Source organism: Mobula birostris, chromosome 11, assembly GCF_030028105.1.
Source record: "Mobula birostris isolate sMobBir1 chromosome 11, sMobBir1.hap1, whole genome shotgun sequence".
In the NCBI taxonomy this organism is placed as follows: domain Eukaryota; kingdom Metazoa; phylum Chordata; class Chondrichthyes; order Myliobatiformes; family Myliobatidae; genus Mobula; species Mobula birostris.
Window position 1 is genome coordinate 1,835,409 of NC_092380.1, and position 247,500 is coordinate 2,082,908.

General features: G+C 53.8%; 4 protein-coding genes and 1 long non-coding RNA gene across 22 annotated transcripts in view; 3 read left to right on the forward strand and 2 right to left on the reverse strand.

The window, feature by feature from the left end:
* mto1 (mitochondrial tRNA translation optimization 1) overlaps positions 1-23,136 on the forward strand; it is a 97,785-nt gene extending 74,649 nt beyond the window's left edge. For all 4 annotated transcript variants that reach the window (XM_072271438.1, XM_072271437.1, XM_072271436.1 and 1 more), the window contains one exon: positions 22,966-23,136. In XM_072271438.1, coding sequence (XP_072127539.1) covers positions 22,966-23,079 — 114 coding nt within the window. In that variant the 3' untranslated portion in view covers positions 23,080-23,136. The remainder of the gene's footprint in view (positions 1-22,965) is intronic.
* Positions 23,137-23,813: 677 nt separating this feature from the next.
* LOC140205356 (coiled-coil domain-containing protein 42-like) lies at positions 23,814-30,360 on the forward strand. Its single transcript, XM_072272951.1, has 7 exons — positions 23,814-23,875; positions 25,163-25,262; positions 25,669-25,773; positions 26,644-26,844; positions 27,687-27,908; positions 28,805-28,963; positions 30,265-30,360. The coding sequence occupies exons 1-7, from the start codon at positions 23,814-23,816 to the stop codon at positions 30,358-30,360; spliced, it is 945 nt and encodes a 314-aa protein (XP_072129052.1).
* A 1,696-nt stretch (positions 30,361-32,056) lies between these two features.
* LOC140204724 (integrin alpha-M-like) lies at positions 32,057-99,723 on the reverse strand. Of its 8 annotated transcripts, none has more exons than XM_072271452.1 (32): positions 99,488-99,723; positions 88,690-88,877; positions 81,765-81,955; positions 76,788-76,854; positions 64,512-64,626; positions 63,709-63,821; positions 62,206-62,320; positions 61,732-61,862; positions 61,303-61,448; positions 60,749-60,902; positions 60,335-60,485; positions 52,895-52,971; positions 52,566-52,680; positions 52,096-52,244; positions 51,848-51,988; positions 50,955-51,158; positions 49,121-49,251; positions 48,523-48,680; positions 47,955-48,106; positions 46,986-47,117; positions 45,129-45,202; positions 44,406-44,547; positions 44,182-44,274; positions 42,983-43,062; positions 42,204-42,290; positions 41,763-41,835; positions 41,177-41,281; positions 40,692-40,784; positions 37,602-37,715; positions 37,178-37,288; positions 36,644-36,754; positions 32,057-32,685 (listed from the first exon to the last, which is right to left on the reverse strand). In XM_072271452.1, exons 5-32 carry the CDS (start codon positions 64,564-64,566, stop codon positions 32,578-32,580), a joined length of 3,315 nt encoding a protein of 1,104 aa, XP_072127553.1. In that variant the 5' UTR covers positions 64,567-64,626; positions 76,788-76,854; positions 81,765-81,955; positions 88,690-88,877; positions 99,488-99,723; the 3' UTR covers positions 32,057-32,577. The 8 variants fall into 8 exon arrangements, with proteins under 8 accessions (XP_072127553.1, XP_072127554.1, XP_072127555.1 ...); XM_072271453.1 differs by having other exon boundaries at positions 81,755-81,955; XM_072271454.1 differs by lacking the exon at positions 76,788-76,854.
* On the forward strand, positions 99,381-218,656 carry LOC140204723 (integrin alpha-X-like). Of its 8 annotated transcripts, none has more exons than XM_072271445.1 (31): positions 99,381-99,510; positions 120,128-120,255; positions 121,879-122,008; positions 126,755-126,846; positions 127,604-127,659; positions 128,180-128,294; positions 129,029-129,156; positions 129,499-129,647; positions 130,310-130,463; positions 136,420-136,567; positions 137,185-137,258; positions 140,922-141,048; positions 198,311-198,459; positions 198,733-198,873; positions 200,522-200,725; positions 202,121-202,251; positions 202,579-202,736; positions 205,778-205,929; positions 206,807-206,944; positions 207,299-207,372; positions 207,663-207,801; positions 208,573-208,674; positions 209,173-209,252; positions 211,691-211,774; positions 212,270-212,342; positions 212,949-213,059; positions 213,913-213,984; positions 214,809-214,907; positions 215,134-215,238; positions 217,517-217,624; positions 218,050-218,656. In XM_072271445.1, exons 2-31 carry the CDS (start codon positions 120,201-120,203, stop codon positions 218,248-218,250), a joined length of 3,549 nt encoding a protein of 1,182 aa, XP_072127546.1. In that variant the 5' UTR covers positions 99,381-99,510; positions 120,128-120,200; the 3' UTR covers positions 218,251-218,656. The 8 variants fall into 8 exon arrangements, with proteins under 8 accessions (XP_072127546.1, XP_072127543.1, XP_072127544.1 ...); XM_072271442.1 differs by lacking the exon at positions 99,381-99,510 and adding an exon at positions 100,548-101,001; XM_072271443.1 differs by lacking the exon at positions 99,381-99,510 and adding an exon at positions 100,548-100,991.
* On the reverse strand, positions 204,301-218,419 carry LOC140204726 (uncharacterized). Its single transcript, XR_011887695.1, has 3 exons — positions 217,488-218,419; positions 211,308-211,474; positions 204,301-205,312 (listed from the first exon to the last, which is right to left on the reverse strand). It is a non-coding gene; the product is annotated as an uncharacterized lncRNA (long non-coding RNA).
* Positions 218,657-247,500: the final 28,844 nt, after the last annotated feature.

Genomic DNA, 247,500 nt, shown 5'->3' on the forward strand with positions numbered 1-247,500 from the left:
TGTATCCCCCACGACGTAATCCAGCTCCCCACACCATCCTCAGTGACCCCTCTGCCCAGCACACTGTCACTGACTGTATCCCCACTGACGTTAATCCAGCTCCCCCACACCATCCCTCAGTGACCCCTCTTCCCCAGCACCCTGTCACTGACTGTACTCCCCACTGACGTTAATCCAGTTCCCCCACACCGTCCCTCAGTGACCCCTCTCCCCCAGCACCCTGTCACTGACTGTATCCCCACTGATGTTAATCCAGCTCCCCCACACCATCCCTCAGTGACCCCTCTCCCCCATCACCCTCTCACTGACTGTATCCCCACTAACGTTAATCCAGCTCCCCCACACCATCCCTCAGTGAGCCCTCTCCCCCAGCACCCTGTCACTGACTGTATCCCCACTGACGTTAATCCAGCTCCCTCACACCGTCCCTCAGTGACCCCTCTCCCCCAGCACCCTGTCACTAACTCTGTATCCCCACTGACGTTAATCCAGCTCCCCCACACTATCCCTCAGTGACCCCTCTCCCCCAGCACCTTCACTGATTGTATCCGCACTGACATTAATCCAGCTCCCCCCACACCATCCCTCAGTGACCCCTCTCCCCCAGCACACTGTCACTGACTTTATCCCCACTGACGTTAATCCAGCTCCCCCACACTGTTCCTCACTGTCTCCTCTCCCCCAGCACACTGTCACTGACTGTATCCCCACTGACGTTAATCCAGCTCCCCCACACCATCCCTCAGTGACCCCTCTCCCCCCAGCACCCTGTCACTGACTGTATCTCCACTGACGTTAATCCAGTTCCCCCACACCGTCCCTCAGTGACCCCTCTCCCCAGCACCCTTTCACTGACTGTATCCCCACTGATGTTAATCCAGCTCCCCCACACCATCCCTCTGTGACCCCTCTCCCCATCACCCTCTCACTGACTGTATCCCCACTAACGTTAATCCAGCCTCCCCCACACCATCCCTCAGTGAGCCCTCTCCCCCAGCACCTGTCACGTCACTGACTGTATCCCCACTGACGTTAATCCAGCTCCCCCACACCATCCCTCAGTGACCCCTCTGCCCCAGCACACTGTCACTGACTGTATCCCCAGTGACGTTAATCCAGCTCCCCCACACCATCCCTCAGTGACCCCTCTCCCCATCACCCTGTCACTGACCTGTATCCCCACTGACGTTAATCCAGCTCGCCTCACACCGTCCCTCAGTGTCCCCTCTCCCCCAGCACCCTGTCACTGACTGTATCCCCACTGACGTTAATCAGCTCCCCCACACCATCCCTCAGTGACCCCTCTCCCCCCAGCAGCCCTGTCACTGACTGTATCCCCACTGACGTTAATCCAGTTCCCCCACACCGTCCCTCAGTGACCCCTCTCCCCCAGCACCCTGTCACTGACTGTATCCCCACTGATGTTAATCCAGCTCCCCCACACCATCCCTCAGTGACCCCTCTCCCCCATCACCCTCTCACTGACTGTATCCCCACTAACGTTAACCCAGCTCCCCCACACCATCCCTCAGTGAGCCCTCTCCCCCAGCACCCTGTCCACTGACTGTATCCCCAACTGACGTTAATCCAGCTCCCCCACACCATCCCTCAGTGACCCCTCTGCCCCAGCACACTGTCACTGACCTGTATCCCCACTGACGTTAATCCAGCTCCCCCACACCATCCCTCAGTGACCCCTCTTCCCCCAGCACCCTGTCACTGACTGTATCCCCACTGACGTTAATCCAGTTCCCCCACACTGTCCCTCAGTGACCCCTCTCCCCCAGCACCCTGTCACTGACTGTATCCCCACTGATGTTAATCCAGCTCCCCCACACCATCCCTCAGTGACCCCTCTCCCCCATCACCCTCTCACTGACTGTATCCCCACTAACGTTAATCCAGCTCCCCCACACCATCCCTCAGTGAGCCCTCTCCCCCAGCACCCTGTCACTGACTGTATCCCCACTGACGTTACATCCAGCTCCCCCACACCATCCCTCAGTGACCCCTCTGCCCCAGCACACTGTCACTGACTGTATCCCCACTGACGTTAATCCAGCTCCCCCACACCATCCCTCAGTGACCCCCTCTCCCCCAGCACCCTGTCACTAACTGTATCCCCACTGACGTTAATCCAGCTCTCCCCACACTATCCCTCAGTGACCCCTCTCCCCCAGCACCTTCACTGACTGTATCCGCACTGACATTAATCCAGCTCCCCCACACCATCCCTCAGTGACCCCTCTCCCCCAGCACACTGTCACTGACTGTATCCCCAGTGACGTTAATCCAGCTCCCCCACACCATCCCTCAGTGACCCCCTCTCCCCCATCACCCTGTCACTGACTGTATCCCCACTGACGTTAATCCAGCTCCCTCACACCATCCCTCAGTGACCCCTTTCCCCAGCACCCTGTCACTGACTGTATCGCCACTGACGTTAATCCAGCTCCCCCACACCATCCCTCAGTGACCCCTCTCCCCCCAGCACCCTGTCACTGACTGTATCCCCACTGACGTTAATCTAGTTCCCCCACACTGTCCCTCAGTGACCCCTCTCCCCCAGCACCCTGTCGCTGACTGTATCCCCACTGACGTTAATCCAGCTCCCCCACACTATCCCTCAGTGACTCCTCTCCCCCCAGCACCCTGTCACTGACTGTATCCCCACTGACGTTAATCCAGTTCCCCCACACTGTCCCTCAGTGACCCCGTCTCCCCCAGCACCCTGTCACTGACTGTATCCCCACTGACGTTAATCCAGCTCCCCCAACACTATTACTCAGTGACCCCTCTCCCCCAGCACACTGTCACTGACTGTATCCCCAGCTGACGTTAATCCAGCTCCCCCACAGCATCCCTCAGTGACCCCTCTCCCCCAGCACCTTCACTGACTGTATCCCCACTGACGTTAATCCAGCTCCCCCACACCATCCCTCAGTGACCCCTCTCCCCCAGCACCCTGTCACTGACTGTATCCCCACTGACGTTAATCCAGCTCCCCCACACCATCCCTCAGTGACCCCTCTCACCCATCACCCTGTCACTGACTGTATCCCCACTGACGTTAATCCAGCTCCCTCACACCGTCCCTCAGTGACCCCTCTCCCCCAGCACCCTGTCACTGGCTGTATCCCCACTGACGTTAATCCAGCTCCCCCACACCATCCCTCAGTGACCCCTCTCCCCCAGCACCGTCACTGACTGTATCCCCACTGACGTTAATCCAGCTCCCCCACACCATCGCTCAGTTACCCCTCTCCCCCCAGCAAACTGTAACTGATTGTATCCCCACTGACGTTAATCCAGCTCCCCCACACCACCCCTCAGTGACCCCTCCCCCCCAGCACACTGTCACTGACTGTATCCCCACTGACGTTAATCCAGCTCCCCCACACTGTTCCTCACTGTCTCCTCTCCCCCAGCACACTGTCACTGACTGTATCCCCACTGACGTTAATCCAGCTCCCCCACACCATCCCTCAGTGACCCCTCTCCCCCTTCACCCTGTCACGGACTGTATCCCCACTGACGTTAATCCAGCTGCCTCACACCGTCCCTCAGTGACCCCTCTCCCCCAGCACACTATCACTGTCTGTATCCCCACTGATGTTAATCCAGCTCCCCCACACTGTTCCTCACTGTCTCCTCTCCCCCAGCACACTGTCACTGACTGTATCCCCACTGACGTTAATCCAGCTCCCCCACACCATCCCTCAGTGACCCCTATCCCCCCAGCACACTGTCACTGACTGTATCCCCACTGACGTTAATCCAGCTCCCTCACACCATCCCTCACTGTCTCTTCTCCCCCAGCACACTGTCACTGACTGTAACCCCACTGACGTTAATCCAGCTCCCCCACACCATCCCTCGGTGACCCCTCTCCCCCAGCACCGTCACTGACTGTATCCCCACTGACGTTAATCCAGCTCCCCCACACCATCCCTCTGTGACCCCTCTCCCCCAGCACACTGTCACTGACTGTATCCCCACTGACGTTAATCCAGCTCCCCCACACTGTTCCTCAGTGACCCGTCTCCCCCAGCACCGTCACTGACTGTATCCCCACTGACGTTAATCCAGCTCCCCCGCACTGTTCCTCACTGTCTTCTCTCCCCCAGCACCCTGTCACTGACTGCATCCCCACTGATGTTAATCCAGCTCCCCCACACCATCCCTCAGTGACCCCTCTCCCCCCAGCACCGTCACTGACTGTATCCCCACTGAGGTTAATCCAGCTCTCCCACACCATCCCTCAGTAACCCCACTCCCCCAGCACCGTCACTGAGTGTATCCCCACTGACGTTAATCCAGCTCCCCCACACCATCCCTCAGTGACCCCTTTCCCCCAGCACCGTCACTGACTGTATCCCCACTGACGTTAATCCAGCTCCCTCACACCGTCCCTCAGTGACCCCTCTCCCCCAGCACACTGTCACTGACTGTATCCCCACTGACACTAATCCAGCTCTCCCACACCATCCCTCAGTGACCCCACTCCCCCAGCACCGTCACTGACTGTATCCCCACTGACGTTAATCCAGCTCCCCCACACCATCCCTCAGTGAACCCTTTCCCCCAGCACCGTCACTGACTGTATCCCCACTGACGTTAATCCAGCTCCCTCACACCGTCCCTCAGTGACCCCTCTCCCCCAGCACCCTGTCACTGACTGTATCCCCACTGACGTTAATCCAGCTCCCCCACACCATCCCTCAGTGACCCCTCTCCCCCAGCACACTGTCACTGACTGTATCCCCACTGACGTTAATCCAGCTCCCCGACACCATCCCTTAGTGACTCCTCTCCCCCAGCACCGTCACTGACTGTATCCCCACTGACGTTAATCCAGTTCCCCCACACTGTCCCTCAGTGACCCCTCTCCCCCAGCACCCTGTCACTGACTGTATCGCCACTGACGTTAATCCAGCTCCCCCACACCATCCCTCAGTGACCCCTCTCCCCCCAGCACCCTGTCACTGACTGTATCCCCACTGACGTTAATCTAGTTCCCCCACACTGTCCCTCAGTGACCCCTCTCCCCCAGCACCCTGTCACTGACTGTATCCCCACTGACGTTAATCCAGCTCCCCCACACCATCCCTCAGTGACCCCTCTCCCCCAGCACCTTCACTGACTGTATCCCCACTGACGTTAATCCAGCTCCCCCACACCATCCCTCAGTGACCCCTCTCCCCCAGCACCCTGTCACTGACTGTATCCCCACTGACGTTAATCCAGCTCCCCAACACCATCCCTCAGTGACCCCTCTCCCCTAGCGCCGTCACTGACTGTATCCCCAGTGACGTTAATCCAGCTCCCCCACACCATCCCTCAGTGACCCCTCTCCCCCCAGCGCACTGTCACTGACTGTATACCCACTGACGTTAATCCAGCTCCCCCACACCATCCCTCAGTGACCCCTCTCACCCAGCGCCGTCACTGACTGTATCCCCACTGACGTTAATCCAGCTCCCCCACACCATCCCTCAGTGACCCCTCTCCCCCCAGCACCCTGTCACTGACTGTATCCCCACTGACGTTAATCCAGTTCCCCCACACCGTCCCTCAGTGACCCCTCTCCCCCAGCACCCTGTCACTGACTGTATCCCCACTGATGTTAATCCAGCTCCCCCACACCATCCCTCAGTGACCCCTCTCCCCCATCACCCTCTCACTGACTGTATCCCCACTAACGTTAATCCAGCTCCCCCACACCATCCCTCAGTGAGCCCTCTCCCCCAGCACCCTGTCACTGACTGTATCCCCACTGATGTTAATCCAGCTCCCCCACACCATCCCTCAGTGAGCCCTCTGCCCCACAACACTGTCACTGACTGTATCCCCACTGACGTTAATCCAGCTCCCCCACACCATCCCTCAGTGACCCCTCTCCCCCCAGCACCCTGTCACTGACTGTATCCCCACTGACGTTAATCCAGTTCCCCCACACCGTCCCTCAGTGACCCCTCTCCCCCAGCACCCTGTCACTGACTGTATCCCCACTGATGTTAATCCAGCTCCCCCACACCATCCCTCAGTGACCCCTCTCCCCCATCACCCTCTCACTGACTGTATCCCCACTAACGTTAATCCAGCTCCCCCACACCATCCCTCAGTGAGCCCTCTCCCCCAGCACCCTGTCACTGACTGTATCCCCACTGACGTTAATCCAGCTCCCCCACACCATCCCTCAGTGACCCCTCTGCCCCAGCACACTGTCACTGACTGTATCCCCAGTGACGTTAATCCAGCTCCCCCACACCATCCCTCAGTGACCCCTCTCCCCCATCACCCTGTCACTGACTGTATCCCCACCGACGTTAATCCAGCTCCCTCACACCATCCCTCAGTGACCCCTTTCCCCCAGCACCCTGTCACTGACTGTATCGCCACTGACGTTAATCCAGCTCCCCCACACCATCCCTCAGTGACCCCTCTCCCCCCAGCACCCTGTCACTGACTGTATCCCCACTGACGTTAATCTCGTTCCCCCACACTGTCCCTCAGTGACCCCTCTCCCCCAGCACCCTGTCGCTGACTGTATCCCCACTGACGTTAATCCAGCTACCCCACACTATCCCTCAGTGACTCCTCTCCCCCCAGCACCCTGTCACTGACTGTATCCCCACTGACGTTAATCCAGTTCCCCCACACTGTCCCTCAGTGACCCCTCTCCCCCAGCACCCTGTCACTGACTGTATCCCCACTGACGTTAATCCAGCTCCCCCACACTATTACTCAGTGACCCCTCTCCCCCAGCACACTGTCACTGACTGTATCCCCACTGACGTTAATCCAGCTCCCCCACACCATCCCTCAGTGACCCCTCTCCCCCAGCACCTTCACTGACTGTATCCCCACTGACGTTAATCCAGCTCCCCCACACCATCCCTCAGTGACCCCTCTCCCCCAGCACCCTGTCACTGACTGTATCCCCACTGACGTTAATCCAGCTCCCCCACACCATCCCTCAGTGACCCCTCTCACCCATCACCCTGTCACTGACTGTATCCCCACTGACGTTAATCCAGCTCCCTCACACCGTCCCTCAGTGACCCCTCTCCCCCAGCACCCTGTCACTGGCTGTATCCCCACTGACGTTAATCCAGCTCCCACACACCATCCCTCAGTGACCCCTCTCCCCCAGCACCGTCACTGACTGTATCCCCACTGACGTTAATCCAGCTCCCCCACACCATCGCTCAGTTACCCCTCTCCCCCCAGCAAACTGTAACTGATTGTATCCCCACTGACGTTAATCCAGCTCCCCCACACCACCCCTCAGTGACCCCTCTCCCCCAGCACACTGTCACTGACTGTATCACCACTGACGTTAATCCAGCTCCCCCACACCATCCCTCAGTGACCCCTCTCCCCCGTCACCCTGTCACTGACTGTATCTCCACTGACGTTAATCCAGCTCCCTCACACCGTCCCTCAGTGACCCCTCTCCCCCAGCACCCTGTCACTGACTGTATCCCCAGTGACGTTAATCCAGGTCCCCCACACCATCCCTCACTGTCTCTTCTCCCCCAGCACACTGTCACTGACTGTATCCCCACTGACGTTAATCCAGCTCCCCCACACCATCCCTCAGTGACCCCTCTCCCCCAGCACTGTCACTTACTGTATCCCCACTGACGTTAATCCAGCTCCCCCACACCATCCCTCTGTGACCCCTCTCCCCCAGCACACTGTCACTGACTTTATCCCCACTGACGTTAATCCAGCTCCCCCACACTGTTCCTCACTGTCTCCTCACCCCCAGCACACTGTCACTGACTGTATCCCCACTGACGTTAATCCAGCTCCCCCACACCGTCCCTCAGTGACCCCTCTCCCCCAGCACCGTCACTGACTGTATCCCCACTGACGTTAATCCAGCTCCCCAACACCATCCCTCAGTGACCCCTCTCCCCTAGCGCCGTCACTGACTGTATCCCCAGTGACGTTAATCCAGCTCCCCCACACCATCCCTCAGTGACCCCTCTCCCCCCAGCGCACTGTCACTGACTGTATACCCACTGACGTTAATCCAGCTCCCCCACACCATCCCTCAGTGACCCCTCTCCCCCAGCGCCGTCACTGACTGTATCCCCACTGACGTTAATCCAGCTCCCCCACACCATCCCTCAGTGACCCCTCTCCCCCCAGCACCCTGTCACTGACTGTATCCCCACTGACGTTAATCCAGTTCCCCCACACCGTCCCTCAGTGACCCCTCTCCCCCAGCACCCTGTCACTGACTGTATCCCCACTGATGTTAATCCAGCTCCCCCACACCATCCCTCAGTGACCCCTCTCCCCCATCACCCTCTCACTGATTGTATCCCCACTAACATTAATCCAGCTCCCCCACACCATCCCTCAGTGAGCCCTCTCCCCCAGCACCCTGTCACTGACTGTATCCCCACTGATGTTAATCCAGCTCCCCCACACCATCCCTCAGTGACCCCTCTGCCCCAGCACACTGTCACTGACTGTATCCCCACTGACGTTAATACAGCTCCCCCACACCATCCCTCAGTGACCCCTCTCCCCCCAGCACCCTGTCACTGACTGTATCCCCACTGACGTTAATCCAGTTCCCCCACACCGTCCCTCAGTGATCCCTCTCCCCCAGCACCCTGTCACTGACTGTATCCCCACTGATGTTAATCCAGCTCCCCCACACCATCCCTCTGTGACCCCTCTCCCCCATCACCCTCTCACTGACTGTATCCCCACTAACGTTAATCCAGCTCCCCCACACCATCCCTCAGTGAGCCCTCTCCCCCAGCACCCTGTCACTGACTGTATCCCCACTGACGTTAATCCAGCTCCCCCACACCATCCCTCAGTGACCCCTCTGCCCCAGCACACTGTCACTGACTGTATCCCCAGTGACGTTAATCCAGCTCCCCCACACCATCCCTCAGTGACCCCTCTCCCCCATCACCCTGTCACTGACTGTATCCCCACTGACGTTAATCCAGCTCCCTCACACCGTCCCTCAGTGTCCCCTCTCCCCCAGCACCCTGTCACTGACTGTATCCCCACTGACGTTAATCCAGCTCCCCCACACCATCCCTCAGTGACCCCTCTCCCCCCAGCACCCTGTCACTGACTGTATCCCCACTGACGTTAATCCAGTTCCCCCACACCGTCCCTCAGTGACCCCTCTCCCCCAGCACCCTGTCACTGACTGTATCCCCACTGATGTTAATCCAGCTCCCCCACACCATCCCTCAGTGACCCCTCTCCCCCATCACCCTCTCACTGACTGTATCCCCACTAACGTTAACCCAGCTCCCCCACACCATCCCTCAGTGAGCCCTCTCCCCCAGCACCCTGTCACTGACTGTATCCCCACTGACGTTAATCCAGCTCCCCCACACCATCCCTCAGTGACCTCTCTGCCCCAGCACACTGTCACTAACTGTATCCCCACTGACGTTAATCCAGCTCCCCCACACCATCCCTCAGTGACCCCTCTTCCCCCAGCACCCTGTCACTGACTGTATCCCCACTGACGTTAATCCAGTTCCCCCACACCGTCCCTCAGTGACCCCTCTCCCCCAGCACCCTGTCACTGACTGTATCCCCACTGATGTTAATCCAGCTCCCCCACACCATCCCTCAGTGACCCCTCTCCCCCATCACCCTCTCACTGACTGTATCCCCACTAACGTTAATCCAGCTCCCCCACACCATCCCTCAGTGAGCCCTCTCCCCCAGCACCCTGTCACTGACTGTATCCCCACTGACGTTAATCCAGCTCCCCCACACCATCCCTCAGTGACCCCTCTGCCCCAGCACACTGTTACTGACTGTATCCCCACTGACGTTAATCCAGCTCCCCCACACCATCCCTCAGTGACCCCTCTCCCCCATCACCCTGTCACGGACTGTATCCCCACTGACGTTAATCCAGCTCCCTCACACCGTCCCTCAGTGTCCCCTCTCCCCCAGCACCCTGTCACTAACTGTATCCCCACTGACGTTAATCCAGCTCCCCCACACTATCCCTCAGTGACCCCTCTCCCCCAGCACCTTCACTGATTGTATCCGCACTGACATTAATCCAGCTCCCCCACACCATCCCTCAGTGACCCCTCTCCCCCAGCACACTGTCACTGACTTTATCCCCACTGACGTTAATCCAGCTCCCCCACACTGTTCCTCACTGTCTCCTCTCCCCCAGCACACTGTCACTGACTGTATCCCCACTGACGTTAATCCAGCTCCCCCACACCATCCCTCAGTGACCCCTCTCCCCCCAGCACCCTGTCACTGACTGTATCTCCACTGACGTTAATCCAGTTCCCCCACACCGTCCCTCAGTGACCCCTCTCCCCCAGCACCCTTTCACTGACTGTATCCCCACTGATGTTAATCCAGCTCCCCCACACCATCCCTCTGTGACCCCTCTCCCCCATCACCCTCTCACTGACTGTATCCCCACTAACGTTAATCCAGCTCCCCCACACCATCCCTCAGTGAGCCCTCTCCCCCAGCACCCTGTCACTGACTGTATCCCCACTGACGTTAATCCAGCTCCCCCACACCATCCCTCAGTGACCCCTCTGCCCCAGCACACTGTCACTGACTGTATCCCCAGTGACGTTAATCCAGCTCCCCCACACCATCCCTCAGTGACCCCTCTCCCCCATCACCCTGTCACTGACTGTATCCCCACTGACGTTAATCCAGCTCCCTCACACCGTCCCTCAGTGTCCCCTCTCCCCCAGCACCCTGTCACTGACTGTATCCCCACTGACGTTAATCCAGCTCCCCCACACCATCCCTCAGTGACCCCTCTCCCCCCAGCACCCTGTCACTGACTGTATCCCCACTGACGTTAATCCAGTTCCCCCACACCGTCCCTCAGTGACCCCTCTCCCCCAGCACCCTGTCACTGACTGTATCCCCACTGATGTTAATCCAGCTCCCCCACACCATCCCTCAGTGACCCCTCTCCCCCATCACCCTCTCACTGACTGTATCCCCACTAACGTTAACCCAGCTCCCCCACACCATCCCTCAGTGAGCCCTCTCCCCCAGCACCCTGTCACTGACTGTATCCCCACTGACGTTAATCCAGCTCCCCCACACCATCCCTCAGTGACCCCTCTGCCCCAGCACACTGTCACTGACTGTATCCCCACTGACGTTAATCCAGCTCCCCCACACCATCCCTCAGTGACCCCTCTTCCCCCAGCACCCTGTCACTGACTGTATCCCCACTGACGTTAATCCAGTTCCCCCACACCGTCCCTCAGTGACCCCTCTCCCCCAGCACCCTGTCACTGACTGTATCCCCACTGATGTTAATCCAGCTCCCCCACACCATCCCTCAGTGACCCCTCTCCCCAATCACCCTCTCACTGACTGTATCCCCACTAACGTTAATCCAGCTCCCCCACACCATCCCTCAGTGAGCCCTCTCCCCCAGCACCCTGTCACTGACTGTATCCCCACTGACGTTAATCCAGCTCCCCCACACCATCCCTCAGTGACCCCTCTGCCCCAGCACACTGTCACTGACTGTATCCCCACTGACGTTAATCCAGCTCCCCCACACCATCCCTCAGTGACCCCTCTCCCCCAGCACCCTGTCACTAACTGTATCCCCACTGACGTTAATCCAGCTCCCCCACACTATCCCTCAGTGACCCCTCTCCCCCAGCACCTTCACTGACTGTATCCGCACTGACATTAATCCAGCTCCCCCACACCATCCCTCAGTGACCCCTCTCCCCCAGCACACTGTCACTGACTTTATCCCCACTGACGTTAATCCAGCTCCCCCACACTGTTCCTCACTGTCTCCTCTCCCCCAGCACACTGTCACTGACTGTATCCCCACTGACGTTAATCCAGCTCCCCCACACCGTCCCTCAGTGACCCCTCTCCCCCAGCACCGTCACTGACTGTATCCCCACTGACGTTAATCCAGCTCCCCAACACCATCCCTCAGTGACCCCTCTCCCTAGCGCCGTCACTGACTGTATCCCCAGTGACGTTAATCCAGCTCCCCCACACCATCCCTCAGTGACCCCTCTCCCCCCAGCGCACTGTCACTGACTGTATCCCCACTGACGTTAATCCAGCTCCCCCACACCATCCCTCAGTGACCCCTCTCCCCCAGCGCCGTCACTGACTGTATCCCCACTGACGTTAATCCAGCTCCCCCACACCGTCCCTCAGTGACCCCTCTCCCCCCAGCACCCTGTCACTGACTGTATCCCCACTGACGTTAATCCAGTTCCCCCACACTGTCCCTCAGTGACCCCTCTCCCCCAGCACCCTGTCACTGACTGTATCCCCACTGATGTTAATCCAGCTCCCCCACACCATCCCTCAGTGACTCCTCTCCCCCATCACCCTCTCACTGACTGTATCCCCACTAACGTTAATCCAGCTCCCCCACACCATCCCTCAGTGAGCCCTCTCCCCCAGCACCCTGTCACTGACTGTATCCCCACTGACGTTAATCCAGCTCCCCCACACCATCCCTCAGTGACCCCTCTGCCCCAGCACACTGTCACTGACTGTATCCCCACTGACGTTAATCCAGCTCCCCCACACCATCCCTCAGTGACCCCTCTCCCCCCAGCACCCTGTCACTGACTGTATCCCCACTGACGTTAATCCAGTTCCCCCACACCGTCCCTCAGTGACCCCTCTCCCCCAGCACCCTGTCACTGACTGTATCCCCACTGATGTTAATCCAGCTCCCCCACACCATCCCTCAGTGACCCCTCTCCCCCATCACCCTCTCACTGACTGTATCCCGACTAACGTTAATCCAGCTCCCCCACACCATCCCTCAGTGAGCCCTCTCCCCCAGCACCCTGTCACTGACTGTATCCCCACTGACGTTAATCCAGCTCCCTCAGACCGTCCCTCAGTGTCCCCTCTGCCCCAGCACACTGTCACTGACTGTATCCCCACTGACGTTAATCCAGCTCCCCCACACCATCCCTCAGTGACCCCTCTCCCCCATCACCCTGTCACTGACTGTATCCCCACTGACGTTAATCCAGCTCCCTCAGACCGTCCCTCAGTGTCCCCTCTCCCCCAGCACCCTGTCACTGACTGTATCCCCACTGACGTTAATCCAGCTCCCCCACACCATCCCTCAGTGACCCCTCTCCCCCCAGCACCCTGTCACTGACTGTATCCCCACTGACGTTAATCCAGTTCCCCCACACCGTCCCTCAGTGACCCCTCTCCCCCAGCACCCTGTCACTGACTGTATCCCCACTGATGTTAATCCAGCTCCCCCACACCATCCCTCAGTGACCCCTCTCCCCCATCACCCTCTCACTGACTGTATCCCCACTAACGTTAATCCAGCTCCCCCACACCATCCCTCAGTGAGCCCTCTCCCCCAGCACCCTGTCACTGACTGTATCCCCACTGACGTTAATCCAGCTCCCCCACACCATCCCTCAGTGACCCCTCTGCCCCAGCACACTGTCACTGACTGTATCCCCACTGACGTTAATCCAGCTCCCCCACACCATCCCTCAGTGACCCCTCTCCCCCCAGCACCCTGTCACTGACTGTATCCCCACTGACGTTAATCCAGTTCCCCCACACCGTCCCTCAGTGACCCCTCTCCCCCAGCACCCTGTCACTGACTGTATCCCCACTGATGTTAATCCAGCTCCCCCACACCATCCCTCAGTGACCCCTCTCCCCCATCACCCTCTCACTGACTGTATCCCCACTAACGTTAATCCAGCTCCCCCACACCATCCCTCAGTGAGCCCTCTCCCCCAGCACCCTGTCACTGACTGTATCCCCACTGACGTTAATCCAGCTCCCCCACACCATCCCTCAGTGACCCCTCTGCCCCAGCACACTGTCACTGACTGTATCCCCACTGACGTTAATCCAGCTCCCCCACACCATCCCTCAGTGACCCCTCTCCCCCATCACCGTCACTGACTGTATCCCCACTGACGTTAATCCAGCTCCCTCACACCGTCCCTCAGTGTCCCCTCTCCCCCAGCACCCTGTCACTGACTGTATCCCCACTGACGTTAATTCAGCTCCCCCACACTATCCCTCAGTGACCCCTCTCCCCCAGCACCTTCACTGACTGTATCCGCACTGACATTAATCCAGCTCCCCCACACCATCCCTCAGTGACCCCTCTCCCCCTGCTCCCTGTGACTGACTGTACCCCACTGACGTTAATCCAGCTCCCCCACACCATCCCTCAGTGACCCCTCTCCCCCAACACACTGTCACTGACTGTATCCCCACTGACGTTAATCCAGCTCCCCCACACTGTTCCTCACTGTCTCCTCTCCCCCAGCACACTATCACTGACTGTATCCCCACTGACGTTAATCCAGCTCCCCCACACCATCCCTCAGTGACCCCTCTCCCCATCACCCTGTCACTGACTGTATCCCCACTGACGTTAATCCAGCTCCCTCACACCGTCCCTCAGTTACACCTCTCCCCCAGCATCCTGTCACTGACTGTATCCCCACTGACGTTAATCTAGCTCCCCCACACCATCGCTCAGTGATCCCTCTCCCCCCAGCACACTGTCACTGACTGTATCCCCACTGACGTTAATCTAGCTCCCCCACACCATCCCTCAGTGACCCCTCTCCCCCAGCACACTGTCACTGACTGTATCCCCACTGACGTTAACCCAGCTCCCCCACACCATCCCTCAGTGACCCCTCTCCCCCAGCACACTGTCACTGACTGTATCCCCACTGACGTTAATCCAGCTCCCCCACACCATCCCTCAGTGACCCCTCTCCCCCAGCACCGTCACTGACTGTATCCCCACTGACGTTAATCCAGCTCCCCCACACCAGCCCTCAGTGACCCCTCTCCCCCCAGCACCCTGTCACTGACTGTATCCCCACTGACGTTAATCCAGTTCCCCCACACCATCCCTCAGTGACCCCTCTCCCCCATCACCCTGTCACTGACTGTATCCCCACTGACGTTAATCCAGCTGCCTCACACCGTCCCTCAGTGACCCCTCTCCCCCAGCACCCTGTCACTGACTGTATCCCCACTGACGTTAATCCAGCTCCCCCACACCATCCCTCAGTGATCCGTCTCCCCCAGCACCGTCACTGACTGTATCCCCACTGACGTTAATCCAGCTCCCCCACACCATCCCTCAGTGACCCCTGTCCCCCCAGCACACTGTCACTGACTGTAACCCCACTGACGTTAATCCAGCTCCCCCACACTGTTCCTCACTGTCTCCTCTCCCCCAGCACACTGTCACTGACTGTATCCCCACTGACGTTAATCCAGCTCCCTCACACCATCCCTCTGTGACCCCTCTCCCCCAGCACACTGTCACTGACTGTATCCCCACTGACGTTAATCCAGCTCTCACACACCATCCCTCAGTGAACCCTCTCCCCCAGCACCCTGTCACTGACTGTATCCCCACTGACGTTAATCCAGCTCCCTCACACCGTCCCTCAGTGACCCCTCTCCCCCATCACCCTCTCACTGACTGTATCCCCACTAACGTTAATCCAGCTCCCCCACACCATCCCTCAGTGAGCCCTCTCCCCCAGCACCCTGTCACTGACTGTATCCCCACTGACGTTAATCCAGCTCCCCCACACCATCCCTCAGTGACCCCTCTGCCCCAGCACACTGTCACTGACTGTATCCCCACTGACGTTAATCCAGCTCCCCCACACCATCCCGCAGTGACCCCTCTCCCCCCAGCACCCTGTCACTGACTGTATCCCCACTGACGTTAATCCAGTTCCCCCACACCGTCCCTCAGTGACCCCTCTCCCCCAGCACCCTGTCACTGACTGTATCCCCACTGATGTTAATCCAGCTCCCCCACACCATCCCTCAGTGACCCCTCTCCCCCATCACCCTCTCACTGACTGTATCCCGACTAACGTTAATCCAGCTCCCCCACACCATCCCTCAGTGAGCCCTCTCCCCCAGCACCCTGTCACTGACTGTATCCCCACTGACGTTAATCCAGCTCCCCCACACCATCCCTCAGTGACCCCTCTGCCCCAGCACACTGTCACTGACTGTATCCCCACTGACGTTAATCCAGCTCCCCCACACCATCCCTCAGTGACCCCTCTCCCCCATCACCCTGTCACTGACTGTATCCCCACTGACGTTAATCCAGCTCCCTCAGACCGTCCCTCAGTGTCCCCTCTCCCCCAGCACCCTGTCACTGACTGTATCCCCACTGACGTTAATCCAGCTCCCCCACACCATCCCTCAGTGACCCCTCTCCCCCCAGCACCCTGTCACTGACTGTATCCCCACTGACGTTAATCCAGTTCCCCCACACCGTCCCTCAGTGACCCCTCTCCCCCAGCACCCTGTCACTGACTGTATCCCCACTGATGTTAATCCAGCTCCCCCACACCATCCCTCAGTGACCCCTCTCCCCCATCACCCTCTCACTGACTGTATCCCCACTAACGTTAATCCAGCTCCCCCACACCATCCCTCAGTGAGCCCTCTCCCCCAGCACCCTGTCACTGACTGTATCCCCACTGACGTTAATCCAGCTCCCCCACACCATCCCTCAGTGACCCCTCTGCCCCAGCACACTGTCACTGACTGTATCCCCACTGACGTTAATCCAGCTCCCCCACACCATCCCTCAGTGACCCCTCTCCCCCCAGCACCCTGTCACTGACTGTATCCCCACTGACGTTAATCCAGTTCCCCCACACCGTCCCTCAGTGACCCCTCTCCCCCAGCACCCTGTCACTGACTGTATCCCCACTGATGTTAATCCAGCTCCCCCACACCATCCCTCAGTGACCCCTCTCCCCCATCACCCTCTCACTGACTGTATCCCCACTAACGTTAATCCAGCTCCCCCACACCATCCCTCAGTGAGCCCTCTCCCCCAGCACCCTGTCACTGACTGTATCCCCACTGACGTTAATCCAGCTCCCCCACACCATCCCTCAGTGACCCCTCTGCCCCAGCACACTGTCACTGACTGTATCCCCACTGACGTTAATCCAGCTCCCCCACACCATCCCTCAGTGACCCCTCTCCCCCATCACCCTGTCACTGACTGTATCCCCACTGACGTTAATCCAGCTCCCTCACACCGTCCCTCAGTGTCCCCTCTCCCCCAGCACCCTGTCACTGACTGTATCCCCACTGACGTTAATTCAGCTCCCCCACACTATCCCTCAGTGACCCCTCTCCCCCAGCACCTTCACTGACTGTATCCGCACTGACATTAATCCAGCTCCCCCACACCATCCCTCAGTGACCCCTCTCCCCCTGCACCCTGTGACTGACTGTACCCCACTGACGTTAATCCAGCTCCCCCACACCATCCCTCAGTGACCCCTCTCCCCCAGCACACTGTCACTGACTGTATCCCCACTGACGTTAATCCAGCTCCCCCACACTGTTCCTCACTGTCTCCTCTCCCCCAGCACACTATCACTGACTGTATCCCCACTGACGTTAATCCAGCTCCCCCACACCATCCCTCAGTGACCCCTCTCCCCATCACCCTGTCACTGACTGTATCCCCACTGACGTTAATCCAGCTCCCTCACACCGTCCCTCAGTTACACCTCTCCCCCAGCATCCTGTCACTGACTGTATCCCCACTGACGTTAATCTAGCTCCCCCACACCATCGCTCAGTGATCCCTCTCCCCCCAGCACACTGTCACTGACTGTATCCCCACTGACGTTAATCCAGCTCCCCCACACCATCCCTCAGTGACCCCTCTCCCCCAGCACACTGTCACTGACTGTATCCCCACTGACGTTAACCCAGCTCCCCCACACCATCCCTCAGTGACCCCTCTCCCCCAGCACACTGTCACTGACTGTATCCCCACTGACGTTAATCCAGCTCCCCCACACCATCCCTCAGTGACCCCTCTCCCCCAGCACCGTCACTGACTGTATCCCCACTGACGTTAATCCAGCTCCCCCACACCAGCCCTCAGTGACCCCTCTCCCCCCAGCACCCTGTCACTGACTGTATCCCCACTGACGTTAATCCAGTTCCCCCACACCGTCCCTCAGTGACCCCTCTCCCCCATCACCCTCTCACTGACTGTATCCCCACTAACGTTAATCCAGCTCCCCCACACCATCCCTCAGTGAGCCCTCTCCCCCAGCACCCTGTCACTGACTGTATCCCCACTGACGTTAATCCAGCTCCCCCACACCATCCCTCAGTGACCCCTCTGCCCCAGCACACTGTCACTGACTGTATGCCCACTGACGTTAATCCAGCTCCCCCACACCATCCCTCAGTGACCCCTCTCCCCCCAGCACCCTGTCACTGACTGTATCCCCACTGACGTTAATCCAGTTCCCCCACACCGTCCCTCAGTGACCCCTCTCCCCCAGCACCCTGTCACTGACTGTATCCCCACTGATGTTAATCCAGTTCCCCCACACCATCCCTCAGTGACCCCTCTCCCCCATCACCCTCTCACTGACTGTATCCCCACTAACGTTAATCCAGCTCCCCCACACCATCCCTCAGTGAGCCCTCTCCCCCAGCACCCTGTCACTGACTGTATCCCCACTGACGTTAATCCAGCTCCCCCATACCATCCCTCAGTGACCCCTCTGCCCCAGCACACTGTCACTGACTGTATCCCCACTGACGTTAATCCAGCTCCCCCACACCATCCCTCAGTGACCCCTCTCCCCCCAGCACCCTGTCACTGACTGTATCCCCACTGACGTTAATCCAGTTCCCCCACACCGTCCCTCAGTGACCCCTCTCCCCCAGCACCCTGTCACTGACTGTATCCCCACTGATGTTAATCCAGCTCCCCCACACCATCCCTCAGTGACCCCTCTCCCCCATCACCCTCTCACTGACTGTATCCCCACTAACGTTAATCCAGCTCCCCCACACCATCCCTCAGTGAGCCCTCTCCCCCAGCACCCTGTCACTGACTGTATCCCCACTGACGTTAATCCAGCTCCCCCACACCATCCCTCAGTGACCCCTCTGCCCCAGCACACTGTCACTGACTGTATCCCCACTGACGTTAATCCAGCTCCCCCACACCATCCCTCAGTGACCCCTCTCCCCCCAGCACCCTGTCACTGACTGTATCCCCACTGACGTTAATCCAGCTCCCCCACACTATCCCTCAGTGACCCCTCTTCAGCGAGGAACAGTGTGGGGGAGCTGGATTAACGTCCGTGGGGATACAGTCAGTGACAGTGTGCTGGGGGAGAGGGGTCACTGAGGGATGGTGTGGGGGAGCTGGATTAACGTCAGGGGGGTACAGTCAGTCACAGGGTGCTGGGGGAGAAGGGTCACTGAGGGATGGTGTGGGGGAGCTGGATTAATGTCAGTAGGGATACAGTGACCCTTCTCCCCCAGCACACTGTCACTGACTGTATCCCCACTGACGTTAATCCAGCTCCCCCACACCATCCCTCAGTGACCCCTCTCCCCCATCACCCTGTCACTGACTGTATCCCCACTGACGTTAATCCAGCTGCCTCACACCGTCCCTCAGTGACCCCTCTCCCCCAGCACCCTGTCACTGACTGTATCCCCACTGACGTTAATCCAGCTCCCCCACACCATCCCTCAGTGATCCGTCTCCCCCAGCACCGTCACTGACTGTATCCCCACTGACGTTAATCCAGCTCCCCCACACCATCCCTCAGTGACCCCTGTCCCCCCAGCACACTGTCACTGACTGTAACCCCACTGACGTTAATCCAGCTCCCCCACACTGTTCCTCACTGTCTCCTCTCCCCCAGCACACTGTCACTGACTGTATCCCCACTGACGTTAATCCAGCTCCCTCACACCATCCCTCTGTGACCCCTCTCCCCCAGCACACTGTCACTGACTGTATCCCCACTGACGTTAATCCAGCTCTCACACACCATCCCTCAGTGAACCCTCTCCCCCAGCACCCTGTCACTGACTGTATCCCCACTGACGTTAATCCAGCTCCCTCACACCGTCCCTCAGTGACCCCTCTCCCCCAGCACCCTGTCACTGGCTGTATCCCCACTGACGTTAATCCAGCTCCCCCACACCATCCCTCAGTGACCCCTCTCCCCCAGCACCGTCACTGACTGTATCCCCACTGACGTTAATCCAGCTCCCCCACACCATCGCTCAGTGACCCCTCTCCCCCCAGCAAACTGTAACTGATTGTATCCCCACTGACGTTAATCCAGCTCCCCCACACCATCCGTCAGTGACCCCTCTTCCCCAGCACACTGTCACTGACTGTATCCCCACTGACGTTAATCCAGCTCCCCCACACCATCCCTCAGTGACCCCTCTCCCCCAGCACACTGTCATTGACTGTATCCCCACGGACGTTAATCCAGCTCCCCCACACCATCCCTCAGTGACCCCTCTCCCCCAGCACCGTCACTGACTGTATCCCCACTGACGTTAATACAGCTCCCCCACACCATCCCTCAGTGACCCCTCTCCCCCAGCACACTGTCACTGACTGTATCCCCACTGACGTTAATCTAGCTCCCCCACACTGTTCCTCACTGTCTCCTCTCCCCCAGCACACTGTCACTGACTGTATCACCACTGACGTTAATCCAGCTCCCCCACACCATCCCTCAGTGACCCCTCTCCCCGTCACCCTGTCACTGACTGTTCCCCACTGACGTTAATCCAGCTCCCCCACACCATCCCTCAGTGACCCCTCTCCCCCCAGCACACTGTCACTGACTGTATCCCCACTGACGTTAATCCAGCTCCCCCACACCATCCCTCACTGTCTCTTCTCCCCCAGCACACTGTCACTGACTGTATCCCCACTGACGTTAATCTAGCTCCCCCACACCATCCCTCAGTGACCCCTCTCCCCCAGCACTGTCACTGACTGTATCCCCACTGACGTTAATCCAGCTCCCCCACACCATCCCTCTGTGACCCCTCTCCCCCAGCACACTGTCACTGACTTTATCCCCACTGACGTTAATCCAGCTCCCCCACACTGTTCCTCACTGTCTCCTCTCCCCCAGCACACTGTCACTGACTGTATCCCCAGTGACGTTAATCCAGCTCCCCCACACCGTCCCTCAGTGACCCCTCTCCCCCAGCAGACTGTCATTGACTGTATCCCCACTGACGTTAATCCAGCTCCCCCACACCATCCCTCAGTGACCCCTCTCCCCCGTCACCCTGTCACTGACTGTATCTCCACTGACGTTAATCCAGCTCCCTCACACCGTCCCTCAGTGACCCCTCTCCCCCAGCACCCTGTCACTGACTGTATCCCCACTGACGTTAATCCAGCTCCCCCACACCATCCCTCACTGTCTCTTCTCCCCCAGCACACTGTCACTGACTGTATCCCCACTGACGTTAATCCAGCTCCCCCACACCATCCCTCAGTGACCCCTCTCCCCCAGCACTGTCACTGACTGTATCCCCACTGACGTTAATCCAGCTCCCCCACACCATCCCTCTGTGACCCCTCTCCCCCAGCACACTGTCACTGACTTTATCCCCACTGACGTTAATCCAGCTCCCCCACACCATCCCTCAGTGACCCCTCTCCCCCAGCACACTGTCACTGACTGTATCCCCACTGACGTTAATCCAGCTCCCCCACACTGTTCCTCACTGTCTCCTCTCCCCCAGCACACTGTCACTGACTGTATCCCCACTGACGTTAATCCAGCTCCCCCACACCGTCCCTCAGTGATCCCTCTCCCCCAGCACCGTCACTGACTGTATCCCCACTGACGTTAATCCAGCTCCCCAACACCATCCCTCAGTGACCCCTCTCCCCTAGCGCCGTCACTGACTGTATCCCCACTGACGTTAATCCAGCTCCCCCACACCATCCCTCAGTGACCCCTCTCCCCGGCACCGTCACTGACTGTATCCCCACTGCCGTTAATCCAGCTCCCCCACACCATCCCTCAGTGACCCCTCTCCCCCAGCGCCGTCACTGACTGTATCCCCACTGACGTTAATCCAGCTCCCCCACACCATCCCTTAGTGACCCCTCTCCCCCAGCACACTGTCACTGACTGTATCCCCACTGACGTTAATCCAGCTCCCCCACACCATCCCTCAGTGACCCCTCTCCCCCAGCACACTGTCACTGACTGTATCCCCACTGACGTTAATCCAGCTCCCCCACACCATCTCTCAGTGACCCCTCTCCCCCATCACCCTGTCACTGACTTTATCGCCCCTGACGTTAATCCAGCTCCCCCACACCATCCTTCAGTGACCCCTCTCCCCCAACACACTGTCACTGACTGTATCCGCACTGACGTTAATCCAGCTCCCCCATACCGTCCCTCAGTGACCCCTCTCCCCCTGCACCCTGTCACTGACTGTATCTCCACTGACGTTAATCCAGCTCCCCCAGACCATCCCTCAGTGACCCCTCTCCCCCAGCACCGTCACTGACTGTATCCCCACTGACGTTCATCCAGCTCCCCCACACCATCCCTCAGTGACCCCTCTCCCGCAGCACACTGTCACTGACTGTATCCCCACTGACGTTAATCCAGCTCCCCCACACCGTCCCTCAGTGACCCGTCTCCCCCAGCACCGTCACTGACTGTATCCCCACTGACGTTAATCCAGCTCCCCCACACCAGCCCTCAGTGACCCCTCTCCCCCCAGCACCGTCACTGACTGTATCCCCACTGACGTTAATCCAGCTCCCCCACACCATCCCTCAGTGACCCCTCTCCCCCAGCACACTGTCACTTACTGTATCCCCACTGACGTTAATCCAGCTCCCCCACACTGTTCCTCACTGTCTCCTCTCCCCCAGCACCGTCACTGACTGTATCCCCACTGACGTTAATCCAGCTCCCCCACACCATCCCTCAGTGACCCCTCTCCCCCAGCACCGTCACTGACTGTATCCCCACTGACGTTAATCGAGCTCCCCCACACCATCCCTCAGTGACCCCTCTCCCCACCGTCACTATTATTGACCGTCTTTCTCTCCGTTAGATCGGTGCTGCATCGCGACTGCCGGGGATGACTCCTGCAGCTATCGTTAATCTGCTTCGCTTTGTCAGATTGGCTTCAAACGCCGCACCCAGAAAAGATGCTTGTTCCTTTTGACGTCCCATATAAGAGCTTATCATTGATGTACCACTAAATAAAAACCAGTATTACTTCCTCTGTGCTCTTAGTCTGCTTGGGATCAGATGAGCTGTTTTGCAGAGCGGGGCTTCTGAGTGGTAAACTGGACTTGATCATCATCTTCACTCTGTTCTGTGTCTCCATAAGAGAGAGAGAAACCTATAGAGTGTGTGTGTGTGTGTGTGTGTGTGTGTGTGTGTGTGTGTGTGTGTGTGTGTGTGTGTGTGTGTGTGTGTGTGTGTGTGTGAGTGTGATACATGCTCTCCATGTCCCAGTGGTTTTTCCGTGAACTGTTCGCTCCCACGTGTTTATGTCCTTGTGTTGTATGTAGGCGGAGGAGTGATTGGCTCCCAGTGTGTGAGGGACTGAGACGAGTGTGCGGATAAAGGTGAGGTGATGGGGAGGGATGGCCGGGGGAGATGAGAAGGAAGTGGAGTACGTCAGGCAGGGTGTTAGTGAGAGGAGGGGGGGTGAGTATGAACCGGGTTCAAAGAGGGAGTCTGAGGGCAGGAGGGTGTGAGGGAAGGGACGGTGAGAGATGTGAGGGATTAAGTCAGTGGGAGGACGGAGGGGGAGCGGGGTCGGGGTGGGGGCTGGGAGCGCGGATTGGCGTTCCGGTTGCCGAGGCGACGGAGCGGGTCGCATCTTTCGATTCGGATTCGGTGTTCCGGTGGGAGAGGCGGACACACCGATCGACCCTCTGGACGCAAAAAATGGACACCAGACGCCGACTGTCCGAACATTTCCGGTCCCAGTACCGGGAGGAACTGTTACAGTAAATGACCCCGACACCACCCTCTCCTCATCTCTCAAACCCCCCGTCTCGCTCCACAGCCCTCCTCTCTGCCCCTCTCCCTTCACTCGGCCCTATCTGTCTCCCATCCGTCTCCCTCAACTCTCCCGCCTCCCTGTCTCTCATAGCCTGCTTCCCCCCTCGCCCTCCCGTTTCCCTCCTCCCTCCGGTCTCTCTCCACCCCCTTTTCATCTCTCCCCGTCTCTCAGCCCCGGTGCCTCTCCCAACCTTTCCTGTCTCTGTCTTTGCACCCATCACTCCCACCCACCTCGTCTCAATGCCTTTCTCCCCACCTTCCCGTCTCTCATCCGTCTGCCTTTTCCCCCCTTCCCTCCGTCCGTCTCTCTGCCCCTCGCCTTCACTCCACCCTTCTCCGCCTCTCTCCTCCTCCACCCTTTCTCTTCCTCCCATCAATATCCCCTTCCCGTCTGCCTCCTCCACTTGTCTCCGACTCTTTCCCTCCTCATCTCTTTCTCTTTCCCTCGGTATCATACCTCCCGTCTCTCTCCTCCTCCCCTTCTCACTTACCCCTCCCCGTCCCTCCACCCCTCTCCTCCCCTTCTTACTTACCCCTCCCCGTCCCTCCACCCCTCTCCTCCCCTTCACACTCACCCCTCCCCGTCCCTCCACCCCTCTCCTCCCCTTCTCACTTACCCCTCCCCGTCTCTCCTCCCCTTCTCACTCACCCCCCCGTCCCTCTACTCCTCTCCTCCCCTTCTCATTTACCCCTCCCCGTCCCTCCACCCCTCTCCTCCCCTTCTCACTTACCCCTCCCCGTCCGTCCACCCCTCTCCTCCCCTCACTTACCCCTCCCCGTCCCTCCTCCCCTCTCCTCATCTCAGTGGACACCGGCTGGCCTTCTCCCCCTCTCCATCACCGCACATCCTCGCATCACTTTACGCACCGGATTTCCCTCCTCCCCACCTCTTTCTCCCTCCAGTTCTCCCTAGTTACCCCCTCCACCGTCACTATTCCACCCTACCTTCTCCGTCTCAGTGACACCTCCCTCCCCTACACCCCTCATACTCTGCATCCCTTCCCATGTCTACAGCCCCTGTCTCCGTAATCCCTTCTCTCCCCTTCACCACTCACCGTCACCGTGACCCCCTCGTCCCTGATATCGTTCTCTTTCCGAACCCCTCGCACCCTACACCAGTCCAGGTCTCCGTGAACCGCCCTCTTCGGTTCTGTGGCCGCTCCCTCCCTTTCAATCAACCATCGATCCCCCCGGAGTGTCTGACACACTAAGTGAGGAATGTGTTGACCTAGGGACTTTCCACACGATGACTCTCTGTCCCTTTCCACTCAACTGCTCGCCAAGAGGAGGCTCGGGATGGATATAAACCAAGCCCTCGACTCCCAGAGACAGGTAAGAGACAGAGTCTTCCTCCACACCGTCCCATCACACACTCCCGGGTTCAGACACAGAGTGAAGGTCCCTCCACACCGTCCCATCGCACACTCCCGGGGTCAGACACAGAGTGAAGCTCCCTCCATACCGTCCCATCACACACTCCCGGGGTCAGAGACAGAGTGAATCTCCCTCCACACCGTCCCATCACACACTCCCAGGGTCAGGCACAGAGTGAATCTCCCTCCACACCGTCCCATCACACACTCCCGGGGTCAGACACAGAGTGAATCTCCCTCCACACCGTCCCATCACAACTCCCAGGGTCCGACACAGAGTGAATCTCCCTCCACACCGTCCCATCACAACTCCCAGGGTCCGACACAGAATGAAATATTGACTATCTGCGTGATTGCCCCGCCAGGAATTCAACGTTAAGATGGAAAGAATGCGTCTGTGGAAGCAGAACTTTACCAAGCGTTGTGACCAGATGAAGGAGCAGATTCTCAAATTCGACAACTTCGTTCAGGTAGTGGATGGGTTACGGGGCTCGAGCAATGCAGAGGGAGAGAGGGAGAGAGGGAAGAGGAGGTTGAGGGAGGAGAAGGGAGATAGGCGAGAGTGAGTATGGAGATGTGGTGAGGAAGAGAGAGATGGAGGATGAAAAGGGAAAGGGCAGCTGTGGGATGGGGAGAATGGAGAGGGGATGGGTGCGGGGAGAGAGGGGGAGAGGGGAAAAGGGAGAGGGGAAATGGTCGGGCGGAGGGAGGGAGAAAGCGAAAGAGGGAGTGACCGATAAGGTGGGATGAACTCTGTGATAACAGAGAGGAGGTAAAATACTGATCCCGACTCATCTCCCCCTCCGACCCTTCCTGTTATCACAATAAACCGTCCCACAACTCCTTTACTCTCCCCCTCTGCCCTGCTTCATTTCGACCTCTCTTCTAATCACCCCTGACCCTGCCCTGTGACACTTCTCTCGGACCCACCAATCCCTTCGTCTGGACCCTGACCCTTCTCTTTGACCAATTGACCACCCCCCCCGATCCCCGAAACCGCTCTTTGACTTCTGACCACTCTCTGTGATCCACTCTGAACTCCGACCTGTCTGACCTCTGACCTTCCTATCTTTAACCCCTGACGTTTTCCTCTTATCCTGACTCCTCCCTCCGACCACCGATTCCTCTCCTTGACTATTTGAACTCTCTGGACCCATGACCCCTTCTCTAAACCCCTGACCCCCCCCCGACCTCTTTCCTTCTGACTTTTGGTCCCCTCCTCTGAATCCCGACCTGCCCTCAATCCGATTCCTGATCCCGCTCCCTGAATATTTGAAACTTCTTGCTGACTCCTTGACCGCTGTCTCTCCGCTTCATCCCTTTCTGATGCTCCACCCCAGGAGAACGAGCGGAAGCGTGCTCGGGCCCTGTGGCGAGCGGAGACGGAGGGTCGCCTGCGAGTGCAGCGGCGGATCGAGACCGAGCAGCTGCGGGCCCGACTCAGGGAGCTGCATGCATACCGGGACATGCTCCGTCGCTCGCTCGCTGCCAATGCCCGCTTCCCCGAATTCGTTCAGCTCTTGTTGCGCCCCGGCAGCATGGTACGGCCCTTGACCTCCGACCCCTCTCTACCTAACCTCTCACTCTAGCTCCTCATACCTACCCTTTCACCAACCCCTCAGCTCTGACTACTCGTCCCCCCCAGCCTCTCAACCTCGACCTCTCACTCCCCGACCTCTCACCCCAGAACTGACCCGACTCCTCGCCTGCAACCCTGAACTCTCGTGCTGCCCCTGGCCGTAAGCGTCGCTGACCTCTCACCGCTGACATCTTATCCGTGACTTCTATCCTCTCGGCCTCTCATTCCTTGACCTCTAACGTTCGGCTCCTTACCGTCTGACCTCTCACCCCTAACTTTTATACCCTCAACCTCTCACCTTCTTATATTACCTTTAGTCTCTCACCACAATCTCCTTGTCCTTTCGCGTCGACCGTGCCCTCGGCTTCTCACTCGCTATCTCTATGAACTCGACCTCGCCTACCCTGACCTCTCACCCCTCAACCTCTCAGGTTCGACCACCTGAGTTCCTTCTTCCCTCAAACTTTCCCCCAGCCTCTTAATCCCTGACTTTTATCCCCTTGACCTCTCATCCTCTGACCTCCGTCCCCTCAACCTCCTTTCCCCTCCACTTTTCACTCTTGACATCTATTGCTTCAACCTCTCGCCCTCTGGCCTTTGTCTCCTTCAGGCTTTCACCCCTGACCTCAGCCCCTCTCGTCTATTCCCACAACCTCTCTCACCTGGTCTTTATCCCCTCACCCCAAGACCTCTATCCACTCGTCCACTCACCGACTGACCTTTTACCGCCGGATCTCTGGCCCTTCAATCTCCTTTCCCTAATCTCTTCCCCTCATCCCTGATCTCCATCTCCCCTCCTGCCAGTTCAGGGAGTTGTCCGAGGTGCCGGTCCGGTACAGGGCGCTGGTCTCCACCCGCGAGGCGCTGCTGCGGCTGGTGCAGGAAGGCCACGAGGAGCGTGAGCGCCGCAAGGGGAGGCTAAACCGCTACCTGGAGGAGACGAGCGACGAGCGACTGCAGCTCAGCAACCGGCTGGCCGACCTGCAGGCCCAACTTGAGGCGGCCCGGAGCCGCAGCCTCCGCTGGGTGAGTTCCCTCGCATCTTACTCTCACCTCGACTCCCGACCATTGACCTTCGCCCGGGGCCACAACCTCCGGTGGGTGATTATCGGAGACCGCATCCTGATACCTGACCTTGACCCCCGATCCGCCCGTGCCGATGCCTCATCCCCGATCCCTCACCCCGACGTGACCTCTCACTCCTGACAACTCATCTGCAACCCCTCACCACCAACTCCGAAACACCACCCTGATCCACAAATCCTGACCCCTCAACCTCTGACATCTCACCACAAACTCTTCACACCTGACCTCAGCCCCAGTCGTTGTCACCTTATCGCGACTCTCGACATCTGACCCCTAACGCTGCTGCTGAGCTCTGTACCCTCACCCTGATCCCCGACCTGTAGCGCTTCACGCTTGACCGCTGAGACCTCGCCCCCGCGCTGCCACTCTGAACCATCACCCCTGACGTCACCGCTGAGCTTGCATTGACGCGGCCTCCTGACCCCGGCACTCACCTCTAACCCTGACCTCCAACACTGACCCCCGATGACCTATTACTCTTACCGCACCCCGTAACCTTTCCCTGCTCCGTGACGCTCCGTGCCCTTCAATTTGCGCCGACCTCTTGACCTCTGCCTGACCCTGACTGCCCTCACCCCCAACCTCTCCATGAACCCTGACACTCTGTGACTTATCCCTGTGCTCGGACCGACCACGTGGTCTTTCTCTGACCAAGATCCCCAATGATCTCTCCCTGACTTCTTCCTGCGCCGTGACCATGCGTGACCTCTCCTACTGCCCCAGTCTCCTTGTGCCCCGCTCCGGCCTGTGACCTCTTGCTGAACCCGAACCACCGTGACCTCCCACTGACTTCTGACCCGAGCCTGTAGTGATATTTCGCTGAACCCTGACCCTAGGATGCGGCCTGGACACACATTCAGAACACCGCGGCGAGGCAGACGCTAGTACTGGGCACGGTGAAGATGGCGACGCTGAACCTGTACCAGCTGGTGGCCGGATCACTGGGGGAGGCTCCCTCACTCACCTCCACCGACACTCTCTTGCAACTCCAGAAAGTGGGTGCACGGCGAAGGAAGGGTGGGGTGCAGAGGAGGGAGAGAAGGGCGTGGGGAAAGACAGAGGAAGGAAGGACGGACGACAGAGGAAGATGATAGAGATGAGTGAAGTCGAGGGAGAGAAGAGGGGTATGGAGAGGAGAGGAAATGGAAGAGCAGAGGGGAAGGAGAGAGTGAGGAAAGGGAAGGAGAGGTGGAGGCGAGGGAAGATAAAAGCAGGGGATGAGGAGTGCAGATGAGTGGGAGGAGGGATTGGTGAGGAGGAGGCTCCCTGCGGGATGCTCACTCATTCTCACTCCCCACCGACAAACTCCGGCTGCTGCAGAAGTCATCGTGGTGGGGAGGTAGGGTGGAGGAGCAATAGAAGAGATGTGGGAGCAGAGGGAAAGGAGAGAAGGATAGACAGGATAGGAGGGGAGAGAAGTAATGGAAGAGAGGGGGAGTGATGGAAGACGGGAAGGGGTAGAGAATGGAGGAAGGAGTGAGGAGGGGAGGGGAAAACGGGGAAAGAGAGGTGCAAGAGAAGGCTGTCTGCCTGCCAGAAGCTCATTTACTGCCCCCCACCCCCCCGACAATCTCTGGTCTGGAGAAGATGGGATATGCGTGGAAGGGAAGAGGAGGGAGGTGGGGAGGCAAAGGGGGGAGGGAAATGGTTGGAGGCGGGCGCGTGTAGAGGGAGAAGGAAGATAGGGGTAGCAGAGGAGAAGGAAGGTGGAGTAGGTGGGAACGACTGTGGGGAGTGGGAATGGAAGAGAAGAACGGAGGGGAGAGGAGTAATGGGAGAGAGGAGATGGCCTCGCTAAGGGATACACCCCCACCAACGACACCCTCCAGCAGCTCCAGAAAGTGGCTGCATCAGCGGGGAAGTGGGGGGCGGGAGCGGGGGCGGTGGACGGAGTGATGAAAAAATGTCAGAAGAAAGGAAGCGAGGGGTAGAGAGGGGAAAGGTGTGGAGGGGGAAGGGGACAATGGGAGAGTAGATGGGGAGGGCCAAGATGAGTTGGAGGAGAGGCGGTGAGGGAGGAAAGAAGAAAGGAGTAGAAGGGGAGTAGGGAGGAGGGAGGATGTGGGAGAAAGAGGAGGAGGGGTGTTGGGTTAGGAAAGAGGTGGGAGAGGGAAATCGTGTCGTGTGACTTCACCTGATCATTCCTCCTCTCTCGCCCATCTCCTGGGTTCCAATCTCCCTCTCCTCTCTTCCCCTCGTCTCCTCTTTTCCACTCCCCTTCTTTCTCCCCCCATTCCTCTCTCCCACACTCTCCCCTCTCTCCCTCGCCCCTTTCTTTCCCGTCTGCTTTCCCCAGGTCGAGGAATTTATCCACCACCTAAAGTCAGTGTGGGAGGATCTGATGTCGGAGCCCCACCTCTCCTACCGAGCTCAGAATCGCCTGATGAAGTGAGCGCGGGGTTTCTTCTTTACCCCTGACCCCTACCTACCAGAGACATGCCTTCTCCCCTTCACCCTCCACAAGCCCACCCCTACCCATAATAACCTTTTAATGAAGTTTATTTCACAACCAGAATATGCTTCCGTTCAATTGGTAGGGAAGAAATGGGAAAAAAGTGAGGAGGGTGGAATTGAGGGAAGGATGTGTTGGGGCGAGTGTGAGGAGGGATCATGAAGGATTTGCACAAAACCTGGGAAGAGACGTGGTCATTGGGAGTGACTTTTGGGCTGAACCCACCCGCCCCCACTCCACCACGCCCCATAATCACTGCCCCACCCTCCGGCTGTCCCTTTCCCTACCCCAACCTCTCGCCCAATCTCTCCCTGCAGATCTCCGGGCTGTTTCGGCTGGATATCTCAGCATCGGAGTATATTTAATCCCTGAGACTACTTAACCCTTAAAGTACCATACAATCAATTTAACCCCTGCTGTCTGCAGAGTCCACTTAAGCACATTGATCTAGAATGTATTTAAACCCTTCTGTCTGGAGAATCTTCTTAATTCTAGTTGTCTACAGAGTCTTACTTAATCCCTGATGTCTACAGAATCTACTTAACCCCATTGTATTCCAGAGTCTACTTAACCCCATTGTACTACAGAGTCTACTTTTTCCCTGCTTCCTCAGAGTCTACTTAACTCCACTGGAACACAGAGTCGACTTAAACCAATAGCAATACAGAGTCCAATTTAACCCCTGCTACCTGCAGAATCTACTCATGCCTTTTGTACTAAAAAGTCAATTTAACCCCGAGGCAGTCTACTTAACAGGATTATATTACAGACTCTAATGAATCTCCATAGTACAATAGTGCCTACCTAGCCTCCATCGTAGAAACAGCGTCTAATTGATCCCTGGTGTATTAGAGTCTATTTAAGGGCTCTGCCTGCGAAGGAGGCCGCCGTGACTACTTGCTGTGCGCGCAGCTGTCCGTAGTCTACTTACTGTAGCATCAGTCAACAGCATCTGCTCCACAGAAGACCCTAAACTGACGGAGCAGAGGGCCTTTTTCGCCATTGGTACAGCTGGGCTCCCCAGCCGGAAGACAGCGTGAGGAGGTGCTGACTGGGCCAGGGAAACGGGTCTGACTCGACAAAGGAGCTCCAACCCCGCAGATCAGAACTGATTCGAAGCAGCTATTCCCTTCGGAGAGAGGGGACCGTGATGGGAAACTTGGGGTTGGCTTCGAATCGGCTCACGGGGCAGCACAGACACCCCCACACTAGTTTTCAAATCCCCGAGTGTTAATCTATCGAACCAAGTCGGATGTGCTCTCGGGTGGTTAAGAGTTCAAAAGCATCAACGTTCCCGCACTATCAGGGCCACACCATTTTCTCCCAGCTCCCCTCGAGCAGCAGATACAGAAGCCTGACGTCCCATACCACCAAGTTCAGGAACAGCAACTTCTCTCCAACCATTCGGCTCTTGAAACGACTGGTATAACTCCAGTCACTTCCTCAGTCCAAAACACCGTGACAACCCTGCACTACAAGTGGCTTTATTTTTTGTTCTAGATGTGTTTTCTTGTAAAATAATGTTTAATTTATTGTTCTTTCTCGTGAATGTTGTGAATCTGATGCTATGTACTGTGACGCTGCAGCAAGAAAAATTTTCTTTGTGCTTGTGCAGACGTGACGGTGAACTCAGCACTGGCAATAATCCATTTATTCAATTATTCATTCAGTAATACAGGGCAAAGTAGGCCTTTCCATCTCTTCCCAGCAACCCCCGACAAACCATAAATAACACCAACTTAATCACGGGGGTGGGGGGACACAATTTACAGAGGCCAATTAGCCCACGTGGCACGTCTTTGGATTGTAGGAGGAAACCGGAGCACCCGGCGGAACCCCTCCCCCCCCCCCCGCCATTTCACGGGGAAGACGTACAGAGACTCCTGACAGAACTGCGACCGAATTGAACCAGGTCCCATCTCGGAAACCAACATCAGAAACTGCAGAATTCGCGCGTACCGGCCAGGTGGTACAGTAAGCATTGTGGGAAGGAACCAGGACTCCTCCTGCCCATCCCGTTCTCTCCGATTGAGATAGTTGCTCTATTGCCAAGCTGACCTGGGGAAAGTGATCATGATTGTCTCAGCGACGCAGTGGGTCCGAATCCGAAAGGCTTCTGCGGGAAGGGATTGAGAGAGTTGGAAAGTAAATGGCAATTCATGTGTTGGTCGGCGGAGTGGCCGGTTGGTTCAAGGGCTCTTCACACTCAACATTCTGACTTCTCTCTTTCACGATGTCCCTGTACTCGCGTTTAAAAAATCCAACCTAACGAAGAAAAATGAACAGCTGCATTAACTTCAGTGTGGTGCTGTGGGGGTGGGGGGTTAGTGAGAGAGATGGATTAACATCAGGGAGATGCAGTCAGCGTTACTGCGCTGTGGAGAAGGACGGGTGTGAGGGAACTGATTTATATAACCATACAGCAATTACAACACGGAAACAGGTCATCTCAGCTCTTCAAGTCTGTGCCGAACTCTCACCCTATCCTAGTCCCACCGACCTGCACTCAGCCCATAACCCTCCATTCCTTTCCTGTCCATATATCTATCCAATTTAACTTTAAACGACAACATCGAACCTGCCTCAACCACTTCTACTGGAAGCTCGTTTCACACAGCTACCACTCTCTGAGTAAAGAACTTCCCCCTCATGTTACCACTAAACTTTTGTCCCCTAACTCTCAACTCATGTCCTCTTGTTTGAATCTTCCCCACTCTCGCTGGAAAAAGTGTAACCACGTCAACTCTATCAATCCCCCTCATAATTTTAAACACCTCTATCAAGTCCCCCTTCAACCTTCTATGCGCTCCAAAGAATAAAGACCTAACCTGTTCAACCTTTCTCTGTAACCTAGGAGATGAAACCCAGGCAACATTTTAGTAAACCTCCTCTGTACTCTCTCAATTTTATTGACATCTTCCCTATAATTCGGTGACCAGAACTGTACACAATACTCCAGATTTGGCCTTACCAACGCCTTATACAATTTCAACATTACATCCCAACTCCTATACTCAATGCTCTGATTAATAAAGACCAGCAAACCAAAAGTTTTCTTCACTACCCTATCCACATGAGATTCCATCTTCAGGGAACTATGCACCATTATTCCTAGATCCCTCTGTTCTGCAGCATTCTTTAATACCCTACCATTTACCATGTCCTATTTTGCTCAGTTCTACCAAAATGTAGCACCTCACATTTTTCAGCATTAAACTCCATCTGCCATCTTTCAGCCCACTCTTCTAACTGGCCTAAATCTCTGCAAGTTTTGAAAACCTACCTCATCATCCACAACACCACCTATCTTAGTATCATCTGAATAATTACTAATCCAATTTGCCACCCATCATCCAGATCATTAATACATATTACAAACATTGGACCCAGTACAGATCCCTGAGGCACACCACTAGACACCATCCTCCAATCTGACACAGTTATCCACCACTACTCTCTGGCGTCTCCCATCCAGCCACTGCTGAATCCATTTTACTACTTTCATATTAATGCCTAATGATTGAACCTTCCTAACTAACCTTCCGTGTGGAACCTTGTCAAAAGCCTTACTGAAGTCCATATAGACAACATCCACCGTTTTAGCCTCGTCAACTTTCTTAGTAACCTCATCAAAAAATTCAGTAAGATTTGTCAAACATGACCTTCCACGCACAAACCCATGTTGACTGTTCCTAATCAGACCCTGTCTATCCAGATAATTATACATGCCATCTCTAAGAATACTTTCCATCAATTTACCCACCACAGACATCAAACTAACAGGCCGATAACTGCCAGGTTTACTTTTAGAACCCTTTTTAAACAATGGAACCACATGAGCAATACACCAAACCTCAGGCACTATCCCCGTTTCTAATGACATAGAAAACCATAGAAACTACAGCATAGAAAAAGGCCTTTTGGCCCTTCTTGGCTGTGCCGAACCATTTTCTGCCTAGTCCCACTGACCTGCACACGGACCATATCCCTCCATACACCTCCCATCCATCTATCTGTCCAATTTATTCTTAAATGTTAAAAAAGAACCCGCATTTACCACCTCGTCTGGCAGCTCATTCCATACTCCCACCACTCTGTGAAGAAGCCCCCACTAATGTTCCCTTTAAACTTTTCCCCCCTCACCCTTAACCCATGTCCTGTTTTTTTTCCTCCCCAAGCCTCAGTGGAAAAAGCCTGCTTGCATTCACTATCTATACCCATCATAATTTTATATACGTCTATCAAATCTCCCCTCATTCTTCTAGTCTCCAGGGAATAAAGTCCTAACCTATTCAACCTTTCTCTGTAACTGAGTTTCTCAAGTCCCGGCAACATCCTTGTAAACCTCCTCTGCACTCTTTCAACATTAATATCCTTCCTGTAATTTGGTGACCAAAACTGAACACAATACTCCAGATTCGGCCTCACCAATGCCTTATACAACCTCACCATAACATTCCAGGTCTTATACTCAATACTTTGATTAATAAAGCCCAATGTACCAAAAGCTCTCTTTACAACCCTATCTACCTGTGATGCTACTTTTAGGGAATTTTGTATTTGTATCCCCAGATCCCTCTTTTCCACTGCACTCCTCAGTGCCTTACCATTAACCCTGTATGTTCTACCTTCGTTTGTCCTTCCAACGTGCAATACCTCACACTTGTCAGTATTAAACTCCATCTGCCATTTTTCAGCCCATTTTTCCAGCTGGTCCAAGTCTCTCTGCAGGCTCTGAAAACCTTCCTCACTGTCTACTACGCCTCCAATCTTTGTATCAGCAAATTTGCTGATCCAATTAACCACGTTATCATCCAGATCATTGATATAGATGACAAATAACAATGGACCCAACACTGATCCCTGTGGCACACCACTAGTCACAGGCCTCCACTCAGAGAAGCAATTCTCTACCACCACTCTCTGGCTTCTTCCATCGAGCCAATGTCTAATCCAATTTACCACCTCTCCATGTATACCAAGCGACTGAATTTTCCTAACTAACCTCCCATGTGGGACCTTGTCAAAGGCCTTACTGAAGTCCATGTAGACAATATCCACTGCCTTCCCTTCATCCACTTTCCTGGTAACCTCCTCGAAAAACTCCAACAGATTGGTCAAACATGACCTACCACGCACAAAGCCATGTTGACTCTCCCTAATAAGTCCCTGTCTAACCAAATGCTTGTAGATTCTGTCTTAGTGTGAAATATTTCTGTCAGAGCCCTTGCTATTTCTACACTAACTTCCCTCAAGGTCCTAGGGAATATGCCGTCCAGACTACGCACAAAGCCATGTTGACTCTCCCTAATAAGTCCCTGTCTATCCAAATGCTTGTAGATTCTGTCTCTTAGTATGAAACACTTGAAATATTTCTGTCAGAGCCCCTGCTATTTCTACACTAACTTCCCTCAAGGTCCTAGGGAATATCCTGTCCGGACCCGGAGACTTATCCACTTCTATATTCCTTAAGAGTGCCAGTACTTCCTCTTCTATAATTGTTATACTTTCCATAACTACCCTACTTGTTTCCTTTACCTTACACAATTCAATATCATTCTCCTTAGTGAATACCAAAGAAAAGAAATTGTTCAAAACCTCCCCCATCTCTTTTGGCTTCGCACACAGCCGTCCACTTTGATTCTCCAAGGGACCAATTTTATCCCTCACCATCCTTTTGCCACTAACATAACTGTAGAAACCCTTTGGATTTATTTTCACCTTACTTGCCAAATCAGCCTCGTATCTTTTCAGCTTTTCCAATTTCTTTCTTAGGAATCTTTTTACATTCTTTATATTCCTCGAGTACCTCATTAACTCCAAACTGCCTGTATTTATTGAAGATCCCTCTCTTTTTCTGAACCAAGTTTCTAATATTAAACCAAGTTTAATATCAATGCGGCTAGCTAAAATCAGCGAAATGGCGCTGGGGGAGAGGCGTCTGAGGGATGGTGTGTGGGAGATGGATTAACGACAGTGGGGATACAGTCAGCGACATGGCGCTGGGAATTGAGATCACTGTAGGACGATCTGTGGAAGCTGGGTTCACGTCAGTGGGAATATAGTCAGTGATACAGGCCGCTGGGTAGAGGAATCACTGACGAATGGTGTAAGGGAGCTGGATTAACGTCCGCAGGAATAGAGTCGGTGACACAGGGCGCTGGGCAGAGTGGTGACCCTGCGAGAGCAGGTGAAATTCACAGCAAAATTGCGGCTAAAAGACCTTGTAGAAAATGATCCCAAGCAGGAGCAGCATTACGAATCCTCCAACCGCCCCTCCGATGGCGTACGGCAAAAATTTCACTTCGTCGGAAGATTCAAGGACGGTCACAATCTGAAAGGACAGGCAATATGAATATGATATCAGTGAGCCTGGAGTCTTCACAGGTCATAGGGGGATAGGGAGAGAGCGGGTCACGGAGTCGGAGAGGGTGTAGGGACGGTGGAGGTGGTGGCTCACGGATATCGGAAGGAGTGAATGGGAGGAAAGGGATCACAGAGTCGGAGAGGGGTGTGGTGGAGAGATTAATGTAGAAGATGGAGAGGGCTGGGAGACCGGGATGCGTGTAGCAGACATGGATGTTAATGGAGCCGGGGAGGGGTGTTGGAGAAGGAACGGGTCACTGTTACGGGGAGGTGTGTAGGGAGAGGAGAGAGGCACGGAAATTGGGAGGGAATATAGGTGAAGGTAGTGGGATCACCGAGATTGGGAGGGGGTGGGTGCCGACAACTGATCACGCCCTGGTATTGTACCCACGTGCGCTCGGAGCAGGGTCTCTCCCTCGGCTCCCTCCTCGCCTTGGTAGTACCTCCGCCTGTCGAAGTCCAGGATTCCCGAAGTACGCAGCTTATACCTCCCATTGCTATCCTGGAAGTGAAACAGGAGTTGGAGGGTGATTTCTGGCCAGGGTGTGTCCTTGCCTCCCCCTCTGGAAACAGGACTCACTCAGCCCAACCGCTACAGGCCAGGGGTGTGTTGGACCTCTCCGCACCCGCCATGTTACCCATAGGACACTCCCGCTCTCCGCTCATCCAGTTCACCGCTTAAGGTCAGGGAGGGGTATAGGTTTGAGGGGAGATGGGGCGGGTTGAAGATACCGGGAATTACCAGTCGCTCAGGAACTAAACCCCCGTTGATCCCTGTAGTAGTCGCCACCCTCCCCACCCCTCTCCCGCGTTACCTTGTTCCGACCATCGATGTGGAGTTTCCCTCTGAGAACGAGGATCGGCTCCGCCTGCTCGCTGAGCTGATCGACAGTACAGTTAATCACCTGATACTCCACTTGGTCACTGCCCTTTGGGGAGAAGGGGTGCAGGTTGGCTGGAGGTAGAAAGTACCCCATCCACAGACCCCATCCTTTTCCCCCGTCACCGATCCTTCACCCATCCAATGAATACTCTCCAACAGCTCACAGACATTCTCGCTGACTCTGCCCCAGTCTACCGCATCCCCACCCACGGTCCAGGGACACTCTTCCCCGACCTTGATTCTCCCTTCCCAACCCACCAAATCTCTTTCTATAGACCGCGGTCTCCCTCGACCAGCATCGACTCTCCCCCGCCCACCCACTGAGTCCCCTCACAGCCCATGGCCACTCTCCACATCACTGACTCTCCCCCACTCACCGAATTCCCGCCCATACCCCCACCTATGGAATCCCGCGCCCACATCCCACGGACATTTTCCACATCGTCAATTCTGCACCCACCAGCAGTACACAGACACTTTTCCCCATTACCGACTCTCGCCACCCACCAAATATTCTCTCGCAGTCAACAGAAACACTTCCATCGTGATCTCTCCCTGCACCCATCGAATCCCACCCACAGCCCAGGGACACCCTCGTCATCACCAACTCTCCGTGGGTTATTGGGCTGAACAATGGAAAGTGGAATTTCATTTAGATGCACGCGAGGTATTGCATTCCGGGATGACAAACCACGGGAGGGCTTTCACAGAGACCGATAGGACCCTGGGGAATGTTAGAGAACAGCGGGCCCAGGGGGGTACAGACACATGGATACCTGACACTGGCATCTTTCGGTAAACCACGTACAGAGCGTTAACAGGGCGGTGAAGGCAGCATTTGGCACATTGATCTTCGTCAGTCAGGGGCACTGACTGCTACTCGGGATCGCTCTTGGACTTGGAAAGTTGCCGGGATATGAAGGACTGGGCTCCAGAGCGAGGTTGGACATGTTGGGACTTTTCTCTCTGGAGTGAATGCGCACCGTCCTTTCTCTCAGGGTTGGGGTACTAAGAACCAAAGGGACACAGGTTTGAGGTGAAAGGAGAGAGATTTAATAGGGACCTGTCAAAGTCAAAGTCTGTCCCGAGCCTTTGTGGCCCATCAGGCCGGTGCTTATGCCGGTTTACGTGGCGTGAAGCGATTGAGTACGAGACTCCCCTTTCCCCACTCAGCGGATAAGACGCCAGTCTATCGCGAGGTTAACCCCCAGCATTTGCCGGTACCCATTTTCAGCTGGGTGGACGGGAGCAGAGTGTGGTTAAGTGCCTTGCTCAAAGACACAACACGCTGCCTTGGCCGAGACTCGAACTCACGACCTCCAGATCGAGAGCCCAACGCCCTAAGCATTTGGCCACGTGCCGCACAATAGGGACCTGAGGGGCAACATTTTCACCCAGTTGGAGGTCCATTTGGAAGGAGCTGCCAGAGGAAGTAGTTCAGGCATGTACATAAAACAAAGGAAATTACAACACAGCACAGGCCATTCAGCCAATAATGTGTGCCTATCTAAGAGTTTCTTAAATATCCCTAACGTATATATCGAGTACCATCCCCGACAGTGAGTTCAACGCACCCAGCATTCTGTGTAACGACTTACACCTGACAGTCTCTCTACATTTCCACTTCCTCAATCGACTCACGTAGTGCAGGACTCCCAGAACAGATCCCTGTGGAATACCACTGGCCGCCGACTTCCAGGCAGAATTCACTTCATCCACTACCACCTCTGCCTTCTGAGGGCAAGGAATTTCTGAATCCACACAGCCAGTTTTCTTTCTCTGGATTGCATCTCTAATGGCTTTGGGAATGAGCCCAGCACGGGGAAACTTACCAAACGCCGTACTAAAATGCACATATACCACATCCAAAGCACTACCTTCACAGAGTCATAGAGGCAGCACAGGAAAAGGTTCTTCGGCCCATCTAGTTCGTGCAAGCCATTTAAACTGCCTACTCCCTGGATTATATCCCCCCATAACCCTACCATCCACATACTATTCAAACTTCTTACACGTTGAAATCGAGCTCGCATGCTCCACTTGCGCTGGCAGCTGGCTACACACTCACAGCCCTGAGTGAAGAGGTTTCTCCTCATGTTCCCCTTAAACTTTTCACGCTTAAATCCTGACCTCGAGTTGTAGCTCCATCCAACCTCAGTGGAAAAAAAAAGCCTGCTTGCACTTACCCTATCTATACTCTTCATTATTTTATATACCTCCATCAAATTGCCCCTCAGAGTTGGATTTGTACGTTCCTAGGAATAAAGTCCTAACAATCAATCTTTCCAAATAGCTCGGGTCCTCCAGACCTGGCAACACATTTGTAAATGTTCTCTGCAAGCCTTCAAACTTACTTACATCTTTTCCGTAGGAAGGTGACCAAAACTGCACGCAAAACTCCAAATCAGGCCTCAGCAACGTCATTAACAACTTCAACACAACATCCCATCTCCTGTACCAATGCTTCGATTTATGAAAGCCAATGTGCCAAAGGCTTTCTTTACACCTAGCTACCTGTGACGCCACTTTCAATAAATTATGGCCCTGTATTCCTAGATCGCTTTGTTCTACCGCACTGACTATCTCAAAGATCAGACTTCTCTAAATGCTCGTAAAACCTGTTTCTAAGAATCTGCTTCCAATAATTTGCCGTCCACTGTCGTAAGATTCAGTGGGTTTATAACTCTCAGGGCTGTCCCTTCTCTTTCTTGAACAAAGGAATACCATTTACCACCCTCCAAATCTACCCCTGTACTACTCAAGTACTACTCCTGTGGCCAGTGACGACGTGGCTAGTAATAGCCTAACGCGAGCTAATGATACAGGATGTGGACCAGAAGGTAGGGGTCAGAAGGAAGGAGCTGTCTCCGTTCTGTCACACCCCAGGTGTCCTGTCCCCTGGCAGATGGACACTCGAGACTGGTATTTCCCACACCTCCCACCCTCCATCCCACACCACCACCGCCTCAGTGACCTCTGGCGCTCAAAAACCAGCCCAGTAACGGGTCATCCCTGACCATACCTGTTTGCCCTCGGTAACCGAGGAGTTGGCCTCCGACTCTCGACCTTTGACGACAACAGGAGGTAGGCAGTTGACGAGATTCGCCAAATGTTCCTGGGGTGGAGAGAGCGGGAGAAAGTCATGACCTCTGACCTGGTAGCATGAGGAGTGGGGAGTGGGTGTTACTCGAGGTCTGACCCGTTACCTCAAGGATGCAGTGGCATCACAGTGCTCCCTTCCTACACGTCCCTCTCCCTCCCTCCTTGCGGCCTCCCCCTCCCTTGTTGCGCCCCTCTCTCCCCGCCTCACGCCCCTTTCATCCCCTCCTCGCACACTCTTTATTCCTCGGACCCTTTCCCCACCTCGCTACCACTCCCTCCGCCTTCCTCACCTTCCTCTCTTTCTCGTCCCTTTCTCTCCCCTCCCAATCCACCTCTCCTCGCCCCACCCTTCCCTCCTTCGCGCATCTCGCCCCGCTCCTCGCTGCCCCTATCACGCCCCCTCACCTGCTCCAACGTGACATTCTTAACGTCCCAGGTGAAGATGTCCGACCTGTATCCAACGCAAAAGGAGACGGAGACGGGCAAAGACCGTCGGGCGGAGTTCATCAGCTGCGGGGTAGGAACCGCAGAGGGTCAGAGAGAGGTGGAGAGGGGGAAGAGGGAGAGACGTGAAAGGTTGAGGGGAAGAGGGAGGGAAGAAAGTGGAAGAGGGAGAGTGGGGGAAGAGAGGGGAGAAATGAGAGACGGCGTGGGAGAGAGAGAGGAGGGGGGAGAAATGAGAGACGGCGTGGGAGAGAGAGGAGGGAGTGAAGGGGAAGAGAGAGAAGAGAAAGAAAGGAAGAGAAGTGAAGGGAGAGTGAAGAGGGAGAGATGGGGAGAGAAGGAGCGGAGGAGTGGAAGGAGGAGACTGGGGAAGCAGGGGATAGAAAGAGGGGAGGGAAAGAGGCTGAGAGGAGCAGTGTGGGGGTGACAGGTATTACAGTGGGAATTGGGGAAGGGAGAAAGACAGAATCATAAAGAGAGAAGTAAATATACGGAGAGGGTGGCGACGTGGACGCGGCAGATGGGAACCGTGGGGGGCGTGGGTTACCTGGTATTTGTGAATAAGTTCATACGTAGAGATCCGTCCCACAGTGAAGTTGAGATATCCGGGGGAATGCACGCTGGGGACACAACACAGTCAGAACATCATAACTCCAGTTTGCGGGAAGGCGGCGGGTGAGTGAGGATGACAGGTCACAGAGGGTGGGGAGAAAGGGGAAGATGTATTCTTCTGCATGTCACGCTGTGGAATGGAGATCGCTGCGGGAGGTGTGGGAGGGGGGAGACGAAGGGGGAGACGAAGGGTGAGTGAAGTACGGCGGTGAGGGGACGACGGAGCAAGAGGTGAGGACGGTAGTTGAGTCAGATGTTGTGAGAGAGTGGGAAACGGCGGGGAAGCGGGAGGATGTGGGTGACGGAAGGGAGGGGTGTGACGATGGTGGTGGGGGGGAGGGAGGGGTGATGCTGGATCGGTTCCCAGGATCGTCACCTGCGGATGGCGAGCTTCACCAGGTGATGGACACTGATGTTCAGGCTCAGTCGGTTGTCCTCCAGCGTCTCCGGTGCCTCATTGTCGCTGTGGTGCGGGGAGGGGAGGCATCGAAAGAAAGAAGAGTGGTGAGGGAGGGCAGGGAGCGAGAAAGCTCGTTGTTCGGAGAAAAGGACGAAAGAGATGCGCAAGAGAGGGTGGGGGACGGAGGAGGCAGATGCAGGAGAGGGGAAAGGGAGGGAAAGGGGAAGAAGAAGAAGAGGGGAGGGAGAGAGGAAAGGAGCGAGAGTGGGGAAGAGAGGCGGAGAGAGATGAAGGACGGAGAGAGGGGAGATGGAGTGAGGGGGAGAGAGAGAAGGTAAGAGGGGGACAGGGAGGGGAAGGCGATTGGGGGTCAAATCTGGGGGGACAGGGAGATAGAGGGGTTGAGAGGATTAAGAGGGTAAACGGGAGAAGTGAGATGATGAAAGTAAAAGAGGGAGTGACGTAGTGGGAAGGGATCTGATGAGACAAGGAGCGAGGAAAGGGCTAGCAGAGAGATGGTGAAAGAGGAAGGGAGAAAGAGACCCAGAGAGGATAAGGTGATTGCAGAGGGAGGGGAGAGGAGAACATAAGAGAGGGAGAGAACCTTTAAAGAGAAGGGTGTTACAGAGAGGAGAGGGCGTGAGGGTACTGAGGGAAGGAAGACAGAAGGGGAAAATGGAAGTGGGGAGAGCAGCGGAGGAGGACCGGTGAGTTCATGTAGGGTGGGATAGACAAGAGCCAAGCAGCATCCTCACCTGGAGAGATTCAAATTCATCAGAAAAGAATCACTCAAATTCCCAGTGTCTGCTACATCAAACGTCAAAAACAGTGAGACCTAGAGAGTAAGAGAGAGTCAGAGTGTATTGTACACTGACCGGCGTCTCAGTCCCTCTCTCTCAGGGGAGATCTGCACACTGACCGGTGTCTATCAGTCCCTCTCTCTGTGGGAGATCTGTACATTGACCAGTGTCTCAGTCCCTCTCTCAGGGGAGATCTGTACACTGACCGGTGTCTCTGTCCCTCTCTCTGGGGAGATCTGTCCACTGACCAGTGTCTCTGTCCCTCTCTCAGGGGGATCTGTATACTGACCGGTGTCTCTTAGTCCCTCTCTCAGGGGGAGATCTGTACACTGACCAGTGTCTCTCAGTCCCTCTCTCTCAAAGGGAGATCTGTACACTGACCAGTGTCTCTCAGTCCCTGTCTCAGGAAATCTGTACACTGACCGATGTCTCTCAGTCCCTCTCTCAGGGGGAGATCTGTAAACTGACCGGTGTCTCTCAGTCCCTCTCTCTCAGGGGAGATCAGTACACTGACCGGTGTTTTTCAGTCCCTCTCTCAGGGGGAGATATGTACACTGACCGGTGTCTCTCAGTCCCTGTCTCAGGAAATCTGTACACTGACCGGTGTCTCTCAGTCCCTCTCTCAGGGGGAGATCTGTAAACTGACCGGTGTCTCTCAGTCCCTCTCTCTCTCAGGGGAGATCAGTACACTGACCGGTGTTTTTCAGTCCCTCTCTCAGGGGGAGATATCTACACTGACCGGTGTCTCTCAGTCTCTCTGTGGGGATCTGTACACTGACCAGTGTGTCTCAGTTCCCCCCTCTCAGGGGGAGATCTGTACACTGACCAGTGTCTCAGTCCCTGTCTCTCTCAGGGGAGATCTGTACACTGACCGGTGTCTCTCAGTCCCTCTCTCTCTCTCTCTCAGGGAGATCTGTACACTGACCAGTGTCTCTCAGTCCCTCCCTTAGGGGGAGATCAGTACACTGACCGGTGTCTCTCAGTCCCTCTCTCTCAGGGAGATCTGTACACTGACCGGTGTCTCAGTCCCTCTCTCTCAGGGGGAGATCTGTACACTGACCAGTGTCTCTCAGTCCCTCTCTCTCAGGGGGAGATCTGTACACTGACCGGTGTCTTTCAGTCCCTCTGTCGATGGTCTGGAATGTTCAGCTCACCTCTGTTTGCTCTCTGAGGACAGGATGGCTGATGTTACATCTGTTGTGGACGGTGCCTTTGACACTGCAGGAGTGTGGAACTGTTCTGTTTAACTGGGGGAGACATTGAATTATCGTTAGATATGAGTGAACCACAGGACGGAGGGGCGGCGAGGAGGGAGGGTGGCGAAGTGACAGCGAAGAGGGAGCACAGCGCAGCGGGATTGGGATTGTGTCGATGCTACCTTCTCGACTTTAATTTTGCGGAACGAAATTCCCGCTGGATGTTCGAAATCCAGAACAGGGAGGCGGGCGAGTTCAGCTTTATTCTGCAACAGGATCGTCACCTCGAGCAGATATCCCGGTTTTATCAGTAAAACTCCCGAACTATAGGAGATAACGAATTAGTTAGCCAGGTGGCAAACAACAGAAAATCTGCAGATGCTGGAAATCAAAGCAATACACACAAAATACTGGAGGGACTCAGAGGCCAGGAAGCCTCAATGGAAAATAGTAAACAAAGGAAGATAGGGCCCGAGACACTTTAGGATGTCTGTCGACAGTTTACTCTTTTTTATAGATGCTGCCTAGCTGTTGAGTTCCTCCAGCACTTCTGTGTATTAATTTACCAGCTGTCGGGCACCGTCCTATATCCCTCTTTCCCGTCCAGGACCGGCGTCGAGCACAACGTCGTCTTCCCCCATTCCACCCCGTGGAAGCCGGCATGGTATACACTGTTCTGTCCCCCGCCCCGTTCGGGAATTGGGCGTCGGACACGCTGCCCTCTCATCCACCACTCCCACCCCCGTACCCTACCCTCTAGGATCAGGCATCTGGCGCATGTTCCTCCTACACCCTCCCCTTTGGGATCGGGTTTAGGACACAGTCCTCTCCTCACCACCCCCCACCCCCGACACCGGGCATCGACACACCGTCCGCTCTCCTCTGGGAGTGTTGCATGCACCTACCTTGGTAAGACAGCAGCCAGCTGTAAATCAGTGACGCACCCGTCCGCGCCTCTGCAGGTGTTGTTGAATGGGATCTGAGAGTTTAGACGGAGAACGCCTTAATTTCTGGGACAGAATTCCGGAGGGAGAGATGAATCAGTCCCCGACTTCCCCGCTCCCATCTCCCACCTAGCTCCCGATGTCTCCTTGCCCAAACGTTCCTGTCTCATACCTCAAACAAGAGAAAATCTGAAGATGCCGGAAATCAAAGCAGCACACAAAATTCTGGAGGAACTCAGCAAGTCAGGCAGCATCCATGGAAAAGAGTGCAGTCGACGCTTCGGGCAGAGACCCTTCGTCAGAACCCAGTCTCGGGCCGAAACGTCCATAGATTCTGCCTGGTCTGCTTAGCTCCCCCAGCATTCTGTGTGTTGCTTGCCCCATACCTTCTGACTCCAGACCAGTCATCTATCTGAGAGACAGATCTGTCACGGAATTTATTCCTTTTCATTGATTCACAGATTTGCACAGCATGACAACAGGCCCTTCGGTCCAAATAGACGTTATCGACCCAGATTCCCATCTAAACTAGTTCTAGTTGCCCGCGTTTAGCCAATATCTCTCTAAACCTTTCCTATCCACGTCCCAGTCCGAGTGTTTTTAAAGTGTTCTTATTAAATCTGATTTAACTACTTTCTCCGGCAGCTCGTTCTATAAACTTTTACTTTAATACTTTAGTACTTTATTGTCGCCAAACAATTGATACTAATCATCACAGCGATATTTGATTCTGCGCATTGCGCTCCCTGGAGTAACTATAGGAAAAAATAAATTATAAATCATAAATAGAAAATAGAAAAGGGAAAGCAAGACAGTGCAAAAAAAAAAAAAACCGAGAGGCAGGTCTGGATATTTGGAGGGTACGGCCCAGATCCGGGTCAGGATCCGTTCAGCAGTCTTATCACAGTTGGAAAGAAGCTGTTCACAAATTTGGCCGTACGAGTCTTCAAGCTCCTGAGCCTTCTCCCGGAATGAAGAGGGACGAAAAGTCTGTTGACTGGGTGGGTCGTGTCCTTGTTTATCCTGGCAGCACTGCTCCGACAGCGTGCGGTGTAAAGGGAGTCCACGGACGGAAGATTGGTTTGTGTGATGTGCTGCGCCGTGTTCATGATCTTCTGCAGCTTCTTCCGGTCTTGGACAGGACAACTTCCATACCAGGTTGTGATGCACCCTAGAAGAATGCTTTCTACGGTGCATCTATAAAAATTAGCGAGGGTTTTAGGGGACAGGCCAAATTTCTTTAGCTTTCTCAGGAAGTAAAGGTGCTGGTGGGCCTTCTTGGCAGTGAGCTCTGCTTGGTTGGACCAAGTCAAGTCGTGTGTGATTCCGAGGAATTTAAAGCTTTTGACCAAAAAGGTTCCTATGAGGTTTCTGCCAAATCTCCCCTGTCTGATATTAAACGTGACCTTTAGTTCTTGATTCCCCAACCCAAGGGTAAAGGTCTATGCACATTCACTATCTGTTCCCCTTATGGGCTTAGACGCCTTTGTAAGGTCGCCCATCGGTCTCCCACACTCCGATAACTGAAGTCCCAACCTGCCCAACCTCTCTGAAACTCAATTCCCCGAGTGCCGCCTACATCCTCGTAAATTTCCTTTGCATTCTGTCCAGCTTAATTGCATCTTCCCTAGAGCAGGGCGACCAATACTGAGCACAGTACTCCAACTGCGGCCTCACCAGCGTCCTGTACAATACAACGTCCCAACTCTTGTACGCAGTCTCCTGACCGAAGAAAGTCAGCATTCTAAACGCCTTCTTCACCACCGCACCCCCAGGACCTTCAGTGCTCTATAGCAGCCCACGCCAGATAAGACCTACCATCCAAGAAAGTCCCCGGACGCACTTGTGCCTGAAGGCCGGCTGGATGCCGGGCGGCCCAGCCCCGTCATCTTCCTGTATGCAGTATGCCAGCAGAAACTTCACAGGGTTGAGGAAATCTTCGATGCAGTCCTGCAGAGAAAGCACAGGAGTGAGGGACAAAAAGGGAGGAAGGGAGTTCCATTCACAGATCTCCCAGGCTGTCCTAACGGTAGAGCAACCGTGAACGGGAACCCAAATGCATTCTAATGAGAGGAGAGCCTTGAGAAGTGCTCTCAGTATCTTCCAATGACAGGGGAATTCCAAACGGCAATTCCAGCGTGGTATTACAGGAGAACTCTGACATGGCTCGCGAGGAGGGGGCCGCAAACGGTGACCCGGTGTGCTGGAACAAGAGGGTAACTACGAATCTGGTGCGGCCTAACGGAAGAATAATCCTGCACGGTTGTCTAGCGCGGAGTTACGGGAAGAGAATCATGCACAGGGCACCCGATGCGGTCTAGGGACGACAACCCTGAACAGGACTCTTGATGCAGTCTAACAAGAGGAGGTCCCGTATGCGCGCCCAGTGCAGCGCAATGCGGGGAAGGGGGTACAGGGAGGCGGAATCCGAAGGACGTGGATAAAACGGTCTAATGGGAGGCGAATCATGAGCAGTCTACCTGGGGTGGGGTGGAATCCCTTATAGTCCTCCTGAGGTGGTCCAGCGGGAGCTGAAAACTCTGATAGGGGATTCCAGTTTCGAATAATTGGAGACCCCTTCACGGGACCCCCTGTTCAATCGAACCCGAGGAGAACCCGGAGCAGTGTTCTGTGTCCTCCCGGTAGATGATTATTCCGAACGGGACTCCCTGTGTGACCTGTGGGAGAATTCTGAATGGGGCTCCCGGTGCCGTATAACGGTAGGGGAGCCCTGCACTGGGCTCTGTGCAGCGCAACGGGACAGGTGCTGGGGAGGGTCCGTGTTACCTGCATGGAGATGTTTAGCGGGATGCACTTGTTCCTTTGGGTGAGAGCCAGCTGCTGCACGACTTTCTTCACTGAGGTCGAGAACCACAGCCGGTTCTGCTGCCTCTCAGGATCGAGCTCTGCCGTGAACTCCAAGGTGACGTTCAGTGGACCTGGGCAGGTGGGGAGAGTAGAAACGGGTCAGAGGGGCAGGACAGAGACAGACCCCAGATCGGACCCCGCACATGATCGCTGACCTGTCCCCCGACATGACCCGAACCCCTGACCATTGATTCGAGTCCTGATCCGATCACTGACCTATCTCTCCCGAGCTGACAAACGTCCCAACTGCTGACCAAAACCCCGACCCCTATTCTGACTCTTGGACCGATTACTGACCTGCTGACCCGACACCTGTCCCAACCCTTGAATCTTGACCAAACATGACCCATGACCCCGATCTAACCCCTGACCCGATCACTGATTACATGACCCGAGGTGACCCCTGACATGCACCTCCCTGAAATTATCTCCATCCTGAATCCTGACCAGATCCCTGATCTCTGACCGGTCGCGACATGGCACTCACCTGGGGGTGGGCGGGAGCTGGAGCTCAGCAGGAAGCAGAGGTAGCCGGTGAGGCTAGGCGTTCTCTCATTCCTCCCCCTCCCACAGTCTGGTTCTGGCCACGGGATCTGCGCCGGCAGGAAACTTAATTCCAGACGCAGTTCCATAACCGGAAGACTCCTGGGGAAATGGAGGGAGGGGTGGTGTGGAAGGTGGGAAGTGGAGAGGGTGAGGCAGAAAGGGAGTGAGGGGAGGTGAAGAGAGGAGAGGGGGTAGGTAAGTTGAATGGGGAGGGCAGAGAGATGGCATGGGGAAGGGGCCGAGATAAGGACGGAGGAGTGAAATGAACAAGTGGGAAAACAGACCGGCCAAGTCATCCCATGCTGCTCTCCCAGTCCCCGTTGTCATTCCGTTCATCCTTCCCTCAACCTGTCCATCTCCGTTTTTCACCTCTTCACAAGCCCAAGATTGCCTCAGGAGGTCCCTCCCACCTCCTCCATCCGCCCCGCTCTTTGCAAAGCCCACGCCCTCCCTCCATCCCTGCCCCTACTTCCGCCCTCCGTCTACCTCTATCGCATCCATTCCCCTCCACCCCCATCCCTCCATTTTGTAGGAGGTACCTTAGGACGACAATCCCTCCACGAGCCCCCACCACCAGATCCGTCATCCCATCTCCGTCCAGGTCCGTATCTCCGACGATAGAACCGCCAAAATACTCCAGTCCTGGGGCCACCTTCCTGCCCTCGATCCGCTATGTCAGGTTGGGGGGGGGCGAGGAAGGCACAGGTTATTGTGTGTGTGGGGGGTGTTATAATTGAGCGACAGGGATCCGAGAGTAGTAGAGAGCGAGGGAGGGAGGCAGAGAGGAAGAGATAGGGAGAGGGAAGATGAGGAGGGAAATCAGAGGGAAGAAGGGAAGGAGGAGAGGTGAGTGAGGGACGGAGTGATCAGGCTCATTGGTCCATCCGTTCCTTGCCAGCCAACATTACGATTTCAGATTATCGCTTTTGCCCACGTTTGGCCCACACCCGTCTAAAGTCGTTTCCCAGTCCGTGTCGTTGTCCAGTGCCCTTTAAATGTTGTTAATGCAGCTGACTCATTCACGTCCTCTAGCAGCTTGTTTAATATACGAACCACCCTCTGGGTGAGCATGTTGCTCCTCATGTCCTTGTCCTAGTTAAATCGCTCATCTCTCACATTAAACCTTGGCCTCTGGTTCTCGATTCCGAACTCCAGGGAAAAGACTGTGCACAGTCACCCTGTGTCTGCCCCTCATGGTTTTATACACTTCTGCAAAGTCACTCCCCTTAGTCCCCTACGCTCCAGGAATAAAGTCCCAACCTGCCCACCCTCTCTCCACAACTCGGTCCCTCGAGTCCCGGCAACATCCTCGTGAAACTCTTCTGCACTCTTTCCAGCTCCACGGAATCCTTCCTGCAGCAGGGCGACGTAAACCGATTACTGGGTCTCTTTAAATCATCCAGTCTTACACATCGCTAATCTCCGAAATCCCTCTGACCCTTACACCCCTACCCGGTTCTAGACCCCCTGTCTCCCCTACGCTGTCATCGCATCTTCCCCTGCGTCCCTGGTCATATCAAATTCCAAGTACATCCTAGCCAGCATCTTGTACAATAATGTCCTGAATGATGTGGGCCAATGTGCCGAACGCCTTTTTCACCACCATGTCTCCTGTGCTGCCGCTTTCGGGGAACCATGTACCTGTGCCCCTCGGTCCCTCTCTTCTACAACAATCCCCAGGGAGGGAGCGCTGCAGGGACGGCGAAACCAAGGGTCGGCAGAGACAGATGGATGGAATGATTTGTAGAAGGAGAGAAAGAGGGATGGAGGACCGGAGAGATGGAGGGGACTATGGAAGGTCAGAGAGAGGATAAGATGCAGAGATTAAGGAATATAGAACTCGGTGAAGGGATAGAGGGGCAGACGGAGAGATGGAGAGAGGGAAAGTGGAAGGGAGGGACAGAGATTGAGGGATGGAAAGATTGCATGAGAGATGGAGAGGGCAGAGAAGGGAAATAGAGAGAGGACCGTTGGCACAGAAAGAGAGCGGGCAGGTGAATTGATGGATGGAATGTTGGTTGAAAGGAAAGAGACAGGGCGAAATGGTGGAGGGGGGAACAGACTATAGGATCAGTGGAGGGAGGGAGGGTGCAGAGGTGGAGAGAAGGAAGGAAGGAGCAATGGAGGGAGGGAAAGATGGAGAGAAGATGGACAGATGGAGTGACGGAGTGGGGTGGGATGTTGGGGAGAGAGGACACGGTAGTGAAAATGAGAGATCAGAGGGGGGGGAGAGACAGGTAGAGGGGAAGAAAGGGTGGATGGATGGAGGGAGGGAGAGACAGATGGGAAGTGCGGTCGAGGGATGGAAGAGAGAGATGGATTGATGGGTGGAAGGATAAAGGGATAGAGGGAAGGAGACGGGTCATCCCGCACCTGACTGTAGCCCTCCTCCAGCCCACCGGAGACGCCCTGGTAGATGTAGACGCTGCCGGCATGGTCGTTCTCCAGCGGGGCCCCCACGGCAATGTCTGACAAACCGTCCCCGTTCAGGTCCCGCAGGACCGCGATAGAGGCCCCGAAACGCGTCAGTCCATCCCCCCGTTCACCTCGCAGAGAGTCGTTGCAGTAGACGACATCCTGGGAGGGTGGAGAGGGTAGGAAGAGGGGTGAGAAAGGGAGTTGTGTGGAGAGAGGAGATGGGTGGGAAGAGCGCGAGGTGAGGGAAGACAAGATAGAAGGAGGGCAGGACAAGAGATTCACAGGCGGTAAGATGAGGGTGAGGGGAAAAGGGGGAGTTGAGGGAGAGAGGAAGAGGAAAGGATGGGAGAGAGATGGAGGAAAGAAGTGAAGAGAGAGTTTGTCACCGTTCTTTTCAATACAACTCTGCCTCATTCTCTACTTCCTTTCCCTTCTCTCTTCCCTCCTTACCCCAGCGAGGGGAGACTCTTACACGTCTTGTGTCCTGGGACGGTGCCGACACAAACCGCAACCCGTCATACTACACTTTCCCCCTTCCCTCCCCGCATCTCCATCTCACCCCGTCCGCATACCCTCCCTCTCCCCGTCTCTATTTTTCTCCATCTCTCTCCATCCGCCCCTAATCCCCCTCATCTCCCAGGTCGCTCGCCACTTCTCCCCCGTCACTATCTCCACCCTGTTCTCTCGCCCCCTATCTCCCCACACTTCCCCGTCCCTTTCTGCTTTATTTATACCCTGTCCCCAATCACCACTCCCCACCTCTATCCTCCTCTGTCCTCCACCCGTCTCTGTCTCCACATACTCGTCCCCCCCCCCTACCCCGCTGCCCGCCGCGCCCTGGAAGATACCTGCTGGGTGAGGTTACACACTCTCACCACTCCCCCGACACTGGAGCTGTGATATAGTGGGGCGCCAATTAGTAACAAATCCGTCTCTCCGTCTCCGTCCAGGTCGACGGAGCAGACCACCGCCCCGAAATACGATCCGATCTGCAGTCAGAGTAAAGCACAGAGGTAAATACTGCCCTCTCCAGGAGCAGACGTTGGACACACCGTCCTTCCCCGCCCCTTCCAACCCCCCACCCCGTATCTCTCACCTGCTCTCCCGGGATGAGCTGGCGTTCGTCCCATGCCGCTCTGTTGTTTTCCTTCCCCAAGATGAGGACGCCTCCCCTGTGTTTGTAACGTGGGGCTCCCACCACTATCAGGTTCTCACCCCTTCGACGCATCCCCGTGACGGAGTAGCCTAGGGGAGAAGGCAGAGGTTGGTGACCATCAGTCCAACAGGAGAGTGCTACAAAGAAAAGGACGGTAGAGCGTTCTTCCTTCCCTGCCGCCCTTCGTCCCTCCCTCTTCGCACCTCTCCGTACCCCTCCTTCCTGAACACTCTTCCCCCCCCCCCCCGGATGCCGATTCTTGCCGCCTTTTCTTCTCTCCCCCTCTCCTCACCGCACCCTGCCTCCCTCCCACCCCACTTCTATCCCTCCTCGCTCCCTCATCGAACTCCTCCCTCTCTCCCTCCGCCCCTAGCCCTCGGTATTCTTCTCCGCGGCTCCCCCTCCCTCACCAAGGTACGCATTCGGCATCTTCGTTGAATTGAGGAAGCTCTCCATCCCGTTGCGGATCTCCAGGATCGCCCCGGACCAATCGTTGGACCCCACCGCGCCCAGGAAAATGGCGTCCTGACCACAGAATGCACAACAAGAGTTCGGGGTAAAGCTCCTTCAACCTCTTCGGGACGGGAGTGTACAAGGTATACACCGCCCGAACACTCCCCCACCCCCGTTCACTCCTGCCGTTCACCGCCCCTTCCCATCCTTCCCATTCCCGTTCACACGTCCGGACCCTGCACCTCCCGGTTCCCTCCCATCGTCCGCGTACCCTATGGGACCGTACCGTTGTAAAGTATGAGCTAAATCCAGTCTGCGCCAGTTCATGTCTGAAGGAATTTCTCTTCGAAGAACTCCCACTCCCTGGGGTCACAGAGACAACAGTCAGTGAACCAGAGATAGGGAAAGGAGAGACTGCAGAGACAGAGTGGGGTGCAGTGTAGGGGCGAGGAAGGACAGAGGGTTTACGGAGAAGTAGGTGAGGGAGGGGGTCAATCAGATGAGGAGGACGGGGTCACGGAGGAGCGCAGGGGAGAAAGGGACAGTCAAGGAGGCAGGGTGGGGTCTAGGGGAGTACAAGGGTGCGCGGAGACGGCGAGGGTTCTACCGGTTAGAAAGGGTCAGGGTTGTAGGGCAGAGAAGAGGGGAGAAGGGGTGAGAGAAGGGAGAGCGGTAAAGTAGAAAAGTGGGGTGTAGGGGACGAAGGGAATCACGTAAACGGGGAGGGATGTAGCAGCGGGTGAGGGAATTAATGGGGAGGAATGTAGTGGAGGGAAGGAGATCGTTGAGACGGAGTAGTGTTGTACTGGTTATTGGAGTTCCTGGAGGTGGGGAGTGATGTTAGAGAGAGAAGGAGGTTCAGGGAGATGGGGAGGGGTGTAAAGGGACGAATGGGGTTTACCGAGATGAGGAGAGGTGCAGGGAAGAGAATGGGGCTCACAGAGATGAGGAGTGTTGTAGGGGAGAGGATGGGGTTCGAAGTCCTAGTGCCAGTAAGGAATATCAGTTCTCAGGAGGAAAGGAAGGAGGTAGAGACGTGAGGGTGAGGGAAGGTGGGGGGGGGGAGGAAGAGGGGTCTGGAGACAGGAATGAGATGGAGATGGCGCGGAAATGGTTGTGAATGAAAGACAGAAGCAGGTGGGAAATGGAAAGATAGAGGCCATAAGACCGTAAGATATAGGAGCAGAATTGGGCCATTTTGGCCAATCGAGTCAACTCTGCCATTTCGTCATTGCTGATCCATTTCCTTCTCAGCCGCAGTCCCCTGACTTCATGCCCTGACAAATCACGAATCTATCAACCTCTGCCTTGTTATATCAATGACTTGGCTTCCAAGACACTGAACTCCACGTACAGTATTCACCACTCTGACTAGAGAAATTTCCCCTCATCTGTTCTTAGTGGACATCCCTCTATTCTGAGGCTGTGTCCTGTGATCTTAGACTCCCCCACCAGAGACTACATCCTCTGCACATCCACTCTATAGAGGCCTTTCAATATTCGGTAGATTTCAGTGAGATCACCCCCATTCATGACGGGGTGACGTAGAGACAAGAACAAAGAACATTACAACACAGTTGCAACACCTTCAGCCCACGATGTTTTGCTGCCAACATTTTAAGCTAATCTAAAATCAATTAAACCTCTCTTCCACTTCTCTCTCCACTTTACTTTCATCCGTGTGCCTCTGAGAGTCTGTTGAATATCCTTGCCTCTACCACCACCCCTGGAAGCGTATTCCATTCACCCACAACTCTGTTTAAAACACAAATCTACCCCTGACCTTCCCCACCCATATTTTCCTCCAAACTCCTTAAAATTGTGTGCCTTTTCGTCTTAACTGTTTCTCCGCTGGAGAAGAGTCCCTGGTTGCCCAATCCTGATGTGATTCTTGCCATCTTATACACCTCTATCAAGTCGACTCTCATTCTTTTTCGCACCCAGGTGAAAAGCCCTAGTTCACTCAACCCATTCTCTCTAATCCGGACAATACACTGGTAAGTCTTTTCTGCGCCCCCCCCCCAAAGTTTACATATCTTTCCTACAACGAGGCGACTAGAACTGAACAAAATACTCCGCGTGGTATAACTAGGATTTTATAGACCAGCAATATTACCTCACGGGTCATGAACTCAAGATACAATAGGGTGGATACAATGGGTTTTTTAAAAAAAATCAGACTCTTAGATAGGTACATGGAGCTCAGAAAAATAGAAGGCTATGCAGTCGGGAAATTCTAGGGAGTTTCTAGAGTAGATTTCATGGTCGGCACAAGATTGTGGATCGAAGGGCCTGTAATGTGCTGTAGATTTCTATGTTCTCTGTTCAATGTTCAACCCCCTGACTAATGAAGGACAACGCCTTCTTAACCGGCATCTAGACGTGGACCACACGAACTCTGTTCCTTCACGCTGCTAAGAATCCTACCATTAATCCTATACTCTGCCTTCTAATTCCACCTTTCAAAGTGGGTCACTTACAATCTCCAGAGCCGCGCTCCATCTGCCATTTCGCAGACCGGTTCTGCATTTTATCAACGCCCTCTTGTCAACCTTATACATTATCCCCAACACGAACACCCCTTGTGTCATCTGCAACCCCACCCTCAAATTTCTTCATCCAAGTCATGTATAAAAATAAAAAAAAGAGTAGAGGTCCTAGAACACCACTAGTCACTGACCAACAGGCAGAATACTCTCCATCTCCATGAATCCTATGACTCCCCACTTCTCGAATGAACGTAGTGAGAAACCTTATCAAAAGCCTTACTAAAAGCCATATACTGTCACAGTGAGGTGCTGGGAACGGACCCAAACACGAGACATAGACACTGAAGTACAAGGAACAGGACTTGACTAGAGTAGGAACGTGACAGGATTCAGGCAAATAGCAAGGACAAGAACGCAGACTTGGGCTCAGGAAAGCGGGACCAGGACTAGGAACCATGGGCTAGGAGACAAGGCTTGGACTCCGAGCCCGAGACTGGACAAGGACACAGAACCTGGATCTTGCCTCGGGCTCAGACTCCGGAACCAGGCAAGGACATGACATGGCTTCAGGACAGGACGTGGCTGGGGTCTAGAGGCCTGAGCTTGGAGACAGGCTTGGGTCTCAGCTCCTGAGGCTTGCAGGCTGGGGGCTTGCGTCTTGAGCTAGGCTTGCAGGCTGGGGGCTTGCGTCTTGAGCTAGGCTTGCAGGCTGGGGGCTTGGGTGCAGGATCGTCGAGGCTAGGGTTCTTGGAACTTGGCTGCAGGATCGTCGAGGCTAGGGTTCTTGGAACTTGGCTGCAGGATCGTCGAGGCTAGGGTTCTTGGAACTTGGCTGCAGGATCGTCGAGGCTAGGGTTCTTGGAACTTGGCTGCAGGATCGTCGAGGCTAGGGTTCTTGGAACTTGGCTGCAGGATCGTCGAGGCTAGGGTTCTTGGAACTTGGCTGCAGGATCGTCGAGGCTAGGGTTCTTGGAACTTGGCTGCAGGATCGTCGAGGCTAGGGTTCTTGGAACTTGGCTGCAGGATCGTCGAGGCTAGGGTTCTTGGAGCTCAGAGACAGACTAGGAACCGGAAATCAACATATCCTTCGACAAGCAGGGACTCATCTTTAACACGACACTAACATGAGACAGGACAGAACATAGATATACAGCCGGGACTTATTCTAAGACAAACCAGAACTGAACTTCAACTCCACACCAAGGTGGGACAGGTCTCTCCGTCAGGTAACGGCAAAACAGCCTGACTTACCCCACGGAGGCGAGGACAAGACAGGACCCGACGCAGGGCAACGGCAGAACGGCCTGCCTTACCCCACGGAGGCGAGGACAAGACAAGACACATCCCCCCGCAGGGCAACGGCCAAACGGCCTGACGGCCTGACTTATCCCACAGAGGCGAGGACAGGACAAGACATGACCCCCCGCGGGGCAATGGCAAGACGGCCTGACTTACCCCACGGAGGTGAGGACAAGAAGAGACAAACACCAAAGAACAACAGACAGTTCCATCTCTGCTCCAGGGTAGCTCCAAGTCTCAGTTCAGCCAGCAACCTCAGCTGGCTATGGACACAGCCAGATCCCTACCTAGTTCGGAGTGGCTGGCAGCCACTCAGCTGGCCCGGGAAACAGCCGAATCCATACCGCAAAGACCACTCCAACGAGTGGCAACAAGGCTCCATGAGGCGGTAGTCCTCCAACCAGGCCTAGAGATCACCAATGGTTTCACTAGCCTTCCATCAGCAGGTTGCTCTAAGGGGGACTGACAAGACAAACCAGCAGCCCACACTCAATCCCAAGGCTGCTTATATTGCAAGCCCAAAGATGGGAATCAGGTGCCTATGATTAACTCAAACAAGGGACAGCTGGAAGACCCGGAGTCCTGAGACCACGGACCGGATCATGAAGTGGAATGCGGACTCACGGACCGGACCATGACATATACTGTACTCCACACTCATGACTTTTGGCACCCCCTCAAAATATTCAATCAATCTCTTGAGACATGATCTGCCTCTCACAAAGCCGACTATCCCTAAGAATCATCCGCTGATTTAAGACTCTGGTCTGTACTTCCCAGAATTATCCCTATTATCCTTCTTCAACAAAAGAATAATATTTGCTACCCTCCAATCTTCTGCTACTACTATTATGACAATGATTATTGGCAAAGGCAGTCTCTTTCCTCGCTTCCCGGATTAACCCGGGGTATATCCCGTCTGGCCCCAAAGCCTTATCTATCCAAATGTTTTTCAGAAGTTCCAGCTCATCTTTCTTAATGTCGACACGTTCTCGCTCATTCGTCTGTGTTAAAGTTGCCTTGACGTTCGGCAAAATCCTTCTCGCTGGTGAATACTGAAACAAAATATTCATTAAAGACCTCACCTACCTCCCTCGACTTATTCCTCTTCTTTCGCAGATCAGTCCTACCCTCACTCTAGTCATCTTCCTGTCCTTCACGCGTGTAGAACGTCTTGGGGGGTGGGGGTTCTTAATCCTACTTGCCAAGACCTTCTCAGGTCCCCTACCAGCTCTCCTCTCCGTTCTACAGCTCCTTCCTGGCTACCTTGTAACTCACCAGAGCCCTGTCTGATCCTTGCTTCCAGAAACGCATCCTAAGTCGCTCTGTTCTATGTATTCTCCTTTCTCTTGACTAATGTTCCATGTGTATAAGCTGACGAGAGGCATTGATCGTGTGGATGGTCAGAGGCTTTTTCCAAGGAATGAAATGGCTAGCACGAGGTGCTTGGAAGTAGGTACAGAGGAGATGTCAGTGGTAAGTATTTTACGTAGAGAGTGGTGAGTGCGTGGAATGGGCTGCCGGTGATGGTGGCGGAGGCGGATACGATAGGGTCTTTCAATAGACTCCTGGATAGGTACATGGAGCTTAGAAAAACAGAGGGCTATGGGTAACCCTAGGTAATTTCTAAAGTAAGTACATGTTCGGCACAGCATTGTGGGCTGAAGGGCCTGTATTGTGCTGTATTGGGCTATGTTTCTATGTCTCTTGTTAACCACGGTCCCTTCACCCTACCGTACTTTCCCTTCCTTAATGGGGCAAGCCTAGCTAGAGACAACGACAAGTGCCCCTAAATAGCATTCACATTTCAGTTCTGCATTTTCCTTAGTACATCTGTTCCTAAGTTACTCTCTCGAATTCCAGCCTAATTGCATCATAATTCGCCTGTCCCCAATTAAATATTTTCCCATATCATCTGCTCCTGTTCCTGCCTAAGGCTATAGTAAAGGTCTAGGAGTTGTGGTCATTGTCTCCGAAATGACCGCCCACCGAAAGATCTATCCGCTGACCATGTTTATTGCTTAGTATCATATCTAGAATGACATTTCCTCTCATCGCCTGTCTGCATATTTTATCAGGAAACCTTCCTGGGCACACTTAACAAATTCTGTCCTATGTAAACCCTTTGCGTTAAGGAGGTGCCAATCAACATTAGTTAAGTTGCAGTCGTCCATGACAACAACCCTATTATTTTTGCACTCTTCCGAAATCTTCCCCCCCTCCCCCGCCGATATGCACCGCAATGACCCTGCTGCTACTGGGGGTGGGTCTATCGAATGCTCCCAATCGAGTGATTGCTCCATTTCTGTTTCTGACTCCACCCACGTTGACTCAGTGGTCGATTCTTCCGCGAGATCTCTGTCGCTGCAGCTGTGACTCTATGCAGCTGTGGCAAAAACAGGAAAACAGATTATTATCTGATTGGTGGCCGATAAGGAAAGGGGGAGGTGCAACGAGACCTGGATGTCATTATACACCAGTCATTGAAAGTGGGCATGCAGGTACAGCAGGCGGTGAAAAAGGCGAATGGTATGCTGGCATTTATAGCAAGAGGATTCGAGTACAGGAGCAGGGAGGTACTACTGCAGTTGTACAAGGCCTTGGTGAGACCACACCTGGAGTATTGTGTGCAGTTTTGGTCCCCTAATCTGAGGAAAGACATCCTTGCCATAGAGGGAGTACAAAGAAGGTTCACCAGATTGATTCCTGGGATGGCAGGACTTTCATATGATGAAAGACTGGATCGACTAGGCTTACACTCGTTGGAATTTAGAAGATTGAGGGGGGATCTCATTGAAACATATAAAATCCTAAAGGGATTGGACAGGCTAGATGCAGGAAGATTGTTCTCGATGTTGGGGAATTCCAGAAAGAAGGGTCACAGTTTGAGGATAAAGGGGAGGTCTTTTAGGACAGAGATGAGGAAAAACTTCTTCACACAGAGAGTGGTGAATCTGTGGAATTCTCTGCCACAGAAAACAGTTGAGGCTAGTTCATTGGCTATATTTAAGAGTGAGTTAGAAATGGCCCTTGTGGCTAAAGGGATCAGGGGGTATGGAGGGAAGGCTGGTACAGGGTTCTGAGTTGGATGATCAGCCATGATCATACTGAACGGCGGTGCAGGCTCGAAGGGCCGAATGGCCTACTCCTGCACCTCTTTTCTATGTTTCTATGTTTCTATACCTGATTAGCAATGACACTACTCACTTATTTTATATCCCTCCATTTCCTTCCTGAAACACCTAAATCCTGGAATCTCCAGTAACCATCCCTATCCTTGGGACAGCCAAGTTCTTTTCATGGCCGCAATATGGTAGTGCCATGTACTGACCAACGCTCTAGGTTCATCACCACTGTTTCAGATACTTCTTGTATTAAAATAGACACATTTCAACCCATCCCACTGACTTCATTTATACCGTTTCCACTGCCTGCCCTTCCTCAGCTCCCCCCCAGGCTCCATCTGTTCTGTATATCAACTGCACTATTCTCTGACCTCTCACTCCGTTTCCATTCCTCGGCCAAACTATGCTAACTAGGAGAAGGGTCAGAGATGGAGAGAGAGGGAAAGAGGGGGTAGATGGAGGCAGAGGGAGAGAGAAGAAATGGAGGAAGGCGGAAAGAGGTGGAAGGGAGATAGTGGCGGAGGTGGGTGACAGAGAGGAGACAGAGAGAGAATGGGGAGATAGGGGTGAAGTGGGGGAGCGACAGTGGGAGAAGGGGAAGAGGAAGTCGTGGGAAAAGAGGGTGGAATGGTGAGATGGGGAGATGGAGAGGGGGAAGTGAGGGGAGATAAAGTCAGAGGGAGAGGGAAGAGATGGCGACGGGGGAGAGAGGGGGCAGATATAGTTGGGTAGGCAGAGAGGGACAGAGGGAGGGGAAGACGGGGATGGGAAAGGAGGCGCGGGAGAAGAAACTATCAGAGAAATATCTCAAACCTTCAATCGCAAAAATCTTCTCTTTCAGAGATTCCTCGATCTCCTTCAGAGCCGCGTAGCTATTCACTTTGAAGACAAAATCTGTGGATGGAAGTGACGCTATGGTCTTCAGCTCCTCCTTTGCGCGAAGCTGGTCGAAAACGCCACCAACCTGAGGAGTACAGCAAGGAGGCTGAGTGCCCGATGCCCGGTTCCAGAGACAGAGAGGTGCGGCGGCGGGGAGAGACGGCCGTGTGGCTGAAACCCAGTCCCGGGGAGAGGTGGCGTTGGGGGAGAGGATGGTGTGTCCAATGCTCAGTGCCTGTGTTGTGTGCCAGGTGTGAGGAGAGCACAGTGTGTCCGATGTCCGATCCGTGGGGTGGGGGAGGGGTGTTGGTTGGGAGAAGGTGGTTTGTTCAACGCGCGGTGACTCACCCCAATTGCGTATCGAACAATTTTCTTGGACTCTGCCGCTTGTATGGCCGCGGTGAAAGTAACGTCCAGGTCATTGGATTCACCGTCTGTGATTACAATCATCATTCTTTTTGCCTCGGGCCTGGCGCCGGCCGCTTCTTGAAAGATCTTTTCGCTGACAGAGTGGGACACAGGCATCAGAAACATTCCCGACTGCGTGTGAGAAACTCCGTCCCTCCTCTACTACACCCCCCCCCCCATCTCAGTAAACCCCATCCCTCCCCTACACCACTCCCTGTCCCAGTGACTCCCCTCAATCCTCTACACGGCCCAGGTTTCTGAGACCGTTCCTCCCCTCCGTCCATCCACCTTTTTGTAACAGCACCCTACATTATACCCCTCTTGGCACCCTACATTATACCCCTCTTTGTAACCGCACCCTACATTATACCTCTCTTGGCACCCTACATTATACCACTTTTGGTCTTCGAAGACCCCCCCCCCCCCCCCACTTTTACCCTACGTACCACCCCTTCCTTCCCTTCCTTCCCACACAACCCCGGAGTTAAACTTACGCCACGTATTTGATCCCGCTCGGTGTATAGGTGAGGGAATTCATCTGCTGGATGCGTTGGACAAGTCTTTCATGATCTGTGCTCTGGCGAAACTCCGTGAAGCTGAACTCAGTCCGCACCTTCTCCGAGAATTGTACGAGGGCATACTGCGGGTAGGAGTGGATCTGAGTGCCACAGGGCGCTGGACAGAGGTGTGACTGGGGGACGGTGTGAGTGTGCTGCACTTACGTCGGTGGAGATACAGTTAGGGACACCGTGCTGGGGAAGAAGGGTCACCGAGGGACGGCGTGAGGGAGCTGGGTTAACGTCAGTGGGGATACAGGGCTCTGGGGGAGCGGGATCACTGGGCAACGGTGGGAAGAATTTGCATTGAATTTAACGAGGACACGGTCAGTGACACAGGGCTCTGGAGGTGAAAGTCAGACCCACCTGTGCGTCCTTCCCTTTCAATTTTTTCATGACCTTCAGGATAAAACCTTTCATGATGGCGAAGTCAGAGTTGTCGATACTTCCAGAGCCGTCGATCAGAAAGGCCACGTCTAACTTGACGGCGGGGCAGCCTATATGTCAAGTATAGTGGTAAGGAGGCCGGTTTTCTGCAAATCCCTACATCCCTTACATCTCCACACCCCACCCCCGTCTCCGAGACCCCCTCCCTCCCCTACACACCCCATTTCTTTGTGAGTCCTATCCTTCCCTACACTTCTTCTTTCTCTGTGACCCCTTTCCTTCTACATCCCCCTCCGTCAATGTGACCGTTCCCTCTCACATGCCGGTCATGACTCCGTTCACTCTCCCCGACTTCATAATCCCTTCCCTCCCCATTCCCGTCACCCCTTCCTCCCTTACACCATTCTCTTTCTCTGTAACCTCCTACTTCCCCGACCTTGTTGCTATGGCTACCTTCAAATGCAGGGGTCCGGTTTTGGGGGTTGTCCAGGGTCCCGTCGAACTGGTAGCAGATTCCATTCACGTAGGTATTCTCTCCGCATGTGTAGGACAGGGCGGGTGAACATACCTTGTCCCGGGAAAGATAGAGGGAGAATGGTCAGTATGTGGCAACATGGGGAGTGAAAGGGTGGGCAGCGAGGACGAAGTGAAAGAGAGTGGCGACGTCGTGGGTGGGGTTGAGACGAAGGGTTGTTCGCGAGGAGGGAGGAGTGGCGATGAAAAGGTGGTGGGCATGGCTGTGAGCGGGGAGGGGGAGGAGGGATGGGCGGCGAGGAACGAGGGGAAGGGATGAGCAGTGAGGAGGGAGGTTCTGCAAGGGTGAGGTAGGGCGCAAAGGGAGGGTCCGTGAGGAGGGAGTGGTTGCCTGACCGCACCTACCAGTAGCTGTGGGTCGCTGGCGCTGAGGGCGGTGGACACTGACAGACCCAGCCCACGGACATGGACGCCCGGCGAACCTGAGGATTGGGTTCACAAACACTTGGAGCGTCAGCATTAGCCGGAGGGAACAGGCGGCTACTCGAATGCAGAGGCAACCACCCCCAACCCCATCCCTTCCGCGAGCAAACCTCGGATAAGAATTCTCAGAGCCGACGAAGAGTTGAACAAGACGGCAGAGGTGTAACTGTTTGAGAATGGAGGGGTGGGAAATTGGAAAGAGGGGTTTTGGAGTTTGAAAGGGGAGCGTGAGGTTTCTAATGGAAGGGAGTGGTCGTTTAGTCAGAAGGTGTGGGGTGTTGGACGGAGGGCGTTGGGGTTGAGGATGGAGGAGGTGGGACTCGAGGACGGGAAGTGGGGACATAGACGGAGGGTCTGTGTTCTAGGACGGACGGGGTTGACGGTTTGAATGGAGAGGAGCGGGAATTTGAGGATGGAGGGCGAGGTTTTGAGGGCGGTTGACACAGTGTGGGATGGGGGTTTGAGGACCGTTGGGGTGAGGTGGGGACTTTGACGAACGATGGTTGTGACTTTGACGGAGTGGAATCTGGTTTAGACACAGGAGTGGTGGTTTGGCTTGATGGGAGGAGGATTGAGGATGGAGAGGTTAGGGGTTTTTTGAAAGGGTGGTGGAGACGGCCGGAATGGGATGGGGGTTCAACGTAGGGTGGCGTGGTTTGGACAAGGGTTGCTTTGGATGGAGGTTAGTGAGGATGAGGACGGAGGGGTTTTGGGTTTTGACGGAGTGGGTTGAAGCTTTGAAGACTGAGATGTGTAGAGGTTTAGACCGAGGAGGTGGCTGTTTCAGTATGGAGTCGAGTGAAGATTTGGACGGATGAAAGTTTGGACTGCCGGAGGGGTGAATGTCTATATCTAGGCCGCTTAGGACGCCGGGGTGAGCGAGTTTGGACAGACGGGGTGGGGGCTTGGTCGGAGGGGTGGGGCTTGCGGACGTGGGTGCTGGGGGTTTGGACGGAGTGTGTATAGGTGACGGAGGAGGTGGGGTCCCACATCGCTGACCTGGGGTGCGGAGGAGGTCACACCCCCTGTTCCGGACATCACAGCTGTACACGGCGCCGCTCCCCTTCCCGGGTGAGCCGGCCGCAAGGGGGGCCGTAACGATGATCTTATCCCTGACCGAGGGGAAAGAGAAAATGATCAATTGGTGTGGCCGGCGTTTTCGCAGGGCGCAATCCGCCCTTCCTCTTTAGCGGCCATCTTCCTCACCGCCACTCCCTCACTCTCGCTTCTCACCGCATCTACGCCCCGAATACTGACCCTCCACCCCGCCCTCCCCACCGCCCCGTCCGCACCACCTTCTCTCTGTTCACAAACCCCTCAACGTTCCTCCGCCTTGACAGCCCCTCCACCTTCACCCCACTCCTTCTCTCCCCTTCCTTCATCTTCAACAATCCCTCAACGCCGCTCCATCCCTTCTCACCGCCCCTCCATCCATCCCTCCTCACTACCCTTCCGTCCCTCCCTCTTCTCCCTCCTTTGTCTTCACCATCCCTTCCTCCTCCCTAATTCTCCCTCCTAGCCGTCACTCCTTCCTCGCCTTCCCTCCCGCAGGGCTCCCTCCCTCCTCGATGTTTTCTTCACGAGCCGGATGTTTGTGTTTGCGGTTAATCTGTCAGGGAAACGGTTAACAAGACATCGGATGCGGTTAGGGTGGAGTCTCATGCTTATTCGGCAATGCAGGATGTTAGAGGAGAGAGAGGACGCTCGCCCGGGAGTTGAGCGGGTGAGGGGAGGGCGATGCGTTCAACGCACAATTTCAGAATTGGGGAATTGGGGAGGGGGAGTATGATCCTTTTCCTTACGTTTTATTATTTTTCCCGAACGTTCGCACTTGGTATCCGAAATACGAGTCTGCATCTTGCCGACGGACCGTTGGATTTCGGGAATCGATATTGAACCCTCTGCAGAACAGGACGACTGTGACAGATGGACACACCAACAGTTACTGGATGCGTCAATCATTGCATTTTCCCCGATCCCTATCCTTCTCACCCCCACCCCCTGCAGAACACCCCTTCCCTTTGCTCCAACCTCACAATCCCAAGCAATCTCATCACCAATCTCCTCAACCTTGGTCTCAGCACCTCCCTCTGCAACTGAATAGTTGAGTTAAGAGCCATAGAGCCTTACTACACGGAAACAGTCCCATCGGCCTTAACCTAAGGACCTATTCACCTGCAGTATGTCCATGCAAACCCCTCCATGTACCAAACCAAACCTCTCTTAAATGTTTCAGTTCAACCTCTACCACTACTTCCGCACGTGTGTCAGCCCTAACTGAAGTTTCTCTCAGATTCCCATCAAACATTCCACCTTTCACCCCACATCTGTAACCTCTTATTCTAGTCTCTCCCAGCCTCAGTAGAAACCTGCTAGTACTCGCTCCGTCTACTCCACGAATCATTCTGTACGGGTCTATAAGATCTCCCTTCACTCTCCTCCGTACTAGGGAATAAAGTCCTAACAGAATCAGAATCATGTTTAATATCATCAACATATGTCGTGACATTTTATTTTGCTTTGTGGCAGCAGTATATGATATTGTACCTGTCAAATAGGGGCAGTGGATAATTCTGATTCGATGGAGGATGGACGTGAAAGCACAGAGGAACATCTGGAGGAATTTCTGAAACGCCCGCTCGCTGCTGTCATTACTGTGTGGTCGTGGATCTTTCGGAGGGTAGGCCTCAAAATCCCCGGCCTTGCCTGCTTTTGGCGACCGAGAAGGAGGTCGAATCGCTCGGACAGAGATGGCGCTCAGTACTCAGTGTCGGAGAGCTCATCAGAACTCGAAGTTTTCGGATGACTCAGAGTCGGATTGTGGTCGGCGTGGCAGGGAGAGTTTTTCTTCCTTCTCCCATCTGCGTGAGATGTGGGACATTTGAGAAACTTTGAACTTTACTGTGCTCGTGGACTTTATCAAGTTATGGTATTGTTGCACTGTTGTAACTATATGTTATAATTATGTAGTTTTGTCAGCGTTTTCAGTCTTGCTTTGTCCTGTGTTTTGCGATATCACAACGGAGGAAATAATGTATCATTTCTTAATGCATGCAGTACTAAATGACAAGAAAAGAGGACTACGTGTCTTCATAATCATCATCATTAGTACGTTGCATCACATCGTATTTATAAACCATAAGTTAAAATAAGAAGGATATATATTAGCAATCACAGTAAATTAGTGCAGAGAGAGGGGTGAAATTCTGAAGAAGTGTTCATGTGTTCATTGCTCATTCTGAAAACTGATGGCGATGGGGAAGAAGCTGTTTCTAAAACCTTGAGTGTGTGTCTTCAGGCTCCTGTACCACCTCCTTGATGGTAGCAATGAGAAGAGGGCATGTCTCTGGGCGAAGAAAGTCTTTTATGATGCATGGCACCCTTTTGAGGCATCGCCTTCTGAAGGTGTCCTGGTGAGGTGAGGCTCGTGGCCTTGATGGAGCTGGCTGAGTTTACAACTTTCTGCAGCTTTTTCTGATCCTATGCAGAGCCCCACCTCCCCGGAATAGACGGCGAGGCAACCACTTAGTATGCTCCCCACTGAACTTCCATAGAAATCTTCGTGTGTCTTTGGTGCCATACTAAATCTCCTCAAACGTTTCCGTTTACGTCAGATCCACGCCCGGACAAAATCCTTGCAATTCTTCTCTGCACAGTTTCAACTTTATAGGTTGCACAAGACGTTGGGGTTTGAGTACAGTTCTGGTCAGTTCATTGGTTAGTACAATTTCAACATAACACTTCAACTCCTGTACTCAGTACCCTGATACACAAATGCCAATGTGCTAGACACTTTCTTTCTGACTCTGTCCACCCGTGACGCCACTTGCAAGGACCTATGGATCTGCGTTCCCAGCGCACCTCCCCCCACCATTCACTATATACGTCCTAACCTGGCTTGTCCTCCCAAATTGCAACATCTCACCTTCTCTGCATGAAATTGCATCTGCCATTTTTCAACCCATTTCCCCAGCTATTCTAAACTTTAAGCAACACACATCAAAGTTGCTGGTGAACGCAGCAGGCCAGGCAGCATCTCTAGGAAGGGTTACAGTCGACGTTTCGGGCCGAGAAAGGGTCTCGGCCCGAAACGTCGACTGTAACCCTTCCTAGAGATGCTGCCTGGCCTGCTGCGTTCACCAGCAACTTTAATGTGTGCTACTTGAAATTCCAGCATCTGCAGATTTCCTCGTGTTTGCGTATTCTAAACTTTGCAAGCTTCGATGGTCTTACGGTCAGAACCACGGGATTCAGCAGCGCAGTAGAAACGGCAATTGCTCTTGTGAATATGCGCGTGTCAGCTGATTATTATTTAATCGTGATAGTATTTAACTCCATACTTGTCGTCATAGTGCTTGTCGAGACTTGTTCTGAGTATATCAACGATTCGCTTTTGCCTTGTGTGAGAAATCGGACTGTGGGGTCAATTGACTACGAAGACCCGCGGTATTCGTTTAATAATTAGATGTTCTTTTTAGCCGGAATGTAGGCTCCGTTTTCCCGTTTGAGAGTTGTAGTTAACGGCCCTCTTCAGCCTAACGTTTATTGTTTTATTTTCCCTTGAACACTGTTCGCATTGAAGTTTTGTGAACTATCGACCCGCTTCAGTGTCTCTCACTCCGCACTTGGGCCGTGTCCCAACTGGGTGACACGTTCCTGCTGTCCACTATACACCCTACACAACACAATCAATAAGAACAGGCAGCAGCACCTCTGCAAGATTATTTTTGAGGCTGGTAACCAAGATTCCGCCAACCTCACTAAATTCACTTCCTGTACACTCATAACTACTTCTGCTCTTACTCAACGTGAGTTTGCGGATGACACCGCCTTATTGGACTTTATCTTAAATAACGCTGAGCTGGTGGACGGGAAAGCGACAGAGAGCGTAGTGACACGGTGCCCTTACAGCACAAAAGAGCTGGCCATTGGCCTCAAGATGCGGGCGGGATGCACATGTTCCCGTCTACGTCAATGATGGTCGAGGGAGTTCAGGTTCAAGAACTAAGCAGCGAATGGCCTGCGTTAGTCCAACGGGTCGCCACCACGGCCAGGAAGTTCACCAGTACCTCCACTGCCTCAGGAGCGTTCTCTGCAACTTGTCCCGCATGGATTTTTAAAACAATGGATAGACATAGAAAGCATCCTTTTATAGCTTGATATGGCAAGTGCTCTGCCCTTGATCACATGAAAACACAAAGCTGTGAACGCAACTCAGTACATCACGTAAATCAGCCACACTGCCCGCTGCCTCGTAAAAGCAGCCCACATAATCCTCCCACCCCGGACATTCCCTCTTCACCAGTCTCCTATCGGGCCGAGAATACTGTAGAGAAGTCCCGGAAGCACGTCCCACAGGCTCAGCGATAGTTTCTATCCCGCTGTTAGGAGGCGGGGAACAGAAGGACGGGACGGCAAGTAAACACATTATCTCAGACTGAGAGGCGTTGCACAGCTGACAGGATGGGGAAACGGAATCGTTGTTCTTTACTTTGCAAAACCGAGCTGAAAATTGCAACAGAGGAACAGAGAAAGGGAGGGACGTAGGGAAGGGAGGGAGAGAGGGAGAGGGGGAGGGGAATGGAGGAGTAAGGAGAGAGGGGCAAGAGGAGGGAGTGGAAGAGAGGGCTTTGGGAGGTGAGAGAAAGAAAGGGGAGGGAAGGGGATAGAGTGGGGTGGGGGGCGAAGGGGGTGGGGAGAAGGAGAGGGGAGAGACGGCCTTGGGTGAGAGGGGATGAAAGAAGAGGGTGAGGGAGTGGAGGAGGGAGAGAGAGGAGGGTGGATGGGGATGGACTGAGGGTGAGGGGTGGGAGAGGTGGATGGCGAGAGAAGGGGATGGCAAGGGGACAGAGAAAGGAGGGAGAGAGAAGGGAGGGGATAGGGAGGAAATGGAGAGAGGAGGGCGAGGGAGAGGGAATAGGTGAAGAGAAGGAAGAGGTTGGAGGGAAAGGAATTGTAGGAGAGTGGAGGGAAAGGAGAGGGGAGGAAGGAGAACAGAAGGAGGGTAGAGGGACGGACAGGAGGTAGGGAGAAGTCATAAGGGGGAAGAGGAGAGGGGACGGTGAGGAGATAGTGGAGTAAGGGTAGCGTGAGGGGGAGAATGCGGTAAATGGGAGGGAGGGGAAAACGGGCACGGGAAAGGATAGATCGGGGGTGGTGAAGAGGTAAGGACTTTCCTGATATGAGACATCTCTAAACGTCCACGCTGTCATTCCGTTAACAGGATCAACCTGCCAAGGCTCTCCGATTTCCCACCCTCTCTCCCAGCGCCTTTCCCCAAAGCTGGGGGAGGTTAGAGACTCACCGTTCAGCAGGAACGGAACGGAGACCCCGCAGCGAGACATTCGGGTAGGATTCCGGCAGAACGACTGAGGGAGGGTGGGGCAGAGGGGAAGTAAGAGTCATATCCACAGAAACCACAGACCATGAAATAAGATGTAGGTGACAAATAGCTGAGCAGATCTGGTAGAGAAGATCGCTCGAAATGGAAGGATGACATTCGGATGAGTGACGAGGTTCTGCATAGAGAGTTCGGGGAGTTACGTGCTAAGTTAAAGGGCAGGGTGTCAGGATTACTACCCGTGCCACGCGCTAATGAGGCTAGAACTAGAAACAATATACAGATTAATACGTGGCTAAGGAGTTGGTGCAGGAGAGAAAGCATAAGATTCTTGCATCATTCCAAGAAAGGCGGGACCTGTACAGAGGGACTGGAAGGGGACTAATATCCTAGCGGGAAGATTTGTTAATGCTGCACGGTGGGATTTAAACTAGATGTGCAGGGGGATGGGAACCAGAGTACCAGAACAATTAGTGGAGAGGGTGTGGAAGGGAAATGTTGTGAAGATCTCAGTTAAAGTTAGGAGTCAAAAGGTTGAGCATGGTGCGACAAAATCGAGAGGTATGAATACAGGACTGAGGATGCTGTACTGAATGCATGTTGTGTCATGGTCCGGTCCGTGAAGTCTGCATTCCGGTTCACGGTCCAGTTCATCGATTCCTTATTCCGGATTTTCCAGTTTTCCCTTGTTCCATTGTGTGCTTTAATTGAGGCACCTGATTCTAGTTTCAGGTTGGCTCCTGGATTCAGTTTGGGCTGCTGGACAGTTCCCTTCCCTTCCCTTCTGCTTCCTTCTGAATGTCCGCCTGCAACCTCGTCAGTATCCCCATCAAGTTCAACTGCCGGAGTGAGACTGGAGACTTGCCACGCCAAGAGAAAGAACTATCTATCGTTGAGTTTGGAACTGTCTCTTTGTGTCCCCGTATTTAGTGTCCGTGTTCTGTGTACGAGACCCGGCCCTACGTCCTGTGCTTCCCAAGGAGGTTCCCGGCTCTGTGTTTTGCGTTCCTGTGCTTAAGTCCAAGGCTTTGCGCTCCTGTGCTCCATTGCAAGGCTCTACGTTCCTGTGCTCCAGTCTAAGACTCTGTGTTCCTGTGCTCAAGTCCAAGGCTAAATGTTCCTGTGCTCAAGTCCAAGGCTCTGTGCTCCTGTGTTCCAAGATCAAGTCCAGGCGCCGTGTTCCAGCCTAATCCAAGACTGAGCTTCGTGCCCTCGCCCAGCCTAGGGGTACCTCGCCCAGCCCGGGAGTAACTCGCCCATCTCGGTGCTGGAGATTTCTCGTCATGTGCTGGGTATTCCTCGTCCTGTGCTGGATCGTCCCCCTCCGAATCCTCGGCAGTTTACCTCGACAGTTTACCTCGGCTGTTATCCCGGCCCTGTGTCTAAGAAAGGGTCCCGGCCCTGCGTTCCTAGAAAGGGTCCCGGCCCTGCTCTCCTAGAAAGGGTCCCGGCCCTGCACTCCTAGAAAGGGTACCGGCCCTGCGCTCCTAGGAGACGTCCTGGCTCCGTACCCAAGATCCTAACCAAGCCGAGTCCAAAAGCCGAGCCAAACCTAGTCCAAAAGCCACGTCCTGCCCAGGAGTACCTCGCCCAGCCCAGGAATACCTCGCCCAGCCCGGTGCTGGAGATTCCTCGTCCTGTCCTGTAGCCAAGTCCTGTCCTTGCCAAGATCCTAGACCCGAGTCCTTGCCTAAACCAGGGTTCCGGTTTCGAGTCAAGACCCAGGTTCCGAGTCCTTGTCCAGACTCTGGTTCCGGATTTCCGAGTCCCTAGTCCAGGCTCCTTATTCCTAGTTCCACGTCCGGGTCTCGTGCTCTAGCCCAAGTCCTAGCCCAGGCCCTGAATCCTAATCTCGTTCAGGGCCTGTGTCAATGTCCAGCGTCGCTTCTTTCTGACTCACCTTGCTATCTCGACAATCCTAGTCCTGTTCCTAGAACTTCAGTGTCTGTGTCTTGCATTTGGGTCCGCCTTTAGCGCCCCCTTGTAACAGAATGCGTGTTGCACTGAATGCGTGTGGTACTGAAGGTGTTGTACTGAATGCGCGCAGTATATGGAATAAGGGAGATGAACTTGCATCACAGTTGCAGATCAGCGGGTATGATGTTGTAAGCATCATGGAATCACGGCTAAAAGATTACAGCTGGGAGCTTAATGTCCAAGGCTACACATTGAATCCAAAGGATAGGCAGGAAGGCAGATGGGGTGGCGTTGCTCTGTTGGTAAATAAAAATGAAATCAAATCATTAGGAAGAGGTGACATAGGGTGGGAAGCGGTCGATTCATTGTGGATAGAACTAAGGAATCCTAAGGGTAAAAACCCTGATGGGAGTTGTTGTTGCAATAAGGTGTAGGGAGCGGACCCGAGAGCAGGATACCGAGAGGTAGGTAGCATTAACAGAAGTGTGTTTATTACTAGTTGCAAGGAAAGCCAGAGAGCGAACGTCGGACAACAGACCGGAGGAACCTGGACTTGGACTTGGCCACGGAGCCTGGACTCGTACACGGAACCCAGACTCGCACGCGGAACCTTTACTTGCACTTGGACTCGGACACGGAGCCTGGACTTGGACTTGGAATTGGACACGGAGCCTGGACATGGACACAGAACCTGGACTTGGAAAGGGAGCGTGTACTTGGACTTGGACCCGAAGCCTGAACTTGGACTTGGACTTGGACCCGGAGTCTGGACTTGGACTTGGACTTGGACTTAGACCCGGCGCCTGGACATGGACTCGGACTTGGATTCGGATATGGAACCCGGACTTGGACTTGGACTCGAACACGGAGAGACAGAATACCCAACTCGGAATAGCGGCAAACGGCCGGACCTACTCAGCTGGAAACGAAACGACTAAACTAACCAACGACAGACAATCCATATCTTGACACGGCCGGCAATCTCTCAGCTGGACACGGACAGACAGAATTTCCAACTCGGAGCGGCGGCAAACGGCCGGACCTGCTCAGCTGGAAACGAGACGACAAAAACCAAACAATGACAGTCCATCTGTATCTTGGCTCGGAGTGGCGGCAAAGCGGCCGACAAATCAGCAGGACACGAAAACGACAGAATTCACTGAGCAGCCACAGGCACCGAAGCAACTTAGAGTCTACGATTCTCGGCGGCTCCTTGACGAGCATAGCCACACTGGCTACGGTGACGAACCAGCAGCGAGTAAATGTAAGCCGGAGTTTTTATGCTGCCGGTTCGAATGAAGATCTGGTACCCCAATCAAGGAGCCCGTTGGAACACGAGAAAAACGAAATTAAATGAAATGAGGAGTCAACGGACCGGACCGTGACAGTTGTATACAGACACCAAAACAGTAGAAAGGATGTTGCCTATAAATTACAACTGCGATAGAAATGCCAAAAGAGCAATGTTACTATCAATAGTCATGGGGAGACTTCAATATACGGTAGATTGGGAAAATCGTGTGGTGCTAAATTCCAGGAGAGGGAATTCTTTGAGTGCTAAGAGATGGCTTTTAGAGCAGCTCGTGGTTGAGCCCACTAGAGGATCAGCTATCCTGGATTGGGTGTTGTGCAGTGAGCCAGATTTGATTAAAGACATTAAGTTACAAGAACCCTTCGGGGAAAGTGATCATAATGTGATCAAATTCACCCTGAAACTGGAAAGCTAAAGTCAGATGTATCAGTATTACAGGGGTATAAAGGGAATTACAGCGGCTTGAGAGAGGAGTTGGCCAGGGTTGACTGGAAAAGAACACTGGCAGGCGTGACGGCAGAACAGCAATGGCTGGAATTTCGGGAAGCAATTCGGAAGGCACAGGATATACAAATCCTAAAGAGGAAGAAGTATTCTAAAGAAAAGATGACACAACCATGGCTAACAAGACAAGTCAAACCCGACATAAAAACCAAAGAGAGGGAATATAATAGAGCAAAGACTAGTAGGAAGTTAGAGGTTTATGAAGCTCTTAAAAGCCAACAGAAGGCAACTAGAAAGTCTTTAAGAATGTAAAGATGGGGGTGCTATGGAGCCACGAACCAAGATGGCAGCTTAACGTGGAGGCGCCGTACAACCTTGCACTACACAACTTTTAAACACTAAGTTAATAATACAAACTGAACTCGGACTGTGTCATAAAATGACTGCAATCAAGAACTGTCATATTTTCACCCGAAGACGCGGCTCCCAAAAACCAAAAATCAACAGTCCATCGACAGAGCAAGACGAGGAAGCTACTAGTAACATGGCGGAGCTAACGGCGGTGCTAGCTGAACTAAAGTTACTTCGCTAGGATCCAAACTGGACAGGGATTGGACAGGCTAGATGCAGGAAGATTGTTCCCGATGTTGGGGAAGTCCAGAACGAGGGGTCACAGTTTGAGGATAAAGGGGGAGCCTTTTAGGACTGAGATTAGGAAAAACTTCTTCACACAGAGAGTGGTGAATCTGTGGAATTCTCTGCCACAGGAAACAGTTGAGGCCAATTCATTGGCTATATTTAAGAGGGAGTTAGATATGGCCCTTGTGGCTACGGGGATCAGGGGGTATGGAGGGAAGGCTGGTGCAGGGTTCTGAGTTGGATGATCAGCCATGATCATAATAAATGGAGGTGCAGGCTCGAAGGGCCGAATGGCCTTCTCCTGCACCTATTTTCTATGTTTCTATGTATAGATGACCACCTGGGTAAAATGGCCAGCTCTGTCGCTGCCTTGGAAAACAATATAACCATATGATCATATAACAATTACAGCACGGAAACAGGTCATCTAGGCTCTTCTAGTCCGTGCCGAACTCCAACTCTCACCTAGTCTCACAGATCTGCACTCAGCCCATATCGCTCCATTCCTCTCCTGTCCGTATAGCTATCCAATTTAATTTTAAACGACAACATCGAACCTGCCTCAACTACTTCTGCTGGAAGCTCATTCCACACAGCCACCACTCTCTGAGTAAAGAAGTTCCCCCTCATGTTACCCCGAAACTTTTGTCCTCTAACTCTCAACTCATGTCCTCTTGTTTGAATCTTCCCCACTCTCAATGGAAAAAGTCTAACCACGTCAACTCTATCAATCCCCCTCACAATTTTAAACGCCTCTATCAAGTCCCCCCTCAACCTTCTACGCACTCCAAAGAATAAAGACCTAACTTGTTCAACCTTTCTCTGTAACTTAGGAGATGAAACCCAGGTAACATTCTAGTAAATCTTCTCTGCACTCTCTCTATTTTGTTGACATCTTTCCTATAATTCGGTGACCAAAACAGTACACAATACTCCAAATTTGGCCTCACTAATGCCTTGTACAATTTCAAACATTACATCCCAACTCCTATACTCAATGCTCTGATTTATAAAGGCCAGCATACCAAAAGCTTTCTTCACCACCCTATCCACATGAGATTCCACCTTCAGAGAACTATGCACCATTATTCCTAGATCCCTCTGTTCCACAGCATTTTTCAATGCCCTACCATTTACCGTGTATGTCCTATTTTGATTAGCCCTACCAAAATATAGCACCTCAGATTTATCAGCATTAAACTTCATCTGCCATCTTTCAGCCCACTCTTCTAACTGACCTAAATCTCTCTGCAAGCTTTGAAAACCTACTTCATTATCCACAACTCCACCTATCTTAGTAACATCTGCGTACTTACTCATCCAATTTACCACCCCATCAACCAGATCATTAATGTATATGACAAACAACATTGGACCCAGCACAGATCCCTGAGGCACACCACTAGACACCGGCCTCCAATCTGACAAAAAGTTATCCACCACCACTCTCTGGCGTCTCCCATCCAGCCACTGCTGAATCCATTTTACTACCTCAAGATTAATAGCTAACGATTGAACCTTCCTAACTAACCTTCCGTGTGGAACTTGCCAAAGGCCTTACTGAAGTCCATATAGACAACATCCACCACTTTACCCTCGTCAACCTTCCTAGTAACCGCTTCAAAAAATTCAATAAGATTTGTCAAACATGACTTTTCACGCACAAATCCATGTTGACTGTTCCTAATCAGACCATGTCTATCCAGATAATTATATATACCATCTCTAAGAATACTTTCCATCAATTTACCTACCACTGACGTCAACTCACAGGCCGATAATTGCCAGGTTTACTCTTAGAACCTTTTTTAAACAATGGAACAACATGAGCACTACGCCAATCCTCCGGCACCATCCCCGTTTCTAATGACATTTGAAATATTTCTGTCAGAACCCCTGCTATTTCCATACTAACTTCCCTCAAGGTCTTAGGGAATATCCTGTCAGGACCCGGAGACTTATCCACTTTTATATTCCTTAAAAGTGCCAGTACTTCCTCTTCTTTAATCATCATAATTTCCATAACTTCCCTACTTGTTTCCCTTATCTTACACAATTCAATATCCTTCTCCTTAGCGAATACTGAAGAAAAGAAATTGTTCAGAATCTCCCCCATCTCTTTTGGCTCCACACATAGCTGTCCACTCTGATTCTCTAAGGGACCAATTTTATCCCTCACTATCCTTTTCCTATTAATATAACTGTAGAAACCTTTGGGAATTATTTTCACCTCGCCAAAGCAACCTCATATCTTCTTTTAACTTTTCTAATTTCTTTCTTAAGATTCTTTTTACATTCTTTATATTCCTCGAGTACCTCATTTACTCCAAGCTGCCTATATTTATTGTAGATATCTCTCTTTTTCCGAACCAAGTTTCCAATATTCCTTGAAAACCGTGGCTCTCTCAAACTTTTAACCTTTCCTTTCACCGTAACAGGAGCATAAAAATTCTGTACCCTCAAAATTTCACCTTTAAATGACCTCCATTTCTCTATTACATTTTTCCCATAAAACAAATTATCCCAATCCACTCCTTCTAAATCCTTTCGCATCGGCTCAAAGTTAGCCTTTCTCCAATCAAAATTCTCAACCCTAGGTCCAGACCTATCTTTCTCTATAATTATATTGAAACTAATAACATTGTGATCACTGGACCCGAAGTGCTCCCAACACAAATCTCCGTCACCTAACCTATCTCATTCCCTAACAGGAGATCCAACACTGCCCCTTCTCTAGTTGGTACCTTTATGTATTGCTGCAAAAAACTATACTGCCCACATTTCACAAACTCCAAGTCATCCAGCTCTTTTACAGAATGGGCTTCCCAGTCTCTGTGTGGAAAATTAAAATCTCCCACAATCACAACCTTGTGCTTACTACAAATATCTGCTATCTCCTTACAAATTTTCTCCTCCAATTCTCGCTCCCCATTTGGTGGTATATAATACCGCCCCATAAGTGTTACTACACCTTTCCCATTCCTCAATTCCACCCAAATAACCTCCCTAGACGAGCCCTCTAATCTAGTCTGCCAGAGCACCGTTGTAATATTTTCTCTGACAAGCGATGCAACATCTCCCCCTCTTGTCCCTGCGATTCTATCACACCTGAAGCAATTAAATCCAGGAATATTTAGTTGCCAATCACACACCTCCTGTAGCCATGTTTCACTAATAGCTACCACATCATATTTCCAGGTATCAATCCATGCTTTAAGCTCATCCACCTTTCTTACAATGCTCCTAGCATTAAATTAAATGCATTTAAGAAATGTTCCACCTCTTACTCTGTGCTTATCACTAACGGTGCCAACAACTTTACTATTTTTCTTTTTCTTCCTTCTCCCCTACATCTGTTGTACACTCTGTTTCCCCTCCCCCCTTGTATCTAGTTTAAATCCATCGAAGCCTCTCAAGCAAACCTACCTGCAGGAATATTTGTCCCTCTCCAGTTCGGATGTAAACCGTCCCGCCGGAACAGGTCCCACCTTCCCTGGAAACATAGAACATAGAATAGTACAGCACAGTACAGGCCCTTCGGCCCACAATGTTGTGCCGACCCTCAAACCCTGCCTCCCATTTAAGCCCCCACCTTAAATTCCTCCATATACCTGTCTAGTAGTCTCTTAAACTTCACTTGTGTATCTGCCTCCACCACTGACTCAGGCAGTGCATTCCACGCACCAACCACTCTCTGAGTAAAAAACCTTCCTCTAATATCCCCCTTGAACTTCCCACACCTTACCTTAAAGCCATGCCTTCTTGTATTGAGCAGTGGTCCTCTGGGGAGGTGGCGCTGGCTATCCACTCTATCTATTCCTCTTATTATCTTGTACACCTCTATCATGTCTCCTCTCATCCTCATTCTCTCCAAAGAGTAAAGCCCTAGCTCCCTTAATCTCTGATCATAATGCATACTCTCTAAACCAGGCAGCATCCTGGTAAATCTCCTCTGTACCCTTTCCAATGCTTCCACATCCTTCCTATAGTGAGGCGACCAGAACTGGACACAGTACTCCAAGTGTGGCCTAACCAGAGTTTTTTAGAGCTGCGTCATTACATCGCGACTCTTAAACTCTATCTCTCGACTTATGAAAGCTAACACCCCATAAGCTTTCTTAACTACCCTATCCACCTGCGAGGCAACTTTCAGGGATCTGTGGACATGTACCCCCAGATCCCTCTGCTCCTCCACACTACCAAGTATCCTGCCATTTACTTTGTACTCTGCCTTGGAGTTTGTCCTTCCAAAGTGTACCACCTTACACTTCTCCGGGTTGAACTCCATCTGCCACTTCTCAGTCCACTCCTGCATCCTATCAATGTCTCCATGCAATCTTTGACAATCCTCTACACTATCTACAACACCACCAACCTTTGTGTCGTCTGCAAACTTGCCAACCCACCCTTCTACCCCCATATCCAGGTCGTTAATAAAAATCACGAAAAGTAGAGGTTCCAGAACAGATCCTTGTGGGACACCACTAGTCACAATCCTCCAATCTGAATGTGCTCCCTCCACCACCACCTTCTGCCTTCTGCAGGCAAGCCAATTCTGAATCCACCTGGCCAAACTTCCCTGGATCCCATGCCTTCTAACTTTCTGAATAAGCCTACAGTGTGGAACCTTGTCAAATGCCTTACTAAAATCCATATAGATTACATCCACTGCACTACCCTCATCTATATGCCTGGTCACCTCCTCAAAGAACTCTATCAGGCTTGTAAGACATGATCTGCCCTTCACAAATCCATGCTGACTGTCCCTGATCAGACCATGATTCTCTAAATGCCTATAGATCCTATCTCTAAGAATCTTTTCCAACAGCTTTCCCACCACAGACGTAAGGCTCACTGGTCTATAATTAGCCGGACTATCCCTACTACCTTTTTTGAACAAGCGAACAACATCCGCCTCCCTCCAATCCTCTGGTACCATTCCCGTGGACAACGAGGACATAAAGATCCTAGCCAGAGGCTCAGCAATCTCTCCTCTCGCCTCGTGGAGCAGCCTGGGGAATATTCCGTCAGGCCCCAGGGACATATCTGTCCTAATGTATTTTAACAACTCCAACACTTCCTTTCCCTTAATATCAGCATGCTCCAGAACATCAATCTCACTCATATTGTCCTCATCATCATCAAGTTCCCTCTCATTGGTGAATACCGAAGAGAAATATTCATTGAGGACCTCGCTCACTTCCACAGCCTCCAGGCACATCTTCCCACCTTTATCTCTAATCGGTCCTACCTTCCTTCCTGTCATCCTTTTTATCTTCACATAATTGAAGAATGCCTTGGGGTTTTCCTTTACCCTACTCGCCAAGGCCTCCTCATGCCCGCTTCTTGCTCTTCTCAGCCCCTTCTTAAGCTCCTTTCTTGCCACCCTATATTCCTCAATAGACTCATCTGATCCTTGCTTCCTAAACCTCATGTATGCTGCCTTCTTCCACCTGACTAGATTTTCCACCTCACTTGTCACCCATGGTTCCTTCACCCTACCATTCTTTATCTTCCTCACCGGGACAAATTTATCCCTAACATCCCGCAAGAGATCTCTAAACATTGACCACATGTCCATAGTACATTTCCTTGCAAAAACATCATCCCAATTCACACCCGCAAGTTCTAGCCTTATAGTCTCATAATTTGCCTTTCCCCAATTAAAAATTTTCCTGTCCTCTCTGATTCTGTCCTTTTCCATGATAATGCTAAAGGTCAGGGAGCGGTGGTCACTGTCCCCCAGATGCTCACCCACTGAGAGATCTGTGACCTGACCCGGTTCATTACCTTGTACTAGATCTAGTATGGCATTCCCTCTGGTCGGCCTGTCCACATACTGTGACAGGAATCCGTCCTGGACACACTTAACAAACTCTGCCCCATCTAAACCCTTGGAACTAATCAGGTGCCAATCAATATTAGGGAAGTTAAAGTCACCCATGATAACAACCCTATTATTTTTGCACCTTTCCAAAATCTGCCTTCCAATCTGCTCCTCTGTATATCTGCTGCTACCAGGGGGCCTATAGAATACCCCCAACAGAGTAACTGCTCCCTTCCTGTTCCTGACTTCCACACATTTTGACTCAAAAGAGGATCCTACTACATTACCCACCCTTTCTGTAGCTGTAATAGTATCCCTGACCAGTAATGCCACCCCTCCTCCCTTTTTCCGCCCTCTCTATCCCTTTTAAAACACTGAAATCCAGGAATACTGAGAATCCATTCCTGCCCTGGTGCCAGCCAAGTCTCTGTAATGGCCACTACATCATAATTCCATGTATGTATCCAAGCTCTCAGTTCATCACCTTTGTTCCTGATGCTTCTTGGATTGAGGTACACACATTTCAGCCCTTCTACCTTACTGTCTTTATACCGTTTATTCTGCTTCTCTTTCCTCAAAGCCTCTCTATATGTTAGATCTGGCTTTACTCCGTGCACTTCTTTCACTGCTCTATCGCTCTGGGTCCCATCCCCCTCGCAAATTAGTTTAAACCCTCTCGAACCATGCCAGCGAACCTACCTGCAAGGATATTGCTCCCCCTCGAGTTCAGGTGCAACCCATCCAATCTGTACAGGTCCCACCTTCCCCAGAAGAGATCCCAATGATCCAAAAATCTAAAACCCTGCTCCCTGCACCAACTCCTCAGCCATGCATTCAACTGCCATCTCCTGCAATTCTTACCATCACTGTCACGTAGCACTGGCAGCAATCCTGAGAACGCCACCCTTGAGGTCCTGTTCTTCAGCCTTCTGCCTAATTCCCGAAACTCACACTTCAGGACCTCATCCCTCTTCCTGCCTATGTCGTTGGTCCCAACATGTATCACGACTTCTGATTGCTTTCCCTCTCGTACCAGGGTGTCGTGCACCCGGTCACAGACATCCCGGATCCTGGCACCCGGGAGGCAACAAACCATGCGGGTGTCCTTCTCACGTCCACAAAATCTCCTGTCTGCTCCCCTGACTATAGAGTCTCCAATGACGACAGCTCTCCTCTTCTCCATCCCACTCTTCTGCACCACAGGGTCAGACTCAGTGCCGGAGGCCCTGCCACCATGGCTCACACCTGGTCGGTCGTCCCCGCCGACAGTATCCAGGACGGTAAACTTATTCAGGGGAATGGCTACAGGGGTGCTCTGCACTACCTGTCTGCTCACCTTCGCTTTCCCCCCTCTGACTGTCACCCAACGACCTGCTTCCGACAGCCTAGGTGTGACTACCTCCCTGTAGCTCTCATCTATGACTGCCTCATTTTCCCTTATGAGTAGAAGGTCATCCAGCTGCTGCTCCAGATTCCTTACGCGGTCTTCCAGATCGCCCAGCCGTATGCACTTCTGGCAGATATCACTCTGCGGGAGAGGGGAGTTCCCCCAAGACTGCCACATCTCACATGAGAGGCACATCACCGTCTCAGGGAGACATTGTCAAAACTAACTGCGAGCTAGCTTGTCCTCCGCCTCTTCTCGTCGAAGCCTCTCGAGTCAAAGCCTCAAAGCTCCACTCCTTCGAAAACTGCCCAATTATCTCTAAATCTGAAGCCCTCCCTCCAGCACCATGTCTTCAGCCACGTGTTGATCTGCGCTATCTTACTGTTTCTAAACCAGCCTGCACGTGGCACTGGTAGCAATCCTGAGATTGCTATCCTCGAGGTCCTGTCCTTTAACTTGGCGCCTAACTCCCAAAACTCACCTTTCAGGACCTCCTCACTCCTCCTACCCACGTCATTGGTCCCTACATGGACCACGACATCTGGCTGCTCACCGTCCCTCTCGAGCATACTGAGAACTCGATCCGAGATATCGCAGACCTTGGTACCAGGGAGGCAACAAACCATCCGAGATTCTCGATCTCTTCCAGAGAACCTCTTATCTGTCCCCCTAACTATCGAATCCCCTATCACTACTGCTCTCCTCTTTTCCCTCCTTCCTTTCTGAGTTGAGGGTCCCATCTCGGTGCCAGAGACGCAACCACTGCAACTTGTCCCTGGTAGGTCGTCCCCATCAACAGTATCCAAAATGATGTACTTATTATTGGTGGGAATGGCCACAGGGGTGCTCTGCTCATTCTGTCTATTCCCCTTCCCTCTCCTGACAGTCACCCAGCTACCTGTCTCCTGATTCTTAGGGGTGACTATCTCCCTGTAACTCCTCTCTATTTCTGCCTCTGCCTCCCGAATCATCCGAAGTTCATCCAGCTCCAGCTCCAGTTCCCTAACTCGGATTGTCAGGAGCTGCAGCTGGATGCACCTTTTACAGGTGTAGTCATCAGGGACAATTGTGCTCGCCCTGACTTACCACATCCTGCAAACGGAGCACTCGACTGCCCGAACTGCTGCCTCCATTACCTACTCTTAAGGTACAGTAATTAGATTTGTTAAAGGAACTTACCCGGCCTTACCTCACTTGGAGTGAAGCTCTTCCTCAGCCTCTGCTCACCGAAGCCTCAGGAGCCAAAGCCTTCCTACTCTGTCTCCCTCCACTCCGTCGCCAGCTGCAACGTCGCCCGCTCCGTTAATCTGCTCTCTTTTAAATACTCCTGCTGCCTCACGGTCCGACTTCCACGCCCTTGCGTAGTCATGCCCCGTTCAGCTGCCGAAGAAACATGTCAGAGGTGAAGCGAAATGTTGCTTCTAATACCACACGGATGGAAGAGGCTGAAAACAGCATAATGACGACAGAGGAGCACCTGGGAAAGAACAAGACTGAACTAACCGACAGCATGAAACGAATCGCCTACTTGGAATACAAGACTGAAGATCTGGAGAATTGGAATCAAAGGAAAAAGTTGCGGTTGTTCGTCCTCTGGGAGGGTGCTGGGGGAAACCAGCCACCGCTGGAGTTCATACAAAACGCGGTACCGCGCTGGCTGGAGCTGGTCACCGACACAGATCCTCCATTCTAGAAAGAGTTCACCGAACTCCAGCACCGCCGAAACCAAACCAGAACAGAGCGGTTCTCATTCGGTTCCTGAAACTTCAAGATCAGGAGTTTGTTTTCCGCTCCACTAAACAGAGTAATATCACGTGTGAGGGAAACAAGCTTTTTTTTCGCTCGGGACTTCTCAGCTGAGACCACGCGACAGCGAAACTAGTTCAACACGGTCAGAAGGGTGTTCGTCGAAAAAGGGACTTTCCGCGGATTTCAACATAATCCATGCAAGATGAGGGTCCTTCACAATGGGAAAATACACCTGTTTTCACCACCGAAAGAGGCGGATGATTTCCATCGAGGACACGCCTGAAGGATCTGATTAAGGCAGTGATGAGATTTGTTTACTTTCATACCCATGAGAATCGGCTGATACTGACTGCTCAACCGGTATAAGACTGCACTGAGTCCCAGAAGACATCTTTTTTCTTCCTTCATTTTTTTTTTAACTAGAACTGCCACTTTAGCCTCTTTTATTCTATTCTTGAAAAGATACTGTACTTAAGAGGTTGTTTTTGCCGCCAGAATAGCTTTATTATTTTGCCTATTTTTATTATTTATAACATTTTTGTTTGTGGAAACCTTGATTCTATTGAGATGGAACTCCACGGACCTGAATGACTATTTATAATAGGCAATACTGGCAATACAGTTCAGTGGCTACTTTGATTTTATTTTTATGCTGAGTGGGTTGAGTATATAATGTTCATGATATAATAAGGTGCATGGTTGATGGACACCACTAGTTGCCTATGGAGTTAGGTTCGCATAGTTTATCTGCTCCTCCATAGAGTGGATCAACACAAGCCCTATAGTTTTTTGTTTTGAGGAAGGGAGGGGGAATTCAAGAGTTCAAATGTGTAAATGTATATGTGTTTTTTGTTTTTCTTTACGTATGTCGTGCACCCAACACAGTAGTAATATTTCTTACTCCTTTCCCGGTGTAATTGACATGTACTATATATGGAACAAACGAGCACTCAGAATATCTCTAATATAAAAGTCACAAGCTGGAATGTTAGGGGACTAAAGAGGTTAATCAAATTGAAACAGGTTATGAATAGGATCAAACAGCTTAAGTCCAAAATAATTTTTCTTCAAGAAACTCATCTGACAGTCTCAGATATAAAATTGGTACAGAGTAGATGGCCTGGCCAAGTAATATATGCAACATACAACAACTCTGCTAGAGGTGTACTTATTCTTATTCATAGAACGATACCATTTCATACTGTGAAAATAATCCAAGACTCAGCCGGAAGGTATGTTATCACGCAAGGTAATATCCTCTCTTTCACATTAAACCTAGTCAGTATATATGGCCCAAATGAGGATAATCCTAATTTTAAAAGAAAAAATCCTTACTATGTCCACTTTACAGGGCTTTTATATCATTGCAGGAGACTTTAATTGCACTTTAAACCCAGCAATGGATCACTCTACAGGCTGTGATACCTATAAGGCACAAACTAGAAAATTACTAAAGCGATACATTGTGGACATAAATTTGGTTGAAGTATGAAGAGAACAAAACCCTGGCAAAATAGAATACTCTTGCGATTCAAGTACATGTAAATCTCGTTGTCGTACTGATTATTTTCTTGTCTCAAGAGAGCTCTTATCAAAGATTATAAGTTGCTGGGAGGATAGCATAGTGATCAGCGACCATGCTTACTATTTCATTAAGTATTCACATAGAGAAATGTATTCACAGTTCCCCCTAACTGGGGATTTCAGGTGAGATGGCTACAAAACCCGAACTTCGTTAAATTTGTGGGAACTAAAATAGATAGTTATTTTGAGTTAAATACAGATCAAACTAGTGCCAGCACGAGATGGGAGGCATTCAAGGCATATATTAGAGGAGAAATCATCAGTTATACAAGCTCCAAGGCCAAGCAACAAAAAATAGAGATGGAAATTTTGGAAAAACAAATTAAATCTTTAGAGATAGAACTAAATGAAAGGGATGATCCAACAAAACAAAGAGATCTGCTACTTTTGAGAGCCAAATATAATAAATTATCCGCTGATAAAGCTGCAAAAAGTTTAATGTAGCTGAAACAATCTTACTACGATCAAGGAGAAGAAGCTGGGAAACTTTTGGCATGGAGAATTAAAAAATACAGTCTGATAGAGCAATTAACAGTACAATAACCTCTTCAGAAAGCCTAACAGTAGATCCATTGGGGATTAATAACAGTTTTAGAGAATTTTATGAATATTTATATAGATCAGAATGCCCCCAAGCCTTAGAAGAACGGGACATATTTCTGGATCAGTTTCAATTCCAGACACTGACAGAAGATGCAAAAAAGGAGTTAGATAGAAGTATGGCAATTGAAGAGTTATCACAGGTTATCCAAAATATTAACAGTGGTAAAGCCCCAGGGCCTGACGACTACCAATTGAATTCTACAAAACATTTCAAGAAAAATCACTAGTCCCACTCTCAAATATGTATGACGAATCTCATCGGAATGGAACTCTGCCACCCTCTTTAAGGCTGGCGGTGATAACGCTGATCTTGAAACCAGGCAAACCGCCTACAGAATGTTCCTCATTTAGACCGATAAGTCTAATAAGTCACAAAAAAAGCTTCGTAAAGCCTCAGTAAGAAGATTAGATCCTTATATCACACATCTAGTTCATAATGATCAGACTGGTTTTGTGCAAAAACGACAAAGATTCCATAATATTAGAAGCAGTTTTATCATAATTCATGAAAAATTTGACGCTAAAGATATAGCAGTATGATCACTGGATGCTAGGCAGGCCTTCGATAGAATGGAATGGCCATATTTATTTAATGTATTGCCTAGATTTGAATTTGGATAGAACTTCCATAAATGGATTCAGATTTTATATACAAATCCAATAGCCAGTGTCTTAACAAATAGTATAGTTTCTAAACCAGTCATCTTAGAGCGATCTACTCGCCAGGGATGTCCTTTGTCACCGATGTTGTTTATACTGGCCATAGAACCCCTGGCTATGGCAATAAGAACGCAAACAGGCCTGTCAGGCATCCAGCTGGGAGAACAGGAACACAGAATATCCTTATATGCTGAAGACGTGATTGCTTTTTTAAACAAATTTATCCGTCAGTATTCCAAACTTAATGCAACAGATTGAATTGTTTGGGCAGTTGTCTGGTTATAACATTGACAACTCAAAATCATCAATACTATTTTTGAACAAAGAAGAAAGATTGAAATTGGTCATAAAACCCCATTTATAAATGCAAAGGAAGGATTTACCTACCTTAGTGTCGAAATTACCCCTGAAGTTAAAACGATCGTCCCAACGAACTATGACCCACTAGTGGGTGAAGTGAAGGAGACGTTGGATCGATGGATAACAATTCCCATATCAATAATTGGCCGTTTAAACATGATCAAAATGAATATATTACCAACATTTCTATACTTTTTTCAATCACTTCCTCTCCCACTACCAAAATAATTTTTGATAAACTTAGCAGTGTTTTTAGTAATGTCATTTGGAGTAATAAAAAATCTAGACTGAGACTTGGGCTGCTATACCTGCCTTATGGAAGGCGGGGGGCTACGGCTTCCGAACCTGAAATGGTATTATTGGTCTGCTCAGTTACGTTCTGCAATGTTTTGTTTCTCAATGGAGGCCCTTCCAGCCTGGGTGAATAGTGAACAGACATCAGTACCAAACCTCCCATTAAAGCTCTGTCTATACTCTGCAGATCCAAGAAGTCTGAAAAGAACAACCGAGAACCCCTTCCTTAAAAATGCTGTTGACATCTGGTAAAAGCACATCAAAATATTTAAAGATACTCCTCCCATTTCTCGCTTCTCCCCAATATGGGGCAATACAGACTTCAGGGCAGGAAGAGCAGATGGTGGTTTCAGAATCTGGGCAGACAAGGGTCTGCAGAAAATAGAGGACCTTTATATGAATGGTAATCTTATTACGTTTGATCAATTGTGTCAGTCACACCATATTCCTAAAAAACACTTTTTTAAAATATTTGCAACTGAAATATTTCATACTATCAAAATATAAGCATTTAATATCTGAACCACCACGATCACATTTTGAAAATTTCACACTTCTAAACCTAAACGGGAGTAGTCAGATTTCTTTATTCTATACAGCTTTGATGTCATATGACAGGCTAGAGACAAGGAGACCGGATGTTCAAGACGACATACAAGAAATTGAGTGGGAAATGGCATGCTTAAAAGCCCCAAAACAATCAATTAATACGAAAATGAAGCTATTACAACACAAATGGTTACTGAGCACTTATATTACCCCGGCCAAACTGAACGGTTGGTCCCCTGACATCCCGGACACTTGTGTTAAATGCTTAGAAGAAAAAGGTACGCTGTTTCACTGTGTATGAGACTGTCCAAAATTTTAAAAAAATACTTGAAAATAGTTGTTCAGACTATAACTGAGATTGTTGGAGTAAAGGTGCCTCACCAAGCAAAAATGTGTGCACTAGGTATATATCCAAAGAACTTTACTGTTCGTTCAAAACAGTCGATTTTAATTGACTTTGACCTCCTGCAGGCCAGGAGGATGATAGCTTTATCTTGGAGAAAAATGGATATACCTTCGATACATGTATGGGTGAAGGAGATGACATCTTGTATTGTATTGGAGAGACTGACTTACATAACCAGAGGAAGGGCAGGAGAATTTGAAAATGTGTGGAAACCTTTATCGGAGTTTCCTGGACGTCAAGGCGCATAGTCATTTTGAAAAAGCTGTGTTGTTGAGAGCTTCTACGGTTTTTTTTCTGATGCGTTTTTATTTTATTTCTTTGTTAATAATGTGAAGTCTGTGAAATGTTATATTTCTTTTTCTTTGATGATTGTGAAAAACATGAGGACGTTTCACTAATTAGTTTAATTATTATTATTGTTTATTTGCATATGTGAAATAGATGTAAAATTCAATAAAAATATTGTTTAAAAAAGAATGTAAGGATGGAATACAAAGGTAAGCTAGCCAATAATATTAAAGACGATACCAAAGGTTTCTTCAGATACATAAAGTGTAAAAAAAAGTGGATACTGGTCCACTGGAAAACGATGCTAGAAAGGTAGTAATGGGGGACAACGAAAGAGCAGACAAGCTGAATAAGTATTTTGTATCAGTCTTCATTGTGGGAGACACTAGCAGTATGACGGAAGTTTCGGGTGTCGGGGCATGAAGGATGTGAAGTTACTATAACTAGAGAGGAGGTAGTTGGGAAACTGAAAGGTACGAGGTAGATAAGTCACCTGGACCAGATGGTGTACACCCCAGTGTTCAGAAAGAGGTGGCTGAAGAGATGGTGGAGGTATTAGTAATGATCTAGATCCCAGAAGAATGGAAACTATAGCTCAATTAGTTTGACCTCAGTGGTTGGGAAGACATTAGAGTCTATTATTAAGGAGGAGGTCTCAGAGTATTTGGAGACACATGATAAAAAGGCTGTAGTTAGGGAAAATCTTGCCTGACCAATCTGTAGGAATTCTTCGAAGAAAAAGGACTTGGGAGTCCTCGTGCAATCCCCCCAAAAGGTTAATTCAAAGGTTGAATCTATGGTAAAGAAGGCAAATGTAATATCGGCATTTATTTCAAGGAGATTAGAATTTAAAAACAAGGAGATAATGCTGAAGCTTTAAAAGACATGAGTCAGGCCACATTTGGAGTATTGTCAACAGTTTTGGGCCCTTTATCTCAGAAAGAATGCATTGTCATTGGAGAGAGTCCAGAGGAGGTTCGTGAGAATGATTCCGGGAACGAAGGGGTTAACATATGACAGCGTTTGGCAACGTTGGGCCTGTACTCTCTGGAATTTAGAAGAATGCGTGGGGATCTCATTGAAACCTACCAGATGTTTAAAGGACTAAATAAGGTGGATGTGAAGAGGATGTTTTCTCCGGTGGAGGTATCCAGAACTAAAGGGCACAGCCTCAAAATTGAGGGGCAACCTTTTAGAGCAGAAGACAGGAGGAATTTGTCTAGCCAAAGGGCGGTGAATCTGTGGAATGCTCAGCCACAGAGGCCAAGTCCGTGGGTACATTCAAAGCAGGAGATGATAGGTTCCTGATCGGTCAGGTGTTACGTCATCAGCAACAATGAATATATAATTGAGTCAGGTTTTATAAACAAACATTAGCATTTATTAAACTCTGCTCAACAATAGCGAAAAGTATTCAAACGACTAACCTAACCGGAAGTTAACTGCTATACGGCAATTCTGGAACAGTTCTTAAAGTGGTAAATTTAAAAGTCCGAGTGATTTATACAGTCATTAAGGAGAGATTTCTCCGGAAACGGATGTCTTTGAATACGTGACGTTACTGCTGATCCCGTGCAAAGGATTCACGACGAAGGAAATTAAACAGCTTAAAGGAACTGACCTTTTTCCTGGATGATGAACACTGCACAAACCTTTCTGATCTTGCAGGGGTTATCTCAGATGCAGGCCACTATTCCTGAAAGAGGATTCAATAAGGTCGATCCTTTATAAAGCCGCCAAACGACACCAACTTTACTCAATCCTTCAGGTTTCCATACTTTAGTAAGGTCTTCACTCTCCAATACTAGACTGTAAAGGTAAATAAAAGGTGCAACACTCAAAAACTGGCAGTGATTGGCGAAACTACCGGCACAACGATTTTACCTTACAATAGAAAGTAAAACTCCACTTTAAAACGAAACTACGTCATGAGAGGAATACACAGCATAACGACGTAACTGACGAACTAAACTGCATGACAACAGAGGTTTCCCTTTATATACCTGAAGGGAACATGTCATCACGTGACCTCACACTGGCGGGAAAATTACATCACTCCACCATCACAAGACCATTACATCATGCTTACAAGATACTCAATTACATCATGGTCATAAGACAGTCACAAGATACCCACGAGGTATGTAACACAGGACATCAACGAATATGATGAGAGGGCAGGTGTGTGGGGTTGAGTGGGATCCGGGATCAGCCATGATGAAATAGCGGAGTGGAATTAGACCATAAGACCATAAGACATAGGAGCAGAATTGGGCTATCTGGCCTATCGAGCCTGTTCCGCTATTCAATCATGATTGATCCTTTTTTTCTCCTCCCCAACCCCACTTCCCAGTCTTCTTCCATAACCTTTGATGCCATGTCCAATCATGAACCTATTAAACTCTGCCTTAAATACGCTCAATGACCTGGCCTCCACAGCTGCCTTTGGTAACAAATTCGACAAATTCATCACCTTTTGGCTACAGAAATTTCACCGCATCGCTGCTTTGAAAGGGCGCCCGCCTGTCCTGAAATGGTGCCTCTTTCTCCGAGACTCTCCCACCATGGGAAACATCCTTTCCACATCTACTCTGTCTAGGCCTTTCAACATTCGATAGGTTTCAATGAGATCCCTCCTCATTCTTCTGAATTCCAGCGAGTACAGACCCAGAGCCATCAAACGTTGCTCGTATGATAAAGCTTTCATTCCCAGAATAATCATTGTGAACCTCCTCTGGACCCTCTCCAATGTCAGCACACCTTTTCGAAGATGAGGGGCTCGAAACCTTTCACAATACTCAAGGTGAGGTCTCACCGCTGCCTTAAAAAACCGCAGCATCGCACCCTTGCTCTTTAGACCTCTTGAAATGAATGCTAACATGGGATTTGCCTTCCTCACCACCGACTCCACCTGCAAGTTAACCTTCAGGGTGTTCTGCACAAGGACTCCCAAGTCCCTTTGCATCTCAGATTCCTGGATTTTCTCCCTGTTTAGAAAATAGTCCGCAAATTTATTTCTACGTCCAAAATGCATGAGCATGCATTTTCCAAAATTGTACGTCCCTACGTCCCACTGCATTCTACCTGTTTCCTCAACACTACTTGACTTGCCCCCCACAAATCTTCGTATCATCTGCAAACTTAGCAACAAAGGCATCATCTCAATCATTTATATACAGCATAAAAAGAAGTGGTCCTAACATCGACCCCTGTGGAACACCACTAGTCACTGGCAGCCAACCAGAAAAGGATCCTTTTATTCCCACTCGCTGCCTCCTACCAATCAGCCAATGCTCTAATCATATTTGTGTGTGTGTGTGTGTGTGTGTGTTTGTGTGTGTGTGAGGGGGCGCGTCGGTATGTATGTCTGTATTAGGAGCCCCACCGTGCAACTGTCTCCAGTTGAACCCACTTCTTCTCTCAGTCCGAGACCCCCGCCCAATCTCAGTCCGCGGTTGGTGAGGGCGCCTAATGATGGATGCCGCCTATCTGAGGCTTTTCAAGCTTACGCTGGTGGTACGGAGGTTTGTATCCGTGATGGAGCTGGATGAGTTTACGGTCCCTTGCAATCTCGAGCATTCCTGTGCATTGGCACATCTATACCAGGCAGTGATGCAACTAATGACAACGCTCTCTATTATACATCTGCAGAAATGTGCTAGTCCCTGATGCCTTATTGATTATTCTCAAACTCCCAGTGAAGTACAGCTGCTGTCGTGCCTTCTTCGTGATCACAGTAATGTGTTGGGCCTTAGATCTCCTGAGATACTGACGTCCAGGATCTTGAACCGCTCACCCTTTCCACTGCAGATTCCTCGAAGAGGACTGGGCAGTGTTCTCCCAATCTCCCATTCCTGAAGTCCATTATCAAGTCTCTGGTGCCGCTGACGGTGGCTGAAATGTTGCTGTCGCGACACCCCTGGACCAGAAAGCGATTGAGGATGGTGTGCTGGTCAACACTGCTTTATGTCCTCCTCTGTACTTCTGTCGCAAAATACAAAATTTCTTGACATATCTCAGTAATTATAAACCTGATTATGAATTTGAATTCTGAATTCTTAGCTGCGATCTGTACAGAACACTGACACCCAGTGGTGTCTTGTCGCAAGCTCTGTAAGACCTCTTGCGACTGGCGACAAACTGTGTTAGGAAAAGCCCCTACTGCTACAGAGCTTCCCACCACCCCCACACCACCCAGTCCCCCCGCCCCGCCCCTGGCCCTCTTTGTTGTTCGAAGTCAGTATTCAAGCGTCTAACGAGCCGACATAGATCAAAACTCAGTCCAAAGTAAAATTGTTACCAATGTACATATCCAGTATGTTACCTCTGGAGTTTCACTTGCTTGCAGTTATTTACAGGAAATAAAAGGAGAAATACAATAAAATAGTGTACACGAACAAAGATTGACAAACAATCAACGTGGAAAAGAAGACAAACCGTGCAAATGAAACTAATACTGAAAACCTGAGTTGACGAGCCTTGAGAACGAGTCTGTAGGTTGTGGAATCAGTCCAGAGCCGAGGTGAGTGAAGTTATCCACGCCGCTCGACCCTGAACCTGGTGTTGTGGGACCTAAAGCTCCGGTACCTCCTTCCTGATGGCGGCAGCGAGAAGAGAACACGGCCTGAATCTTGCGGTTCTTTGACGATGGATGCTGTACTCTGTGTAAGTATAGTCATTGGTGGAGTAGAGTCTGCCTGCTTTGCATTGGGCTGTATCCACCACTTTCAGCAGCTTTCTCCGTTCCTGGCCATTGGCGTTTCCATACCAGGCCGTGATGCAACCAGTCAGGATATTCTCCACTGTGCATGCATAGAAATCTGTCAAAGTTTTCTATGCTACCCGACCTGCTGACTTCCTCCAGGTTTTAAACGTGTTCCACTGTATGCACAGTCACTTGGGTCTCTGAATATCCATGCCTCTATCTAAGAGTCACTGAAACGCTTGTGGATCAGTACATCGAGGGGTCCTATCATTGCGACACGATACCGCTAGGTGGGAGTGTTGACTAGAAATCACAAATTCAAGCACCACGCATCATCTCTAGGAAGAGGTACAGTCGACGTTTCGGGCCGAGACCCTTCGTCAAGGGTTGTGTCATCCACACACTCCTCTCACGGGCTCCCCCCCCCCCCTATTCCATGCTTTTCCGTTACCTTGAATCATAGAGTTATACAGAAATACAGCCCATCAAATGCATGCCGATACCATTCAATCTGCCTACTCCTGGACCTGCACCTGACAAATAGCCCTCCATATCCCTACTATCCATGTACCTATCAAACCCTCTTAAACGTTGAAATCGAAATTGCGTGGACCTCTCAGGCTCGCAGTTCATTCCACACTCTCACAACACTCTGAATGAAGAAGTTTTCCCTCATCTTGCCCTCCATCGTTTCACTTTTCACCCCCAAACCACGACTTCTGGTTGTAGTCCCACCCAACCTCGGTGGGAAAAGCCTACTTTCAGTTACCCTATGCATATCCCTCATAATTCTGTATGGCACTACCAAATCTCCTCTCAATCTTCCACTTCTAAAGAATATAGTCAACGAATTATGTACCTGCATTCCCAGATCCCGTTGTTCTACCACACTCCTCAGTGCCCTACTGTTCACTGTGTAAGACCTACCCTGGTTGGTCCTACCGGTGCAAAACATCGCGCTTATCTGCATTAAATTCCATCTGCCATTTTCAGGCAATTTTTCCAGCTGATGCAGATCCCGCTGCAAGCAATATTAGCCTTCCTCACGGACCACTGCAGCATCATTCTTGTTCTCATCCGCAAATTTGCTGATCCAGTTAACCACATTATCATCCATATCACTGATATAAATGCCAGACAACAACGGACCCGGCATCGATCCCTGTAGCTCACCGCTAGTCACAGGCCTTCAGTCAGAGAGGCAACCCTCTGCTACCACTCTCCGGCTTCCCCCACAAAGCCAATGTCAGTGCTGCCAGGATAATCGAGGACACGACCCACCCAGCCAACACACTTCTCGTCCATCTTCCGTCCGGGAGAAGGCTCAGGAGCTTGAAGACTCGTATGGCCAGATTTGGGATCAGCTGCTTTCCAACTGTGATAAGACTGCTGAACGGATCCTGACCCGGATCTAGGCCGTACCCTCCAAATATCCGGACCTGCCTCTCGGTTTTTTTTTTGCACTACCTTACTTTCCTTTTTCTATTTTCTATTTATGATGTATAATCTAAATTTTTAATACTTACTATCGATTTGTACTCCAGGGAGCGCGAAGCGCAGAATCAAATATCGCTGTGATGATTGTACGCTCTAGTATCAATTGTTTGGCGACAATAAAGTATAAATTATAAAGTATAAAGTATAATTCAATTTCTCTCATCCTGAAAGCCGAGCAACTGAACCTCTTTAACCAGCTCCCACGTCGGACTTTGTGAAATATCTTTCTAAAGTCCCTAAAGGCAACATCCACTGCCTTGCCTTCATCCACTTTCCTGATAACTTCCTCGAAAAGCTCTTTAAGATTGGATAGACATGATCTACCGCCCACGAAGCCATGTTGACTAACCTCAATCAATCTATGTTTATCCAAATACCGATATATCTGGTCCCTTAGAATACCTTCGATTCATCACTGGCCTGTAATTTCCTGGTTTATGCTTAGAGCCTTTTTAAAACAGCAGAACAACATTAGCTTCCTCTCTTCCTGTTGTACCTCTCCTGCCGCTAATGATGTTTGAATTATCTCTGTTAAGGCCCTGACAATTTCTGCACTTGGGTCTGAGGGAACACCTTGTCGGGCACTGGGGATTTTTCATCTTGATTTGCCTCAGGGTAGCCAACATCTCCTCCTCTGTAAGCTACACAGGGTCTATGAAGTTGATGCAACTTTCTGTAGGCTCTGCATTCGTCTCCCGAGTAAATATGGAGGCAAATAATGCATTTAAGATATCCCCAACCACTTTTGGCCCCCCATTCTGGTCTTCCAGAGAACCAATTTTACTCTTAACATACCCGTAGAATCTCTTAGGATTTTCCTTCACCTTGTCTGCAAAAGTAACTCCATGCCTTCTTTTAGCCTTCCTTGTTTCTATCTTGGGTTCTCTTGCGTTCTTTGTACACCATAAGCAGTTCCTACTCGTCCATACCTGCGGTGCACCTCCTTTTTTTCTCTTAACCAGGGCTTCAATATCTCTTGAAAACCAAGCTTTCCTACACTAGTTATCTTTACCTTTTATTCTGACAGCCACATACAAGCTTTGTACTCTCAAAATTTCTCTTTGAAAGCCTCCCACTTACCAAGGACACCTTTGCCAGAAAACAGCCTGTCCCAATACACACTGCGAGATCCTTTCTGACACCATCAAAACTGGCCTTTCTCCAATTTAGCATCTCAGCCCGCAGACCAGACTTATCTCTTCGGATATTTAATTTGAAACCAATGGCATTGTGATCACTGAATGCAAAGCGTTCCCTTACACGAACCTCTGCTACCTGCCCTGTCTGATCCCCTGATAGCAGATCCAATATTGCACGCACTCTCGTTGGGACTTCTAAGTATGGATGAAGGAAACTTCGAATTTGCGGAAAGTTAAAATCATCTCATATAACAATGTTATGTTTCTTGACCCCCCATTAACGTGGTCATTCCTTTCTTATTTCTCATTTCCACCCATAACGGCTCACTAGTCGAATTCTCCAGTTTGCCCTAACGGAACAATGCCGTGACATTTTCCCTGACTAGTAACGCCATCCTTCCTCCTTTAATCTCTCCCGCTCTGTCACGTCTAAACCAACAGAACCCCGGAATACTGAGCTGCCAGTCCAGACTCTCCAGCAACCAAGTCTCACTAATGGCAGCAACGTTTATTCCAGGTGTTTATCCATGCCCTGAGCTCATCCGGCTTTCCTACGACACTTCTTGCTTTGAAATATAAGAAGCTCAGGACACTAGTCGCACAATGCTCAAACTTTCGTTTCCTGACTTTGTCTGAGGTCTTAGGCACCATCTGCCTCCACAACCTCTCCACTAACTGTTCCGGCATTCTAGATCCAGCTAAGATATCAGACCCCCTCCATTTCAGATGTAACCGTCCCTTCTGTACCAGGTCCCACCTTCCCCGCAAGGAATCCGAATAATCCAAAAGCTTGTACCCTCTCTTCTACACCAACTCCCTAGCCACTCACGAAACTATACAATCTTCCTAGTTCAGGCCTCACTAGCACGTGGCACGGATAGCAATCCTGAGATCACAAGCCTGGAGTTCCTGTCCTTACCTTCGCACTTAACTCTCTGAACTCGCTGAGCAGAACCTCGTCAATTGTCCAGCCCCACGTCATTGGTGTGTACATAGATCACGACCCCTGGCTGCTCACCTTGCCTCTTAAAAACGTCGAGGATTGGATCCAAGATATCCTGGCCCTGGCACCCGGGAGGCAACACACCATCCGGGAATTTCGTTCTCGCCCACAAAACCTTCTGTCCGTTCCCCTAACCAACGAATCCCTATCACCACAGTGTTCCTCTTCGCCCTGTGTCCCTTCTGAGTTACAGAGCCAGACTTCCTGCCAGAGACCCGACCACTGTGATTTTGCTCTGTTAGGTCATTGCACCCGAGAGTATCCAAAGTGATATACCTATTGTTGAGGGGGATGGCCACAGGGGTACTCTGTACTGGCTTATTAACCCCTGTCCCCTTCCTGACTGTTACCCAGTTTCTTGTACCTGCATCTTGTGTGTGACTAACTTTCTATCTCCCCTTCAGCCTCCCTAATGATCCAGAGGTCTAGTTCCAGCTCCAAATGCTTAACGCGGATTGCTGGAACCTGCAGATGGATGAACTTCTCACAGTTGTAGTCGTCAGGGACACTGGAGGTCTCCCTGCCGACTCACCTCCCACGAGAGGAGCATTCCACTATCCGGTCTGGCATCTGTACAGTCCTACCTGAGCAGATATAAAGAAGGGAAGGAAAACAAAACATAGCCTCGAGCTTCTCTTTTCTTTGTTTTAACTGTCTGACACCTCGAAGATATAAAGCCTCAAGATCAACTGTCTGTCCATTCAGGCGGCGATGGCAGCGCCTACCCCTGGCTTCCGTTAATCAATCTCAAACGCGGATCGGTCGCTGGTCAAAGCTCTATTACAACACCCTCAGCCCTTCGTCACTTCCCACCTTCACTTCCAGCTTGGAGTTGGAATTGGAATTAGAATTGGTTTACTTTATTACTGCCACATGTGCCGACATACAGGGAAAATGCTGGTTTGCATAAAGTGCATACGGATCAATTCTTTATAACAGTACATTGAGGTAGCACAGGAAAAATAATAACAGAATAAAATGCAACAGCGAAAGAGAAAGTGCAGTGCTGGCGGAAAATAGGGCGCAAGAGCTGCGATAAAGTAGATTGGGAGGTGAAGAGTCCAACAATACTCTGGGATTGTTCAATAGTTTTACAACAGTGGGGTAGAAGCTGTACTTTCAGGCTTTTGTATCTTCTGCCCGATGGGAACGGGTAAAAGAGAGAATTCCCGGTGTGAGTGGGGGTCTTTGCCGGCTGCTTTACCGAACAGCAGGAAGATTAGACAGAGTTCGTGGTGCGGATGCTGGTTTCCATGATGTGCTCAGTCTATGCCCATAAGTCTCTGTGGTTTCTGGTGATCACGGGAAGAGCAGTTGCCGGGCCAAGCCGGGATGTATCTGGACAGGTGTGTCAATAGAAATGCAATTGAGAAGGCTTGGACTATAAGAAGAGGTCGTACAACCGTGGGTTGCTTTCCCTGGAGTGGCGGCGGCTGAGGGGAGCCTTATAGAAGATACAATAGACAGCCAGCATGTTTTTCATTAGGGTGGAAATGTCCGACACTAGAGGGCTTGCAGTCATGGTGACAGAAGTTCAAGGGGGATGTGTGGGGCGAGTGTGTTTTTCCCACAGAGTGGAGGGCGCATGGAATGTGCTGCTGGGGTTGGGAGTGGCAGTCGAGGAAGATATGAAAGAGATGTTCAAGAGGGTATAAGATAGACACATGATGTCCAGTCCAGTAAATGGAGGGATGGGGGGTGGGGAGAGAAGGAAGTTAATTTAGTTCGGCACAAACACCGAGCTATATACGATCACGAGGGCCACAAATCAGCTCAGTGATCACAGTCTTTCCCCCAGCGTGCGGGGAGCCTACAGTGAAGCAAGGGAATGCAGAGGGCGAGAAAGGAGAGGGGAAGGGAAGAATGAGATAGAGTGGGGGAGGGTAGAGGGAAAGAGGGGGAGGGAAAGAGAGCGAGGGAAGGGTTAAGAGGGAGAGGAGAGGGGATTCGGAGGAAGAGGAAAAGGAGACAAGTGAATGTGAGGAGTGGAGGAGGAGGGGTGGAGAAAAAGGTAGTGGAGGGAAGGAAAAGGGAGGGTAGGGAGACGAAAGACGGAACAGAGGGGGAATGGATGGAGAGAGAGAAGGAAGGAAGAGATCGCAGAAGGAAGGGGAGGAAGGGTAAATATTTAAATGAGATCAAAGTGCAAAGAATGATCTGGGTACAATTACATCATTTAAAATGTAATATAACCGCACTATGGTTTTTCGGTTGGGCGCCGGGCGCTCGGAGAGATTCGGCGGGGGGCGGGCGCCCGGCGCTCTGCCGGGGGTCGTGGTCAAGTGGTCGACCACTTGGGCCGGCTCCCCCACGGGACTTAGTCTGGTGAGGAGGGTGGGAGGACGCCCAGCAGGACTAAAATAAACAAGGGCTGACAAAGGGCGGATGAGCTCCTTGTGAGCCAACGGCCATCTTCCGTGGAAGAGATTAAAGACTCACCACGAATCTATGAATCATATGCTATGCGCTTCGTTAGAAGAGACATGATGAATTTGGACTCTGCACCGTGTGCCTGGATCTGCCTAAGGCCACCGCCTAAGGAAGGGCCGAGCTCGAAGAAGCGGCCACGGCTGGAGGCCGACACGGCCTCGGGCTCGAGTTCGGCGGGGGCGGCGGTGGGTGGTGCCAAGGTGGCCAGCGAGAACAAACTGGAGGAGAGGCTGTACTCGGCGCTGTCGCACTATCGAAGAAGATGGAGGTGCACAGCCGCCAACCCCCGATTCGGGACGGCACCCACTGTCTGACTGACATAATCGCACATAGGCGGCTGGTGGTGTAAAAGGCAATTTCCTTTTTTCTCATAATCGCACATGAGGACGGGCAAAGGTTAGAGAGACATTGGCAATACAGAAAAATATGCGATGATATAATATAAATATAATAAAAATATAATAAAAATATAAGATGAGCCGAATGGATCTTACTCGTGCTATCTAACTCACTGACCTGCCGTCAAATTTGTTGTTTTACGGCAGCAGTGAAGTGCAATACTTTAAAAGTGCTATAAATTATAAAACTAAAGCAGCAGGAATAGTGAAATCGTGTTCATGAGATCATAGACAGTTCGGAAATCTGATGGCAGAAGGTATAGAGCTGTTCTTGATCCAGTTTCAAAGTTCAATGATCGCCACGCAAGTGGATAAGACGTAAAGTAGGCGCAGCAGTTCTTATTGAAGGGTCAGCTGTGGAAAGGGTGAGCAGCTTCAAGTTCCTGGCCGCCAACATCGAGCCGGTCTTCCCCTAGCCCAACATATCGATACGATCACGAAGGACACACGCCCAGGGCTCTGCCTCACTGGGAATTTGGGGAAATTTGGTGTATCACCGAAGACTTGCAGATTTCCACCGGGGTACGGCGGAGAGCGTTCTGCCTGGCTGGATCGTCGCCTTGTCTAGCTGCTGTAGCGCATATGATGACAAGAGGCTGCAGAGATTCCTCGACTCAGCCAGCCCCGTCATGGGTACAACTTTTCCCCGACATTGAGGGCTTCTACAAGAGGCGGTGCCTCAAAAACGTGGCATCCATCAGTAAGGACCCTCGAAATCCGAGTCTTGCCCTCTTTACAATACTACCATCAGGGACGAAGCACAACAGCCTGAAGATTCAGGAACCTATATATTCACCCTAAAATTATGACCTGCGTATTAACCATTTCTGTTCTGATAAAGTCTTTGAATCTCCTTTCTATTTATGCTTCTTGCACATCTCTGTCGTGTCACCTCTAATTGTCCTTCGCACTAAAGTGAAAAGCCCCAGCTTGCTCAATCTTTCCTGGTAAAGATTGCTCCCCGGTCCTTGCACCAAACTGGTACATCTCCTCTGTAGAATACAGAAGAGCAAATCGCAGGAGAATTTACAGAAACGGAATAACTAAATTGATGGGTTTGTCAGGTGCGGTGCTGTTCTGTTCTGCGTGTGACGAGGCGCGCCCCCTCTCGGACCGTTTAAGAACCGGAGCGAGCGCGATTCACAGTTCGGCCGTCGCTCCTCCAACACAAGCTCTCCCTGCCCGTCCGCTTTTCAGCGGGGGTTGGTCGGACGTCTCGCTCCCTCTCTTTGCCACACGTTACTCACCCGCGCCGACCGAAATTCCCCAGGTAACTGCAAGTTTTCACCGGGCTGTGTTCTGCTCCCCTCTGTGGCACCTCTGGGGGCGGTGAGAAACGGAGCTGGGGTGTAAGGGAGAGGCTGGAGGGGAATGGAGGGAGACAGAAAGAGATAGGGTGTTTTAAATAGAGAGGAGGAAGTGATGGGAGCCGTGCAGAGAGGAGAGTGGAGGGATTGACGAGGGGCAGGGGTGGAGGGGAGGGGAGAGGGGAGCCACAGAGACAGAGAGGGAAGGAGTGAGAGAAAGGGGCGGAGGGGAAGGAGAGCGTGGTATGTGGGAGGGGCAAGAGAGGGGGACGGAGGAGAAAGATAGGAGGGGCGAAGAGAGTGCAGCGGAGGGAGAGAGTCAGAGGGGACGGGAAGCTGGAGAGAGGGGAAGACGTGGGGGAGAGATAGAGATGGGGAGGGGAGGGAGATAGGAAGTGGATGGAGAGAGGGGCAGAGGAGGGGGAATGAGAGAGAAAATCGTGTGGATAGGGAGAGAGGACTTTGGGGAAGAGGGAGAAGAAAGTTTTGCGGAGAGAGTTGGAAATGCAGAGAGCGGAGGAGATAAATAAAGAGGTAGAGATGGGGAGAGGCGGTAAGGAGGGTGGGTAGCGAGGAGGGAGAGCCCTAGGAAGGTAGGGAGGATGAAGTGAGAGGCGGTGGTGACGAGGGAGCGCCAGTGGAAGGATGATAGACCTTTGTGTCCGTCTTTGTCGTGTTTGTCCACACTGCCTGGAGCGGACACATTCTCTGTACATACTCCTACCTGTGGTTGATTCAGGGGTGGGCTAGGTTTCAGGGGCTGAGTAACTGTCTCAGGCTGTGCTCTTTTTCTGTCTCTCTCCTCTTCTTCCTTCTTTCTGACTCTCCGCATTTCCCTCCCTTTCCTTTTCTCCCTCTATTTATCCCTCTCTTTACACCTCACCCCTCTCCCTGGCTTCCTTTCCTCGCTTTCTTCAGTTCTTCGTCCCTTCCCTTTTCCATCCTGCCCTCCCCCTCTCTCTCCTCCCTCCCTCTTCCTCCACTGTCTCTCCATCATCCTCTTTTCCTCCGCTCTCTTCTCTCCCTTTCTCCCTCTCTTCTATCCTTCGCCATCTCCCCTCCCCCTCAATCTCTCTCTTCCTCATACCTCGTTAACCCTCCCCTTCCTTAGCTGTGCGTTCTGCCTGTGGTCAGCAGTGTAGGGAGTAGTCATGACACTCTGCCGCGCTAAACTCGCTGAAAGAAGGCGAGGCTGTGAAAACCCAGACCTCCTTCTCAGTAACAACTCCTTCCACCTCACATCCCCCCTCCCATCTCTGGGACCGGATGTTGCTTGGGAAACTGAAATTGAGACTAAGACATCCGCTGAGGCAGATGTTCCGTCGTTTGCTGGCCTCACCAGCAATTACTACGCCAGCCTTCTGAGGACCACAGTCTCACCGCCTCCTGACCGTCCGACGACATTGCGATCCTACTCTCCGTACTCCTTGCACCGGCAGCGAAAGTGAGCGCGGGTGAGAGGTTGGCTGCATGTCTCCTGGTCGGGACTCGGAAGGGGGCGGAGGTTGGCTGTGTGCGTGGTGGGGGCGGTTGTGAGTAGGGGAACGTGGGAACCAGCGAACCGGAAGACCGTGTCGTCCAGGTAGCAAGGGGTCGAGCGTGTTGAGGGAGCAGACAGGGTGGATAGGGGTTGTTCAACAGCGTGAAGCTTGAGTCTTTATTTCTCATCTGGTCTAAGCAGCTACAAGAGAAGGAAAATTTCAAAGGATGTATTGCTGAGGCTTTATAAAGCATCGGCAAGGCCGCATGCAGAGCGTTGTGAGCAGTCTTGAACCCCGCAAATAAGAACGGATGCACTGGCATTGCAGACGGGCCCGAGAAAGTTTACCAGAATGACCCCGGAAATGAAAGGGTTAACATTTCTAGCGGTTGATGGCCGTGGCCCCTGTACTCGCTGGAGTTCAGAAAATGAATCGGGCGGGGTGAGGTATACCTCACTGATACCGATCGAATAGTGACGGCCTAAACAGTGTGGATGTGGAGAAGATGTTTCCAATATTTGGGGGAGGGGATCTGAGACCCGAGGGCACAGTCTCAGAATGGAAGGACGTCCCACTTGAACAGAGATGAGGAGGATTTTTTAAAGCCAGAGAGTGGAGAATCTGTGGAACCCATTGCCACAGACGTCTGTGAATGTCAAGTCATAGCGGCTTTTCAAAGCGGGGGTTGGTTGGTTCGATTGATAAGGGCGTCAAATATCACCGAGAAAAGGCATAAGAATGGGTTTGGCAAAAAATAGATCAGCCATGATTGAATGGCGGAACAAACTCGGCGAGCCGCATAGCGTATTTCTGCTCCAGCATTTCATGGTCTCCTCCTTCGTAGGTGCATATGAAAATAAACTGGGCAACTGCAAAAAAAAAGCAAGTAAATAACTAACACGGAAAGCAGGAGTTGTAGAGTCATTGAAAGCGAACATTTAGGTGCTGGAATAAATTCGCATAGGATACGAAGATTGGCGATGTTGTGGGTAGCGGAAGAGCTTGCCAAAGGATGCAGCGGATATAGATCAGTTGCAGGTATGGGCGGAAAATGGCAGGTAAAGTTTAATTCGGGCAAGTGTGAGGTGTTGCATTTTGCGAGGTCAGATGTAAAGGGACAGGCCGCAGTTACGGCAGGACCCTCAACACGTTTGACGTACAGATTTTTGAATCCACGTCTGCAGCTCCCTGAAGGTGTTCGCACAGTTTGACAAGGTGCTAAAGGCGCGCAGAACGCTTTTCTTTATCAGTCAGGGCGTAGAGTATGAGAGCTGGGGAGTCACATTACAGTTACACAAAACTCTGGTCGGGCAGCAGTAACATTACTGAGTGCTATTCTGGTTGCCCCATTACAGGAAGAGTGTCGGGCTTTGGAGGGAGGTCCCCTGAGATTAACCAGGATTAGAGGGACATGCGCTGTGAGGAGAGGTTGGGCAAATTTGGGTTGTTTCCTCTGGAGCGGCGGAGGGTGAGCGTAGACCTGATAGAAGTTTATAAGATTATGAGAGACAGAGATAGAGTAGATGGCATCTTTTTCCTGAGGATGGAAACGTCGAAACCAAACGGCATGTACGTGGTGAGAGGGAGCAAGTTCAAGTATGTACGGGGATTGTTTTCACAGAGAATGGCGAGTGCGTCGAATGTGCTGTCGGGTTGGTACTGGAGGCAGGTATGATAGAGATATTTAAGAGGATACTATGGTCGTGAATTGGCAGGGAACGATCTACTGCAGGCCGAAGAGACAGATGAATCTGACTTCATATACGACATTGACTTAGCCTTCGTATTGCTGCGTATTCCAGGACCAGAGCAAATGGCAAGGCCAATTCCATACCGGCAGTTGTCCCTAAAATCATAGAGTACTATTGAACAAAAACAGGCCTTTCTGTCCATTTACACAGAGTCAACACAGATCTCTGCCTAGTACCATCTAGTGGCATCCAAACCATATCCTTTCATAACCCTCTCAATCATGTATCTGTCCAAACTTCTCTTAAATATCACACTCGCGCCACTCACATAATGAAGAGTTATACCCGCACTTTCCTCTTAAATATTTCACTTATCACCCTAAACCTATGAGGTCTAGTTCTAGTCTCATCAACCATCTGTGGGAAAAGCCAGCCAAGTATTTAACCTACATATATTACTCATAACTTTAGACACCTCAACGGAGATCTCCTTTCATTCCTATTCAACCTTTCACTTTAACTCAGATCCTGAAGTCCCCGACACGTCTTTGTAAATCTTCTCAACAATCTTCTCGATATCTTCCCTGTAAGTTGGAGGTCAGACCACCAACGACTGCCCCACACATGCCGAGATCCTCACCCATCGCTCCCTGGCTCTTTTCCGCCCACCGATTAGATTACTCCGGTGTTGCCCACATCTCATTAAACCCTCTGCCTCAGCTCTGCCGATAGAGTCCTCAGTTTCAAACTGTACGTGTCAACGCTGTCTTTAGCTTGTTACCGCGGTGCGTTTGTTATGGAGATCCCGGAGATGCTCGAAAGTTTCACAGCTTTGTTACTGAGTGTCCCTAGTGCGTTCTGAGGGAAGCAATGTACAAGGAACTCGAACTTTATTGTTGTCGCGTATACAGAGGAGATTTGCCAAGATGCTGCCTGGATTAAAGAGCATGTTTCATAAGGAAAGGTTCAGAGAGCGAGGACTATTCTCTTTGGAGCGAAGGAGAACGAGGGGTTAGTTGACAGAGGTGTACAAGATGATAGGGAGCATAGATAGAGTGGACATCCAGAGACATTTTTCCTAAGGCGGAATTGTCCATTAACAGGGACAATGTAAGTATCTGGGGTGGGCTGGGCTGGGGAAAATGTCGGTGGTAGGATTTCTCTTAGGTAAAAAATGCTGGTGCAGGGAACACATTTCCAAGAGAAGGAGTGGTAGAGATAGATAAATGAAAAACAATTCACGTAGAGAGCCTTACAGTTGAAAAGGATGGGTGGACAATGTGGGAGGGAAGTGCTAGATTGAGATATTGCTACCCATTACGCCGTTGGCGTTTAGAGCAGCAACGAAGTTCCCCTATTTCTGACGCAGACAACAATAGAAGGATTCTTCATTACTATTTCCGTAACAATTTTTGACCAGTCAGGGTTGTTAGCCCTGAGCGGAACCCCGGAACCTGGAGAACAGGTGGAGCGCTCATGACTGAGACCTCCAACCTTTGACCTGTTTGGCACGGGTGACCCCACCAAGAGACCAAGCACAAGGCCATAACCACAGCCAACGTAGCTCTCCAGGTTATTGAGGTACGCAAGCCTCCAAATCCTAGGCTGTGGTCCTCTTGGAGGAGATTGATCTAAGAGTAGGTTAAAAGGTGGGCACATCATGGGCCGAAGAGCCCGTACTATGAGCTACTGCTCCTTGTTCTATGTACCGAGGCACAGTGAAAAGCTTGCCTTGCATACTGTTAATACAAATGAAATCATTACCCTGTGCATTGAGATAGACCATTCTTTTATCGAGATGAAACATCAGAAAGCAGAGGGAACTGTTACAATTACAGAGAAATTGCAGTGCAGACAGACAGTAAGATGGGCCATGTAGAGGTAGTCCGACGTATCATTCCAGGGAAGCGTTAAGTAGCCTTAAAACAGCGAGGTAGAAACTTTCCCAGAACCTGGCGGTATGTGCTTTCAGACTTCTGTATCTTGAGCCTTATGGGAGGGGAACCTCTGGTGTGAATGGTGATTATGCTGGTGATTTAATCCTAGAAACGTTCATCTTTCAACCGCCCCGCCCCACTCAACCTCAGCCCGGTTATGTGCTCAGGAGCGTGGGCACAGCCCATCCCTTTTGGAGCCAATAACCCAGCTGCTTTTTTTCTGACATTGAGAGAAATGTAGCTGTCATGGCACCATGCCACTAGGCTGCCTATCTAATTTCTGTACTCTGAATCATCGTTATTGTGTGAGCACAAGTGTAGATAACTGGAGAGTAGATAGAGGTCACAGAGTGCTGTACTGGGGAGCATGGAGGACTTCCCCTCAACCTGCGAGTCCAGAAACTGTCGGAGATAGTGGCAGTGGGCGGAGGGGTGGGTGGACTTCCACCATGCAGAGGACGGAGGTTGCTTGGAATTCCCGCGTTGTGAATTGTGTAGAAGGTTGCAGTAGGTTACAACGGGACACTGACAGGGTGCAGAGCTGGGCTGAGAAGTGGCAGGTGGTGTTCAGTCTGGGAAAGTATGTGATACACCTTGGAAGGTCAAACTTAAAGGCGGAGTACAGAGTTAATGCCAGGATTCTTAACAATTTTGTGGAACAGAGGCATCTTGGGGTCCACGTCTATATATCGCTCAAAGTTAAGGTGCCAAGAAGGCGTATGGTGTGTTAGCCTTCATGTTTTAAGGGAATGAGTTAAACTGTCGCCAGGTGATTTTGCAGCTCTATAACACAACAGTTAGATCATTCTTGGAATATTATGTTCAGTCTGATTTCCCTATTACAGCAATGATACATCGAGTTTTGTAAGTTGTATGATAAGGTTCTCCATGGAGCGCTCATCCAGGAAGTTGGCAGTGCTGAGATCCATGGAAACGTGGCTACGTGGAATCGGAATTAGTTTGTCGAAGGCAGTGAGTGGTAGTAGATGGAGCGCATTCTGCGCGGAGGTCTGTGAAGAGTGGTGTTCCATTAGAGATCTGTTCTGCGAACCCTGCTCTTTGGGATCTTAATAAATGACTTCGATGAGGAAGAAGAAGGGAGGATTAGAAAGTCTGAGGATGAGACAAATGTTGACGGAGGTGTGGAGAATGGAGAAGGCTATCGTAGGTTATAACGGGACATTGACAGGATGCAGAGCTGGACTGAGAAGTGGCAGATGAATTTCAGTCCGGAAAAACGTGAAGTGCTTCATTTTGGAAGGTAGAATTTGAAGACAGAATGCAAGGATAATGCCAGGATCCTTAGCAATGTGGAGGAACAGAGGGATCGTGGGGTCCACGTCCACAGATTCCTCAAAGTTGCTGCGCAAGATAAGAAGGTGTCACGTGTTATTCGTCATTAGTCAGAATCGGATTTGAAGAGCCGTGGGGTAACATGCAGCTCTATTGTGTTCACTTCTTCTTCTTCTTCTTCTTCTTCTTCTTCTTCTTCTTCTTCTTCTTCTTCTTCTTCTTCTTCCTCTTCTTCTTATTCTTCTTCATCGTCATCTTCTTCTTCTTCGTCTTCTTCTTCTTCTCCTTCTCCTTCTTCTTCTTCTTCTCCTTCTCCTACTTCTTCTCCTCCTCCTCCTCCTCCTCCTCCTCCTCCTCTTTCTCCTTCTTCCTCTTCTCCTCCTCCTCCTCCTTCTTCTTCTTCCTCTTCTTCTTCTTCTTCTTCTTCTTCTTCTTCTTCTTCTTCTTCTTCTTCAATCCATCACCTACTGGGGCATAGGACACAGACAGCAGCTCGCCAGACTCCTCTGTCCTGGGCCAACAGAAGGTTGATTAGCTCTGGAGCTTCCGCTTTCAGTACAAGACTTCACACATCTTTGAGGTGAAGATCCTTCTTCTCCCAAGGATGAGGTCTTTGGAGCTTCTGTTAGCGTTCCTGTACCTCTGTGTTTTTATGAGATGGGGTTGCTATACCATTATCCAACCGTCCTCCTTTCGCAACAAGTCTAAAGGTCTCGGCCCGAAACGTCGATTGTTTACTATTTTCCATAGATGCTGCCTGGCCTGTTGGGTTCCTCCAGCATTTTGTTTGTGTTGTCTTGGATTTCCAACATCAGCAGATTTTCTTGTGTTTGTGGGACCGCTATGGCGGAGCTGAGTTAATTTCTGCTCGCCTCATTATAGGAAGGATGTGGAAGCTTTAGAGAGCATGCGGAGGAGATTTACCAGAATGCGGCTTGGATTAGACAGCATGTCTTATGAGGAAAGGTTGAACGAGCTATAGCATTTGTCTTTAGAGCGCAGGAGCATGAGGGGTGACTTGATAAGACGGAGAGAGGAAAAGATCGAGTGGACAGCCAGCGCCTTTTCTGCGGCGGTAAAGGCCAATAGCCGAGGACATCTGTTTAAGGTGACTGGAGGAGAGTTGAATGGTCATGTCACTTAAGAGACCTTTACATAGCTACATGGATGAAAGAGAAATGGAGGGCTTTGAGTGTGGGGGAGGCAGACTTAGACTGATCTTAGAGTAGGTTAACTCTATCACGACTTGGGAAGAGCGGTGAGGTGAGCAGCACAGGAGGACCATTCAGGAGAGGGAACATTGTGGGAGGGTTAGTAAGGAGAAGGCTGCAGAGGGAGAGTAAGGGAAGGGCCTCGAAAAGGATATTGAGAATAGGTCCTTGGGGAGGGTTCGGGGGAGTTAAGGGTTATGGAGGAAAGGAAAGTAAGTGGAGCTGAGTCTAGGGTCAGATTAGTCATAATCCTATAAAATTGCAAAGCAGATCGATAGGCCGGATGGCCACTTCTGCTTCTAATTCGTGTTATGCTGATGGGGGAAACATGGGTAATGGGAAAGGGAGGACTCATTGTAAACGGTAATGCAAAGTTTTTATTTTTGGCTTCAAGATGAATTAGCACTTTACTTCCTCTATGCAGTCCTGTTGCAAACGTCCGGGTCAGAAACGGAGTGAAGCTCCCTCCACACCGTTCCATCACACATCCCAAGCTCAGACACAAAGTGAAGCTCCCTTCACACCGTCCCACCACACATTTCCACGGCGAGACACTGAGCTGAAGCTCCTTCCACACCGTCCCATCACACATACCGAGGACAGAAACGGAGTGAAGCTCCCTCCTCATCATTCCATGAAACATTCCGGGGTCAGGGCCTTCGTCGGGGTCCTGATGGCGCAGGGGAGGAGCCTTCGGCAGCTTTAAGCGCAGCAGGCTTATTGAGAAAAAAAATAACAAAATATGCGAAATGATCCCGAGGTGGTTGAGCAAGGGCGCCGTGGGCGGAAGCAAGGAAGGGAAACTCCATCGGAGCTTGCAGGAAGTGCTTGCAAGCTTGCAAGTTCAAAATAGATATATTATCAATGTCTGCCTGTTACCTTATGCTGCCTTAAGATGCACTCTCTTGCAAACATTTACAGGGAAAATGCAAAACAAATTTGTATAGACATAGCTGTAGGATTGTAATCTGTATTAATAAAGAGTATAGCACAATACAGGCTATTCTACCCACAATTTCCATTCAGCCAAACTTGTCTCGTACTCCACGAGCAGTGTAACCCTTCACTCCCACATAGCTCTTTTTTCCGTCATCCATGTACTGATCTAACAGTGCCATTATTGACCCCAATGTATCAGCCTTTACCATCACCCCGGCAGTGCGTCCCAAACACCCACCTCTCTCTGTGTAAACAAAAAAAAAATCTGCCTCTGATTTTATCACTGTTCTTTCGTCTGATGACCTTAAAATTATTCCAACTCGCATTAGATTGTGCTCAGTGAAAAATGGCGTTGTCCATTTATGACTCTTACCATCTTACCCAACTCTGTCAATTCCCCTGTCATTCTCCTTCGCGCCGAAGAGAAAAACGTTTGCTCGCTCAAGCTTCCTATATAAGACATGCTCCCTAATCTACGTAGCACTCTTGTAAATTTCCCTTTTAACTTTTCTAAAGATTTCATAACCTTCCTTTAATGAGACGATCAGAACGGAACATAATTCTCCAATACATTAGATGCATTAGTGGACATTTAAGAGGAATAAGCAGTTGAAGTTACTGGCTGATAATCTTCATTAGGACCGGAAAGGCAGAAGTCAGAATAAGAAGGTGCTGGCAACCGGACGATTATGAACTGGAAGGTGTAAAGTGAGTCTAGGAGATTGCATTTGACCATGGGAGAATGGGTTGGAGAGGGTAACCAGAGGAGCCGATGGGCAGGTGAAGAGAATGGGTGAGGCTAACCAGAACGGTAAATTGGAGAAAAGACAAAGGGTGCGTGTTGAAATTTTCTGAAGTTAGGGATTATCGATGGGCATGCTGTTAGGAGGCTACACAGACAGAATATGAGGTGTTTCTCCTCCAATTTGAGTTTGGCCTCATCGTAGCAGCAGAGGCGGCCATAGGCAGACATATCAAAATGGGATCGGGAAACCGAACTGCCTCTGCCTCCTTCTTTTCCAGGCCTAACGATGGGGCTTAGCCCGAAACTTCGAGTGTTTATTTCCCTGAATAGACTGAGGGCAATGTGGGAGGAAGAGTCAGATTGATCTTAGTGTAGGTTGAAAGACTGGCACGACATTGTGAACCGAAGGGCCGGTATTGTGTTGTACTGATCTATGTAGCAAGGCTGCCAACATAGGATTCCCTGTCAGGGGTCACACAGGTCTAGAGCGTGATGAAGGGTTTTCATCGTAGAAGGCACTAAGTACAGGAGTTGGAACGTTATATCGCGTTTCACAATACCTTATGCGGCCGCACTTGGAGTATCGTGTGCAGGTCTTGCCATCCCCATTACAACAAGGGCGTGATTAATTGGGGAGGGTTAAGGAAATATTAACGGAGATCTTACTGAGACTGGAGGGTTTGAGTCATAAGGTTGGACTGTTTTCCCTACAGCAAAGGAAGCTGTCGGGTGACATGACAGACGTTTATAAAACCACAAGGAGCGTAGATAAGATGAGCCAGCACAGTCCACATCCTGCATGCTTGGAGAGTCCAATCCTAAGGGAAGTTTGAAAAAGAACCCTGGGGGGGGGGTGAAGTTTGTAGGGTGCATTAGATGCTGAATGGTGTGCTGGTGTACATTAGTCGGGAAATTGAGCTCAAGAGCTACGAGCTACTCTGGTCAGCTCTCCAGATCGGACAACATCCTGGTGAGACTTCTGTGGCCCCTCCAGTCGAAACACATCTCTTGTGTAGCAGAACTAGAACATCACACATTTCTCCAAGTGAGACCTCTCCAGCATCTGGAACATCTACCATATAACCTCCCAACTTCTATACTCTCCGATGAAGTGTTTTTCCATAGCCTGTTGACCTGTGTCATTACCATTTGAGAACTTGCAGGCTATGATATCTCTATTCCACAACAGAGATCTCAAATGGAAGATAAATTATGAGCCCTTCTGCTCATAATCTACGGCCGACCAAAGAAACCGACTCCACGGTCTAAACCTTCCCTCCTACACAGACCAAAGTTCCAGTTGATCCAGACTTTTGTCAACTTTTAGAGGTGACAGCACGGGAAGTGAACCATCACGAAAGTGGGCAGAGAGATGGCGGATGCAGTTTAATCCTCAGCAGCGCAGGCGCTGGGCTTTGGGCGGCAGGGATAGGGAGAGGAACGGTACTGAAAGGGGAAGGGGAGTGAGGAAGGAGCACTACAGGAGGAGTAGTCAGCATCACGCTGTGGGATGGGTGGTGAGATCAGTCAGGAGAGAGGAAGCAATGTGGGAGAGGCAGTGCGGAGAGAGTGCTTCAGAAGGAGAGCAAGGAGAGAGAGGTATTGAGAAAGGGGCCATGGTGAGGGTGCGGGAAATTAATGGTTATGGAGAAAAGGAAGGTAGGTAGATCTGAGTCCATGGCCAGATCAGTCATAATCTTTTTAAATGGCAAAACAGGATCGACGGGCGAACGGCCACTCCCTGTTCCTAGTTCATAGGTTTCGGGTGGAGAGGGTGTTTTGCTGATGGGGAAACATGGGTTATAGAAAAGGAAGGATTTACAGTAAACAGTATCAGAAAGTTTTATTTTCGGCTTCAAACTGAATTAGCTCTTTACTTCCTCCATGCCGTCCTATTGCAAATCTCCAGATCAGACACAGAATGAAGCTACCTCCACATCTTCCCATCACACACTACTGGGGTCAGACATAGAGTGAAGCTCCCTCATTTTCTATCATCTCATACTAGGACCGGCCAGGATATCTCACTCCCCAAGTCAGAGAATGTCCCTCCATCGCGCTTGGGGCTGAGGCTGAGCCATAAATTGAGGGGGCAACTCCCTTCGGATACTCCGATGGGTGTCTGAGTCCCGCTGCAAGCTACCCGCCCCTTCCGGCAGACTGAGACAGAAAACACGCGATTCGGTTCAACCAGCGTCGAAAATAAAAGGTACTCGCACCTCCCCACCTTGTTTGACATCTCCCACCGGTACCCCTCACCACCCCGAACGCGGCAGGGCCCTGATGGAGCAGGGGAGGAACCTTCGGCAGCTTTAACAGCAGCAGGCTTGTGGACAAAAAACAAACAACAAACTTAGCGAAAACTTCTTGAAGCGGATAAGCAAGGTCACTGGAGGTGTCAACAAGGAAGCGAAACTCCACCACAGCTAGCTGCAAGTGCTCGCAAGCTTGCAAGCTCAAAGTAAACTTATGATCAAATTATGCACACTTTGCCCTATACTGAGTGTTACTTTTTTGCAAACATCACAGGGAAAGTACAAAGGAATTTTACATAGTCATAGTTGTACGGTTGGAGTCTGCGATAATAAAGGCGGATGCAGAACATGAAGAGTACAGCACAATACAGGGCATTCGTCCGACCTTTTCTCGTACTCCACGATCAATGGAGCCCTTCTCTCCTGCATAGCTCTCCACGTTTTTTCTATCGCCCATGCGCCTATCTAAAAGTATTAATGACCCCAATGTATCAGTCTTTAACATCACCCCGCCAGTACACCCCGCATAGCCACCACTCCCTGTGTAAAAATATCTGCCGCTGATATTCCAACAATACTTCCCTCTAATCACGTTAAAATTATTCCAACTCGTATTAACCATTGTCGCTCTGTGAAAGAATGGTGTTGTTCATTTATGACTCTTATCAACTTATGCAACTCGGTCAATTCCCCTCTCATTCTTTATCGCTCCAAACAGAAAAGCGCTCGCTCTCTCCGCCTTCCCATGTAAGGCAAGCTCCCTTATCTAGGCAGCATCCTGGTAAATTTCCTCTTTAACTTTTCTAAAGCTTTCATATTCTTCCTATAATGAGATGACCAGAACGGAACATAATTTTCCAATACTGTATATTAAATGCATTAGTGGACATTTAAGAGGAATAAACAGAAGAAGATACTGGCTGATAATCTTCATTAGGACTGGAAAGGAAGGGGCAGAAGTCAGAATAAGAAGGTGTTGGCAAACGGAGGATTATAAACTGACAGGTGTAAGGTGAGACCAGGTGAGGGGATGGTGCCTGGCTAGAAGAGAGAGAGAGAGGAATGATATGGGAAGCTGGAACAGGTAAAGAGCTGAAGAAGAAGGAATCCGACAGATTACATTGCACCATGGGAGAATGGGGTGGAGGGGGTAACCAGAGGGAGCCTATGGGCAGGTGAAGAGAACGCGTGACGCTAACCAGAACGGTAAATGGGACAAAAGACAAAGGGTGGGTGTTGAAATTTTCTGAAGTTAGAGATTATCGATGGGAATGCTACTAGGAGGCTACACAGACAGAATATGAGGTGTTGCTCCTCCAATTTGAGTTTGGCCTCATCGTAGCAGCAGAGGCGGCCATAGGCAGACATATCAAAATGGGATCGGGAAACCGAACTGCCTCTGCCTCCGTCCTTTCCAGGCCTAACGATAAGGTTTTGGCCCGAAACTTCGAGTGTTTATTTCCCTGAATAGACTGAGGGCAATGTGGCGGGAAGAGTTAAATTGATCTTAGTGTAGGTTAAAAGACATGGGCCACATTGTGATCCGAAGCGCCTGTATTGTGTCATACTGTTCTGTGTAGGAAGAGAAGTGTCCAAGGCTGCCAGGATATAATTCCCTGGTCACACAGGTCTGGAGCGTGGTGAAGGACACTAAGTACCAGGAGTTGGAACGTTATGGCGCGTTGTACAATACCTTGATTCGGCCGCACTTGGAGTATCGTGTGCAGTTCTTGCCATCCCTGTTGCAATAAGGGTGTGATTAGTTGGGGAGGGTTAAGAATATATTTCAATCTACGAACCTGACCGTTGAAACATGACAGATTCGGGCAGGGAAAGGATGTCTACGGAGAGCTTTGGAGAGGGACTGGTGAGGGGGACTGGGGAGGAGGGAGGGAGGGAGCTGGAATGGGAATGAGAAGGGAGCGCTACAGGAGGGTGGTGATCCGTGGGAAGGATGGTGAGCTGAGCACCGCAGAAGAGCGGTCAGGAGAGAGGAAGCTGTTGGAGGGCCCGTAAGGAGTAAGGAGGGAAGCGTATTGAGAATGGAGCCTTGGGGAGAGAGCGGGAATTAAACGTTATGGAAAAAAGGAAGGTGATGAATCTGAGAGCATGGCCAGAGGAGTTAGAACGTTACTAAATGGCAAAGCAGGCTTGATGGGCCAGACTTTTAGTCCTGCTTCAAGATCGTATATTTCTTATCGGTGGGGGAGGGGGGAATGTTATGCTGACAGTGAAACATGATTTATGGGAAAAGGGGGAACTCACTGTAAACTGTAACGCAATGTTTTATTTTCGACTGCAAACTGAGTTATCTCTTCACTTCCTCTATGTGGTCTTGACACTCCATGCAAACCTCCGGGCCAGACACTGTTTTGGAGCTCGCTCCACACCGTTCCATCACACTTTCCGAGGTCAGACACGGAGTGAAACTACTTCCACGACATCCCATAAACATTCCTGAGTAAGACACAGAGTGGATCTCTCTCCACGCTATCCCGTTACACAGGAGAATGACATTGGACCATGGAAGAATGGGACAGAGAGCGTAAGCAGAGTGAGGTGATGGGAACGTGAAGAGAATGGGTGAGGCTAACCAGAACGGAGAATAGGAAACAAAGAGAAAGGGTGGGCATAGAAGGTTTCAGAAGTTAGAACAATCCTTAATCATGCCAACAGGAGGCTATTCAGACGATGATGTGTTGCTCCTCCAGTTTGAGTTTGGCTTCATCCTAGCACTAGAAGCGGCCGTAAGTAGACATCAAAATGTGAATGGAAAACCGAACTGCCTCTGCCTCCTTCCAGGCCTGACGAAGGGGTTCGGACCGCATATACGTTGCCTAACGTGCTGAGTTCCTCCAGCACTTTGTGTGTGTTACAAAGCATCTGAAGGGTCTCTTGTGTTGAGAGGCTTTTGAGAGACACTTGGATAGGTAGTGGCCACGTGGCTAAGGCGTCCGTTTAATTACCTCCAGGTCACTAGTTCGAGCCTCAGCTGTGGCAACGTTTTTGTGCCCTTGAGCAAGGCACTTAATCACACATTACTCTAGTGTCTCTGCGAGGAGTGGCGCCCCACGCGGACTTCAAATCTGCGCCTTGTAAGGCATGAAAATGCCCGACGCAGGCCTCTCATGGTCTCAGTCGACGTTCCCTCCCCTCCCTGGATAGGTAGGCGGATGTATGAAAAACGGAGGGTCATGGGCTGTGTAGGAGGGAAGCGTTAGATTGATTGTGTAGGAGGATAAACTGTCGACAGTGCATCGTGGGCGGAAAGGCCGTCACTGCTATTTTGTTCCATGTTCTGCTTCTACTTTGTCTCTGTTTCCAATACTTAAAAAAATAAACTTTATCAGGCCTCCGTCAGCCTCTGTCGTTCCAGTGAAAACAAACTCTCCTAATAGTTCATGCCCATCACATTCAGGCAACTTCACTGCTAACCTCTAAGTTCAAAGTCATTCCATTTTCAAATTGTGCATGTATTGCCGTATACACAGCCTTGAGGTTTGTTCTCCTGCTGGCATTTACAGAGAAAAAATATATAATTTTATGAACTATACACAAACAGGCAAAGCCTGACAAACAAACAACTTGAAAAAGACCACAATCTGTGCAACGAGAAATAATACTGTCAACATAAGTTCTAAAGAGTTCTTAAAAGTGATTCTGTAACTCGTAGAATTAGTTCAGAGTACTGGTGAATGAAGTTGTCCACGCTGGTTCAAAAAACTGATGGTTAAAGGGTAATAACTGCTCTTCAAGTTGGCGGTGTGGGACCTAAGGCCCTTGTACCTCCTGCCCGATGGTAGGGTGGGGGGGGCGGTGCCCTTGGATGATGGATGATGCTTACTTGTGGCCGCGCCCTTGTCAATGTTTTGAATGGTTGAGAGGGCTGATGGTACTGGCACAGAAGAGAGATCGGGACCAAGTCGGCGGGCTCGTCCAACACCAGCACTCGGAGAGATCGGGGCGGCGACCCTGGAGTTTAGAAAGGAAGGTCGGTCTCTAAGTGTGTATGTGTGTGTAAGAGAGAGAGAGAGAGAGAGAGTGTGAGTGTGAGTGTGTGTGTGTGTGTGAGAGAGAGAGTGTGTGTGTGTGAGAGTGTGTGAGTGTGAGTGTGTGAGAGAGAGTGTGTGTGAGTGTGAGTGTGTGTGTGTGAGTGTGAGTGTGTGTGTGAGTGTGAGTGTGTGTGTGTGAGTGAATGTGTGTGTGTGATTGTGAGAGAGAGAGTGTGCGTCTGTGTGTATGAGAGAGAGTGTGTGTGTGTGTGTGTGAGAGAGAGTGTGTGTCTGTGTGTGTGAGAGAGAGTGTGTGTATGTGAAAGAGAGAGAGAGTGTGTGTGTGAGTGTGAGTGTGTGTGTGTGTGTGTGTGTGTGTGTGTGTGTGTGTGTGTGTGTGTAGGAGGTGGGGCGGGGTCCTCAATGTATGGAGAGAAGGTGCGACCTTACTGAGGCATCGAAGACTCATGCTCCTCTACTCAAGGCAGCAACCTGATAACTCTCTTCCTGTCGCTTCTCCAAATCCTTCATGTCTCTTCTATAAAGTGCGACCACAACTAAACACAATACTCCAGATGCGGCCTATCCAGAGTTAGGGTCCTGACGGAGCTATTGCACATGGTCATGTCAGTGTTAATGGTACTGATGTCGAGAGGGCTGAGAGCAACAAGTTCCTCGGTATGAAATCTTCACCTCAGTCCAACCACGTGGGTGAGCAGGCCAAGAAAACTCATCGTTGCCACTACTACCTCAGGAGACTATAGAAATTCGGCATATTCCCGTCGACTCTTAGCAACGTTTACCGATGCACCTATCCGGATGTGTCACGGCTTGGGATGGCAGTTACCCTGCCCGTAGCCTCAAGAAAGTGCAGAGTTGTGGACGCAGCTCAGCATATCAGGGGAACCAGATTATGCACACTTCACGCTGCCTTCATAAACCAGTCAGCATAATTAAAGACATTCTCTCCTCTCTCTTCTCCCGCCGGGCCGAAGTGGCAAAGGCTTGACAGCAGTCCAGGAGCAAGGACAAGGGCAAGGACAGTTTCGACTTCATTGTCATCAGACGCTTGAAAGGATCTCTAAAACGGAAAGATGGGCTCCTGGCCTTAGAATCTACCTTGCTTTGATCTTTCACTTGCCGTTTACCTACATTGCTCTTCAACGGTTGCTTTCACACTTCATTCTGCAACTGTTATTGTTTTACCTTATTCTAGCACAATGTACTGCATAATGAATCGTACTTAGGACAAGTTTTTCACTGTGTCTTGGTACATGTGGCAACATGCAAACCAGCGCAATATTAAGTGGGGAGTGGCGGACGGTAGAGATAGAACAGAGAACAGTTCGTAGGACAAAGGAACTTAAGAGGAAAAACAAAAGCGATGTTACAGCTAGGGTGATGATGTCGTTTGAAACGCTGGCCTTCGTCAGTCGGGGCACTGAGTAAAGGAGTTGAGACGTTATGTTGGAAGTGGGATCAGTTGTACTATCACGTTGTGCACTGAGGTATAGTGAATAGCTTGTCTTGCATACTGTTCATGCAGATCAATTCACTGCAGAACGGAGGAAAAACAACAGAGTGCAAAGTAAAGTGCTACAATTACTGAGGAAGAGCAGGGCAGGCAGACACAAAGTTCACAGCGAGGAAGATTGTAATGGGGCACAAAGTTCACAGCGAGGAAGATTGTAATGGGACACAAAGTTCACAGCGAGGAAGATTGTAATGGGACACAAAGTTCACAGCGAGGAAGATTGTAATGGGGCACAAAGTTCACAGCGAGGAAGATTGTAATGGGGCACAAAGTTCACAGCGAGGAAGATTGTAATGGGGCACAAAGTTCACAGCGAGGAAGATTGTAAGGTTAAGAGTTCGTCCTATTGTGCTAGGGGCATTCAAAAGTCTTATGGCAGAAGAGGTAAGACCACGAGTCATGGGGGCCCGTTCTCCTGCCTTCTGCCTCTAAGCATTGACCTCCTTACTAATCAAGAACCTATCAACTCCCGTTTTAAATACACCGAAAGACACTTGTCTTTCACCAACCTCTGGCTAAAGACATTCCTCTTTAGATGCTGGGTGGGGTGGGGGGGGGGGAGAACATCCGGGTTAGCTAGGGGTCTTAGATGCTTTACCGAGGCAGCGGGAAGTGTAGGCAGAGTTCATGGAGGGGTCGCTGTTTTCCATGACGCGTCATCTGGGTCCACAGCTCGATGCGGTTTCCCGCGGAAGCACTGTTGTGTAAGTCGTTGGTGAGGCCTCATTCGGAGCACGGCGTGCAAGTTTAGTCCCGGTGCTGTAGAAAAGATGTGGTTAAACTGGAAAGGATGTGGAAAAGATTTAGGAGGATGTGACCAGGATTAGAGGGCCTGAGGTCGTGGGAGCCGCTGGCCAGGAGAGGAACTTTAGCCTTGGAGCGTGAGGGAATGAACGGGCCACCTTATCGAAACAATGTAAAGCATAAATAAGGTGGACGGTTGCGACCTTTTCCTCGGCATAGGGGAGTTCAAAACTTGGGGGCTTAAGATCAGAGTGAGAGGGAATAAGAATTAGGGTTATTACCACCGGCATACGTTGTGAAATTTCTTCTTTTGTGCCAGTAGTATGTTATGAGAAATATTTTGAAAGTAATCAGGTAGTTCGAACGGAAAGCAGCAAATAAGGTAGTGGTCATGATCCGTTCAGAAATCTGATAGCGAGGGACCAGAGTGACAACTTTTTTTTTTGACACAGACTGTGGTGCGTATATGAAACGAACTGCAGAGGAAGTGGTTGGGGCAGATTCAGTAGTGTTAGATAAGAAGCATTTGCATTAAGTGCTTCTTAAGTAATAATACTGTACCTCTTTTAAGCACTTGCTTTGGTAGCTGGTTCGTGGAGGGTCTTGGAGCGATACGAGCCGAGCGCAGGAAATTCGGACTAGCTGGGAGGGTACCGTAGGTTGGTAGAGAATGGTCGGGATGACAGTCCTCTATAACTCTTTGACACTGGTCATTCACCCCACGACGTCCCAATTTATACTAAATGTATATTGTACATATTTTTATGTCGCTCTTGAAGCATTTTGCACTGCTCCATCTGTGACTAAGATGTGGCCTCGTGGAGGTGCATAAGATGAGAAGAGGCACAGACTGCATGGACAGCCAGCGACTATTTTTCAGGGCGGAAATGATTATTACGAGGGTCCTGATTTCAAGATGGTGGGAAAAAAGTGTAGGGAGAATGGCAGAGATATTGCTGTTTTACTTTACACACAGGGAGTGATAAGTGCATAGCACACGTTGCAGAGGTGACGGTAGAGACACATACATTAGGGACTTTTAGGAAACTCGTGGGGAGCATATGGATGAAGGAAACGTGGACGGCTATGTGGGGGTGAAGGGTTGGATTGATCCTGGAGTGAGTTAAATGTGAACAGGAGGGCCCCTACTGTACTGTATTTTTCTAATATTCAAATTGCTTTCTTTCATAATTAGCCCATTAAAGAATTCGAGCCACCGCCCACTTTCTGCGTAAGAAACTTGCCCCACCTATAGCCCTTAAACTTCTCCAACCTCTAACATCTGCTCTAGTATTTACCCTTGTAAAAAGATTTTGACCGTCTATTCTTTCTCTGCCTCCTAATTTAAAAACCCCCATCAGGTCTCCCCTCGGACTTCGTCCTTCCAGCTAAAACAGCCCAGGTTTGTCCGACCTTTCCTTATACCGCATGTCCTCTAATCCAGTCAACGTCGTGTTGAACCTCTTCTGCATCCTCTCTACAACCTCCCTGTATCGGGGCGACCAGAATTGGACAGAACACCGACCAAAGTTTTATATAGCTGAAATCCGATTTCCTTACTTAACAAACCAAATACGCGTCTTCTTTGACGTGAGTCCTGACAAAGGGTCTCGGCCCTAAACGTCGACTGTACCTCTTCCAATAGATGCTGCCTGGCCTGCTGCGTTCACGTGCAACTTTTATTTGTGTTACATGCCTTCCTTACCGCCTTACCCACTTGTGTGGCTGCTCACAGTGAACTATGGTCCTGAACCGCAAGATCTCTTTGTACTTGGTTCTGTTAAGGAGTCTATCATCATATTAAATCCTGATGATATGCAGATACTTTCCGATTCAGAATCAGGTTTATTATCACTGATGCACTGTAGTCCTGTTTTGCCAGAGCAGTACAGAGCGAGACATATAGAGTAAGAAAATACTTTAAGTTACAAAACTATGCAAAGAGTGCGAAAGGTGGGTAGTGGTGGTGTTCATGGCGTCATTAATCCGAGAGCAGGGGAGAAGATCGTGTTCCTGAATCCCTGCGGGTGTGACTTCAGGCTCCTGCACCTGCATCCTGATGGCAGTAACAGATGCCCCTAGACGGTAGTGCAACCAGGCAGAATGCTGGAACGTTTGCTAGGGCCTTTGGTGACATACTGACTCTCCTCAAACTCCTGATGATGTAGAGCCACTGGTGTGCCTTCGTCGAGACTGCATCAGTGTGTTGAGCCTAGGACAAATCCTCAGCGATAACGCTTAGGAGCTTCGAGCTTCCCCCCTTTTCACCGCTGACCCCTCGATGAGGACTGCTGAATGTTTCCCGATATCCTCTTCCTGAAGTCCTCAGCTAGTTCCTTGGCATTTGCTGACGTTGAGTGCGAGGTTACTGTTGCGACACCATTGAACCAGCTGACCTACTCTCCACGGTCCATCGGTAGAAGTTTGCAGAAGTGTTCGGCGACATACCAATTCTCCGCACGAAGTCGAGCTGCTGGTGTCCCCTTGTCCTCTTTCAGTCGGCATGTAACAGGACAAGATCTGCCTCCAGCCCTCCAGCCCACACTCCTTCCCCCCACACCCCGCTCACTCCGGGGCTGTTCGCCTATTTTCGGGGACGCCCACTCTGCCCTCCCTGCCATATTCCACTCTATTCCCTTCCCTCCTGTCCCGGTCCTCACCTCCCCACAATGCCGCATCTCGAGCCGCAGACAAGCTTGCTCTCCTCTCTGTTCTCACAATCCCCGACCCCAGTTGTTGATGGCTTCTCTCTCCGCAGACGGGTATTGCCTCGCCTCCCCTGTCTGGGCCGCCGTTGACAAGAGCTGATTAGCTGATATTTGCCACCGAAGATGTTTCTGAGATCGAGGAATGCAGGATCCATCTGGGAGCTGTTCGGGATAGCGGGTGAGTTTCCCACATTACCACCTCAAATCGGGATCACAATTGGGTTCATTACCACTGACATCTATCGTGCAAGACCTAATAAAGTGATTATCAGTTTCAGAAGAAGGGGCGGATGGTCGTGAGGGGGGTAGTGGAGGGAGAAAAAGGGGGGAGAAGAACGATCACTCGATGATCACTACTATTCCAGGTTTGATATCCGGACCCTTTCGTCCCGCGGTCCACAGGCAATTCTCGAGTCTTGCTGACATGACTCAACCAGCCTATCTATCTCATTCCTGTGCGCTCCCACATCACCATCTAAGATACAGCCAACAACTAGTGCATCGGGAAATTTATAGGTGACGAATGAGCTGTGCACATTCACGAGTTCAGAGGGTATACAGTAGTGGGCTAACGTATATTGCTCAGGTGTGGCTCCTTGATGTGCCTATGTATGAAGTGATCTGTCTGGGCGGCACATAAGCAAAAACTTTTCACTTATCTTGGCTCATGTGACAATAATACATTGGTTTATTGTTATCATGAATACTGTGGTTCACTTAAACATTTATCTTGCTCACTGTTCATACAGATCAATTCAGTATATCGAGGCAGAGTAAGATAAAGCAATAATAGAATGCAGAATAAAGCGTCAGAGTTTACAGTGCAAGTGCAGTGCAGGCAGACAATAAGGTGCAAGTGGTAAATGGTCCGTCTGATCAGACAAGGAGGCGAATCAATATCTCATATCAGCGGAGTAGAAACGTCCTTGAGCCGGGTGGGTGTGATTCCCCTCCTTTGTATCTTCCGGCCGAAGGGAGGGAGAGAAGAGAGAATATCCGGGATGGATTGGGCACTTTGATTTTGTTGGATGCTTTACTGGGGCAGCGAGAAATTCGTTGGTTACCATCATTTCTGTGCAGATTATCAATTGACTGGGTGAAGAGTTGTATGGGAGATAAAAAAACCTGTGCGGGAGGAGTTTTATAGAGAAAAAGCCGTTGTACTGGGTGGGACAATTCTATTCTCTCGGCTTCAAGTATCTTGGTCCAATGGTACGAAAGATCATCAGTACTGGAGACTTCTTGGACTGCAGCGATTAGCCGCGACGCCTTCTGTGCCTTGTCACGTCCATTGCTCTCCACGAAGCGTTGCAGAACCGCCGTCTCGGCCGATGGATCTTGTAGCTGATCTCATCCGCCCTGTCCGCCTGAACTGGCTACGCATGTTGGGGTAGACATATCCCTATCTCACCGGGGTTGGAGGCTCCCGGCTACCCTCACCTGTCGAAGCGGTGTTTCCGGGGTGTGGCCGCTGTCGCATGCAAACAGGTACTTGGAAAAACAGGTGAGAGCTGGGTGGCAGGTGGAGACCAAAGTTGGGTGATCTGCCCCAGGGCGGAGCACGACAAGCTCACCACCAGAAGAGTTACCCCTCCCTGGACACCCCATGCACCCCAGCAAGAAATGCAAACAGAATCTATTGGGGGGGGGAGTTTCCGTGATGCCTTTGCATCCTTGTGTGTTTTATAGGTTTCTGTATGACGAGACGGCAGTAACGGAGCTTCTCTCTGTGTCTGACTCTGAGAGTGTGGTGACAGGACGGAGAAGAGGGAATTTCACTCTATATTCTCCCCACACACAGGTGTCCTATCGCTGGCGCTCACCGCCCACTGCTTTAATCTCGACACAGACGGACCGACCATAATCGCCACCGGGAATGGGTTCGAGTTCGGTGAGCGCGTGTTCCAGTTTGGAGACGATTGGAATAACTGGTGAGTTTGGCGGGAAATGGGAGGGTGTGGGCAAGGGTCAGCGACAACGAGAGAGAATAACTCTGTGGAGGGGACTTCACTCTGAGTCTGTCCGGGAGTGTGTAATGGGTCCGAGTTCGGTGAGCGCGTGTTCCAGTTTGGAGACGATCGGAATAACTGGTGAGTTTGGCGGGAAATGGGAGGGTGTGGGCAAGGGTCAGCGACAAGGAGAGAGAATGACTCTGTGGAGGGGACTTCACTCTGAGTCTGTCCGGGAGTGTGTAATGGGACGGTGCAGAGTGAGTTTCCTCTGTGTCTGACTCCCGGATTGGTGTGTGATAATAGACAATAGAGAATAGATATTAGGTGCAGAAGTAGGCCATTCGGCCCTTCCAGCCAGCACCGCCATTCACTGTGATCATGGCTGATCATCCAGAATCAGTACCCCGTTCCTGCCATCTCCCCATATCCCTTGATTCCGCTATCATTGAGAGCTCTATCTAACTCTTTCTTGAAAACATCCAGAGAATTGGCCTCCACTGACTTCTGGGGCAGAGCATTCCATATATCCACCACTCTCTGGGTGAAAACGTATTGCCTCAACTCCGTTCTAAATGGCCTACCCCTTATTCCCAAATTGTGGCCTCTGGGTCTGGACTCCCCCAACTTCGAGAACATGTTTCCTGCCTCTAGCGTGTCCAATCCCTTAATAATCTTATATGTTTCAATCAGATGCCCTCTCATCCTTCTAAATTCCAGTGTATACAAGCCCAGTCGCTCCAATCTTTCAACATATGACTGTCCCGCCATCCCGGGAATTAGCCTCGTGAACCTACGCTGCACTCTCTCAATAGCAAGAAGGTCCTTCCTCAAATTTGGAGACCAAAGCTGTACACAATACTCCAGGTGTGGTCTCACCAGGGCCCTGTACAACTGCAGAAGGACCTCTTTGCTCCTATACTCAACTCCCCTTGTTATGAAGGCGAACCAGCCATTAGCTTTCTCCACTGCCTGCTGTATCTGCATGTTTGCTTTCAGTGACTCATATACGAGAACCCCTAGATCTCGTTGTACTTCCCCTTTTCCTAACTTGACTCCATTTAGATAATAATCTGACTTCCTGTTCTTACCACCAAAGTGGATAACCTCACATTTATCCACATTAAACTGCATCTGCCATACATCTGCCCACTCACCCAACCCGTCCGAGTCATCCTGCATTATCACGACATCTTCCGCAAATTTCACACTGCCACCCAGCTTTGTGTCATTTGCAAATTTGCTAATGTTACTTTTAATCCCTTCATCTAAATCATTAATGTATATTGTAAATAGCTGCGGTCCCAGCAACGAGCCTTGTGGTACCCCACTTGTCACCGCCTGCCATTCTGAAAGGGACCCGTTAATCCCTACTCTTTGTTTCCTGTCGGCCAACCAATTTTCTATCCATGTCAGTACCCTACTCCCAATACCATGTGCTCTAAATTTGCCTACTAATATCCAATGTGGGACCTTATCAAAAGATTTCTGAAAGTCCAGGTACACTACATCCACTGGCTCTCCCTTGTCCATTTTCATATTTACATCCTCAAAAAATTCCAGAAGATTAGTCAAGCATGATTTCCCCTTCGTAAATCCATACTGACTCGGACCGATCCTGTTACTGCTATCCAAATATGCCGCTATTTCATCCTGTATAATTGACTCCAGCATCTTCCCCACCACTGATGTCAGACTAACTGGTCTATAATTCCCTGTTTTCTCTGTCTCTCCTTTCTTAAAAAGTGGGATAACATTAGCTACCCTCCAATCCACAGGAACTGATCCTGAATCTGTAGAACATTGGAAAATGATTACCAATGCCCCACGATTTCTAGAGCCACTTCCTTAAGTACCCTGGGGTGCAGACCATCAGGCCCTGGGGATTTATCAGCCTTCAGTCCCATCAGTCTATCCAACACCATTTTCTGCCTAATGTGAATCTCCTTCAGTTCCTCCGTTACTCTAGGTCCTCCGGCCACTATTACATCTGGGAGATTGTTTGTGTCTTCCCTAATGAAGACAGATCCAAAGTATCTGTTCAACTCGTCTGCCATTTCCTTGTTCCCCATAATAAATTCACCCGTTTCTGTCTTCAAGGGCCCAACTTTGGTCTTAAATAATTTTTTCCTTTCATGTACCTAAAGAAGCTTTTACTAACCTCCTTGATATTCTTGGTTAGCTTACCTTCGTATCGCATCGTTTCTCCCCGTATTGCCTTTTTAGTTATCCTCTGTTGCTCCTTAAGAGTTTCCCAGTCCTCTGGCTTCCCGCTCATCTTTGCTATGTTATACTTCTCTTTTATTTTTATACTGTCCTTGACTTCCCTTGTCAGCCACGGTCGCCCCTTACTCCCCTTAGAATCTTTCTTCCTCTTTGGAATGAACTGATCCTGCACCTTCTGTATTATTCCCAGAAATACCTGCCATTGTTGTTCCACTGTCATCCCTGCTAGGGTATCTTTCCAGTCAACTTTGGCCAGCACCTCCCTCATGGCTCCATAATCCCCTTTGTTCAACTGTAATACTGACACTTCCGATTTTCCCTTCTGCCTCTCAAATTGTAGATTAAAACATATCATATTATGGTCACTACCTCCTAATGGCTCCTTTACCACGAGTTCCCTAATCAAATCCGGTTCATTACACAACACTAAATCCAGAATTGCCTTCTCCCTGGTAGGCTCTAATACAAGCTGCTCTAAGAATCCATCGCTGAGGTATTGCACCATCTTCCTTTCTTGGGGTCCAGTACCAACCTGATTTTCCCAGTCTACCTGCATGTTGAAGTCCCCTCTAACAAATGTAGCATTTGCCTTTACGACATGCCAATTTTAACTCTTGATTTAACTTGCACCCTATATCCAGGCTACTGTTTGGGGGCCTGTAGATAACTCCCATCAGGGTCTTTTTGCCCTTACAATTTCTCAGTTCTATCCAGACTGACTCTACATCTCCTGATTCTATGTCGCCCCTCGCAAGGGACTGAATATCATTCCTCACCAACAGAGCCACCCCACCCCCTCTGCCCACTTGTCTGTCCTTTCGATAGGACGTATACCGTTGAATATTCATTTCCCAGCCCTGGTCCTCTTGCAGCCATGTCTCTGTTATTCCTACAACATCATACTTGTCAATTTCCAACTGAGCCTCAAGCTCATCCACTTTATTTCTTATACTTCGTGCTTTCATATATGATACTTTTAATCCAATACTTCCCTCACCTTTCACATCACTCTCCGTGATTTGAACACGACGTCTCAATACTGTACTCTCTTAGGCAACTGAGCCTTCTTTGCACCTAGTTTCTCGAGGAGCCCTGGGTTCCAAAAGCTCTCATTTCATTTCCTGGTCACCGTGCAGACTCCATTAGTGTATTTTTCTGACGTCTCTGTACAGATGACATCGACCAGGACGCCCTTATCGAGGATCTTGTCGCCTGGATAAACTGACTTTAGCAGGTCCGGACAGGACCCCTCTGCCCTCTGATGAGGACACACAGTATCCTCTTCTATGTTCGCCCCGATTAAGTACCTCGAGAATTTCCTCCCACGGCTCCCCATCACTTGAATACTGATCCCCAGTACTATTTCCGACTGCCATCTTCCAGTAAGGACGCCACGTTTTGTTGTTCTCCAGTCTTCTAGCACCTCAGCTGTAGCCAGCGAGGACTAGAAATTCTGCGCCAGCTCTAAGAAGATGCCTCCCTCACACTACCGCAAATCAAGATCACCAGGGAGGCTTGTCATCTGACTCTGGGAGCCTATCCACTTGATTCCCGCTGGGAAGTTTAATCCATTCTTCCACCGCCCCCTGCTACCCAATGTCTCCTAGCCGCCCTTCCTGCGGCACTCCATCCTTCTGGCTGCCCCTCCCTCTTGTTCCTCGAAGCTGCTTTCTCTCCCTCCTGTCCCTTCCTCCTCGCAGCCCCTCCCTATCATTCATTCTTCTCCGTACCTCACTTTCCTCCCCTCCTCGCTCTCCCCTTATCTCTGCTGCCGCAGCACACCATCCTCGCCCTTACTCTTATGCAGTACACCACTTCTCATCAGTGCTCTCTCCCCCCTGCCCATCCATCCCTCCCTTCCTTACCGCCTCTCCCACGACTCTGTTTCCTTGCTGCTCCCTACCCACGGTGCTCCCTCCTTCCCTACTGGCGTTTCTTCCTCATCACCCCACCTGTGGCTCTCCCATCCTACGCAGCGCCCCTCCTTCCGCACTGCTTCCCCGAGTCCCTGCCTGCCTCCTCTCCAGCAATGCTCTCTCTCATTCCGCTTCTCTCCCTGCCACTCATTCCTCCACGGAGCACCCAATCTCTCCACAAATCCTTACATCTCTACAGTGCGCCCTCCTCCTCATTCGTCCACCATCGCCGCCCCACCCTCCCACCTCACTCCCCTTCCTTCTCCCTCTGATCTTGCCGCCGTCCCTCTCGTTCCTTCCTCACTGCACCTCTAAATCTCTCCGTCATCCCCTCCTCTCCACTCCTTACCGATTCACAACTCCACCCACTCCATCCTCTGCCACTTCCCGTGCTGGTCCTTCCTCTCTCCTCATTACCTTCAAGTCCTCCCTCCTCTCTCATCCCTCGACGCCGCTCCCCTCTTTCACTCTCATCCCTGTCGTCCTTCCCTCCCCGCCCTCCTCTTTCACCCCTCCTAGCCCTCTCGTTCCTCCCTCTTCTGGTGCCCCGGAATTACGACTTTGCACCCTTTATCCACTCCCGCAGGATCGGAGTGACGGGAAAGGACGAGATGGGAAGCGCCATCTTACTGCGCTGCTCGATCGCAGGCGGTGACTGCCACCCCACCAACGTCACTGGTGAGTGATCCCGGAGGGCGGATGGTGGTGACACAATGAGGGGACAGCACAAGGGAAGGGAGGGAGATGAGGGAAGGGAGCAATGGTAGGGGTACGAGAAGCGGGAGGAAGTAAGCCGAGGGGACGAGAGCGAAGGGCCAGAGCCGAGCGAATTGAAGAGAGGGGAGAGTAGGGAAAAGAGCGAGGAGAGAGGGAGGGTGCGAAGAAAGGAGGCGAGGAGAGTGGTGGAGGGAATGTTTGCGAAGAGAGGAGGCGAGGAGAGTGGTGGAGGGAATGCGGTAGAGGGAGTGAGAAGGAATTATGCAACGTGGAGGGTTTAGGCGAGGGGCAAGAGAGGAAGGGAAGGGGGAAATTGTTGGGCCTGGAGTTAGAAGGGACCGAGGGAGGGAGGAAGGAAGGAGGAGAGAGAGGGGCGGGAGCCGGGAGCCCGGAAGGTGGAGAGGCAAAGGAGAGGGGAGGAAGGGGAGAGAGGAGAGGCGAGGAAAGCGGAGAGTTGAATGATGGGGAGGGAGCGGACAGGAGAGGTCAGGGGAGAGAAGGGGAGGCACGTGGGAGAGCAGTGGATGGAAACAAGAAGGGGAGAGTTAGGGTAAGGGAAAGTGCTGGAACAGGGGAAAGAGTGAGGTGAGGGGGAGTGGAGCTGTGTGGGAAGGGAACGGAGGTGGTGGGAGAGGGGAAAATTGTCTGTGACAGTGACACTCGCACGCTGTTCCTCTGACCGCTTCGCTAACGGCCGTGTCTCTCACTGTTCTCGCAGACTCCTTCAACAACACCGCCGTGCTTACAATGGACTCTTCGGGGCACCAACTGGTGGTAGGTTCCTCACGTCCCGTCCTTTCCGTCTCTACCCTACGTATCGTCGCCTCCCAGGCCCCAGCTCTCATCCCAGTCGCCCTTCCCTTTACAACTGTACTTTGAAATTTGAACACTTCCTCCTTCGCTCCCTAAGTAGCGACCTCTCTCTTTTCCATGACCGCTCCGTCCCTCTTCAACCGCATCCTGTCAGATTCCATTCTTCCCTCCTTCTTTCCACTCCCTCCCCTGCCCTCCCTTTCCTACTCCCTCCAACATTCTAGCTGCCTCGCCCTCCACCCCTCCCAACTATTCCCTTTTTTCCTACCTGTCCCTCTTTCCAGCCCGCGCCTCTCCCTCCTTGGTGCTTAGCTCTCCTCCCCGAAACCGTAGCCCTCGGGTGTCACTGGGGGTGGGGCGTCGAGGGCGGAAAGGCGATGGGTTGACTGGTCATTGGAGGGAGTGGGGAAGGTGCTTCTCTTGGTAACTCTCTCTCTCTCTCTCTCTCTCTCTCTCTCTTTCTCCTCCCCCCTCCCCCCAGGTCTGTGATCCCAACACAGTGCACGGATGCATGAGAAACACGTGGTTCCCAGGAAAATGCATCCGGTTCGGAGATCAGCTGGAAGCGGAAGCTCCACTGGACATCGGAAAAATCGGTGAGGACAGGGGAGTGGAGGGGAGGGTCAAGGCTGGAGGGTGAAAGGAAGAATGGGCGGGGGCGGGGATGTCCAGCGGAGCTTCCTGTTCTAGAGGGTTGGGCCTGGAGAGAGTGAGTAAGGGGGTGAGGAGAGCAAGAGGAAGTAGGAGGGCCGTGAAGAGAGGGCATGTTATGCAGAGAGATGATGAGGAAGAGAGAGTGGAAGATTGAATGGGAGAAATAGAGTAGGAAACCGAAGAAAGGGAGAAGGGGAGAGATTGGTAGGGTGAGACAGAGAGGAGGAAGGAGAGAGAAGGGGAAGGGAGGAGGATAGAAGGAAAGGGGGAATGAGGGGCTAACTAAATGAGAAAGAATGAGAAAGGATAGAGTGGATTAATTAGAGGAAAGGAAGAGGAAACAGATTGGAAATAGAGAGGGGAGGGAGTGAGGTACGGGGCTGGGAAAGGGTTAAGAGAGGAAAAAGAGGTGGAAGAAGAGAGGAGTGGTGTAAGATAGACGAAGGTGAAGGGGAGACGTTTGCAGAGTGAGAAGGAAGGTTTATGAGTGAGAGTTTAGGATGGATTGAGGGTAAGGAGGTCAATGGGGAGAGGAAATAAGGGAGGAGGGAGTACGGATATGACAGTAATGCCCTCCCTCGGCGCGACGCACTCTACTTACTACAATTCTCGAGGTGCTGAGTTCCTCGCCGTCCTTCCCTCTCTCATCCTTTGCTGCTCTCCCCCTCTCTGCCAGAATGTATCCCTGAGATGGTAGATGTGGTCTTCCTCTTCGATGGGTCCAACAGCCTCAGCAAAAGGGATCTGGAGGCGAACAAAAAGTTCATGTGGGATATGATACAGGCATCAGACGCCGGCATGCAGGTCTGTGACGGGGCAGGGTTCACGTCAGGAGTGGGGAGGAGAGGGAGAAAAGAGAGGATTTGGGTCTGGCAGGGGTATTAGTTTGGAGGTTGGCACAGGCTGTGAAGAGAGCACGGGGCAGTGGGGATAAATTTCGGGAGTCACACGTGGCTGTTGGGAAAGAGCGAGACAGTGGGGATAAATTTCGGGACTGACACGTGGCTGTGGGGAAAGGGCGGGACAGTGGGATTAGTTTGGGGAGTCACATGGGACTGTGGGGAGAGAGCAGGTCAGTGGGGCTAGTCGAGGAGATACACAGGACTGTCTCTTTCTGTCTTCAATGAAGCCTTCATCTCTCTCCAGTTTGCCATCGTTCAATACTCCGCCTTAGTCAGAACGGAACTGAGCTTTAAGACATTCCAAGAGCAACGAGGGAATCTGTATAATATCGTGCATGACATCCAGCTGATGGAGAGCTCGACATTTACTGCAACTGGGATCAATTATACCATGTAACTAATCCCTGTCCAGGAGTGTGTGACGGCAGGGTTAGAGGGAGACTCACTGTGTGTCCGACCCCGGGATGGGGGTGGGGGGGAGATGGAGGTGTGATGGGACCGTATAGAGTGAACCTCGCTCTGTGTCTGGCCCCGGGAATGTGTGATGGGACGGTGTGGAGGGAGATTCACTCTGTGTCTGACCCCGGGAGTGTGTGATGGGACGGTGTAGAGGGAGTTTCACTCTGTTCCTGACCCCGGGAGTGTGTGATGCGACGGTGTGGAGGGAGATTCACTCTGTGTCTGACCCCGGGAGTGTGTGATGGGACAGGGTGGAGGGATGTTTTTCAGCATTCTGGAAATGATTCAATACCTCCCTCTCCTGACCACTAATATTTAGATTTTTTTTTCTATTACTGGAGTACTGTGATGCCACTGGAAAGAAGGGGGTGGTTTTGATTTAAATGAACGGGGGGGGGGACGGGTGGGGGGCTTCTGAGGGTGTGTGTGTGTGTGTGTGTGAGAGAGAGAGGGGGGGGAGAGAGAGAAAGAGTGAGGGGAAGAGATGGTGAAAGGGAAAACATACGATGCATACCTATTTGAATCAGGGAGGGGGAAAGAATGGCCTTCCCTCCTCCTATCTCTAATGCGACACTCCTCCCTCCTGTGTTGCGCAGATTTTCTGTGTTTACGGAGGACGGTGGGGCAAGAGAAGGGGCAGCGAAGCTCCTGATTGTGATCACGGATGGAGCGACCACGCCAGGAGACATCAATCTGGAGCAGGTCATCAAGAGGGCGCAGGCGGAAAAGATCACTCGCTGTGCAATTGGGGTAGGTGCCCCCGCCCCCCCCCCGTGTATGTGGGTGGGATGAGTGTGGGACGGAGGGGAAGGTCCGTGTCGCACAGACACGGGGTCTCCGTGTGGAAGGGGAATTCTCAGTGTGGGAGGTAGAGCGAGATCAGTGAGGGACGAAGAGGATATCTTCGTGAGGGACGGCGCGGGAATCGCTAACAGAAATATACCCAAAGATTTGGTCTTCACAGCCTTTGTCGCAACGAATCCTACAATCTGGCGGAAGAAGTTCGTCGTCGTTTCAGTTCTAAAGGCCCTCTTTCTTTCTGACACTATACCTTCGGAGCCTGTATTCTCACAGTAATGAAAACATCCCCTCTATGTCCACTCTATGCAGGTCATTAAGTATGTGGGAGGTTTCAATGAGAATTCCCTCCCTGCCATGAATATCGATTTCTCCTTCCGGTGAACAAATTCCACTTCCCTTCCCCTACTCCCCATTGCCGCCTTTCAGTTCTTCTCACCTGCCTATTACTTCCCCCTGGGTCCTCTCCTCTTTCCATTTCTCCTATGGTCCGCTCTCCTCTTCTATCAGATTCTTTCCTCTCCAGCTCTGGACTTTTTCCACCCGTCTGGCTTCACCTATCACGTTACCGCTAGCCTTTTCCCCTCCCCCGCCCCACCTTTTTAATTCAGTCATCTTCCCCCTTCCATCTCAGTTCTGAAGAAGACCGAACGTCGACTGTTTACTCTTTTCAATAGATGCAGCCTGACTGCTGAATTCCTCTAGCATTTATGTGTATTTTGTGTATTTTCATTAACCCTACTCCCCAAGGCTATCTCGTGTTCCTTTCCACCTGCCTTAAGTCTCTTTTTAACCTTCTTTCCAGCTACCTTTTAACTCTTCGGAGCCTTGTCTGTTGTTTGCTTCCTAAATCTCAAGTGACCTCAAGCGCTGCGACAGCTCTATAAAACACGTCTTGGAGGGCTGCATTCATTTCTAGTCGCCTCATTATAGGAAAGATGTGAAAACTTCGGAAGGGGCGCAGAGCAGATTTACCAGGATGTTGCCTGGTAAACACGTCTTAAGGGATTGATTGAGCAAAGTTCAAGATTCAAGTTTAGTTATCACATGTACATCGAAACATACAATGAAATGCGCCTCTTGCGTTAACAGCCGACATATCCGAGGATGTGCTGGGGGCATCCCGTAAATGTCGCTATACATCCCCGCGTCAAGATAGCATGCTCACAATACTTGGCAGAACAACGCGGAACACACAGACACACACACACACACACACACACACACACACACACGCACGCACGCACAGACACACACACACACACACACACACACGCACACACACACACAGGCACGCACACGCACACACAGGCACACGCACGCACGCACGCACGCACAGACACACACACACACACACACACACACAGGCACACGCACGCACGCACAGACACACACACACACACACACACGCGCGCACACACACAGGCACGCACACGCACACACAGGCACACGCACGCACGCACAGACACACACACACAGGCGCACGCACGCACGCACAGACACACACACACACACACACACACACACACGCACACACACACACACACACACACACACACACACACACAGGGGCACAGGATGCAACAAACAACACTGCAACAGCAAAACACGCTGAATTCCTCCTCCTTACCCATGCACATACACAGTCCCCTCACCCCAGACTCCAGTCCGTATGCTTCGGCATCGACCCTGCAGCTTCGGAGTCGAACGCCAATACGTCGATATTGGGCTTTCGACTTCTCCAGCCAACCCACAGAGATTCACAGACCCGGTACTCCGGCCGACGGACCTCCACTTCCGGACTTCCAATTCGATGGCCTCGATCGTCGCCATCAAACACAGGACCTCCGATCACCGTACACAGGCGTCGAACTGCAGACTCGTCGATGCCGGGCCCTGAAACGCTAGGTTTCGAACTCTGGTGTCACCGATTCCCGAAACCATTTAGCTCCAGCAGCATCGGACCTCGTTGCTCCAGCAGCGTGGAACTCGTACTCTGGAGCCCGCCGAGATTTCGCTGCTGGCGGAACTACCAGCTTTCGTCCACGCTGGTCTGTCAGCCCAAAGTCCGGTTAAACATCCCGTCTCTGCACGGGGATATCCTATGCCTGCGTTGCGTCGGCGTTCTTCAAACGCGTAGCGGAGATTTAGGAACCAAAATTCCGGCAACACCTCTAATTCCTCTAATGCCCCCTTATAACTGTCCCCAGAATCCTAACATGATCCTTAACTCCACTTACTCAAAAACACGAAAGAACAATTAAATGTCAGCGGCGACCGCAGCAGAGCATCTGGAGCAAAAGCTACGGTTTTCTCTTTGGAGAGAAGGAGGACGAGAGGCGACTTGACAGAGATGCATAAGATGATAAGAGGCATAGATAGAGTGGACAGCCAGTACCCTTTCCCCCGGGGGGGGGCATAATTTTAAGAATGTATAGGGGAATGTCAGATGTAAGTGTTTTACACAGGGCGTGGTAAGTGCACGGAACGCCCTGCCATGGCTGGCGGTCGAGACAGATACATTGCTGACATTTAAAAGACTCTTCAATACGCACGGATGAAAGGAAGATTGCTTTATCTAGAAGTAGGTTAAAAGTTCAGCACAACATATACAGTACTAGGCTGTTCTGTTCTGTGTGCTGTGCTTTCCTCTTCTTCTTGACTATATGTTCTGCATCTCACGCTACCATCCTTTTGATGCCTCAATGGAACAAACATCAAGAATTCCTCGAAAATACTCCTTAACCAACCTCCATATTTCCTTGGTTCATTTCCTTGACAGCATCTGCTCCCAACTTACACTCACAAGTTCCTACCTGATTCGTCGTCCCCCAGTTAAATATTTTAACATGCCGTCTGTTCCGATCCTCGCAAAGGTCATGGCGTTGTGGTCACTGACTCCAAAACGTCTCCTGACCTCGTTAATTGCCTAGTAACCGATCCAGTATAGTCTGTACTCGAGTCGGCCTGTCTACACATTGTGTCAAGAATCGTTTCTGGGCGCATCTACAAATTCCATCTGATCTAATCCTCTTGCCCTATGGAGGTGCAAATCAATATTAGGGTAAGTGAAAGTCAACCTATAACCCGGTTATTTTTCATCTTTCCCAACACAAGAAATTCTGCAGATGCTACAAAATTGAACAACACATACAAACTGCTGGAGGAACTCAACCGATTAGGCAGCATCTATGAGGGGAATTAATAGATACATTTTCATGAAGATTTGAAAGGAATGGGCGGGTCAGAATAAGAAGGCGAGGAGGGGGGTACAAGTTGGCAGGTGATAAGTGAGACGAGGCGAGGGACATGTGTCGTGCATGGATATAGGGAGATTGTCTTACGAAGCTGCAGAAAGAGATAAAGGGAAGAAGAGTTCTAAAATTTGCTATCTATAAACGGCTATGTGCGGAGCCAAAAGAGGTGGGGAGATTTTGAATAATTTCTTTTCTTCGGTATTCACTAAGGAGAAGGATATTGAATTGTGTAAGGTAAAGGAAACAAGTAGGGTAGTTATGGAAAGTATGACGATTAAAGAAGAGGAAGTACTGAAACTTTTAAGGAATATAAAAGTGGATAAGTCTCCAGGTCCAGACAAGATATTCCCCAGGACCTTGAGGGAAGTTAGTGTAGAAATAGCAGGGGCTCTGACAGAAATATTTCAAATGTCATTAGAAACGGGGATGGTGCTGGAGGATTGGCGTATTGCTCATGTGGTTCCATTGTTTAAAAAGGGTTCTAAGAGTAAACCTGGCAGTTATCGGCCTGTGAGTTTGACGTCAGTGGTGGATAAATTGATGGAAAGTATTCTTAGAGATGGTATATATAATTATCTGGATAGACAGGGACTGATTAGGAACAGTCAACATGCATTTGTGCGTGGAAGTTCATGTTTGACAAATCTTACTGAATTTTTTGATGAGGTTACTAAGAAAGTTGACGAGGGTAAAACGGTGGATGTTGTCTATATGGACTTCAGTAAGGCCTTTGACAAGGTTCCACACGGAAAGTTAGTTAGGAAGGTTCAATCATTGAGTATTAATATTGAAGCAGTAAAATTGATTCAGCAGTGAGTAGTGGTGGATGACTGTGTGTCAGATTGGAGGACGGTGTGTAACGGTGTTCCTCAAGGATCTGTACTGGGTCCAATGTTGTTTGTCACATACATTAATGATCTGGATGATGGGGTGGTAAATTGGATTAGTAATTATTCAGATGATACTAAGATAGGTGGAGTTGTGGATGATGAGGTAGGTTTTCAAAACTTGCAGAGAGATTTAGGGCAGTTAGAAGAGTGGGCTTCAAGATGGCAGATGGAGTTTAAGGCTGAAAAATGTGAGGTGCTACATTTTGGTAGAACTAATCAAAATCATGGTAAACGGTAGGGCATTAAAGAATGCTGTAGAACAGAGGGATCTAGGAATAAGGGTGCATAGTTCTCTGAAGATGGAATCTCATGTGGACAGAGTAGTGAAGAAAGCTTTTGGTGTGCTTGCCTTTATAAATCAGAGCATTGAGTATAGGAGTTGGGATGTAATGTTGAATTTGTATAAGGCATTGTTAAGGCCAAATCTGGAGTATTCTGTGCAGTTCTGGTCACCGAATTATAGGAAAGATGTCAATAAAATTGAGAGAGTACAGAGGAAGTTTACTAAAATGTTGCCTGGGTTTCATCTCCTAGGTTACAGAGAAAGGTTGAACAAGTCAGGTCTTTATTCTTTGGAGCGTAGAAGGTTGAGGGGGGACTTGATAGAGGTTTTTTAAAGTATGAGGGAGATTGATAGAGTTGACGTGGTTAGAGTGGGGAAGATTCAAACAAGAGGACATGGGTTGAGAATTACAGGACAAAAGTTTAGGGGTAACATGAGGGGGAGCTTCTTTACTCAGAGAGTGGTAGCTGTGTGGAATGAGCTTCCAGCAGAAGTGGTTGAGGCAGGTTCTATGTTGTCGTTTAAAGTTAAATTGGATTGATATGTGGACAGGAAAGGAATGGAGGATTATGGGCTGAGTGCAGGTCGGTGGGACTAGGATAGGGTAAGAGTTCGGCACGGACTAGAAGGGCCGAGATGGCCTGTTGCCGTGCTGTAATTGTTATATAGCTATATATGGTTATATGGTTAATAGAGGGCAGTTGACTTTGGGAGAAATGAAAGGAGGAGGAGAACCAGCGGGAGGTAATGGACAGATGAGGAGAAGAGAGGGGGTGAAAGGGTAACCAGCCAGAGTAATGAACAACGAAGAAAGGGATGGAGGGGCAAAAATTACTGGAAGTTAGAGAAATTGATGTTTATACCGTCAGGTTAGAGGCTACCCACACAGAATCTGAGATGTTGCTTCTCCGACGTGAGCTTGTTCTCACTTTGGCTAGAGGAGGCCATGCACAGGCATATCGGAATGAGAATGGGAAGTCGAATTGAAATGGTTCGCCACCGGGAGATCTGCCTTTTGTGGCGCATCCCTAGCGGTAGCATTGTATGACCACGAGCGACTCGCAGGTGTAGTGCCGCCTCACCTGGAATGACTATTTGGATCCCAGACTGGTGGTGAGAAAGGAGGTGTAGGGGCGCGTCACTCTTGCCGGGGTAAGTGCCAGGCAAACATCAGAGGCGAGGGAAGGGTGATCCCTATTAAATATGAAGGAGGGCAGAGGGAAAAGATATGCTTAGTGGTAGGATCACGTTGAAGATGCTGGAATCGCCTGCCGTCACGCCAAACGGATAGAGATCCCTATGTTCTTACCTACCATCTCTAGAGCCTCAGTATCCCGCACGGCATTCTCCAGTAGGTAATCCCGCCACGATATCCTTCCTTTCTGCAGCTGTGACACGATCCCTTGATTACTAATGCCATTCCTCTCCCCTGTGAAACTGACAACTTGAGCCCGTTTCTAATTCTGCTCTTTTCACAGGTTGGAGAAAGTTTCAAGAGTGGCAGCAAGGGTCTGAATGAGTTGACAATAATCGCCTCGTCCCCCAGTTATCTGATCAAGGTGAAAGAATACAGTGAGCTGCAATCTGTCTTCCAGGATCTCAAGTCCAAAATCTACAAGATCGAGGGTGAGGACTCAAAACGAGGATGTGGCTTCACACGGGACACCGGGGTCCCTCTCGCTCCCTCCAACTTCGTCCAACTCTACTTTTTCCGTCCCTTTCCGCCTTTTCCTTGCTGCCGCCCTCTAGCCATTCCTCACCAACAGTCCCTCACCCACCCTTCCCGGCACCTCCGTCTCTCTCTTACCGCCCACCACCCTCTCCCTGCCCGCTCATTCCCTCTCCCCTTCACCTTTTGCCCCTCTCCCTCTCTCCTCGCTCCACTTCCTACTCTCCTCACTCATCTTCCATTCACTCTTCGCCCCCTCCCCTCTTCATAAACCCCATACCCTCCCCCTCTACTCCCCTCCTCCTACATTTTTTATCAATCTCCCTCTTTTTCTCTCTCCCTGCCCTGCCTTCCCACTCTACCCCATCCCGCATTCCGTGAATCTTCCCCTCCTCCACCAGGTCGATTCTCCTCCCATAATCCTCCTCTCCCCCGCACCCACCTGCGTCCTACCAGTTTGTGAGCCCTCGCCATCTCTCACTTCCTTTCTTCATCTCCTCCCCTACCGTTTACCCTCAACTACCCGATCCCTCTCCCACTCCATGCCCCCATGACATTTCGCTGTTTTCCACAGGAACGCAATCCTCCAGCGAGAGTTCCTTCGAGATGGAGATGTCCCAGGTGGGATTTAGCGTCCTCCTCAACGAGGTGAGAGCCCTTCCGCCCCCCTGCACCTGCTGACCCCTCAGAAGAATGAAATCCGCTCCCCAGTCTTCTCAGATCCATGAGGAATATCTCTCAGAGGAGTGACCCTGGAAGCCACCACTCTGATTCCTAAAATAAGGAAAACAGACCCTTTCCCCATCTGAGGCTGTCCCATTTGCCTGAGTTTAACCCTTTCCCCATCCGAGCCTGTCCCAATTGCCTGAGTTTAACCCTTTTCCCATCTGAGGCTGTCCCATTTGCCTGAGTTTAACCCATCCCGATCTGAGCCAATCCTATTTGACCGAGTTGAGCCCAAATTTCCAATCGATGTACCCGTCTCTCTCCACGGGAGGCTACTTTTAATTAGTGATAATTAGTTTATATTGGTCTCCTTCAGTGCTTCTCTGTTTTCTTTCTTGATGCTGATTGGCGGGTGGGCGATATGTTACTTTCTGGGGCGAGGGAGGGATTTGGTGTTTGATGGTATTACCGCTGTTTGATTGCGTGGGAGGGGTTGGGGTGGGTTAGGGGTTTGATATTTTAGCTGCCGTGTCCGAGCGGCCGATCAGATAGTTTTCGTGAGAATGAGAAGGTTGGGGCGAGTTGGCGAGCATTGTTTCTTGTTCTTCTTCGTGCGGGCGGGGGAACCATGTTTTTTTTTCTGTATTTTATGGCTATCTGGGGAAAATTAATCTCAGAGTTGTATTCTGCGTATATTCTTGATAATAAAATGAAGCTTTGAACCTTTGTCCAAAAGGCGAGGTCTCCTGATGGCCACACATTATAATTCGAATTCCTATTCACATTCTGACATACTTGTCCATAGCTTCATCTACTGCCACGATTATCCAAACTCAAGTTGGAGAAGCAACATCTCATGTACTTTCCGTGTAGCCGCCGTCCTGATGGCGTGAAATTCAATTTCTCTACAGGAGTATCTCTCCCCTTACATTTTCTCCTTTTCCATTCTCCAGTCTGGCCCTTCTCTCACTCCTTTTCTTCGCCTTATTTATCTATCACCTCCCTCTAGTTCTGCTCTTCTGTCCCTCTCTCCCATTGACCAACCGCTTCTTCCCCAGTCTCTTCCGTTCGGTTCCCAACCACACCCCCCCCAACCATTCTAGTTTAAACTCTCCCCGGTAGCCTTAGCAATCCCCCCCCCCCCCCCGGCTAGGATATTGGTCCCCCTGGGATTCAAGTGCAACAAGTCCTTTTTGTACAGGTCACACCCGTCCCAAAAGAGGTCCAAATGATCCAGTAATCTGAATCCCTGCTCCCTGCTCCAATCCCTCAGCCATGCATTTATCCTCCACCTCATTCTATTCCTATACTCACTGTCGCGTGGCACAGGCAGTAACCTTGAGATTACTACCTTTGTGGTCCTGCTTCTCAACTTCCTTCCTAACTCCCTGTAGTCTGTTTTCAGGACCGCTTCCCTTTGCCTACCTATGTTATTGGTACCAATATGTACCACGACCTCTGGCTGTTCTCCCTCCCACTGCAGGATATCTTGGACGCGATCTGAAACATCCCGGACCTTGGTACCTGAGAGGCAATCTACCATCCGAGTTTCTTTCCTGCATCCACAGAATCGCCTGTCTGACGCCCTAACTATAGAGACCCCTGTCACTTCTGCCTTCTTCCTTTCCCTACCCTTCTGAGCCACAGGGCCAGACTCTGCGCTAGAGGCGCGGCCACTGTTGCTTCCCCCAGGTAGGCCGTCACACCCTCCCAACAGTACTCACACAGGAGTATTTATTGTCAAGGGGTACAGCCACAGGGTTACTCTGTAGTACCTGACTCTTCCCCTTCCCCCTCCTAATTGTGACCCACTTGTCTGTCTCCCGTGGTCCCAGTGTGACCACCTGACTACAACTCCTTTCTATCACCTCCTCGCTCTCCCTGACCAGACGAAGGTCATTGAGCTGCATCTCCAGTTCCCTAATACAGTCCCTCAGGAGCTGCAGCTCGACGCACCGGGTGCAGATATGGCCGTCTAGGAGGCTGGGAGACTCCGGGACCTCCCACATCTGACACCGAGAAGTAAAAAACCGGCCTCACACACATACTACTACCTTTCCGCAATTAACACAGGTAAGCCTACCTCACCTCGTTACCGCCTAAGCCCGTTGAGCCAAAGCCCTCTCACTCTGCTACCTCTCACTCCGCTGCCCGCTGGATATGGCGGACTTCTTTTTAAATTTTTCCCGCTCTACTGGCCGACGTCACGCGCCTACGCAGTCATGCCTCTCTTTTACCCGGAGTAGTAAAAATGCCTTCGCTCCGAAATCCCTAGCTGTTCACCCGCAGCCTTCTTGCTCCGAATCTTGTGGAAAAAGACTGTTTGCTTTCACCCTCTGTACGTCTCTAACCCTAACCTTCTCTGTAAGTCAGACCCTCAAATCTCGGCAAATCGGTGGTGAATCTCCTCCGGACAGTTTCTAGCTTAATGGCATGTTTCCCTATAGCAGCGCGACCAGAACTGAACACAAAGTGCGGCCTCTTAAAGTGCAGCTCAAAACTGAACAACTGCAACACGATATCTCGAATCCTGTACTCAGTACCCTGACTGATGAAGGCCGCGTGCGAAATCCCTTCTTCACCGCTCTGTTGGCCCTTTCAGGGAACCATGTATATAAATCTCTCTGTTCTATGCTCAAATACGGGAAGATCCCGTCGCCCAGAATCACATCTAGTAACTTTCCCCACCACTGATGTTAGACTTATCGGCCTGCATTTCCCTGTCGTGTCCTTACAGCCCTTCTTGAATAAAGCCACAATGTTTGCCCTCCTCTCTCTCGCCTCTGATTAACCAAGATAGAGATACTTTTGCCGGGATGCCAAAAAGTTCATTCCTGCCGTCCCGTGCTTACACACTTACACAGAACAAGTCCAGAAGTCCCAAGTAACTTTATTATCGCAGTATATATATGTCACCAGGTACAACTCTGAGATTGATTTGTGTGAGCATTCACAGTCAATACAAAGAAACACCATCAAATGATGGCAACAGAGAGAAGAGAACCTGGTCTGGATGGCGGGGTACCTTGTTGTTGTATGCGGTTTCACCGAACACTGCTCCTTGTGGATGTGCCCAGCGGTGGGAAGATGGGGTCACAGCTGCAGAGAGTGCGAGGAAGCGAACACAACCACGATCATCACCCTTAGTTGCCGCCCCCTTCCCTTTAAGTACCCACCGCAGAAGTATTTCGGCTTCCCTTCGCCGGGGCCAGTTCCGAGTACCGGAACTCCGTCTGCTACCAGTGCTGCGAGATCCTCGATACCAGAGAGGATGGGAAAAGAAAGACTTACCCCACCTTCTGAAAGAGCGACGGGGCGATAAGTGCTGGCGTCCCCTGCGCCTTGTCGAGGGGCACTTATGATCGGGTGAAAGAGACTGCAGTCTGCCTCATTTGAAAAGGCGATTGGGGATAGCTGAAAAATGCTGGCATTTGTTCATCTTCTCGAGGGTCGATTGGCGATGGGCTCTGTACTGGCAAGATACTTGCATTCTCAAGGGCAACTGGGGATGAACAATAAACGTTGACATCCCTTCCCCCTCCCAACCCACTATAGCCTCGATGGGATGAATGCTAGCATTCCCGAAAACTGACTCCCCACGAGCCATCACACCCAACGGCCCACCTCTCTCTCCTCCCTTTCCAGGACTCCGTCATCCTGGGTGCCGTGGGGGCCTATGACTGGTCTGGAGGCCTGGTGGAGATTCAGGGCGAGGAGAGGACCTTTATTAACGTCTCCAAGAGTAACCGCGACATGAAGAACTCCTACCTAGGTAACCATACAGAACGACTGGGGTGGGTGGGTTGTGCAGGGGAGGTGGGAGTGGTGATGGGGCGGGCAGGGGAAAAGAAGCCGCGGCGGAACTGTGTCGGGTTCATGGAGAGATCCAGTGACTGGAGTGGAAGGTAAGGAGAGCGGAGGAACGGGCTAGGGAGGGGAGGCACAAGTTTACATTGTCACCCCTCCGATCTTCCCCGACCTTGCAGTCTCTCCCTCCCCTACACCCCTCAGGTCTCCACACTTCCTACCATACCCGTCTCTGCCAACCTTGCCTCCCCACACTCCTTTCGTCTCTGTAACACCCTCTCTCCCAGACATCTTTTCTACGACACCGTGCCTTCTCCTCTCTGTGCCCTTATCACTTCCCTACTCACCTCCCCGTCTGTCACTCCCTCCCTCGCTACACTCTTCCTCACCTGTACACATCTTTCTCTCAATTCAATGATTCCGTAGTTCAATTTAATATCAGAGAATGTATACAGTATACAACCGGAAATTCTTACCCTTCACAGACATCCATTAAACAGAAAAAAGCAAATGAATGCCAGAAAACGTGAGAACCCCAAAGCCCCATCTCCCTCCCACGCACAATCCGTCCCTTAAACCACATGCAAACAATGGTAAATCCCCATAAAGAGACACCTCTATCATCTCAGCAACGCCCTCCCCACCTCTGCGACCCCATCCTTCACCGTCTCTGTGACCCCGTCCCTCATCGTCTCTGTGACACCTTCCCTCCCTGTCTCTGTGACCCCGTCCCTCACCGTCTCTGTGACCCCGTCCCTCAGCGTCTCTGTGACCCCGTCCCTAACCGTCTCTGTGGCCCCATCCCTCTGCGCCTCTGTGACCCCGTCCCTTAGCGTCTCTGCGGCCTCGTCCCTAACCGGCTCTGTGACCTCATCCCTCAGGGTCTCTGTCACCCCGTCCCTCACCGTCTCTGTGAGCCCGTCCCTAACCCTCTCTGCGGCCCCATCCCTCGGCGCCTCTGTGACCCCGTCCCTTAGCGTCTCTGCGACCCCAACCCTAACCCTAACCGTCTCTGCGGCCCCGTCCCTCACCGTCTCTGTGAACCCCTTCCCTCAGCGTCTCTGTGACTCCGTCCCTCCCTGTCTCTGTGACCCCGGCCCTCACCGTCTCTGTGAACCCCTTCCCTCAGCGTCTCTGTGACTCCGTCCCTCCCTGTCTCTGTGACCCCGTCCCTCAGCGCCTCTGTGACCCCGTCCCTCAACGCCTCTGTGACCCCGAACCTCACCTTCTCTGTGACCCCGTCCTTAGCCGTCTCTGTGACCCCGTCCCTCCCTGTCTCTGTGACACCGTCCCTGAGCGTCTCTGTGACCCCGTCCCTCACCGTCTCTGAGACCCCGTCCCTCAGCGTCTCTGTGACCCCTTCCCTCACCGTCTCTGTGACCCCATCCCTCCCTGTCTCTGTGACCCCGTCCCTCAGCGTCTCTGTGACTCCGTCCCTCCCTGTCTCTGTGACCCCGTCCCTCAGCGTCTCTGTGACCCCGTTCCTCCCTATCTCTATGACCCCGTCCCTCAGCGTCTCTGTGATCCCGTTCCTCCCTGTCTCTGTGACCCCGTCCCTCCCTGTCTCTGTGACCCCGTCCCTCAGCGTCTCTGTGACCCCGTCCCTCACCGTCTCTGTGACCCCGTCCCTCCCTGTCTCTGTGACTCCGTCCCTCAGCGTCTCTGTGATCCCTTCCCTTCCAGTCTCTGTGACCCCGTCCCTCAGCGTCTCTGTGACCCCGTCCCTCACCGTCTCTGTGACCCCGTTCCTCGCTGTCGCTGTAACCCCGTCCCTCAGCGTCTCTGTGACCCCGTCTCTCACCGTCTCTGTGACCCCCCTTCCCTCAGCGTCTCTGTGACCCCGTCCCTCAGCGCCTCTGTGACCCCGTCCCTTAGCGTCTCTGGACCCCATCCCTAACCGTCTCTGCAGCCCCGTCCTTCACCGTCTCTGTGAACCCCTTCCCTCAGCGTCTCTGTGACTCCGTCCCTCCCTGTCTCTATGACCCCGTCCCTCAGCGCCTCTGTGACCCCGTCCCTCAGCGTCTCTGTGACCCCGTCCCTCACCGTCTCTGTGACCCCGTTCCTCGCTGTCTCTGTGATCCCGTCCCTCAGCGTCTCTGTGAACCCGTCCCTCACCGTCTCTGTGACCCCCCTTCCCTCAGCGTCTCTGTGACTCCGTCCCTCAGCGCCTCTGTGACCCCGTCCCTTAGCGTCTCTGGACCCCATCCCTAACCGTCTCTGCGGCCCCGTCCCTCACCGTCTCTGTGAACCCCTTCCCTCAGCGTCTCTGTGACTCCGTCCCTCCCTGTCTCTGTGACCCCGTCCCTCAGCGCCTCTGTAACCCCGTCCCTCACCGTCTCTGTGACCCCGTCCTTAACCGTCTCTGTGACCCCGTCCCTGACCGTCTCTGTGACCCCGTCCCTCCCTGTCTCTGTGACCCCGTCCCTCAGCGTCTCTGTCACCCCGTCCCTCACCGTCTCTGAGACCCCGTCCCTCAGCGTCTCTGTGACCCCATCCCTCACCGTCTCTGTAACCCCTTCCCTCCCTGTCTCTGTGACCCCGTCCCTCACCGTCTCTGTGATCCCGTTCCTCCCTGTCTCTGTGACCCCGTCCCTCGCCGTCTCTGTGACCCCGTCCCTCCCTGTCTCTGTGACCCCGTCCCTCACCGTCTCTGTGAACCCATCCCTCAGCGTCTCTGTGATCCCGTCCCTCACCGTCTCTGTGACCCCGTCCCTCAGCGTCACTGTGACCCCTTCCCTAACCGTCTCTGTTAGCCCGTCCCTAACCGTCTCTGCGGCCTCGTCCCTAACCGGCTCTGTGACCCCGTCGCTCAGCGTCTCTCTGACCCCGTCCCTCACCGTCTCTGTGACCCCGTCCCTCAGCGTCTCTGTGACCCCGTCCCTCACCGTCTCTGTGACCCCGTTCCTCGCTGTCTCTGTGACCCCGTCCCGCAGCGTCTCTGTGACCCCGTCCGTAACCCTCTCTGCGGCCCCATCCCTCAGCGCCTCTGTGACCCCGTCCCTCACCGTCTCTGTGACCCCGTCCCTCCCTGTCTCTGTGACCCCGTCCCTCAGCGTCTCTGTGAACCCATCCCTCAGCGTCTCTGTGATCCCGGCCCTCACCGTCTCTATGACCCCGTCCCTAACCGTCTCTGTGGCCCCATCCCTCAGCGTCTCACTGACCCCGTCAATCAGCGTCTCTGTGATCTCATTCCTCCCTGTCTCTGTGACCCCGTCCCTCACCGTCTCTGTGACCCCGTCCCTCAGCGTCTCTGTGACCCCGTCCCTCCCTGTCTCTGTCACCCCGTCCCTCAGCGTCTTTGTGACCCCGTCCCCCACCGTCTCTGTGAACCCCTTCCCTCAGCGTCTCTGTGACTCCGTCCCTCCCTGTCTCTGTGACCTCGTCCCTCAGCGCCTCTGTGACCCCGTCCCTCAGCGCCTCTGTGACCCCGTCCCTCACCGTCTCTGTGACCCCGTCCTTATCCGTCTCTGTGACCCCGTCCCTCCCTGTCTCTGTGACCCCGTCCCTCAGCGTCCCTGTGACCCCGTCCCTCCCTGTCTCTGTGACCCCGTCCCTCAGCGCCTCTGTGACCCCGTCTCTAACCGTCTCTGCGGCCCCATCCCTCAACGTCTCTGTGACCCCTTCGCTCCCTGTCTCTGTGACCCCGTCCCTCAGCGCCTCTCTGACACCGTCCCTAACTGTCTCTGCGGCCCCATCCCTCAACGACTCTGTGACCCCTTCCCTCCTTGTCTATGTGACCCCGTCGCTCAGCGTCTCTCTGACCCCGTCCCTCAGCGTCTCTGTGATCCCGTTCCTCCCTGTCTCTGTGACCCCGTCCCTCACCGTCTCTGTGACCCCGTCCCTCAGCGTCTCTGTGACCCCGTCCCTCAGCGTCTCTGTGACCCCGTCCCTCACCGTCTCTGTGACCCCGTCCCTTCCTGTTTCTGTGACCCCGTCCCTCACCGTCTCTGTGACCTCATCCCTCAGCGTCTCTGTGATCCCGTCCCTCACCGTCTCTGTGACCCCGTCCCTCAGCGTCTCTGTGACCCCATCTCTAACCGTCTCTGTTAGCCCGTCCCTAACCGTCTCTGCGGCCCCATCCCTCAACGTCTCTGTGACCCCTTCGCTCCCTGTCTCTGTGACCCCGTCCCTCAGCGCCTCTGTGACCCTGTCCCTCACCGTCTCTGTGACTTCGTCCCTCACCGTCTCTGTGACCCCGTCCCTCAGCGCCTCTCTGACACCGTCCCAAACTGTCTCTGCGGCCCCATCCCTCAACGACTCTGTGACCCCTTCCCTCCCTGTCTATGAGACCCCGTCCCTCAGCGTCTCTCTGACCCCGTCCCTCAGCGTCTCTGTGATCCCGTTCCTCCCTGTCTCTGTGACCCCGTCCCTCACCATCTCTGTGACCCCGTCCCTCAGCGTCTCTGTGACCCCGTCCCTCCCTGCCTCTGTGACCCCGTCCCTCAGCGTCTCTGTGACCCCGTCCCTCACCGTCTCTGTGACCCCGTCCCTTCCTGTTTCTCTGACCCCGTCCCTCACCGTCTCTGTGACCCCGTCCCTCAGCGTCTCTGTGACCCCACCTCTAACCGTCTCTGTTAGCCCGTCCCTAACCGTCTCTACGGCCTCGTCCCTAACCGGCTCTGTGACCCCGTCCCTCACCGTCTCTGTGACCCCGTTCCTCCCTGTCTCTGTGACCCCGTCCCTCAGCGTCTCTGTGACCCCGTTCCTCACCGTCTCTGTGACTCCGTCCCTCCCTGTCTCTGTGACCCCGTCCCTCAGCGTCTCTGTGATCCCTTCCCTTCCTGTCTCTGTGACCCCGTCCCTCACCGCCTCTGTGAACCCATCCCTCACCGTCTCTGTGACCCCGTCCCTCAGCGTCACTGTGACCCCGTCCCTAACCGTCTCTGTTAGCCCGTCCTTAACCGTCTCTGCGGCCTCGTCCCTAACCGGCTCTGTGACCCCGTCCCTCACCGTCTCTGTGACCCCGTCCCTCAGCGTCTCTGTGACCCCGTCCCTCACCGTCTCTGTGACCCCGTCCCTCCCTGTCTCTGTGACCCCGTCCCTCAGCGTCTCTGTGATCCCTTCCCTTCCTGTCTCTGTGACCCCGTCCCTCACCGCCTCTGTGAACCCATCCCTCAGCGTCTCTGTGATCCCCTCCCTCACCGTCTCTGTGACCCCGTCCCTCAGCGTCACTATGACCCCGTCCCTAACCGTCTCTGCGGCCTCGTCCCTAACCGGCTCTGTGACCCCGTCCCTCACCGTCTCTGTGACCCCGTCCCTCAGCGTCTCTGTGACCCCGTCCCTCACCGTCTCGGTGAACCCGTCCCTAACCCTCTCTGCGGCCCCATCCCTCAGCGCCTCTGTGACCCCGTCCCTTAGCGTCTCTGTGACTCCATCCGTAACCGTCTCTGCGGCCCCGTCCCTCACCGTCTCTGTGAACCCCTTCCCTCAGCGTCTCTGTGACTCCGTCCCTCCCTGTCTCTGTGAACCCGTCCCTCACCGTCTCTGTGACCCCGTCCCTCCCTGTCTCTGTGACCCCGTCGCTCAGCGTCTCTGTGATACCTTCCCTTCTTGTCTCTGTGACCCCGTCCCTCACCGTCTCTGTGACCCCGTCCCTTAGCGTCTCTGTGACTCCATCCGTAACCGTCTCTGCGGCCCCGTCCCTCACCGTCTCTGTGAACCCCTTCCCTCAGCGTCTCTGTGACTCCGTCCCTCCCTGTCTCTGTGAACCCGTCCCTCACCGTCTCTGTGACCCCGTCCCTCCCTGTCTCTGTGACCCCGTCGCTCAGCGTCTCTGTGATACCTTCCCTTCTTGTCTCTGTGACCCCGTCCCTCACCGTCTCTGTGACCCCGTCCCTTAGCGTCTCTGTGACTCCATCCGTAACCGTCTCTGCGGCCCCGTCCCTCACCGTCTCTGTGACCCCGTCCCTCCCTGTCTCTGTGACCCCGTCGCTCAGCGTCTCTGTGATACCTTCCCTTCTTGTCTCTGTGACCCCGTCCCTCACCGTCTCTGTGACCCCGTCCCTTAGCGTCTCTGTGACTCCATCCGTAACCGTCTCTGCGGCCCCGTCCCTCACCGTCTCTGTGAACCCCTTCCCTCAGCGTCTCTGTGACTCCGTCCCTCCCTGTCTCTGTGAACCCGTCCCTCACCGTCTCTGTGACCCCGTCCCTCCCTGTCTCTGTGACCCCGTCGCTCAGCGTCTCTGTGATACCTTCCCTTCTTGTCTCTGTGACCCCGTCCCTCACCGTCTCTGTGAACCCATCCCTCAGCGTCTCTGTGATCCCGTCCCTCACCGTCTCTGTGACCCCGTCCCTCAGCGTCACTGTGACCCCGTCCGAACCGTCGCTTTTAGCCCGTCCCTAACCGTCTCTGCGGCCTCGTCCCTAACCGGCTCTGTGACCCGGTCCCTCAGCGTCTCTGTGACCCCGTCCCTCACCGTCTCTGTGACCCCGTTCCTCGCTGTCTCTGTGACCCCGTCCCTCAGCGTCTCTGTGATCCCGTTCCTCCCTGTCTCTGTGACCGCGTCCCTCACCGTCTCTGTGACCCCGTCCCTCAGCGTCTCTGTGACCCCGTCCCTCCCTGTCTCTGTGACACCGTCCCTCAGCGTCTTTGTGACCCCGTTCCTCACCGTCTCTGTGACCCCGTCCCTTCCTGTTTCTGTGACCCCGTCCCTCACCGTCTCTGTGACCTCATCCCTCAGCGTCTCTGTGATCCCGTCCCTCACCGTCTCTGTGACCCCGTCCCTCAGCGTCTCTGTGACCCCATCCCTAACCGTCTCTGTGACCCCGTCCCTCACCGTCTCTGTGAACCCGTCCCTAACCCTCTGTGCGGCCCCATCCCTCAGCGCCTCTGTGACCCCGTCCCTTAGCGTCTCTGTGACTCCATCCGTAACCGTCTCTGCGGCCCCGTCCCTCACCGTCTCTGTGAACCCCTTCCCTCAGCGTCTCTGTGACTCCGTCCCTCCCTGTCTCTGTGAACCCGTCCCTCACCGTCTCTGTGACCCCGTCCCTCCCTGTCTCTGTGACCCCGTCGCTCAGCGTCTCTGTGATACCTTCCCTTCTTGTCTCTGTGACCCCGTCCCTCACCGTCTCTGTGACCCCGTCCCTTAGCGTCTCTGTGACTCCATCCGTAACCGTCTCTGCGGCCCCGTCCCTCACCGTCTCTGTGAACCCCTTCCCTCAGCGTCTCTGTGACTCCGTCCCTCCCTGTCTCTGTGAACCCGTCCCTCACCGTCTCTGTGACCCCGTCCCTCCCTGTCTCTGTGACCCCGTCGCTCAGCGTCTCTGTGATACCTTCCCTTCTTGTCTCTGTGACCCCGTCCCTCACCGTCTCTGTGACCCCGTCCCTTAGCGTCTCTGTGACTCCATCCGTAACCGTCTCTGCGGCCCCGTCCCTCACCGTCTCTGTGACCCCGTCCCTCCCTGTCTCTGTGACCCCGTCGCTCAGCGTCTCTGTGATACCTTCCCTTCTTGTCTCTGTGACCCCGTCCCTCACCGTCTCTGTGACCCCGTCCCTTAGCGTCTCTGTGACTCCATCCGTAACCGTCTCTGCGGCCCCGTCCCTCACCGTCTCTGTGAACCCCTTCCCTCAGCGTCTCTGTGACTCCGTCCCTCCCTGTCTCTGTGAACCCGTCCCTCACCGTCTCTGTGACCCCGTCCCTCCCTGTCTCTGTGACCCCGTCGCTCAGCGTCTCTGTGATACCTTCCCTTCTTGTCTCTGTGACCCCGTCCCTCACCGTCTCTGTGAACCCATCCCTCAGCGTCTCTGTGATCCCGTCCCTCACCGTCTCTGTGACCCCGTCCCTCAGCGTCACTGTGACCCCGTCCGAACCGTCGCTTTTAGCCCGTCCCTAACCGTCTCTGCGGCCTCGTCCCTAACCGGCTCTGTGACCCGGTCCCTCAGCGTCTCTGTGACCCCGTCCCTCACCGTCTCTGTGACCCCGTTCCTCGCTGTCTCTGTGACCCCGTCCCTCAGCGTCTCTGTGATCCCGTTCCTCCCTGTCTCTGTGACCGCGTCCCTCACCGTCTCTGTGACCCCGTCCCTCAGCGTCTCTGTGACCCCGTCCCTCCCTGTCTCTGTGACACCGTCCCTCAGCGTCTTTGGGACCCCGTTCCTCACCGTCTCTGTGACCCCGTCCCTTCCTGTTTCTGTGACCCCGTCCCTCACCGTCTCTGTGACCTCATCCCTCAGCGTCTCTGTGATCCCGTCCCTCACCGTCTCTGTGACCCCGTCCCTCAGCGTCTCTGTGACCCCATCCCTAACCGTCTCTGTGACCCCGTCCCTCACCGTCTCTGTGAACCCGTCCCTAACCCTCTCTGCGGCCCCATCCCTCAGCGCCTCTGTGACCCCGTCCCTTAGCGTCTCTGTGACTCCATCCGTAACCGTCTCTGCGGCCCCGTCCCTCACCGTCTCTGTGAACCCCTTCCCTCAGCGTCTCTGTGACTCCGTCCCTCCCTGTCTCTGTGAACCCGTCCCTCACCGTCTCTGTGACCCCGTCCCTCCCTGTCTCTGTGACCCCGTCGCTCAGCGTCTCTGTGATACCTTCCCTTCTTGTCTCTGTGACCCCGTCCCTCACCGTCTCTGTGACCCCGTCCCTGAGCGTCTCTGTGACTCCATCCGTAACCGTCTCTGCGGCCCCGTCCCTCACCGTCTCTGTGAACCCCTTCCCTCAGCGTCTCTGTGACTCCGTCCCTCCCTGTCTCTGTGAACCCGTCCCTCACCGTCTCTGTGACCCCGTCCCTCCATGTCTCTGTGACCCCGTCGCTCAGCGTCTCTGTGATACCTTCCCTTCTTGTCTCTGTGACCCCGTCCCTCACCGTCTCTGTGACCCCGTCCCTTAGCGTCTCTGTGACTCCATCCGTAACCGTCTCTGCGGCCCCGTCCCTCACCGTCTCTGTGAACCCCTTCCCTCAGCGTCTCTGTGACTCCGTCCCTCCCTGTCTCTGTGAACCCGTCCCTCACCGTCTCTGTGACCCCGTCCCTCCCTGTCTCTGTGACCCCGTCGCTCAGCGTCTCTGTGATACCTTCCCTTCTTGTCTCTGTGACCCCGTCCCTCACCGTCTCTGTGAACCCATCCCTCAGCGTCTCTGTGATCCCGTCCCTCACCGTCTCTGTGACCCCGTCCCTCAGCGTCACTGTGACCCCGTCCGAACCGTCGCTTTTAGCCCGTCCCTAACCGTCTCTGCGGCCTCGTCCCTAACCGGCTCTGTGACCCGGTCCCTCAGCGTCTCTGTGACCCCGTCCCTCAGCGTCTCTGTGACCCCGTCCCTCACCGTCTCTGTGACCCCGTTCCTCCCTGTCTCTGTGACCCCGTTCCTCAGCGTCTCTGTGACCCCGTTCCTCACCGTCTCTGTGACCCCGTCCCACCCTGTCTCTTTGACCCCTTCCCTCAGCGTCTCTGTGATCCCTTCCCTTCCTGTCTCTGTGACCCCGTCCCTCACCGTCTCTATGAACCCATCCCTCAGCGTCTCTGTGATCCCCTCCCTCACCGTCTCTGTGACCCCGTCCCTCAGCGTCACTGTGACCCCGTCCCTCCCTGTCTCTGTGACCCCGACCCTCAGCGTCTCTGTGACACCATCCCTCACCGTCTCTGAGACCCCGTCCCTCAGCGTCTCTGTGACCCCTTCCCTCACCGTCTCTGTGACCCCTTCCCTCCCTGTCTCTGTGACCCCGTCCCTCACCGTCTCTGTGACCCCGTTCCTCCCTATCTCTGTGACCCTGTCCCTCAGCGTCTCTGTGATCCCGTTCCTCCCTGTCTCTGTGACCCCGTCCCTCGCCGTCTCTGTGACCCCGTCCCTCCCTGTCTCTGTGACCCCGTCCCTCACCGTCTCTGTGACCCCGTCCCTCAGCGTCACAGTGACCCCGTCCCTAACCGTCTCTGTTAGCCCGTCCCTAACCGTCTCTGCGGCCTCGTCCCTAACCGGCTCTGTGACCCCGTCCCTCAGCGTCTCTGTGACCCTGTCCCTCACCGTCTCTGTGACCCCGTTCCTCGCTGTCTCTGTGACCCCGTCCCTCAGCGTCTCTGTGACCCCGTCCCTCACCGGCTCTGTGACCCCGTCCGTAACCCTCTCTGCGACCCCGTCCCTCAGCGTCTCTGTGACCCCGTCCGTAACCCTCTCTGCGGCCCCATCCCTCAGCGCCTCTGTGACCCCGTCCCTCACCGTCTCTGTGACCCCGTCCCTCCCTGTCTCTGTGACCCCGTCCCTCAGCGTCTCTGTGAACCCATCCCTCAGCGTCTCGGTGATCCCGGCCCTCACCGTCTCTATGACCCCGTCCCTAACCGTCTCTGTGGCCCCATCCCTCAGCGTCTCACTGACCCCGTCACTCAGCGTCTCTGTGATCTCATTCCTCCCTGTCTCTGTGACCCCGTCCCTCAGCGTCTCTGTGACCCCGTCCCTCCCTGTCTCTGTGACCCCGTCCCTCAGCGTCTTTGTGATCCCGTCCCCCACCGTCTCTGTGAACCCCTTCCCTCAGCGTCTCTGTGACTCCGTCCCTCCCTGTCTCTGTGACCTCGTCCCTCAGCGCCTCTGTGACCCCGTCCCTCAGCGCCTCTGTGACCCCGTCCCTCACCGTCTCTGTGACCCCGTCCTTATCCGTCTCTGTGACCCCGTCCCTCCCTGTCTCTGTGACCCCGTCCCTCAGCGTCTCTGTGACCCCGTCCCTCCCTGTCTCTGTGACCCCGTCCCTCAGCGCCTCTGTGACCCCGTCTCTAACCGTCTCTGCGGCCCCATCCCTCAACGTCTCTGTGACCCCTTCGCTCCCTGTCTCTGTGACCCCGTCCCTCAGCGCCTCTCTGACACCGTCCCTAACTGTCTCTGCGGCCCCATCCCTCAACGACTCTGTGACCCCTTCCCTCCCTGTCTATGTGACCCCGTCGCTCAGCGTCTCTCTGACCCCGTCCCTCAGCGTCTCTGTGATCCCGTTCCTCCCTGTCTCTGTGACCCCGTCCCTCACCGTCTCTGTGACCCCGTCCCTCACCGTCTCTGTGACCTCATCCCTCAGCGTCTCTGTGATCCCGTCCCTCACCGTCTCTGTGACCCCGTCCCTCAGCGTCTCTGTGACCCCATCCCTAACCGTCTCTGTTAGCCCGTCCCTAACCGTCTGTACGGCCTCGTCCCTAACCGGCTCTGTGACCCCGTCCCTCAGCGTCTCTGTGACCCCGTCCCTCACCGTCTCTGTGACCCCGTTCCTCCCTGTCTCTGTGACCCCGTTCCTCAGCGTCTCTGTGACCCCGTTCCTCACCGTCTCTGTGACCCCGTCCCACCCTGTCTCTGTGACCCCGTCCCTCAGCGTCTCTGTGATCCCTTCCCTTCCTGTCTCTGTGACCCCGTCCCTCACCGTCTCTGTGAACCCATCCCTCAGCGTCTCTGTGATCCCCTCCCTCACCGTCTCTGTGACCCCGTCCCTCAGCGTCACTGTGACCCCGTCCCTCCCTGTCTCTGTGACCCCGACCCTCAGCGTCTTTGTGACACCATCCCTCACCGTCTCTGAGACCCCGTCCCTCAGCGTCTCTGTGACCCCTTCCCTCACCGTCTCTGTGACCCCTTCCCTCCCTGTCTCTGTAACCCCGTCCCTCACCGTCTCTGTGACCCCGTTCCTCCCTATCTCTGTGACCCTGTCCCTCAGCGTCTCTGTGATCCCGTTCCTCCCTGTCTCTGTGACCCCGTCCCTCGCCGTCTCTGTGACCCCGTCCCTCCCTGTCTCTGTGACCCCGTCCCTCACCGTCTCTGTGACCCCGTCCCTCAGCGACACTGTGACCCCGTCCCTAACCGTCTCTGTTAGCCCGTCCCTAACCGTCTCTGCGGCCTCGTCCCTAACCGGCTCTGTGACCCCGTCCCTCAGCGTCTCTGTGACCCCGTCCCTCACCGTCTCTGTGACCCCGTTCCTCGCTGTCTCTGTGACCCCGTCCCTCAGCGTCTCTGTGACCCCGTCCCTCACCGTCTCTGTGACCCCGTCCGTAACCCTCTCTGCGACCCCGTCCCTCAGCGTCTCTGTGACCCCGTCCGTAACCCTCTCTGCGGCCCCATCCCTCAGCGCCTCTGTGACCCCGTCCCTCACCGTCTCTGTGACCCCGTCCCTCCCTGTCTCTGTGACCCCGTCCCTCAGCGTCTCTGTGAACCCATCCCTCAGCGTCTCTGTGATCCCGGCCCTCACCGTCTCTATGACCCCGTCCCTAACCGTCTCTGTGGCCCCATCCCTCAGCGTCTCACTGACCCCGTCACTTAGCGTCTCTGTGATCTCATTCCTCCCTGTCTCTGTGACCCCGTCCCTCACCGTCTCTGTGACCCCGTCCCTCAGCGTCTCTGTGACCCCGTCCCTCCCTGTCTCTGTGACCCCGTCCCTCAGCGTCTTTGTGACCCCGTCCCCCACCGTCTCTGTGAACCCCTTCCCTCAGCGTCTCTGTGACCCCGTCCCTCACCGTCTCTGTGACCCCGTCCTTATCCGTCTCTGTGACCCCGTCCCTCCCTGTCTCTGTGACCCCGTCCCTCAGCGTCTTTGTGACCCCGTCCCCCACCGTCTCTGTGAACCCCTTCCCTCAGCGTCTCTGTGACTCCGTCCCTCCCTGTCTCTGTGACCTCGTCCCTCAGCGCCTCTGTGACCCCGTCCCTCAGCGCCTCTGTGACCCCGTCCCTCACCGTCTCTGTGACCCCGTCCTTATCCGTCTCTGTGACCCCGTCCCTCCCTGTCTCTGTGACCCCGTCCCTCAGCGCCTCTGTGACCCCGTCTCTAACCGTCTCTGCGGCCCCATCCCTCAACGTCTCTGTGACCCCTTCGCTCCCTGTCTCTGTGACCCCGTCCCTCAGCGCCTCTCTGACACCGTCCCTAACTGTCTCTGCGGCCCCATCCCTCAACGACTCTGTGACCCCTTCCCTCCCTGTCTATGTGACCCCGTCGCTCAGCGTCTCTCTGACCCCGTCCCTCAGCGTCTCTGTGATCCCGTTCCTCCCTGTCTCTGTGACCCCGTCCCTCACCGTCTCTGTGACCCCGTCCCTCAGCGTCTCTGTGACCCCGTCCCTCCCTGTCTCTGTGACCCCGTCCCTCAGCGTCTCTGTGACCCCGTCCCTCACCGTCTCTGTGACCCCGTCCCTTCCTGTTTCTGTGACCCCGTCCCTCACCGTCTCTGTGACCTCATCCCTCAGCGTCTCTGTGATCCCGTCCCTCACCGTCTCTGTGACCCCATCTCTAACCGTCCCTGTTAGCCCGTCCCTAACCGTCTCTGCGGCCCCATCCCTCAACGTCTCTGTGACCCCTTCGCTCCCTGTCTCTGTGACCCCGTCCCTCAGCGCCTCTGTGACCCTGTCCCTCACCGTCTCTGTGACTTCGTCCCTCACCGTCTCTGTGACCCCGTCCCTCAGCGCCTCTCTGACACCGTCCCTAACTGTCTCTGCGGCCCCATCCCTCAACGACTCTGTGACCCCTTCCCTCACTGTCTATGAGACCCCGTCCCTCAGCGTCTCTCTGACCCCGTCCCTCAGCGTCTCTGTGATCCCGTTCCTCCCTGTCTCTGTGACCCCGTCCCTCACCGTCTCTGTGACCCCGTCCCTCAGCGTCTCTGTGACCCCGTCCCTCCCTGCCTCTGTGACCCCGTCCCTCAGCGTCTCTGTGACCCCGTCCCTCACCGTCTCTGTGACCCCGTCCCTTCCTGTTTCTGTGACCCCGTCCCTCACCGTCTCTGTGACCTCATCCCTCAGCGTCTCTGTGATCCCGTCCCTCACCGTCTCTGTGACCCCGTCCCTCAGCGTCTCTGTGACCCCATCTCTAACCGTCTCTGTTAGCCCGTCTCTAACCGTCTCTACGGCCTCGTCCCTAACCGGCTCTGTGACCCCGTTCCTCCCTGTCTCTGTGACCCCGTCCCTCAGCGTCTCTGTGACCCCGTTCCTCACCGTCTCTGTGACCCCGTCCCTCCCTGTCTCTGTGACCCCGTCCCTCAGCGTCTCTGTGATCCCTTCCCTTCCTGTCTCTGTGAACCCGTCCCTCACCGCCTCTGTGAACCCATCCCTCACCGTCTTTGTGACCCCGTCCCTCAGCGTCACTGTGACCCCGTCCCTAACCGTCACTGTTAGCCCGTCCCTAACCGTCTCTGCGGCCTCGTCCCTAACCGGCTCTGTGACCCCGTCCCTCACCGTCTCTGTGACCCCGTCCCTCAGCGTCTCTGTGATCCCGTTCCTCCCTGTCTCTGTGACCGCGTCCCTCACCGTCTCTGTGACCCCGTCCCTCAGCGTCTCTGTGACCCCGTCCCTCCCTGTCTCTGTGACACCGTCCCTCAGCGTCTTTGTGACCCCGTTCCTCACCGTCTCTGTGACCCCGTCCCTTCTTGTTTCTGTGACCCCGTCCCTCACCGTCTCTGTGACCTCATCCCTCAGCGTCTCTGTGATCCCGTCCCTCACCGTCTCTGTGACCCCGTCCCTCAGCGTCTCTGTGACCCCATCCCTAACCGTATCTGTTAGCCCGTCCCTAACCGTCTCTACGGCCTCGTCCCTAACCGGCTCTGTGACCCCGTCCCTCAGCGTCTCTGTGACCCCGTCCCTCACCGTCTCTGTGACCCCGTTCCTCCCTGTCTCTGGGACCCCGTTCCTCAGCGTCTCTGTGACCCCGTTCCTCACCGTCTCTGTGACCCCGTCCCACCCTGTCTCTGTGACCCCGTCCCTCAGCGTCTCTGTGATCCCTTCCCTTCCTGTCTCTGTGACCCCGTCCCTCACCGTCTCTCTGAACCCATCCCTCAGCGTCTCTGTGATCCCCTCCCTCACCGTCTCTGTGACCCCGTCCCTCAGCGTCACTGTGACCCCGTCCCTCCCTGTCTCTGTGACCCCGACCCTCAGCGTCTCTGTGACACCATCCCTCACCGTCTCTGAGACCCCGTCCCTCAGCGTCTCTGTGACCCCTTCCCTCACCGTCTCTGTGACCCCTTCCCTCCCTGTCTCTGTGACCCCGTCCCTCACCGTCTCTGTGACCCCGTTCCTCCCTATCTCTGTGACCCTGTCCCTCAGCGTCTCTGTGATCCCGTTCCTCCCTGTCTCTGTGACCCCGTCCCTCGCCGTCTCTGTGAGCCCGTCCCTCCCTGTCTCTGTGAACCCGTCCCTCACCGTCTCTGTGACCCCGTCCCTCAGCGTCACAGTGACCCCGTCCCTAACCGTCTCTGTTAGCCCGTCCCTAACCGTCTCTGCGGCCTCGTCCCTAACCGGCTCTGTGACCCCGTCCCTCAGCGTCTCTGTGACCCCGTCCCTCACCGTCTCTGTGACCCCGTTCCTCGCTGTCTCTGTGACCCCGTCCCTCAGCGTCTCTGTGACCCCGTCCCTCACCGTCTCTGTGACCCCGTCCGTAACCCTCTCTGCGACCCCGTCCCTCAGCGTCTCTGTGACCCCGTCCGTAACCCTCTCTGCGGCCCCATCCCTCAGCGCCTCTGTGACCCCGTCCCTCACCGTCTCTGTGACCCCGTCCCTCCCTGTCTCTGTGACCCCGTCCCTCAGCGTTTCTGTGAACCCATCCCTCAGCGTCTCTGTGATCCCGGCCCTCACCGTCTCTATGACCCCGTCCCTAACCGTCTCTGTGGCCCCATCCCTCAGCGTCTCACTGACCCCGTCACTCAGCGTCTCTGTGATCTCATTCCTCCCTGTCTCTGTGACCCCGTCCCTCAGCGTCTCTGTGACCCCGTCCCTCCCTGTCTCTGTGACCCCGTCCCTCAGCGTCTCTGTGAACCCATCCCTCAGCGTCTCTGTGATCCCGGCCCTCACCGTCTCTATGACCCCGTCCCTAACCGTCTCTGTGGCGCCATCCCTCAGCGTCTCACTGACCCCGTCACTCAGCGTCTCTGTGATCTCATTCCTCCCTGTCTCTGTGACCCCGTCCCTCACCGTCTCTGTGACCCCGTCCCTCAGCGTCTCTGTGACCCCGTCCCTCCCTGTCTCTGTGACCCCGTCCCTCAGCGTCTTTGTGACCCCGTCCCCCACCGTCTCTGTGAACCCCTTCCCTCAGCGTCTCTGTGACTCCGTCCCTCCCTGTCTCTGTGACCTCGTCCCTCAGCGCCTCTGTGACCCCGTCCCTCAGCGCCTCTGTGACCCCGTCCCTCACCGTCTCTGTGACCCCGTCCTTATCCGTCTCTGTGACCCCGTCCCTCCCTGTCTCTGTGACCCCGTCCCTCAGCGTCTCTGTGACCCCGTCCCTCCCTGTCTCTGTGACCCTGTCCCTCAGCGCCTCTGTGACCCCGTCTCTAACCGTCTCTGCGACCCCATCCCTCAACGTCTCTGTGAGCCCTTCGCTCCCTGTCTCTGTGACCCCGTCCCTCAGCGCCTCTCTGACACCGTCCCTAACTGTCTCTGCGGCCCCATCCCTCAACGACTCTGTGACCCCTTCCCTCCCTGTCTATGTGACCCCGTCCCTCACCGTCTCTGTGACGTCATCCCTCAGCGTCTCTGTGATCCCGTCCCTCACCGTCTCTGTGACCCCGTCCCTAACCGTCTCTGTTAGCCCGTCCCTAACCGTCTCTACGGCCTCGTCCCTAACCGGCTCTGTGACCCCGTCCCTCAGCGTCTCTGTGACCCCGTCCCTCACCGTCTCTGTGACCCCGTTCCTCCCTGTCTCTGTGACCCCGTTCCTCAGCGTCTCTGTGACCCCGTTCCTCACCGTCTCTGTGACCCCGTCCCACCCTGTCTCTGTGACCCCGTCCCTCAGCGTCTCTGTGATCCCTTCCCTTCCTGTCTCTGTGACCCCGTCCCTCACCGTCTCTGTGAACCCATCCCTCAGCGTCTCTGTGATCCCCTCCCTCACCGTCTCTGTGACCCCGTCCCTCAGCGTCACTGTGACCCCGTCCCTCCCTGTCTCTGTGACCCCGACCCTCAGCGTCTCTGTGACACCATCCCTCACCGTCTCTGAGACCCCGTCCCTCAGCGTCTCTGTGACCCCTTCCCTCACCGTCTCTGTGACCCCTTCCCTCCCTGTCTCTGTGACCCCGTCCCTCACCGTCTCTGTGACCCCGTTCCTCCCTATCTCTGTGACCCTGTCCCTCAGCGTCTCTGTGATCCCGTTCCTCCCTGTCTCTGTGACCCCGTCCCTCGCCGTCTCTGTGACCCCGTCCCTCCCTGTCTCTGTGACCCCGTCCCTCACCGTCTCTGTGACCCCGTCCCTCAGCGTCTCTGTGAACCCATCCCTCAGCGTCTCTGTGATCCCGGCCCTCACCGTCTCTATGACCCTGTCCCTAACCGTCTCTGTGGCCCCATCCCTCAGCGTCTCACTGACCCCGTCACTCAGCGTCTCTGTGATCTCATTCCTCCCTGTCTCTGTGACCCCGTCCCTCACCGTCTCTGTGACCCCGTCCCTCAGCGTCTCTGTGACCCCGTCCCTCCCTGTCTCTGTGACCCCGTCCCTCAGCGTCTTTGTGACCCCGTCCCCCACCGTCTCTGTGAACCCCTTCCCTCAGCGTCTCTGTGACTCCGACCCTCCCTGTCTCTGTGACCCCGTCCCTCAGCGCCTCTGTGACCCCGTCCCTCAGCGCCTCTGTGACCCCGTCCCTCACCGTCTCTGTGACCCCGTCCTTATCCGTCTCTGTGACCCCGTCCCTCCCTGTCTCTGTGACCCCGTCCCTCAGCGTCTCTGTGACCCCGTCCCTCCCTGTCTCTGTGACCCCGTCCCTCAGCGCCTCTGTGACCCCGTCTCTAACCGTCTCTGCGGCCCCATCCCTCAACGTCTCTGTGACCCCTTCGCTCCCTGTCTCTGTGACCCCGTCCCTCAGCGCCTCTCTGACACCGTCCCTAACTGTCTCTGCGGCCCCATCCCTCAACGACTCTGTGACCCCTTCCCTCCCTGTCTATGTGACCCCGTCGCTCAGCGTCTCTCTGACCCCGTCCCTCAGCGTCTCTGTGATCCCGTTCCTCCCTGTCTCTGTGACCCCGTCCCTCACCATCTCTGTGACCCCGTCCCTCAGCGTCTCCGTGACCCCGTCCCTCCCTGTCTCTGTGACCCCGTCCCTCAGCGTCTCTGTGACCCCGTCCCTCACCGTCTCTGTGACCCCGTCCCTTCCTGTTTCTGTGACCCCGTCCCTCACCGTCTCTGTGACCTCATCCCTCAGCGTCTCTGTGATCCCGTCCCTCACCGTCTCTGTGACCCCGTCCCTCAGCGTCTCTGTGACCCCATCTCTAACCGTCCCTGTTAGCCCGTCCCTAACCGTCTCTGCGGCCCCATCCCTCAACGTCTCTGTGACCCCTTCGCTCCCTGTCTCTGTGACCCCGTCCCTCAGCGCCTCTGTGACCCTGTCCCTCACCGTCTCTGTGACTTCGTCCCTCACCGTCTCTGTGACCCCGTCCCTCAGCGCCTCTCTGACACCGTCCCTAACTGTCTCTGCGGCCCCATCCCTCAACGACTCTGTGACCCCTTCCCTCCCTGTCTATGAGACCCCGTCCCTCAGCGTCTCTCTGACCCCGTCCCTCAGCGTCTCTGTGATCCCGTTCCTCCCTGTCTCTGTGACCCCGTCCCTCACCGTCTCTGTGACCCCGTCCCTCAGCGTCTCTGTGACCCCGTCCCTCCCTGCCTCTGTGACCCCGTCCCTCAGCGTCTCTGTGACCCCGTCCCTCACCGTCTCTGTGACCCCGTCCCTTACTGTTTCTGTGACCCCGTCCCTCACCGTCTCTGTGACCTCATCCCTCAGCGTCTCTGTGATCCCGTCCCTCACCGTCTCTGTGACCCCGTCCCTCAGCGTCTCTGTGACCCCATCTCTAACCGTCTCTGTTAGCCCGTCCCTAACCGTCTCTACGGCCTCGTCCCTAACCGGCTCTGTGACCCCGTCCCTCACCGTCTCTGAGACCCCGTCCCTCCCTGTCTCTGTGACCCCTTCCCTCACCGTCTCTGTGACCCCTTCCCTCCCTGTCTCTGTGACCCCGTCCCTCACCGTCTCTGTGACCCCGTTCCTCCCTATCTCTGTGACCCTGTCCCTCAGCGTCTCTGTGATCCCGTTCCTCCCTGTCTCTGTGACCCCGTCCCTCGCCGTCTCTGTGACCCCGTCCCTCCCTGTCTCTGTGACCCCGTCCCTCACCGTCTCTGTGACCCCGTCCCTCAGCGTCTCTGTGAACCCATCCCTCAGCGTCTCTGTGATCCCGGCCCTCACCGTCTCTGTGACCCCGTCCCTCAGCGTGTCTGTGACCCCGTCCCTCAGCGTCTCTGTGACCCCATCTCTAACCGTCCCTGTTAGCCCGTCCCTAACCGTCTCTGCGGCCCCATCCCTCAACGTCTCTGTGACCCCTTCGCTCCCTGTCTCTGTGACCCCGTCCCTCAGCGCCTCTGTGACCCTGTCCCTCACCGTCTCTGTGACTTCGTCCCTCACCGTCTCTGTGACCCCGTCCCTCAGCGCCTCTCTGACACCGTCCCTAACTGTCTCTGCGGCCCCATCCCTCAACGACTCTGTGACCCCTTCCCTCCCTGTCTATGAGACCCCGTCCCTCAGCGTCTCTCTGACCCCGTCTCTCAGCGTCTCTGTGATCCCGTTCCTCCCTGTCTCTGTGACCCCGTCCCTCACCGTCTCTGTGACCCCGTCCCTCAGCGTCTCTGTGACCCCGTCCCTCCCTGCCTCTGTGACCCCGTCCCTCAGCGTCTCTGTGACCCCGTCCCTCACCGTCTCTGTGACCCCGTCCCTTCCTGTTTCTGTGACCCCGTCCCTCACCGTCTCTGTGACCTCATCCCTCAGCGTCTCTGTGATCCCGTCCCTCACCGTCTCTGTGACCCCGTCCCTCAGCGTCTCTGTGACCCCATCTCTAACCGTCTCTGTTAGCCCGTCCCTAACCGTCTCTACGGCCTCGTCCCTAACCGGCTCTGTGACCCCGTCCCTCACCGTCTCTGAGACCCCGTCCCTCCCTGTCTCTGTGACCCCTTCCCTCACCGTCTCTGTGACCCCTTCCCTCCCTGTCTCTGTGACCCCGTCCCTCACCGTCTCTGTGACCCCGTTCCTCCCTATCTCTGTGACCCTGTCCCTCAGCGTCTCTGTGATCCCGTTCCTCCCTGTCTCTGTGACCCCGTCCCTCGCCGTCTCTGTGACCCCGTCCCTCCCTGTCTCTGTGACCCCGTCCCTCACCGTCTCTGTGACCCCGTCCCTCAGCGTCTCTGTGAACCCATCCCTCAGCGTCTCTGTGATCCCGGCCCTCACCGTCTCTGTGACCCCGTCCCTCAGCGTGTCTGTGACCCCGTCCCTCCCTGTCTCTGTGACCCCGTCCCTCAGCGTCTTTGTGACCCCGTCCCCCACCGTCTCTGTGAACCCCTTCCCTCAGCGTCTCTGTGACTCCGACCCTCCCTGTCTCTGTGACCACGTCCCTCAGCGCCTCTGTGACCCCGTCCCTCAGCGCCTCTGTGACCCCGTCCCTCACCGTCTCTGTGACCCCGTCCTTATCCGTCTCTGTGACCCCGTCCCTCCCTTTCTCTGTGACCCCGTCCCTCAGCGTCTCTGTGACCCCGTCCCTCCCTGTCTCTGTGACCCCGTCCCTCAGCGCCTCTGTGACCCCGTCTCTAACCGTCTCTGCGGCCCCATCCCTCAACGTCTCTGTGACCCCTTCGCTCCCTGTCTCTGTGACCCCGTCCCTCAGCGCCTCTCTGACACCGTCCCTAACTGTCTCTGCGGCCCCATCCCTCAACGACTCTGTGACCCCTTCCCTCCCTGTCTATGTGACCCCGTCGCTCAGCGTCTCTCTGACCCCGTCCCTCAGCGTCTCTGTGATCCCGTTCCTCCCTGTCTCTGTGACCCCGTCCCTCACCGTCTCTGTGACCCCGTCCCTCAGCGTCTCTGTGACCCCGTCCCTCCCTGTCTCTGTGACCCCGTCCCTCAGCGTCTCTGTGACCCCGTCCCTCACCGTCTCTGTGACCCCGTCCCTTCCTGTTTCTGTGACCCCGTCCCTCACCGTCTCTGTGACCTCATCCCTCAGCGTCTCTGTGATCCCGTCCCTCACCGTCTCTGTGACCCCGTCCCTCAGCGTCTCTGTGACCCCATCTCTAACCGTCCCTGTTAGCCCGTCCCTAACCGTCTCTGCGGCCCCATCCCTCAACGTCTCTGTGACCCCTTCGCTCCCTGTCTCTGTGACCCCGTCCCTCAGCGCCTCTGTGACCCTGTCCCTCACCGTCTCTGTGACTTCGTCCCTCACCGTCTCTGTGACCCCGTCCCTCAGCGCCTCTCTGACACCGTCCCTAACTGTCTCTGCGGCCCCATCCCTCAACGACTCTGTGACCCCTTCCCTCCCTGTCTATGAGACCCCGTCCCTCAGCGCCTCTCTGACCCCGTCCCTCAGCGTCTCTGTGATCCCGTTCCTCCCTGTCTCTGTGACCCCGTCCCTCACCGTCTCTGTGACCCCGTCCCTCAGCGTCTCTGTGACCCCGTCCCTCCCTGCCTCTGTGACCCCGTCCCTCAGCGTCTCTGTGACCCCGTCCCTCACCGTCTCTGTGACCTCATCCCTCAGCGTCTCTGTGATCCCGTCCCTCACCGTCTCTGTGACCCCGTCCCTCAGCGTCTCTGTGACCCCATCTCTAACCGTCTCTGTTAGCCCGTCCCTAACCGTCTCTACGGCCTCGTCCCTAACCGGCTCTGTGACCCCGTCCCTCACCGTCTCTGTGACCCCGTTCCTCCCTGTCTCTGTGACCCCGTCCCTCAGCGTCTCTGTGACCCCGTTCCTCAGCGTCTCTGTGATCCCTTCCCTTCCTGTCTCTGTGACCCCGTCCCTCACCGCCTCTGTGAACCCATCCCTCACCGTCTTTGTGACCCCGTCCCTCAGCGTCACTGTGACCCCGTCCCTAACCGTCTCTGTTAGCCCGTCCCTAACCGTCTCTGCGGCCTCGTCCCTAACCGGCTCTGTGACCCCGTCCCTCACCGTCTCTGTGACCCCGTCCCTCAGCGTCTCTGTGACCCCGTCCCTCACCGTCTCTGTGACCCCGTCCCTCCCTGTCTCTGTGACCTCGTCCCTCAGCGCCTCTGTGACCCCGTCCCTCAGCGCCTCTGTGACCCCGTCCCTCACCGTCTCTGTGACCCCGTCCTTCTCCGTCTCTGTGACCCCGTCCCTCCCTGTCTCTGTGACCCCGTCCCTCAGCGTCTCTGTGACCCCGTCCCTCAGCGCCTCTGTGAACCCGTCTCTAACCGTCTCTGCGGCCCCATCCCTCGACGTCTCTGTGACCCCTTCGCTCCCTGTCTCTGTGACCCCGTCCCTCAGCGCCTCTCTGACACCGTCCCTAACTGTCTCTGCGGCCCCATCCCTCAACGACTCTGTGACCCCTTCCCTCCCTGTCTATGTGACCCCGTCGCTCAGCGTCTCTCTGACCCCGTCCCTCAGCGTCTCTGTGATCCCGTTCCTCCCTGTCTCTGTGACCCCGTCCCTCACCGTCTCTGTGACGTCATCCCTCAGCGTCTCTGTGATCCCGTCCCTGACCGTCTCTGTGACCCCGTCCCTCAGCGTCTCTGTGACCCCATCCCTAACCGTCTCTGTTAGCCCGTCCCTAACCGTCTCTACGGCCTCGTCCCTAACCGGCTCTGTGACCCCGTCCCTCAGCGTCTCTGTGACCCCGTCCCTCACCGTCTCTGTGACCCCGTTCCTCCCTGTCTCTGTGACCCCGTTCCTCAGCGTCTCTGTGACCCCGTTCCTCACCGTCTCTGTGACCCCGTCCCTCCCTGTCTCTGTGACCCCGTCCCTCAGCGTCTCTGTGACCCCGTCCCTCACCGTCTCTGTGACCCCGTCCCTTCCTGTTTCTGTGACCCCGTCCCTCACCGTCTCTGTGACCTCATCCCTCAGCGTCTCTGTGATCCCGTCCCTCACCGTCTCTGTGACCCCGTCCCTCAGCGTCTCTGTGACCCCATCTCTAACCGTCCCTGTTAGCCCGTCCCTAACCGTCTCTGCGGCCCCATCCCTCAACGTCTCTGTGACCCCTTCGCTCCCTGTCTCTGTGACCCCGTCCCTCAGCGCCTCTGTGACCCTGTCCCTCACCGTCTCTGTGACTTCGTCCCTCACCGTCTCTGTGACCCCGTCCCTCAGCGCCTCTCTGACACCGTCCCTAACTGTCTCTGCGGCCCCATCCCTCAACGACTCTGTGACCCCTTCCCTCCCTGTCTATGAGACCCCGTCCCTCAGCGTCTCTCTGACCCCGTCCCTCAGCGTCTCTGTGATCCCGTTCCTCCCTGTCTCTGTGACCCCGTCCCTCACCGTCTCTGTGACCCCGTCCCTCAGCGTCTCTGTGACCCCGTCCCTCCCTGCCTCTGTGACCCCGTCCCTCAGCGTCTCTGTGACCCCGTCCCTCACCGTCTCTGTGACCCCGTCCCTTCCTGTTTCTGTGACCCCGTCCCTCACCGTCTCTGTGACCTCATCCCTCAGCGTCTCTGTGATCCCGTCCCTCACCGTCTCTGTGACCCCGTCCCTCAGCGTCTCTGTGACCCCATCTCTAACCGTCTCTGTTAGCCCGTCCCTAACCGTCTCTACGGCCTCGTCCCTAACCGGCTCTGTGACCCCGTCCCTCACCGTCTCTGAGACCCCGTCCCTCCCTGTCTCTGTGACCCCTTCCCTCACCGTCTCTGTGACCCCTTCCCTCCCTGTCTCTGTGACCCCGTCCCTCACCGTCTCTGTGACCCCGTTCCTCCCTATCTCTGTGACCCTGTCCCTCAGCGTCTCTGTGATCCCGTTCCTCCCTGTCTCTGTGACCCCGTCCCTCGCCGTCTCTGTGACCCCGTCCCTCCCTGTCTCTGTGACCCCGTCCCTCACCGTCTCTGTGACCCCGTCCCTCAGCGTCTCTGTGAACCCATCCCTCAGCGTCTCTGTGATCCCGGCCCTCACCGTCTCTGTGACCCCGTCCCTCAGCGTCTCTGTGACCCCGTCCCTCCCTGTCTCTGTGACCCCGTCCCTCAGCGTCTTTGTGACCCCGTCCCCCACCGTCTCTGTGAACCCCTTCCCTCAGCGTCTCTGTGACTCCGACCCTCCCTGTCTCTGTGACCCCGTCCCTCAGCGCCTCTGTGACCCCGTCCCTCACCGTCTCGGTGACCCCGTCCTTATCCGTCTCTGTGACCCCGTCCCTCCCTGTCTCTGTGACCCCGTCCCTCAGCGTCTCTGTGACCCCGTCCCTCCCTGTCTCTGTGACCCCGTCCCTCAGCGCCTCTGTGACCCCGTCTCTAACCGTCTCTGCGGCCCCATCCCTCAACGTCTCTGTGACCCCTTCGCTCCCTGTCTCTGTGACCCCGTCCCTCAGCGCCTCTCTGACACCGTCCCTAACTGTCTCTGCGGCCCCATCCCTCACCGTCTCTGTGACCCCGTCCCTTCCTGTTTCTGTGACCCCGTCCCTCACCGTCTCTGTGACCTCATCCCTCAGCGTCTCTGTGATCCCGTCCCTCACCGTCTCTGTGACCCCGTCCCTCAGCGTCTCTGTGACCCCATCTCTAACCGTCTCTGTTAGCCCGTCCCTAACCGTCTCTACGGCCTCGTCCCTAACCGGCTCTGTGACCCCGTCCCTCACCGTCTCTGAGACCCCGTCCCTCCCTGTCTCTGTGACCCCTTCCCTCACCGTCTCTGTGACCCCTTCCCTCCCTGTCTCTGTGACCCCGTCCCTCACCGTCTCTGTGACCCCGTTCCTCCCTATCTCTGTGACCCTGTCCCTCAGCGTCTCTGTGATCCCGTTCCTCCCTGTCTCTGTGACCCCGTCCCTCGCCGTCTCTGTGACCCCGTCCCTCCCTGTCTCTGTGACCCCGTCCCTCACCGTCTCTGTGACCCCGTCCCTCAGCGTCTCTGTGAACCCATCCCTCAGCGTCTCTGTGATCCCGGCCCTCACCGTCTCTGTGACCCCGTCCCTCAGCGTCTCTGTGACCCCGTCCCTCCCTGTCTCTGTGACCCCGTCCCTCAGCGTCTTTGTGACCCCGTCCCCCACCGTCTCTGTGAACCCCTTCCCTCAGCGTCTCTGTGACTCCGACCCTCCCTGTCTCTGTGACCCCGTCCCTCAGCGCCTCTGTGACCCCGTCCCTCACCGTCTGTGTGACCCCGTCCTTATCCGTCTCTGTGACCCCGTCCCTCCCTGTCTCTGTGACCCCGTCCCTCAGCGTCTCTGTGACCCCGTCCCTCCCTGTCTCTGTGACCCCGTCCCTCAGCGACTCTGTGACCCCGTCTCTAACCGTCTCTGCGGCCCCATCCCTCAACGTCTCTGTGACCCCTTCGCTCCCTGTCTCTGTGACCCCGTCCCTCAGCGCCTCTCTGACACCGTCCCTAACTGTCTCTGCGGCCCCATCCCTCAACGACTCTGTGACCCCTTCCCTCCCTGTCTATGTGACCCCGTCGCTCAGCGTCTCTCTGACCCCGTCCCTCAGCGTCTCTGTGATCCCGTTCCTCCCTGTCTCTGTGACCCCGTCCCTCACCGTCTCTGTGACCCCGTCCCACACCGTCTCTGTAACCTCATCCCTCCGCGTCTCTGTGATCCCGTCCCTCACCGTCTCTGTGACCCCGTCCCTCAGCGTCTCTGTGACCCCATCCCTAACCGTCTCTGTTAGCCCGTCCCTAACCGTCTCTACGGCCTCGTCCCTAACCGGCTCTGTGGCCCCGTCCCTCAGCGTCTCTGTGACCCCGTCCCTCACCGTCTCTGTGACCCCGTTCCTCCCTGTCTCTGTGACCCCGTTCCTCAGCGTCTCTGTCACCCCGTTCCTCACCGTCTCTGTGACCCCGTCCCACCCTGTCTCTGTGACCCCGTCCCTCAGCGTCTCTGTGATCCCTTCCCTTCCTGTCTCTGTGACCCCGTCCCTCACCGTCTCTGTGAACCCATCCCTCAGCGTCTCTGTGATCCCCTCCCTCACCGTCTCTGTGACCCCGTCCCTCAGCGTCACTGTGACCCCGTCCCTCCCTGTCTCTGTGACCCCGACCCTCAGCGTCTCTGTGACACCATCCCTCACCGTCTCTGAGACCCCGTCCCTCACCGTCTCTGTGACCCCTTCCCTCACCGTCTCTGTGACCCCTTCCCTCCCTGTCTCTGTGACCCCGTCCCTCACCGTCTCTGTGACCCCGTTCCTCCCTATCTCTGTGACCCTGTCCCTCAGCGTCTCTGTGATCCCGTTCCTCCCTGTCTCTGTGACCCCGTCCCTCGCCGTCTCTGTGACCCCGTCCCTCCCTGTCTCTGTGACCCCGTCCCTCACCGTCTCTGTGACCCCGTCCCTCAGCGTCACTGTGACCCCGTCCCTAACCGTCTCTGTTAGCCCGTCCCTAACCGTCTCTGCGGCCTCGTCCCTAACCGGCTCTGTGACCCCATCCCTCAGCGTCTCTGTGACCCCGTCCCTCACCGTCTCTGTGACCCCGTTCCTCGCTGTCTCTGTGACCCCGTCCCTCACCATCTCTGTGACCCCGTCAGTAACCCTCTCTGCGACCCCGTCCCTCAGCGTCTCTGTGACCCCGTCCCTCACCGTTTCTGTGACCCCGTCCCTCCCTGTCTCTGTGACCCCGTCCCTCAGCGTCTCTGTGAACCCATCCCTCAGCGTCTCTGTGATCCCGGCCCTCACCGTCTCTATGACCCCGTCCCTAACCGTCTCTGTGGTGCCATCCCTCAGCGTCTCACTGACCCCGTCACTCAGCGTCTCTGTGATCTCATTCCTCCCTGTCTCTGTGACCCCGTCCCTCAGCGTCTCTGTGACCCCGTCCCTCAGCGTCTCTGTGACCCCGTCCCTCCCTGTCTCTGTGACCCCGTCCCTCAGTGTCTTTGTGACCCCGTCCCCCACCGTCTCTGTGAACCCCTTCCCTCAGCGTCTCTGTGACTCCGTCCCTCCCTGTCTCTGTGACCTCGTCCCTCAGCGCCTCTGTGACCCCGTCCCTCAGCGCCTCTGTGACCCCGTCCCTCACCGTCTCTGTGACCCCGTCCTTATCCGTCTCTGTGACCCCGTCCCTCCCTGTCTCTGTGACCCCGTCCCTCAGCGTCTCTGTGACCCCGTCCCTCCCTGTCTCTGTGACCCCGTCCCTCAGCGCCTCTGTGACCCCGTCTCTAACCGTCTCTGCGGCCCCATCCCTCAACGTCTCTGTGACCCCTTCGCTCCCTGTCTCTGTGACCCCGTCCCTCAGCGCCTCTCTGACACCGTCCCTAACTGTCTCTGCGGCCCCATCCCTCAACGACTCTGTGACCCCTTCCCTCCCTGTCTATGTGACCCCGTCGCTCAGCGTCTCTCTGACCCCGTCCCTCAGCGTCTCTGTGATCCCGTTCCTCCCTGTCTCTGTGACCCCGTCCCTCACCGTCTCTGTGACCCCGTCCCTCAGCGTCTCTGTGACCCCGTCCCTCCCTGTCTCTGTGACCCCGTCCCTCAGCGTCTCTGTGACCCCGTCCCTCACCGTCTCTGTGACCCCGTCCCTTCCTGTTTCTGTGACCCCGTCCCTCACCGTCTCTGTGACCTCATCCCTCAGCGTCTCTGTGATCCCGTCCCTCACCGTCTCTGTGACCCCGTCCTTCAGCGTCTCTGTGACCCCATCACTAACCGTCTCTGTTAGCCCGTCCCTAACCGTCTCTGCGGCCCCATCCCTCAACGTCTCTGTGACCCCTTCGCTCCCTGTCTCTGTGACCCCGTCCCTCAGGGCCTCTGTGACCCTGTCCCTCACCGTCTCTGTGACTTCGTCCCTCACCGTCTCTGTGACCCCGTCCCTCAGCGCCTCTCTGACACCGTCCCTAACTGTCTCTGCGGCCCCATCCCTCAACGACTCTGTGACCCCTTCCCTCCCTGTCTATGAGACCCCGTCCCTCAGCGTCTCTCTGACCCCGTCCCTCAGCGTCTCTGTGATCCCGTTCCTCCCTGTCTCTGTGACCCCGTCCCTCACCGTCTCTGTGACCCCGTCCCTCAGCGTCTCTGTGACCCCGTCCCTCCCTGCCTCTGTGACCCCGTCCCTCAGCGTCTCTGTGACCCCGTCCCTCAGCGTCTCTGTGACCCCATCTCTAACCGTCTCTGTTAGCCCGTCCCTAACCGTCTCTACGGCCTCGTCCCTAACCGGCTCTGTGACCCCGTCCCTCACCGTCTCTGTGCACCGTTCCTCCCTGTCTCTGTGACCCCGTCCCTCAGCGTCTCTGTGACCCCGTTCCTCACCGTCTCTGTGACCCCGTCCCTCCCTGTCTCTGTGACCCCGTCCCTCAGCGTCTCTGTGATCCCTTCCCTTCCTGTCTCTGTGACCCCGTACCTCACCGCCTCTGTGAACCCATCCCTCACCCTCTTTGTGACCCCGTCCCTCAGCGTCACTGTGACCCCGTCCCTAACCGTCTCTGTTAGCCCGTCCCTAACCGTCTCTGCGGCCTCGTCCCTAACCGGCTCTGTGACCCCGTCCCTCACCGGCTCTGTGACCCCGTCCCTCAGCGTCTCTGTGACCCCGTCCCTCCCTGTCTCTGTGACCCCGTCCCTCAGCGTCTCTGTGATCCCTTCCCTTCCTGTCTCTGTGACCCCGTCCCTCACCGCCTCTGTGAACCCATCCCTCAGCGTCTCTGTGATCCCCTCCCTCACCGTCTCTGTGACCCCGTCCCTCAGCGTCACTGTGACCCCGTCCCTAACCGTCTCTGCGGCCTCGTCCCTAACCGGCTCTGTGACCCCGTCCCTCACCGTCTCTGTGACCCCGTCCCTCAGCGTCTCTGTGACCCCGTTTTATCACCGTCTCTGTGAACCCGTCCCTAACCCTCTCTGCGGCCCCATCCCTCAACGCCTCTGTGACCCCGTCCCTTAGCGTCTCTGTGACTCCATCCCTAACCGTCTCTGCGGCCCCGTCCCTCACCGTCTCTGTGAACCCCTTCCCTCAGCGTCTCTGTGACTCCGTCCCTCCCTGTCTCTGTGAACCCGTCCCTCACCGTCTCTGTGACCCCGTCCCTCCCTGTCTCTGTGACCCCGTCGCTCAGCGTCTCTGTGATACCTTCCCTTCTTGTCTCTGTGACCCCGTCCCTCACCGTCTCTGTGAACCCATCCCTCAGCGTCTCTGTGATCCCGTCCCTCACCGTCTCTGTGACCCCGTCCCTCAGCGTCACTGTGACCCCGTCCCTAACCGTCGCTTTTAGCCCGTCCCTAACCGTCTCTGCGGCCTCGTCCCTAACCGGCTCTGTGACCCCGTCCCTCAGCGTCTCTGTGACCCCGTCCCTCACCGTCTCTGTGACCCCGTTCCTCGCTGTCTATGTGACCCCGTCCCTCAGCGTCTCTGTGACCCCGTCCCTCAGCGTCTCTGTGATCCCGTTCCTCCCTGTCTCTGTGACCCCGTCCCTCACCGTCTCTGTGACCCCGTTCCTCGCTGTCTCTGTGACCCCGTCCCTCAGCGTCTCTCTGACCCCGTCCCTCAGCGTCTCTGTGATCCCGTTCCTCCCTGTCTCTGTGACCGCGTCCCTCACCGTCTCTGTGACACCGTCCCTCAGCGTCTCTGTGACCCCGTCCCTCCCTGTCTCTGTGACCCCGTCCCTCAGCGTCTTCTGACCCCGTCCCTCAGCGTCTCTGTGATCCCGTTCCTCCCTGTCTCTGTGACCGCGTCCCTCACCGTCTCTGTGACCCCGTCCCTCAGCGTCTCTGTGACCACGTCCCTCCCTGTCTCTGTGACACCGTCCCACCCTGTCTCTGTGACCCCGTCCCTCAGCGTCTCTGTGATCCCTTCCCTTCCTGTCTCTGTGACCCCCGTCCCTCACCGTCTCTGTGAACCCATCCCTCAGCGTCTCTGTGATCCCCTCCCTCACGGTCTCTGTGACCCCGTCCCTCAGCGTCACTGTGACCCCGTCCCTCCCTGTCTCTGTGACCCCGTCCCTCACCGTCTCTGTGACCCCGTCCCTCAGCGTCACTGTGACCCCGTCCCTAACCGTCTCTGTTAGCCCGTCCCTAACCGTCTCTGCGGCCTCGTCCCTAACCGGCTCTGTGACCCCGTCCCTCAGCGTCTCTGTGACCCCGTCCCTCACCGTCTCTGTGACCCCGTTCCTCGCTGTCTCTGTGACCCCGTCCCTCAGCGTCTCTGTGACCCCGTCCCTCACCGTCTCTGTGACCCCGTCCGTAACCCTCTCTGCGGCCCCATCCCTCAGCGCCTCAGCGACCCCGTCCCTTAGCGTCTCTGCACCCCATCCTTAACCGTCTCTGCGGCACCGTCCCTCACCGTCTCTGTGAACCCCTTCCCTCAGCGTCTCTGTGACTCCGTCCCTCCCTGTCTCTGTGACCCCGTCCCTCAGCGCCTCTGTGACCCCGTCCCTCACCGTCTCTGTGACCCCGTCCTTAACCGTCTCTGTGACCCCGTCCCTCCCTGTCCCTGTGACCCCGTCCCTCAGCGTCTCTGTGACCCCGTCCCTCCCTGTCTCTGTGACCCCGTCCCTCAGCGTCTCTGTGATCCCTTCCCTTCCTGTCTCTGTGACCTCGTCCCTCACCGTCTCTGTGAACCCATCCCTCAGCGTCTCTGTGACCCCGTCCCTCACCGTCTCTGTGACCCCGTCCCTCAGCGTCTTTGTGACCCCGTCCCTCACCGTCTCTGTGAACCCCTTCCCTCAGCGTCTCTGTGACTCCGTCCCTGCCTGTCTCTGTGACCTCGTCCCTCAGCGCCTCTGTGACCCCGTCCCTCAGCGCCTCTGTGACCCCGTCCCTCACCATCTCTGTGACCCCGTCCTTATCCGTCTCTGTGACCCCGTCCCTCCCTGTCTCTGTGACCCCGTCCTTATCCGTCTCTGTGACCCCGTCCCTCCCTGTCTCTGTGACCCCGTCCCTCAGCGTCTCTGTGACCCCGTCCCTCCCTGTCTATGTGACCCCCTCCCTCAGCGCCTCTGTGACCCTGTCCCTCACCGTCTCTGTGACTTCGTCCCTCACCGTCTCTGTGACCCCGTCCCTCACCGTCTCTGTGACCCCGTCCGTAACCCTCTCTGCGGCCCCATCCCTCAGCGCCTCTGCGACCCCGTCACTTAGCGTCTCTGGACCCCATCTTTAACCGTCTCTGCGGCACCGTCCCTCACCGTCTCTGTGACCCCCTTCCCTCAGCGTCTCTGTGACCCCGTCCCTCACCGTCTCTGTGACCCCGTCCCTCAGCGTCACTGTGACCCCGTCCCTAACCGTCTCTGCGGCCTCATCCCGAACCGGCTCTGTGACCCCGTTCCTCAGCGTCTCTGTGACCCCGTCCCTCAGCGTCTCTGTGACCCCGTCCCTCCCTGTCTCTGTGACCCCGTCCCTCAGCGTCTCTGTGATCCCTTCCCTTCCTGTCTCTGTGACCTCGTCCCTCACCGTCTCTGTGAACCCATCCCTCAGCGTCTCTGTGACCCCGTCCCTCACCGTCTCTGTGACCCCGTCCCTCAGCGTCTCTGTGACCCCGTCCCTCCCTGTCTCTGTGACCCCGTCCCTCAGCGTCTTTGTGACCCCGTCCCTCACCGTCTCTGTGAACCCCTTCCCTCAGCGTCTCTGTGACTCCGTCCCTGCCTGTCTCTGTGACCTCGTCCCTCAGCGCCTCTGTGACCCCGTCCCTCAGCGCCTCTGTGACCCCGTCCCTCACCATCTCTGTGACCCCGTCCTTATCCGTCTCTGTGACCCCGTCCCTCCCTGTCTCTGTGACCCCGTCCTTATCCGTCTCTGTGACCCCGTCCCTCCCTGTCTCTGTGACCCCGTCCCTCAGCGCCTCTGTGACCCCGTCTCTAACCGTCTCTGCGGCCCCATCCCTCAACGACTCTGTGACCCCTTCCCTCCCTGTCTATGTGACCCCGTCCCTCAGCGCCTCTGTGACCCTATCCCTCACCGTCTCTGTGACTTCGTCCCTCACCGTCTCTGTGACCTCGTCCCTCAGCGCCTCTCTGACACCGTCCCTAACTGTATCTGCGGCCCCATCCCTCAACGACTCTGTGACCCCTTCCCTCCCTGTCTATGTGACCCCGTCCCTCAGCGTCTCTCTGACCCCGTCCCTCAGCGTCTCTGTGATCCCGTTCCTCCCTGTCTCTGTGACCCCGTCCCTCACCGTCTCTGTGACCCCGTTCCGTCACCGTCTCTGTGACCCCTTCCCTCCCTGTCTCTGTGACCCCGTTCCTCCCTATCTCTGTGACCCTGTCCCTCAGCGTCTCTGTGATCCCGTTCCTCCCTGTCTCTGTGACCCCGTCCCTCGCCGCCTCTGTGACCCCGTCCCTCCCTGTCTCTGTGACCCCGTCCCTCACCGTCTCTGTGACCCCGTCCCTCAGCGTCACTGTGACCCCGTCCCTAACCGTCTCTGTTAGCCCGTCCCTAACCGTCTCTGCGGCCTCGTCCCTAACCGGCTCTGTGACCCCGTCCCTCAGTGTCTCTGTGACCCCGTCCCTCACCGTCTCTGTGACCCCGTCCCTCAGCGTCTCTGTGACCCCGTCCCTCACCATCTCTGTGACCCCGTTCCTCGCTGTCTCTGTGACCCCGTCCCTCAGCGTCTCTGTGACCCCGTCCCTCACCGTCTCTGTGACCCCGTCCGTAACCCTCTCTGCGGCCCCATCCCTCAGCGCCTCTGCGACCCCGTCCCTTAGCGTCTCTGGACCCCATCCTTAACCGTCTCTGCGGCACCGTCCCTCACCGTCTCTGTGAACCCCTTCCCTCAGCGTCTCTGTGACCCCGTCCTTAACCGTCTCTGTGACCCCGTCCCTCCCTGTCTCTGTGACCCCGTCCCTCAGCGTCTCTGTGACCCCGTTCCTCCCTGTCTCTGTGACCACGTCCCTCAGCGTCTCTGTGACCCCGTCCCTCACCGTCTCTGTGACCCCGTCCCTCCCTGTCTCTGTGACCCCGTCCCTCAGCGTCTCTGTGATCCCTTCCCTTCCAGTCTCTGTGACCCCGTCCCTCACCGTCTCTGTGAACCCATCCCTCAGCGTCTCTGTGATCCCGGCCATCACCGTCTCTGTGACCCCGTCCCTAACCGTCTCTGTGGCCCCATCCCTCAGCGTCTCTCTGACCCCGTCCCTCAGCGTCTCTGTGATCTAGTTCCTCCCTGTCTCTGTGACCCCGTCCCTCACCGTCTCTGTGACCCCGTCCCTCAGCGTCTCTGTGACCCCGTCCATCCCTGTCTCTGTGACCCCGTCCCTCAGCGTCTTTGTGACCCCGTCCCTCACCGTCTCTGTGAACCCCTTCCCTCAGCGTCTCTGTGACTCCGTCCCTCCCTGTCTCTGTGACCCCGTCCCTCAGCGCCTCTGTGACCCCGTCCCTCACCGTCTCTGTGACCCCGTCCTTATCCGTCTCTGTGACCCCGTCCCTCCCTGTCTCTGTGACCCCGTCCCTCAGCGTCTCTGTGACCCCGTCCCTCCCTGTCTCTGTGACCCCGTCCCTCAGCGCCTCTGTGACCCCGTCTCTAAACGTCTGCGGCCCCATCCCTCAACGACTCTGTGACCCCTTCCCTCCCTGTCTATGTGACCCCGTCCCTCAGCGCCTCTGTGACCCTGTCCCTCACCGTCTCTGTGACTTCGTCCCTCACCGTCTCTGTGACCCCGTCCCTCAGCGCCTCTCTGACACCGTCCCTAACTGTCTCTGTTAGCCCGTCCCTAACCGTCTCTGCGGCCTCGTCCCTAACCGGCTCTGTGACCCCGTCCCTCACCGTCTCTGTGACCCCGTCCCTCAGCGTCTCTGTGACCCCGTCCCTCACCGTCTCTGTGAACCCGTCCCTAACCCTCTCTGCGGCCCCATCCCTCAGCGCCTCTGTGACCCCGTCCCTTAGCGTCTCTGTGACTCCATCCGTAACCGTCTCTGCGGCCCCGTCCCTCACCGTCTCTGTGAACCCCTTCCCTCAGCGTCTCTGTGACTCCGTCCCTCCCTGTCTCTGTGAACCCGTCCCTCACCGTCTCTGTGACCCCGTCCCTCCCTGTCTCTGTGACCCCGTGGCTCAGCGTCTCTGTGATACCTTCCCTTCTTGTCTCTGTGACCCCGTCCCTCACCGTCTCTGTGAACCCATCCCTCAGCGTCTCTGTGATCCCGTCCCTCACCGTCTCTGTGACCCCGTCCCTCAGCGTCACTGTGACCCCGTCCCTAACCGTCTCTGCGGCCTCATCCCGAACCGGCTCTGTGACCCCGTTCCTCAGCGTCTCTGTGACCCCGTCCCTCACCGTCTCTGTGACCCCGTTCCTCGCTGTCTCTGTGACCCCGTCCCTCAGCGTCTCTGTGACCCCGTCTCTCACCGTCTCTGTGACCCCCTTCCCTCAGCGTCTCTGTGACCCCGTCCCTCACCGTCTCTGTGAACCCGTCTCTAACCCTCTCTGCGGCCCCATCCCTCAGCGCCTATGTGACCCCGTCCCTTAGCGTCTCTGTGACTCCATCCCTAACCGTCTCTGCGGCCCCGTCCCTCACCGTCTCTGTGAACCCCTTCCCTCAGCGTCTCTGTGACTCCGTCCCTCCCTGTCTCTGTGAACCCGTCCCTCACCGTCTCTGTGAACCCATCCCTCAGTGTCTCTGTGACCCCGTCCCTCACCGTCTCTGTGACCCCGTCCCTCAGCGTCTCTGTGACCCCGTCCCTCACCATCTCTGTGACCCCGTTCCTCGCTGTCTCTGTGACCCCGTCCCTCAGCGTCTCTGTGACCCCGTCCCTCACCGTCTCTGTGACCCCGTCCGTAACCCTCTCTGCGGCCCCATCCCTCAGCGCCTCTGCGACCCCGTCCCTTAGCGTCTCTGGACCCCATCCTTAACCGTCTCTGCGGCACCGTCCCTCACCGTCTCTGTGAACCCCTTCCCTCAGCGTCTCTGTGACCCCGTCCTTAACCGTCTCTGTGACCCCGTCCCTCCCTGTCTCTGTGACCCCGTCCCTCAGCGTCTCTGTGACCCCGTTCCTCCCTGTCTCTGTGACCACGTCCCTCAGCGTCTCTGTGACCCCGTCCCTCACCGTCTCTGTGACCCCGTCCCTCCCTGTCTCTGTGACCCCGTCCCTCAGCGTCTCTGTGATCCCTTCCCTTCCAGTCTCTGTGACCCCGTCCCTCACCGTCTCTGTGAACCCATCCCTCAGCGTCTCTGTGATCCCGGCCATCACCGTCTCTGTGACCCCGTCCCTAACCGTCTCTGTGGCCCCATCCCTCAGCGTCTCTCTGACCCCGTCCCTCAGCGTCTCTGTGATCTAGTTCCTCCCTGTCTCTGTGACCCCGTCCCTCACCGTCTCTGTGACCCCGTCCCTCAGCGTCTCTGTGACCCCGTCCATCCCTGTCTCTGTGACCCCGTCCCTCAGCGTCTTTGTGACCCCGTCCCTCACCGTCTCTGTGAACCCCTTCCCTCAGCGTCTCTGTGACTCCGTCCCTCCGTGTCTCTGTGTCCTCGTCCCTCAGCGCCTCTGTGACCCCGTCCCTCAGCGCCTCTGTGACCCCGTCCCTCACCGTCTCTGTGACCCCGTCCTTATCCGTCTCTGTGACCCCGTCCCTCCCTGTCTCTGTGATCCCGTCCCTCAGCGTCTCTGTGACCCCGTCCCTCCCTGTCTCTGTGACCCCGTCCCTCAGCGCCTCTGTGACCCCATCTCTAAACGTCTGCGGCCCCATCCCTCAACGACTCTGTGACCCCTTCCCTCCCTGTCTATGTGACCCCGTCCCTCAGCGCCTCTGTGACCCTGTCCCTCACCGTCTCTGTGACTTCGTCCCTCACCGTCTCTGTGAACCCATCCCTCAGCGTCTCTGTGATCCCCTCCCTCACCGTCTCTGTGACCCCGTCCCTCAGCGTCACTGTGACCCCGTCCCTCCCTGTCTCTGTGACCCCGACCATCAGCGTCTCTGTGACACCATCCCTCACCGTCTCTGAGACCCCGTCCCTCACCGTCTCTGTGACCCCTTCCCTCACCGTCTCTGTGACCCCTTCCCTCCCTGTCTCTGTGACCCCGTCCCTCACCGTCTCTGTGACCCCGTTCCTCCCTATCTCTGTGACCCTGTCCCTCAGCGTCTCTGTGATCCCGTTCCTCCCTGTCTCTGTGACCCCGTCCCTCGCCGTCTCTGTGACCCCGTCCCTCCCTGTCTCTGTGACCCCGTCCCTCACCGTCTCTGTGACCCCGTCCCTCAGCGTCACTGTGACCCCGTCCCTAACCGTCTCTGTTAGCCCGTCCCTAACCGTCTCTGCGGCCTCGTCCCTAACCGGCTCTGTGACCCCATCCCTCAGCGTCTCTGTGACCCCGTCCCTCACCGTCTCTGTGACCCCGTTCCTCGCTGTCTCTGTGACCCCGTCCCTCACCATCTCTGTGACCCCGTCAGTAACCCTCTCTGCGACCCCGTCCCTCAGCGTCTCTGTGACCCCGTCCCTCACCGTTTCTGTGACCCCGTCCCTCCCTGTCTCTGTGACCCCGTCCCTCAGCGTCTCTGTGAACCCATCCCTCAGCGTCTCTGTGATCCCGGCCCTCACCGTTTCTATGACCCCGTCCCTAACCGTCTCTGTGGTGCCATCCCTCAGCGTCTCACTGACCCCGTCACTCAGCGTCTCTGTGATCTCATTCCTCCCTGTCTCTGTGACCCCGTCCCTCACCGTCTCTGTGACCCCGTCCCTCAGCGTCTCTGTGACCCCGTCCCTCCCTGTCTCTGTGACCCCGTCCCTCAGTGTCTTTGTGACCCCGTCCCCCACCGTCTCTGTGAACCCCTTCCCTCAGCGTCTCTGTGACTCCGTCCCTCCCTGTCTCTGTGACCTCGTCCCTCAGCGCCTCTGTGACCCCGTCCCTCAGCGCCTCTGTGACCCCGTCCCTCACCGTCTCTGTGACCCCGTCCTTATCCGTCTCTGTGACCCCGTCCCTCCCTGTCTCTGTGACCCCGTCCCTCAGCGTCTCTGTGACCCCGTCCCTCCCTGTCTCTGTGACCCCGTCCCTCAGCGCCTCTGTGACCCCGTCTCTAACCGTCTCTGCGGCCCCATCCCTCAACGTCTCTGTGACCCCTTCGCTCCCTGTCTCTGTGACCCCGTCCCTCAGCGCCTCTCTGACACCGTCCCTAACTGTCTCTGCGGCCCCATCCCTCAACGACTCTGTGACCCCTTCCCTTCCTGTCTATGTGACCCCGTCGCTCAGCGTCTCTCTGACCCCGTCCCTCAGCGTCTCTGTGATCCCGTTCCTCCCTGTCTCTGTGACCCCGTCCCTCACCGTCTCTGTGACCCCGTCCCTCAGCGTCTCTGTGACCCCGTCCCTCCCTGTCTCTGTGACCCCGTCCCTCAGCGTCTCTGTGACCCCGTCCCTCACCGTCTCTGTGACCCCGTCCCTTCCTGTTTCTGTGACCCCGTCCCTCACCGTCTCTGTGACCTCATCCCTCAGCGTCTCTGTGATCCCGTCCCTCACCGTCTCTGTGACCCCGTCCCTCAGCGTCTCTGTGACCCCATCACTAACCGTCTCTGTTAGCCCGTCCCTAACCGTCTCTGCGGCCCCATCCCTCAACGTCTCTGTGACCCCTTCGCTCCCTGTCTCTGTGACCCCGTCCCTCAGGGCCTCTGTGACCCTGTCCCTCACCGTCTCTGTGACTTCGTCCCTCACCGTCTCTGTGACCCCGTCCCTCAGCGCCTCTCTGACACCGTCCCTAACTGTCTCTGCGGCCCCATCCCTCAACGACTCTGTGACCCCTTCCCTCCCTGTCTATGAGACCCCGTCCCTCAGCGTCTCTCTGACCCCGTCCCTCAGCGTCTCTGTGATCCCGTTCCTCCCTGTCTCTGTGACCCCGTCCCTCACCGTCTCTGTGACCCCGTCCCTCAGCGTCTCTGTGACCCCGTCCCTCCCTGCCTCTGTGACCCCGTCCCTCAGCGTCTCTGTGACCCCATCTCTAACCGTCTCTGTTAGCCCGTCCCTAACCGTCTCTACGGCCTCGTCCCTAACCGGCTCTGTGACCCCGTCCCTCACCGTCTCTGTGCACCGTTCCTCCCTGTCTCTGTGACCCCGTCCCTCAGCGTCTCTGTGACCCCGTTCCTCACCGTCTCTGTGACCCCGTCCCTCCCTGTCTCTGTGACCCCGTCCCTCAGCGTCTCTGTGATCCCTTCCCTTCCTGTCTCTGTGACCCCGTACCTCACCGCCTCTGTGAACCCATCCCTCACCCTCTTTGTGACCCCGTCCCTCAGCGTCACTGTGACCCCGTCCCTAACCGTCTCTGTTAGCCCGTCCCTAACCGTCTCTGCGGCCTCGTCCCTAACCGGCTCTGTGACCCCGTCCCTCACCGGCTCTGTGACCCCGTCCCTCAGCGTCTCTGTGACCCCGTCCCTCCCTGTCTCTGTGACCCCGTCCCTCAGCGTCTCTGTGATCCCTTCCCTTCCTGTCTCTGTGACCCCGTCCCTCACCGCCTCTGTGAACCCATCCCTCAGCGTCTCTGTGATCCCCTCCCTCGCCGTCTCTGTGACCCCGTCCCTCAGCGTCACTGTGACCCCGTCCCTAACCGTCTCTGCGGCCTCGTCCCTAACCGGCTCTGTGACCCCGTCCCTCACCGTCTCTGTGACCCCGTCCCTCAGCGTCTCTGTGACCCCGTTTTATCACCGTCTCTGTGAACCCGTCCCTAACCCTCTCTGCGGCCCCATCCCTCAACGCCTCTGTGACCCCGTCCCTTAGCGTCTCTGTGACTCCATCCCTAACCGTCTCTGCGGCCCCGTCCCTCACCGTCTCTGTGAACCCCTTCCCTCAGCGTCTCTGTGACTCCGTCCCTCCCTGTCTCTGTGAACCCGTCCCTCACCGTCTCTGTGACCCCGTCCCTCCCTGTCTCTGTGACCCCGTCGCTCAGCGTCTCTGTGATACCTTCCCTTCTTGTCTCTGTGACCCCGTCCCTCACCGTCTCTGTGAACCCATCCCTCAGCGTCTCTGTGATCCCGTCCCTCACCGTCTCTGTGACCCCGTCCCTCAGCGTCACTGTGACCCCGTCCCTAACCGTCGCTTTTAGCCCGTCCCTAACCGTCTCTGCGGCCTCGTCCCTAACCGGCTCTGTGACCCCGTCCCTCAGCGTCTCTGTGACCCCGTCCCTCACCGTCTCTGTGACCCCGTTCCTCGCTGTCTATGTGACCCCGTCCCTCAGCGTCTCTGTGACCCCGTCCCTCAGCGTCTCTGTGATCCCGTTCCTCCCTGTCTCTGTGACCCCGTCCCTCACCGTCTCTGTGACCCCGTTCCTCGCTGTCTCTGTGACCCCGTCCCTCAGCGTCTCTCTGACCCCGTCCCTCAGCGTCTCTGTGATCCCGTTCCTCCCTGTCTCTGTGACCGCGTCCCTCACCGTCTCTGTGACACCGTCCCTCAGCGTCTCTGTGACCCCGTCCCTCCCTGTCTCTGTGACCCCGTCCCTCAGCGTCTCTCTGACCCCGTCCCTCAGCGTCTCTGTGATCCCGTTCCTCCCTGTCTCTGTGACCGCGTCCCTCACCGTCTCTGTGACCCCGTCCCTCAGCGTCTCTGTGACCCCGTCCCTCCCTGTCTCTGTGACACCGTCCCACCCTGTCTCTGTGACCCCGTCCCTCAGCGTCTCTGTGATCCCTTCCCTTCCTGTCTCTGTGACCCCGTCCCTCACCGTCTCTGTGAACCCATCCCTCAGCGTCTCTGTGATCCCCTCCCTCACGGTCTCTGTGACCCCGTCCCTCAGCGTCACTGTGACCCCGTCCCTCCCTGTCTCTGTGACCCCGTCCCTCACCGTCTCTGTGACCCCGTCCCTCAGCGTCACTGTGACCCCGTCCCTAACCGTCTCTGTTAGCCCGTCCCTAACCGTCTCTGCGGCCTCGTCCCTAACCGGCTCTGTGACCCCGTCCCTCAGCGTCTCTGTGACCCCGTCCCTCACCGTCTCTGTGACCCCGTTCCTCGCTGTCTCTGTGACCCCGTCCCTCAGCGTCTCTGTGACCCCGTCCCTCACCGTCTCTGTGACCCCGTCCGTAACCCTCTCTGCGGCCCCATCCCTCAGCGCCTCAGCGACCCCGTCCCTTAGCGTCTCTGCACCCCATCCTTAACCGTCTCTGCGGCACCGTCCCTCACCGTCTCTGTGAACCCCTTCCCTCAGCGTCTCTGTGACTCCGTCCCTCCCTGTCTCTGTGACCCCGTCCCTCAGCGCCTCTGTGACCCCGTCCCTCACCGTCTCTGTGACCCCGGTCCTTAACCGTCTCTGTGACCCCGTCCCTCCCTGTCTCTGTGACCCCGTCCCTCAGCGTCTCTGTGACCCCGTCCCTCCCTGTCTCTGTGACCCCGTCCCTCAGCGTCTCTGTGATCCCTTCCCTTCCTGTCTCTGTGACCTCGTCCCTCACCGTCTCTGTGAACCCATCCCTCAGCGTCTCTGTGACCCCGTCCCTCACCGTCTCTGTGACCCCGTCCCTCAGCGTCTTTGTGACCCCGTCCCTCACCGTCTCTGTGAACCCCTTCCCTCAGCGTCTCTGTGACTCCGTCCCTGCCTGTCTCTGTGACCTCGTCCCTCAGCGCCTCTGTGACCCCGTCCCTCAGCGCCTCTGTGACCCCGTCCCTCACCATCTCTGTGACCCCGTCCTTATCCGTCTCTGTGACCCCGTCCCTCCCTGTCTCTGTGACCCCGTCCTTATCCGTCTCTGTGACCCCGTCCCTCCCTGTCTCTGTGACCCCGTCCCTCAGCGTCTCTGTGACCCCGTCCCTCCCTGTCTATGTGACCCCCTCCCTCAGCGCCTCTGTGACCCTGTCCCTCACCGTCTCTGTGACTTCGTCCCTCACCGTCTCTGTGACCCCGTCCCTCACCGTCTCTGTGACCCCGTCCGTAACCCTCTCTGCGGCCCCATCCCTCAGCGCCTCTGCGACCCCGTCCCTTAGCGTCTCTGGACCCCATCTTTAACCGTCTCTGCGGCACCGTCCCTCACCGTCTCTGTGACCCCCTTCCCTCAGCGTCTCTGTGACCCCGTCCCTCACCGTCTCTGTGACCCCGTCCCTCAGCGTCACTGTGACCCCGTCCCTAACCGTCTCTGCGGCCTCATCCCGAACCGGCTCTGTGACCCCGTTCCTCAGCGTCTCTGTGACCCCGTCCCTCAGCGTCTCTGTGACCCCGTCCCTCCCTGTCTCTGTGACCCCGTCCCTCAGCGTCTCTGTGATCCCTTCCCTTCCTGTCTCTGTGACCTCGTCCCTCACCGTCTCTGTGAACCCATCCCTCAGCGTCTCTGTGACCCCGTCCCTCACCGTCTCTGTGACCCCGTCCCTCAGCGTCTCTGTGACCCCGTCCCTCCCTGTCTCTGTGACCCCGTCCCTCAGCGTCTTTGTGACCCCGTCCCTCACCGTCTCTGTGAACCCCTTCCCTCAGCGTCTCTGTGACTCCGTCCCTGCCTGTCTCTGTGACCTCGTCCCTCAGCGCCTCTGTGACCCCGTCCCTCAGCGCCTCTGTGACCCCGTCCCTCACCATCTCTGTGACCCCGTCCTTATCCGTCTCTGTGACCCCGTCCCTCCCTGTCTCTGTGACCCCGTCCTTATCCGTCTCTGTGACCCCGTCCCTCCCTGTCTCTGTGACCCCGTCCCTCAGCGCCTCTGTGACCCCGTCTCTAACCGTCTCTGCGGCCCCATCCCTCAACGACTCTGTGACCCCTTCCCTCCCTGTCTATGTGACCCCGTCCCTCAGCGCCTCTGTGACCCTGTCCCTCACCGTCTCTGTGACTTCGTCCCTCACCGTCTCTGTGACCTCGTCCCTCAGCGCCTCTCTGACACCGTCCCTAACTGTATCTGCGGCCCCATCCCTCAACGACTCTGTGACCCCTTCCCTCCCTGTCTATGTGACCCCGTCCCTCAGCGTCTCTCTGACCCCGTCCCTCAGCGTCTCTGTGATCCCGTTCCTCCCTGTCTCTGTGACCCCGTCCCTCACCGTCTCTGTGACCCCGTTCCGTCACCGTCTCTGTGACCCCTTCCCTCCCTGTCTCTGTGACCCCGTTCCTCCCTATCTCTGTGACCCTGTCCCTCAGCGTCTCTGTGATCCCGTTCCTCCCTGTCTCTGTGACCCCGTCCCTCGCCGTCTCTGTGACCCCGTCCCTCCCTGTCTCTGTGACCCCGTCCCTCACCGTCTCTGTGACCCCGTCCCTCAGCGTCACTGTGACCCCGTCCCTAACCGTCTCTGTTAGCCCGTCCCTAACCGTCTCTGCGGCCTCGTCCCTAACCGGCTCTGTGACCCCGTCCCTCAGTGTCTCTGTGACCCCGTCCCTCACCGTCTCTGTGACCCCGTCCCTCAGCGTCTGTGTGACCCCGTCCCTCACCATCTCTGTGACCCCGTTCCTCGCTGTCTCTGTGACCCCGTCCCTCAGCGTCTCTGTGACCCCGTCCCTCACCGTCTCTGTGACCCCGTCCGTAACCCTCTCTGCGGCCCCATCCCTCAGCGCCTCTGCGACCCCGTCCCTTAGCGTCTCTGGACCCCATCCTTAACCGTCTCTGCGGCACCGTCCCTCACCGTCTCTGTGAACCCCTTCCCTCAGCGTCTCTGTGACCCCGTCCTTAACCGTCTCTGTGACCCCGTCCCTCCCTGTCTCTGTGACCCCGTCCCTCAGCGTCTCTGTGACCCCGTTCCTCCCTGTCTCTGTGACCACGTCCCTCAGCGTCTCTGTGACCCCGTCCCTCACCGTCTCTGTGACCCCGTCCCTCCCTGTCTCTGTGACCCCGTCCCTCAGCGTCTCTGTGATCCCTTCCCTTCCAGTCTCTGTGACCCCGTCCCTCACCGTCTCTGTGAACCCATCCCTCAGCGTCTCTGTGATCCCGGCCATCACCGTCTCTGTGACCCCGTCCCTAACCGTCTCTGTGGCCCCATCCCTCAGCGTCTCTCTGACCCCGTCCCTCAGCGTCTCTGTGATCTAGTTCCTCCCTGTCTCTGTGACCCCGTCCCTCACCGTCTCTGTGACCCCGTCCCTCAGCGTCTCTGTGACCCCGTCCATCCCTGTCTCTGTGACCCCGTCCCTCAGCGTCTTTGTGACCCCGTCCCTCACCGTCTCTGTGAACCCCTTCCCTCAGCGTCTCTGTGACTCCGTCCCTCCCTGTCTCTGTGACCCCGTCCCTCAGCGCCTCTGTGACCCCGTCCCTCACCGTCTCTGTGACCCCGTCCTTATCCGTCTCTGTGACCCCGTCCCTCCCTGTCTCTGTGACCCCGTCCCTCAGCGTCTCTGTGACCCCGTCCCTCCCTGTCTCTGTGACCCCGTCCCTCAGCGCCTCTGTGACCCCGTCTCTAAACGTCTGCGGCCCCATCCCTCAACGACTCTGTGACCCCTTCCCTCCCTGTCTATGTGACCCCGTCCCTCAGCGCCTCTGTGACCCTGTCCCTCACCGTCTCTGTGACTTCGTCCCTCACCGTCTCTGTGACCCCGTCCCTCAGCGCCTCTCTGACACCGTCCCTAACTGTCTCTGTTAGCCCGTCCCTAACCGTCTCTGCGGCCTCGTCCCTAACCGGCTCTGTGACCCCGTCCCTCACCGTCTCTGTGACCCCGTCCCTCAGCGTCTCTGTGACCCCGTCCCTAACCCTCTCTGCGGCCCCATCCCTCAGCGCCTCTGTGACCCCGTCCCTTAGCGTCTCTGTGACTCCATCCCTAACCGTCTCTGCGGCCCCGTCCCTCACCGTCTCTGTGAACCCCTTCCCTCAGCGTCTCTGTGACTCCGTCCCTCCCTGTCTCTGTGAACCCGTCCCTCACCGTCTCTGTGACCCCGTCCCTCCCTGTCTCTGTGACCCCGTGGCTCAGCGTCTCTGTGATACCTTCCCTTCTTGTCTCTGTGACCCCGTCCCTCACCGTCTCTGTGAACCCATCCCTCAGCGTCTCTGTGATCCCGTCCCTCACCGTCTCTGTGACCCCGTCCCTCAGCGTCACTGTGACCCCGTCCCTAACCGTCTCTGCGGCCTCATCCCGAACCGGCTCTGTGACCCCGTTCCTCAGCGTCTCTGTGACCCCGTCCCTCACCGTCTCTGTGACCCCGTTCCTCGCTGTCTCTGTGACCCCGTCCCTCAGCGTCTCTGTGACCCCGTCTCTCACCGTCTCTGTGACCCCCTTCCCTCAGCGTCTCTGTGACCCCGTCCCTCACCGTCTCTGTGAACCCGTCTCTAACCCTCTCTGCGGCCCCATCCCTCAGCGCCTATGTGACCCCGTCCCTTAGCGTCTCTGTGACTCCATCCCTAACCGTCTCTGCGGCCCCGTCCCTCACCGTCTCTGTGAACCCCTTCCCTCAGCGTCTCTGTGACTCCGTCCCTCCCTGTCTCTGTGAACCCGTCCCTCACCGTCTCTGTGAACCCATCCCTCAGTGTCTCTGTGACCCCGTCCCTCACCGTCTCTGTGACCCCGTCCCTCAGCGTCTCTGTGACCCCGTCCCTCACCATCTCTGTGACCCCGTTCCTCGCTGTCTCTGTGACCCCGTCCCTCAGCGTCTCTGTGACCCCGTCCCTCACCGTCTCTGTGACCCCGTCCGTAACCCTCTCTGCGGCCCCATCCCTCAGCGCCTCTGCGACCCCGTCCCTTAGCGTCTCTGGACCCCATCCTTAACCGTCTCTGCGGCACCGTCCCTCACCGTCTCTGTGAACCCCTTCCCTCAGCGTCTCTGTGACCCCGTCCTTAACCGTCTCTGTGACCCCGTCCCTCCCTGTCTCTGTGACCCCGTCCCTCAGCGTCTCTGTGACCCCGTTCCTCCCTGTCTCTGTGACCACGTCCCTCAGCGTCTCTGTGACCCCGTCCCTCACCGTCTCTGTGACCCCGTCCCTCCCTGTCTCTGTGACCCCGTCCCTCAGCGTCTCTGTGATCCCTTCCCTTCCAGTCTCTGTGACCCCGTCCCTCACCGTCTCTGTGAACCCATCCCTCAGCGTCTCTGTGATCCCGGCCATCACCGTCTCTGTGACCCCGTCCCTAACCGTCTCTGTGGCCCCATCCCTCAGCGTCTCTCTGACCCCGTCCCTCAGCGTCTCTGTGATCTAGTTCCTCCCTGTCTCTGTGACCCCGTCCCTCACCGTCTCTGTGACCCCGTCCCTCAGCGTCTCTGTGACCCCGTCCATCCCTGTCTCTGTGACCCCGTCCCTCAGCATCTTTGTGACCCCGTCCCTCACCGTCTCTGTGAACCCCTTCCCTCAGCGTCTCTGTGACTCCGTCCCTCCGTGTCTCTGTGTCCTCGTCCCTCAGCGCCTCTGTGACCCCGTCCCTCAGCGCCTCTGTGACCCCGTCCCTCACCGTCTCTGTGACCCCGTCCTTATCCGTCTCTGTGACCCCGTCCCTCCCTGTCTCTGTGATCCCGTCCCTCAGCGTCTCTGTGACCCCGTCCCTCCCTGTCTCTGTGACCCCGTCCCTCAGCGCCTCTGTGACCCCGTCTCTAAACGTCTGCGGCCCCATCCCTCAACGACTCTGTGACCCCTTCCCTCCCTGTCTATGTGACCCCGTCCCTCAGCGCCTCTGTGACCCTGTCCCTCACCGTCTCTGTGACTTCGTCCCTCACCGTCTCTGTGACCCCGTCCCTCAGCGCCTCTCTGACACCGTCCCTAACTGTCTCTGTTAGCCCGTCCCTAACCGTCTCTGCGGCCTCGTCCCTAACCGGCTCTGTGACCCCGTCCCTCACCGTCTCTGTGACCCCGTCCCTCAGCGTCTCTGTGACCCCGTCCCTCACCGTCTCTGTGAACCCGTCCCTAACCCTCTCTGCGGCCCCATCCCTCAGCGCCTCTGTGACCCCGTCCCTTAGCGTCTCTGTGACTCCATCCCTAACCGTCTCTGCGGCCCCGTCCCTCACCGTCTCTGTGAACCCCTTCCCTCAGCGTCTCTGTGACTCCGTCCCTCCCTGTCTCTGTGAACCCGTCCCTCACCGTCTCTGTGACCCCGTCCCTCCCTGTCTCTGTGACCCCGTGGCTCAGCGTCTCTGTGATACCTTCCCTTCTTGTCTCTGTGACCCCGTCCCTCACCGTCTCTGTGAACCCATCCCTCAGCGTCTCTGTGATCCCGTCCCTCACCGTCTCTGTGACCCCGTCCCTCAGCGTCACTGTGACCCCGTCCCTAACCGTCTCTGCGGCCTCATCCCGAACCGGCTCTGTGACCCCGTTCCTCAGCGTCTCTGTGACCCCGTCCCTCACCGTCTCTGTGACCCCGTTCCTCGCTGTCTCTGTGACCCCGTCCCTCAGCGTCTCTGTGACCCCGTCTCTCACCGTCTCTGTGACCCCCTTTCCTCAGCGTCTCTGTGACCCCGTCCCTCACCGTCTCTGTGAACCCGTCTCTAACCCTCTCTGCGGCCCCATCCCTCAGCGCCTATGTGACCCCGTCCCTTAGCGTCTCTGTGACTCCATCCCTCACCGTCTCTGTGACCCCGTCCCTCCCTGTCTCTGTGACCCCGTGGCTCAGCGTCTCTGTGATACCTTCCCTTCTTGTCTCTGTGACCCCGTCCCTCACCGTCTCTGTGAACCCATCCCTCAGCGTCTCTGTGATCCCGTCCCTCACCGTCTCTGTGACTCCGTCCCTCAGCCTCACTGTGACCCCGTCCCTAACCGTCTCTTTTAGCCCGTCCCTAACCGTCTCTGCCGTCTCGTCCCTAACCGGCTCTGTGACCCCGTCCCTCAGCGTCTCTGTGACCCCGTCCCTCACTGTCTCTGTGACCCCGTTCCTCGCTGTCTCTGTGACCCCGTCCCTTCCTGTTTCTGTGACCCCGTCCCTCACCGTCTCTGTGACCTCATCCCTCACCGTCTCTGTGAGCCCGTCCCTCAGCGTCTCTGTGACCCCGTCCCTTACCGTTCTGTGACCCCGTTCCTCCCTGTCTCTGTGACCCCGTCCCTCAGCGTCTCTGTGACCCCGTCTCTCACCGTCTCTGTGACCCCCTTCCCTCAGCGTCTCTGTGACCCCGTCCCTAACCGTCTCTTTTAACCCGTCCCTAACCGTCTCTGCGGCCTCATCCCGAACCGGCTCTGTAACCCCGTCCCTAACCGTCTCTGCGGCCTCGTCCCTAACCGGCTCTGTGACCCCGTCCTTCAGCGTCTCTGTGACCTCGTCCCTCACCGTCTCTGTGACCCCGTTCCTCGCTGTCTCTGTGACCCCGTCCCTCAGCGTCTCTGTGACCCCGTCCCTCACCGTCTCTGTGACCCCGTCCCTTCCTGTTTCTGTGACCCCGTCCCTCACCGTCTCTGTGACCTCATCCCTCAGCGTCTCTGTGATCCCGTCCCTCACCGTCTCTGTGACCCCGTCCCTCAGCGTCTCTGTGACCCCATCCCTAACCGTCTCTGTTAGCCCGTCCCTAACCGTCTCTACGGCCTCGTCCCTAACCGGCTCTGTGACCCCGTCCCTCAGCGTCTCTGTGACCCCGTCCCTCACTGTCTCTGTGACCCCGTTCCTCCCTGTCTCTGTGACCCCGTCCCTCAGCGTCTCTGTGACCCCGTTCCTCACCGTCTCTGTGACCCCGTCCCTCCCTGTCTCTGTGACCCCGTCCCTCAGCGTCTCTGTGATCCCTTCCCTTCCTGTCTCTGTGACCCCGTCCCTCACCGTCTCTGTGAACCCGTCCCTCAGCGTCTCTGTGATCCCTTCCCTTCCTGTCTCTGTGACCCCGTCCCTCAGCGTCACTGTGACCCCGTCCCTAACCGTCTCTGTTAGCCCGTCCCTAACCGTCTCTGCGGCCTCGTCCCTAACCGACTCTGTGACCCCGTCCCTCACCGTCTCTGTGACCCCGTCCCTCAGCGTCTCTGTGACCCCGTCCCTTACCGTTCTGTGACCCCGTTCCTCCCAGTCTCTGTGACCCCGTGCCTCAGCGACTCTGTGACCCCGTCTCTCACCGTCTCTGTGACCCCCTTCCCTCAGCGTCTCTGTGACCCCATCCCTCACCGTCTCTGTGAACCCGTCCCTAACCCTCTCTGCGGCCCCATCCCTCAGCGCCTCTGTGACCCCGTCCCTTAGCGTCTCTGTGACTCCATCCCTAACCGTCTCTGCGGCCCCGTCCCTCACCGTCTCTGTGAACCCCTTCCCTCAGCGTCTCTGTGACTCCATCCCTAACCGTCTCTGCGGCCCCGTCCCTCACCGTCTCTGTGAACCCCTTCCCTCAGCGTCTCTGTGACCCCGTCCCTCAGCGTCTCTGTGATCCCGTTCCTCCCTGTCTCTGTGACCCCGTCCCTCACCGACTCTGTGACCCCGTTCCTCGCTGTCTCTGTGACCCCGTCCCTCAGCGTCTCTCTGACCCCGTCCCTCAGCGTCTCTGTGATCCCGTTCCTCCCTGTCTCTGTGACCGCGTCCCTCACCGTCTCTGTGACACCGTCCCTCAGCGTCTCTGTGACCCCGTCCCTCCCTGTCTCTGTGACCCCGTCCCTCAGCGTCTCTCTGACCCCGTCCCTCAGCGTCTCTGTGATCCCGTTCCTCCCTGTCTCTGTGACCGCGTCCCTCACCGTCTCTGTGACCCCGTCCCTCAGCGTCTCTGTGACCCCGTCCCTCCCTGTCTCTGTGACACCGTCCCACCCTGTCTCTGTGACCCCGTCCCTCAGCGTCTCTGTGATCCCTTCCCTTCCTGTCTCTGTGACCCCGTCCCTCACCGTCTCTGTGAACCCATCCCTCAGCGTCTCTGTGATCCCCTCCCTCACGGTCTCTGTGACCCCGTCCCTCAGCGTCACTGTGACCCCGTCCCTCCCTGTCTCTGTGACCCCGTCCCTCACCGTCTCTGTGACCCCGTCCCTCAGCGTCACTGTGACCCCGTCCCTAACCGTCTCTGTTAGCCCGTCCCTAACCGTCTCTGCGGCCTCGTCCCTAACCGGCTCTGTGACCCCGTCCCTCAGCGTCTCTGTGACCCCGTCCCTCACCGTCTCTGTGACCCCGTTCCTCGCTGTCTCTGTGACCCCGTCCCTCAGCGTCTCTGTGACCCCGTCCCTCACCGTCTCTGTGACCCCGTCCGTAACCCTCTCTGCGGCCCCATCCCTCAGCGCCTCAGCGACCCCGTCCCTTAGCGTCTCTGCACCCCATCCTTAACCGTCTCTGCGGCACCGTCCCTCACCGTCTCTGTGAACCCCTTCCCTCAGCGTCTCTGTGACTCCGTCCCTCCCTGTCTCTGTGACCCCGTCCCTCAGCGCCTCTGTGACCCCGTCCCTCACCGTCTCTGTGACCCCGTCCTTAACCGTCTCTGTGACCCCGTCCCTCCCTGTCTCTGTGACCCCGTCCCTCAGCGTCTCTGTGACCCCGTCCCTCCCTGTCTCTGTGACCCCGTCCCTCAGCGTCTCTGTGATCGCTTCCCTTCCTGTCTCTGTGACCTCGTCCCTCACCGTCTCTGTGAACCCATCCCTCAGCGTCTCTGTGACCCCGTCCCTCACCGTCTCTGTGACCCCGTCCCTCAGCGTCTTTGTGACCCCGTCCCTCACCGTCTCTGTGAACCCCTTCCCTCAGCGTCTCTGTGACTCCGTCCCTGCCTGTCTCTGTGACCTCGTCCCTCAGCGCCTCTGTGACCCCGTCCCTCAGCGCCTCTGTGACCCCGTCCCTCACCATCTCTGTGACCCCGTCCTTATCCGTCTCTGTGACCCCGTCCCTCCCTGTCTCTGTGACCCCGTCCTTATCCGTCTCTGTGACCCCGTCCCTCCCTGTCTCTGTGACCCCGTCCCTCAGCGTCTCTGTGACCCCGTCCCTCCCTGTCTATGTGACCCCCTCCCTCAGCGCCTCTGTGACCCTGTCCCTCACCGTCTCTGTGACTTCGTCCCTCACCGTCTCTGTGACCCCGTCCCTCACCGTCTCTGTGACCCCGTCCGTAACCCTCTCTGCGGCCCCATCCCTCAGCGCCTCTGCGACCCCGTCCCTTAGCGTCTCTGGACCCCATCTTTAACCGTCTCTGCGGCACCGTCCCTCACCGTCTCTGTGACCCCCTTCCCTCAGCGTCTCTGTGACCCCGTCCCTCACCGTCTCTGTGACCCCGTCCCTCAGCGTCACTGTGACCCCGTCCCTAACCGTCTCTGCGGCCTCATCCCGAACCGGCTCTGTGACCCCGTTCCTCAGCGTCTCTGTGACCCCGTCCCTCAGCGTCTCTGTGACCCCGTCCCTCCCTGTCTCTGTGACCCCGTCCCTCAGCGTCTCTGTGATCCCTTCCCTTCCTGTCTCTGTGACCTCGTCCCTCACCGTCTCTGTGAACCCATCCCTCAGCGTCTCTGTGACCCCGTCCCTCACCGTCTCTGTGACCCCGTCCCTCAGCGTCTCTGTGACCCCGTCCCTCCCTGTCTCTGTGACCCCGTCCCTCAGCGTCTTTGTGACCCCGTCCCTCACCGTCTCTGTGAACCCCTTCCCTCAGCGTCTCTGTGACTCCGTCCCTGCCTGTCTCTGTGACCTCGTCCCTCAGCGCCTCTGTGACCCCGTCCCTCAGCGCCTCTGTGACCCCGTCCCTCACCATCTCTGTGACCCCGTCCTTATCCGTCTCTGTGACCCCGTCCCTCCCTGTCTCTGTGACCCCGTCCTTATCCGTCTCTGTGACCCCGTCCCTCCCTGTCTCTGTGACCCCGTCCCTCAGCGCCTCTGTGACCCCGTCTCTAACCGTCTCTGCGGCCCCATCCCTCAACGACTCTGTGACCCCTTCCCTCCCTGTCTATGTGACCCCGTCCCTCAGCGCCTCTGTGACCCTGTCCCTCACCGTCTCTGTGACTTCGTCCCTCACCGTCTCTGTGACCTCGTCCCTCAGCGCCTCTCTGACACCGTCCCTAACTGTATCTGCGGCCCCATCCCTCAACGACTCTGTGACCCCTTCCCTCCCTGTCTATGTGACCCCGTCCCTCAGCGTCTCTCTGACCCCGTCCCTCAGCGTCTCTGTGATCCCGTTCCTCCCTGTCTCTGTGACCCCGTCCCTCACCGTCTCTGTGACCCCGTTCCGTCACCGTCTCTGTGACCCCTTCCCTCCCTGTCTCTGTGACCCCGTTCCTCCCTATCTCTGTGACCCTGTCCCTCAGCGTCTCTGTGATCCCGTTCCTCCCTGTCTCTGTGACCCCGTCCCTCGCCGTCTCTGTGACCCCGTCCCTCCCTGTCTCTGTGACCCCGTCCCTCACCGTCTCTGTGACCCCGTCCCTCAGCGTCACTGTGACCCCGTCCCTAACCGTCTCTGTTAGCCCGTCCCTAACCGTCTCTGCGGCCTCGTCCCTAACCGGCTCTGTGACCCCGTCCCTCAGTGTCTCTGTGACCCCGTCCCTCACCGTCTCTGTGACCCCGTCCCTCAGCGTCTGTGTGACCCCGTCCCTCACCATCTCTGTGACCCCGTTCCTCGCTGTCTCTGTGACCCCGTCCCTCAGCGTCTCTGTGACCCCGTCCCTCACCGTCTCTGTGACCCCGTCCGTAACCCTCTCTGCGGCCCCATCCCTCAGCGCCTCTGCGACCCCGTCCCTTAGCGTCTCTGGACCCCATCCTTAACCGTCTCTGCGGCACCGTCCCTCACCGTCTCTGTGAACCCCTTCCCTCAGCGTCTCTGTGACCCCGTCCTTAACCGTCTCTGTGACCCCGTCCCTCCCTGTCTCTGTGACCCCGTCCCTCAGCGTCTCTGTGACCCCGTTCCTCCCTGTCTCTGTGACCACGTCCCTCAGCGTCTCTGTGACCCCGTCCCTCACCGTCTCTGTGACCCCGTCCCTCCCTGTCTCTGTGACCCCGTCCCTCAGCGTCTCTGTGATCCCTTCCCTTCCAGTCTCTGTGACCCCGTCCCTCACCGTCTCTGTGAACCCATCCCTCAGCGTCTCTGTGATCCCGGCCATCACCGTCTCTGTGACCCCGTCCCTAACCGTCTCTGTGGCCCCATCCCTCAGCGTCTCTCTGACCCCGTCCCTCAGCGTCTCTGTGATCTAGTTCCTCCCTGTCTCTGTGACCCCGTCCCTCACCGTCTCTGTGACCCCGTCCCTCAGCGTCTCTGTGACCCCGTCCATCCCTGTCTCTGTGACCCCGTCCCTCAGCGTCTTTGTGACCCCGTCCCTCACCGTCTCTGTGAACCCCTTCCCTCAGCGTCTCTGTGACTCCGTCCCTCCCTGTCTCTGTGACCCCGTCCCTCAGCGCCTCTGTGACCCCGTCCCTCACCGTCTCTGTGACCCCGTCCTTATCCGTCTCTGTGACCCCGTCCCTCCCTGTCTCTGTGACCCCGTCCCTCAGCGTCTCTGTGACCCCGTCCCTCCCTGTCTCTGTGACCCCGTCCCTCAGCGCCTCTGTGACCCCGTCTCTAAACGTCTGCGGCCCCATCCCTCAACGACTCTGTGACCCCTTCCCTCCCTGTCTATGTGACCCCGTCCCTCAGCGCCTCTGTGACCCTGTCCCTCACCGTCTCTGTGACTTCGTCCCTCACCGTCTCTGTGACCCCGTCCCTCAGCGCCTCTCTGACACCGTCCCTAACTGTCTCTGTTAGCCCGTCCCTAACCGTCTCTGCGGCCTCGTCCCTAACCGGCTCTGTGACCCCGTCCCTCACCGTCTCTGTGACCCCGTCCCTCAGCGTCTCTGTGACCCCGTCCCTAACCCTCTCTGCGGCCCCATCCCTCAGCGCCTCTGTGACCCCGTCCCTTAGCGTCTCTGTGACTCCATCCCTAACCGTCTCTGCGGCCCCGTCCCTCACCGTCTCTGTGAACCCCTTCCCTCAGCGTCTCTGTGACTCCGTCCCTCCCTGTCTCTGTGAACCCGTCCCTCACCGTCTCTGTGACCCCGTCCCTCCCTGTCTCTGTGACCCCGTGGCTCAGCGTCTCTGTGATACCTTCCCTTCTTGTCTCTGTGACCCCGTCCCTCACCGTCTCTGTGAACCCATCCCTCAGCGTCTCTGTGATCCCGTCCCTCACCGTCTCTGTGACCCCGTCCCTCAGCGTCACTGTGACCCCGTCCCTAACCGTCTCTGCGGCCTCATCCCGAACCGGCTCTGTGACCCCGTTCCTCAGCGTCTCTGTGACCCCGTCCCTCACCGTCTCTGTGACCCCGTTCCTCGCTGTCTCTGTGACCCCGTCCCTCAGCGTCTCTGTGACCCCGTCTCTCACCGTCTCTGTGACCCCCTTCCCTCAGCGTCTCTGTGACCCCGTCCCTCACCGTCTCTGTGAACCCGTCTCTAACCCTCTCTGCGGCCCCATCCCTCAGCGCCTATGTGACCCCGTCCCTTAGCGTCTCTGTGACTCCATCCCTAACCGTCTCTGCGGCCCCGTCCCTCACCGTCTCTGTGAACCCCTTCCCTCAGCGTCTCTGTGACTCCGTCCCTCCCTGTCTCTGTGAACCCGTCCCTCACCGTCTCTGTGAACCCATCCCTCAGTGTCTCTGTGACCCCGTCCCTCACCGTCTCTGTGACCCCGTCCCTCAGCGTCTCTGTGACCCCGTCCCTCACCATCTCTGTGACCCCGTTCCTCGCTGTCTCTGTGACCCCGTCCCTCAGCGTCTCTGTGACCCCGTCCCTCACCGTCTCTGTGACCCCGTCCGTAACCCTCTCTGCGGCCCCATCCCTCAGCGCCTCTGCGACCCCGTCCCTTAGCGTCTCTGGACCCCATCCTTAACCGTCTCTGCGGCACCGTCCCTCACCGTCTCTGTGAACCCCTTCCCTCAGCGTCTCTGTGACCCCGTCCTTAACCGTCTCTGTGACCCCGTCCCTCCCTGTCTCTGTGACCCCGTCCCTCAGCGTCTCTGTGACCCCGTTCCTCCCTGTCTCTGTGACCACGTCCCTCAGCGTCTCTGTGACCCCGTCCCTCACCGTCTCTGTGACCCCGTCCCTCCCTGTCTCTGTGACCCCGTCCCTCAGCGTCTCTGTGATCCCTTCCCTTCCAGTCTCTGTGACCCCGTCCCTCACCGTCTCTGTGAACCCATCCCTCAGCGTCTCTGTGATCCCGGCCATCACCGTCTCTGTGACCCCGTCCCTAACCGTCTCTGTGGCCCCATCCCTCAGCGTCTCTCTGACCCCGTCCCTCAGCGTCTCTGTGATCTAGTTCCTCCCTGTCTCTGTGACCCCGTCCCTCACCGTCTCTGTGACCCCGTCCCTCAGCGTCTCTGTGACCCCGTCCATCCCTGTCTCTGTGACCCCGTCCCTCAGCATCTTTGTGACCCCGTCCCTCACCGTCTCTGTGAACCCCTTCCCTCAGCGTCTCTGTGACTCCGTCCCTCCGTGTCTCTGTGTCCTCGTCCCTCAGCGCCTCTGTGACCCCGTCCCTCAGCGCCTCTGTGACCCCGTCCCTCACCGTCTCTGTGACCCCGTCCTTATCCGTCTCTGTGACCCCGTCCCTCCCTGTCTCTGTGATCCCGTCCCTCAGCGTCTCTGTGACCCCGTCCCTCCCTGTCTCTGTGACCCCGTCCCTCAGCGCCTCTGTGACCCCGTCTCTAAACGTCTGCGGCCCCATCCCTCAACGACTCTGTGACCCCTTCCCTCCCTGTCTATGTGACCCCGTCCCTCAGCGCCTCTGTGACCCTGTCCCTCACCGTCTCTGTGACTTCGTCCCTCACCGTCTCTGTGACCCCGTCCCTCAGCGCCTCTCTGACACCGTCCCTAACTGTCTCTGTTAGCCCGTCCCTAACCGTCTCTGCGGCCTCGTCCCTAACCGGCTCTGTGACCCCGTCCCTCACCGTCTCTGTGACCCCGTCCCTCAGCGTCTCTGTGACCCCGTCCCTCACCGTCTCTGTGAACCCGTCCCTAACCCTCTCTGCGGCCCCATCCCTCAGCGCCTCTGTGACCCCGTCCCTTAGCGTCTCTGTGACTCCATCCCTAACCGTCTCTGCGGCCCCGTCCCTCACCGTCTCTGTGAACCCCTTCCCTCAGCGTCTCTGTGACTCCGTCCCTCCCTGTCTCTGTGAACCCGTCCCTCACCGTCTCTGTGACCCCGTCCCTCCCTGTCTCTGTGACCCCGTGGCTCAGCGTCTCTGTGATACCTTCCCTTCTTGTCTCTGTGACCCCGTCCCTCACCGTCTCTGTGAACCCATCCCTCAGCGTCTCTGTGATCCCGTCCCTCACCGTCTCTGTGACCCCGTCCCTCAGCGTCACTGTGACCCCGTCCCTAACCGTCTCTGCGGCCTCATCCCGAACCGGCTCTGTGACCCCGTTCCTCAGCGTCTCTGTGACCCCGTCCCTCACCGTCTCTGTGACCCCGTTCCTCGCTGTCTCTGTGACCCCGTCCCTCAGCGTCTCTGTGACCCCGTCTCTCACCGTCTCTGTGACCCCCTTTCCTCAGCGTCTCTGTGACCCCGTCCCTCACCGTCTCTGTGAACCCGTCTCTAACCCTCTCTGCGGCCCCATCCCTCAGCGCCTATGTGACCCCGTCCCTTAGCGTCTCTGTGACTCCATCCCTCACCGTCTCTGTGACCCCGTCCCTCCCTGTCTCTGTGACCCCGTGGCTCAGCGTCTCTGTGATACCTTCCCTTCTTGTCTCTGTGACCCCGTCCCTCACCGTCTCTGTGAACCCATCCCTCAGCGTCTCTGTGATCCCGTCCCTCACCGTCTCTGTGACTCCGTCCCTCAGCCTCACTGTGACCCCGTCCCTAACCGTCTCTTTTAGCCCGTCCCTAACCGTCTCTGCCGTCTCGTCCCTAACCGGCTCTGTGACCCCGTCCCTCAGCGTCTCTGTGACCCCGTCCCTCACTGTCTCTGTGACCCCGTTCCTCGCTGTCTCTGTGACCCCGTCCCTTCCTGTTTCTGTGACCCCGTCCCTCACCGTCTCTGTGACCTCATCCCTCACCGTCTCTGTGAGCCCGTCCCTCAGCGTCTCTGTGACCCCGTCCCTTACCGTTCTGTGACCCCGTTCCTCCCTGTCTCTGTGACCCCGTCCCTCAGCGTCTCTGTGACCCCGTCTCTCACCGTCTCTGTGACCCCCTTCCCTCAGCGTCTCTGTGACCCCGTCCCTAACCGTCTCTTTTAACCCGTCCCTAACCGTCTCTGCGGCCTCATCCCGAACCGGCTCTGTAACCCCGTCCCTAACCGTCTCTGCGGCCTCGTCCCTAACCGGCTCTGTGACCCCGTCCTTCAGCGTCTCTGTGACCTCGTCCCTCACCGTCTCTGTGACCCCGTTCCTCGCTGTCTCTGTGACCCCGTCCCTCAGCGTCTCTGTGACCCCGTCCCTCACCGTCTCTGTGACCCCGTCCCTTCCTGTTTCTGTGACCCCGTCCCTCACCGTCTCTGTGACCTCATCCCTCAGCGTCTCTGTGATCCCGTCCCTCACCGTCTCTGTGACCCCGTCCCTCAGCGTCTCTGTGACCCCATCCCTAACCGTCTCTGTTAGCCCGTCCCTAACCGTCTCTACGGCCTCGTCCCTAACCGGCTCTGTGACCCCGTCCCTCAGCGTCTCTGTGACCCCGTCCCTCACTGTCTCTGTGACCCCGTTCCTCCCTGTCTCTGTGACCCCGTCCCTCAGCGTCTCTGTGACCCCGTTCCTCACCGTCTCTGTGACCCCGTCCCTCCCTGTCTCTGTGACCCCGTCCCTCAGCGTCTCTGTGATCCCTTCCCTTCCTGTCTCTGTGACCCCGTCCCTCACCGTCTCTGTGAACCCGTCCCTCAGCGTCTCTGTGATCCCTTCCCTTCCTGTCTCTGTGACCCCGTCCCTCAGCGTCACTGTGACCCCGTCCCTAACCGTCTCTGTTAGCCCGTCCCTAACCGTCTCTGCGGCCTCGTCCCTAACCGACTCTGTGACCCCGTCCCTCACCGTCTCTGTGACCCCGTCCCTCAGCGTCTCTGTGACCCCGTCCCTTACCGTTCTGTGACCCCGTTCCTCCCAGTCTCTGTGACCCCGTGCCTCAGCGACTCTGTGACCCCGTCTCTCACCGTCTCTGTGACCCCCTTCCCTCAGCGTCTCTGTGACCCCGTCCCTCACCGTCTCTGTGAACCCGTCCCTAACCCTCTCTGCGGCCCCATCCCTCAGCGCCTCTGTGACCCCGTCCCTTAGCGTCTCTGTGACTCCATCCCTAACCGTCTCTGCGGCCCCGTCCCTCACCGTCTCTGTGAACCCCTTCCCTCAGCGTCTCTGTGACTCCATCCCTAACCGTCTCTGCGGCCCCGTCCCTCACCGTCTCTGTGAACCCCTTCCCTCAGCGTCTCTGTGACTCCGTCCCTCCCTGTCTCTGGGAACCCGTTCCTCACCGTCTCTGTGACCCCGTCCCTCCCTGTCTCTGTGACCCCGTCGCTCAGCGTCTCTGTGATACCTTCCCTTCTTGTCTCTGTGACCCCGTCCCTCACCGTCTCTGTGAACCCATCCCTCAGCGTCTCTGTGATCCCGTCCCTCACCGTCTCTGTGACCCCCTTCCCTCAGCGTCTCTGTGACCCCGTCCCTCACCGTCTCTGTGACCCCGTCCCTAACCCTCTCTGCGGCCCCATCCCTCAGCGCCTCTGTGACCCCGTCCCTTAGCATCTCTGCGACCCCATCCCTAACCGTCTCTGCGGCCCCGTCCCTCACCGTCTCTGTGAACCCTTTCCCTCAGCGTCTCTGTGACTCCGTCCCTCCCTGTCTCTGTGAACCCGTCCCTCACCGTCTCTGTGACCCCATCCCTCCCTGTCTCTGTGACCCCGTCCTTAACCATCTCTGTGACCCCGTTCCTCGCTGTCTCTGTGACCCCATCCCTCAGCGTCTCCGTGGTCCCATTCCCGCAGCACTAATGTTGTTTCGGCCTCTCTGCTCGCTGTAGGTTACTCCATCGGGAGGGCTGTATACGGGAACGCCTCCCTCTACGTGGTGGGTGCTCCCCGCTATCAGCACAAGGGAAAAGTCGTCGTCTTCGGCCCGGGAAGCAACAAGACCGATCGGGAACCAATGCAGCACATTAACGGAGAACAGGTTCGGTCCTCTGAGGAGGAAGAGAGAGAGAGAATCAGTGTGTGAGGGGTGTCATTGGACTGTGGGGCCCGAAGGTGTGGAGGGATATTCATTCTTTATCTAACTCCGGTAATGTGTGACCTTGATAGTGTGTTGGGGCGGTGGGAACAAACCATCACACCATCACTGCGGGAGTGTGTGATGCGACGGCGTGATGGGGCTGCGCTCTGTCTCACCCCGAAAGTGTTTTAGGACTGTGTGGCGGAAACTGCACTTTGTGTCTCTCCCTCCCAGGTCGGTTCCTACTTTGGCGCGGAGATCTGCGTCCTGGACCTGGATGGAGACGGTGGGACTGATCTGCTTCTGATCGGAGCTCCTCTCTACTACCAGCCTGGACACGGCGGAATGGTCAAGGTCTGCTCCCTCTCTCCCGAGGTGAGGGCCAGAGAAGGGCCGAGCACTAACATCTCCTAAACAGACTCCCCTCCCCGCTCTCCCTCCGCGCGTCTTAGTTCTATGTTATAGTGGTGAATGTTTACTTGGAGAGGCTAGAGGGAGTCGTTATTCTCCTAAGTACACAGAAGATAAAATAAAGATTAACTTTATGCATCACATGTACATCGAAATATCGAAACATACAGTGAAATGAATCGTTTGATTGAACGGCCAACACTGTCTAAAGCTTTAAAGGTTCAAAGATTAATTCTATTATAAAAGTATGTATTCAGAATACAACTCTGAGATTCGTCTTCTCCAGAAAAACCATGACTGCCGTTGAAAGAAAAGACATCATCCTTGCCCCGCACAAAAAAGGAGGATGAAACAAAAACTCACAAACCCCGAATCCCAACCCCATTAACCTCCGTCTTTCGAATGTGGGAGGAAACCAGCGCTAACGGAGGAAACCCACGCAGTCATGGGGAGAACTTACAGACTCCTAACCCCAAACTCCAGGAATTGAGGCCAGATCGGGGCGTTACGCGAGCTGCCATGCCACCGTGCTGGCCCTACCCAACGTGGTCCGCTATATTATAGTCTTGCTTAAAGTTATGAATAATCGTGAGAAAGCACTGATGAAAACTTTCATGGTCTTATCAAACTTCAATGTACAAGCGATCTTATAGAAACTTACGGAAGGAAATAGAATCAAAACTTGAAAAATATGTTTTACTCTGGGGAAAGAGAATGGGAGAAAATATTTATAGAAAGGTAATGAAGCGGAGCTTCTAGATGGGGCAAGTAATTTACTTATTAATTTAGAGATGCAGCACAGTAACGGGCCATTCTGGGCCACTGAACGCTCGCTGGTCAACTACACCTATGTTACCAACTATCTCCTAACCCCTAAGCCTTTGGAATGTGAGAGGGAACGGGAGCACCTGGAGGAAACGCACGTGACCACGCGGAGATCGTGCACACTCCTTGTAGGCAGCGGCAGGAACTGAACACCGGTCCCTGGCGCTGTAAGGCGTTACGCTAACTGATACTCTACCATGATGCCTACCATACAAGTTAAATATTGCAGGTACACGCCAAAGATCTGAAAAGAAAACGATTTCTTTTTGCTAGAGTTCTGTAGTAGTCTAAACACCGCAATCACAGCTATATGAAAAAAAATAGACAATTTCCTTGATCAGCAAAGGCGGAAAGTAAACTTACTGGGAGACACAAACCAATGAACTATTGACTGAGGAAATCCAAACAGTTAAGAGCCATAACTTGCAAAATGTTTGATACTTTATGCCAAAATGTATCCATGATTGCTTATCTCTATCATACCTGGAATAGTAGTGATCGTTCTTCTCCACTCTCTGTCCTTCCTCCACTCTCCCCCACCACCCACGAACTCCCGCCCCTCCTTCTTCCTTTGCCGTCTTCTCTCCCACCTCTCTCTCCTTCTTCCCCTCCTCTGTTTCCCACTTCTATTCCGTCCTCTTCCTCTCCGTCTCGCACCTCACTCCCCTGCTCCTCTCTCCCTCTCTGCTCCTATTTCTTTCTCTCCCCCCTCTCGGTTTACCCGATAACCTCCACCCCCCCCCCGCCGCAACTCTCTCCTCTCTCTTTCCCCCCATCCAACTCCCAGGGCAATTTCGTTTGCAACGGCTCGCTGCGAGGTAAAGAGGGGGATGGACTGGGACGTTTCGGGTCCTCCATCGCGGTCCTCCGAGACCTGAACGGGGACGGATTCTCAGACGTCGCCGTGGGGGCCCCGCTGGAGAACGACCATCGCGGCAGCGTCTACATCTACCAGGGCGTCTCCGGGGGGCTGGAGAAGGGCTACAGTCAGGTAAAGCGATAGGGGGACCGGGGGCTTCTCCTCCGATCGGGAGCTAACACAGTTTCTCCCTACAATGATTTCCTCCCTGCACAGCCTCTCTGTATCTCTCACCCTCTGTCTCTTTCTTTCCTCACCCCTCCCCTTCCCTGCTCTCTCCACCCCTTCCTCTCTATTTTTGCTAATAGGCAGAATGGGGTTGGCCGGGGAGATTAATGGGGTTGGGGAGGGTAAAGGGGCAGGGATAGGGTAAGTAGAGTTGGTGAAGATATATGTCTTCGGCGACGAAAGTTAATGAGTCGGGAGAAGGGTTAACGGGATCTGAGAGAGGTTAATGGAGTCGGGAAGATCAATGGGGTGTTACGTACCCTGTGATGGGTTAAAGAACCAGCAGGAATGGAAAACACCTTGGAGTCTGGTATTGCTGTTAACTAATGTTATTTATTAGTAACTATGCAATACAATAATATAAATTCAGATAAATCAAACAGATTAGCAAAGATTATATATATATATAAGTGTGGAAATGTGAAAACCCAGCTTCTTCAAGCCTAGGGGTAAAATGGACACAGCCTTACGATGATGGATAAAGTTCAGTTCAGTCTGTGGTATTGAGTTGAGCAGTGATGGAGAGGCAGAGAGGTGTTGTGATTGTTCGAGCAAGCCGATGCCGTCGATTCTTCCCGTTGTCCTCCGAAATCCTCTGGATGTCACCGAATGTGACCACAACAAGGGGACTGTTTTCTGTGGTGGAGTTATCAACCCAGGCGAGGGTTGGCCACACTAATAACTTCCCACCGGTCACACCTTTTCCACACTGTGAGAGCCACTGATCGATTCTCCTGATCGATCCTGTACAAACCCACCTTTCTGTGGGTACAATAAACCTCATCCAGTGTCCAAAACCAGGTGTGTCTAACAACCAGCCGACCTGGTATTTATCTCAGCATGCTGAACACCAGCTGTCCATCCAGTAGCTCCTCCCTTCTCTCTCTGTAGGAACTCAGAAGCTGGCAGTGTCCTTGCAGAAATTCCAAACAAACTGTGAGCAGTCTTCGTCACTCTCTCTCTTAATAACAAAGTGTTTGTGCTGCACAGCTCTCGCTCTCTCTTTTAAAAGCACAGTCCATAAGGGATAATTCAGGAACCCGTCACAGGCGTCAGTGGGGGTTAATGGTTTTGGGGGAGGATTAACAGGGCTGGTGAGGTGCGGGGTTAATGGGGTGGGGAAAAGTTAAAGAGTCAAGAGCGGAAACCGTGCCGGAATTATCTCCGCGGCCGGGATGGTAAACTTTCCCAAGGTGGTGGCGTTGCCAGCATTGTTACCGCTGCCAGGGGGATTTCCATTTCCAGGATGCTAACAGTTACCTGGGGAGTTAACTGGCTCTGATTCCTCTCTCCTCACAGCGAATCACTGGCGGCCAATTCTCCCCGTCCCTGATGTTCTTCGGACAGTCAGTGCAGGGGTCTATGGACATGACGGGTGATAAACTTACAGACATCGTGGTCAGTGCGGCCGGGAACGTCGTCCTCCTCCGGTGAGACCCGTCTCCACCGAGCCTCGTTACGTGACAACCGACCCCAAAAATGTCCAGCCTCCTGCGACCTCTGGTCTCAATACAGCCCGCCCTTAATACCCGGGTCGATAACCTCTGATCCACCATAGCCCTTCTCCCTTAGGCCTCTGACTCCACAATAGCGCTGAACACAGCCTGCAATCTGATGCGATCTCAGACTCCACCGTAGTCTGACCCCGCACTTCTCCGTCTTCAAACTTAACCCCCGATTCCTACCGCTCCCTCTCTTCCGTATTTCGGTATGGGGTAACAGTAATGGAGAGACCGATTTTCCTTCCTTGTGTGCAGTTCCAGCCCGGTACTGGAGGTAGACGTGGATCTGCAGTTCCAGCCGGAGGTGCTGGGTCTGCAGAGTTACCGATGTCCGTGGTCCGATTCCAAGACGCGGCTGGTCAACAACGTCAGCATCTGCTTTAATCTGTCAGTGAAGGGACATGCTCCTCCAGGTAACTCCTCCCTCCCCGTATTCCCTCCCTCCTCCCCCACTGCTGCCACAGAACAACATATTTTTGCATCGCATCAAACGTGTTCAGTTCTGGTCCCTTCATTGTAGAAAGGGTGTGAAAGCATCAGAGAGGGTGCCGAAGAGATTTACCGGAATATAGCCTGGATTAGAGAATCGAAATAGTTTAATGTAATTTCCAGTGCTTCGTTGTAAAGGAGAGCGACATAATTGATACTCTGGACCCGATGCAACACAAAAACGCAATAAGTATAGATACATAAGATGGCTTATATGGATAGATTGGTCGTATGTACATAGAGTGAGGCTAGGTATAGGGGTATCTGTACATAACGTGATTCTGACAGAGAGTGACGGGGAGTTGTGTGGGTCAGTGGGTAGAGGAGTTTGTCAGCCTTACTGCTTGGGGAAAGTGACTGATTTTGAGTCCAGTGGTCCTGGCGTGGATGCTACGTAGTCTCCTCTCCGATGTTAGTGGGACAAACAGTTCATAAGGAGGGTGGCTGGGATCCTTCACGATATTGCTGGCTCCTTTCCGGTAGTTTGCTGTATGTCCTTGTTGAGGGATAGGCTGCGAGTGCTGGTGACGCGTTGACCAGTTTTGACTACCTGTTGTAGAGCTTTCTTGTCCCCTAAGGTACCGTTTCCAATTCGCACGGTGATGTTATGATACTCTCGACGTATCTGTAGGAGGACGTGAGTATTTATGTACATAGTCCAGCTCTCTTCAGTCTTCTCAGAAAGTAGAGGCATTTTTGATTTGCTTGTTAGTGTAGGGTGTGTTCTGGGACCATGAGAGCCCGTGTCACCGATGTAAAGAGGGGTGTAGGTGGTGCATTTTTTTCTGAAGTCGAATACCATCTACTTTGCCTTAATGACATTGAGAAAGAGTTTATTTGCCCGGCACCGGGCCTTGAGCTCTTCCAGATCCTCTGGTATAGGCTGTTGGTGATGAGCCCGACTACTATAGAGTCCTCAGCGACCTTGGCAGTGTGATTACTCAGGGATTTGGCCGTGCAGTAAACCTGGTTTATACTTAAGGCTGATTTATACCTCTGCGTCTACGCGTCGCCGTAAGGTCTGCGTCGACGCAGACCCTACGCGAGAGCTTGCGTTGCTGCGACGCGCACCTCTCCCAAAGTGTAACCGCGCGACGCGGCCACGCAGACTGCAGCAGCTGTGATTGGTCCGCTTGGTAGACCTAAACTTCTTCGGTGTTGGCATCACCGGAAGAGGCTTCGCCGTAGTGAATTTTAAAACGCAAACAACAGGAATTCTGCAGATGCTGGAAATTCAAGCAACACACATCTAAGTTGCTGGTGAACGCAGCAGGCCTGGCAGCATCTCTAGGAAGAGGTACAGGCGACGTTACTAACTCTTCCTTCAGTTGAAAAATCTCTTACTAACTCTTCCTTCAGTTAGTCTCAGCCTGAAACGTCGACTGTACCTCCTCCTAGAGATGCTGCCTGGCCTGCTGCATTCACCAGCAACTTTGATGTGTGTTGCTTGAATTTCCAGCATCTGCAGAATTCCTGTTGTTTGCGTTTTAAAAGACGCTCGCGTCTTCTTTACTCCGAGACTACCATGACCATGAAGCCTTGCGCGGGCAGGTGAGTGCGCATGCGTGACGTGTGCCCATTGCCGAGCGACGCAAACATTCCAACGCACAGGTATAAATGCTCACAACGTGCGTACGCCACTGCGTAGGTTACGGCGTCCAGTTCACGCAGAAGTAACGTGTGAGTACAGTGTACAGTAATGGACTCAGCTCACAGCCTTGGAGGCACCCGTGTTGAGGATGATGGGGAGGAGCGATTGTTCTTCCTGAATATCTGAGGTCTGTTGGTTAGGAAGTTCAACACCCAAGGTCTGTGGGGCAAGAGTGCTGAAAGGCGAAGTGAAATCCGGAAACGGCATTCTGACGTAAGTGTCCCTGTTTTCTAAGCGTATCAGGACCCGGTGCACGACATATGCTATGGCATCTGCTGGCGAGCGGTCCTGACGGTAAGCATATCGGTAAAGCGTCCATTTGGTAGGGATGAAAGTCTTGCTGTGTGTCATTACAGGCCATTCAAAGCACTGCACGATGATTGGCGCCAGTGCCAAGTGCCAAGTTTAGTTCTGAAGGTGGTAGAATGGTGGCTGATTTGAAGCCCGTGGGGACAGCAGCCTGGGTGAGTGACGTGTGCAAGGTATTCGTGATGACGTCAGTGAGCAGGTGTGCACATTCCCCGAGTAAGCGACCTGGGATGCTGTCTGGCCCGGCATCTTTTCGGCGGTTAACTCTCTGCAGAGACCTTCTCAAGCCTGCTGCTGTCACAGACGACGGCTGCTCACCTGGGAGAGGAAGCTGTTGGGGCGAGCGTTGTGTTGCACGCCTCGAGTTAATAGGAGTTGTTTAGGGCGTCGAAGACTGGTACCGGCGACGCTGTTTTTTTTCCCTGGCGCAGTCAGTGGTGCCCGTGATTCCCAGCCCCGCACGCCGGGGGATTATCGGACAGGCGTTTATGAATATTTTTGTGCGTAGACGGTCTTGCCTGAGTTTTGTTTTTTCCGGACCTGAAGGAGACACGTCTCATTAGGAAACGTCGGGCTTTACTCTTCGGAGCAAAGGAAAATAGCAGGCGGTTTGATACAAGTGTACAAGACGATAAGAGGCATAGATCGAGTTACAGAGAGATCCTCTCCTCCCACCCCCACCCCAGAGCGCCAGTACGGGAGAACATCATCTTAAAGTGATTGGAGAGAAGTATAGGGCGGCGGGAATGCCGGAGGTGGGTTGTTTATTACACAGTAGTGGGTGTGTGGAATTTGCTGCCGGATTGGTGGGTGTGATAGAGACGTGTACACTAGGGATATGTACGGAACTTTTTGATAAGGTCGTATTTGAAAGAAGAGTGGATGGAATGTAGATGGGAAGCATTTGATTGATCTTGGGCTAGGTTACAAGGTCGGCACAATGGAGTGGACCGAATAGCCCGTGCTATGATTTGTGTTAACTCTTCCCACTTCTGCCGCCTCCAGATCCGCTGACTGTGATCCTGACCTACCAGCTGGACCTGGACAGGAATCGTCATTCTCCCCGGGCTCAGCTGGAGACAAGCGAACACCCTTTCACCCGCTCCCTCAACGTGTCCGGAGACAGCACGTGCGTCCAGCACAACATTTGGTTGCCGGTGGGTGTTCACCCTACTCCTCAAAATATGGCCTCTGGGGTCCGAATTACACCACCTCCCCGAGGGGGAATTTGATCAAACCCCTGTAGTGCGTGTCCTACCGTTATACATCGACGTATACCTTCATATACAGAGGTCTCTCTGTTCCTCGGCACTCCTCACTAATCAGTCTTCCTCAGTGGCGTCCCGGGAACACTGGGCGCCGAGATGCTGACAACAGGAGGTTGTGGGATTCCTGGATGACGGTAGTCATGGGATACAGGGAATGGGAGGTTATTGAAATATAAGACATCTGTCGACGGTTAGATACCGGGAATTCTGGTGGTTGGATATCCCTATAACGGTGCTGGGATCCCGGGAGCGAGAGGTAGTGCGAACCCGGGGGTGCCGGGCGAGGTAATGCCCGGAACGCCGGGCAATGGATCCCGAGGAACAGTTTGCTGGAAGTGCCGGCGGTGGGATCCCAGGAGCATAAGGCAACGATAGTATCCAGGAACTCCAGCCGCAGGGATCCCAGCAATTCTAGCACATGGACCCTGGTAATTACAGGGGTTAGAACCACGGGAATTCTGCAATAGTTTTCTAGGAGTGATGGCGGTGGAATTACAGGAATTATGTAATGGGACGCTGAAACGTAGGCGCTGTGATCCCGAAAATCCTGTAGCTGGATCATGGGAATGTCATGGGATGGATCATAAGAATTTTGATGTGGGATGCTGGGGTGCCAGGTGGTGGAATCATGGGAATTCTCACAGTGAAATCCCGGGATTTCTGAGGGTGGGAATCCTGGTAATGCCGGCGGAGACTGGAGCGTGTGGAGGGCGGGTCTAACTCTGTCTCGCACTAACTGGCCTCCTCTTCCGCGCTCTACACCCAGGTCTGCGTCGAGGACTCGCTAACCCCTCTGCTGCTCGTCGTCAACTTCTCAGTGACACCGTACCCGCCGTCGGAAGGAGTGACGGAGCACCCCCTTCTCGTTCTGAGCCACCGCTGTCGCACCTCCCTCGACCATCGGGTAAGGTGTGGCATTCGGCAGGGGCAGGGAGTAGCGCAGAGGGGTGAGGAGGAAAGGGGAGTTGGAGAGAAGGTGGGGGACAGGGAGAGAGGAGAGGGGAGGAAAGAGGGCAGGGAGAGGATGAGGAAAGGGAGAGCGGGGAGAGGATACAGGGGAGGGAGGGAGAGACGAGAGAGGATATAAGAGGAAGTAGCGGAAAGAAGAACGTGAAGGGGACAGGGGAGGAAGGAGAGTGGTGGACCCTGATGAGGTGATGGGCAATGGGGAAGGAGGGAAGGGAGAGATGTCTCTCTGAGGGGTGCAGAGGGGTGTGTTTCCTGATCGGACACTCATCCGCTGCCATTTCCTCTTCAGCTCCATATGGAGAGTAACTGTGGGAATGACGAGATATGCACAAATCGCCTTATTCTCAACGTGAAATACAGCGGGTAAGAAAGTTCCAAGAGAGAGGGAAGAATGCCTCTCCTCTCCCTGTCCTTTCCCCATCCGAAACGCCCCACACCGACTTCCCCACACACATCGACCCAGCCTCCACAAGGACTTCCCCACCACACCGACTTCCCCAATGTGTCTCCTTTCCCCACACTGACCTCGTCGTACCAATTCACCCCTCGCCCACACACTGACTCTACCTCTCTCCCAGACCCCACCCTCTCCTAAACTGCCCGATCCCTCTTGCCACCCCCGGACTAACCCTCTGTCCCTCCCTCACTGTCAGACAGACCCTCGTGCTGGGCCAGGACACCACTCTGGGCCTACGGCTGTTGCTGGAGAACCGGGGCGAAGATTCCTACAACACCTCCCTCCGCATCCGGCACCCGCCCGGCCTCCAGCAACGCCGCATCCATATCGCCAAGGTGAGTGTGAGGGAAAACTGAAGGAGGGAGCGAGGGGTTCTCCGAAACAGCGCTGGCGCTCCATCATTCCTCTGCCCTTCCTGCAGAATTCCCTCGTTCCCCGCCGGCTCACGCACGCTCTCCCAATGAGCTCCCTCGTTCCTCTCTGTCCTCTCACCTCGCGGTCTCATTCCTTTCCGACCATTCACCCGAGCTTTCTCATTCCTCTCTCCCCCCCCCCACGCCCTCTCTCGCTCTCTCTCTCGAAACTCCTACCCTCTCTATTGCGGAACTCCTTAATTCCCCTCCGCCTCCCATCCGTAGCGTTCCCTTATTGCTCCCCGTCCTTCCCATGGGACTTCCGCATTTATCTCAGTCCCTCTGCCCCCGAGCTCCTTCATTATTCTCCAGCCTCCCGCAAAGCCACGTTCCTCTCTGCCTCCATTCCGTAGCTTTCCTTCAATCCTCTGACCCACCTGCGGTTCGCCTCCCTTCTCAAAGCTGTTCCCTCATGGCCGCCGCTTCCTCGCCCTCCTTCTTCACCGCTTCCTTCGCATTTGCCCTCCAGTCTCAATCTCGGTTCCCTAAGAAAGTTCTCCGTCCTCAACCGACCTTGCCCCCCCCCCCCACTTAGAGGCAGCGCTCTGTTCCCTCCCACACTGTTCCCTCTTTGTCGCCTACCCCCCACAGATATTTCCTATTCGTCGCGTGTCGCCCCACTCCTTCTCTGCACCCATCCCTCCTCAAGTTCACCCCATACTCAGCACCCACACTCTCTACCTCTCTTCCCAGGACAGTAGGGTAGAGTGCAGCTCCAGCCCAGATCCGGCCCAGGGCCATCGCGGGATGTTAGTTTGTTTCATCAGTCACCCCATCTTCAGGCAGGACCACCAGGTAAGTCCCCGGTATCGGGTTACATCCTCGAAAATCCCCTCCCTCCTTCCCTTGTCTGAACCTCACCCCCTTCTTCCTCCCGATCTGACTTTCACCTCCTCCGTGTCAGCCCCCGGGTCTCATCGATCTCTTACCCCTCCCGGTCTCACTCTCCTCCTCCCTTCACCTTCTTCCCCACCCTTCCCGGTCTGACTGACCCCCGTCCCCACCCACTCCTCCCTCACTCCCCACTGATTCTCTTCCTCTTCCTCCTCCCCGGCCCGGTTTCTCCCACAATCCAACCGTATCTGCTTTTCTTCCATCTCTCTCTCCTGGTCTGACTCCCCCTCCCTCCCTCATTCCTCTCCACCCGCAGTCGCAATCTATCCGCTGTTATAGAACTATGGAGTAGTTCCCTACTACGGTAAGACCACACCTCCTTCTTCACCCCTCCACTCCCACCCGTTTCACCTCCGGGCAGGCGGCTGCATTCAGATCCACCTCTCCATTCCTTCCCAGATCGACCTGAATCTGAGTTTCGATATTCAGGGGCGACCGGACTGGGGAGAAAAGGCGAAGATAGAGGTTGAAGCCCTCAGGTACGTGCCCATCCGTCGTTAATTCTGCGTTTAACCAACCGCCCCCCCCCCCAACCTCCAACACCATCACCTCTTTTCATTGAAAGAGATATACAAAGGAGATAGAACATATATCTTGCCCATAAAAAATATTCACTCCTTCCTCCCCCCCTTGGAAATCTATATGTTTTATTGTTTTTACAACATTGCATCACAGTGGATTTAATTTGACTTTTTTGACACTAATCAACAGAAAAAGGCTCTTCCGTGTCAGATCTCTACAAAGTAATCTAAATTAACTCTACATATAAAACACAAAATAATTGATTGCAGAAGTCTTCGCCCCTTTTAATGTGACACACCGAATCATTACTGATGCAGCCAACTGGTTTTAGAAGTCACATAATTAGCTAAATGGAGACTGTTTTTAGAGACCCGTGTGCAATCAAAGCGTTTCAATTAATTGTAGTAAAAACACAGCTATATCTGGAAAGTCCAACCGCTGGTGAGTCAGTATCTTGGCAAAAACTACACCATGAAGGCAAAAGAACACTCCAGGCAACTCCACGAATAGATAATTAAAAATTAGAAGTCAGGAGATAGATATCAGAACATTTCCAGGTCACTGAATATCCCGTGGAGTACAGTTAAGTCGATCATCAAGGAATGGAATGAATATGACACAGCTGTAAATCCGCCAAGGACAGGCCGTCCTCAAAAACTGAGTGACTGTGCAAGAAGGGGACTAGTGAGGGAGGCCACCAAGAGACCCATGACAACTCTGGAGGAGTTACAAGCTTTAGTGGCTGAGATGGGAGAGACTGCGCATACAGCCCAGGTGCTTCAGCAGCCGCAGCTTTATGGGAGAGTGGCAAAGAGAAAAACTCGGATGAAATCTCGGCTAGAGTATCCCAGAAGGCATGTGGGAGACTCTGAGGTCAGCTGGAAGAAGGTTCTATGGTCTGATAAAACCAAAACTGAGTTTTGGCGTAAGCCAAACGCCGCACATTCATCAAAAACACATCATCCCAACTGTGGAGCATCATGCTGTGGGGATGCTTCACTGCAGCAGGCCCTGGAAGAATTGTGAAGGTAGAGACTAAAATGAACGCAGCAAAGTACAGGGAAATCCTGGAGAAAAAACCTGATGAAGTCTGCAAGAGAACTGCGACTTGGGAGAAGAAGATTCCTTTTCCAGCAAGACAAAGACCCCAAGCAAACGGCCAAAGTTACACAGGAATGGCTTAAAAACAACAAAGTTAATGTCCTGGAGTGGCCAAGTCAGAGTCCAGACCTCAATCCAATTGAGAATTTGTGGCTCTACATGAAAAGGGCTGTTCACTCACGACCCCCATGCAATCTGACAAGGCTTGTGTACTTTTGTAAAGAAGATTGGGGAAAATATCAGCGAGTGTCCAGATGTGCAAAGCTGATAGAGACCTATTCACACAGACTCAAAGTTATAATTTCTGCCAAAGGTGCATCTACTAAATACTGAGTTGAAGGGAGTGAATACTTGTGCAATCAATTATTTTGTGTTTTATATTTGTAATTAATTTAGGTCATGTTGTGGAGATCTGTTTACACTTTGACACGAAAGAGTCTTTTTCTGTTGATCAGTGTCAAAATAGCAAATTAAATCCACTGTGATTCTATGTTGTAAAACAATAAAATCAATAAAACGTGAAAACTTCCATGGGTGTGGGGTGGGGGGGGGAATACTTTTTATTGGCAGTGTAGCATGGAGCACTGCAGCACAGTACAGGTATTGTACTTCGGGCCATCATGTTGGTATAACCAAGTCCAATCCAATTCCTCCTTCCCACACAGCCCTCCAGTTTTCTATCGACCATGTGCATAGTTTCCTCAATGCCCCTAATGTGTCTGCTCCTACCAGCACCCCGCAAGTACGTTCACCCTACCACTTCCTGTGTGCGAAACTCTACCTCTGACACCCCACCCTCACCATACTTCCCTCCAATCACCTTAAAATGCCCCTCGCGTCCGCCATTTCCGCCCTGGGGGAAAAAAGAGCTGACTTTTCATTGCACATGTGACAATAATAAAACAATTTACCGATAATCGCATCTGCTCCCCCTTCACCAGAAGATACTGAAAAAACGCATAACACCAGGCGGAAGGACGGCTTCTATCTCGCTGTTCAATGGTCCCTTCGTCCGATAAGATGGAATCTTGACCTCACAATCTACCTCGTAATGATCTTGCACCTCACTGCTGTTCCTCTGTAACAGTAACATTTTATTCTGTATTGTGTTGTTTTTTTCCACGTTCTACTTCAACTCACTGTGAGGATTTGACATGTATGGACAGTATTCAGGACCACTGGTCCATTCCATAATAATAGACCATTCCAACTACAAAACTTCGGTGCACGTGACGACAATAAACCAACTTAAAAATTTCAGTTCCGCTCTTCCGCTTCCCAATTCATTCTGCAGCTCCAACACGGAGAGCATCACCGGCGAGACAACCCGCAACGTGACGATACCTTTTAAGTATGCCGTCGATGTCGTGGTGAGCAGGTAAGCCTCCGGAGGTCTCGCCAGCCACCCCCCTCCTACCCGCATTGGGGAGGGGACTGAGGGGTGGGCAGGATCGGGAGAATGGAGGGGACAGGAGGAATGGGGAGAGGGCAGGAGATTGAGTGGAGGGGGAGATTGGGGATACAGGGGAGGGGACAGGGGGAGAGAGAGGGGGGAGTTGACTGAGCAGAGGAGGAGAAGGGAGTGGAATCAAGGGAGGGGGAGAAGGGGCGGGATTTTGGAGAACAAACAGAGGGGAGAGGATTACGGGCAGGGTGAGAGGGGAAAGGACAGGAGATGGGACAGAGAGGGGGAATGATAAGGGGTAGAGGAGAGCAGGGTGAAGATGACTCAAAGGATGGGGGGATGGGCAGTGGAGAAGGCAATACAGGAGGGGAACAGGAATGGGGAGACGGGTAGGAGGAGGGGACGGGACTGAGAAGAGAGGCGATGGTCTGTCAATGCGCAGACTGATGTAAACTCGTTTCCTCGCAGTCCCCGGACCACACACTACATACGGTTCACGGGGGACGACCAGCAGCAAAAGGAGGTGGCTCACACCTACAAGGTACTAACTCAGTAAGCAGTCTTCCCCCTCCTCTTACCCTTTCCTCTCATTCCCATCCCTCTCTCCTCAACTTTTTTCCAGCCCATCCGTCCTCCCTCTCTACCCTCTCCGTTTCTACCCTCTAACCACCCGCCCCTACAACCTCCTACCCCTACCCATCACTTCCAGACTCCCTCCACCCACCACACTACCTCCGCAGCTGCCAATTCCAAACCACCAGCAACCTCCCCCTCCTGCTCCCTCTCCCACCCCTTCCACCCTACCCTACCTTTCTCCCACTCCTCTACTTCTAGGCTCCATTCGCCTCCCCATGCACCACCCTTCGATAATTTCGCCCTCCCCTCCCTCTCTCCTCCCTCCCACCTCCAGCCCGATAGGTGCGAGATTCCGTCGGGACCAAGGACGATGGATGAACGGGAAGGAGTGCGGCCCCGGCGGGATTGCGGACGATCGGAGCGAACGGGAAGGGGCCGTGTCCCGACGGAAAGGCGGGCGATGGGAGTGATTAAGATGGGCCGGGGGCCCGTCGGGGCGCGGACGATGGGAGTGAGTGGGAAAGGACAGTGTCCTGTCGAAAGTTTCTCACACCTCTCTCTTTTCTCCCAGGTGGAAAATCTGGGCCCCTACCCTGTCCCGCTCATACTGAACATCAGCTTCACCTCGAAGATCGGGAACTTTGTTTCATGGAGAGCGCGGGTTGATCACGAAGGCACTGAGGTGAGTCTCCGTCACTAATCTTGGAGCGTGGACACTTTACCCCCGTACCCAAGGATGATGTGAGCACAGGTGCGGGCTCTCCAGCGAGTCCGAATTGGCTGTTCAGACAATCAGTTACCCTAGTAACATAGAGGGGTCTGATCGAGCCTCACGGGGAACGAGATGGCGGGAAGAGAAAGGCGGGATGAGAGAGAGAGAGAAAGAAAGAAAGAGGAGGAAGACAAAGAGGGCAAGGGTAGGATGGCGGGGGGTAATAAGAGGGAGATCCGGTTGGAAAAGGTAGGGGGATAGGAGTGGTGTAAGGAAGTGAGAGAGAGGGTGGAGAAATGGACCGGAGAGAAGTAGAGAGAAGGAGAAGAAGAGGACGTGGGGGGGAGGGTGGATTTGAAGGGGAAGGAGATGAGAGAGGGGGAGGGACAGGAAAATAGAGAGGGGAGAATGAGTAGATGGGAGAAGGCGCGTAAATGGGAGGTGAACGAGTAGAGGGGAGGAGGAAGGGAGAGTGGAGGCAGAAATTGGAAGAGAAGGGTGAGAGAATGGGGACGGCGAATGAGTGAGGGTGGGTGGTGGAGAGAGTAGGGGAGAGGAGTGGAAGAGAGTAGGTATGAAAGACTTACGGAGGAGAGAGAGGGGAAGGGGTGAGGAGAGGGAGGTAGGGAGAGACGGACAGAGAGAGGAAGATGGAGTGCCGGGAGAAATGAAGAGGAGAGTGGCGGTGGGGGGGGGGGTGAATCATGGAGTGGGCGAGAGATGGAGAGGGAAGTGAGGAGGGGGAGAGAGGGAGGTTACAGACAGCCAAGGGAGGGATGTTCTGTGTAAAGAGTACACTAACGTGACCTGTTCCCACCTACAGAGCCAGAATCTGACGTGTATGGACCCCATGGAGTCTCCGAAAGCCGCCATCCAGGATCTCCTCAAGGAAGAGGTTAGAGGAAGCAAATGCGGGGCAGCATGGAAGGAGAGAGGGTTCGGCGCGGACAACGGTAGAGTGGGGAGGTAGAGCCGTGGAAAGGGCGGAGGGTGCGAAGGGAGAGGCTACGAAGGAGGTGGGAGCTCCGGAAAGCCTCTCTCCTCCCTCTCCGCCCAACCCGCGCGCTTCCCCTTCCCAGATTATTCAGCCTTCTCCCTCCCTCAATACCCCGACAACCCCTCCCCCATTCCTTGATCCACCACTCTCTATTTATCCTCCACAATCTCCCCCAACCCTCGCACCCGGCCCCCCGACTCGCCACACCATTCCAGCCCCGACAACTAACCCATCTACATTTGTCCCCAGAACCCACTCTTCCCCTACCCGCCCCAGCCCCTCCTGCCGTGGCTACATCATCCCTTCCCTCTGCAGTTCCGTCTCTCTTCGCTTTCCACCCCTCCCAGACTACTCCCCGAACCCTTCCCCCCCCGAACTTTACTCCACTCAACCCTCCCGACAAGACACCTATCTGCCCCTTCCCTCCCCATCCCCACCTCTCCGTCTCTCCCTACGCACCTTTGTCCCGGTACCACCGACTTCCGTCTCTTCCTTCGGTTCTCAACTCCTCCCTCCTCGAAACATCCCAGATCACTCCCCCACCCGAGACACAACACCTCGACCGGCCCGCCAGCACCCAGCGCTCTCTCGGACAACAAGGCCAGGAACTGTGTGTAGCTCTGGAGCGCTGCTCGTACATTCCGAAGGTGGGGGCGGGGGAGAGTTTTCCTCTGTTGCTTTTGCTGACCACAGACCCTTCTCTCCCACCCCCCACCCCGCAGGAGATCCCCGGGATTCAGGTCCAGACGGTCGTCTGCAACTTTCGCTCAATCCCCAACAAGATAACCACATTCCACCTGAAAGGCTTCACACAGCTACTGGTACTGAGGGGATGGGGAAAAGGGGGGTGGAATGGGGACGGGACGTGCGTAGGGGTGTCACGGTGACGGGGAGGTGCTGGGGGGGAATGGTGGGGTTCACGGAGACGGAGGGGTGCTGGGGGAGGGGAGGGTCACAGACGGGCTTAGGAGAAGAGATTTCTAGGAGGGGGATATGTGAGTGTGTTCGTGCCGTCTCTGATCCCACCCTGTTTGCGCCTCCCCACAGCCTAGCGGGGACACACCCACGATGACCCTGCGGAGCTCGGCTCTCCTCTCTGTGAACAGCTACCGCCACGTCAGCCAGAACGAAGAACGCAGCCAGAAGGCGAAGGTAATGAATGCGCACAGCCTGATCCCAAGATCTGGGCGTGGCGAGACTGTGAGAATGTTCAAGAATCCGTCCCACCCGTCTCTGCTACATTCCCAAAAAAATCTCCCCACAAATCACTCATTAAAACATTCCCACCCCTTCCTATTCACTCCCGCCGCCCGCAGCCACAATGGGGCACACCCAACGGGATAGAAACATCGAAACATAGAAACATAGAAAATAGGTGCAGGAGTAGGCCATTCGGCCCTGCGAGCCTGCATCGCCATTCATTATGATCATGGCTGATCATCCAACTCAGAATCCCGCCCCAGCCTTCCCTCCATACCCCCTGATCCCCGTAGCCACAAGGGACATATCTAACTCCCTCTTAAATACAGCCAATGAACTGGCCTCAACTGTTTCCTGTGGCAGAGAATTCCACAGATTCACCACTCTCTGTGTGAAGAAGTTTTTCCTAATCTCGGTCCTAGAAGGCATCCCCTTTATCCTCAAACTGTGACCCCTTGTTCTGGACTTCCCCAACATCAGGAACAATCTTCCTGCATCTAGCCTGTCCAATCCCTTTAGGATTTTATACGTTTCAATCAGATCCCCCCTCAATCTTCTAAATTCCAACGAGTACAAGCCCAGTTCATCCAGTCTTTCTTCATATGAAAGTCCTGCCAACCCAGGAATCAATATGGTGAACCTTCTTTGTACTCCCTCTATGGCAAGGATGTCTTTCCTCAGATTAGGGGACCAAAACTGCACACAATACTCCAGGTGTGGTCTCACCAAGGCCTTGTACAACTGCAGTAGTACCTCCCTGCTCCTGTACTCGAATCCTCTCGCTATAAATGCCAGCATACCATTCGCCTTTTTCACCGCCTGCAGTACCTGCATGCCCACTTTCAATGACTGGTGTATAATGACAGCCAGGTCTCGTTGCACCTCCCCTTTTTCTAATCGGCCACCATTCAGATAATAATCTGTTTTTCAATTTTTGCCACCAAAGTGGATAACTTCACATTTATCCACATTAAATTGCATCTGCCATGAATTTACCCACTCACCCAACCTATCCAAGTCACTCTGCATCCTCTTAGCATCCTCCTCACAGCTAACACTGCCACCCAGCTTCGTGTCATCCGCAAACTTGGAGATGCTGCATTTAATTCCCTCATCCAAGTCATTAATATATATTGTAAACACACTGGGGTCCCAGCACTGAGCCTTGCGGTACCCCACTAGTCACTGCTTGCCATTCTGAAAAGGTCCCGTTTATTCCCACTCTTTGCTTCCTGTCTGCTAACCAATTCTCTATCCATATCAATACCTTACCCCCAATACCGTGTGCTTTAAGTTTGCACACTAATCTCCTGTGTGGGACCTTGTCAAAAGCCTTTTGAAAATCCAAATATACCACATCCACTGGTTCTCCTCTATCCACTCTACTAGTTACATCCTCAAAAAATCTATGAGATTCGTCAGACATGATTTTCCTTTCACAAATCCATGCTGACTTTGTCCGATGATTTCACCGCTTTCCAAATGTGCTGTTATCACATCTTTGATAACTGACTCCAGCAGTTTCCCCACCACCGACGTTAGGCTAACCGGTCTATAATTCCCCGGTTTCTCTCTCCCTCCTTTTTTAAAAAGTGGGGTTACATTAGCCACCCTCCAATCCTCAGGAACTAGTCCAGAATCTAACGAGTTTTGAAAAATTATCATTAATGCATCCACTATTTCTTGGGCTACTTCCTTAAGCACTTTAGGATGCAGACCATCTGGCCCTGGGGATTTATCTGCCTTTAATCCCTTCAATTTACCTAACACCACTTCCCTACTAGCATGTATTTCGCTCAGTTCCTCCATCTCACTGGACCCTCTGTCCCCTACTATTTCTGGAAGATTATTTATGTCCTCCTTAGTGAAGACAGAACCAAAGTAATTATTCAATTGGTCTGCCATGTCCTTGCTCCCCATAATCAATTCACCTGTTTCTGTCTGCACCTTCCCGGCTCTCCCGCCTTCCGCACTCCCAATGGGAACAACACATTCCCGTTTACTCCCACCGTCCAAATTCCCAACGGGACCCCACCCTTCCGGTTCTCTCCCATCTTACACACTCCCATTCAGACGCACAACATCCTATTGACTCCCATCGTCCGCACTCCCAGCAGGACCCCACACTTCCACTTCACCCATTCATTCCGCCCTCCCGACGGGACTCCGCCCCTGCATGTTGATCTCTAGCGTCCGCTCACCGTTGCGATTTGTGTCACTCCCCACGCAGGGACAAACGGAGGTGCAAATCGATCCAAAGAGCAGAAGGACCCTGATGATCATCGGCAGCTTGTCTGGGCTGTTCATCCTCCTCATTATCGTCCTCATCCTCTGGAAGGTTAGGGCGCTACATCTCTGGGATGGAGGCAAGGACGGCGAGGAGCGAGGGAGCACTGCTGAAGGGGGCAGCGAGAAAGGAGGTTTGCGCTGGGAGCGTCCGGCTGAGAGGGAGCACCGGCGGAATGTAACAGTGAAGGACAGTGTGGCGCGGGGGGGGGGGGAAAGGATGGAGTGTGGGAGGGGTGATAAGGGGCAAGAAGGGATGAGCTAGGCGGTGGATTGAGGAGGGGATAGAGCAAAAAGGGGAGATAGGAAAAAGAGAGAGGAGGGGCGGTGAGAAGGGAGAAGCGGCCGCCGGCGGGATTGCGTGGGCGGAGGGAGCCCCTTATTGGACAGTTGCTTTGGACATGGGCTGGGATTGGCCGCGCTCAATCTGGGTCAGATCTCTACCCCCTGACTCCAGCCCTTCTCCCTGGTTCCCAGTTCGGATTCTTCAAGCGAACCTCCCCGGAGGATTTTGGCGGCGGAATGCAAGCAGCTGAGAATCAGGAAATGATGGGAATGGATTGGAATGCGGACGCTTCGGCAATGGCCAATGACAACAAGGAACCGGCGAACGGCGGCTCTTCACCGTCCAATGACCAGACGGCACCGCCCAATGACCAGACGGCACCGCCCCAATGACGACGCGACGTTAACCAATGCGGAAATTTCCCCGTCTCCTTAACCCTCTTCCCATGCCCGGCCCTCTCCCTGTTAAACCCTACAATACTCCCGCGTCGTGATACCCTTTTCCCCTTGCCCACTCCTCAGTTCCGTGTCCCCCCGTCTCGTTCTCCCTTAACTGCATCCACACAATGGGCTGGGGTCATATTGTCTTCGATCTGGGATCTCAGCCGCTCCGCTTGAAGGGTGGGGGAGGCGAGGGGTTGGGCTGTGCGCTGTCGGGCAACAGTGAGCTAATGAACAGCAAGATAGAGTGATTAAGAGTTTACTTGTCTGGAAGTTGGAGAAGCGAGAGGAGGAAAGGAATAGAGGGAGGGAGAAATGGGAGAGAGAGTGGAGGGAGATGGGTGAGAGATGTGGGGTGGAAGGGGAAGAATGGAGAAAATGGGGAAGGTAATAGTGGGTGGGAGGGTTCGTAGGGTGAGAGTAGGAGAGAGGCGAGGAAGGAACGGGAGAAGTGGTGTGGAGCGGAAAGGAAGGAGCTGAGGAGAAGGCGGCGAAAATGTGTGGAGGAAGTAGAGAGATAGATGAGAGGGGGTGAAAGGGTGGGGTGTGAGTCGGGTGTGAGTGAAGGATAAAGGATGAGTGGGAAGGGAAGGAGAAGGGGAGGGAATGAAAGCGAGGAAAATAGGAGAAGGAAGATGAAGAGATGTTGGGACAGAAAAGGAAGGAGAAGAGTGAAAGGGAGGCGGAGAGATATAGAGAAGAGCGCGAGAAGGAGGGTAGCAATGGAGGGAAGAGGGAAAGAGGGAGGAGGAATAGGGGATAGGTGGGGTGTAGAGGGAGGGGGAGAGCATGGGAAGGGAGTGAAGAGGTAGAAGGGGCAGACAGTGAGGGAGGGAGCGAGATGGAAGGAAAGGGAGGGGATAGAGTTGGTAGCGTCGGAGAACGGAAGGAGGTAGCGCCCATCAGTATGAGAGAGAGAGGAAGGGAAGAGGAAAAGAGGGAGTATTGAGGGAGGAAGCAGCGATTGCAGCTAAGAGGGAGGGTGGGATGGGATTGGGGGGAGGGGGAGAGTGGGAAGGGAGGGATGGGATCAATCTGGAGGAGGGCTGGGTTTGGGTGGGGTGGGTGCTGGGTGGGTGGGAAACAACGTTTGCCTTGGTGCCGCTTTCAGAGGGCCGTTCGCAAGCTGTATCGGCCTCGTCCGCCAACGGGACGTTTAGCTTCTTCCCCGTCCGCGGTTCCCTGCCAGAAATGGTGGAACTGAAGACCTTCCCCAATCGGCTGCTGGTCATGGACCCTGGTGATAAGTTTCATTATTGTTGTGTCGACTGAGATACCGTGAAAAGCGTTTGGAAACGGAATTGCTTCATTATTGGCCCGAGATAGAGTGAAAAGCTTGTAATCTGTTGGCACAGATCAGTTCATTACAGGGTGCATGGCGGTAGCACACGATAAAACAATTAAAGAATGCAGAATAAACTACAGGGCAAGTGCCGAGCAGGCCGACAATAAGGTGCAGGGGCCTTGACCGGGAAGGGGATGTGAACGAGGTGAGGGGTACCGGAAACTCGACAGCCGAGCCCAGGGTTGTCAAGCTTTTAGTGGGAATGAGGTGGAGGAAACGGTCTGGGATAGGGGTAGAGCAGGCGGGCGGCCTTCTGAAGGGATGGTCTGTGAGACCGACCTGGACGGGATGGAGAAGTCAGTGCCGAATGGGGCGGAGGAGGCCGCGCTCTGTGAAACCCCCACCCCATCTCCAGTCCGTTGAGGGGCATCCTGTGGTAGTCCGGAAGAATCCTACTGGGCAGAACTGTGGAATATATCGGCGAGCCCCGGCTTCCATTTTCCCTGTCAACGCTCCTTTCGTGATTGCTGTCAACCTGACAATTCTCTGCCCGTACCTTCATTTCTCCCCATCTCCGCTTTGCCCACTTTCCATCCCTATCGCCTCGTCCCCTCTCTCCCGCCCTCCCCAACCCTCTCACCCCGTTCCATGTCTCCTTCTCCCCCCTCTAAGCCCACTGAACACTCTTCCCAACTCCACCCCTCCCTCTCGTCACGGTTTCCTCACTCCCCAACCACCTACCACATCCCCAATCCCCATCTCCGCACTCCGCCCCGCCACCATTCCCCTCCTCTTCTCCGTCCAACCCTTTCCTCAACCCGTCCTTCCTTCCCCACCCCAACCTGCTCTTTACCCGTCCCTTCCTCTGTCCCCATCATCTCTCTTTCCATATCCTTCGTCCATCACTTCTCAATCTTTTCTTCTCCATCCATTTCTTCGCCCTCTCATTCAGTTCCTCTCTCCCTCCATCTCCTTTCGCACCTGTCTCTGCTTCTCCCTCCCTGGTTCTCCCCCGTCCCCCGCCCCTCTCACAGTCCCCTTCTCTCACTGTCCGTCTCTCCGAGCTCCCTCCCACTCTCTCTTCAATCTCTTTCACCGTCTCGTCTTCTCGCCCACCCTATCACCCCCTCAATCGGACCTTCCCTCTCCCTTCCTCAGTCCCTGCCCTCTCTCTTTCTGACCCTCCCTCCCGCAAGATACCAGCGCTCCCGACATAATCCGTCCCCCAATCCTTCGCCTTTGATGTAGAAAAAGCTAACGAAACCGACCTCTGCAGTCGGAGACAGGTAATTCTGCCCATCCCGTCTGTACTGACCCTCTTGCCAATCCACACCGATCCCACCTGCCGTTGTTGATCCACTACTGTGATCCTTTGCGAATTGCTTGACCCAGAACACGTCCAGATGCATCGTAATTGTTAATTCCACTTTCTCTGGCAGCTCCTTCCACATACGGACCGCCCCCTGGGTGAAAATGTTGCCCCTCACGTCCCTATTAAATCTCTCCCCCCTCCCCACCTCACCTCAAAACTGCGCCCTCGGTTCTGGATTTCCCACCCATCGGGATAAAGACTGTGCGCGTTCACCCTATCTGTGCTCCTCGTCCTCAGTCTCTTTCCTCCAGGGAAAACAGTCCCAGCCTGTCCAGAGTCTCCTTATAACTCACGCCCTCAAGTCCCGGCAACATTCCCGTGAATATTTTTTCTACTTTTAATTGCAGCCTTCACGGGGCCAGAAATGAACACTATACTCCAAATGCGGGTTCACCAAGGTCTTGACAACTGCAACATAACGTCTGAACCCCTGTACTCAGCGCCCCCCCCCCAGCGTGCCAAACGCTTTCTTTGCCGTCATTTCTACCTGTCTCACCCCTCGCTGTGTCTGCGAACCCCATCTACCCCTTCATCTCTCCCATTCTCTAGAACACCCCTTACTCCCTGCACACAACCTCGTCTCAGAGACCCCCTCCGTCTCCCACATCCTTCCCCGTCTCTGTGACATCCTCCCTCCCCAACACACCTTGCTGTCTCCGTATCCCACTCGGGCCCTACTCCGCTCCCCGTCTCTGTTCCGTTCCACCCACCGCTACACCTCTTCCCATGGTCGTGATCTCTTCCGGTTCCTACAGTCCTTCTCGTCTCTGTGACCCTCTCCCTTCCATTCCTCCTTTCCCGTCTGTGAAGCCACAGCCACTTCCACTTTCCACCCCTCGCGTCTCGGTGACTCCCGCCGTGCCACGCACTCCTCCCCATCGCCGTGACCACCATTCTCAATCGGTGTGCAACACTGCCACCTGGTGGTACCAGTTTTAATAAACATGAGGGAGGCGGCTGGGAAGATAAAGGTTGGGAGGTGTCGGAGTCGATGATGCAGAAAAAACTTGTAACCAAGGGATAGAGACAACTTTGTGGAAAGAGATAAAAATGAGTAGTTACTTCAAGCATGAAGGACCCTTTAGTATTGGAATTGCCTTATAATTATTGTCACGCGTGCGGGGATAGAGTAAGAAATTGACTCGCATACGGTCCATACAGATTAGATCATTACACTGTGGATTGAAGTAGAACCAGGTGAACCAATAACAGACTGCAGAATAAAGTGCAACAGTTACAGAAAAGCTTCAGTACAGGCACACAATAAGGTGCTGGGACCACGCCGAGGTACATTGTGAGATCAATTGTCCATCTTTTGAGAATCATAACGGTGAGGTGGAAGCTGAGACAGAAGAAATTCTGCAGATGCTGAAACCTTTCAGCAGCACACAGAAAATGCTGGAGAAACTCAGCAGGTCAGGCAGTATCTGTGGTGAGGAATAAACGTTTGACGTTTCCGGCAGAGATTCTCCATAGCTGCTGCCCCGTGTGTCTTGGGTTGGAAGCTGTCCTTCAGTGTGGTGGGGCGTGTTTTCGGGCTTCTGTATTTTCTGCCAGTGGGGAGGGGGAGAGGAAGAAGCGAAAAATAAATTATTTTCTTATTCTTGCATGAACCGAGCTGCAGCGAAAAGCTCATTTACATACTGTTCAGACAAATTGTTTCAGTTGTTGCGCCTCCTTGGCTGTGGCGAACACGGTGCTGGACCAGCACAGAGTAGGAACTTGAGGCTCTGAACCCTTTGGGCCGCTGATGTAAACAGGAGCGTGTGCATGGATCCCGTTCCTGAAGTCGATGACCAGCTCTGTTGTCTTGAGGGAATGCGTGTTGTTATAGCACCATTCATCCTTCAGAAGGTGGCGTCAGCGGACCCGATCAAGGGCGACATCCTCATAGAGTTCAGGAAACGAGTTCCTTTAACTTCTTTTGCGTCTTCTTTCAAATTTGGTTCTGCTGCTGTTGGCGCCTGTGACCGACAGTTTAACAGAGCGTTTTCGGGCCGATTGAGCAATCTGGCGCTTTGCTGTCTCCGAGGAGGTCCTGTGAGGCGTTCGGCCTCGAGGCCAAGAAGCTTGAAGACGGGGCGCGAATCTCCACTTCTCACCGACCCCGACAAAGATTGAAACCACTGAGGCCAGCGCGGAAGGCTAGCGAGTGTTCAGCAGCGTCTATTCTACGGGCCCCTCGCTCGTTGCTACCTGCGAAAGGTCTCCGCGTGTGACGGTGTACCCCGTCCCCTCGCTCGCTACTTCCGAAGGAGACCCTTGTTCGAATGGTCTCTCTCGCTCCCTTGGTGCTGCCGGAAGACGGTACTAGAGTCCTGGGTCTAGGGCAAAGTTTAATCGACGCGGATTGTGGGTTAGTCTCTGTAGTTCACGTTATGATGTGTTACTGGTTTCTGGTCCCTCCCTTTTCTGTTGCAATTTTGGGCGACATTGAATCGGAGCGGCCTGCAGATAACAACACTGAGTTGAACTGAATTTTGCCTGGGGTCCTTCAGTTTTGTATTTTAAATTATGTGGTTTTCGCTCGTGTTTTGTTGTTGTTGCAGTTTGAGCGGGTTTTTTTTGCACACGTGGGGTTGATTATTTTATTTGAATAGGTTCCATGTTTTTTTTCTTTTCGTGGCTGTCTTTGGGGAAGAGGAATCTCGGGGCTGTATACTGCGTACCTACTTTGATAATAAATGTACTTTGAACCTTTGAATCCTCTTTCAGTCTTTGAACCACATTACTGAGCTCTCTACCTCCCCCCGTGTACTGGCCAGCGCCTTTTACTTCGTCAAGTGGTCTTTGGGTGCTTGAATGGTGTGAGATGTTGCGAGGAGGGGGATGCCAAGTTGGAGTCTTGCATCCCCTCCCACCGCCGGGGCAGTGTCAGAGATCGTGAAGTGTTTGACGCGAATGGAAACGTGGTCCAAAGATTCTCAGGCCCCGGGTCACTCCCTGCCTCGGTCGGTCGGGGCTTGGCTTTCTTGGACGATACCACCAGGAATCAGAATCAGGTTTATATCGTTGAGTTATCTCCTGAAAAATAATGTTTTGCAGAATCATGTAAGACAAAAACTGCAAGTTACAAACTAGGAGAGCAAATGAAGAATAATAAGGTAGGGTTTATAGGCCATTTATAAATCTGATAGCAGAGTAGAAGCTGGTCCCGAGAGTGAGTCTCAAGTGTCTTGTACCCTCTCCCCGATAGTAGTAACAAGAAGGAGTCATGTCCCAATTGGTGAGGGTCTTAGAGAGTGACAATGCCCTTTTGAGACACGAACACTTGAAGGAGTCCTCGATGGTGCTGAGACTTGTATCCATCGTGATGCAGCTGACTGAGTCTGCAACAGCTTGGGGCTTCTCGCGATCCTGTGCGTTGGAATTCTCGTATCGGGCACTGACACGACCAGTGGGAATGCTCTCCACCGTACATCCGTAGAAATTTGTTGGCGTCTTCGGTGACTACCGGAAACTGCTCGCGGTTCTCCGCAGATCCAGAGGAAGGTGCATCGCGGTGGAAGACCGCTAGGTGGGGGTGTTGTCCACAGATCGGACAGAGACATTTACCCCGATCCTGTTTCATTGATAGTAATACCTGTACTGCGGAGGAACTCAGCGGTCCAGGCAGCATCTATGGAGAAGAGTATAGTCAACACTTCGGGCCGACACCCCTCATTAGGACTGGAAAAAAGAGATGAGGACGTCAGCAGAAGAGGTTGGGGGAAGAGAGGAAGGAGTACAAGATGGTAGGGATAGGTGAAACCGCGGGGGGGGGGGTGGTCATTGAAGTAAAGATTTAGAATGTCAATAGGTAAAAGAAATAAAGGGCTGAAGAAGAAGGAGACTGACAGGAGAGCACAGAAGGCCATGGAAAAAGAGAAGGGGGAGGACACCAGAGGATGGTGACGGACAGATAAAGAGATAAAGTGAAGGAAGGAAAAGGGAATAGGGCATGATGACGGAGGAGTGGGGAGTGAAATTACCAGAAGTTCGAGGAATCGATGTTCATGCCAACAGGTTGGAGGCTACCCAGACGGAATATAAGGTGTTGCTCCTCCAACCTGAGTGTGGTCTCATCGCGGTAGTAGAGGAGGCCGTGGGTTAACATAACAAAAAAAGAGTGACCAGAACTAGAACTTGAACTCGAGCACTCCATAAAAACTGAGTTACTGAGTTAGACTTGGGAATGGGCCCATCCTCCCACCACCAGATTCTACCCCCCCCCCACACACACACAGGACTGATTCACCCATCCACCCGCCCCGTATGTCGTTGGAATGTGGAAGGGTTCGGAACTCCCAGAGGAGACTGGGGGAAGGTGCGTACGCCACACACGGACAAAGGCAGTGGTCGGAATCGAACCACTGGAGCTCTTGGGCGGAAGTAATCAAGAAGATCAATGAAGGCAGGGCCGAACAGGACAACATAAGAACAGGCCCTCCCACCCATACGGCTGTGCCGAATTAATTAACAGTAATCAAACGCCCAACTAAATTAATCCCTTCTGCCAACGTCCTATATCCTTCCATACACTGCACATCCATGTGCTACCTATCTAAGAGCGCAATGAACGCCTCTATTGCATCTACTTCCAGCACCACCCCTGACAGGGCATTCCAGACAGTCACCACTCTCTAAGTAAACCATCGCGCTTCGCATATGGCGCCATATACCGCTACCGCACAGAATCCGATGGTTGGGCCCATTGGAACCGGGTCTGCACCATGGCCCCTCGGTACTGATCCCATCCACATCTCCCTCCTCCAATCTCCATCCCTACTACCCCAAACTGCCCCTCCACCCCGCCGTCCGGCCAGAAAATACGAAAGCCTGAAAGCACGTCCCATCAGAATGAAGGAAAGCTTCTACCCGATTGCTGTAAGACTATTGAACGGTCTCTTGTACAATACGACGGCTTTTAACCTACAATCTACCTCGCCGTGGCCTTTGTATCTTATTGTCTGTCTGCACTCCCCTTCCTCCGTAACTGTATCAGTTCGCTCTGCATTCTTCTAACGTTGTATCTCAATGCTCAGCGTGATGTTTTGATCTGCAGGAACCGTATGCAAGACAAGCTTTTCACTGTGCTAGTGATAGCAATAAACCAATACATCTATTGCTTTAAACTTTCCCCCGTTAACTTAAATGTAAGTTTTAGACACTTCGCGCCACAGAAAACGATACCAGCTATCGAAGGTGGGCGAGTGGCATTGCAGACGGCACACCAAACGAAGCCTCGGCAACATCTTATACAACAGGAACATGACGTCCCAACTCATATCCAGTGCTCCGGTTGATGAAGGCCAGCGACAAACGCTTTCTGCGCCACCCTGTCTACTTTCATATAAAACACAGAAACATAGAAAACCTACAGCCCTTCGGCCCACAAAGCTGTGCCGAACATATCCTTACCTTAGAAATTACCTCGGGTTACCCTCTATTTTTCTGAGCTCCATGTACCTGTCCAGGAGTCTCTTAAAAGACCCTATTGCATCCGCCTCCACCACCATCACCGGCAGCCCATTCCATGCACTCACCACTCTCTGTGCAAAAAACTTACCCCTGACATCTCCTCCGTACCTACTTCCAAGCACCTTAAAACGGTGTCCTCTCGTTCTAGCCATTTCAGCCCTGGGAAAAAGCCTCCGATTATCCACACGATCAATGTCCCTCATCATCTTATCAGGCCACCTCGCATCCTCCGTCGCTCCAAGGAAAAGCTATCTGGGTAGGGCGCAGAATGGAATTATGAGGATATTGCCTGGACCAGAAGTGTGGAGCGATAAGCTAGCAGTGCGTTGTAGGGGTCTTTTGCCTTCAATGGGAAAATGTTAACAAACCTCGCACACTGCTCTTTCCGCTTCTCATTTTGCCAGCGGGTACTCTGGAGTGCTTTTCTGTTGTTTGAACTCATGGGTCCTAACATAGGCGTTCAATCGTGAGCAGCTGGATTGTGGACCGTGCCTGACACAAGTACCTCTGCTATTCCATGGTGAGCAACTACAGCTTTCAGGTGCTGCTGAGGATGCAGAGGACAGCTTGGACTCCTCAACCTTCGTGAGTATTCATTCACAGCGAGAAGATGTTTCTGTCTTTTCATCTAGAAAATGTCTGGGTCTGCAATTTCCCACGGAATGTCTGGGAATTCTGTGGGACAGAGAGAGAGGGCATGGAGATAGGAGGAAGAGGTGAAGAGCTGAAAAAGAGGAACCTAATAGGAGAGAAGAGCGGGCCAGTGGGGAAAGGGAAGGAGACGGAGCACCAGAGGGAGGTGTTGAGAAGAGAAGCGGGGAGAGGAGTAACCAGAATAGGGAATAGAGAAAGGCAGGAAGTGGGGGGGGGCAGCCCTTCTCTCATTCAACCCAAAATGTTTTGCCGATCTTGATGCCAATTTATATTAAATGTTCCATTGTGAATCATCCATATCCCTCCATACTCTTCACTTTTGTGTGTCTGTCTAAAAACGGCACCAGTCTGCTTGTTTCCACGCCCACCCCTGGAAACCCAGTATAGGCATTCACCGTTCTGTGGGTAAAGAACTTGCCCCTCACATTGCCTTTAAATCTCGCCTCTTTAACATTCCCCATTTCTCCTTTTACCGTTACTTTTTATGCTCCACTGTTCCAAGACACCAACAAAAGAACTGCATCTTCCTGCCAAAAGAGTTTCTGAATTCCCGTGCAGAGGACAGTTCCATCAAGGCTGTTGTATTTGCTTGTGTTTCGCACACAACTGTTGATTTATGAAATCCATTTACACCTGCAGAGGTTGAATGGAAAGCAGATTTCATTCAGGTACATTTGCTACCCAGATGTGATGTTAAATCCGAGTACTTGGCAAACCTGGGCCTAGGATTTAACTGATATAAAATTATGATGGGTATAGATAGTGAATGCAAGCAGGCTTTTTCCACTGAGGCAAGGGGAGAAAAAAACCAAAGGACATGGGTTAAGGGTGGGGGGGGGAGTTTAAAGGGAACATCAGGGGGGCCTCTTCACACAGAGGGTGGTGGGAGTGTGGAATGAGCTGCCAGATGAAGTGGTAAATGCGGGCTCACTTTTAACATTTAAGAAAAACTTGGACAGGTACATGGATGAGAGGTGTATGGAGGGTTATGGTCCAGGTGCAGGTCAGTGGGACTAGGCAGAAAAATGGTTCGGCACAGCCAAGATGGGCCAAAAGGCCTGTTTCTGTGCTGTAATGTTCTGTGGTTCTATGGTTCTGTGATTTTTGTTCAGTTTTCTACATGCTTCACATTGCTTTACATAATTTCCCCGCTGTGTGGTCAGACCAGATGGATTGCTGTGTTCTTAGGCGACATTTTTCGATGCCTTGATGTCCTTGGTGGGTTTGACTGCTGATTTTGGCTTGTATAGAGGCAGGAATGACGAGTCTGGAGCTCTCAGGCAGCAAACCATCAAGAATGGCAAGACAGTAAGGAATTGAGTTCGTGAGCTTCGTTTACATCAGCTGGCCATCCGTACTCACAGGACTGCTTGACTTGCCACTGTTCTGGTCTTGTTTCAACTCAGCTCGAACTTCGTCCAGTTTACTGTGTGATGCAGGAAAGCTTTCACCTACCTGAGCAAAGCAGAAATTGGTATCTTCCATGCAGCGGAGTTAGCTTCCGTCCACACGCTTTTGCATGGCACCCCCAGCAGAGTGTCTGCTGTTGTGAAAGATTTGCCGGGAACATCTTCAATATCATAACAGTATATCATAAGCCTTATTCTGGGACTTTGCAGACTTGGAGGTAAGCCGTTCAAGATTTTTGAGCAGAGAAGACTGACAAGTGGTTTCTGGTCTGCTTGGAGTAGGGATTTGGTGCCTATCGGCTGAAGCGTTCACAAACCCACACGAGGGCCAGCGTCCCCTTTGCTGTTTGAGTAACGCTGTTCAGTAAGAGTCAGTACTCTTCAAGCAAATGCTACCGGCTTCCATACACCATTGAGCATTGCTTAAGCACTCCCCCTAAGCCAAAGGCAGAGGGGTCTGCTGAAACCGTGGTTGCTTTGTTCGGATCAAAGAACGCCAACGTTGACGAGAAATTAACTCTGCTTTAAGTGAAAAGAATGACTTCTCCTGTGGTGCGTCCCGGGTCCAAATCTTTCTCTGAGAGAGGAGGTCACGTCGTGGCTTTATTTTCATGCCAAATCTACAATGAACTTTGCTGGAGGATTACAAATACCTGGGGATACGAATTGACAATAAACTGGACTGGTCAAAGAACACTGAGGCTGTCTGCAAGAAGGGTCAGAGCTGTTTCTATTTCCTGAGGAGACTGAGGTCCTTTAACATCTGTCGGACGATGCTGAGGATGCTCTGCGAGTCTGTGGTGGCCAGTGCGATCATGTTTGCTGTTGTGTACTGGGGCAGCAGGCTGAGGGTAGCAGACACCAACAGACTCAAGAAACTCATTCGTAAGGCCAGTGATGTTGTGGGGATGGAACTGGACTCTCTGACGGTGGTGTCTGAAAGAGGATGCTGTCCAAGTTGCATGCCATCTTGGACAATGTCTCCCATCCACTACATAATGTACTGGGTGGGCACAGGAGTACATTCAGCCAGAGACTCATTCCACCAAGATGGAACACAGAACGTCATAGGAAGTCATTCCAGCCTGTGGCCATCAAATTTTACAACTCCTCCCTTGGAGGGCCAGACACCCTGAGCCAATAGGCTGGTCCTGGACTTATTTCATAATTTCCTGACATAATTTACATATTACTATTTAACTATTTATGGTTCTATTACTACTTATTATTTATGGTGTAACTGTAACTAAAAACAATTTCTCCCGGGATCAATAAAGTATGACTATGACTTTGACTAACTTTCCCAATTGGGTTAACATACCAAAGAAACTTCAGATCTCTGATACATTCGTAGCTTGATCCATATTGCTGCCAGTTTGTCTGAATCTGGTTGAATTTCCTCTGAGGACAGTCGCCTCCAACTTTGCAAACTTGCGTTTCTTTTTGTTCAGGGTGGTTCTAGCCTGTTTCAGTTTCTCCAGGGCAGTTTCCACTCTTTTGTCCTGTTCCTCACTTGAGACCGATCAAGGGGAAGGGTGTGTGGGTGGGGAGGGGGGAAGGAAGTGCGAAATTAGGAGGTGATCGGCGGAAGAGGTAAAGGGCGGAGGGAGAAGGAGGCTCACAGGAAAAGACGGTGGAACGTGGAACACAGGGGAGGAGGAGGGGGAACCAGAGAGAGTTGATGTGCAGGCGAGGAGGAGAGATGGGATAAGAACCGAGTCAGAATGGGGACTTTTCTGCAGCCTGCAGGAAGAGTCATAGAGCACCAGGCCCTTGGGCCTAGCCAAACTTCTCTTAAATGTGAGGAACAAATATACAGTGGGAAGAGCACAACAACAGCCAGTGGGGTGGGTTGAATTGTGTCTATCTTAATGCTAGAAGTATCGGGAACAAAGGTGATGATCTCCTCTGCAGTCCTCACAATACTTTGTATGGACTTGTGGTCAGTAGCCTTCCAGTTCCCGATGCAGCTGGTCAGAAAATCGGGTGAGACTGGAAATAGAGGCCGTGGGTTAAGGATGAAAGGTGAAATGCTTCAGGGGAACATGAAGGGAGACTTCCGCACTCAGAGGGCTGTGAGAGTGTGGAAAGAGCTACCCGTGGAAATGGTGGATGCGGGTTTGATTTCGTGATATAAAAGAGGTTCGGATAAGGACATGGATGGGAGGGGGCACGGTGGGCAGATCGAGGGGAATAGGCAGAACAATAGTTCGGCATGGACTAAGTAGGCCAACAGGCCTGCTTCTGTGTTGTGGTGCTCTGTGACTCTGATGAAACTGGGACGTGGGTCAGTACAGGAAACTACGAAGTTCTGGCATTATAGAGACTTGGCTGTCACAAGGGTAGGACTGGACAGTCCGGGCCGTAGATGCTTCAAAATGAACAAGAGGGGAGGTTGAAGAGGAGAGAATCACAGCTAATCAGGGATAGAATCACAGTTCACAAAATGGAGAACATCGTGGAGGGTTCGTATACTGAGTCAATATGGTGGGGGGGGGGGGGGGAATGGTGGAAGCCAGAACCAGGACGGGAGCAATCACTCTATTCGAAGTACTCTATAGATTTCCCAATAGCAAAGAAGATATCGCGGCACGGATCAGGAAGCAGATTTTGGACAGGGTTATTGTCATAGATAACTTCAACTTCTTTAATATTGATTGACGCCTCTTCAGTGCAAAATGTTACCATGGGGCGTAATTTTTTGGTGTGACCAGGAAGCCTTCATAAGGACATGGGAGCAGGATAGGCCATTCAATACGAACATGTCTGATGTTAGACTCATAGACTCATCTCCACTTACCTGCTTTTTCTCTACAGCTCTTAATTCCCCTAGTATGCAAACGTCTATCCACCTCCTTTCACAATATGCAGACAAGCAACTAGAGGAGAGGCATTACTAGATCTGTTACTCGGCAATGAACTTGATCGGGTGACAGATCTTTCAGCGAGAGACCATTTGAGAGAAAGTGACCACAGCTGCCTGACCTTAGAGAGGGACAGGAGCAGACGGTATGGGAAAGTATTTAATTGGAGGAGGGAGAAATATGATGACAATAGGCAGGAACTTTGGAGTGTGAATTCGGCTCAGAAGTACTCGCTGTAATGCACAACAGAAACGTAGGGAGTACTTGCACTGGGTTCTGGATGGGTTTGTCCCATTGAGGTAGGGATGGATGAGACATTGAAGGAACAATATTTGATAACAGAAGTGGAACATCTGGTCTACAAGAAGAAGGAAGTTTTTTCAATGTTTAGGAAGCAGATATCAGATAGGACTCTAGGGAATTGCAAATGACCAGGAAGGAACTCAAGAATAGACTAGTGCGTTCATAAGAAGACGTTGGCGAAATCCCGAAAGCGTTCTGTACGTCTGTGAACAACAGGAGGATGGCCAGAGTGAGGTAGTGCCGATAAGGGATACAAAAGGCAACACGTTCCTGGAGCTGGAGGAGGTAGGAGAGGTCATTGATGAATATCTGCTTCAGTATTCACCAGTTAGAGAGACCTCAACAAATGTGAGGACAGCGTAACACCGGCGAATGAGCTAGAACATGTCGACGTTAAGAAGCAGGGTGTGCAAGAACATTTGAAAAAGATTTGGATAGAAAAGTCCCCTGGACCGAATAGGTCATGCCCCAAATTGCCACAAGAAGAGATTGCTGCTCCTTTGGCAATGTTCTTTGCATCCCGACTGGCACAGGAGTAGTACAAGACGATTGGAGGTTGACAGGTGTTATTCCTTTGTTCAGGAAAGGGAGTAGGGATACTTCTGAGGATCAGTGAGTCTTAGTTTAATGTTGGGCAAACTCCTGGAGAGGATTCTTACAGACAGGATTTAGGAGTATTTGGAGAAGCATAATCTGATTAGGAATAGTCAGCATGTTTTTGCGTGGGGCAGATCATGACTCACCAGCCTGACTGATGTCTTTGAGGAAATGAAAAAAAAACATTAACGAAGGTAGAGCAATGGATGGGGTGTGTATGGATTTTAGCAAGGCCTTCGGTAAGGTTCGATGGTTGGCTCGTTCGGAAAGTCAGGAACCATGGGATCCAAGGAAACGGCTGCGTGGATTTCGAAATGGCTTGCCCACAAAAAGCAGAGAGTGGTAATAGATGGAAGTATTCTTGCTTGGTGGTCGATGACTAATAGTGTTCCACAGAGGTCCATTCTGGAATCCCTGCACTTACAGTGGGACATCGATAGGATACAGAACTGGGCTGAGAAGTGGCAGATGGAGTTCAAGCCGGGTAAGTGTGAAGTGGTTCATTTCGGTAGGTCAGATTTGAAGACAGACTATAATAGTAATGGTAAGACTCTTGGCAGTTTGGAGGATCAGCGAGATCTTGGAGTCCGTGTCCTTGGGACACTCTAGGCGGCTGTGCCGGTTGACAGTGTTGTTAAGAAAGCATATGGTGTGATCCCCTTCATCAACCGTGGGACTGAGTTCAAGAGCCGTGAGGTAATGTTATAGCTATATATACGTTGGTTCGACCCCACTTGGAGTACTGTGCTCAGTTCTGGTCAGCTCACTACAGGGAGGATGTGGATACTATAGAGAGAGTACAGAGGAGATTTACAAGGATGTTGCCTGGATTGGGGAGCGTGCCTTATGAGAATAGGTTGAGTGAACTTGGCCTTTTCTCCATAGAGTGACGGAGGATGAGAGGTGACCTGATAGAGGTGTATAAGATGATGAGAGGCATTGATCATGTGAATAGCCAAAAGCTTTTTCCCTCGGCTGAAATGGCTAACACGAGGGGGCATAGTTTTAAGGTGCTTGGAAGTAGGTACAAGGGGGATGTCAGAGGTAAGTTCTTCACACGGAGAGTGGTGAGTGTGTGGAATGCGCTGCCGGCGGCGGTAGTAGAGGCGGATACAACAGGGTCTTTTAAGAGATTCTTAGATAGGTACATGGAGCTTAGAAAAATAGAGGGCTATGTGGTAGGGAAATTCGAGGCAGCTTCTAGAGTAGGTTACATAGTCGGCACAACATTGTGGGCCGAAAGGCCTGTACTGTGCTGGGAATTTCTATGTTCAATAAATAAGGTAGATAACCAGCGCCTTTATGCCAGGGCAAAAACTGCTAATATCTGTGATCATTAGTTTAAGTAGACAGTCAGATATTTTTCCCACGATGGAAATAATTAATAGGAGAAGGCATAATTTTAAGGTGATTGAAGGAAAAAAGGTGGGAGACGGGATATCAGCGTAGACTTCTTTTGCACAGGGTGGAGGGAACATGGAACACACTACCAGGAGCGATGTTAGAGACAGACATATTAAGGACAGCTAAGAGACTCGGAAAGCACGTGGGTGAAAGAAAAATGGAGAATGGAGGCTATGTAGGAAGAAAGGGTAAGGTCGATAGTGGAGTAAGTCAAAAGATCGGCTCTTCCTCAGGGACTGAAGAGCCTGTGCTGTGCTGTTCTATCTTCCAGATCTCTCTGCATCCCCTCCAGCTCGACAATGTCTTACCTATAAAGGGATGCCCAAATCTGCACACAGCACACCAGAGACCGACAGTGCTGAGGCTAGTCTTGTGGGACAGTGGGGGTCTAGCCACAGTAAGTCATCGATCCCCGTTCTAGATGATGGGGAAGAGGGGTGGGGTACTGACAAGGTTGGATTGATTTTTGCATAATAAGGGATGTAAGGGTTACGGGGAAAAGGCAGAGGTGAGTCCATATCCAGATCAACTATGATCTTATTGAATGGCGGAGCAGGCTCGACAGGCCGGCTGTCCTGCTCCTGCTCCTGTTCCTATTCCTTATGTTCTTATGTTATGTAGTGCGTGTGGATGACTGAGCTGTGGAAGCATTCGGTGTGTGTGTGTGTGTGTCTGTGTGTGTGTCTGTCTGTCTGTCTGTCTGTGCGCACGCGCGTGTGCATATGTGTGTGTGTGTGTGTGTGTGTGTGTGTGTGTGTGTGTGCGTGTGTGTGTGTATCAGTCTGTCTGTGTGTGTATGTGCTTGTGTGTGTTTTATGTATCTGTACTTTGTGTCATTGTGCATGTCTGTCTGCTGCTTTCGTGTGTGATGGGGTGGGGGAGTCTTTCGCTGCGTGCACATGAGTGGAAAGGTGCCTGTGTGTGCGTGTCAGTGTAGGTATCTGTGAATGTGTGTTTGTGAATGAGTGTGTATATGACCGACTGTGTGGCTGTATGTCAGTGTGTGTGTGTCGATGTGAGTGTCTTTGTGTTAGTGTGTCTGTGCGTGCCTTTTTCTGTATGTTCGTGTTTGTGCGTGAGAGACCCCTGTTTCCATCCAGGGGGTCAGTGTGGACATGGTGAAGGATTACAAATATCTGGGGATACGAATTGACAATAAACTGGACTGGTCAAAGAACACTGAGGCTGTCTACAAGAAGGGTCAGAGCCGTCTCTATTTCCTGAGGAGACTGAGGTCCTTTAACATCTGTCGAATGATGCTGAGGATGTTCTACGAGTCTGTGGTGGCCAGTGCTATCATGTTTGCTGTTGTGTGCTGGGGCAGCAGGCTGAGGGTAGCAGACACCAACAGAATCAACAAACTCATTCGTAAGGCCAGTGATGTTGTGGGGATGGAACTGGACTCTCTCACGGTGGTGTCTGAAAAGAGGATGCTGTCCAAGTTGCATGCCATCTTTGACAATGTCTCCCATCCACTACATAATGTACTGGATGGGCACAGGAGTACATTCAGCCAGAGACTCATTCCACTGAGATGCAACACAGAGCGTCATAGGAAGTCATTCCTGCCTGTGGCCATCAAACTTTACAACTCCTCCCTTGAAGTTGTCAGACACCCTGAGCCAATAGGCTGGTCCTGGACTTATTTCATAATTTCCTGACATAATTTACATATTACTATTCAACTATTTATGGTTCTATTACTATTTATTATTTATGGTGCAACTGTAACGAAAACCAGTCTCCCCCGGGATCAATAAAGTATGACTGCGACTATAAATTGTCTGTGTCTCTGTGCGGGAGGGCGGGTCGTGAGAGAGTGGATTTGTCTCTGTGACTGTGTGTGATCGAGAGTATGCATGTGACTGAGAGAGTGTGTATATGTATGTCTGGGTGTGTTTTTCTGTGTATCTCCGCGTGTGTATCTGTGTGTCTGTGTCTACGTTTGTGTCCGTGTGTGACTGAATGTTTATCTGGCTGCAGGTGAGTGTAAGTGTGTGAATGAGAGAGAGGGGCAGTGCGTGTCAGTGAGAAACAGGGAGAGACAGAGAGAGAGAAAGCCTCTCGATGACAGAGTGTAGAAATGCTCAAATGTGTCGTTTACCCCTCCTCGGACCGTCTTTAGATTGACGCGCTGGAAGATCAGAGAGTGCCGACAGTCACATCTCTCTCCAGTAAAGAAAGTGAAACAGCCAGCAGAGCTATGAGGGAGGAGGTTAGACACCGGCGTGCGTCAAGGCTGTGTGCTAAGCTCTCTTCTGTACTCACTTTTCACCCATGACTGCGTTAATGTAAATGGTTATAACTCCATAATCAAGTTCGCAGACGACACCACAGTGGGTGGCCTGATCAGAGGGGATGACGAGACGGCCTACAGGGATGAAGTCCAGCACCTGGCCGGGTGATGTACCGACAACAGCCTGCCCCTTAACACCCAAAAGACCAAGGAGATCATTGTGGACTTCAGGCGTGCTAGGAGCCACACTCACGTCCCCAACTACATCAACGGAGCTGTAGTGGAGCGTGTATCAAACTTCAAATTCCTTGGTGCCCACATTTCCAAGGATCTCACCTGGTCCCCGAATTCCTCCATTCTGATCCAAAAGGCGCAACAGCGCCTTTATTTCCTGCGGAGCATCAAGAAAGCTCACCTCTGTCCCAGGATACTGACGGACTTTTACCGTTGTACAATTGAGAGCATACTCACCAACTGCATCTCAGCGTGGTATGGCAATTGTCCCGTATCGGACCGCAAAGCACTCCAGCTGGTGGTGAAAACTGCCCAGCGGATTATCGGCACCCAATTGCCCACCATTGAGAACATCTACCATAAACGCTGCCTGGGCAGGGTGAAAAGCATTATCAGGGATGCATCTCACCCTAACCATGGATTTTTTACTTTCCTCCCATCCGGTAGGCGCTACAGGAGCCTCCGCTCCCGCACCAGCAGGCACAGGAAGAGCTTCTTCCCTGAGGCTGTGACCCTGCTGAACCTCACATCACAGCGCTAAGCAGTATTGCACCCGTATTGTACTGTCTCAGTACTTGTATATTTGTGTGCTGTAGCACTTACTTTTTATTCGCTGTTATTTTGTAAATAACACTATTCTTTGCATTTCTGGTTAGATGCTAACTGCATTTCATTGGTTTTGTATCTGTACTCGGCACAATGACAATAAAGTTGAATCTAATCTAATCTAATCTAATCTAATCTAATCTAATTAATCTAATGATGGACCCAGAGTGAAAGAGAGAGTCTGTGAGACAGAGATTGTGTGTGAGAGAGTGTGTGTGAGAGAGAGAATGTGCGTGAGAGAGAGTTTGTGTGAGAGAGAGTGTGTGAGAGAGTTTATGTGAGAGAAAATGTGTTGCACTTTGGAAGGTCAAATGTAAAGGGACGAGTTAATGACAGGGTCTTTGGCAACGTTGACCTAAAGAGGGCAGTCAGAATCACCTCCACCACATCCTGAGAGTGGTCACACATGCAGATCGGTGCTAAAGAAGGCTCGCCTTCATTGGTTAAGTACAAGAGTCAGAAAGTCATATTGCAACTATATGGAACGTGTCACACCACAGTTTGAGCACTGTGCGCCCTTCCGGACGACTCATTACAGGACGGTGGGGCGGGGGGAGGGGGCTTTGGAGAAGGTGAAAGAGAGTTCGACCGGGATGCGCTCTGCATTAGAGGGCATCGGCTACAAGGAGAGGTCGGGGAGGCTGATGCAATATGTTTTCAGGCTTCTGCCCGACGAGAAGGGTGAAAAGAGAGTATGTCCGGTGTGAGAGAGGTCTTTGATTATTCTGGCTGCTTTCCCGAGGCAACGGAGAGGAGACTGCTTTTCGTGATGTGCTGAGCTGTGTCCGCAGCTCTGCGGTTTATTGCTGATCTGTGCGTCCGGACAGAGTGCAAAGTATATTGATAAACGTCGTTAAGAGTCAACAGTGACAATACTGATTTTATAGCCCCCTGGGGAAGTAAAAGCATTGTTGTGTGCTTTTCTTAAATTTTCTTTCTTTATTTATTCATTTATTTATTTATTGAGATACAGCATGGAATAGGCCCGAGCCACGCTACCCAGCAGTCCCCAATTTAATCCTAGCCTAATCACGGGACAGTTTACAATGACCGATAATCCTACCAACCGATACGCCTTTGGAGGATGGGCAGAAACCGGAGCGCCCGGAGGAAACCCACTTGGTCACGGGGAGAACGTACAAACTCCTTACAAACAGCGCGGGGTCTGAACCTGGGTCACTGGTGATATATATAGCGCTGTGCTAGCCAGCTCGCTATAGTGCCGCCCTACTTTCTTGGACGTGATATCTACACCCTTCGACCATGGCTCGGTGATGTTGTCTCTTAGGAACTTAATGCTCTCAACCCTCTGGACCTCAGCGACCATCACACATATAAGAGTGCGCCCCTTCCTTCCTGAAGCAATGGCCGGCTCTTTTGTTTTGCTAACACTGAAGGAAAGTTTGTTGCCATGACCACACGTCACTTGGTTCTTAATCTCTTTCCTGCATTCGATGACTCATTGTTATTTGAGTAAGCCCCACTATGATGATATCAAGCAAAACACACAAAATGCTGGTGAACGCAGCAGGCCAGGCAGCATCTATAGGAAGAGGTACAGTCGACGTTTCGGGCCGACACCCTTCGTTAGGACTAATTGAAAGAAGAGATAGTAAGAGATTTGAAAGGGGAGGGGGAGATCCGAAATGATAGGAGAAGACAGGAGAGGGAGGGATGAAGCTAAGAGATAGAAAGTTGGTTGGCAAAAGGGAGACAAGTCTGGAGAAGGGAGAGGATCATTTGAACGGGAGGTCTAGGGTGAAAGAAAAGGGAAGGGGAGGACCAGAGGATGGAGAGCAGGCAACGAGTTATTGTGAGAGGGACAGAGAGGGAAAAAGAGAGAAAAGGGGGGGGGGGGGGGATAATAAATAAATAAATAAATAAATAAATAAATACCTACATACATACATAAATAACAGATGCGGTAAGCGGGGAGGAGGGGCATTAATGGAAGTTAGAGAAGTCAATGTTCATGCCATCAGGTTGGAGGCTACCCAGACGGAATATAAGGTGTTGTTTCTCCAACCAGAATGTGGTTTCATCTTTACAGTAGAGGAGGCCGTGGATAGACATATCAGAATGGGAATGGGACGTGGAATTAAAATGTGTGGCCACTGGGAGATCCTGCTTTCTCTGGCGGACAGGGCGTAGGTGTTCAGCGAAACGATCTCCCAGCGTGCATTGGGACTCGCCAATATATAGAAGGCCACATCGGGAGGACCAGACGCAGTATATCATCCCAGCCGACTCACAGGTGAAGTGTCGCCTCACCTGGAAGGACTATCTGGGGCCCTGAATGGTGGTAAGGGAGGAAGTGTAAGGGCATGTGTCGCACTTGTTCCGCTTAGAAGGATAAGTACCGATAGGGAGATGGGTGGGGAGGGATGGGGGGACGAATAGACAAGGGAGTCGTGTAGGGAGCGATCCCTGCAGAAAGCAGAGAGGGGGGTGGAGGGAAAGATGTGCTTAGTGGTGGGATCCCGTTGGAGGTGGAGGAAGTTACGGAGAATCATATGTTGGACCCGGAGGCTGGTGGGGTGTTAAGTGAGGACAAGGGGAACCCTATTCCTAGTGGGGTGGCGGTAGGATGGGGTAAGAGCAGATGTGCGTGAAATGGGAGAGATGCGTTTGAGAGCAGAGTAGATGGTGAAGGAAGGGAAGCCCCTTTCTTTAAAAAAGGAGGAAATCTCCCTCGCGCTGGAATGAAAAGCCTCATCCTGAGAGCAGATGCAGCGGAGACAGAGGAATTGCGAGAAGGGGATGGCATTTTTGCAAGAGACAGGGTGGGAAGAGGAATAGTCCAGATAGCTGCGAGAGTCAGTAGGCTTATAGTAGACATCAGTAGATACGCTGTCTCCAGAGATTGAAACACAGCAAGAACAGGAAAACAGATTATTATCTGAAGGGTGAGCAAAACAGGACAACAGATTATTATCTGAATGGTGGAGCAAGAACAGGAAAACGAATTATTATCTGAATTGTAGCCGATTAGGAAAAGGGGAGGTGCAACGAGACCTGGGTGTCATTGTACACCAGTCATTGAAAGTGGGCATGCAGGTACAGAAGGCGGTGAAAAAGGCGAATGGTATGCTGGCATTTATAGCGAGAGGATTCGAGTACAGGAGCAGGGAGGTACTACTGCAGTTGTACAAGGCCTTGGTGAGACCACACCTGGAGTATTATGTGCAGTTTTGGTCCCCTAATCTGAGGAAAGACATTCTAGCCATAGAGGGAGTACAAAGGAGGTTCACCAGATTGATTCCTGGAATGGCAGGACTTTCATATGATGAAAGCCTGGATCGACTAGGCTTATACTCTATGGAATTTAGAAGATTGCGGTGGGATCTGATTGAAACGTATAAAATTCTAAAGGGATTGGATAGGCTAGATGCAGGAAGATTGTTCCCGATGTTGGGGAAGTCCAGAACGAGGGGTCACAGTTTGAGGATAAAGGGGAAGCCTTTTAGGACCGAGATGAGGAAAACCTTCTTCACACAGAGAGTGGTGAATCTGTGGAATTCTCTGCCACAGGAAACAGTTGAGGCCAGTTCATTGGCTATAATTAAGAGGGAGTTAGATATGGCCCCTGTGGCTAAAGGGATCAGGGGGTATGGAGACAAGGCAGGTATAGGGTTCTGAGTTGGATGATCAGCCATGATCGTACTGAATGGCGGTGCAGGCTCGAGGGGCCGAATGGCCTACTCCTGCACCTATTTTCTATGTTTCTATTTTTCTATGAAACAGGAAAATCAAGAAAGGGGAGGGAGATATCAGAAATGGACCAGGTAAACTTGAGGGGAGGGTGAAAGTTGGAGGCAAGGTTAATGAAGTCAGTGAGCTCAGCGTGCGTGCAGGAAGCAGCCGCAATGCAGTCGTCGATTGCAGCGAAGGAAAAGTGGGGGACGGATACCAGAATAGTCAGCATGCGTGCAGGACGCAGCAATATCATCTGCAAATTTGTATGTGGAGTCAGAACAGAATCTGGACATGCGGTAATGAGTGTGCAGGGAGTAGAGTAGGGGATTGTGGAGCACCGGTGATGAGAATAATGGTGGAGTTGTTGCTGCCTATTCTTAATTGTTATCGGAAGCTGATTACGAAGTCGTGGATCCAGATCCAGGAGGAGGAAATAACTCCCAGAGTCTGAAGTTTGGTGATGAAGTTACTTGTAATAATAATTTTGAAAGTAGAGCTACGGTCAATAAACAATAGTCTAATGTAGATATCTGTGCTATCCAGGTGACTGTAGGGCCGGAGAGATTACCGCAGAGTAGGTGAAAAGGTTAGTACTTCATCGTTGGTTGAAGGACCATAACTGTATTACTGTGCTGCGCTCTATAATTTAACCCTCAAGCTCCGGCTGTCATATGGGGGGGGGGGCGTTGGTATGGACCCAAATGCAAGACACAGACAATGAAGTATTAGGAACAGGATTAGGCTTGTCAAGCAGGCAAGGGAAGTGGGGAAGAAATGACGCTGGACAAGACACAGGCCCAGGACGAGACTAGAATGCAGGGCATGGGCTAGGACATGGACAAGAAACACGGAACCCGGACAAGGAACTAGGAGCAAGGAACTCCGGAACCAGGGCCTGGACAAGGACCCAGAACTTGGGTCTGGGTTGGGACTTGGAACCCGGGTCTAGGTTAGGACCCGTGACTAGGATCTAGGCAAGGACAGGACGTGGCTACAGAACAGGACGTGGAACTCCAGCACAGGACGAGGCACATGGACAGGACGAGAACACAAAGCCTTGACTTGGAGAGGACGAGGTTCTTGGACGTGGCTTGGACAGGAGGAGGGAACTCCAGCACCGGGCTTGGCGAGGTACTCCTGGGCTCGGCGAGGCACACGGACAGGAAGAGAACACGAAGCCATGACTTGGTCGAGGAAGACAGGTACGCAGAACACAGAGCCTTGGTCTTGAGAGACAGGAACACAGAACACGGAGCCTTGGTCTTGGGAGACAGGTACGCAGAACATGGAGTCTTGGTAATCTTGGGAGAGAAGAACACATAACAAAAAGCCGGGACCCCTCCGTGGGAACAGGGCGTAAGGACAGGACTCCTACACAGACTGCTGAAAACGATGAGACGGTTCGAACACAAGGTAGTGGCAAACGGCCGGACCTACCTAACGAAGGCGTGGAAACAGAGACATAGAACATAGAATAGTACAGGCCCTTCGGCCCACAATGTTGCGCCGACCCTCAAACCCTGCCTCCCATATAACCCCCACCTTAAATTCCTCCATATACCTGTCTAGTAGTCTCTTAAACTTTATTAGTGTATCAGCCTCCATCACTGACTGAGGTAGTGCATTCCACGCACCAACCACTCTGAGTAAAATACCTTTCTGTAATATCCCCCTTGAACTTCCCACACCTTACCTTAAAGCCATGTCCTCTTGTATTGAGCAGTAGTGCCCTGGGGAAATGGTGCTGGCTATCCACTCTATCTATTCCTCTTAATATTTTGTACATCTCTATCATGTCTCCTCTCATCGTACTTCTCTCCAAAGAGTAAAGCCCTAGCTCCCTTCATCTCTGATCATAATCCATACTCTCTAAACCAGGCAGCATCCTGGCAAATCTCCTCTGTACCCTTTCCAATGCTTCGACATCCTTCCTATAGTGAAGCGACCAGAACTGGACACAGTACTCCAAGTGTGGCCTAACCAGAGTTTTATAGAGCTGCATCATTACATCGCGACTCTTAAACTCTATCCCTCGACTTATGAAAACTAACACCCCATAAGCTTTCTTAACTACCCTATCCACCTATGAAGCAACTTTCAGGGATCTGTGGACATGCACCTCCAGATTCCTCGGCTCCTCCACATTACCAAGTATCCTGCCATTTACTTTGTACTCTGCCTTGGAGTTTGTCCTTCCAAAGTGTACCACCTCACACTTCTCCGGGTTGGACTCCATCTGCCACTTCTCAACCCACTTCTGCATCCTATCAATGTCCCTCGGTAATCTTCGACAATCCTCTACACTATCTACAGCACCACCAACCTTTGTGTCGTCTGCAAACTTGCCAACCCACCCTTCTACCCCCACATCCAGGTCGTTAATAAAAATCACGAAAAGTAGAGGTCCCAGAACAGATCCTTATGGGGCACCACTAGTCACAATCCTCCAATCTGAATGTACTCCCTCCACCATCACCCTCTGCCTTCTGCAGGCAAGCCAATTCTGAATCCACCTGGCCAAACATCCCTGGATCCCATGCCTTCTGACTTTCTGAATAAGCCTACCGAGACAGTTCCAAGCAATGAAAGACAGTTCCTTACCCAGACACAGCAAAGCTCCGGTCTTGCTCCGGCAGTAGAACTTGATGGTGAGAATAGGCAAGAACACAGGCGAAAGGCTACAGAAGGAAAGGAAGGGAAGAGTCCAGCAACTGAAGCTGAACCCAGGAGCTGTTTATGGAGCCAGCCCAAAATCAGAATCATGTGCCTCAATTAAGGCCCACAACTGGGCAAGGGGAAACCGGAAAACCTGGAATACGGATCGATGGACCGGACCGTGAACCGGAATGCGGATTTCACGGACCGGACCATGACACCGGCAATGTACTGGTGAATCGTCCCTGCCCCTCTCCAGCTTAATTCACACTTCCTGTGACGGGTCGACCAAGACTGTACGCAAACAGTCTCACCAACGTCTTATGCAACTCTAACAATGCTCCTGACCAACAAAGGCAAATGTGCCAAACATCTTCTTCGACGCCTTATCCAATTATATACCAAACTGTGAAGGGATTCGGGATTCTCCACTGATATCTGTCGAAACAAGTAGCAGATAGAAACATAAAAACATAGCAACATAGAACATAAGTGCAGGAGTAGGCCATTCGGCCCTACGAACCTGCACCGCCATTCAGTACAATCATGGCTGATCATCCAACTCAGAACCCTGTACCTGCCTTCTCTCCATACCCCCTGATCCCTTTAGCCACAAGGGCCATATCTAACTTCCTCTTAAATATAGCCAATGACTGACCTCAACTGTTTCCTGTGGCAGAGAATTCCACAGATTCACCACTCTCTGTGTGAAGAAGTTTTTCCTCATTTCGGTCCTAAAAGGCTTCCCCTTTATCCTCAAACTGTGAGCCCTCGTTCGGGACTTCCCCAACATCGGGAACAATCGTCCTGCATCTGCCTGTCCAATCCCTTTAGAACTTTGTACGTTTCAATCAGATCCCCCCTCAATCTTCTATATTCCAGAGAGTATAAGCCTAGTCGATCCAGTCCTTCGTCATATGAAAATCCTGCCATCCAAGGAATCAATCTGGTGAACCTTCTTTGTACTCCCTCTATGGCAAGAATGGCTTTCCTCAGATTAGAGAACCAAAACTGCACACATTTCTCTAGGTGTGGTCTCACCAAGGCCTTGTACAACTGCAGTAGTACCTCCCTGCTCCTGTACTCGAATCCTCTTGCTATGAATGCCAGCATATCATTCGCCTTTTTCACCGCCTGCTGTACCTGCATGCCTGGAATCTGGAACACTGCACAGAGCATCCGTGGGAGGGAGAATAGACCCTCGATGTTTTGGGTCGAGACCCTTCACCTTCAGCAGAGCAAGATTCACGACTGTCCGATTTCCATCCCCCTCTCCAGGTGCTGCCCGACAAATAAATCCTCCAGCGCTTTGCAAGCTGCCCCTGAGAACTCTGAGTCCTCCGTCACGCTAACCAACTAACGACCCTCTCTCGACTTAACTCCCACCCTTCCTGATAACCTCCTTGAAGAGGGCAGTGGTGAACTTGCCTCCTTAGGTGACCTGATCTCCCAGCATCCGCCTCTGGTCGGTCGTCTTCTTGATGTTTCCCATTGTAATGGAGCTGGTTGAGCCCTCGCAGACTATTGTGGTTATCTGCACTGAATCCTCCATACCAGGGTCAAATGTAAAAGGCTCTCCACCATAAAATTGTAAAAAAAAAGCTAGTATCTTTAATGATGTCACAAGCTCTAAATATAGTTCAGGCGCTAGTGCCTTTGTGATTGCATCAATGCGTTGGGCCCCGGATAAATCCTCTGGTGAAGTTTGCTCAAGTATTTGGTGACTCAGTAGGTTGGGGGAGGGAGCTGCGATATCTGGGGAACTGTGAATTTGAATGATTGGTCTGTGTTGGTAGAAGTGATTCAAAGGGCTTCAGAGAAAGGGGAAGGAACCGAAACACTGGGCTGAAGGAGAACAGAGATTGCCTGAGAAAATGTGCGGATGGCGAACCCAGGAGCCGGTTCTCACACTCGAAAGGGCGGTGGGACCCGTGACGCTGTACACAACTGACTTCTAGTGCAGCAGGGGGACGCACGAAAATGTGCGAACAGCGGAAGAGGTCAGGATCGAACCTGTGTCTCAAGGTTCAAAGTAAATTTATTATCAATACAGATAAGTTGCCATATACGATCTCGATTCTTCTTATGCAGGCATTTACGAGGAGAAAAGGAATAGATCAGAATTGGACGTAAAATAATACATAAACTGAAAGACTGACAAAAGTTCGTTGTGCAAAAGACTGCAAATAAAAATGATACTCAGAACATAAGATGATAAACATAGGAGCAGAATTAGGCCATTAGGCCCATCAACTCTGCTCTGACATTCCATCATGGCTGATATTTATCATTCCTCTCAACCCCATTCTCCCGCTTTCTCCGCATGACCTTTGACACCCTGACTAATCAACAACCTGTCAACCTCCTCTTTAAGTAAAGTACAAAGTTCAAAGTTCGTTACATTTATTATGAAAGTATGTATAAATTAGACAACCTTGAGATCCGTCTGCTTACTGGCAGCCACAAAACACGAACCTGAACGAACCCAATTAAAACAAAAATGCGCAGAGTGAGAAAAATAACCCAATGGGCAGAGTGGAAAAAAACACACAAATCCTGCAAGCAAAAACGAGCAACAGGAGCGCGTCCATTGACGCAAAGTCTGGAGGAGTTGGAGTAGGCCCATGGCCTCAGCCTCAGTTCATTACACACAGGCCCAAAAATACTTAATAACCTCGCACCCGCAGCTATTTCTGGCAATGATTCACTACCCTGTGGCTGAAGCAATTTGTCCTCAGCTCTGTTCTGAAAGAACATAACGCTACTCTGAAGCTGTGCTGTCTGGTCCGAGACCTCCCCTCTATAGGAAACATCCTCTCCATATCCACTCTCTCTGAGCCTTTCAATTATTTTACGTTTTAATATAAAACCCCTCGCCCCCTCCACCTATTTTTCTAAAATCCAGCGAGCCATCAAGCGCTCCCCGTGCGTCAACCCTTTTATTCGCGTGATCATTCTGGTGAAACTCCTCTGGACCCCCACCTATGTCAACAAATTCTTTTTTTTTAGGTAGGATTTGTTGGCAAAATTGCTGACAATATTCCAACGCAAACACGAGGAAATCCGCAGATGCTGGAAGTTCAAGCAACACCCACAAAATGCTGGTGGAACGCAGCAGGCCAGACAGCATCCATAGGAAGAAGCACAGTCGACGTTCCGGGCCGAGACCCTCCGTCGTTCGTTCATTTTGTGTGTGCTGCCACATTATTCCAAGTGTGGTCTGAACGTAGGTCGTACAATCAGTTCAGAGCTATGGTGAGAGAAGTTATCCACGCCAGGTCAGAAGCCGGCTTTAGGGTAGTAACTGCTCCTGAAGCTGCTGGTGTGGAACCTAAAGTTCTTCTGCCCCCTGCCCGGTAATAGCAGCAAGGAAAAGGCGTGGCCTGGATGGTGGAGATCTTTGATGATGGGTGCTGTCTTCTTCTGACAGCGCCCCATGTAATTGTACTCTGGGGTGGGGATGGCTTTGCCTATGATGGACTGATCTGTATTCACCACTTTCCGTAGACTTCTCTGTTGCTGGCCATTGGTATCTCCGCACCAGGACATGACATAACCGGTCCGGATACACTGTGCATCCATAGACCTTAGTCAAAGTTTTTCGTGGCATGCCCAATCTACGCAAACGTCTGAGAAAGTAGGGGCCCTCGCGTCTTGTTTCTGATAACACTTACATGCTGATCCCAGGACACATCCACTGATATGATAACACAAGGAACGTTCACCGACTTGCTTAAGGATTTTAGATGAAGTGACCAAGAAAGTCGAAGGGTCGGGAAATAACAATGCAAAAACAGGCCCTTCGGCCCAGGGTGCTGTGCCTAATTAATTAAACTAATAATCCACACATAACTAAACTAATCCCTTCTGCCTAAGCAACGTCCATCTCCCTCCATTCCCTGCACATTTATGTGTCTGTTTAACAGCCTCTTAAACACCTCTGTCGTATCTACCCCTGGTAATATTGGCACTCATTACCGTGTGTTAAAAAAATTGCCTCATACATCTCCTGTTAATATACCGGCTATCACCCTAAATGCATGCCGTCTGATCTTAGACCTTTACACCCTGGGAAAGGAAGATAGATACCGGCTGCCCACTGTGTGCCTGTCACAATCTCATAAACCTCCATCTGGTCGCCTCTCAGCCTCCGCCTCTCCAGAGAAAACGGCTCGCCTGTCCAACCCCTCCTTACAGCTCATATCCTCCAACCCAGGCAGTAGCCTGGCGAACCTCTTCTGCACCCTCTCCAAAGCCCCCACACCCTGCTGCAGCAGGGCGACAAGGGTTGCAGTAGGTTAAAAGGTCGACATGAGATCGTGGGCCGAATGACTGCACTGATCTGTGTTCTATGTTCTGTCTTCTGTGTTCTGTTCTGTTTATTCTGAGCAACGTGTGGTAATTTCAAAGCCTTGCACAGTGCTGCT

What these genes read in the sequence shown, in the direction of transcription:
- LOC140205356 (XM_072272951.1), top strand. Translation starts at nt 23,814, where the DNA reads ATGGACACCAGACGCCGACTGTCCGAACATTTCCGGTCCCAGTACCGG. An exon ending in TACCGGGAGGAACTGTTACA is followed by an intron (nt 23,876 to 25,162) that starts GTAAATGACCCC and finishes GTGTTGACCTAG; the next exon opens with GGACTTTCCACACGATGACT. An exon ending in TGTTGCGCCCCGGCAGCATG is followed by an intron (nt 26,845 to 27,686) that starts GTACGGCCCTTG and finishes CCCTCCTGCCAG; the next exon opens with TTCAGGGAGTTGTCCGAGGT.
- LOC140204724 (XM_072271450.1), bottom strand. Translation starts at nt 65,323, where the DNA reads ATGTTCCTCTGTGCTTTCACGTCCATCCTCCATCGAATCAGAATTATC. An exon ending in TGGAGGAGGGCTACAGTCAG is followed by an intron (nt 49,252 to 50,954) that starts GTGCGGGATGAC and finishes AACCTGACATAG; the next exon opens with CGGATCGAGGGCAGGAAGGT. An exon ending in CTGGCTGCTGTCTTACCAAG is followed by an intron (nt 44,548 to 45,128) that starts GTAGGTGCATGC and finishes TATCTCCTATAG; the next exon opens with TTCGGGAGTTTTACTGATAA.
- LOC140204723 (XM_072271445.1), top strand. Translation starts at nt 120,201, where the DNA reads ATGTTTCTGAGATCGAGGAATGCAGGATCCATCTGGGAGCTGTTCGGG. An exon ending in CTTCGGGGCACCAACTGGTG is followed by an intron (nt 127,660 to 128,179) that starts GTAGGTTCCTCA and finishes CCCTCCCCCCAG; the next exon opens with GTCTGTGATCCCAACACAGT. An exon ending in GCCGCATCCATATCGCCAAG is followed by an intron (nt 207,802 to 208,572) that starts GTGAGTGTGAGG and finishes CTCTCTTCCCAG; the next exon opens with GACAGTAGGGTAGAGTGCAG.